The sequence below is a fragment of the Rattus norvegicus genome, chromosome 19 (genome assembly GCF_021556685.1).
Source record: "Rattus norvegicus strain SHRSP/BbbUtx chromosome 19, alternate assembly SHRSP_T2T, whole genome shotgun sequence".
Taxonomy (NCBI): domain Eukaryota; kingdom Metazoa; phylum Chordata; class Mammalia; order Rodentia; family Muridae; genus Rattus; species Rattus norvegicus.
The window spans coordinates 44,662,264-44,950,621 of NC_141552.1; the positions used below are offsets into that span (position 1 = coordinate 44,662,264).

Consider the following 288,358-nt stretch of genomic DNA (forward strand, 5'->3'; position numbering starts at 1 on the left):
ACAACTCCCTTGGGCTTTCCTTCTGCTTCTTCCTCTTCCCCTCCTCAAATGCTAATTTCTGTATCACAGTCTTCACAAAGTTTCCCCCTTAAACTCCCTTTCATGTCCCCACATAGACGATCAGAAACCTATTTTATGCTACCATGAGTCTTTTAATTGTGCCTACATAGCTAAATATTGTTTCTGTGAAAATATTAAATGAAAGTGATTCTTTTTGTTTTTAGTGCTAGCACTTTGATTTTATTTATTCTTGAGTTTGAAGAATTAGTCTACATAATAAGCACATGGATAAACTGAAAAATTTCAAATTCCATCATGCAAGAAGGACCCCAGGGAAAGAGAGTTAGCAAGCAATAGCAAAGGATGTTAGATTCATTGTGCTCTATTTTTGAAACGTTTAGCTAAGGCTTGGTAAAAAGATTTCCATAGAATAATAAAACGTTACAGCCAGAAGAAGTTTGAAAAATGGTTTACTCAGAAGTTCTGTTACAGGAGCAGAGACTTATCTCAGGTCATGTAGAAAATAAGCTATACCGTCAGTCCTAGACTTCAGGCACAAGGAACCATCATTCTATGACAAGCTCATAAGGAGTTAATCAGGGCAACATACAACAAAACAAATTATCCCAGACATCAGCCCCCACGTTTGCACGTCCAGCAGTCAGGTTTGAAGCAGCATTTCATGACTCTGAGGGACATGGGGAGCTTGATGCAGACGGAGCAAGGGCTGGGATCCTGTGTCCCTGACATCGTCCTTTCCTCCTTTTCCCACCTGGCCTGGTAAACCTCTGGACTAAAAGGTATATTTTTTTGTCGTTATTTTGTCCTTCTTTTTCAAGATAAGATTTCTCTGTGTAACAGCTCTGGCTGGTCTAGAACTAGTTTTCTAGACCATGCTGGTCTCGAACTCACAGAGCTCTGCTGCCTCTGCCTCTTGAATGCTGGGATTAAAGGTGTGCATCATCACCATGCAGCTAGAAGTTAAGTTTTAATAACCCTCTCCGTTCTCGAGAGTGGACCCCGAAGAGTAGTTTGACTCACAATGCCAAGAGATTGTGTTTAGTCTAGAACAGAGAGTGTGTGGAATGAAACAGATGGGGTCAGGAGATAGGAAGTCTAAAGGGTGGATACGGCTTTGGATCTGACTTTAGTCGTTCAATGTCCTAGCTGTTTTTGTCCCATTCCACATGATTTAAAGTCTTCCTTACGGACACCGCTGACATGCTGTGTGCTGTTAATGGTGCTGATCCGCTGTGGCTCAGTGCTAGACCACCAGGAAAGCACTTGTGAGGGTGCATGAGTTCATTGACTCAAGCCTTACCACTCTAGCAGCAAACATATATAGTATATGTTTTCATTCTACCTTACATTGATGCTAAGTATTAATTATGCCTACATCAGTGTTTGGCTACCATGGATACCATGCTTAGAATTCCTAAATCGGCTATAGGTTTCTAGAATCAAGATAAATAATAATAATATAAAAACAATGATAAGTGTATTGCTTTTCTTCTCCAAAAGCATTTTTAATTATTGATTCTAGAATACTAGGGTCAAATTACTGTTTTTTCTTTTCTTTCTTCATCTTTTTTTTTTTTTTTTGCTTTATTTTGTGTTTTTGAGACAGGATTTCACTGTGTACCCCTGACTGTCCTAGAACTTTCTCTGTAGTCCAGGCTGGCCCTAAACTCACAGAGATCAAAGGGCTGGGATTAAAGGCATATGCTATCATCCCCCCCCCCCCAGCTTTTTTTCTTTTTCTATTATTGGCTTGTTGGCTAAATCATGAAAATAATCTTGTACTGGGGCTGGGCATGGTGGTACATTCCTTTAATCCCAGCACCTGAGAAGAGAATGTAGGTGGGTCTCTCTGAATTCAAGGCCAGCCTGTTCTACATAGAGAGTTTCAGGCTAGCCACAGCTGCACAGAGAGACCCTATCTCGAACAAACAAACCAATCAATCAACCAAGCAAAAACCCCTCTAAAATCTATATTTATTTCCTCTTAGAGTGTTCTGTGTATTATTTAATTTATGCAATGCTTGTATTTTATGTGGCATGTCATTTGAAGATATGTTCAATTTATTTCAGATTTCCTGGGCTGCTTGGTAGATAACATTGGTCTGAATGTCTCCTAATCCCACCTGCTCAGAGGAGAAAGGGTTTGGGGTTGGGGGCTGAGGATGTGGGAAGGATTGTGGGAGGGGGTGACGGGAAAGGGCAGGGAAAAACATGTAAAGTGAAGAAGTAAAAAGTAAAATTAAAAAAATGTAAAACTCTTCCATTATAGGCCAAAAGAGAGGCAGAAGTAACATTATTTCACTTAGTCTTTCAACAGCTGTATGTTCCGTCCCAGACAGAAGCTGATGAATAAGATTTGAGCTATACTATGTTTCAGTTTCTGGTGCCAAAGACTTGTTTTGGGGCATCGGCAGTTGGTTCTGTAAGAGGTGTCAACGGTGGTCATCACGCCCTCGTTCAGTGCTAATTGTCAGTCAGGTGACACAACAGGAAACAACGGGCAGAAGATGTGAAATTGAATGGAAAAACGACAGGAGCCTTGTCATTGGTGGTCGTGTGATTGACAGGAACAAAAAGCCCTCCTATCCCAACCCCCTCAACCCCTCCATTCTTGCTTCGCCATACTTTATACTTTATACAGTTTTTGATACTGTTAATCGAGAAGAATGGAGATGCGACACAATCGATTTTAAAGTGTAGCTTTAAAATGTGCTTATTTTTGGTGCTGAGAATGGAACTCAGGATTTCACACATGGAAAAGTCATCATTTACCACTGAGGTACACCACCCAGCCTGCTTCACAAGTTTCATCAGGAAAAAGATGTTTGAGATAACGATTTCTGTTTTGTTCATCTTTTATTTTCCTAACACTTCCAGGAAGCTTCCACATCAGCAGCGTGCACTAGGGCAAGACTTAGTATCATATTTAAAACCCTCGTTTTTCTAGGATCCCTCCACCTCAGCCTATCTCTACATTGTGGGAGCAGGAGACGTAGCTCTGCCCCCTTATCTTCTGTAGCACTTGGGAGAGCGGGCCTGCACCTAGTCTGGGCAAAGGCACAGATGGGCCAGCTGGAGGGTGTGGAAGCAGGGGAGTTGTCTTAGTCCCTCACAGGCTGTAGCACTTGAGAGAGTGGGGCCCTCACATTGACTGGGCAGCACAGTGGAGCTGGCTTAGGAGGTCTGGGTGCAGTGAGCAGGCCCCGGGGATGTGAGAGCAGAAGAGCTGGCTCTGTCTCTTGCCAAAGGCAGAATTGTGTGGTCCAACAGAAGCAGTGCTGGAGAGGTTGCCCTGGTGCTGTGGATATAGGAGAGACGGCACATTGAGCTCTCATCCAGGCCCACATCCAGGCTCTGAGTTGGCCCATCCCCCAAATCTGTATCATCTGTGAATGGTTGGGACAAATAAGGGTCAGTTCTGCTGTTCCAAAGTTGCAAGATTTCCATGGCACAGGGCAACAACAAGATAAATGGGAGAAGTCCTGATAAGGATCTAATATTGATGGTGTCACAGAAGCCGGAGACCAGAAACCAGAGCAATGACTCATTGCAAGGAACATTCACAAGTGAAGATGTATGGACAGAGGGATACACTGTGGGACACACTGTGACACACTACAGCTTCCACCATGAGATGTTTTTTATGTGTTGGGGTGTGTGTGTGTGTGTGTGTGTGTGTGTGTGTGTGTGTGTTTTGGGAGAGGTTGTAAGGGTAAAGGGCAGATATGAGGGATGAGTGGAACTGGGGTGCATGATGTGAAACAAAGAATCAATAACAAGTTATGTGTCTATTAAATGCTGTAACAGGAAGCTCAGACCTTCCCAATAGGGAGTCTTTGCTGCCTGTTACTTGGTGTTCTTTCAGTGTCAAACAGCTCATTGCTGATTAGATCTGACTTAAAACTGCAACTGTTTTCTTCAGAATACAAAGAAGATAGGTTCTGAAAGAGCTTGTTGCCTTGTTCTGACAAAATACTTATTTGCTAGTGGATTTAGCAAGTGAGAAGAGAGGACAGTGAGCATGTCGGATCATGGATGTCCACGAGTCAAAGGGGTTGGCAAACCGCGTTTGTGCCAACACACTGCCTTGGATTCCTTTTCCCTTTGCAGTCGGGGAGCTAAGGAATGATTCCGGCTGGTTGCACGATGTCTCCTCAAATGGATGACACACACAACACAAGCATGCGCATCTACACAGAATACCCTCGCTCACAGTTTCCCCTCTGGCTCTTCTTAAAACAAGCAATTTATTCTCAGCAGTTTTAAATGTAAAATCAATATTTCTAACAAAATAGTTTTACACTTTTCATTTTTATGTATGGACACTCATCAGAAGAGAATCCAAATGAGTTTAAATTTAAAGATGAAACTATTAATAGAAACATTCTGGGGACTGGGTTTATAGACTAGTGAAACTTTTCCTTCATCATCTAGATTTTAATTAGCAGGTTCACTTTCAGGGAAAGAAAGCAAACCAACTGGTCATATGAAAAAAAATGCACCTGGAGGTCGACGAGATGTCTTAGTGGGTAAAAGCAGTTGTCACCAAGTCTAACCTTGAACTCAACTACAGGAGTCCACAAAATGGAGAGAGAATAGACTCCTAAAAGTTGTTCTCTGATCTCCACAGGAACTTTGTGCCACTTGATCCCTGTCCCCAATAAACAAAGTGTTCCAAAAAAACATTTTTAAAAAGCATGTGACCATTGGGAAATAGTTGGAGCAGTTTGGTGCTTTTCACACAAACACTGAGAGTTGGTGTGCGTGCGTGTGTGTGTGTGTGTGTGTGTGTGTGTGTGTGTGTATTTGTGTGTGTACACATCTAGGGCCTCTTGCATTGTAAACACATACTCTCCCACTTCTTAGCACCCAACACGGAGCCTCAACGCTGATAGCTGTTCATGGCCTGCTTTAGTAGAACACAAGCTAAGAACCTTGTGGGGTCCAGAATGCAGGCATCCACCTTCCACAAGCTGCTCGAATGCTTACAGTGAGCCATCATGAAGATTGTTTTCTACAGACTTGGAGAAATGGGATGGTGAATTTCTGAAAACAAAAAATTGTAACAGTTTACAAAAGTGACGGTATGAAGTTAACTGGCTTTTTCAGTATGTTACAAAAATTTAAGGAACTGACTAAGATAATTGTGCCTACATTCACATCTGGGCCTTTATCCCAGCCCTCCCTTCACTCTCACTAGAGTTTGTTGCCCTTATCTCCTTCATTGTTCCCTTGTGCAAACACAAGCAGTAGGATCACATGTTTTATTTGTCTTCTATCATGTATGGTCTTCATTTGTGCTGCTTCAGAGCCTGCATTCATGTGCATGTGTGCAGGTGGCTACAGAGGCCAGAAAAGCAAGTTCAGAGATCTTCCTGAGCTGGATCTACAGGTGCTTGTGAGCTGCCTGCTTGAGTGCTGAAAACAACTGGAATCCTCAGGAAGAGCCCGGAGCATCCTAAACCCTAGTGCTGGCCAGTGAACACCTGGTTCCTAGGTCTATTCCTGAATGGTTGAAAGCAAAGGGAGAGGGTTGTGTCTGAAGTTCTCATGTAAGACATTAATCCTGCCCAGAAGAGCAGGGTCCTCGTGTCACAGTCTCTTCTTAGAGGTCCTGCATCTAATTATGGTGATGTGCAAGCACATAAGCTTTAGAGAGGACACAGGCATTCAAGCACAGAACAAACTATGATACTGCTCTTCATGCACTTATTCTTTTCCTCTGAAGAGCGTGTGTCCTGGTCAAGAGGCCAAGTAAGTTTGCAAGATCATTCTCAGTCTTGTCTTGGTCACCTTGTCTTTGCCTTTCTTTCCTTCTGCCCTCCCCACTTTTGTTTATTACTGTGCAGTACCACATTGTGTGAACTTACTACTGCTTGTTTAACACTTTTTCTGTCAGCATAAACTCTGGATCTACTTAATAATATTGTAAAGTGAACTTATGTGTGTGTAATTTCTCATTTCTGTAGGCTTGTCTATAACATGCATTCCTGGACTAAAACCAAAACAAATCCATGGTTTATACATGAGTAGTTTTGGAAATAGTAAAACATATCTTTATGTTACAGAATATTTGACCCTGTTTCTGGTTAGGGTGTGACTCAGCCCTTAACACACACCTTTATCCCCTCTGGCTGGAATACAGACACACCCTTAGCACACACCTTGAATCCCAAACAATGAAGGTAAAGTTAGTTTATAGAAGGGAGGACCCATTTTTGAAAGTGGTGTCTAGTTGAGTGGTAGACAAAGTGATGAATCAGAGAAAGATTTGACAGAATAGGATATGCCTAAGTCTCACTAGAAGAGAGAGGAAAGGGAAGCTACTTAAGGGAGAGACAGTACAGGAAGGAGAGAGTGCAGCACAGGAATACATGGAGAGCAGCACAGTAGAGTTGTTGAGAGAGGGGTAGAGCAAAACAGAGGAAAGAGGCACTTTTACCAGGACAATTGTACTGAGACAGAAGAGAGAGAGAGAGAGAGAGAGAGAGAGAGAGAGAGAGAGAGAGAGAGAGAGAGAGAGAAACAAGCTAGACACAGGTGAAGACAGAATGAACCAGAGAATGAGAAGGAGCCAGCAGATTAGAATAGATTGGCAGAGTTGATACATATGAGGCAAGCAGAGCGATTCAGGAGAGGCTGAGAGGGAGAAAGCACATTGGATCAGTTAGCGTGGAGAAGAATTTTGAGCCGGAACAGCTGAGTTGACCAGCCAGCAAGAGATCAGAAAGAACTAGGAAGGGGTGAGCTTATTCAGCAGCAAGTCTCATAAAGAAAACATTCTAGGCCTAGATAAGATTACATGGAGTCTAGAAACTTCCAGGACTGGGACTAGATTAGCGGACTGAGGCAGTAAGTTTCAGAAACATCAATTAAATCAGGTGAGTTGTTGGGGTCTGAGACTTGTTCAACAAACCACACATTTTTGTCAGTTAGACATGGATGGTTTATTGAACGCACACCCAGATACTGATCAGATCAGGGGCATTTCTCAGGGCAGCCTTATAAAGGAAAAAATCCCACAAACTCCACAATGAGCTCACATGCAGGTGTAGGAAATGTTGCCCGGTGGTCAGTTCTGACTCAAGGTATTTTGGCTAGCTAGTTAGAACAGTTCTGACATTTATTCTGACTGGTCCTAAGGGGAGCTTATGGTTGTGGATTTTTTTTTTTTTAAGATTGTCAAGTTTCAGAACATACAGAACCTAGCAGGGGACGTGGTCAGCATGGCCCTGCTCTGAGTCATTATTTCTGTGTTAATGACTCAGAGGCATAGTACAGCAGTGATATGAAATAGCTGGCAGGCTTGGAACAAAATGGCTTCAGCTCTGTGGGGACTGGGGCAGGGGGGAAGGGGGTGGGCTCAACAGAACAAAAGTTACTTTTACACTTTTCATGAAAGAGAGAGGAGCAGGAAATAGTAAAACATACCCTTTATGAAAAAGAAAGGAGCAGGAAGTAATAACAAAAAAATCCACAAGTCACAGTTGGTGTGGCTAAGTTCATGTTTACAGCTCTAGGAAAATGTCACTGTTATTTGCTGTGTTGATACTTGTACCAATGATGCCTAAAGAATGACGGAAAAACCATGGGGAGACGGCAATAATCAGGATAGGCATAGAAAGCTATAGTGGGACAGCGGTCAGCATGGCTGCCTTTGAGGCTGCCTTCAAGGCTGTTTATAGGCAAAGCATCTTCCTTGCTTTGTACCCAAGGTCATCAAATAAAGAAGCCAGTTACCATGAAACATGAAGAGTACATGGATTTTGACTGAATCTGAACTCTTGAATTCACTTCACAGTGTGTGCTGTGTGGCAAAATGTGGGGTCTGCACAGAGCGCCCCAGCACCAGGAAGCCGAGTGGGAATCTGGGCTGTATGCTAAGCTCATCCCCTCTGTTTCCTGTTTTACTTCAAAGAATGAGGAGCAGGAGGTGTGTGGCAGACGCTTTCTTCCAGATGAACAAAGTGAGCTTGTCACTTCAAGAAAATCAGTTATCTCTCTTTTCTTTTTGCCAGTAATAATTTGAGTTTTCAAATGAAAAACGAATCAGAATTTTGGAAAACATTTTTCTTTCATCTTGAGCTTGCAAGCTTCAAATCACTTTCTGATGAGGTTGGTAGTGATATTATTGACTGCAATTAAAATATTGTACAAAGAAGTTGGTCAACATTTGAAAGAGCTGCTTAAGTTTTTGAGTCAATATTTTCCAAAGGATCAATGCTTGCTGTTATAAAAATCGTGTATGGCTGGGCTGGGGATGTATGTATGTCTGTATGGCTGGAAGAGTGCTTGCTTTGCACGCGCCATATCCTGAGTGAGTGACTCTTCAGCACCATGTAAACCGAGTGTGCTGTTGAATGTCTGAAATCCCAGCATTCAGGATACAGAGGTGGGAAGATCAATCCATTCTCTGTTACTCAGGAAATTCTGATCCACCCTGGGATAGACCCTGTCTGAAATAAACAAACAAATAAAAAAAAACCCCATTATGCATGCTTTAAACGCAAAGTAAATAGGGAAAGTTTACTGCTGTGGCTTCAAATTTTATTTTGCAAACGACATTTAAGAAATTATCACTCCTCCACTGCTGGTGGGATTGCAAGCTGGTACAACCACTCTGGATGTCTGATAGTTTCTCAGAAAATTGGACATAGTGCTTACTACCTGAGGACCCAGCTATACACTTCTAGGCATAGACCCAAAATGTGCTCCAACATATAACAAGGACACATGCTCCACTATGTTCATAGCAGCATTATTTATAATAGCCAGAAGCTGGAAAAGAACCCAGATGCCCTTCAACAGAGGAATGGATATAGAAAATGTGGTACATCTACACAATGGAATATTACTCAGCTATCAAAAACAACGACTTCATGAAATTCTTAGGCAAATGGATGGAACTAAAAAATATCATCCTGAGTGAGGTAACCCAGTCACAAAGAACACACATGGTAAGTACTCACTGGATATTAGGCAAAAAGCTTAGAAAACCCACGATACAACTCACGGACCACATGATGCTCAAGAGGACGGAAGACTGAAGAGTGGATGCTTCAGTCCTACTGAGAAGGGGGAACAAAATAATCAAGGGAAGTAGAGGGTGGGAGGGGCTTGGGAGGAAGAGAGGGGGAGGGGCAGGATCAGGCGCGGGAGGAGATAGAGGAGATGTACAAAGGGTTAGGGAATTGAACAGAAGTGTGTAGCAATGGGGGATGGGAACCAGAAAGTCCCAGATAAAGCAAGCGCCTCCTAGGACCCCACAGGGATGACATGAGCTGAAATACTCCACAAAGGGGAGGGAGAGCCTGTGAGAACTGTAGTTAAGTGTATATGGAGGTGAGGGCCGGCACAAAATAAGGCAAGGCCTGTGATTGGCCAGTGAAAAAGTAAGGTGGGGCTAGAGTTTTTGTGAGGCAGGAGAGAGGGAAGAAAAAGGAGAGAACCAAGATGGAGGAGAAGAAGATGACCCAGATCTGAGCGGCCTTAAGGGATGGAATTTTATAGGACAATTTGTCTTATTTAGGTGGCCAGATTATATTATTATCAAGTGTTTGTGAGCTTATTGTGTGGACATTTTGTGGGCTGAGGACTTACTGATAGAAATCTGATTGCTAAATTACAAGCTTATTGAGTTCTGATTTTAACAGGTTACTGGGAATTTTACTATAACCACAGCGGGTGGATGCTGGGAATGTGAGCAGAGTCCGCAGTGAGAGAGTTGCAAGGGGGGCGGCTGCTGCTGGGCTCAGAGAGTAGCTGGCATAAGTGAGATGGCGAGTTCGGTTGAGACGCTTTGCTCTTTGAGATGAAAATACCCAACAGATGCCATGTGGTCCACTGGAGCCGGCACTGGCCTGGGTTAATAGAAGCGTTTTTATTATTTACCGCTACTCCAGAGGATAGGCACGCCCCCTCCCACAGAGGGAGGGGCCACCCACCCATTTCCAAAATTTTAATCCAAAATTGCTCCTGTCTAAAGGAAATGCAGGGACAAAGTGTGGATCAGAGGCTGAAGGAAAGGCCATCCAGAGACTGCCCCACCTTGGGGGATCCATCCCTCATGCAACCTCCAAACCCAGACACTATTGCCGATGCCAAGAACTGAATGCTGACAGGAGCCTGATACAGCTGTCTCCTGGGAGGCTCTGCCAGAGTCTGACAAATACAGAGGTAGATGTTTGCAGCCAACCATTAGACTGAGCACAGGGACCCTAATGGAGGAGTTAGGGGAAGGACTGAAGGAACTGATGGGGCCTCATCTAACATCAATGGGAGGGGAGGCCCTTGGTCCTATGAAGGTTTGATGCCCCAGTGTAGAGGAATGTTAGGGCAGTGTGATGTGAGTGGGTGTGTGGGTCGGGGAGAACCCTCATAGAAGCAGGGTAAGGGGAATAGGATAGGAGGTTTGCAGAGGGGAAAATGGGAAAGGGGATAACATTTGAAATGTAAATAAATAAAATTTCCAATTAATAAATAAATTATCACTCATAAAATTGGGGGTTGTATTGAAGGAGATGTTCAGTGACACCTGAAAAGCTTTTAAATAACCCACCCTTCTCCACTTGCCTGTGCTCCCTTCTCCAGCTGCCAGTGCTCCCTTCTCCAGCTGCTAGTGCTCCTGAGGGTGCATTTTCTTTACAATAATCCACCATGAGCAATCCTTTACAGGAGTGACTGTAGACAAATGTGACCTTGAACTCACAGATGTCCTCCTGCCTCTGAAGTGGTGACTTTTATTTTTTCATTTAGGATCCACCAGGAAGCACATTTTCGGCAGTTCCTTGGGAGCTCTTCCAGTGGGGAACACATTGGAGATGACTTTGGATGGGTGGGATGGTGGCCTGAGATTGCCCGTCAGTGTTGCAAGTAGCAGTGGGTTATAGGTAAGAATAAAGGGTCAGTGTCAGTAATGTCAAGGGAAGCCAGAACACACAAGGACATCAGCTCAGCTCAGCTCTCATCACTTTAGACATGCAAAGTAAAAACTGCAGATGAGAACATAGGTGTGGGTAGACATGGATGCAGCATTAGCTTCTGTGGAAGAGGCAGAAGCCTAGGTCTATGCTTCCTTTTAAGAATATGCCTTAGGATCTCTGTGAGTTTGAGGCCAGCCTGGTCTAGAGTGACTTCCAGGACAGCCAATGTTGTTACACAAAGAAATATGTCTTGAAAAACCAAACCAAACCAAACCAAACCAAACCAAACCAAAATGACCAAAAAACCCTCCCCAAACAACAAAGACCACCCCCCCTCAAAGAAAAAGGGAAAGAGATTTGCTGTCTTAGGGTTTTACTGCTGTGAACAGATACTATGACCAAGGCAACTCTCATAAGGACAACCTTTAACTAGGACTGGCTTACAGGTTCAAAGGTTCAGTCCATTATCATCAAGGAGGGAGCATGGCAGCGTCCAGGCAGGCATGATGCAGGAGGAGCTGAGAGTTCTACATCTTCATATGAAGACCGCTAGGAGGAGACTGCCTTCCAGGCAGCTAGGAGTAGCATCTTAAAGACCATGCCCACAGTGACACACTACTCCAACAAGGCCACACCTTCTAACAGTGCCACTCCCTGGCCCAAGCATATACAAACCATCACATTTCCTTATTGGGATTTTTTTTTTTTGCCCTTGTTCTAAAGCTATGGCTTTTGTAAAAAAGAGCTATTTTAGCTGACATCCAGAGACATTTTGCAGGATCTGTGGTACAAGTGAAAAGCTTACCATCTCCCTGATTCCATGCATACGCTACACATCGTTGAGCTGAACAGTCATTATGAAATAGAAATCTGCATTCTCTCTGTACTTCGTAAGGGAAAACATCTCAGTACATTTATAATGCTGAAAGGCTACTGTCTGTTGGAAGAGTAATGCAAGCATTCTAAGAATAAAATACAATAATTAATAATGACTGTGAACACTTATAGCTTGTTATACCAAGTGATTTGGCCTTTCAAATTATAAAAGGAGAAGGCAGCAAATTAAAATTAAAGGATAGTATTCACAGAGCATATATTAGGTAACTTAACTATTATTATGTGGGCATATATATATACATATATATTCAAAATAATACAACACGCAAAGGCAGAAACATTATCACAACGATTAAACTTAATGCTTGGAGTTACTGTGGGAACATATAGATATGAAAGAAAATAGCCTTTAAAACTATGCTTATAATTTGAGAGAAAATTATTTAATTCTATTTAGTTCATAAGTTGCCCCTTCCTCCCTGACCCTGTCTTAGCAGCCCTGGTTGCCTGGGACTCACTGTGTAGAGAACCATTTGCTTCTGCCTCCCCAGTGCTGGGATTAAAGCTTTGCAGCACCAGACCTGGCTAATTTATGGACCTTTCCCTCTGAAGGCCTCTTAGAATTTTTTTCATATTGGAAAGAATGAATATAAAGCAAAATGTTAACTTTGCCTGTTAGACTTTCCCATGGCTCTGATGGTGACAGCCCAGGCTAAAGCATTCGGGATTGTTCAGCACACAGCATCCTTCATGTAGGGTGGACACTTACGTCAACCTAGCAACCACTGCAATCTCTGTGAGGTTGGGGGCTAGCCTGGTCTACAGAGGGCGTTCCAAGACAGCCAGGGACACACAGTAAAATCCTGTCTCGAAATTTTTTTCCCCCTATGTCAAGAAAAAACTCAAACCATGTACGACATCATCTGTGATAAATCACCTTTGATCTAGATATTAGACAATATAAAAAAATAAGAACAGGAAACAAAGAACTCCTATGGCATCATAATCTATCAGCCTCGTGACAGAGAGAAAACAGTGGGTACGAGAGGCTGGTGTGTGTGTGTGTGTGTGTGTGTGTGTGTGTGTGTGTGTGTGTGTGTATGGGGAGGCAGTTGGAGTGGGGATGAAGAGATTAGACAGCTGTTTGTTAAAGAACACAACATTTCAGTTAAATAGAGGGAATGAGATCAAAAGACACCTTCTGCATTTCAATGTGCAGAGTTGAAATGTGCCTATAAGCAGGAGCCACATGTACACTGGAAAATGGCTGAGTGGACTGTGTTTCCTCCATGAACAGTGAAAGAACACACAGGTTGAAGAGCTTGACTGAGCCATTTCACAAGGAACTCATGAGCCAAAACAGGGTGTGGCACCCTATGAATAAATACTTTCATTTGCTAATTCAGGACAAAAAAGATGGTGCAATTTCCCTGAATAATTTCCTTCTTGAAGAATTTACTAAAAAGTGTATCAACTGAGCCTGCTGTGGCCTAGACTGTCACTCCTTCAGGCAGAGGCAGGAGGACAGTGGATTGAAGACCAGCTTGGTCTTCCAAATAGAGACAAATCCATAGACTTTGAAACAAAACAAAACTCTCATGATAGCCTGGAGTTAACTTGTTTTATATATTATTTCTCATAAAACATGCAATTATCTTTGAAAGTTTCTAATTTAATCACAACAAAGATACTTTGACTTTGAGGCTAACACAAAGAAATTCAACCAAAGGGGAATGAAATTAAGACAAAATTATAAAAAGGAATGTCTTCTGATTAGAGCCTGGAAAAATGTGAATTTCTTTTATGCAGTAAAGTTATTCTTGTCACATTTGGAAGCCGGAAGCAGGAGAATCTCAGGTTTGAGGCCAACCTGAGACATATATTGAGTTCAAGGCTAGCTTGGTCTACATAGTGAAACTCAGTGTGAGAAACAAATAAATCAACAAATAAACCAGCAATTAACACCCTCTAAATTCTTTATTGTGCATTTTATCTGCTGTTTGGAACGATTTGCCTTGAGAAGCTAGGCAAAAACATGTGCCTTAAAAAAACAACAAAAAACCCCATACCCTCCCCCCCCAAACAACGACAACAAACAGAAAACGAGATAAGTATGTTTTTAAAGATGACTTTTTATTTTTACTTTATGTACATGTGTGTTGGATGCCCCGTAAATGGAGTTATAAACACTTGTGAGCTGCCATCTGGGTACTGGGAATTGAACCTGGGTCCTCTGGAGGAAGAGTCAATGCTCTTAACCACTGAGCCATCTCTCCAGCTCCCAAGAAAAAGTAATTTAAAATTAGGTGGTTAATTATTAAAAATTGTTTGGAGAGAGGGTCTCACTGCCTAGTCCTACTTGGCTCCATTTTCTTGAAGGGTTAACTGAGGGATAAGATCCTTTCCGCAGTGGGCAGTGTCTTCTACCTGCAGGCAGGATCTACAGAGATCGGAGAGAAAACAATGCTGGTTTTGCCTGCTTTCCTTCACCACTTGCTGGTGAACACATCTACTCTACAGTTTCTACTGCTGCTGCTGCTGGAGCACAGCTTCTTCAGGCTTTCTACACGGGTGGAAAAGCAGTGGCTTTCCAGGCCTCAAACTCCAGATCGGGACAGCTGAGGTGGCCAGCCTCGTGGACTAAGCAGCTACTGGGCTCTCAGCTACACAAACATGCAGATAGCCATGTTGCATTACCCAACCTGCATCATTCGCATTGATCCAGTAACTCTCCTTTATAATATATATTTGTTATATTAGCTTAAGCTCTCTAGGGAACCTTAATATGCTGTATCTTCACGTTTGAACATTCTTTTCTAGAAAATCTTACTTTCAGAGTTGTGGTTTGAAGTCAGGGCTGAGCACATCCTATACTACTCCACAACTCCAGAGCCAACGGTTGTCTACTTTTTCTTTTTCAAGAGCTAGGGACACATCATATTTGGTAAGCAGTTCATCTCTGAAATCGGTGCAATCCTTTGTGACTTGATTGTCCTTTGATGGCTTGGATTTCAATGTTTTCCCAAAGCCTACACTAAATGATTAACCTTAGCCTGTGAGAATACTGAGTGTCCTTCCAGCCCATGCCATCCACCTTCTTTGAGGTAGGCTCTGTCTTCGGCCTCCAATTGGTTCACTAAGGCTAGACTAGCTGACCTCAGGGATCCTTCTGTTCCTGGCTCTCAAATGCTGGGCACACAAGGACACAGCACCATTTCTGTTTACTTTTACATAGGTTCTGGGAATTGAATTCAGATCGAATCATCAGCTGAGCCATCCTACTAGCCTTAAACCAGGAAGAAGAAATGAGGTGTTTGCAGTACTAAATTGTTATTTAAAAGCTTTACAAAAGGATAGGGGAATCCTTAGTTTTTAAAATTATTTTTGTATGTATTATTTAAAAATATACACATACGGGGGCATGTGTGCAGAAAAAATTTAAAAATACAAAAATATATTAAGATATATTTCTAGAGATATGCAAAGCTCATAATTGAATTTGGGTCATTAAAATCCTCTTTTTAGAATAAGCATGGTGGAAGACACCTTGAATCTCAGGGTGGCAGAGACAGGAGAACGTTTGTGAGACTCAAGCCATCCTGGTTCACGTAATAAGTTCCAGGCCAGCCTGAGCGCACAGCAAGAGCCCATCTCCAAAAGGAGAAAAATATTTAAAAGCTGATATTTAATTTATCACTACCACCACCACCAACACCAGCAGCACCACCATCAGTGTGTGTACATGTGTATATGCGTGTGTATTACAGGTGTGCACACGCCACAGTACATTTGCTTGTTGGTTCTTTCTTCCCATCATGTGATCCAGGGATCAGACTCAGGATGCCTGCTTTGCGCAGCAAATGCTTCTCCAGTACTCAAACATCTTGCTGGCCCTAAGAATCCTTTTGTCCCCTTAATATGTGTAAACATTTGTAAATAATCACAAGCACAACACTGTGTTCAGTCTCTATGTGGCCGAGCTGAACCTACCCTGCAGTCACACACTCATTTTCGTTTTATTTAGAGTCAGGTTTACTGATGTGTAATTTGCACTGTAGAAGACACCCTCCTCCATCTGCGTACAATCTGATTAGACTTGACAAATGTTCAGCCCTCGAAGCCACCATCCCGCCCATCCTGTTCTCTACCCTCTGCTGGCTACGGGTTTCATGGTTTTTTGTCCCATTGTTTGTCCTTCCTAGAAGGCTTTAGAAGTAAGCACTTTGGTGGCTGGCTTCTCGTGCGTAGTGTGGAGCTTTTGGGGGTCATCCTGGTTTGTTCACACATGGCTTCTTTCATTTTCACCATGGTTTTAGTTTAGTTTTGTTTTATGAATGTCCACCAATCTGATTACTCATTCAGTGTCACGGACAGCTAGTGCCAGCTTTTAGTTATTATGAATAAAACACTACAAACACTCACATAGAGGTCTTGATTGTAGGCGCATATTTTCATTCCTTCTGTGGAAACATCTCGAGTGGGGCTTTCTGGGCCACAGATGCGTGCTTAGGTTGTAGGGAACCACTGAAGAGTTTTCAAGAGAACGTGTCATTCTGCTTTCAGACCCACCACTTTCTGAGCCGTCCAGTCTGCACGAGTCCTTGTCAGCACTTGCTGTCGTTAACTCTTTGTTTAGCTATTTTAACAGACCTGGAGTGACATCTCGCTGTGGTCTGAATGCACAGTTTCCCAGTGACTAAAAATGATGCTGCAGAGGTCTTCACAGGCTTAGTTACCACACAGGTATGCTCTGTGGGGAAATGGTACTCAAAGTTTTCCCTTATCTGTTACGTTATGTCTTTTCTTATTATTGGATTATAAAAGATCTTTATATATTCTCAATTCTAGTTCTTTATCCAATGGGTGTTACAAATAACTTTTTATTTTTATCAATGTGGGTTATGCCTTTTTCTTCATTTTTTAAATTTTATCTTTTTTGTGTTGTTTCTCTTTTCCTTTCTTTCTTTTCCTTCCTTCCTCTCACCTCCCCTCCCCTACCTTTTCCTACCTTCTTTCCCCTTCTTTTGCCCTCCCTCTCTCCTTCCTTCTCCCACTTCTTTTTTTCTCTCTTTCCTCCCTCAAATCTTTGTTTTAATTTATTTGAATGTATAGATGTGGATTTTTGGATCATATGACAATCACTCATGCATGCACACATGCACACAGACATACACAAACACACACAGACACACACAGATACACACAGACACACACACAGACATACACACACATAGACACACACACACACACACACACACACACACACACACACACACACATGTACCTGCCATACTGTTTCCCCCTGATGGCTCTGTCCCATGTCACCAGCCAAACACAGGTGGCTAGCTTGGCTCCTGTTTCCTGTGTGTTTTCTCAACTCTATTTTCTTTCTTCTTTGAGTCAGGTCTATGCATTGTCTGTTTCCTGTTAGATTGTATCTTTTTATCTTTTATTTAACTTTATTAAATTGTAATTACTGTAAAATATGTTTTTGTAACACAATCCTTTTGCTGTTGTTACCTTTTCTCCCACTCTGTTGATTGTCTTTTAATTTTATTTTATAAAGTTATTTGTTTATGTCTTTAAAACAGGGTCTCACCCTTGTAGACCAGGCTGGCCAATGTAGAGCAGGTTGACCTTGAACTCTTAGTTGTCTTCTTGCCTCTGCTCCTTGAAAGTTGGGACAGCAGCTGAGAGTCACCAAGGCGGGCGTTTTACTTAGTGACCTTTTCTAATTAGCCACATTTGTAGTAGTAGTCATTCCCATGCCTGGCCTTAGCTTTATTATGTTTTAGAAAGATCTTGCGTGCCTGGGCTCACAGAGACTGAACTGACAATCAGGGAGCCTGCGTGGGTCTGACTAGGACCTCTGCACATGTTACAGCTGTGTAGCTTCATCTTCTCGCATGACTCCTAACAGTGGGAGCAAGGGCTGTCTCTGACTCTTTGCCTGGTTTTGGGACCCTTTTCTTCTACTGGGTTGACTCATCCAGCTTCATGAGGGGAGGTGCCTAGTCTTACTGCAAGAGGATGCTTGATACCCCTGGGAGACCTGTTCTTTTCTGGAGGGAAAAGGAGAACGACTGAAGAGGAGTGGGCTGGGGGGGGGTGGGGGAGGACCGGAGGAGAAGAGGGAGGGGAAACTTTGACCAGAATGTAATGTATGAGAGAATAAATATGAAAATTAAACCAGAAAGCTGTTTCTCAATCTGTGACTAGAAGGGTGATTTCTCTGTTCAGCTGTTTGTCTATAGTTCTTTTTCTCTTTTTTGAATATTTTCTTTTTAAGCTTTATTTACTTTATTTATGTGAGTACACTATAGCTGACTTCAGACACACCAGAAGAGGGCATCAGATCCCATTGGAGATGGTTGTGAGTCACCATGTGGTTGCTGGGAATTGAATTCGGCCCCTCTGGAGGAGCAGTCAATGCTCTTAACTGCTGAGCCATCTCTCCAGCCCTGTCTAGAGTTCTTATGCAGATAAGAAGATCCACTTATGCAGTTTCAGAGCATCCACTAACAAGTCGGCCATCTTTTATTTCATTTTTTTTCAGACAGGCTTTTACTATGTAGCCCTCCCTGGAACTCTCTGTGATGTGTGCCTTTTTAGATCTGGAACTCACAGAGATTTCTCCTGCTTCCCCTTCCCGAATGCTGGGATTAAAGGCACAGACCACCAACCACTTTCAGCTTACCATCATTTCAAAGTGCCTGCTTTATTACATGTTAAACATTTTAATATAAATTGAGTTTTCTTCTCCTGGTTCACCAGTTTGTCAGCATCCATTTTAATAGGAACAAATAGGACATTTTTGGAAAAAGACGACCCGATTTCTCAGGAAGCTCTAATGTCTGTGATTGCTAAGTTCTCAACACCTCTGCCCTTCTCCAGGTCTCATCCTAGTGTCCTGTAATTCCCATCCGCTGAAGGCAGACATCTGGGGCAGACTCAGAGAGGGAATTACATTAGATTCTGTTTTTAGGGTGAGAACCAGAAGACACAAGAGACTGGGATGTTGTGGAAATTGGCTCACATCCCAGGAGAACCCACTCCCCTAATACACCGTAACTAAGTGTTTTAGTGTGGGCACCGACTCATCTGTGTCACAGTGCTGCTGAATCAACCCCCTCCTGGGCTGATCACAGCACCTTTGTACACCTGAATGCTCTCTGAACGCTGCATTGTTCCAGGATTAGCCTCTCTGCAACTGCAAAACGGAAGGAAAATGCCCTGACCGTGTTGAAAGGGAATAAGGTCTTTATTCTTGGTAATGCACTACCTTTATGGATTCACCTGAGGGCCTCCATAAGCTCCAGAGGCAACCCTCTCAGCTTCAGTCTTTCAGTTGCGAGCACACCAGCAAAGGTCCCTGAGACCGATGGATTTTCCACTGTCTCAGTGCACATGGGTATGTCAGGCTGTGTTCTGTCAGCCAAGCACGCCATGAATTTAAGTTTCCTCACATAAAGCAAATGGAGCAGCATTTAGCAAGCCAAGCCCAGACTGCTCGTGGCCCTTTGTGTATGCTGAGGTTTCCTTGGGATTTTAGCAGACTATCGTGTATGTATTCAGCGTGAAAGATTTCTTTAACTCGTAAATATCTTGCAATCAAAAACAACTTAGATTAAAACTCCTGGAGTTCTTGAGTAAAGTGTATGAGGAGACATTCTAGAGTTTATTTTATGAGTAACTGTTGATCGTTCTAATCATTTAAGCTGTACTTGATCTTCATAAACTTGCCATAGTCACGGCAGAATAAAATTCAATAAAAGCAACCCTAATCTTTTTTATAACTCCCTATCACTTGTTTTGTGCTCCTATCTAACGAGGTCTAAGGCTATAGCTAAGTTTCTTCTTGCTCTGATGTTGAGTCACTGGAGTTTCACTTTATTGATTTTCTGGAGATCTGAAATAAAATAAATGATGACATTGACTTTTGCATTATGATAGAAAGTATAAAACAAGTCGCTGTGAGAGAGATGTTGGCATCCCATGTACACAAACATTCCTTAAAGATGAAAATCCCTCAAAGTACAAGCTCCAGAGCAAGTCTGTGGTGGCTCAGGAGCAGCATTTCAGCCTTAGTTTAGCAAGCACTAGGTCATGTGTTATTGTTGCTAGGAACAGACTGTGTTTGGCGGGGACAGGTGGCTCAGCAGTTGAGAACATTGGCTGCTCTTATAGAGGACCTAGGCTTGGTTCTGGGCACCCACATGCTGGCTCCCAATGGCATGCTACTCCAGTTCTAGGGCATAAGATGCCTTTCTCTGGCCTGCTAGGGCATCAGGCATACTCATGGTGAACAAACATACATCCAGACAAAACACTCACACACAGAAACAAAATCAACCAACCAACCAATGAATCAGTCAATAAAAAAGATAATGTTCAGTATCCCACAAAAGTTGAAACTTCATAGAAAGTACCTTCTTGTTTCCTCCTGAGCGTCTGGGAATTGATATATGTTGTCTTCCGTGGCTTTTCTAGCCTCCCCTAAAAGAAAAGGAAAACAAATTCAAGCTCTTTCCTGGATGGTTTCTATTTATTGTGCGCTGGTGTTAATCCCTCTGAAGGAGAGTAAAGACCACGGACAAGTATTTTGGTCAAATTAGGCTTCATTTTCTCTCAGACAGGGCTATATTCCTAGAGTTGGCTTTGAGAGAACAGCCCTGAACGCAGGAGAAATGCAAACCCAGGGGTTTCTGAAGGTTTTTTGTTATGTAGGACCTTGTCAGAACATCTCAAAATTATGTGGCAGAACCCAGAAGGTAGAGTGCAGGTTATAGAGTGTGGAACATGCACATTCCAGAAGACGGGTCCAGCTCTGGCCGAACAAGTTTACAGACAATGTGAACGAACTTAGTCTGACCTTGTGACACGATGGCTTCTGATCTTACGATGCAGGCAGGGAGGTCCATCATTGGAAATGCCTTTTCAGTGAACGCAATCCTTAGCACTTAAATAATAAGGCTGCACACATCACTGGAGCAGGTTAGATGGTCCAAAGATGGCCACAGCTGTACCCCACCCCCCAATTCAACAATCCTACAGCATGACCTTAGAAACCCTTCACCAAGAAACACAGTCTCGTTCATCCTTTCTTGAAATCAAACTATCCTTCAAATGTATATATATTATATAAAATTATACATATATATGCATAATTTTGTGTATGTGAGTACACTGTTGCTGTCTTCAGACACACCAGAAGAGGGCATCAGATCCCATTACAGATGGTTGTGAGCCACCATGTGGTTGCTGGGAATTGAACTCAGGACCTCTGGAAGAGCAGTCAGTGCTCTTAATCACTGAGCCATCTCTCCAGCCCTCCTTCAGGCTTTAAAAAACCAAGAGTTTTATTAGAAGTGACTGTGTGCACAGCTTCCAAGACTAGTTCAGGAGAGGCCTTCAGTTTCAACCCGCCTGTCTTAGAATGCTTCTTTCAGAGAAGGCGAGGTCAGCGTATGGGACGTTCTTCTATCCCGAGGCTGCTTTGCGGGGCACTCTGGGTCCAGCAGAGAGTCCCAGATAGGCCCAGCCGCCTTGCTGACTACAGAGTTGCAGAGTGTGAGAACCAACCCTTGGCTGACCCTTCAAATTGCCCGGTTTGTCATCTGTGATACAATAACACTGGATGGGCCACTGTTGTTGCTAAGATGACTTGTTAAAATGATACTCAAACACTGTTAATTTGGGGAGCAATGTAAGTTACTCAAACAATAAAGTCAAATATGGCAAGTCTGCCTGTGTACCAGTCTGCCGAGCTCTGTCGATTGCCTACGTTTCTTCCATATCTTTTCCTTCTCTTTTGACTTGAATCCATTGGGACGAACCTAGAAAGATGCTCTATCCTTGGCTGTGACGGTTTTCAGGAGGCTCCCAATTTCCTATGTTCTATTTTCGAATATGGGGAATGTGAAGCTTGGCATATTAATAGTACCCCACTTTCTGTCTTCCCCCTGCTTCCTGAAATTCCCTTTGGGTTTTTGAGAGTCCAGAGACCCTTTTTGTCCCCGTTTTTGCTGATGGCTTTGGAGATGAATGTGGCCTCCATGGGCCACCTTTCCTTTAGCACACTTATCCTCTTTTATCTTCTTAACCCCTTGTTGACAGACTGTGCAGCCAACCACTCGTGCTTGGCTTTCTCCATCGATGAGTGGGATGGTTTGTCCTCACCGTACTTGTGTTCCTGATTCCTTGGTTCTATCCTTTACTCGCCGCAGCCATCGCTTCCCCTGGCCATCTGTAGAACTGACCATTACCGGCTCGCTCCAGTCTCAATTTCTGGCATCAGTGACTTAGCTGCCATCTTTATTTTTCTGGATTTTCTTTCTCTAACTTCAGCAATCCTGCTCCACAAGGCTCTGTAGCCCCATCACCTTGTCATTGCTGCTTAGCATTTACCACCTTCTCTCCTCTCTTCCTACAGTTTCTCTCTTCCTCGAGGCTACTCTTGAACTCTGTACCCACTTCCTGCTGTATCATGTCAAACCTGACACATTGTCACCTCTAGTCAAATCAACTTTCTGTCCGTTCCACTCCATGACTCGCTCGTTCCATGCAGCTGGAGCAAACGTACATTCAGGCAGAGAAAGCTCAGGCTGAGTTTGTGGGCACAAACAGAAGGACCACTTATTGCTGCCAGACCTTCCTATTAAACACTCCTGATCGGATACTCTGTCTCTGTTAGACAGCTCTTTAACTCTCGAAGTTTTTCAGCCCTCGTGCTGAATATTCATTCTCGTTCAGTAACTTATTTTCCAATTCCATATTAGAAATGAGTCACACTAGGAAGGACATTCTACAGGTTTTGTTGCCAGAGTGAGCCTCAGACCTGCATGTGCTCAGTGCCTTCTGTTTTCTTCCTGCTACTACAGTGGAACTGCTTGCACTCCTTCTGAGGTTGTATTACTTGACACCTACCCTACATTCCTTCATTCCTTGTCCACACAAAACATGGCTCCCATAATCCCTTCTGCTTCTTACTTAGCAAGTTATTTTTTTTTTTAATCCCCAACCCCCAGCAAGTTATTTTTTGTATAAGATCCGATACCCGACACTCCTATGAAAGAATACAGCTTGCCATGGTGGGTGAAGGCACGGAGGGGAAGTGATTTGTAGTCAGGAAGTAGAGTAGATAGGAAGTGGGGCTGGACTATAACACTGTAAGGCCCACCCTTAGTGACTCACTTCACTCAGCAAGGTTCCTCCTCCTAAAGGTTTAATAACCTTCCTCAACAGTACAACCCACTGACAGGAGCAAGTGTGCAAGCCGGAGCCTACCAGGGACACATCACTCTCAGGTCACAGAGCTCTGCTTTCTAATAGGTCTTTTCTATCTGTGGATAAATATGAAACAGAGTTCAGATCTCTAGGTTTCCAGGAACACACACAGACAGGGTTGTGTGGACTGCACCTGGGTCTGGTGTTAGACCCCAAGTCTGGTATTAGACCCAAGGTCTGGTGTTGACCCCCGGGTCTGGTGTTGGACCCCCGGGTCTGGTGTTAGACCCCCAGGTCTGAGGTTAGATCCCCAGGTCTGGGGTTAGACCCTGCAGATTTACTTCTCCTTGCATCTCTACTCTTTCTTGGTCTTTTTATTTATTTTTAAGTGATACAGCCTTGGCCCCTGAGCTCACAGAGATCCACCTGCCTCTGCCTCTGCCTCCCAAGTGCTGGGATTCAAGGTGTGCCACCTTTTCCTTAGCCTGGAACCTGAAATAGTTACTCTGTCACTCAGATCCAGTCATGCAAAGATTAGCAAGACTTTGATGCAAACATTCTTCCCTGGAAGAGGGTGACTTTGTCCTCACACAGGACATTTGGAAATGTCTGGAGATGCTTCTTTTGTTATAACTGACAGAAGGAAGTGCTACTGGAGTTTAGCAAGTAGAGGAACTGATGTGCTTTCCTCAGGATCTAGTGACGCATGGGGCAGGCAAGACCTACCTCTTCCCCATAGATAACCCTTTCTGAAGAATGATACCCAGACTCAAATAGTATGTAAACACAAAGAGTGTTTTATTCTGCACAAGTCCAGCACGCTGGGATCTCCCATTATCAAGACAGACAGACATCCAAGTGAACTTGTAGGCCTGATTTAAAGCACATTAGGGAATTTCAGATTAGGTGACCTTTATCTGTTGGGTCTATCTCTGACATTCCGTTACCGGAGTGTGGGGCCTGGAAACTTGCTGGGGCAATCTGAAAACTGTTGGCTGAGGAAGTAGCTGAGGAAGTCTGGAAACTGCTGCTGACCCATTGTCCTTGTCTCAGGCCAGGTGGCGGGCAGCCTCTGAGGCCTGGACTTGCCTGGAATTGCCCAGTTCTTGAAAACAGAGATTTAGGTCTAGTCTCCAATTTGAAGCCTGTCATGGAGTCAACCTAGCCTCCTCACAATAATATAAGGCTGAGAAACCCTGTCCCAACCCTTATGCTCATGGGAACATAAGGTTAAAAACCATCATCTCCGTGTGCCCATGTGTTTTTGTCCTGCGTTAACAATGCTCATGTAGAACGCTCACTGCAGGACTGGGGGATAAGGAATGTCCATAATCTTAAGCTACTGTACTTTTAGGCTCCCTCTAGTAGGAGCACAGCCTTCCTCATAACTAATATGCCCTGCTCTTCTCTTTGAGGCTGTGTTTCACTGTGTACCCCTGGCTGGTCTTGAACTCTCCTATGAAGACTAGGCTGGGCTTAAACTCAGAGATCTACCTGCCTTGGTCTCATAAGGCTGGGATTAAAGGTGTGACCACTGCTCCTCGCTGCTTTATTTTAGATAAGAGCCTCCTTTGGCTTTACAGTTGAATGCTTTCCTTGCTCCACGACATATGGAAACACCCAAGCCTATCTCAAGCTAAGTTAAATTTTCTAAGATAGGGTTTCAAGCAAGGCAAGCACCACAGGATTGGGGTCTCAGGGCTCCATCACTCCCGAAGCTCTCATTTCAGTCCTAATCCAGCTCAACCCTGCTATGTGGCCAACTCTTCAACTTCTGATCCTCCTGCTTTGACTTCCCAAGTGCTGCTGGGATTACAGGTATGAACCCCCACAATGGATGGGTTCATACGGGGCTGGATTGAACCCAGGATTTTGTGCACTCTAGGGAAGCACTCCAGCAACTGAGTTACATCTCCAGTTTAGGTCTTGGATTCAGCATTCCTTTTAGTGTGGTGAATGCAATGGTGCTGTAGGCTGCAGAAGCCTTCCTTGGAGTGGTCCAGTTTGTTTTCAGTCGTGTGGTATCCACTTCCCAGATGCTGAAGGAAGATGATGTTCACTCTGGGATACTGTCCATAAAGGTTCTCTGAGAAGAATAGTTACACACGTTGCTACTGATATTCTCCTCCACTCGGCTATTGCTACTAGTGGAGCACAAAGGCGTTCCGTGCTGTCTGTGTTAGGAAGTCTTGGCAATGGCTAATTCACATATGGAACACACTTATCCCTCAGGTTTTCTGATCATCTTTTCACATGGACCAAGGTGAGCACCATAGGACTGAGGATTCCATCGATGCTGAAACACTCTGCTTCAGGCCCAGGCCAGGTTTTGGGCTGTGAGTCTGACTCAGGGAGTGACTCAAAATGTTTGACCTGCAGGGCTTCGGAGATAGAAGATTGAACCAATCATTGACAAGAGGCTCCCGGAAAGCAATAGAAAGTGCAGTGGTGATATTTGTCCCTGTCTTGTTCCATTTCTGGGGAAACGAGCAATTCTCTTTTGATAACAGTGAAGGAATCCTTATGTGGTGGATTCTCTCAAGCAGGCAATGGGGAACATGTATAAGTCATTATAACATCATCTGCTGTTTTCTGTGACGGAACAAGCCAAACAGTGTTGAATTGCAGGCATCTTGCTGTTTTGTCCCTTTGTTTGAAGGCAGTGGTGTATAACCTTCATGCTATGGAGGGTTGGGTATATATGAGACCTTGAAGACCTGCTCTGTGGATAGGTTTGGACTGAAATGGAATGGACACTCCCTGGCAGTTTGGTGACTAGATAGGTAGATTAATTTTTAAAATTTTGTCATGCAAAACATTTTTAGTGGCCATATTCTAGAAAAGGGTAAATCATAACTCACCCGTAAAGGTTGTGTCAGGGTTTATAGACTAGACCCCTGATAATAGATTCAACCTTTCCACAACAAATCAAACGTATTGTTGTATGCTCACATGAATATACAGTAGTCATTACCTTAAATTTAAAACTCACTGTAGGCGGCAAACCCAGACAGCAGGATGTGAAGGCTGCATTGTATCAGTGTGGTCTGCAGAGAATTTCTTTGTGTGGGTTTTGCCGGGTTGAAATATATGCTGCAGTTCAGAGCTAAAGGGATTACTTTTGAATAGTCATTGCTGGGGTTGATTACATTCGTCGATCATATTTAGCTGGACCCTGCAGGCTATTATTCCATTAGCTAGGCTGGCCCTGCCATTGTCAAAAAGTTGATCACCTAACGTTAAAAGACCATGCTTTCTGTTGACCTTATCCAAATGCTTTATCAAAAGGTTTCGTTAAAGGAAACTTAGATTATGTGTTATGGGGCAGATTAAGGGCAGATACTGTGTATAAAAATGCCTTTCTCATTGCTGAAGATTTTTTTTGTCTTTCAGCACATTTTATTTGAAAGCACAGACTTCAGGAGACACGGCAACACACTTTCGCTGATAGCAATGTCTTGGAAAGGGATTTCTCAGAAAGGAGTCCTTTTCTTTCCCAGCATGCACTTACCTCACACAAAATTAACACAGTAAAAGGAAGCTAGTTCATCAGTGGCAACAGTGAATCCACGATGCCATGAGGTCAATATGATTTCGCAAGATAGTTTCCCTGGAGAGCCCGACTTGCCTTGTATTTTGAGAAATATATGTAGGAATTGAAAATTTGCCACTCATATTTGGTAACCAGAAAAGAATTTGAAAAAATATACAGACTTCTATCTGTTTATTCCTTCTTTAATGGTTGTATATCTTCAGTTATTTAATTACCACAGTTAGATGATTTTAATGAAATAAATATATATTTTATTAAATTAGAATCCCATCATCAGTATAAGGCACATTTTGTTAAGCTCAACTTTTAGTGTATTTTATTATGAATTATCCACTAGTAAGTAACAAAACATAAATATATCTTTAGAAAAATATTGAGAAGTACAGTTTTAGTATTTAAATAATATAAGTATAATTTTTCATTCGGATCATATAAAAGCTGACTCCTAGGAAGAGAGACAGCCAGGAAAGCATCACATGAACAACTAGGCCTTGAACTGTGATCTCGGAACTGGTGCTGGCTTGGCACACTCTGCAGGTGCTCTCTGGCATGGTGTCCCTTGTAACTGATGGTGTGTGAAATGGCTGGTCAGCGATACAGGCTTGGCCCCTTAGCATTGTTCTCCAATCAAAAGAACTTCTCAGTACACAGAAGTTCCAAATGGTTCTTACTCTTGATTTTTTGTTTGTTTTTGTTTTGTTTTGTTCTTTGCCTCTAACTTGACTTTCACAGTAGAGAAATGGCAGTCAGTCAGAAAGGAAGAGATGGCATGTCCAATTGGAATTCTGACAACTGTTTAAAAAAGTGTTATTAAGAGATAAAGGCAAGATCCAGGATCTACCAAAGGATATCAAGGGCCCTATGTATAGTGCAAAGAAAGATACAACCTTATTATCACCCCTAGGGCTGACTGGTAAAAGGAGAGGTTGAGAGACAAAGATTTAGAAAAAGGATCACCTGAGAGAATGCAGAAGGAGGAGTTAGAAATGAGCACAAGTGGAGCCTGGGCTAACAGCGGTCAATTGCCCTCTCTCCTGAGTCCCCTTCTGAAAACACATCAAGGCAAATGTAAACTCAACGATGTTTGAAGACAACGATTATCAAGAACAAACCAGCGATCACTGATTGGCAGAATGCAGGCCGTGTGACCCTCAGTGGCTCAGGCTCTCTTTGAATTTTCTGACTTCAGGGTGAGTGAAGGAAAATCCAGGAGCCCAGCCCAGCTCCGAAGCTAAAGAGATAGATGGTCTTGAGATTCTGGGGATACCAAAGCAACTGGAGTTTGTAACCACTGCCACAGTGTACTGAAAGTTGATGTGTCCTTAGATATCTGAGATGAAGCCTATTCAAGATGAAGGTTTGAAAGACGCTCAGGCAGAAACTGACAGCACTCTGACCTTAGACCTCCTGACTTTCAAACTGTAAGAAAAAAACTCATATCATATCATATCATATCATATCATATCATATCATATCATATCATATCATATGCCTATGAGATTAAGGCCCTCTGTAACATGGCAGCCAAAAGAGACTGAGAAAAGGGTACCAGAGAGGAAAGAACCAGAGACGAGAAGTCTGGAGATCTGTGTAGGTAAATGAAATCTCAAGTATTTACCCAAGTACAAATCGGAGCCTTTTTTTTTTTTTTTATTAACTTGAGTATTTCTTATTTACATTTCACGTGTTATTCCCTTTCCCGGTTTATGGGCCAACATCCCCCTAGCCCCTCTCCCTCCCCTTCTTTATAGGTGTTCCCCTCCCCATCCTCCCCCCACTGCCGCTCTCCCCACAACAATCATGTTCACTGGGGGTTCAGTCTTAGCAGGACCCAGGGCTTCCCCTTCCACTGGTGCTCTTACTAGGATATTCAATGCTACCTATGAGGTCAGAGTCCAGGGTCAGTCCATGTATAGTCTTTAGGTAGTGGCTTAGTCCCTGGATGCTCTGGTTGCTTGGCATTGTTGTTCATATGTTGCACATATGAGCCCCTTCAAGCTTTCCAGTACTTTCTCTGCAAATCAGAGCCTTTAATCTGAGGCCAGAGAAAGAAAGCACCGTGTGGATACAGAATAAAGTTCATGGTGTCCACAGAGCTGGGACTATTCACTCCGATCAACAGCCATGTCAGGAAAGTTTCCCAGGTCTTGGGACTTGCTTTGCTATGGATAATAGTCACCCCAACATTAGGCCTCACTCAGACCCTATGTAACAGATCATGAAAGATCTTTAAGACCAAAATGCTCCTAGGTGACTTTACCACATCAGACCAAAGCTCAGAAGTATTTATGGGAATAGAAAAAACTACACAGCACCAAAAAGGGGGTTAATGTTTGCGATGCCTGGGATCCAGGAAAAACAAGACAGACAGATAAAATTACCCACGTTGACTCAGTCAGGGCTGAGGGAGAGGCATTTAAGATGATCACTGTAATTATATTTTAAACACTTAGAGTGCTTAGAAATACAGAATGCATAAAAGAAAACATTTATGAATGGGAAGATAGAATGACAGGAATGACTCAAAGAGGGTTAAAATAGGAACTTATTTTGTAAGCTGTAGGACAAGCTCACGCAGCCTAATAGAGTTTTTTCTGCCTGTCCATGTGAATTTATTCTGTGATCCCATGTTAAAGCCTGGGTAAAATGTTAAGGCCTAGGTAACTGTTGCCTGTCTAGCCTGCCATTTTGTGCTGTTACTAGCAAACTTTTTCATGCTCTAGTTGATTGCAGATTCTGTTATGTTCTGTGCTTTGGGTTTATTGAAAACTAATCACAACAGAGGTCAGTTAGAGTTGCTTTGTGTAGTTAGCCATAGTAAGCTTGGACCTGAGCCAACTGGCAGGAAGCATTTCCTGCACCGTGTATGAGCTTTTATGGGTTTTTGCTTTTTTAAGCTGCTCCTGGGATGGACCCCAACATAAGAAAGACACGTGCACCAATCTAAGAAACCATTTGGAATAAGACTTCCATTTTGAATAGTGGTTGAATAAAATCTAAGTTCCCAAGACCTCCCTGGGAACTGACATCTGCTTGACAGAAAGAGACATGTATGTGGGTAACTTACGTTCTGGTTGGCAAGTCAAGTCTCCTGCCACAGCTGAATACCTCAACCAATGAGAACAGGATACACGCACAGCAAAGACATGTTCCTAAGTTCCCTATCTGTAAATTCTGATTGGTGAAACAACTTGGCACAGATGTTTGTGGATTTCAAGACTTAAGAGATCTGTAGGACCCTGGTTCACTGTCACAGCAGCTCCTGAGTCTGACCTGTGGCCCTGATCGACCAGCCTTGGGGTGTGGTGTTTAATAAATCATCCCCATTTCACTGAGATTGGTGTCAATGGTTTGTGAAGTGGTCCCAAGACTTTAACACCCAGTACTCCACACCCAGAGAGTACTGACCCTACATGTTCCGAGCTGCTAAAAAGAGTGCAGCACGCTCACGTATAACATGGATATGCTGAATCAAACAAGATGGCGTGAGGCCGCACCAAACTTCACCCCATCACCTAGAAGACAGAATGTAAAGGAGAAGAATTCTTCATGTCCGAAGTCTTTTCTTTTAATATTTTTAAATGGTAGTTGATCACTGGCAATGGAAGCAACACAAGGTAAGTACTATACACACACTGTTGGAATTCTGGAAGAAGATGGAAGGATACTTGAAAATATTTTAAGAAGTAACAACTGAAAGAATTTCAAGATAGATGAACTTCATAAACATACAGCTCTAAGAAGGTCGCCAAAAAGAAAAAAAAAGGTAAAAAGGAAAGATTTGTCTGTCTTAGAATTCTATCCCTAGAGAAAAAAACTTTCAAGAAAGAAGTTTCAAAAAGGACCTTTCAGATGGACAACAGCTAAAGCTATTCATCTCCAGGAGACCTGCCTCACCAGAGACAATAAGGTCCCCAGGCAGACAGAGCATGGTGACCAGTGGGAATCTCACTCTGGACAGAGGACTGGTGAGTGCCAGGAAGGCCGAGTACATGAGAAGTTATAAAAGAAGTTTTAAAATGCATTAAAGAGCAACAACAGGGGCTGGGGAAATGGCTCTGTTGGTAAAGTAAGGGACTGAATGTGGATGCCCAGCTGTTTTTAGTGTTGCGTCCCAGTGATCCCAGTGATGGGAAGACAGAGAGGTGGATCCCTGGATCTCTCTGGCCAGCTAGCCACAGTGAACATGTGAGCTCTAGGTTCAGTGTATGCGTGGCATGGGTACGCACACGTGTGCGCGTGCACCACACGCATGTGCACACAGATGCACATACACATGCATGCATCCCTAAATACATACATGTGCATATAAAAATAAGTATACACATATACTACACACAATACGGTGTGGTGTGAGATTTGTAACAGACATAAACACCAAAGGCCCAAGAACAGTAGTGCCAAGGTGGGCTGGGGAGAAACACAAATGAGGGCACAAACCTGAGTCAACGGGAAAGATCACACGTGTAGTTGTTATGACTTTTGCCTTTACACTTTAGCTTACACATTTCAATTACTTCGGTTAAAAAGATTTGCAAATTAACATTCCTCCGATCTGAAAATGAGAAACTCTGTCTCTAATTCAAACACTGATTTGAAAATTCACGTGTTTTCTGTATTTCCCAGAAGCTCAAGAATGAGCCAATGAATTCAAAGACTGTTGCAGTCTTATCCATAATTTGCCCAGACAAACTGTGGGAGGCGTGGTCCACCCATATGAGGTCAAGCTTTGCTAGCTACAGTTACACTTTTCTGGTTTCATTATGAGAAACAGAAGTTGGAAAACACATGAATCCCATGGCTGTGCTTTCACAAATAGGCTGTTTTAGAGTAAAGTATTATCTAGAAGATTTTTCAACAGCTACTTATGAGGGTTATGACTACAGTACAGTAAATTTACACAGCCTGATGAGTTTGGAAATAAGTGGGTAACTGAAACCATTAACACAGTTTATGTGTAAACACATCCATCAAGCAGATGTTGTCTTTAGTGAGTAATCCAGAGATGTAGAATGAAGCTCAAAAACTGAATACCCCAATAGGCAGCAGGATCCTCATTGAAAAGCCACTGTCCATACAGTCTCTGGTCCCAGTAGTCATAGTTAAGTAAACTGGACCTCAGGAGCAGAGAGTGGTTCTTGGAAATGCCTTTCCCTTTGAAAACCAAAATGAATTTCTACCAAAACTAAGTCAAAACCTTATAGATTCCTATTTACTTATTTATTTGAATTATTTGTTTATTTTATGTATCTGGGTAAACTGCAGCTGTCTTCAGCTATATGATTGCTGGGAATTGAACTCAAGACCTCTGGAAGAGCACTCAGTGTTCTTAAGCCATCTCTCCAGCCCCACCTCTTTATTACTTATTTTTTCATAAGAATGAATGAGTCTATGTAAGGCAATGCCTGTGGTAAATTATGAAGAAAATCCATCGTCTGGGCAATGCATATTCTCTGTGATCTAAAGCAGTGCTTCTCAACCTTCCTAATGCTATGACCCTTTAACATAGTTCTTATGTTTGGTGACTCCCCCAAACCTAAAACTATTTTTGTTGCTATTCATAAATATAATTTTGTTATTGTTGCGAATCCTAATGTAAATATCTGTGTTTTCCAATGGTCTTAGGCAACCTCTACAAAATGGTTGTCCAACCAACCCTCGAAGGGGTCACAGCAGGTTGAGAACCACTGATCTAAAGTGTGGCCTCCAAACAAGCGGCCTCATTTTATTTAGAGATTTTTAGCGGCAGAATCTCAGGCCAGGGCCTGTAGCTCAGCTGACAGCGTGCTTGCCTAGCACACACGAAGCCCCACGGTGATCAGCACCGAGAGGCAACACCTGCAGTCCCAGCACTCCAAGGTGGACTCCAAAGGCCCGGGAATTGAAAGTCATTCTTGTTGACCAAGAGTTCAAGGTTAGCTGGGAATACATTAGACCCTGGTGCAAGACAGACAAACAGACAGAAAACTCTCAGAGCCCAATTTTAATGCAGCAAATCAGCATGGCATCCTAAGATAGTCAATCGGCAACTTCGTGTTTGAAAATTATCATAAACTAGCTCTCAACTGCCTAACTTTGGGGGAGGATAGTGCGCTCAGGAAAAGGTGGGACAGGAGATGCAGGCATCCCAGGAGGCTTTCAGAGCATAGGTGCTAAGAACATGTTCTAGGAATCAGTTAGCATTTTATTTAAACCTCGCAGCCCCTACAGGCGTTGTTCATTTGCAGACAAGGGACACAGAAGGCCGGTGGTAGCGTTAACTTCAAGTCTCACATGGCTGATAAAAAAGACTTGTTGGACATTCAGACCTATGTCCAGCTATTCATGTCGCACCCATGAACCCCCGAAAGGAGAACGAGAAGCCACAGAGCCGCTCAGGTGAGTAAGCTTTAGCTACGTTGATTTATGTGACTTTGTGGCAAGAAGAGCTGCCAGCAAGCTTATTCAGGTCCTAACTGTCTCTTAATTGTTTAATTTCTTGTGTTTGAGAGGCTACTACAGCACTTACAACACCAACAAGAGCAAAGCCCAGACTCAAATCAACCCTTTAAAGCCATCAGTTTGCCATGGCAGCAGAGCTAGGGGGACGCCTAATCCCGGGTTGCATCCTGTAGCTTACCTTTGTTTCATTTTATGTTAACTCAGCTTCTGATGGATTCAGCGTCAGGAAGCCAGAAGAGGAGGGAATACGGCAATTTATTCACGCCTTCACTGGAGTTTCACTGCAGACAGGAAATTTCCCTGAAAATGCAAATCACTTGGTGCCACACAAGTGTGACTCCAGCTGAAGCACGCACAGGAAAGTGCCGTCCCAGGCTAATGTTTTTATGCTCTGTGATCGAATAAATCGACCCACTTATCACACCATCTTCACCTAAGTTTTATTTTTAAGCCCTAGACGAATGTGTCTAGGGGTAGTGGGGGCTTTTCTCTAACGCTCAGAAAATGAATTACACTTGTTAATTTGACTTTCAATCCTAGATATATCAAAATAAATACCATAAACAAGCGTTGAAGAAATCAATCTAGATCTGTTCAATATAAGAATGATCAAAAAGGGATTTAGGAAGACTCTCAGATGTAAAGCACTAATGTGCACACTAAGCCCTTATGTAATATGACTTTTTGACATGATCAGTATAAGGATGAAGGAAACGATTTCTGAAGGCAGAAATGGCGAACTTTTGTTGCATTAAGGAACAGTCCCCTGAAGGCCCACCTACACACGGCACTAATGTGGACAGGTGTCCCTGAAAACATCTCGTCTTTCATCACGACATTCTTCTTAATTCACGGGGCATCGTATCACAGTTTTCCTATGTTACACAAAGCAGCAATTACACACAACAAGTGTAGGGTTAGTCTTTAAATATGGATGAAACACATTCTCAAAGCTGGGATAACATGAGGGAGCGCGGTCCTCTATTTTGTTTCAGAGAAAGTTAAGGAGAAATAAATGTCATATACAAAAGCTTCCAAAATGCATTACTGCCATTTCAGACTTGGGGCCCAAGTAGCAAAAGCCAACTTTTTTTTTTTTTTTTTTTGGCCTGAGCATTTTTTCTTACAATTTCATTTGTATTAGGATGAATAAGACAAGAGTTTTCTCACTACAGCACAACTGAGAGACAGGACTCACTTTTCCAGCTGGGATGTGGGTTGTGTTGACTAGGTTGTCCCATAGACGGTCACGGTCACTAGCTGGTCTCATGTGGTATTTCCCATCCACTCCTCATCCATTCAACAGCCGGCCATTGAGCACCCCCCAGGGAGGAAAACGCATCTGTTCCACAGAGGACCAGCTCAAATTGGATGGATGCAGAAGCTGATGTGTGGGGAAACTGAGACCCAAGTCAGCCATCTTAGATCAGGGCATAGACTTCAGGAAAGAAATGAAATCTATGTGCTATGAATTTTAACTGTTAAAGTCATTGCATTCAGCAGGCAGCTCGGATTTCTAAAGCAATTACTGACTTTCACTGAGTTCAGATAAATGCTCATCTCCTCTGAGGAAGAGCACACCTGGGTTTCCCACTGGGATCCAAATGCTTTGATAGCGTGGATGGGTAAAGAGTTTTAAAAGAATCACAGAAGTGATTGATTAGAACATCCAACACCCATTTTATATCTGTTATGACTTTATTTATGGATAGATAAGAAGTGGTCATTTAATAAAATATTTTACATAATCTTTAATTCTGTATATGTGTGTGTATCAATGTGTTGGCATGTACCCGAGAGTTTAGATGTGGGCATCCTCATGTGCGTGTGAGTGAGTATCTGTGCATGTGCTTGTGAGTTCCGATGTGTGCAGAGACCCTCAGTATTGGGTTCAGAGCTTCAGTTACGGTGTCTGTAAGTCACTCAATACGGATGCTATACACTGAGCTTATGTGCTTGGAAAAAGCAGTAGAAGTTCTTAATCACTAAGCCGTCGCTCTGGCTCCACTAGAGGCCACTTAAAAATGTTTTCTGGCTTGAACACTGACTAACAATCAGTGTTTTGAAGAAAACCTTTCAGATTATAGATGTTTCTGCTTTTAACTATTATATTGACCTCTCCACTTACAGTACCTTGTACAGTGTTTTAAATACTGTATAGACTAGATTTTTTTCTTTTTTTTCTTTTTTTTGTGGAAACAAAGTCTGCCTATGCCACTCTGGCTGGTCTGGAACGTGCTGGGTACACCAGGCTGGCCCCAAACTCACATTTAATTAAAAAGTGAATGCGGTTTATAGTTTATTACTTGCTTTAAATGTACTAAAATATTGAACAACACGTATCAAATGCTCACTAAATAAATGTCTGTTGAAAGACAGAATAAATATGTCTATTAAGATTTCAGACAAGAGTACAAAGTTGCATGAGAAAAACAAAGCTCTTAAAATTTTGCTTGAGGCAGATTCTACATACAGTCTGGTAAGTGGGTAAGAACAGATTTAGTCATGTGTGTGTTTCTCTTCTTGCTTTTGTTACAGACTCTCAGTATGTGGCTCAGGCTGGGATCCTTCTGCTGCGGCTTTTGACATCAGGATTACAAACACAGGCACCAGGCTTGACAGGAGGCAGGTTGGAGAATTTGTTTTTTTCTGTTGAATACTTTATTTGGTAATTTTACAGATAGGTGAGAAAATGTCTAGTCCCAATTTCTGAAGTGCTTCAGAGAAGAAATGGTGGTTTTAATGTTCAACTTTTTCGAATAACTTACAACAAGGTTTTGCTTTCTGTCATAACGGAAGAAGGCCCCAGACTCACTAACACCTCCATTTTCATCACCCAGTTTCTTTAAAGGGTTAGGAGGTACTGAGGCACCCTCCACAAGAACTAGAGGTTGCAGTGTGTGTGGTCATATGCAGGAGGAGGAAGGGACACCAGGGGTTGGATGATGGCTGACCCTTCCTATGACTGACCTTCTTTGACCTTCTAAGGTTTTGTTACATCATGGTTCAGAATGAAAAGCGTTGTCTCCAAAAACCAAAAAATACTTTTGTATAAAGACATTATACGAATTACAGTCTCATGAATGGGATGGAATTACCAATTCTAACACACTGCATTCAATGCTGACAGCTAAGGGAGGATGACTTTATAGATAATCTCATGCCAATCAATTAAGCTGGAGAAAAATTTGATAATGTTTTAACCCCAAGAACGCCATTATATTTATATTTCCATCCCTCCCGTCTTTCATTGAGATGATGGCCTGTATCATTTTACCATTCTGTAATCTGAAAAACTGGGAATGAAGACCTGAACACCAGGGACAGGAGGGGAGGCTTAGCAGTTAGGAGCACTGGCCTCTCTGTCAGGGGACTTGGGCTCCCAGCAAACACATGGCAGCTCATAACCACACATAATTCCAGACCTAGAGGATTCAATGTCCTCCTCTGGCTGCCATTGGCTCCTGTACATATGTGGTGCACAAAACCACACACAGGCACACACACACACACACACACCAAACTTTAATTCCTGATTAAAAAAACCCATGTACTAAATGTAGTTTAAATTTCGGTTCATATGTCCCCAAATTGGAGCATTTCACCACACTTATTAGGGAAGAAAGTAAACTGAGTGATAACTTCAATGAAAGCCCTTTTATTTATTTATTTTTGTTTGTTTGCTTTTTTTTTTGTTTTCTACTTTGAATCAGTTAACACTAGGATAGTGCCTACTTATATTAGCTATAAGGTGGGAAATGTCATAAGAAATGAACTTATAAACTCAACTGAAAAGACATTCTAGGAAATGTTAGAGCTTGAATAGTATAGAAAATTAGAGTATATCCATGTAAACCACAGTGTGATGTAGCAGACTCACACATCATCTAGGTCACGTGGTAGTGGGAGGTGAATTTCTGTCAGAGATCTTGAGCAAACAAAATTCAGTATAATATAAGAATAGCCCTTTTATTTTAATATCTAAATTATCCTTAAAAATCTTTTCCTTATACAGTTTCTGATTAGTTATACTTCTTACTCAGGTTGGCCTGTTCTTTAAAAAGTATTTATTATATTTAAGCATATTTCTGTTATCATTTTTCACATTTAACTACCACTATAAGATTTTTCCTTTTTCTTTGGCATTTGTTACCTTGCTCAGGCTTGGGTGGTATTTTTCACTACGATAGCTTACAAATTTATTTGGAATAATGTTAAGTGCCTACTGCTTTATCCAGACCACTGGGGACTCTGTGAGGCCGCTCTTGCTAAACTATATGTCATACAAACAGTAAAGGGCTTTGAACTATGGGAAGAAAATGAATAGAATAGTCCCTGTGTATTGAAATTATGGAAAAATTTTATTAGCCCTTTTATGAAAGAGTAAACAGTGGTCCCTAGAAATCAGTAATTACCCCTCGTACATCATATGCCTTGCTTTCGAGGGTAGTTATTGCTTCTGTAGGTGAGGCACCTGCATGGGACACTGCTTCTAAGAGATGGCGACTGAAGAATGTGAACGTTTCCACCCCCAGCTTCTTATTGTTTCTCCCCTAGAGGCAAACACTGCTGCTGTTTGAGCACATTCTTTTCAGAAACAGTCCGTGCATTTTAAAAGGATAAAGAATCTATATTCATATCAACAGTAATATGCATGCTTTCTATTTGCACAGATGTCAGCACGTGATGCTCCTGTTTCTGCACAGATTCACTGTGTTTTGGGCTCTCTCTTCCTAAATGCACCATTTTCTTTTGAGCCATTTAGGTTCGCAACAAAATCGAGCAGAAAGAATTCCTTATGCCCTATCACATACATGTGTCCTATCATATACAGCCACTACCGCTCCCCAGAGTGGTCCATTGTTCCGACTCACGAACCCACACTGATATATCGCCATCCCAGTTCTATAGTTTAGAATACACTTTTGGCCATTCCCACATCTTGCCTTCAAATTTATTATAAACCTCAGTGTGTAGTAGGCACGGAGGTATGCCTGAATGATGTGTGGGCGTATGCTTTCAACCTACAGGTGTGCATGTCCATGCCTAGAAAATCATAGGAATTTTACCTAAAGAAAGAAGAGGGTACCTACGTGGTAATTTCTTTAATGTGAAACCACCCAGTCATGTTGCTGGGGCTCAATATGTGGATAATTTGAACACTTAGTATTTTAAGTATAACATGGTTTTCAGCATTCTTGTGAGTTTCTAAAGATTCTACTTCTTATTCCCAGGAACCTAAAATTAATTTACTGGCAATTTGGACAAAGTAGGAACGAGGGTATCAGAGAAAAGGGAGCTGGAAAGGAGACAGGGTCAGCTGACAAGGGTTAGGAGCCCATACACTGTTGGAGTGAACCAAGGGGAACAGTTTGGAAGATGCTGGAGAAAGACTGGGGCACTGTGCAGTTATAGGCACTAGAAAGGCCCAGGGTTAACTAACTATGGGAATAATTAAATGAATATGATAGGAGACCAGACCAGTGAAGGAGACAAAAAAGTGAAGAGTAACCATGTAGATTTTTGAAGGTATCCAAACATATCAGGCTGACTGATGGAGTGGCAGTCAACCACGGCTAAGAGCTTCAAGGAGACGGGGTGAGGTAGCTGGGTACAACCAGAAACATCAGGATTATACAGATTTATAGAGAGCTACAGATCATGTCTTAGGCAGTCAGAAGTGGTGAATAAGGTCAAGGTTATATCCCAAAGGACTTAAGAACACAGACAGAGATGCTTCTGTGGGAGCTGCAGAGGAACAAAGACTTCAGGAGCCAGCCAGGCTCTCATGACACAGGAGTGTTGGGAGTAGGGAGAGGGTATCATTTTGTCTGACCACGAGTGGCTGACTACTCATGGGAAGTGTCCCCATAGGTGAGGATTTGGGAGAAGGGATGAGTAGAAAGGATATGCGGATGAGATTAGTCAGAAGAGGCTGGGGAGATTAGAGTTTGTCCGTGTCAGCGTGCAATGCGTGTCAGCGTGCAATGCTTGTAGGGACCACAGGACAATGAAGGCACAGGTGGCAGTGGACCTATATTCTGAATGATCTACTTCAGAATGGACTTGACATGCTAGGAAGTTTACCATTATATTTTGATTAATAGTTAACTATTTTGATAAAATATGTGCTTTGAATACTTCTGTAAAGCTGGCATGTGGAGCCTGTGTAAAATAGCGGCATCCACGACTTGTTCATTTCCACCCATTTTCTTTGAAAATATAGTAGGTTAACAGTTACATAGGACTTCAGTGAGTATATTTAAAATATTACTAGGCCTATTATTTAAACATACTTGTGCTGACTTTAAAATATTTTAAAGTTTGTTTGTTTATTTATTTATTTATTTATTTTATTATTTTTTTGCAACAGGTGGAGACTAGGAGATTCACAATTGGTCAGAACGTGGAAGTTAAGTGAGCCTGGGGTTCTCAGCCGTGAATGACACATGCTCTGCCTACATCTAGATGCAAGCTCTTCAACTAAGGCTCAGGGGAAATAGAAGAATACGGAGTGAGAAGATTCAAAGAGCCAGAAGGCCAGGATGCCTGTGAATAAATCATGCTCCTTGGACATGACTTGGAAAAGGCACCCACTAACTCTCAACACTATGGTTGCCTGGCCAAGACCACCACACCAGCTGACATGCCAACTCGGACAGAGACAATTTCACAGGGCTCTACTCCTAGGTGAAGAGCCATAGGAAGTCAATCAATATGCAGAGTTTCAAATCTCTACACATGACAGAGCTGCTAAATGCTGGTGTCACAGTTTGGACCCCAGGTCACCTGACCCAGCCGTTAGCATTTTGGATTACTTTGTTTGCTGAATGAGCTCTCCCTCCCCATACTTCTGTCTGTGTCTTTCCCAAACTCTCCTCAGGGGAGTCTGAGCATCCAGCTGAAGGGAATACTTTTTCTTCTCTTAGTGAAACAACATCGTGTTTCATATTTCCTATAGAAACTGCTAAGAAGTGAAGGCCAGTTATGCTGTTCTCCTTTCTCTAGCTGAGGAGCCAGTGAGGGTTCCAGGGTAGCCTTTGGGTGAAAGTGGACACACATCGAACTCAGCTGGTCAAAGTCTGACTTCTAGGTGCTGACCGAGGGCACAGCTCGGTGTGCAGCTCGACCTCCTGCATTTGAAAAGCAACAGCAGGGGAGGGGGAGTTACAGAACTCAGGAACACACACACACACACACACACACACACACACACACACACACACACGGGTAGGCACATGCAAACTCTGGGGAAGAGGGCTCTTAGCATTCCTCTCTTTCTTTGAGGGCAACTGACTCCTTGAACATGTCAGAGCTGGGATGGTATCAGTATGTGTGTGCACGTGTGCGTGTGTGTGCGTGTGTGCGTCTGCAGAATATACATCTCCAAAAGTGAAAGGCATACTTCAAAACATTGAAACAAATCTTTTATAGCAATGTGACTTCCTCCTCCTCCCTCTCTTCCTCCATGTTTCCTTCTTTCCTTTTCCTCTCCCCCCTTCTTCTTCTCCCCTTAATGTAAACAAGTCGATTGTAGTAAAGTGAAATATCGGAATTATTAGACGAGGCTGCATTTGCACAGGGTCTCCTAACGGCGTCATCTCCCTTTTTAGAGAAATGTTAATGGAAGCATAAAACCAACTAAGATAAGTAGATCCCAGTGGAAAGCGAGTTTGCCTAAAGCCTGAGCTAGCTCCTAGCTTGACCTCACAGACCGCTCACCCCTCAACTCCTGCTGCCCTTCGCTCTTCACCAACCTTAGTCACAGACTGTTCCTGGCAGGAAGAACCAGGCAGCATCCCTGAAGATCATGTGGAAAACATGCCCTGAGACACAGTTAAAATGATAAACATGAGATGTTTGTTTTCCAGAAATAACAGGAAGTTTCACCCGTGAAGCCTCAGCAGTAGGACTGCTTAAAGAAGACCTATTGAAACAAATACAGCACCAACGGGTGTGCTAACATGGGAAGGGGGAGCTCACTGGGCCCTACCCCTAGACACAGAACTAGAGGCAAGGAAGGAATGATGAGTGGGGAGAAATAATCCTCCCCAGGGGCGAGCCCCCTAAACAGTCATCGGATACCAAGAGGTCAGCCCTGAAGTCATATCCAGGCCAGCAAAACTAAATGGGGGGGCAGGTTGCATTTGTATATTTAAGCATTTATACAGAAATAAAGAGAAAGAATTTGAGTGGGAGCACGGTGGGGGAAAGGGATGGGAGGAGCTGGAGAAAGGAGAGGAGGAAACATATACAATTATATTTTAGTTAAAACAATACAAGTAACTTTGAAAAAACATGTCCTAATTGGACTTTGTAGAATGAAGGGTGGGAGTGCACAGTCGATTTCACGGAGACTGACGTTTTATTAGAATGTTTCAAATGTTTCAAACGCTCTGCAAGGGGAAATTCCTTTCACCTCCTTTACAGATCACTGAAAATAGGAGGCAGGCCTGGCGCCACCCAGGGTTCAGCCGTGCCGTTTTCAAGCTCCAAACAGATATTGATTTTCATTTCAAACTCTAATGCCAGAATTAGCAGTGTCAGGTTGAATTAGAGGTGGATGGTTGGGAGCGCTCACAAGCAAACGGTGGGCACAGCCAGCCTGCTTCTTCTGGCCATTCCGCCCCCTTTCATGCTTTAAAGGAAACGAAGCACAGGACACAGGACCCCCTTCAGGTTTACTGCACCCAGAGAGGCGTTTAGCTCAGCTCCACTCCTAGGCCTGTGTAGTGAGTCTCTCCTCCAGGTTCACCAAGGGGTGAGTGTGCAGAGTGTGGGTCAGCCTATTGATGGGAGGTAGCCATGTTTCATACTCCTTAGGAGGAAGCTTGCCTGCATCACTGTTGATATGAGCAATCTTGTGTCTCTGGAAACTTGAGGTCTTCTGATACACAAAGACGGCTTTTCTGCCTGCCCTCCACTGCCTCTCTTGTTGTATTAATGGTTTCCATAATTTATATGTCAGCACAGTCAAGTATCCACAGAGTGGAGTGGGTGAAAACTACATGGTATTTTAAGGCACATTGTGCAAGATTTACTATTAAAATGTTAATTCAAGGTCGGTTATAGGCACAAGACAGGACTTCCTGCTCCTGTACCCGCAGTACCAGGCTCTATTGACAGTACCTCAGACAGGACAATGTCATTTCACAGTGGATTCCTCCTTTCATGTAAAGAATGCCACAACAGGAAAAGCCATTTGCAAAGAGATTCTTTGCTTTCTGTACTGCAGTTGGGAAGCACAGCTAATTCGCTCTGTCAAACTCCCAGCTCAGCGATTGATGTTGGAGAAAGCTCAGTCTCCTAGAGTGAGTGGAGTTTACAGACTAGCCTTCAGCTTGCAGATCCTCTGTGCCAGCCTTAGGGGAGGACAGATTTTATAAATAAAATATTGGCGAACAGCAGTAGTCACAATATTATTACAAACCTAAAGGAAAAAAAAAAGATATCAAAGGGTTTGGCTGCGCGAGCCAGCAACAAGTCAGTACTGACATCTCTGAATCAGTCAGGGCTGGAACAGAATGCAAGACTAAATATTCTCAAAGAGAAAGTTCTGGATCAAGAATTAGGGGCATGAAAGATGTCGGAGTCTAAATAGACTTAGGACTGATTTTTTTCCACTGGACTCAACATTATGCTGTTAGGTATTTTATTTGTGAAGCAATTACACACTTTGAGGTGAGCACTAGATTCTGAAAATTGAGCTGTGATCCTGTTTTCAATATGTAGATATAGCAAGATACTGGCTGATCCGTTAGTCCTGGGTGATTGTAGTTTGGGTGACAATGTTCATTGTGGTAACTTTTCCTGAAGCAAATGTGTGTGGGGGTGCAGTTACCCTCTCCCCCAATCCTGGAGGAAATGTGGCTATGCTGACAGGGAAGGCCCACACATCTCCAATTTCACAGCTCAAGGTAAACATGGCATCTCCTAGGAATGACCTGAAATTCAATTTAGTCTCGTATCACAGATGGAAATACAGTTCAAAGACTGACCAGAACCACGTGTCCACTATCCTAGAAGTGAGTTTCCTTCTGGGAGCTGTCATCCAAAGGGTCTTTGATCTGAAAATGAGCAGCGATCTCTCAACTCATCTCATTGGAGTTGACTGAATTTCAACTTGTGTTTAAATAGAGTCAGACCCTGCAGTTTTTTTTTTTTTAGCAGACTTTAGTCTGGTTTTTATGTCTATTCTAGTATTTTTGTGTGTGTTTCTATTATCCATGAAGTTCAAAAGATACTACATACCAAAACCAGAATAAAAACTGTCTATCTGGAGTTGACCATGATTTTGTGCAGAGTGGCTGGAGTAAGAAAACCAAAGATCCATTGCTTGTGGAGGCAGACTCAGGACTGAAGGAATAAGTCCATTCCTGTTAGGATTAAGAAGGGCAGGCCCAAGTGGAGAGATGGCTCAGGGGTTAAGAGCACTGGTTGTTCTTCCAGAGGACACAGGTTCTATTCCCAGCACCCACATGACAGCTCACAACTACCTGTAATTCAAGACCCAGGGAACCTGATGCCTTTTTCTGGCCTCTGATGGCACTGCATGCATATGACAGGCAGACATACATATACATATACATATATATATATATATATATATATAAAATCAAAACAATGATATACATGAAAAAGAGAGAGAAACATTGTCTGTCCCTGAATAAGCTCATGTACAATGAAAGCTGTCTCCTAAAACAGTTAAGTGAAATCATACTTCTAGGCGGTAGGTGTCTGCAGACTGTTTTGATCACTTTTCATGGTTTAGGAAATAACCCTCAATTAAAAAATTTAGAGCAGGTCAATTAAAGAGCAGAGGGGAATAAGGTTTAGGCTGATTATTCTCTTTGTCACGTGAATGGAAAAGAATTCATGTGGTCCTATTCTTCAGTAATTGGCCAGCGTTCTTGAGCACTCACACTGTCCATTTTGTATACTGCACATAAAATTAGTTTGAGATGAGACCCGGATGTCAGTGTAGGATACTGAGCTTGGAGGTCAACACTGCCTTGTATTACTCTAGCTAAGAGGTGAACTTTGCAGATATTAGCTGTGCACTGTCTCTAAACAGATTTTACTTTTATAGGTTTGTTTCCATTGCTCCCTTTACTTAGTCTTTCTTGAGTGTGGTATAACATACATAATTTCAATAACCAGAGAATGTCTCTGTACTCAAAGCCACTTGCTGGCTGATATTAGGTAATTAATGGTGATTTATTTGAATTATAATTTGAGTGGAGCTGATTGGTTTTAGGACAATTGCCTTAAAAGAATTTTATTGTTGTTGTTTTTGTTTGTTTGTTTTGTTGTTTTTTGGTTGAGTCTTGGGCTCAGATCATTGTTTTCTTTTTTTCCCCCTCTTATTCTCTTCCAGGCTTTCTCACATCTGGTGTCTTACATTAAAATATTTTAAGCCTTCTTTTATAGGATGTTGACTGTTTGACCAATAACAGTTTGATCTCGGATCTATAGACCTTATCACATAACAGCAGATTTGTGAGCCACCATGTGGTTGCTGGGAATTGAACTCAGGACCTCTGGAAGAGCAGTCGGGTGCTCTTAACCGCTGAGCCATCTCTCCAGCAGCAGATTTGTTTTAAGCACATTTATGTCCCAGTGCTTGATTGTGTGAATTTAATGGTGGCACATCGTATGCAGCAGGAGCAAAATAAGGCTCTCAGCAGCGTCTCTACTCTATTGGAGCGATTTCTTTCTCTTTTTAAAAAATGTTTTTAAACCTTTAGTTTTATTTATGTGAATGGATATTTTGCCTATGTGGGTGTTGGATGCCCTGGGCCTGGAGTTACAGATGGTTGAGAGCTGCTATGTAGGTGCTGGTAATTGAACCCAAGTCTTTTCTGGACAAGCAGCCAGTGCTCTTAACCCCTTAGTCATCTCTCCAGCAGCTGCTCTCTGTTGCTCTCTCTCCACGTCTCTGTCTTGGTCTCTATCTCTGTCTCTGTCTCTGACTCTCTCTGCTGGTCTCAATGTCTCTAACTTAGAAAAATCTATATTCTGTAAAAACCAGCGATCTCTTTTGTCCCGATGCTGATACAGCACAGAGAGAAGCCTCTTCCCAGGCAAAGTATGTGTGTACAATTACTGAACACACAATTCGGGTTTGCGAGAGCTGTGGCTCCATAATTTGTGGTATGGTTTACCTTGATTTCCAGAAATCATGAAGTAATTAACTTGTGTGCCTGTCAAGACTTGGATTCAAGAGCATTTTCATGGGCCAGACCCCTCTCAACAGAGATTGTTCAAGTAATAGCAAGATGTATATTTTCAATTTCTGTTCATAAGTTCACATATGCCTTGTGAGGAACAAGGCACTATTCAAATGTATTTATATGTATTATGATAGTTAAAGACTTTAACTACTAAAATAGTCATGAAAGAATTCAAAGTTAAAATGCAGATGATAAATTTGTCTTCTCAGCGGACACAGACTTAAAGGTTGACTGACTTGTCTAATATTAAGGCATACAACTGAAGAATAATTTGCCATGTTTTTCTGATATGCTTTCAAAATAGAGAACACATGCACACACACGTTATCATCACAGATATGGCTTAACAACAGTGAGCGTCCCTGGAAGGCACGAGGCTCTGTGATCAGTACTACATGTTATATGTTTATATACATGTATAAATATTTGTGTGCATAGCCATACAAGCCTTATATAGGCACAGGATCCACATAGGTTACCAGAGTTGACAATCAAATCCAAGTTTCGCTATCATCACTGAGCTGTTCCTCTTTCGATGGAGTTACTTTTGTCTCTTATGACTGAGGAGGAGATGAAGTTTTCACAGTGACCCATCTTTGCATCTTCAAGAGTTCAGCTCACCTCCTTGGTTATCCAGAATTAGGACATCAGGCACTCTGGTTCCTCTCACCTACTTTTTTCTTATCCATGTGACTTTCAGCCTCTTACGCCTGAGAGACCACTCAGTTTTTCTGTTCTGCTTCTGATGTCTGCCCATTCCTCAAGAATGCATGAGCTAAGTTAAGCCATGAGATCTTCTAAATCTCTTTATGTTGAAATTGGTAAAGCTATCTATCTCCTCTTGGATGAAGATTTTCCTGACACATCTGTACCCCAATTTGTTTTCTCCTATTTTAGATCTTACTAAATGCAAAGATTCTCATTGCTAATACACTGGCTCTGAGTCCAGCTTACCTCATGGAGGTTGTAGACTCCAGTTTCTGTTATCTCCTCAAAATGTGGAACAGAGGACAGTAATTGTCTAATGCTTTTCTGATGGATTTAGTTGAATGCTAGGTCTTAAAAATATATAGTCATGGGGCTGGGGATTTAGCTCAGTGGTAGAGCGCTTACCTAGGAAGCGCAAGGCCCTGGGTTCGGTCCCCAGCTCCGAAAAAAAGAACCAAAAAAAATATAGTCATATATATATATGTATATATATATATGATCATCAATTTCCACTTTACACACACATATATGTACTAATTTTATGTGTACATTTGCCTGCATGTCTGAATGTGTTATATGTGTGCCTGGTACCTTGAGAGGCCAGTAGAGGGTGTGGAGCCCCATCATGTTGGATTTAAAGATGGTTGTGAGCTGCGATGTGGGTGCTGGGAGCCAAACTGGGTCCTCTACAAGAGTGGCAAGTATTCTTTTTTTTTCTCTTTTCTTTCTTTCTTTCTTTTTTTTTTTTTTTTGGAGCTGGGGACTGAACCCAGGGCCTTGTGTTTGCTAGGCAAGCGCTCTACCACTGAGCCAAATCCCCAACCCCGAGCGGCAAGTATTCTTAACTACTAAGCAACCTTTCAGTTCCTAAAAAGTCCTTTTGGAGACTAGGTAAAAGAGGACAGGGGGCACATGACGAAGACAACACAGAGGCAGCATCAGGTTATCTTGGTCACCATCTAAGTAAGGTGAGTCACAAAAAAGGAAATGGAAGTTGGACTGTAGGCACTGACTGCCCAACGTGCACTCACAGATTTTACTAGGATGCGTCTGAGTTTCCTCTGAACATATTTCATGTTCACATATAGGATCTTCATTTTTTATAGGTTGAGTCCATGCAAGTGCTAAACTTTGTTCTTGTGAAAGATCCCACTCATTGGCAGAGCTGATGACTGCTAAAGCCACATGTCCAGATGAACCCAATTAGTTCTCTGCTTGTGGCCCGCCTGGGAGGATGAAGCAACCCATTGACCTTTCAAGAACACAGATTGGAGAAGCCTCCTCAATAGGTCCCTATGTTGACACATATGGCTGTGAACTTCTCATGATTTCTAACACGCCGAAGGAGGGTTTGCAGGAAGCATTCAATCACATTATGGTTGGTTACATTTCAAGAGTGATAGAGAGGAGAAAATAGACTCCCATTCGTAGCTATTGTCTTGTGCCCGATTCTTATTAAAAACAGCACATTCCTGTAGCCCAGAGGGCTGACAGGTTCTCCCTAAGCAGGAGTGCTGCTTGAAGCTAACCTCGAGGGGCTACTGAGAGAGTCAGAGATGCTGCCTGCCCCTCTCTGCGGGGGCCTGGGCGGGAGGGGCAGGGAACATGTGATTCTATCATGTCGCCAAGCCTCTGTCACCCCAATAGACAGGCTTTCTTAAGACTGCTGACTTCCAGCTCTATGATTAATTGGTTTCTAAGTGCGCCACTAAGAATAATTGATCCGAAAGGGAAACGCCTTTGAATCAGTGTGTGAGGTGCGTACACCCTCAATATGTTAGCTAGCGTTTTTCCTGTTTTGTTTTTATCATGTTCAAACATAGGTGTCGCTTACTTCTATTTCATCACTTGGGCTTGACATTCTATCCAAAGATGATCAAAATACAATACAAGGATTGCTGCCAGGCGAGGGTCTTAACAACCTTGAGTGAAGTAGCGCTTGGAGACACTGCTAAGGCGCTGAATAAATTCAGTTCAAACGAGACGCTCGTGTCCTGAGGTACCGCTAATGCGCCTGCTTTTTTATTATTGTCTGAAGAAAGTGACAGCGAGTGTGAAGACAGGGTTTTGTTCTTTGCTTTTCCACGAAGATCGTCAGTTTCCACTTTACCGCCTTCACCTTTCATGGACGAGATGCTAACTCTAACATCAGCAGTCCTTACGTGCTCCTGTATGACAGAACTTCCTTCGCAAAGCCTTGACTAATGTTATATATCTATTTTGTCTACTATCTCATCACATAATAGGCTTAGAAAATCCAATGAAGTTAGATTTACACAGTCAGGTCGAGGCCAGCATCAACTGAGCCTTTTGACACCCTATCTAAAAAAATTAATAAACAAACAACCAAATAAAGACAAAAATGTTCAAGTTTGGAAGAATTTTGGGCTTACTTAAAATGTTTTGGGAGCTGGAGAAATGATGGTTAAAAGTACTGACTTTCAGAGGATCCAGGTTCAATTCCAGTACCTACATAGCAGATCACAACTGTCTCTAACTCCAGTTCTAGGGGATCTGACACCCTCACACAGACATACATACAGGCAAACCACCAAGGAAAATAAATAAATCAATAAAAAATACAAAATAAATAAAAATAAATAAATAAACAAATAAAATAAAATATACAAAAAAGTGTTTTGGTCTTGCATTGGGGATAAGGGAGAGAGAGGGAGAGAGAGAGGGAGAGAGAGAGAGAGAGAGAGAGAGAGAGAGAGAGAGAGAGAGAGAGAGAGAGAGAGAACACTAACGAACCCTGGTAGGCTCTGGTATAATGTAATTCTGAAGATTAAGTGTGAGGCTGGGCACAGGCCAGACAAACGACCTACAGTGAGCTATGTCATCAGCTCTTTATTCTCAGCAGAGATGACAGACATACAGAGTAGTTCCGGGAAAGCCAGGGCTACGTAGGGAGTACCTGTCTTAAAGAAAAAGGACAGGCAGGTGTGCTGGTGCTCGCCTTTAATCCCAGTGTTTGGGAGGTAGAGGCAGGTAGATCTCTTGAGTTCAAGTCCAGCCTGGTCTAGAAATCAAGCTCCAGGCCGGTCAAGGCCACCTCGTGAGACCCTGTCTCAAAACAAGACAACGGCCACAACAGGGAAAGAGAGCTAGCAATCCAATTTTCACAGAAGTAAATTATTAAAACAATTGAACCATAGTTTAAATGCCCACTCATTTCTTTAAAAGAAACAAGAAGTCACAAGGAAATGTGTTTATAAAGTGCGTTAGACTTTCCACTTACCATTACCTAAATCGAATAATGGAATGAATTTGGTGACAAAGCTCTAATTTTTACCTCGTGCACAGTAAGTACAGGATCGCTCAGTGATGATGAAGGATTCTCGTGTCAACATACTTGCTAGCTTGCACTCCAGTCAACTGTGTGTGTCATGTGGCCCTAAATCAAGAGCATCTGGGACAGACAAGGTCCAGAAGATGGGCAGACCTGAGCTTCAGCTAGGACTCACCATTTCAAATGATGATACTACTTTCTGGCAAACAGATGCTTGGTTGAGGAGGGCAAATTCAGAGATAAAGCAACTGTCAATACTTTTGACTAGAGTGTAAAGCGCCAGCCGGCGGGAGGGCTTTGCTGCTCAGAGCCTCGGCCACACACATGTGCAGGTCAGTAGCTTTATCCTTGGGGTGGACAGAACACTCAGGGAACGTGTGAACGAGGACCAGAGAGGGCGGAGCTGTAGTCTTACTTAAATCCAGTCTCTTTGCATATCTCTGGGGAAGAAGTGGGAGGGGAGGGGAAGGGAGAGGGGAAGGGGAAAGGGGGAAGAAAGGAAAGAGAAAGATATAACAAGCAAGCAGATGGTCACACAAATGTTTGCATTTAAAAACTTATGTCAGTAAACTTAAAGAAACACCCACTTGCCAACTCTCCAACTTAGACCATGGATGTGCAAGTAGGTAGTTTTGTCACAGGAAGAAATGCATTTGGTCAGGTCAGGATCACCATGTATAATCTGGGTCACCTCTTCTTGCTTTTTGTTTTTGTTTTTATTTTATTTTTTTTGTAGACTTATTTTTTATTCATCTCTCTGTGAGTCTGCATGTATGTATGTGCACACCCATGTAGGTGTCTTTAGAGGCCAGATGAGGGCATCGGATCTCTTGGAGCTGGATTAACTGGCATTTGTGAGCCGCCTACCGGATACAGGTGTTGGACACCCAACCCTTAGACTCTGCAAGAGCAGGAAGAACTCTTAGCTGCTGAGCCATCTCTCCAGCTCCTTGAAGCTATTTTTCATGGTCATCTCTCTTGATTTCTATACCAATACATGTTGCTAAATTGAAGTTTTCTAATCTCATCTCCCAGTATTGATGGATATGCAGGGGTATGTGAAGGGGACGGGAAGGGCCAGGTACTCAGAAATGACTACATATTGTATAGACTTCCCATCTGGTAAAAAGAACAAAAGAGGAAGACTGGATTGTTAAGTCCCACTGCAGCGATTTTCAGAACGGGTGTTAATGGCTTTGGGGACAGGTAGACCTTTGTTAAGAGCGTAAAATCATTCCCTGGATACAAATGGCAAATATTTTTTTCTCACTCTGTCTAAGGAAAACCTCTAGTTAGGTTAGAAGAGATCTTGTAAAGGTTGGGAATTGGGAAGAAGTCAGACAGCGGGCAGAAGTGTGCCTTAAAGCTAGACATTCAGCAGCGACTAAGGCAAAGGCCAGTGAGGAAAGCCATTGGGAGGTCCCTCAGAATCATTCGCTAATCCCGATGCCTGTTAAACCCCAAAGACCGCAGATGACCAGCCATTGTGTTAGCAACATGACATCACAGAACAACTCTGCAGATTCCTGGGAATCTCTCAGAGCACGAATCACCCCCAGCTACAGTCACCACGATGGAATGTTCTCTCATGACCCTAGAACAAAGATTAGTGCCTTGGTTTTTAGTTCTCTGCGTGTTTACGTGTGTGTGTGTGTGTGTGTGCAGAGGCTAGAGGTTTACAGCAAGTGACTTCATCATGCTCCACCTAGCCTTTTTAGGCAGAGTCTCTTGCTGACTGGCTCACTGGCTGGCTAGACTGGATGGTCAGTAACATCCCTCCCCCTGTCTCCATCTTGGGTCCCTTTGTCTCCATCTCAGGGGAGTGTGGCGCCACATTCAGCATTTTATTTGGGTGTGGGGACCTGCACTCAGGATTTACACTTGCAGAGTCACACTTTGCCTGGCTTCACTGAAAGGGTAGGTCCTGTGTCCTCTCAACCTCTGGTTGGGACACTGTGGGGAGATTACTTAACAGCTCCAAACCTTCTCTCTCTTACTGAGAAAGAGAGCTTCCCCACCCTTCATATTCTTTGTTCTGTGTTGACAACTGCACTGCATCCCACTAGTTCTGTTCCAAAGGCCAATTCCTGATCGTTCTCTGCCTTTCTTCTTCTCCAAATGAAAACTGAACACTTTGTCCCATTGCTTCAGGCTTGGCAAATATGACTGTCCACTAATAATTTGCCTCTCAGACAATAAAATGCCTTAATTCAGTGGAAGCAGACACTCCTTCTTAATCACAACCCACATTTATATAAAGAGTGTGGTTTACACAGTGAAATCTCAGTTAATCCGTACTAAGTAGGACCCCACTGCCTACACTTCCTGGGTTAGGGGTGGTAAAACCAGACACGTGACTGTTTTCTCAAGGATGCAGGCAGAACTTGGGACTCAAGTCCAAGGCCAGCTACTGCTAAGTCCTGATTGTCATTACTGTTGTCATTACTAGGACGCAGAGAGAACACTGAGAAATACAAGAATTTCCTAGTTGGTGACTGATACCGCTAAATTAGCCATGGAGAGGTGCTACTTGACATTCACAGATGTGTGTGCTAAGGCGAGCTGTTTAACTTGCCGAGGTCTCAGTGTTTTGCCTTTACAATGGAACTGCTGGACAACGTAACGCCTTGGGCCCACTGCAGTTTTCAGATGCTATGATTTGATGAACACATAGACACCGTCCTTGCAGGTTTTAATGTCAATTTCCATTTTCTTTTCATTTTGTTTCAGGTGTACAAGGAATTTGTAGTTACTGGAGAAACCCGACAGTTTCAAAAATGTTTTATAACATGTCAAGAAAAAAAGCAAAAATAGAGACAATCGAGGATTCGACGGTGAGGATTTAAACAGGCTGAGTTGTGTCAACAGAGCAGCACCTCCCGAGTTATTGTGCTGTGTCTCACAATGCTTTAGGATGGATATATGGTAGGGAATTGGTGTCAACATCCGACCATCCCAGCAGCTGAGTTAGCCTGAGCTTTCAGAAGTGTCACCAGTGTGGAGACACCAGCATCGACAGAACATGGATTAAACTGTAAAAGTCCTATGTGAAGCAAAATCAAGCCATGCATTCAGTACAGACATTGCCCAAGTTCAAGTTCTTCTCTCTGTTTATTATTATTAACCGTTGGATAAAATGCAGTGCGATATCAGACAACAGGCTAAGGGCAGAGTTAAAGGAAAAGATGCTGTTTCAAACTAACCGCCCCCTTCCCTTAACACGAGGCTGGCCGAGCTATGAGATTGTGATGGAAATATTTGAGCTGGTGTGTCTGGAAAAAAAAATACTGATCATTTCACTCTTCCTGGCTTTTAATGCTCCAGGGTTTTGGAGACGAATAGGAGTAATAAGTTCACTTTGCAGGATTAATGCAGTCATTCTTTATCATAAGGGCAGAGCATTACCTCAATCTGATTTTGCTACAAAATGGTTCAAAGTCTATTTTTAATGATGGCCCTAATTTGTTAACACCTTTTACATTATTAATCCCCTTTATATCCAAGTAGTTATTGCATGTCATAACAATGTATCTATGCAGGGAATTTAATAGTGTTTTCTAGATGTCAAGAAAAGGCTTGTTCCGCAAAATGCTATTAAAACTGATAATGAGCTAGATATTTGCCATACAAACACTGAAATTACTATATCAATCAGCATTGGGCCCTCTTATTCAATAAACAGAAATTAACCTATTAACTATGCCCAACTTTCAGCCACAAAATGCTGTTTTCAGCCCTGCTTTCCAGTCCTACTCTTTACTTTCTTAAAACCATGTTTTGTCCTAAAGTCTCAGAGTTTTGAGTAAAATTTCCGTGTTAATGCTGGTGGTGCAGACCCTGAACAGGACATGAAATCGTGGGTACTTTCACAGCGACCGTGGCTGTGAATGTTTTTAACTTTCTTTTAAGGTAGGCACCTACTTACACACAAAAAAATTAGATTCTACCAGATAAAATAACGAAACACGCTTTTAAATTGTGCTTTCAGATTTTTCTAGATTTCCACCACTTAAGATGAAGATTCCTTTAGTAATTATAGATTGTGGCTGCCGTATCTCTATAAAAAATTAGGAAAGGTGGCTGCCCAATATGGCATTCAGATGTTAAGTCAGAGACAGAGCATTTATTGCTCATAGCTCCAGAAGAAAGCTGTGTATTCCAAGATACATTGTATAAAATCAGAGCCAAAAGAAGGCCTCATTCCTACTGCGCCTTACGCAGCCCTGGGTAAGTGGTCGGGCAGCTCCTTCACTGCGCAGATTCAATTACCCTCTTAGTGACACTCAGTGGCACTGGGCTAAAGATCAATGCTGTACAGCAGTGTATTGGAAACCGGGGTGAGTTCTGACAGTACTCTGCAGGTACCTACAGAGAGCTTGCACGTCTTTGATTGTATTTGTGATTTCTGATTTTCTGGGCAACATGACACTACACATCTTATGCCACTTGGAGTCGGGCAATGTTGATGTTTAAATCTTTTTTTTTTTTTTTTTTCGGAGCTGGGAACTGAACCCAGGGCCTTGCGCTTGCTAGGCAAGCGCTCTACCACTGAGCTAAATCCCCAACCCCAATGTTGATGTTTAAATGGTGAATTGAGAGATTAGATGGTTGATTATGTGCGTCAAAAATACTATTTTGTGTTTGCGTTCCATCGTTTGCAGAGCTTCGGGGATCTGTTTTCTACAGGTCCTTTGGGGCAGGCAGAATGTACAGGGTTTCTATTGAGTTAAAAGGCAGATCTAGAACAGTTAGCTGATTGGTTAAGTCAATATGGGTATGAGGGAAAGGGCCTAAGACATGGTATCCCCGCTTATTATTAAAGAGGCTCTCAGTTCTGGTTACTTCCTTGATCCACTAGGGGAAGCTGATACATTGTTGCAATGTCGCTCAGTTTGAAGCCTACACCCCTTGGTATGAAATCTCTCCATCATATTTTTAACATAAAGATATGGGGTACCTTGTGACACTTTTGACACGTGCACATAGTATATACTATTCAAGTTAGGGTAAACGTATCTATTTCCTCCAACATGCATCTTTTGTTTGTAATGAAAGCATTCAGTTTTCTTTCTTCTAGTTTTAAAAATGTATCCATTCTATGACTGTCCTCAGTAGTCAATCCCTTGCACCCAGGAATTATAGAGGGTTTAACCAGGGCAGAGGGCCCAGGGATCTTGTTAAAAAGCATACTGTGGTATGCTCTTGGGGAACCTGAGAGTCTGTTTCAAAAAGGCTCCTGGACTCTAACAGGCAGAACTCTCATGCCGAGTATCAGATCACCCTTCTTTAACACCAGGACTCCATGGAGACCTTGATGGGTGAACAGCCTATCTCCAGGGGCTCTTTCTGATGTAACAATGTACTTCCTTGGTTGGCCCTGTAATTACTTTGACTTCACTGGATCATGTATGGCTTCCCAGAAACACATTCCATTTGATCCTAAACTTCAGTTCGTTCCAAGTTAAATAGTCTTGTAAAAGCATAGTCTCTAGTTAGAACATTTGGGAATAAGGATCAGGTAAGGCCTAAATAGGAGTTCTAAGAATAGATTTACGAACTAGCTTAGGGCCAGATATACCGGTTCAGTCAGACACTAGTACATGACCTCGTGTGGCTAAGCCTTGGTTCTTTAGTGTGTAAAGTGGGAGCAGTGTTAGTTGCTAAGTACATCCAAACCCTGTGTATTTGAGAAGAGCAGCCACCTCACCTACAACCAGCACCATGTCTTTGTAGACGAGACAATGATGCTTGCAAATTGCTAGGCATCCGGCTGAGCCTGGCGTTGCAAGGGCTCTATAAATCTTAGTCATTATTTTGTATTAGTGCTAAAGTCTTATCTGTTATTATGTCCAATTAGTACATGGTGCCCTGATTTGTTGATACCCTAATAAGGACAGGAACCATTGATTAAATAGACTAATCATAATCTTGGGTGAGGGAACAGGCCTTAGAGGCACATTATGAGAATCTGCCTAACAGCAAGGAGCAAAGCTTTCTTGATTAAGAGACACACAGACTTCGGCTGTCAGTTTTATGATCAGTTTTTGGTCAAAGGTCCCATGTTGTTTGTAACAAAACGGACACATCTGCCAGAGTGATGTGCAAAGTTAAGTCATAGCAAGATTGCAAAACATTAACTATATCTTCCTGGATGCCAGTTATTAGTAAATGTTCTACAGCAATCCATTCATTAGCTTTGGGAATTGCTCATTTGGTTAGTATTTTCTTTTTCTTTTTTTTTTTTTTTTTGGTTCTTTTTTTTGGAGCTGGGGACCGAACCCAGGGCCTTGCGCTTCCTAGGCAAGCGCTTTACCACTGAGCTAAATCCCCAACCCTAGTATTTTCTTTTTAAAGAGATTTCCTCCTTTTTGTATCTTAAGAGATACATTTTTGTTGTTGTTGTTGTTGTTATTGTTAAATTTTGATACTGAGCTTTGGAGCTATGGCTTCAGGCACGCTAGGCAGTGCTCTCCCCCAGTTACACTCCTAGAAAGTCGTAAGGTTTTAAGTGTGTATAGCTTAAACTATATCCTCTCACATGCAAAACTTAACTGTGGAAAGGATATAAGGAGATACCTTGCCTAAACAACCCCCAGGGAGAGAGATGCACACAGGAAGAACACAGGACTGAAATATAAATGCCAGGTCTTGCTCATGCCATACTTCAAGTGTCCCAGGCCACTTTGGTCCTAGGAGACTCTGTAGAGGCAGGGCAGGAAAATGCCTTCTTTCCACATATATGATGAAAAAAATCTATTTTAAATTATGTTTTTGGTTTGCACTTCATTCTGCATCCTTCCTGGATGAATAACTAGTGTACTCTCTTCTGCGTCCCATCTCTGAGCACCCCGCCTCTATAAGAAAGTCCTTCTGGGGCTACAGGAAGTTTGCTCCCTGTTGACACAGAGGGAAATAGGCACATAATACCATCAGCTCATCCAACTCAGAGCCAGGACCAGAGACTCAAACTATTGCTCCTGCCCCCTGTTCCTTCTTATATCCAACCAGGGAGGAGGCTACATCATTCTTATTTTTGTGTCTTAGATGGTCTTTTAAAATTGAATTCATTCATTCATTCACTCATTATATGTACAAGTGTGTGTTTCTGTGTGTATGCGCACAAGTATGCGAGTGTTTGTGTGTGTATACCTGCGAACATTTCACAATGCATTTGTAGAAGTCACAGGCTGATCTGCAGGGGTTGGTCTTTTCTCCCTCTCTATGGGCCCACAGGAATAAATTTAGATTGGCAGGCTTATCGGCAAAAGTGTCTTCGCTTGCTAAAGTTCACTTCCATTTTGACATTTTCTTTCTTTCTTTTTTTTTTTTTTGAGAACCTATTTGCAGAGCATTCTAAATATTTCTTATTCGAAGAGAGAAGTTGTAAGACAGAAAAAGAAAAGAGGTTGAGTTGTAATGCCCAGGAGAGCTTCTAGACGCATAGAGATGCTCTAACATAACCTTCCTGTGGCCTTGGTGTTGCTCTCCATGAAGCTGTTTATGACGCATTTATCTGCACCTCATGGGCCATCTGTTTTTCCAGCTGTAGTTTTCTAATCCTGGCCCTGCCATACCCCCACTGCAGCACCTTCGACATGTTTGCTAAGTTTGGGCATGCTTAAAAGTTCACCAGAATGTTTGACAGTGTGCTTGTGAGGCTCTCCATGTTACAATAGGTCCTGTAATACATAAGCGATGGGCTAGCCAGCGGGCTTCGCACTTCAACTGGACTCGGGGTGAGAGAACAGACAGATGTGAAGATGACCCCATTCTGTTGCTTTTGGAAACTAGAAGGATGTATAATTGAGAGGAGTTGGTTGGGTAAAAATCAGAAAGCTCCATTGGTTTTCAGATGGTTGTAAAGTGTCTCAGTGAAGAAATGAGGTGGACAGGAACCTTGGGGACCCACCTCCACACACACCTACGCACATCTGGGTGGCACCTATTACAGGTTCCTCTTCAACGTGTAATGAGTTTCCTTCAATGTGATCCTTTTCTTTATCTCTCCTCTCTTTTTCTTTAGAATTGGGCCATTACTCTAATATTTTAATTTATATATTTAGCGCATTAATTTGTATACTACTTTACTACCAATATTTATTTAGAGTTTTAATAATCTGTCAAGAATTGCTTTAGTTAGCTATTTCCCTGCTTTTGATATTTTAATATCTTCAGATCTATTCAATTATAGGAATTTTCTCTCTTCCTTTTGGGTCTTCTTTTGAGGACCTCTTTATTTATTTTTAATCAACTATTTATTTGAAGCATTTTAATTCTATTTTAGGCAGATTCATTTGATACAAATCGCATAAATTCTGTTCAGGGTTATTTCCTGGGTGCCAGCTTTTCAAAATGTCTCTTGTGTTTGTTATTATCACAGAGACCTGTGGTTCTCAGCCTTCCTAATGCTGCAATCCTTTAATACCATTGGGAGGAGATAAAAGGAACCTGTCTTAAGTACTGCCATTTTGACTTCGGACTCCACTTTACCTAAGCTGACCAACCCCCTCTCTAAGCAATGATAGTTACCCAAAACATAATGACTGTACTTAACATCAGAAAGAAGAAATGAATTTGCTTGGTTGGGCAAAAACACTTATATTCAATGTCAGTTCACAATGATGGAACCCTAGGGAAAGTCCCTAGTTCCCGAGTTCTGATTGGTGAAAATTTTAAGTGTAACTTGGCACCGAGGCGTGAGGGTTTTATGCATATAAACCCTACTTTTATGCTTCAGCCCCTACTCAGGGTTGCCAGAAGAAACAAGGCTCTGGAGTTCTTGTCTGGTGGCCCTGATCCATCAGCCACTCTGCCTATGTGGAGGGAATAATAAAAGGTTTTATTGTCTCAGGAAACAGCTGGAGTTTTCTTGCCCCTTTCCTTGTGGCCCACAACAGACACAGTGTAACAAATGCAGTTCTTCAGGATGTGGTAACCCCAACCATCAGACTATTTTTATTGCTCCTTCATAGCAGTAATTTTGTTACTGTTATGCATTGTAATGTAAATATCTGTGTTTACCTCCATGAAAGGGTAGTTTGACCCCCACAGGGTTTGTGACCAACAGGTTGAGAGCCACTAGTCTAGATGGTCCCCACTGTTTAATTGTTGTTAATTGGATTTATTGTCTTTTAAAAATATTTTTTGAAATTATACTATAATTGCATCATTTACCTCCTTCCTTTTTCTCCCCTAACCCCTCTGATGCACTCCCCTTGCTGTCTCTCAAATTCATACCCTTTAACCACATTGTTAATACACACACACACACACACACACACACACACACACACACACACACGTGCACACATACACGAACACTCACATGCACACACACAGGCATACAAGGATGGATTTATTTTGTAGTACTTGTTCTTGGCACTGTCATCTCCCACATATGGTACCTTTGAAATTTCATGGTAACCTTGGCATATCTAAAATTTTACCAGAATTTATGATAGTATGCTGGTGGGATTTGGGTAAGCAGATTGTTTCCACAATTTTTAAAAGCTCATCTGATTAGTTTCATGGCTTATCTGAACAGGATTCACTGACTGTCCACATCTACTTTAGATTGGGCTCATCCTTTTTCTCACCACCTAATTTCATTTTAGACCTGTCCTATGATTCCTTCATCTTCGCATTTTAGAATCTACTTCAGTGAGGATCACTTAGCCAGTTGGCTTGTTTTCCTGCAAATGTCTTTACCCTACCCATGGTCTTAAGGTTTTCTGTGTTTGCCATTCAGGGTTGATCGTGACTTCTCTTGTTAGAGGGGCAAGGTCCATGTCCTGACATCCATTACTGTCATTTGATAATGTGTCATCTTGTCACGCTCTAGTGAAATCTTTGCCTTCTGGCTACTATTCAGATCTTTGCTTTCTTCGAAGTTCTGCAGTTTTACTCTGAGGTTTCCAAATTGTGGATTTTTTTTCTCTTTGCTTTAACTGTGCTGTGAACCTCATTTCTTGGCCCTTTTCATTCTCAACCACTGGACTATTGGGCATTGCTTTTCTTCCCTTTTCTCCGGGTGTAGCTCCCCAACTTTTGTATCACAAGTATTTTTAATTTTTAAAATAGGATTTATTTATTTTTATTTGTATCTGTACTTCACTTGTATGTATGTATGTATGTATGTATGTATGTATGTATGTATGTACATATATGCACACTTGTGTGCCTGGTGCCCACAGAGCTAGAAGAATCTGTTAGATTCCTTAGAACTGGAGTTAAGGATAGTTGTGAGCTGCCATGTAGGTGCTGGAAACCAGACCTGGGTCCTCTTTAAAAGCGACAAGTGCTCTTAATGCCTTAGTCACCTCTCCATCCTGTACTGCATGTTTCCTGTCTCGGGTGGTAACTGTGTGTTGGCAATATCTTTCCTTCTGTCCAGGAATGGGCCCCATTTTTACGGCAGGTTTTTTTCTTTATCAGCTTTCTTTCCATTTATCTGGGTCCCATCTGAGGCTTAGCGTATCTGAAGGCTTATTAAAATTCCTTTTGTATTTCATTGTTTATCATATCATCTTCTCTTTGGTATGAGCTCTTAATTCTTTCTTTTGGTTTTTGAGTATTAACTTAGTGAATCCAAGCCTGCTTTAGCCTGGATGTCTTCACATTTTGAACTCCAAGAGCGCCTCCCTTGGAGGAGAAGCGCCACAGAAGCTGATCGATCCTTCCTTAATCAATGGCCACTGTCTCAAGTGGCCCCTTAGCGTGGCTTTGGAACAGCCATCTACTGTCTTAGCTCACGTGCCCTCTCATTCTAGAAGATAGACGGTTGTGTGTCTGCCACAGTTTGGACCTTGCATGTCCTCTAAAGGGGAAGTCTTCAGGTGATTTAGGCTGTCTGTTCTTAAGGAGACTGTAGGATCCTGGACCTGTCCTCTTCAGCCCATCTGCTTTGTGGCCTTGAGATGAATGAGTTTTCCCACCTCAAACTCCTGCCATGATGTGGTCCACCCCCCCCACTTCATGCCTGGCTGGGCCCTAACAGCAGCACATCTGCCTGGATGGAGCCTTCAGAACCGTGAACACAATGCTTTTCTCTTCATATGCTCGCTGATTGTCTCAAGTGTGTGACATAGTAGCAGAAAGCAGACTAACACAACCTTCTGTCTCTCAATCTGATCTCTACGGTGATGTTTTCCCTACTGCACTGTGGTAGCTGACACATTTAAAAGATGACTTTGAGAAACATCCAGTATGTCAGCTCACCTAGCTTACCTTGAACCTGCATTTCGGTGTGAATGGAGATGTGTCTGTCCATGCTCAAGGCTAAAGCCAACACCGCTACTCTTAGGTGTGTCCCATCTGCCATGCCTCAACAGAGACATTTCACTTGTGAGTCTCTTCTCTGTTTAACTGTACTTTCTTCCATTTCCATTGGCTCTTTCTCAAACCATGGCCACCAACCCTGGGACCTTTTCTCCTGCCACCGTGCTTCTGATTAGGTTTCTCCTCTGAAACCAAGCTGACTTCTTTTCTGTTTTGTAAGCATGCAGACACTGTGGTTTTCACTGAAGTTATTTTTCTTTGAAGTTCTGCATTTTAGAAGCATTCACCATATTTCAATGGGAATCAAATGCCCCATGGTGGCAATGGTTTTCCTGTGAGCCACCACACTTTCCTGCCCTCTTCCCTCAGGAACAACTCAGAACACCACTTATCTTCCTTTTCTCACTATACTCAGGCATTTTTCATAGAATATCACAGATTCTAGTACTATGCATAAAGTATATCCCCACCCCATCTTGAATGTGATCCACCAGAAAGCCTTGGTCCTGAACACAAACATGTCTCAAATCTCTCTGTTCCTCCCTACCTGACATTACGTTAGTGTTACTACCCTGTTGCCAGCCAAATTTTCAGAGGAACAGTTTCAATATGCTGTTTAACCTTTTTCCTTTCTATTCATTTTTCTTCTGGTAGGAATGAAGTTGGGATGAATCCTTTCCAGTTTGCACTCAGGGTTTGCCATGCTGCTGTTCTGACAGAAGCATCCACAAGTACGCCGAACAGCAGCTCCCGGGGTAGGGACAACGCTCTGTGGCAGAACCTGGGCAAAGTGGGCAAAGTCCTGTGTTCATCCACAGAACCACAAAAACCAAATAAAAAAAACCCCAAGCAGCCATGCTGCCATTTCAAACTTAATCACGTCTGGTGTTTGTACCTGTATGTGTATGGATATACATTTCTACATCCAAGAGGACATGAGCTGAATTCATCTCTAGAAGTGTCGAGAAACTGAGTAACCATGCAGAAGCATTTAGAGACGCTGTTTCAGTCTTTCTTATGGGCAACTGCCCTGAACAGAGAGGGAAGACCTTGGTCCCATTACCACTTGCTAAAAGTTAACTTAAAGATAGTATACAAAAACGAAATGGGGCTGGGGATTTAGCTCAGTGGTAGAGCGCTTACCTAGGAAGTGCAAGGCCCTGGGTTCGGTCCCCAGCTCCGAAAAAAAGAACCAAAAAAAAAAAAAAAAACCGAAATGAACATCTAACTTCACAATTGTTGTGTGAACAGTTTAGAGAAAGATTTGGTAATAATTGGTCTTGGCACTGTCAGTGGGTATTGCTGTCCGGTTTGTGCTGTTTCCTCTACGGTCTGCTTCCTTCCAACTCATTTCCGAAGTTTTCTGAATCATTTTTACTTTTCCTAATGTTTAGGTGGGGCTTGAGGACGTAATCGAGACTGATGCATTTTTAAAAGACATGCGCATAAGCTCACAGACAGCTTTTGAGATACGCTATAAACTGAACTCAAGCAAGATCTAAGGCATCTTAAACTGTCTCCGCTGCTTAAAATCTTAGAGCCTTGACACTGGTTTTAATATTTAGCCAATGACCTAGGTGATTTTTAAATAAAAGTAGATTATCTGCTTCATCTTTGTCCCAATGTGCTGCCGAGGTCTAGGGTTGGAGACCAGGTTCTAATTAAGGAGATTAGGCACCGTATGGCTGAGTCTGGCCATCACTCCATTCATGGTCGCTGGCTCCCAGCTATGGGGAGGCTGCCAAGGGCTCACTTTACTTCCTTTACATTGGTTCTGAATCTCTACTTAATGGAAGACTAACCTGGAAGCTAGTCAAAAATCAGACTGAGTTTATAGGTTTTCATGGAGACTGGAGCCACCTGCTATATCTACTACCTTTAGAGCTCCTTATAGCTAGGGCTAGAGAGCGAGTCTTAAATTCAAACAATCTTTTTGGCTGATAAAGTGTTATGTTTTACCCCTACCTGGGCTTAGTAATGACAGTGTAGCTACTTGGGATCCTAGACCTGCAGAGATTCTTAAAAACTGGAGTGTTTTACAGTTTGAAACTATTACACATATTTTATGTCTGTGTGGAATGCCAGGAGAGTACACACTATCCTAACAAAATTTTTTTAGCCTTAAAGAAAGCAAGGAACATTTAACTAAGATAAAAATAGTATCAATTTCCCCCCCCCTTCCCCAATAGTATCAATTTTTAGCAAAGAAGATTAAAAAGAAAATACTGTTTAAAACACAGTTATCTACTGTCTTCTAAAACCCCCTTACTTGAAACAAGTCTGACACTACAGTTTGCGGTAAATCTTTGCAAATATTTCAATTAAATTTAAACAGTTGTGAAAGGGTAGTATTAGAATTATAAACTTCCCATATGTTCTTCTGAAATTGCTAGAACCTATGTTTCTCCCCAAACTGAGCTTTGTGGAATTCTTTTCACAGTGCTCCTGGGGAGCATATGTAAGGGAAGGCCACAGTGTTAGCCGTGGAGGATGTGGGCAATTCATCAGGCTGTCTCTCTTTAGGACAGAGTATGAGCAAACGAACAGCACTTTCTGAGTTTCACGTAGTGTTTGTATGCATGTGTGTGTCACAGAAATCTTCATTTTTTTATTACAAATTCTTATACAGCTTGAATGGCTAAAATGCTTCACAAACACGAAACGCAATGTAGCACTTTCCACTTGCCGTTTCTAGGGGTTATCGCTTAGACTTGTGAAAAATGTACTAGCAGCATGTATATAAATTATCATAGTTCCAAGGCTCTCTTACTTACTTGTTTCAGGGTTTTTCTGTTAGTGTGTTTTCTGTTGCTATACTGGTCATTCAACTGTATGTAATGAACCATGGGCCACTAAGGAATGCCGAGAGCAGGAGAAACAGTCTTCCCCAGGGAAGAGAACAACACCACCAAATGGTCAGCCTGAAAACATACGGACAAGTAACATTCTGAGACTGAACAAGTTGTATTTACATATTTAGTAATATATGTATGTGTGCATGTTTGTGTGCATGTATGTGTGCATGTATGTTTGCATGTGTGTGTATATGTATGTGTGCATGTATGAGTGTGTATATGTAACAATAATTAATGAAAAAAGAGACTGACTTTGAAAGAGAGGAAGGAGGGGTCTAGGGGAAGGTTTGGAGGGAGGAAAAGGAAGGGGAAAATGATATTACTTATATTAGAATCTCCAAAAATAAAAGAAATAATTAAAAATTACCAAAGGCTGGGTTCTTTATAAGGAATGATATTTTGGAACAGTATTGGTTCAGCTTCTGATAACGACCCATCTGGGCTGCATCAGATCATGGCAAATGGCTTCATGGTGGGCACACATGTGAGAGGGAAAGATGGCCCAGCGAGACAGGAAGCCAGAGACACAGTGGCCAAGTCTGCTTTTTTTTTTTTTTTTTTTTTTTTTTTAAATAAGAGCTCACTCTTCTTGGAACCAATTGTGGCCTAAGAGAACCTTAATGCCCACCTTCTCCAAGGCTGTTCTCCTTGATCTAACTGGGTCCTCGCCACCTCCTTTTCTAAATGAGCTGCAGAGGAGATGAGTCTGGTCAGACTCTGTCCCTGTCCACCCAGTCAATACAAGTGACTTGTTCGGTGACAAATCAGAAAACAAAAATCAGATGGCCAACGATGATAGGATTGCAATTAGAGTTCACGACTTCGTGTCTCCCTATAGATAACTTCTTGTTTCCTTCTGACTGTGGCGTTTGTGGATTTGTGGGTCTCACAAGCATCACAATGCCCTAGTAACTTTGTTCAGAAATACACCTGCCGGTATAACAAAGAGTGCGACAGAATAGAAACTGACAACCCTGTGTGATAGGAACTGCTAACTCAGAAAATGCACCACTACAGGGCTTGGCCCCACCCAAGCAAGACATGCAAACAATATGAATAGTTTGGTAATTTCACCCTGAAGCGAGTTAACTTGAGAATCAAGCAAACAAATTAGGAAAAGGAAGTTAGTCACAGAAAGTTTCCTTTTAAAAAGACTTCTGAAATTGAGATTTGGAAACCACAATAAAATATATGGCTGATCCTCATAGTCCAAAAACATATGATGGTTGAAAAAATGGATTTGGAGTTTAAGATTAAAATCCTGAATTGCATGTGCCAATCCGGTAGAATAAAATTAACGTGAGGACTGTGACATGAAAGATTTATTCGATACAAGCGAGCACTGTATAAGACAAATTCTCTATATTTGGGGTTTGGTAGAACTTCATTACAGGTGAAGTCAGAAGCATGCTATTCCTCAATACTGCGTTAGCTCAACTTATTCACCTGTAGTGTAGGTATTCCAGAAAATGAAATTTTATCACAGCAGTACTTGGAAATGTTTTGCCTTTGGTATCTTGAGGAAATGAAATCTTCCCTGCTGTGTGCCAGGAAATGCTGCAAAAGCCATTTTATGCATGTAGAGACTGCTTAAGGAACTCTCCAAGACTCATAGAAATAGAAAGAAGATTTGCTGGTGAAACTGAACTCGATAAAGATTCCAGCAGTGAAGGGGAAACCCTGAGTTTTAATTTTCGGAGAACAAAAATACAAAACAAAAGCCACGGGCAAACCTCAAGACCAGCAGGCGGGCGCATTCAGGGCACTGCCACTCACCCAGGAGGCTGCACAGACTGTGGAGACGCACGCTGTCCAGTGACATCTGGGACACAATACCTTTATCCATGAGCCTCAGGGGATGATAGTGCGTTGCAAGTCTAACTTTATTTTTATTCTATGAATCCATTCCTGAGAGTTACTCCATGCCCATGGAAGATACTTCACTGTCCCTTGCTCCCCTCCCTTTCCTCAATAATATTTTTCTTTTTTACACTTCTCCTCTCTATGGTATCTTTATGCAGAAAGAACAATCTTTACGTTGTATTTTGACCTAACTTGTGTTCCCAAGTTGGGCAGCCGCAGGGAACACCCATGAGTATAAGGATTTGAGGTTTCAATCTTTCCTCATGGTTGGATTTCTGAAATGTACCAGGCTCTGCAGCTCAGATGAAGCTCATCCAGAGACTGCGGGCAGGGAGAGAAACACCCTCATGGTTTTATTAACATGGGAACCAGCGATGTTTGTCCTCTACGCTTGCAGAAATAGTGCCATGTCTTAGGCTACAGCTTGGCAGCTTTAACAAGTTCTTTCATTTTTTTCTTTTACGATAAAAAGAGAAAGATGGGCCCACAGATTGGTGAAAATTTCAAAAAGTGATTAAATTAGGTCTTTACCTTTACACAATGCATATAACTGGCAACTTAAGACATATAATCATTAACCTTCCTCAAGACTCAAAGACTCAAAGAAATTAGATGCAGCCATTAGCACAGGTGCTTCAGCCAGCTCTCCACTGAGAAAGGACTGAAATCTCTGTCATACATAGAATGATGTGACACAGAATATAAACAGATATTTCATGTAATATACATGATACCATGCACTATGTACATCCTATATTCGCCATATTATTTGCTATGTAATAGAGGGACACTGTTTAAACCACATCATGTATACAAAGACAACACACAGTAGTAACACAGTAATACAGTCTCCCATTACTTTCCAGGATCTTGTGAGAAGACAGCTGGTAAACATTTTCAGTAACTTAAATGTATCTTTGTAACTACCAACATCAAAACAAAACAAGGAAAAAGGCAGATGTTGGGGAGGTTGTGGGTGTGCTTCTGAAGTGTCTTTGAGTCCTTGGCAGGAGCTGTGGCCTCAATGTTCCTGTCCCCAGACGCAAAGTTGAAATCCTAACTCTCAAACTGATTGTGTTCAGAGTGGGTTCTCTGGAGGGAGCTAGGCTACTCTTCCTCGCAGATAAGGGTAGGCACTAGAATACCTCTTCTTTGCTAAGTTTGTTCCATCCTTCCAATCAAGGGCAGATTGGAAATCAGGGCCTTTTGTATTATTACTAGCGTTCTACATAAGTGTTTCCTTAGATTTCCCCTTAAACAGATTAACTAAATTAAAAATTTCCCATGTAGTTGAGGGAGGGACACCAATAGAAAACCTGTGTGATGTAACATGAGGCCATGGAGTTTGCAAGGACTCTAGGTTCAAGCCCACCTCAGACGGGTCAAGAATTCTATACACTTGGATGGGCAGATGAGGAGCGAGCAAGTAGAACGAGGAGAGACACTATTATTTTCATCTGCTTACTGACTTTGTCAGTGAGTTTACAACTCATTGTGGGGCAAATAAATACATCTACGAGAGACAGCAACAGCAAAAAGAACAGGTTGGGCTGGTTGAAGCCACCAGCATGTGATGGATGGACAGGGAGGGATTTCTACACGTTAATAAACAAGAGATCTTAAAAAAAATAGCCTCTTGTGCTCTAATTGCCAGTCTGCTTGCCTCAGTCGCATCCTGGGAAGAGATGGAGAACAGCTGTTAAAGTCTCCTTTGCTTAATGACGCCTCTTTGGACACAGCTATTGGGTCATTAGAGAGCCTTCCTTTCCCACAATCTGACTCAGAGTCACAACCTTTGCTCGTGTGTCCTGTTTTCCAAATGATCAAACTTTATTATAATTCTCAAAATTGTTTTTAATGATTTTTTGTTTATCTTTTGAGTTGTCTGTTTGCAAAATCAAAACTGTGATCAAATAATAAAACCATTACCATTTAATTTCACATAAGGTAACAGCAGTGCTTTTTTAAAAAAAAATGGCTAACCTAAGGTCAGAGTTTAAGTATTTTACTGAAGGTCAGTAAGTGGGTATAACTGAGAAAAATCACATTCTTCCCAACATTGTTAAAGAACAGATGCATGTGTGCACATATGTGCCTCTCACAGATGCATGTGTGCACATGTATGCCTCTCACACATGCGTGTGTGCACACATGCGCCTCTCATACATTCTCTAGGATAATAAACTGGGATACAAGGAGATCTTTTTCATGAATTGCTTTCAAGCCTTTATCCTGTTTAAGATCGGCTGAGAAGACACCAGGTGTTAAAGCAAGATGGCTCCCCTCTGTCCCTCTGCTGCACTGTGACTGTGAGCTTCACTCCCTTGCAGGTATGTGTGAGGTGTAATGAGTGCTTGTGTCTACTACCCTAGAAAATCATGGTATTGCCAGGTTTACATACATAATAAGCCTATGTTTGAAAAAGTGCTTTAAATGAATACCAAGTCAATTTGTGAAACTGAATCCATTCCACTCACACTACTTAAAAAGAGCACGTAGAGCAGTGTTTTTCAACCTGTGGGTCCATCCCCCTTTAGAGGTCAAACAACCCTTCCACAGTGGTCGCCCAAGGTCTCCGGAAATGCAGATACTACATTATGGTTTGTAGCAGTAGCAAAATTACAGTTATAAAACAGCAAAAGAAACAATTATATGGTTGGGGTCACTACAACATGAGGACATGTATTAAAGGGTCACAGCATTAGGGAGGCTGAGACCCACTGAAATGGAGGGGCCAGGGAGATGGCCCAGGCAGCATAGCTTTGTCATACAAGCATGAGGGCCTCTGCATAATCAAGGGTGACTACAATACTCATGGGAAAGGTTGGGCATGCTGTCATGCACTTGTAAGTACAGTGCTGGGGAGGCAGATATGGGACAGTGTCTGGGGTTCATTAACAAGCCCTAGATCCCAGTGAGAATCTGTCTCTAAACTAAACCAAACAAATAAACAAAAAGAGAAAAACAAAAACCACTGTCACACTCAAGACTGACATCTACGTATGTACACACACACACACAAATCTGAAAACTATGGCTGCTTATGTCCGCCTTTACAGACACGGATGTAAGAATAGCACCATGTTCTGCTCCTCTGACTAGCTTCAGTTCAAAATGTTCCCACTGCCTGTGGTCCCCTGAGCTGTCCAGTTCTTACTGCTGGGGGGGTCCCCTGAGCTCTCCGGTTCCCACAATAGCAACTGTCCCACAAGGAGTCCAGTCTTGAGCATCTGAGATTCTGTAGGCTCCCCAACTCTTCTGGTCATTGATTTATCATCAGAGAAAAATGTCCTCTGACTTCTATGGCTTATTCTAATACCTGGAGACCTTTGACCAGTTCTATGAGCTATTTCCTGGAATAGTAGAGATGAGTGCAAATCAATTATCTGAAAAATCTGCATAAAATGTAGACGCCAACATGTAAACTCAGAAGACTGTCCTTTGTAAGGCAAAAATAGAAAATAAAAAACCTGGGAATTTCATACTAACACAAGACAGGTACTGTGTTTGCCAATAAAGACCTAGGATACGGCATGAGTTTGAGCATCTCCAAGCTTAACTAGCCAGAATGCAGAACTTTAAAACAATGTGAAGATCCCTGCATGTGAACAGTGTCTTACTGTATCTGATACAGCAGTCCAGTTCTTTGAGATTATTCCCCAAAAACTTAAAAATGGGACTAAAAGAATTTTACTCAAAATACTGCTCAAAAAATTATGTGAGATAGCTGAATACTCACATATTATAATTTCCACATTGTCTTAAAAATAGTGTGTGTGTATTTAGAGATAGCCTATCACTAGTTAAAATATTTAAGGCGAATATTCGAGTCATACTCACTAAACTGGGGAAACTGGTCTACACATTTGTTTGCTTAGGCTCAAGTAAGTCCCATATGCTGAGGTTTTCTCCTGTGTTTGTCGATTTTTGACAGCTGTCAGTTTCCAGGTCTGACTGCTTTATCTCAGCCTTGCCAAGGCCACATTAGTATCTTCTGAAAATGGGGCGTGAAACCTGCGGTTCCCCTGTCCCAAATCAATTACCGCATTCTTAAACTGGCAGTGCGTTCATCTGTGGGCACAGAGGCAGCCGGCGGGGCGCTCATCGGAGTATAATGTCATGTGTAGCAGGGGAGAGAGGAGAGTGTTTCCTGCTTAATGGGTTGGTATTAAGTAGGTGGGAATGGCTTCTAATTAGCCAACAGTTGCTGTGTTTTCTTGGTCCCCTCCTCCTGCCGGTCACCAGCTGCCAATTGGCCCTCGGTTCTGGATTGTTTTTTCTCCTTTTTTTTTGAGTTCATTGCTCATTGCGGTGGAAGCCTTTGTCTAAGAAAGAGGGCTTCCAGGGTCTCAGCTGCCTGGGTGCAGCTTGCAGCCTACGATGAGTAGCAACTGTCAGTTTATTTTATCTCAACCTTTTCATCATCCTGCTGAAACTGATCGACTGAACCCACCTGAGAGACCTGAGGATTCAGTACCTACGAGTCATTAGCGGGACGATGCAGGGGAGTGAGTCAACGCAAGGCCTCCTGAAATACAGTCCACCTTAATCCCATGTTGCCCCTGGAAAACACGAGAAATCTGGCCCCTTTGTGGTTCAAAGCTGAACTGAAAGGAAATGCTTCTTTTCACATACATATATTTTGCTTTGGCCAAGGTTTTGCTACAGTGATCTCGCTATGGGGAGAGGACATATACAGTATTATTCCAGCCACAGGTAAAGCAAATATAAAATTGGACATTTTACAGAATGACTTTATAACATGAGGGATTAAACCCCACTCTTTACAAACATCCAATGAGTGGGACTGGAATCTTCTTTTGTAAGCTCGTGATATATGATGTTGTTTTATTTTATTTTTTATATTTATTTAGCATATAGTGTGTACAGGTGCACACACACACACGCATTCACGCGCATTCATGCGCATCCACGAGTGTGTGTTTGCATGAGTGCCACAGCACACATGTGGAGATCAGAGGACAACTCCCAGGAGTTTTCTTTCAATCTACTGGTTCCAGGGATTGAACCCAGGAAGTCAGACTTGGTAACAAGCACCTTAATGTTAACACTGAGCCATCTCTCTGGCTCTGATGTAGCTCCTCTGTGGGGCTTCCTGTGTTTCATTTTACTACTAACAGGGGATGATTCTCCTGTATAAAAATCATTCCCAAAGGAACCATGGAACCTGTGGTGTGGTGAGTGCATTTAAAGAGACTAGCTGTCAAGACAAGAAAACCCCGCTGGTACAGTGGGGGATAGAGCACAGGGAAAACCAGTGGCTGGCCAGACTACTGCACGTGGTAACACGCAGAAGTGTGGCATGGCAAACCGATCATATTTAGCCACAGTCAACATGAGCAGAGCAGCTTCTGAGGGGGACAAAACTGTGTAGAGAAAAGCCGATCATGTTAGGTAAATTGGGACGTGCGGCAAGTATGGACTCCGGATTGGATCTGGAGGTGGCAAGTGTTCCGGGAACCCCACACCACAATCAGATTGGCTCTGAGTGGAAAACAGATGAGATGCTTGAGCACCTAAGGCAGCACGTGTGAGAACAAAGGCACTGACCTGGGGGGGCTTGCTACATCCCACCTGTGAACTGCAGTCACTTCCTGTAGAACCAATCTGCTAAGGGATGCTATCCTTCTAAGGGAAAGATCCAATGAGCTGTATACATTTAACAGAGGGAATGAGTCTGGAGACGAGAAAACCTTGTTCAAATAACTAGTACATGGGTTTATATATTTTAGTGAAGTGGCGTATTGTCATGAGGAAAATTTAACTGTGTGATCAGCTAAGATATTAAAGAAACTTAAGAACAGTTCTCATATACAAGAATCAAGCTTGAACAGAGAGGAGCAGAAAAGCAGGCTGTTATATCTCACCATTAGAAGTCTGTATCTGTTAATTCCCAGGGCCCCAGAACACTCATAGTAACTGTATGCCAGTCCTATAACCTTGGTACAAATGACCCTTGCATTCAACCTTGAGAAACTGCCCAGGGCTAACGTGAAGTTTAAGTTTTCACAGGTCATCTTAAAATGCCACAGATTGTCCTGGCTCACCCAGGGACATTTTTGACTTTGATGCTGTTTACTTGTTTGCTTGTTTGTTTGTTTGTTTTTTCATCGATAGGACTCTCCTTCTTGAAACGAGAAGACCTGAAGGGGAACTACACAACAGAAGAATGCAGACTGCTTTACAGGTAGCATACAATGTGCTTCGTTTGTCCAAGGTTTGGTTCAGTTCCTTGTTCTAGTCAAAGCTGCTCTTCCACAGAGCAGTGCAACCAGTCTGTTTGAAAAGTCAACCAGTGTGGTGGCCTCCCACCTCTGGATATTTTCTCTAACATTTATTACAAAATTCATAACATTCACTGCGGTTTACAAGAACGATTGACCAAATGCCCCAACTCCCTCCCTTTCCCCCTCTCTCCCCTCCTTCCTCTCTCTCTCCCTCTCCTCTCTTCCTTCTCATAGACCTTCACCTTCTTCCCCCTTTGCTTCCTCTCTTCCCTTGCCCCTTTCCTTCCACTCACTCCGTCCTCCTTCCTCCTCCATTCTCTCCCTCTCTTCCTCTTCGCTCCTCTCTCCTTCTCCTCACTCTTTCCTGTTCCGTTCTCCTCCCCCACTTCTTCCCCCGCCCCCGTCCATTCCTCTCTGGACTTGCTCCAGTCATATTGGTCATCTTGCTGATCCATGAGCTAGCCTAGCCTAGTCTTCCCTGGATATGACCTTCCCAGAAGAGCTTGGTTTTTCCTTTCCCATGTCTGCTTTGGGGGACTTCTTGGAAGTTTCTATCTAGAGCAGTCCCCTGCACCACTGATCTCTCCTCCGCCCCCGCTGACTTTATGCACTTGGGTAGGAGGTATGGAGATATGCTCACTGCATGTGTTGGAAAGAGACTCACTTTCCTACCTTACCTGACAGGTAGCAGGACTCTTCCCAGTCAAGATCCACCTGTCTGCTTTGTGCACACTACACTTTGTGTCAGGAGCCAGGGACCTGAGTGATGTGGGGCTATCAAGACCCCAGTCCTGTGAGACATGGCGCCAGGTGGGGCTCTGTGCTGTAAAACTTCCTTAGCATTTCCCATGACAATAAACTAACCCACCAAAATATATACACCGTTAAAAACATTTTCCTGTGGATTCCTTACTGTTATATAATCTTGGATTTGATACTGCAAACCTGAAAGATTTGCTACCTACAGTTTTGTTTGGGAGTCACTCTCTTAGATCCCGGTTATTAAGTCTGTATACATATTTATGCAGACCTAGGCTCCCCTAAGTGTGATTATAATTCTATGTAATTGTTGAGTTATCTCTTCACTTTGATTTATTCATGAATGCAGGTTTCCATTCAGAAGTATATTTAATTTCTATAGATAGCATTTATTTTATTTTGTTTTTCTTTCTTCAAATAGGTTTGCAAAAGAGTCAACGGGAAACCTTGCCGATAATCTTATCTTTAATGAATTACATTTTACTGAGAAGGCTACTCAGTAGAAAGTAAAAGTTTTAAAAAAAATTCTGTGTCGGATATACAAAGTGACAAGATTATGCATAATTATCTATGAAATTACACTTGCTTGAGCTTGAAGATTTTTAGCCAGGAATACTTAATAACATTGGCATGGTTAAATGAGACAGCAGAAACAATAGGAAAGGCCTCAGGGCACGGTCATCTATTTAACCATCCTCTTGGATTTTCAACATAATTAGTCATATAATTGTGTGCCTAAACTTAGTGGATCCATGTAAGTAATTATCAATTATTAAAAAGCAGTGCTTGTAATGTTTTTCTCGGCGTCCTGCCAATCAAATTACCAAGGAATATACTAAGTTCATGTTTCATCACAAAAATTTCCAAGTAAAATGGACTCTGAAGCCTTGGGTGGCAGTGAATGAGTGGCGGGTCTGTAAATTCATTTAGATGAATGGTAGCTAATCTGGCCTCGTGGACATCTGTGTTTCCAGGGAGCATTCTTGCTGGCCAATCCTAACATCATTGGAGGACCTGCCAGTGGCACATGGTACCACAGTACTTCTGAGGGTTCAGGAAGAAGGTGCGTTCAAGTCCAGGTATGTCCATAGTGACTGCAAGATGCGTTTCAGCAGCACTGACTCTGTCCAGGATGGACTGGGGATAAAGGAAGGGATATACATGCATTTTGTCTTATTATATTCGGGACCGGTGTTTCCTTTATGGTTTACATTGTGCTCAGCCTCAGGAGGCTGCCATCATCCATGAGAAGGTAGATGTAAGACCATGGATTGATATTCAAGTCAGTGTCATTTCTTAAGTGCTGTAAGAAATTGCTAAAAGAGAAACTGCCATTAAAGACATCATCTTGTTTTCTAGCAATCATGCCAGAGTCCAAGTTAAAGAGCATTCACTCCTGTCTGACAGATAAAATAGTCCTGCTGGGAAAGAGCATGCCAAATGGCCAGCCTGGAAAACACAAACAACATCATACAGACTGGATAGGCTATATGTATGAATATAGGAACACACACACACACACACACACACACACACACACACACACACGCACACGCACACGCACATGCACATGTACACATAATAACAGTTAATGAAAAAAGAGGCCACAATTTGGAAGAGAGCAAGGAGGGGTATGTGGGAGGCTTTGGAGGGAGGAAAGTGAAGGGGAAATGATGTTATTATAGTCGTCAAAAAATAAAAAAAAATTCATGCCCAAGGGGGATGGATGTTATATTATGATTTAAAAATAAAAATACTGTAAAAAAATTTAAAAGCTAAGTTAAAAAATATACGATTTTTTTAGATATTTAGATATATTTTAGTTATTTAGATAAAGGAAATTTAAAGAAGAGTAAATTCTAGAATTAGGTTATAATTCTAAAGGTGAATTCCCAGATGGGGAAAGTTTGGGAAGAATTAGAAGCCAAGGAGCAATGGTGCTTTACTTCTGTTTTCCAGAAAAAATTCTGAAATGACACAGTAACAGAATTATCCCAACAGAGCTTCACCAAAGTGGGTGACCTGTACCATGTTCCCAAACTCTGCCAGTGGTAGAAGGATTTAGCTACATTCATAGGATGTCAGACGTATGGCCACAAGTCCAGGGACAGAGCTAGACAGCGGAGACTAACATTTCTCCAGCAGTGGAACAAGTAGGACAGGTAACAGTCAAATGCACACTTCCTGTTCTGGTATTAACCCTGGTTTTGTATGGTTGAAACCACCCAAAGACGGTCCACATAAGGTTCTCAAATTACCAAAAACACGGCAACCAACAGATTGGGAAAAGATCTTTACCAATCCTACAACAGATAGAGGCCTTATATCCAAAATATACAAAGAACTCAAGAAGTTAGACTGCAGGGAGACAAATAACCCTATTAAAAAATGGGGTTCAGAGCTAAACAAAGAATTCACAGCTGAGGAATGCCGAATGGCTGAGAAACACCTAAAGAAATGTTCAACATCTTTAGTCATAAGGGAAATGCAAATCAAAACAACCCTGAGATTTCACCTCACACCAGTGAGAATGGCTAAGATCAAAAACTCAGGTGACAGCAGATGCTGGAGAGGATGCGGAGAAAGAGGAACACTCCTCCATTGTTGGTGGGATTGCAAACTGGTACAACCATTCTGGAAATCAGTCTGGAGGTTCCTCAGAAAATTGGACATTGAACTGCCTGAGGATCCAGCTATACCTCTCTTGGGCATTTCCCAAAAGATGCCCCAACATATAAAAAAGACACGTGCTCCACTATGTTCATCGCAGCCTTATTTATAATAGCCAGAAGCTGGAAAGAACCCAGATGCCCTTCAACAGAGGAATGGATACAGAAAATGTGGTACATCTACACAATGGAATATTACTCAGCTATCAAAAACAACGGCTTTATGAAATTCGTAGGCAAATGGTTGTAACTGGAAAATATCATCCTGAGTGAGCTAACCCAATCACAGAAAGACATACATGGTATGCACTCACTGATAAGTGGCTTTTAGCCCAAATGCTTGAATTACCCTAGATGCCTAGAACAAATGAAACTCAAGACAGATGATCAAAATGTGAATGCTTCACTCCTTCTCTAAAAGGGGAACAAGAATACCCTTGGCAGGGAAGAGAGAGGCAAAGATTAAAACAGAGACTGAAGGAACACCCATTCAGAGCCTGCCCCACATGTGGCCCATACATATACAGCCACCCAATTAGACAAGATGGATGAAGCAAAGAAGTGCAGACCGACAGGAGTCGGATGTAGATCGCTCCTGAGAGACACAGCCAGAATACAGCAAATACAGAGGCGAATGCCAGCAGCAAACCACTGAACTGAGAATAGGACCCCCGTTGAAGGAATCAGAGAAAGAACTGGAAGAGCTTGAAGGGGCTCGTGACCCCATAGGTACAACAATGCCAAGCAACCAGAGCCTCCAGGGACTAAGCCACTAACTAAAGACTATACATGGACTGACCCTGGACTCTGACCTCATAGGTAGCAATGAATATCCTAGTAAGAGCACCAGTGGAAGGGGAAGCCCTGGGTCCTGCTAAGACTGAACCCCCAGTGAACTAGACTGTTGGGGGGAGGGCGGCAATGGGGGGAGGGTTGGGAGGGGAACACCCATAAGGAAGGGGAGGGGGAAGGGGGATGTTTGCCCGGAAACCAAAGAATTATTATTAAGTATTAAATAAATTAAAAAAAATTACCAAAAACAGCAGCAACACCCAGAACCAAACCAAACCAGAGCACAGGAGAGGTGCACTGAGTGCTTTGGAATGCTAAGCCTGGTCACACCAGCAGCTACCAAGCTCCGTGAGTGGAATCTGAAAGAGCGATAGTTTTTGTCGTAAAAATCAAGAATTCTCTTTTATTGAACCAAGGCAGCAATAGAGGAGATCCTCATAGTGGGGGAAAAAAAAACCCAACAAAACCCCCACCTCTCAACCCAAGGGAGGGGCAGTCACACTAGTATTTCCCAGTGAAGTGCGTTTTCACTTCTGAAGAAATACTTTATTCTTTAGGATGTAACTTGTTAACTTGTGTTGTAGGTAATGGACAAAGGCTGGGGATGAGTGTTTGAATGAAGAAACTGAAAATTCACACTCAAACTCTTCCTTTTCCCTTTAGAATTTGCTTACAATTAAGTCTTGGCTTCTCTTTCTTCCAGACATTCCCCACTTGGGGATTATGCTTGTTTTGTTTAAGTCACAGAAGGCACTGAAAAGCTTTTTCTAAAGCTCACAAGAACCAGATTCATAGGATTAATTTAAGGAAGGCGAACGGAAGGAGTGCATTCCTGGTTTTCTTCTTCGGATGGATTTTAATGCTTTTATCCCATTTTTCTCATGAAGCTTGCTTGTTGTAATTACAACTGAGAGTAAAATATTACAGGCATGGACTATAAACTCACACTTTGCAAACTGTCCTACACAGAGATGACTGCCCCAAGTCTTGGAAGCCATTGAAAAAGATCCTAAGGCTTCTGGAGTCAGAGGGGGCTATGGACACCTATGTAGGGAGTGGAGATCAGGATCCTATCCATTTTCTCCTAAAAGCCATGGGTTATTAAAATCCCAGGACCAGGTGCAGGGTATCTTATGAGTAAGGGAAATCAAAAGATCACCTCACAGCAAAGCCCTCCACTCCTACTTGCTCACCAGAACTAGATGACAAGACCCCATTGCTAAAGGTCCCATACTCTTTGACTACAAGACAGGTTAAGCTAGAACGAACTGGAAGCTTCCCTGCTGCTCACCAACTCTCGTGGTGCCAAAAGATGCTATGCAGGCTGCTTTGGGAGGAAGGGCATCAGCAGTTTCACCCAGCTGTGAATCCTATAAAGCACAATATCATCTTGTCACACAAGGTATATGGATTGAAGCAACATCAGTACGGCTGTTACAGGGGTAACTAAATGGTTGTTGAGTAGATATGAGGCTTGCCCCTGGTGGGGGAATCCTTGCTTGATAATGCAAATGCTACCACATTCATGGTTAATGAGACCTTCAGCCTAGTGGGGTTGATTATGACAATCTATTTGTCATAGCACCAAATTGCCTTCTAAGTATTTGTTTATACCATACACAAGATGCTTCTCTTTGTACTGAATGATGTAGCAGCCTGTCTGCTCACAGTGCTGAGAATAGGTGACGGTTGAGTACTTAGCCCTGAACAAGATATACCACTCCCTCAAAGGTTTAGGAAACATGGCAGAAGAGGGTGCAGAAAGATCGTAAGAACATGCAATAAGGAAGCGCTGTGAAATGCTAGCCTCTGGCACGATACCAACAGCATAATCACGATTTCATAGGAGCTCTGGCTGTGTGCAATCAGCCTGTCAGGCTTGGGGAGGTCCAACCTCTCCTTCCAGAACTGTTGGTTACTGATGGACTCTGGAGGAGGGGAAGACATCCTTTGCAGTTAGTTAACCACTGATAAGTCCACTGACTCCAGGGGTTAGTTCAAAACCCATCATCACAGAGACAGCCCCGGTTAAACTCGGTGTCTCATAAAACAAACGACACAGAAGGGGAGATGTGGGGACAAGGCAGGAATTCAAAGAAGGGAGGGGTGAGGACAACCAGAGTATGCATGTATACAGTTGTCAAAGAACAAATTGAAAGATTTCTTTATAACCCAGTTTGTTAGCCTGCTAGATAATTCCATGATTATCTCTTCATAATTATGGGTAATAAGCTATAGAAAAAGGATGCAATCCAAGTAGAATATGAAGGCTTTGTTATGAATGTGACCTTTTCGTATGGCTTAAAAGGGTGAGGAAAGTTCAGGAATGAGAAATGCAAACAACATTTAGAGTAGAAAATGACTTGATACCAAACTCTGGGTGCAAGGTGAGGCCAACGTGAAGCGAGAGCCAAGAGACCAAAGCACGGCATTGCTTGTTTTTCGTAAAGAAAATTGCATGAGTTACAAAACCAAGATGGCCTTTTCATCCATGTAAACCTTGACATGACATCACATGGAAGATTCAGTGTGCTTGTGTTCCAACTAGCTGGTGTGCTCATGTACTTTGGTGCTCAGGATTATTTCTCTCATGTAACTTATGTTTGGCCTCAATGAGAAGGTGCATGGAAACCCTCTTACTGATACAATTCTCGTCACTGATGTAGCTCACAGCCTGGGCATTTATTAGTGTATATTTTATGTATTGATTTTTCAAATGTTATCCACTTTCCCCCTCCCATTACCCTCCCCTGCTTCTATGAAGATATTCCCACTCCTTCCCGCCCATTCCCACCTCAACACCCTGGCACTCCCCTACACTGGGGAAATGAGCCTTCACAGGACCAAGGGCCTCTCGACCTATTGATGCCAGACCATGCCATGCTCTGCTACAGATGCTGCTGGAGCCATGGGTCCCTCCATGTGTACTCTTCAGTTGGTGGTTTAGTACCTGGGAGCTCAGGGATGTTTGGTAGGTTGATATTGTTCTTCCTGTGCGATTACAAAGCCCTTCAGCTCCTTCAGTCCTTTCTCTCCCCCCTTCCCCCCAATTAGGGTGCCTGTGTTCAGTCCAATGGTTAGCTGCAAGCTTCCTCATATGCATCAGCATGCACTTCTTGGCATATAAAAGTGTCTGAGTATGATGGCTGAATATGGGTGCCTGCTCCACCCTTTGTCCTGTATTTCCTCCCGTGAGTATTTTGTTCCCCCTTCTACGAAGGACAGAAGCATCCACATTTTGGTTTTCCTTCTTCTTGAGCTTCATATGGTTTGTGAATTGTTTCTTGGGTATTCCGAGTTTTGGCCTAATATCCACTTATCAGTGAGGGAATATCATGTGTGTTCTTTGTGACTGGGTTACCTCACTCAGGATGATATTTTCTAGTTCCATCCATTTGCCTAAGAATTTCATGTAGTCATTGTTTTTGATAGCTGAGTAGTACTCCATTGTGTAAATGTACCATATTTTTTATATCCATTCCTCTGTTGAAGGACCTCTGGGTTCTTTCCAGTTCTGACTGTTATAAATAAGGCTGCTATGAACATAGTGGAGCACGTGTCTTTGTTTTATGTTGGAGCATCTTTTGGGTATATGCCCAGGAGTGGTACAGCTGGGTCCTCAAGTAATGCTATGTCCAATTTTCTGAGGAACCACCAGACTGATTTCCACAGTGGTTGTACAAGCTCACAATTCCACCAACAATGGAGAAGTGTTCCTCTTTTTCCATATCCTCGCCACATCTGCTGTCACCTGAGTTCTTGATTTTAGCCAAACTGGTGTGAGGTGGAATCTCAGGGTTGTTTTGATTTGCATTTCCCTGATGACTAAGGATGTTGAACATTTCTTTAGGTGCTTCTTGGCCATTCAATATTCCTCAGTTGTGAATTCTTTGTTAAACCCCGTACCTAATTTTTTTTTTTTTTTTGGTTCTTTTTTTCGGAGCTGGCGACCGAACCCAGGGCCTTGCGCTTCCTAGGTAAGTGCTCTACCACTGAGCTAAATCCCCAGCCCCCGTACCTAATTTTTTAATAGATATTTGGTTCTCTGGAGTCTAACTTCTTCAGTTCTTTTTTTTTTTTCTTTTTTTTCCTTTTTTTTTTTTATTAACTTGAGTATTTCTTATATACATTTCGAGTGTTATTCCCTTTCCCGGTTTCCGGGCAAACATCCCCCTCCCCCCTCCCCTTCCTTATGGGTGTTCCCCTCCCAACCCTCCCCCCATAGACTAGTTCACTGGGGGTTCAGTCTTAGCAGGACCCAGGGCTTCCCCTTCCACTGGTGCTCTTACTAGGATATTCATTGCTACCTATGGGGTCAGAGTCCAGGGTCAGTCCATGTATAGTCTTTAGGTAGTGGCTTAGTCTCTGGAAGCTCTGGTTGCTTGGCATTGTTGTACTTTTGGGGTCTCGAGCCCCTTCAAGCTCTTCCAGTTCTTTCTCTGATTCCTTCAATAGGGGACCTAGTCTCAGTTCAGTGGTTTGCTGCTGGCATTCGCCTCTGTATTTGCTGTATTCTGGCTGTGTCTCTCAGGAGCGATCTACATCCGGCTCCTGTCGGTCTTCACTTCTTTGCTTCATCCATCTTGTCTAATTGGGTGGCTGTATATGTATGGGCCACATGTGGGGCAGGCTCTGAATGGGTGTTCCTTCAGTCTCTGTTTTAATCTTTGCCTCTCCCTTCCCTGCCAAGGGTATTCTTTTTCCTCATTTAAAGAAGGAGTGAAGCATTCACATTTTGATCATCCGTCTTGAGTTTCGTTTGTTCTAGGGATCTAGGGTAATTCAAGCATTTGGGCTAATAGCCACTTATCAATGAGTGCATACCATGTATGTCTTTCTGTGATTGGGTTAGCTCACTCAGGATGATATTTTCCAGTTCCAACCATTTGCCTACGAATTTCATAAACTCGTTGTTTTTGATAGCTGAGTAATATTCCATTGTGTAGATGTACCACATTTTCTGTATCCATTCCTCTGTTGAAGGGCATCTGGGTTCTTTCCATTTTCTGGCTATTATAAATAAGGCTGCGATGAACATAGTGGAACACGTGTCTCATTTTATATGTTGAGGCATCTTTTGGGTATATGCCCAAGAGAGGTATAGCTGGATCCTCAGGCAGTTCAATGTCCAATTTTCTGAGGAACCTCCAGACTGATTTCCAGAATGGTTGTACCAGTCTGCAACCCCACCAACAATGGAGGAGTGTTCCTCTTTCTCCACATCCTCGCCAGCATCTGCTGTCACCTGAGTTTTTGATCTTAGCCAATCGCACTGGTGTGAGGTGAAATCTCAGGGTTGTTTTGATTTGCATTTCCCTTATGACTAAAGATGTTGAACATTTCTTTAGGTGTTTCTCAGCCATTCGGCATTCCTCAGCTGTGAATTCTTTGTTTAGCTCTGAACCCCATTTTTTAATAGGGTTATTTGTTTCCCTGCGGTCTAACTTCTTGAGTTCTTTGTATATTTTGGATATAAGGCCTCTATCTGTTGTAGGATTGGTAAAGATCTTTTCCCAATCTGTTGGTTGCCGTTTTGTCCTAACCACAGTGTCCTTTGCCTTACAGAAGCTTTGCAGTTTTATGAGATCCCATTTGTCGATTCTTGATCTTAGAGCATAAGCCATTGGTGTTTTGTTCAGGAAATTTTCCCCTGTGCCTATGTGTTTGGAGTTCTTCTCCACTTTCTCTTCTGTTAGTTTCAGTGTATCTGGTTTGATGTGGAGGTTCTTGATCCACTTGGACTTGAGCTTTGTAGAAGGAGATAAGAAAGGGTTGATCTGCATTCTTCTGCATGCTGACCTCCAGTTGAACCAGCACCATTTGTTGAAAATGCTATCTTTTTTCCCACTGGATGGTTTTAGCTCCTTTGTCCAAGATTAAATGACCATAGTTGTAGTTGTGTGGGTTAATTTCTGGATCTTTAATTCTATTCCACTGATCTACCTGCCTGCCTCTGTACCAATACCATACATTTTTTTTTTTTTAAAATCACTATTGCTCTGCAATACAGCTTGAGGTCAGGGATGGTGATTTCCCCCAAAAGCTTTTTATTGTGAGAATAGTTTTCGCTATCCTGTTTTTTGTTTGTTTGTTTGTTTGTTTTTGTTGTTATTCCAAATACATTTATTGGAATTTTGATGAGGATTGCATTGAATCTGTAGATTGCTTTCAGCAAGATGGCCATTTTTACTATATTAATCCTGCCAATCGATGAGCATGGGAGATCTTTCCATCTTCTGAGATCTTCTTAGATTTCTTTCTTTAGAGACTTGAAGTTTTTGTCATACAGATCATTCATTTGCGTAGTTAGAGTCACATCAAGGTATTTATTTATGACTACTGTGAAGGATGTCATTTCCCTAATTTCTTTCTCAGCCTGTATATCCTTTGAGTAGAGGAAGGCTACTGATTTATTTGAGTTAATTTTATATCCAGCCACTTTGCTGAAGTTGTTTATCAGGTTTAGGAGTTCTCTGGTATAACTTTTGAGGCCATTTAAGTACACTATCATATTATCTGCAAATAGTGATATTTTGACTTCTTCCTTTCCAATTTGTATCCCTTTGACCTCTTTTTGTTGTCTGATTGTTCTGGCTAGGACTTTGAGTACTATATTGAATAAGGAGGGAGAAAGCGGGAAGCCTTTTCTAGTCCCTGATTTCAGTGGGATTGCTTCAAGTTTCTCTCCATTTAGTTTGATGTTGGCTACTGGTTTGCTGTATGTGGCTTTTACCAAGTTTAGGTATGGACCTTGAATTTCTGAACTTTTTAAGACTTTTATCATGAAGGGGTGTTGAATTTTGTCAAATGCTTTCTCAGCATCTAATGAGATGATCATGTGGTTTTTTCCTTGAGTTTTTTTTCTTTTCCTTTTTTTTTCCAGAGCTGGGGACTGAACCCAGGGCCTTGCGCTTGCTAAGCAAGCGCTCTACCACGGAGCTAAATCCTCAACCCCGAGTTTTTTTTTTAATATAGTAGATTACATTGATGGATTTCCGTATATTGAACCATCCCTGCATCCCTGGGATGAAGCCTGCTTGATCATGATGGATGATCATTTTGATGTGTTCTTGGATTCAGTTTGTGAGAATCTTATTGAGTATTTTGGCATTGATAATCATAAGGGAAATTGGTCTGAAGTTCTCTTTCTTTGTTGTGTCCTTGTGTGGTTTAGATATAAGCATAATTGTGGCTTCATAGAATGAATTTGGTAGTATTCCTTCTGTTTCTATTTTGTGGAATAGTTTGAAGAGTATTGGTATTAGGTCTTCTTGGAAGGTCTGATAGAATTCTGCACTAAACCCATCTACTCCTGGGCTTTTTTTGTTTGTTGGGAGACTTGTAACAACTGCTTCTATTTCTTTAGGGGTTATGGCACTGTTTAGATGATTTATCTGATCCTGATTTAACTCAGGTACTTGGTATCTGTCTAGAAAATTGTCCATTTCCTCCAGGTTTTCCAATTTTGTTGAGGTTAGGCTTTTGTAGTGGGATCTGATAATTTTTTTGAATTTTCTCAGTTTCTGTTGTTATGTATCCCTTTTTATTTCTAATTAATTTTGTTAATTTGGACACTGTCTCTCTCTGCCCTGTGGTTAGTGTGGCTAAGGTTTTATCTATCTTGTTGATTTTCTCAAAGCACCAACTCCTGTTTTTGTTGATTCTTTGTATTGCTCACTTTGTTTCCTCTCGATTGATTTCAGCTCTGAGTTTGATTATTTCCTGTCACCTACTCCTCTTGGGTGTATTTGTCTCTTTTTGTTCTAGAGCTTTCAGATGTGTTGTCAAGCTGCTTGTGTATGCTCTCTTCAGTTTCTTTTTGGGGGCACTCAAAGCTATGGGTTTTCCTCTTAGGACTGCTTTCATTGTATCCCATAAGTTTGGGTCTGTTGTGTCTTCATTCTTATTACGTTCTAAAAAGTCTTTGATTTCCTTATTTCTTCCCTGATCGAGTTATCACTGAGTAGAGTGTTGCTTCCATGTGTATGGGGTTTTCTGTCGTTCGGTTGTTATTGAAGACCAGCCTTAGTCCACGGTGACCTGATAGGATGCATGCGATCATTTCAGTCTTCTATCTGTTGAGGTTTGTTTTGTGACCAATATCGTCACAATATGGTCCATTTTGGACAAGGTACCATGAGGTGCTGAGAAGAATGTATATTCTTTTGTTTTAGGACGAAATGTTCTATAGATATCTGTTAAGTGCATTTGGTTCATAACTTCTGTTAGTTTCACTGTGTTTCTGTTTAGTTTCTCTTTCCAGGACGTGTCGTCCATTGATGACAGTGGAGTCTTGAGTCTCCCATTATTATTATGTGTGATGCATGCATTTGGGTGCCTTTGCATTTGGAGCACAGATGTTCAGAATTGAGAGTTCATCTTGGTAGAGTTTTCCTTTGAGGAGTATGAAGTGTCCTTCCTTTTCTTTTTATTTTTTTAATAACTTTTGGTTGAAAACAGATTTTATTCAATATTAGAATGGCTACTCCAGCTTGTTTCTTGGGACCATTTGCTTGGAAAAATTTTTTCCAGCCTTTTACTCTGAGGTAGTGTCTTTCTTTGTGACTGAAGTACATTTCTTATATGCAGAAAAATGCTCAGTCCTGTTTATGCATCCTGTTAGTCTATGTCTTTTTAATTTTTTAAAAGACTTTATTCATTTATTCATTTATTTTATGTATGTTGCTCTCTTCACCACCACCACACCAGAAGAGGGCAGGCATCAGATCTCAATACAGATGGTTGTGAGCCACCATGTGGTTGCTGGGATTTGAACTCAGGACCTCTGGAAGAGTAGACAGTGCTCTTAACCACTGAGCTATCTCTCCAGCCCCTATGTCTTTTTTTTAAATTTTATTTTTCTTGGATATTTTAAGTATTTGCATTTCAAATGTTATTCCCTTTCCCCCCTTTCTCATACTTCATCCCCCTGCTTCTATGAGAGTGCACCCCCTCTCACCCACCTACTCCCACCTCAACGCCCTGGCATTCTCCTACATTGGGGAAACAAGCCTTCACAGGACCAAGGGCTTTGCCTCCTATTGATGCTGGACATGAGTTCCTTTGCTACATATGCAGCTGGAGCCATGGGTCCCTCCATGTGTACTCATTGATTGGTGGTTTAGTTCTTGGGAGCTCTGGTGGGGTCTGGCTGGTTGATATTTCATCTATGTCTTTTTATTGGGGAGTTGAGTCCACTAATGTTAAGAGATATTAAGGAACAGTGATTGTTGTTTCCTGTTATATTGTTGTTAGAGGTGGAATTATCTTTGTATGGCTATCTTTTTTTGGGTTTGTTGAAAGAAGATTAATTTCTTGCTTTTTCTAGGGGATAGTTTACTTCCTTGTGTTGGAGTTTTCCATCTATTATTCTTCGTAGGGCTGGATTTGTGAAAAGATATTGTGTAAATTTGGTTTTGTCATGGAATATCTTGGTTTCTCCATCTAAGACTATTGAGAGTTTTGCTGGATATAGTAACCTGGGCTGGCATTTGTGTTCTCTTAGGGTCTGTATGACATCTGTCCAGGATCTTCCAGCTTTCAGAGTCTCTGTTGAGAAGTCTGGTGTAATTCTAATAGGTCTGCCTTTATCTGTTACTTGACCTTTTTTCATTACTGCTTCTAATATTCTTTCTTTGTTTTGTGCATTTGGTGTTTTGACTATTATGTGATGGGAGGAGTTTCTTTTCTGGTCCAATCTATTTGGAGTTCTGTAGGCTTCTCGTATGTTCATGGGTATCTCTTTCTGTAGGTAAGGAACATTTTCTTCTATCATTTTGTTGAAGATATTTACTGGTCCTTTAAGTTGGGAATCTTCACTCTCTTCTATACCCATTACCCTTAGGTTTTGTCTTCTCATTGTTTTCTGGATTTCTTGGATATTTTGGGTATTATCTTTTTGCATTTTTCATTTTCTTTGACTATTGTGTTAATGTTTTCTATGGCATCTTCTGCCCCTGAGATTCTCTCTTCTATCTCTTGTATTCTGTTTGTGATACATCTATGACTTCTGATTTCTTTCCTAGATTTTCTATCTCCAGGGTTGTCTTTCTTTGTGATTTCTTTCTTATTTCTATTTCCATTTTTAGATTCTGGATGGCTTTTGTTCAATTCCTTTACCTGCTGTTTATGTTTTTCTGTAACTGTTTAAGGGATTTTTGAGTTTCCTCTTTGGGCTTCTACTTGTTTACCTGTGTTCCCCTGTATTTTTTTAAAGTGAGTTATTTTTTCCTTCTTAAAGTTTTCTATCATCATCATGAGATGTGATTTTTAGTCCAACTCTTGATTTTTCTGGTGTGTTGTGGGTATCCTGTCCTTGCTGTGTTTGGAGAACTGGGTTCTGATCATGCCAAGTAGTCTTGGTTTCTGCTGCTTAGGTTCTTGGGCTTGTTTCTCTGGTTATTTCTGATGTTAGTTGGTCTTTCTTTCTCTGGCTGGAGCTTGTCCCTCCAAGGTCCCTTGGGCCTGTGAGCCTGTGATCTTAGGAGTGAGAGGACTCCTTGGATACCAGCTTTTTCTGGGCAGGTTTTGGGTCCTGAGGGCTGTGGGACAGTCTTAGCTTTGGGCGCAGATGGAGACTGGAAAGGTCCTGTTCTAGAATGTTCTGTGGTTCCTGTTCCCTGTGTACCTCTGGTGGGTCCTTCTTTGGACAGTTAGTGGAGGGAAAGTGGGGTCTCACCTGTGGGCTTATGAGTGAGAGCACTCCTGAGACACCAGCTCTCTCCAGGCAGGATTTGACCCCGGAGGGCTGTGGCACAGCCTTAGTTCTGGGTGCAAATGGAGACTGGAAGGTTTATAGCATTGGCATTTAAACAGCTCCAGCTTCATGCCAGGCCTGACACTGTGGGGAAGCCGGATATGGAAAGCTTTGGTTTCTACATTTCAGTGTCTGTGATTACAACATGAATCACCTTTCCCCACTAAAACAAACATTTATCTGACTGATATCTTAGCGATATCACAGGTATGGGAAGGAAAGAATACTCTGGAGAATTCAGTAGAACTTTGTAGGCCTTTGAGCCTCCCAGAACCAAATAATTAGAGTTGCCTCAGGATTGAATAATTTCACTGAAGTGTAATAAAGTTTATTTTTTTACCCTCTCAATTGTTAAATTTGGGAGATTCTTAACGTAGAAAGGGGAGGGCAAGCAGTATCAAATCATGCTGATCATCTCCTTGTATTCCAAGAGTCTGTTCTTGCCGGCCGTGTTCTGTTGGCCAGGCATGAGATGACAGTGGTTGCTGGTGAGTCACCAACGTGTGTCATCCTCGCACCTTGGGTTCTCATGCTCAATTCCCTTAGGGGGTCATGTTCTCTGCTTAAAAGAATATTGGCAGTTCTTTGAGCTAATGATTTGTTTGGAGGATGGAAGTCTCCAAGGTGCCACTAACTGCACAGCTTTCATAATGTATCTTTCAGGTCTTTGATCTTTTTTTTTCTCTGAATATGTGGAACCTTCAATAGCAAGATTAAAGATGCCTCTTCCTACAAGGAAGGCAAAAGTTGAAAACTTAAAAGCTGCTCAGGTTTCCAAATAATATTTTTGTACTTTTTCATTTTGTCAACATCATGTTTGAGGAGCACCATCCTTCATTCATGTGGCAATCGGAACGGAAATCTAAATAGTGTGGAGTCATAGGCTTCCCAAGGAAGCACTGAACACGTTTAAAAAGTGCTTAGTACAAACCAGCTTGTGGGCAGGCTTAACGACTCATCTTGAATTCTATTTGATTCAAATATTTACTTGGGACTGTGTAGGTGTCAAATATCATATATCTTTTCCAGAAAGTATCAAGAATTTGGAATGTGTGTTTGAGAGACCCAAGCTAACTGAGCAATTAATTTTGAAAAAAGATCATGGTACAAAATGAAGTGTAATGAGTGTGTAGGGTGGGGTGTGTGTAGGGACGGAGTGTGTGTAGGGGTAGGGTATGTGAATGGTGCGGTGTGTGTAGGGGTGGGGGTGGGGTGTGTGTAGGGTGGAGTCTGTATAGGGGAATGGACTGGCTTCAGAAAGGTCAAAGGACCTTTAATCAGAACCCAGTAAAGAGCTAGTGAGGAGTTTTAAGCAGAGTGAAAAAGAAGAATATTCTCAAAGCACTTTAAGCCGGATTTTAATGTACTTTGACCTAAAAGCACACATATGCAAAAGGGCTGTTTAATAATTTCCTATCAGTTTTATATCCAAGCAGAGAAGCTTGACACTATGAAATGTGTCTGTGGGATGGGAACCCAGTGCTTGTTTATAAGTGTGGGAACAACGGTGGTGACTTCTCGCTTCCGCTGGGATGTAGCTCATCCCTGCATGGAGCTCTGAATCATGTGAGATGAAGCACAGATGGATTGGATTTCTACAGCACTCCGAGGAAGGCTACACCCCCCACCATGCAGACCATGCAGAGACTTAGTATCTGAACCACACTGGGGAATGCATGATTTGCTTCTGCTCCTGAATCTTCTAAAGAAAATATAACCTCTCAGAAAACCTAAAGAGCTACACATTTAAGAGGTATGGATGAGCAAAAGCAGAAGGGTTTTCAAAAGCAGAAAAGAAGGAGTTGACAGACAGACCTGGATGTTATCAGAGGATGGCTCCCCTCATCCATCCCCTACCCGGAGAATTTTTTCACAGTATCATCAGGATGGTGAGAGTTTATTCAAGACAAACCTGAGATCCTGAGCTGCTCAACTTACCCTCTGCAGACTGAACCTTTACCAGCTAACTGGGAACATTTCCCAGAATTAGTTCCTGATATCCCAGGTAGAAGACATCAAAATCTAAGATGCAGGTAATTTACTACATCTTAGTAATTCACTGTTTTATTCTATGGCGAGACAAGCACAGAAAAAAACCTTTCCCCTTTTCAATGGTTTAAGTTTCATATTCAGGGTGGGCAAGATGGCTCAGTGGGTAAAGGTGTTGGCCCCTCCGAGGACCTGAGTTTCATCCCTCAGGTCTAATGATGCTAACTTTCCAAGCTGACTCCTACACACACCCTGTTTGTTTATAATAAAAATAATTTAATTATTCCCAAGACAAAGTAGTAGAAAGAGACACTGCTGTAATATATTTCCCAAATATCCAAAGTCAAGATAATAAAAACAATATTAAGTACTATCAGTAGAGTAGATCATATACACTAGTGCCTCAGTCTAGATGCTCTCATCTGTATGCTGTATGACTGGATATTATTAAAAACCATAAGTTGATTGCACATGCCTTATTTCTTGCTTTAAATTATTCCTCACAACTGTCTGGTGCATAGTGTGGCCTCTAAGATTGCTGGGAATTACCCGAGACAGATTGGTTGGTAGGGCCGACCACGTCCACAATTTTATGCGTCTCTTAAACGTTGCCAGCACAATAGGACATGAGAGTATGACCAACTTCCAAGTAGTAATGAGTGAACAAAGACAAAATTACCAAGCAAGTTCAAGTCACCAACATGTGAATAAACCCGATAAAGGCCTTAGCCACTAAGAATGACACAAAATCTAAAGTGTTTCTGGAAACAGAAACCTTACCCAGAATGGGGTCATATTCGACTTGAGTTCTAGTCTCCTTCCAGGACAGCAGGCAGTTGAGGCTGTTCATGTCAGCAGATTCGATGTAACCGTTCATCGTCAGCATCATCTGGTGGGCTCTGGCTATCCCATAGTGGACTTTGGTTTCATCCATGAGCGTCGTTTTCGTGACCTCCATGGCGGTGCTGAAAGCTTGTTGGAAGTAATCGGAAGCCTTGTTGTATTGCCCCTAGCGAGAAAGAGAATAAAGTCACCTTTGTTATTTCTTACCTTACCCACTTCACAGATTACGTCACCTTGCCTCGGCACACCCATTTTTGAGGAGGATGAGCTGGGAGGCTGGCTTTTCATCAGAAAAGGCTGCCTTCTGTGAGCAGTGGCCACTCGATGGGCCGGATCTTGTAATTAATTCAGTCAGAAAGCTGATGGACAGCTGAAACACAGGAAAGGCAGAGGCAGGAGGAAGTAGCAGGAAAAGTGAACTGATTGCCACTGATTTCAACAGAATCTTACTGATTCTGTCACTGTGTTTATCCAGTGAAATATATGTCTGTCTTCTGTTTTCACTTGTAGCACGAGGGTGTTTGATGTGAAGCCAGTCACAGGAACTGATGACCACATGCATGTCTCTATTGCTTCTGGTCACCTTTTAGCTTTCCTAAATGCACCTGCATTGTTTAGCTGAGAACATGGGAGAATCTACATTTAAAACATATGATCATAATATAGGACCGAAACAAAGGAGAGGATTGTTTAAACGCCTATGCCTTTGGTAAGTTCACTGTAGCATTTCAAATTTTAGAAATTTAAGATGTTTTTCTTTTACCTACCCAAAAAACTATTGTTCAAATAATAGCACTTGCCTTGGGAACAGAAGTGCCAAGGCCAGGAGCAAGTGCTTCATATACGTCATTAGCTGTCACATGTCACCTCTGAGGACAACGAAAGAGCATCTCCTTTCTCCTCCAAGCCTCCTAAAAGTCTGCACACATGGTTTTCCCTAAAGGAGGAAATTGCTTCCAGTTTGACCTATACCTGTGGAGACTCTTAAGGATAAACTTCTATTTTTCACAGACTTAAGGTGCTTTGGGGGATTCCTATCTCTTTCTCTTCACCAGTTTCCCAAGTTTCTACTTCACAGCCGTGTGTGGAGCCCAGGTCGAGTTATCCACCGGTTCAGCGTAGGGTTCTACAGCACAGCAGGAGATTGCCGCTCCCACAGCCTGTTCTGCACTGGGCAATCATTTGGAAACATTCAGAGGTCCCACATACACATACAAAGCACCGATGAAAACGAACGTTAAGCTCCTGACGTGGTCATTCAACAACTGCCATGCACTAAAAGACCCACACTGTAAACATGTATAAAACCAAATAAACAGAGGGTCTGGGGAACACTCAGTGGATAAAGTACTTGTGTTGCGAACAAGAGGCCTGGAGTCTGAGTTCCTGGCACCCAGAGAAAAGCTACAGCCTGTCTATAATCCCAGTATCATAGGATGGAGGCAGGCGTTCCCCAGAAAAGGCTGGTTGGTAGAATAATCAGATTGTCCAAGCTCCAGGTCCTGGCAGAGACTACACTTCAGTAAACCATGTGAGAGAGACTGAGAAAAACACAGGACTTCAACCTCTGGCCTCCACATGCATACACACACCCACATTAAGAGGAGATGTTTAAACCATGATTAAACACTCCTTTCAAAAGAAACCTTTATAAGGAACACCGTTTTGCAATAAAGACTTTAAGCCATATTCCCATACCTTGTAAAAGCAATGAGAATTAGAACCACCATGAATGTGTCGTCACCCTCCACGCCAGCAGACGGAAGCAGCTTCAACTCCATAGCCCTCCATGCCATTTTGATGAGCAGTCGTAAGGAGGTCTTTGCCAAGGTGAGGAGTAGCTACTCTCAAATGCAGCATGTGTCACGCTGTAGCTCCTGTGTCCACAGGGCAGACTGGGTGGACCCCCTATTTAACTGTCCCTTCTGCCAAACTTGCTGACTGATGTGGAGCCCTTTTTATTGTGTAAGTAATAATTGCTTGTTGCTGTAAGCGATTCAGTCTTTCATTATTATCGTAAAACGGGATTTATAATGAGCGAAGATTTGATTAAAACCATGTCAAAGGTTGCATCTGTGTTCCAATAATGTATGATTGAGAACCATAACAAATATTAAGGATGCTGAAGACACAGATTATCTTGATAGATACCAGTGAGATTCGATACAGGAAAAGCCGCAATTCTGCAACTGATACCCTTAAAAAGCAAAAGACGTGAGGTTGAGGCGTCTAATTGCTCCTGCCATATTTCTGAGCCTTGGGCTGTTTATTGATTTCAGATGAGAGTTTGAATTTGGAAAAACTAAGGACTATAAATTAAATGGCCATATATTTAAACTTCCAGGATTTTTCAAAGCATTGTGCATTCATTTTCTCAGACACGGGACAACCACTGTGGGTGAGCTTTGGTGGCAGTCCCTGATGCTCAGCAGCAAGAGGAGGAGGGGAAGGAAGCATAAAGTCTGAAAGGCTGACGGGGCCATGTTTAACCCAAGTGCCTGTGGTCGCTAAAGCAGGATTCCCCTTAGGTAGCTGTCCTCACTTCAAACTGGGCCTTGTATCCCACCTTTGGATGCACAAACAGCTGTTATGAACCTCTACCAATGAAGAATCCTCTAAAACACTGCCAAGCACATGTAATATTCATTCTTTTCAGATGTTAGCATTCTTAAAAACATACCTTTGGGAATGAGTTTTCCTTAATGTCTACTATATTTCCAGATTCTTAATTCTTTGAAAAAGCTTACTATGTAAATTTAGTCTCCTCTAAAACTCTGTACAACCGTCTAAAGTTCATCTTTGTTTTCATGTCATCTCTATTATAAATGTACTATATTTCCAGATTCTTAATTCTTTGAAAAAGCTTACTATGTAAATTTAGTCTCCTCTAAAACTCTGTACAACCGTCTAAAGTTCATCTTTGTTTTCATGTCATCTCTATTATAAATGTTTAATGATTCTAGAAGTCAGTTCTGACAATCTTAAATATAAGCTTAGGATTGTGCTGCAAATTCTAGAGGTACCACTGCATTCATGAAAGGAAAACTGCAAGAAATGCTCTGAAAATCCCTGACAATTCCAGAGTTCCGTCTCAGTGACATCATAGACCTGGAAACAAAGCCTATCATAGAATTCTCATGCATTATTCTGTTTCCTACCAGATCCTCCTCCTCGTCTAAAAAGTCACCTGCCCAGTAAGCAAACTCAAAATAAATGAGTGTTTTCTCAGTAGTCAGGGCAACATCCTCTCTCTCTCTCTCTCTCTGCCTCTCTCTGTCTCTCTCTCTCTCTCTGTCTCTCTCTCTCTCTCTCTCTCTCTCTCTCTCTCTCTCTCTGTGTGTGTATGTGTGGTGTTTCTATGTAACTGGGCTTGCATACATGTGGAGTTGAAAGAACAAGTTTGAGGATCAATTGTTTTCTCCCACCTTGGTTTGGAGGATTGAACCCAGATTCTCAGCTCGTGAAGAAGTGCTTTGGCCTGTTAAGCCATCTCACTGACTCTTTTCTGCTGCTAATTTAACATAGGAACTACTGTTCTTTTAACTGTGATTATTTTTAGATCTTATGGAGGAGTGAGAAATCTTATAAGGGCAGATACTTGATTATGTCCCCAAAATTCTCTCACTTGGCTACTTTATATTAATTATATATTTTCAATTAACATTCCATCAAAAGATCACATATAGAGAGTGGCATGGGTGGCCCATTCTCCCTGATTATGTAATAAAATATTAACTAAGGAAAGAGTAATATTATTTATTGATTTTATTATATCAATTTTTTGAGACAGGGTTTATCTGCGTAGACCTGTCTATCCTGGAACTCACTCTGTAGACCAGGCTGGCCTCGAACTCACAGAGATCCACCTGCCTCTGCCTCTTGAGTGCTGAGATTGAAATCGTGTATCACTATGATAAAGACTATTTTTAAGATCACTAATTTAAATTATAAAAGCAAGACCATAATCACAGAATATGCCAATTATAGTGCTTTTCAAATAACAGTTTTGCCTCACAACTTCTGTCTTACAACATTATATTTTGGAACTTGTTGCTAATAACATCATTAAAGATGTTATTTTAATTGAGAAGTGAGAGAACGGGCAATAAAACAGTAACTGCAGAAGGGATCTCACCTCTTGTGATATATCACGAATGTCCAGAATCCTCCAAGTTTTATAATGGTGATAAACTGATACAAGTTAGCTTTTAGTAATTGATGCCATCTTTTGGTATAAAACTCTTCTTTGAGCATCAAAGTATCAGATAATAAATCACAGTTGTGACATCAAAAACACTTGGCAAAACTTGAGAACATGAAGTTATTACTCCTGTTTGTCTCATAGTCCCTGTCTTTCTGACCCGGGAGGAACAGGCGGACACTTGGCATTTGTGTCATATGGCATCTCAGTGTTTAGTGTTTGGTGGATGGTAAAGTCATAGCATTCATAATCTCTGATATTTCTGAAGACCAATACTTTAAAAGAGTCTGTTGGTGTCTTTTGATTCAGTGTGTCAATTCAGCTATGGGGAGGATGCAGTCCCCTCTTTGATGAATCTTGGCATCCCTGCCCACCACCACTTTGTCCTGAAAAATAGACTAAAGCTCAATGTGGAGGTCAACAGAGAAGTGGCAGAGGCAGCGGATGAGGCATGATGAGACAGAGGAAGGTCCTGGGGTATGGACGTGGAGTGCAGACAGTGGAAAAGCAAAGTGGGAGACAGAGGGAGCAGAGCCAGGCAAAGATGACAGTCCTGAAGGAGGAGGCAGGATAGCAGGGGAAAGGTTAAGGGGGCGGGAATGGAGAGGACAGGAGGCCTTAAAAGCTCCTTCCACAGGATTTCCACAGCGGTCTCTGGGCAACAAAAAAAATGGTGTTATGGTCAGCACATTGGCTACTTCTGGTGTCTTTGTGCTGTGAAAAACCCATTCTGAATTGCCCTTTAGAATCGCTGCTGTGATGGTGGCTTCTTCTGGGGAAGGCAGAGGAACTAGGGGAGCAACAGCGGACTGAGAGAAATAAGAGGACATGACTGCTCGTAGGAATTATTCCCAAAACAGAAAAACCAAAAGACTTTCATTCATTTGTATGAATTTCAAACTCATTTCCCTAAAACACAGTGTAGTGGTTAAAGTGTGGGTTGGACTGTTAAGAGGGCTTTGAGTCTGGAGGACTTGAAGTGAGTTGCACTCTTGGGGGATCTGTAACAGGGAACTGGTATGATTGTGAGCAGTCATAGCAACACTCACCACACTTTTCCTGCTAGACTCCTACAATCCAACTTGCTCTCCTTACTAACTCAGTTCCCTTTTCCCTCAGTATTTACACTGTGTACAGTGTATGCTTGTGTTCACATGGATTGAGCACCTGTGCATGGATGTGTATGAACATATGTGTGGAGGCCAGAGAGCAACATCTAGTTTCTCTTGTGACCACTTTCCACATTTTTGTTTTGAGGCAGGGTCTCTCTTACTGAACCTGGGGCTCACTGACTTTGCTCGGAAGATGAGCCCCAGTGACCCACCCATTACTGAGGTTTTAGTCATGTGCTACCTAATTTTTTTTTTTTTTGAACATGGTGTGGGGGATCTGAAATCAGGTCTCTATGCTTGCAAAACAGACACTTTAATGACTTAGTCCATTATTTATTTATTTATCATGTGTGTATGTGTTTGTCTGTGTGTATGTGTATGTGTGGTATATATATATGTGTGTGTGTGCATGTGTGTACATGTATGTGTATGGTGTATATGTGTGTGTGTGCCAGTGTGCATGTATGGTGTGTGTATGGTGTGTACATGTGTGTGCATGGGTGTGTATGTGTGTCTCTGAGTGTGTGTGTATGTGTGTGACTATTTGAGTTTATGTGTATCACCTATATTCAGATGGCTGCAAAGGCCAGAAGATGGTGTCAGATCCCATGGAGCTGGAGTTATAAGTACTTGTGTGCTGGGAAGCGAGCTTCTTTTGCAAGAGCAGCAAGGACTCTTACCCTTTGAGCTATCTTTCAAGCCCCCTAGTGCTGATTTTTTTAAATTAACATTTTTAGTTGCTATATAAAATAATGGCTTTCATCATGACACATATACTGTTGCACCTTGTCATGTTTACTGCCCTGCGCTATCCCCTCCCCAGCCCCATGAAATGAAAAATCCTTGCAAGATGAAAAAAAAATTCAAAGCACCTAGAAGTGTAAATAACTTGTCCCAGGTCCCAGATCTTATGAGTGAGGGAGCTGGGCTTGTCACCCAAGCGGTGGGATACCACAGTGGTGCTTTTAATCACAGAGCACTCAGATTAACACAGAGTGCATGAACACAGTTGGAGAATATAATTACCCTAAAAAATGATAGATCTGACTCATGATCAAAATAGCAATTATAACCAGAGAAACTGGCTTCTTCCATACGGTTTCTAAAGGAGACCCTGGGCAACTGAAGATATTAAAATTGATATTACAACCGGTGCGTTTACGAATCGTGGTTCCTGGGATGCTGTAAACCCCCATCTAAATTCCCTTTGTAATCATTCTCAGGACTTTCTTTTCTTCTCCAGTTGAGGCTTACTAAGGAGTATCCCAATTGGATTAAAAAAGAAAAAGAAAAAGAAAGAGAATTTGGACCAAGAGAGAATGTCAGAGTGAGCTGATAAGAGTCAACAGTTTTCACAAAGTGCCTTTGAATTTATTGCATTGTTCCTCACAGTCAGTTACTTGGTACACCGAATGGCAGTGTCACCTGTACCCAAGACAGCTCTGAACGACAGATGGAGGAAAGAGATCTTTCTAGTTCCACTCCTTGCCTTGGGTCTGGGCTACATCCTGCAGTCTCAGGCATTTTCCACACTGACTTTTGGGATGGCGGGTTTAAACTGAGAACAGACTTCAGCCTCTGCAAGCTTTTCCACACAAAGGACACAGCACTCACCTTTTCATTGTAGATGTCACCCAGCATCGTGCACGCTTGAATCACATCCAGGCTTTTGAAGTTGTTTCTTGCAATTACAACGAACTTCTCCAGGTATTTAATTGCTTCTGTCATCTCTCCTTGGCTAGGGTAAAACAGGAAACTGTTAGTGTCCATCTCATCATTGTTGTGAAAGGAAGGGGTTTGTGTCTTACCTGGAGAGAATGGTGGGTGTTGGTCAGGATGGTGAGACTTAAAACACACACATTTCTTTTTTTTTTTAAAGATTTATTCATTTATTATATATAAGTACACTGTAGCTGTCTTCAGACGCACCAGAAGAGGGCATCGGATCTCTTTACAGATGGTTGTGAGCCACCATGTGGTTGCTGGGAATTGAACTCAGGACCTCTGGAAGAGCAGTTAGTGCTCTTAACCGCTGAGCCATCTCTCCAGCCCACACACACATTTCTTTAGACCCCACTAATCTCTGTTAAAGTATGCAATGAGCTAAAACACAGTTAATTTTAAGGTAATTTTTTGAATTCTAAGTACAGCAACTCCTCCTCATCCTCTTCCCCACTCCAACTTCTCCCATGTCCCCTCCACTCCCTCTGAAAATTCACATCCTCTTCCTCTTTAATTATCATTAGACACACACACACACACACACACACACACACACACACATGCACATGCATAAGCACAGGCACACACACATGAATACACACGGAAACACTTGGGCATGCACACACATGCACACATACATGTGCACACCCATGCACACATATATGTGCACACATACATATGCACACATGCACATGCATAAGCACAGGCACACACACATTAATACACATGGAAACACTTGTGCTTGTACACACACATGCACACATACATGTGCAAACACATACACACATACATGTTCACACACACATATGCACACATGTACATACATATATAGCCTGCTGTGCCCATTTAATGATGCTCATATGTATCTTTTTTTAGGGTTGACCACTTGAGATTGGCTAACTAACCTATCTAGGGGCTTGTCCCTGGAGAAGGCTGATTCTCCCTCTCAGCAGCCTGCATCTCTTCGTTTAGGGTGGGGCCTTGGAAGCTTTCTCTCCCATCCATGTCAGCATGTTAGCTGGTACTGTCACTCTTCAAGTCTTTTTTAAGTGGTCATAATGTCAAGATTACATGGGTGTAGCTTCCTTGTCATTTATGGAAGACACAACCTTATAGTAGACATCCTGGTCCTGAGCCTTTCCAACCTCTCTTTGATGATGCTCCCTGAGCCTTAGGTGCAGATGTGTTGAAAACTCAACCTTGTAAAGCCTTAAGGGTGGTTGGCATGAATGTGAAATAGCACCACAGCTTTAGAAAACCAACAGTCCCTCAAATGCTGTAACACAGAGTTAATGCAGGATCTAGAAATCTGGCTCCAAGATAATGCAATCAAGAGAAACAGTGATGTGTCCACACAAAAACCCACACATTGATGTTAGAGCAGCATTTTGAATAATAGCCAGTAAGTAGACAGTACTGAAAAGTTCATCAATTAGATAATGACTCGGGACATGGTAGGTCCATATAGTGGAATATTACTTTGCCATGAAGATGAAGCACCAATACACGATAAACCAAGTAAAACTTGAAAATACTACATGAAAAGAGTTAGACTCAGAAGATTATATATTGTGTATTCATTTTATACCGTGTGAAGAATGGACAAATCAACAAAGACAGAAAGTAGGCTAGTGGCTGCCAGAATCTGAGGGAGGAAGATGAGTAACTAATGACCCACACAGGATTTCCTTAAAGAATAATGGAGAGTTCCTGAAACAGAAGGTAGTCATAGCTACCCAATTCTGTGCATGTATTACAACCACTGGTTTGTGGGATTTAAAAGAAGAATTAGTATAGTTTTATGAACTGTCTCAATAAATCTTTTTTTTAAAAACTTCTAAAAAGTGAAAATGCTAATGTACCCTCCTTTAATTCCCAGAACTTGGGAGGGTCTCTGTGATTTGAGGCTAGCCTTGCCTACACAGTAAGTTCTAAGTAAGGCCACACAGTGTTACATAGTGAGTGACGTAGTGAGTGAAGGAGTCAGCCTCTCTCTCTCTCTCTCTCTCTCTCTCTCTCTCTCTCTCTCTCTCTCCCTTCCTCCCCCCTTCTCTCCCCCATGCCCCCACCACAGAGTAAATATTGTTTTGTAAGTGTCTTTTGGCAGCAATATTTCAGGCATCACTAAAGCAGCACACATAAAGTGGTTTATATTCTAGCAAAATGCTTAAGGAGACCCACACCTTCTAGCCAAGTCCACAGCATAGGGTAGTCACTCACATACTTTTGCAGGCAGGCATGGCTGAAGGTTGGATAGAGGAAAGACAGAGTCCACAGGAGAGCTGAGCATCAAAAAAAACCAGTCATGTGGATGTTTGGAGTTCACGACTAGTTTTAGTCAGGGACTTAATGAGATAAGGATGTAGCTCAACTGATAGGGTGTCTGTCTGGTGAGATCAAAGTTCTGGGTTGGATCTCTAGCCTCTCACCAACCATGTGCCATCCTAGTACTGGGGAAGTAGAGATGGGGGTGGGGGCATCAGAAGTTCAAGGTCATCCTTGTGAGTTACAGGGGGTCATCAGAAGTTCAAGGTCATCCTTGGGAGCTACAGGCTGGCCTGAGATACATGGAGCAGTGTCTCACAAGCAAGCAGGCAAACTCTGAACTTTAACAGTCTAGCGGATGTCTTATAACAGAAAGGCTTCTCTGTCAGCTTGGTGGGCTAAATGTAAAGCCATATGCGGCTTGAGCTGTGACAGTCACTATGAATGACACAAAATAGCTAGAATCCTGCAGTGCCTTGATTTGACAGTCTGTGTATGAGCAAGACTGGTAGTGGAAGGGTAAATTTGCTCTTAAAAGGCAATTAGAGGGAATTTAAAGTCAAATCTCATGAGCACAATACTAACTGAGTATTCATAGAGGTCATAAACTGTAATGCACACTGAGGGGCTGCCCTTGCATGTTGAACTGTAGACAACGGAAGCGCAGTACACTGTTTAACTCACGGGCCATTGCCTCCTCCTCCACCCCCACCTAGGTCTTGCACACACAGTGAGGGGGCACTACCATGAATGATCCTAGATTTCCCCACCCAGGCCTTGCATAATGATCCCAGATTCGTTCTCCAGATGTTTGTCCTTCTCATTCACTGTCCTGCATATCCTGACAATCTCTGCTCTCTCCTTTTGCCTACATAGGTCCTTTGCTTCTGACCTCACCCTGACACTGAGCCCAGGCAGAGCTCGCTCCCCCCCCCCCGGAGTTCCATGCAGCAGTCTTGCTCCCCCAACAATGCGTGGCTGTCCTGGGTGTATCTGTAACAGCACAAGGTGTGACCCACTGTGCACCAGTGTTTGGCAGATCTGTCCTGCTTGGGTGTCCTTTGCTTGCCTCTGGACTTCAGACCTGCCTTTCCTGTTTCCAGCTACTCTTATCCTACAAAGGAGGCAGGCCCCTTCCAGTGTCAGTCTCAGGGCAGCAGCACCTGCTGAGAAGGCAGATGATGTTTATGGGCGCTCATTAGGGAATTCTGTCATACCACAGAGGGAAAAATGTTTATTAAATAAATTAGTGAATTTTGCCCCACGGTAGGATTATATGTAGAGATTTTTTCCTTCCTTCTTTTTTCCTTTCCTTCCATTTTTATCTGTTTTCCTTTTCTTTTTTATTCTCTCCCTTTTAAAAATGCTCTTTTCTAAGTATGACTCCATTTTTCCTCTTTAAAATGACTAAGTAGACCTCCAAATGTGCGATGAAGTGCTGCTATTGGGGTGATTCAAAAGAATAGGGAACAAGGCTACCGTAGAAGCCTTGCTGTGAGTGCCTGTTTGCAACAGGCCGTAGGAGGGAAAGGCTCTCGTCCTGCAGGAGCTTGCCAGCTCTGGACAGTTTGTTTTCATCAGACAGTGTGTTGCTAAAGCAGCCAGATGATATTAAAGCCAGGGGGCATCCGTTAGGAGCCAGGGCACAGGCACACTTGGTAGGTCCTCTTTGTGTTCCTCTTTTGTTCTTTTAGATGAGGAATTTTGATAATATTAAACTTCTAGACCTAGGGAAAACTCCCACTTCTTCATCTGTAACATGATCGTGAAAGCTCAGATGTGGAAGTTGTGTAAATGAGCAGTTGGGTATGTGGCAGGATCCTGCAGTGACCGTCGGCAACGTAACAGGTTACTGTCCATGGCCCTGCTGGACACTACCATGAGAGACAAACCCAGTGTTGCTAAGTATCCACGGTGACAATGCCCACTACACAATAAAGTAGTGAATGCTCAGCCCAATAGACGCATGAAGCCCTGGCTGTTAGAGCCGATTGAATACATTCTTCCCTCTTGTTGATAAACCAGTGCTCACAGGGCAGAGATAAGATGGGATTTCATGCTCCCCAAAATTGCGATTCCTGCCTTTCGTGACTCCATGTCTCCTTTTTTCATACCAGAATCACGAATCATCTTCTGGACTGGGGGATGGGTCGATTTTCTAGAAAACTCATGCTGTTTATGGAATATGCATTAAAGTATAAAGAGAGGCTATTTTAACTCAAACGTTTGTCTGCGTGTATGTTCTCAGGGAAGAACATTTGGGATTGAATAGCCAACCAATCTGTGTGCTTTTCCCCGGGGAAGAATATTTCTTCGGATCTCAGCATTTTTTAGTTGCTTGTGGTTCTTTGTCTGGGATTGCTACACTACACGAACTGAGCAGGTTGCATTGTGTTTAGGAATATGTATGTACAGACACACACACACACACAGATATGCAGCCACAATTAAAGACAGAGCAGGGGTGGGTGGTACATGGGAGGGTCTGGAAAGAGGAAAGAGAAGGAGAAAATGATGTAATTATATTATAATTGCAAGTTTTTAAAAAAGTATTTAACAAATTAACCGTCTACAAAAACTAAGGTGAACTGGAAAAATATTGATAAATCAAACAAGCATAAAGTATATAAGCCAATAGAATACAAATTAATAATAGTAAATATAGAGTATAATAATAATAATATTTCTATGTCTGAGACTATTTCAGCACACGATGCTAACTCCTCAAGCTCGTTGGCACACTATGACATTGCAATAGAGAAGGCGGCATCTTTACTTTAAAAACCGTAGGAAAATTCACTGTTGCCATTTATCTAAACTAGATCAGTAGAGCTTATGTATGTTTAATGTTCCTTAAAAACTGGGTATGCTTTTGGATAGAAGTACAGTTTTAGATTAGGCTTGGCCAGTTGAGGATAGTTAAATCATATTGTACTCAAACAGCAGTCCAAAAACAAGTGTAGCGGGAAAAACACAACACAGTATAAATATAGTGACTACTGGGCATTTAGAATTTCTTTCTCTCCAGTCTGCCACGAGCAATGATTTCCCAAACCCGCAGAATCATCCTGGACTTTGTTCCAAAGCAGTGGTAGCGAAGGTCCTCTGGTTGCAAGTTATACTCTCCACTCAGCGAGTGTGCAGCCCCACATCGAGGCCACCCGTCCAGCTACGGGGACATAAACAACCAGGGTGCAGAGAAAGCTTGCAAACGTGGGCATTAACAGCAGAGTTAGGAGCGAGTCTGTCCTTGGCGCAAGGTGGGAATCAATTTCTCTTTCTAAAGGAAGGCTACAGATTATTTATATAAGTTCAAAGACAAGGTTAAAATGTTAGACAAATATTAATTCCAGTTTTCCTATATGCAGTGCACAGGTGCAACTTCAACAGCAGATTATATGATATAATCATTAAATTCATTGAAGCAGACCTCAGAGAGTTAAAGACATATATTCCGAGGACCTGGACTCCTCGGTCCAAAGGATGAAAATGACACAGGGCAGAATATTTGTGTATCAAGGTGATTCCAGTTTCCAACTGGGAAAACAGGACCGTTAACACCCACGTTCCCCTGACAACTGTCCAATTATGTATACCACACTTGGCCTAGTGTTTGCTGAAGAAGTAATCAATAAAGGATGTGGTTGACTGAGCATAGATTTTGGTTGAACCAATGCATGAAAACTTAATCATTTACTCAGGGAGAAGAAATCAAGGAGAGCAGAGAGGAACGGCCACAGAGGGCTTTGTTGATTGTGCCACCAAGTTTGTGGGCCACAGATGAAAGTAATAAGGCCAATGGGACCCGCACAGGAGGGAATTAGAAAAGCCATTCTTAATTCTGCGAATTAATAGAAATGTTTCTCGTGGTCTTTTTTTCCCGATGTCATTTTTAGCAAATTTCACTCCAAAGCCTGGATGTTTCATTTTCGAGAATATATGAAAATTACTAGGGCGTGTCGTCTCTCTCAAGCAAGGAGAAATTAATCTCTGGCTATAACAGAAAGGTAATTTTCACACTGGAAACTTTGCTGGAATTTATTTGAAGATCTCCACTGTGGAAAGTTTTCCGGGAAATCATTTAACTCAAGTGTGTGAGAAAATTTACAACGGGCATGGAATAAACCCAGAAGCAGGGTGGCTGTGCCCAACTCGAATGCGGCTCTGCAGGATTCCTTCTTCTCTACATTCTCTGAGGGAGCTATTCTGCTTCTGTTGAAGAGCTGTGGCATCTCAACAAATGGAGTAGTTGAGTAAGTGAGAATATACAAGCATATGCATTCCATAAGGAAAATCAAGGGTTTTCCTGCTTTGTGTGCACGTGGACAACCTCTGGCTACGGTAGTAATGACAATGACGATAAATAGTATTGGTAATATCTCATATCCCCTTTCCTTTATGAATCACAACGGACTTTCAGAGTAGTGGCACAAGGCTCTTTGAGAATTGACTCTTTTCTTCACTACTCTGGCAAGTAAGGAAGAAATGACATTGCAAATTTTTTTATGCTGCTTAAGCCCTTATATAGCAGATATTATTTTCACTAATAGCCAAAGGGTTGCTCACTATTGAAGCTTTCCTTAATAAGTCACACCAGTCTGGCTTGAGCATCGCCAAAGGGTAACTTCATATGTCCAAATCCTATCCTGAGAGAACGTGGTGTGTTTCCCAAATGAAGGCTTAGTATAAATTCTTGTAAGCACTTTAGAAGCTTCCAGCTTATAGACCTCGCATGCACACTCAGCTGAGGGCCTCGGACACCCACTTATCCTAGACATGGCATCCTCCTCTGTTTCCCAGAGAGATAAAATATGTTTATAGATGTAGGGCTGCCATTAGCGAACTGTTCCAATCATGCAGGTTAGAAAAGAAGAGATTTAGGGAGATGCTAAGCTTCACACACAACCCGATTTATTTCTCAGCCACTTCGGCCATGATTTCTTCTATTTTGCCCATGTTACTTCTTGTGCGTGATACTGCTAAGCACAGAGGGAGAGTTGAGTACTGTGAATGGATTCAACATGTATGTACCAATACACGTGTGTAGACGTGTTTATCAATTTCTTTAAAATGACCACGAAACGTGCAAAGCTTTTGACTTTAATAGGCTGGTTTAAACCAAAGATTTCCAAATAGCAATGCTTTTTGTGTAGAACGTTGTGTTTGAATGAACACTGAAGAAATGTTAATAGGACATAATTGCCCATGACCTGTGTTCCTCTGAGCCAGAGCTGCAAACTGGCAGCTCTGCCTTGGGGAGATCATGGCCTGGGACATTTTCTCCTGTGACTGCAGAAGAAGCATGCCTGTGCACTCCCGCGTTCTACAGGACATTACAGAATTAAGGATGCTTGTCTGTCTGTGCACAAATCATCACAATCTTTACTGTACTTTAGGAGAGGGTAATTTCTGTAAGTGGAATTAGTTTTGTTTGGCATAAAACAAGATGTGAATCTGTTTTTGTCTCTTTGTCTCTCTCTCCCCTCTCCTTCCCCACCTCTTTCTTCTATCTATCTATCTATCTATCTATCTATCTATCTATCTATCTATCTATCTATCTATCCTTTCTTCCCCCTCCCTGTGTACATGTGTGCATGACTCTGTGTGTGTGTGTGTATGTTTGTGTGAATGTGTGTGTATGTATGTTTGTGTGAGTGTGTATGTTTGTGTGAGTGTATGTTTGTGTGAGTGTGTATGTTTGTATGTGTATGTATGCTTGTGTGTGTATGTTTGTGTGAGGGTGTATGTTTGTGTGTGTATGTATGTGTGTGTCTGTGTGTCTGTGTGTGTGTGTCTGTCTGTGTCTGTGTGTATATGTGTGTGTGTGTGTGTGTGTGTCTGTGTGTGTCTACCAGAGGACAATGCTAGGAGTCTTCCCCAATTGCTCACCACACTATTTTTTTGAGACAGGGTCTCTTATGGAACTTGGAGCTCATCAATTAGACTAACTCTCCAGTAAGCCCCAGGGTTCTGCCTATCTTGCCCTCCACAGTGCGGGATTACAGCATGTAGCACCATTCCTGGCCTTTATGTGGATGCTGGCAGTCTGAACTCAGGTCTTTATGCACTTTCTCAACTGGCCCATCCCCAGAGCTCTGTTTTCCATGCTGCTGAGAATATAAAAAAAACTCCCCTCACTCCTGAGAAGCTTCCCACCTCTCGGCCTGTCATGGACAGGTCCAGCCTTTCCCACCTCAAACATGTGATTATCTGTGCTTTCAAAGCTGCCACATTGTTAGGATTTTACACTGATAATCTGTCCCCTCAGCTTTGACTGGACAGATGAGGAATTTGAATTCTGAATTACAAACTGAAATATCCCAGATGAGACATACAGTGAACCTTTGTAGATAATTTGAAGCCAACCTTTAGCATCTAGATGTTTCAAAAACATGTTTATCTTGTGACCTAGCAAAAGCTAAAGGAGGCTTTTGAAGGGAAACATTCCTGCGAGGGTTTCACCTCTTGAGCTGTGTAGGATGTAATGGCCATTTTGTTTTGTGAGAATTATTTTATAAGCATGTGAAGGAACACAGAATATCACTGGGCAAACCTAGGTCAGGCTTGTTATTACAAAGATGAGGAGTCCAATGATTTTCTGGGGAACAGAAAGAGAGTACAACAGGAAGAGTACTTGACTGCTGTTTTAGAGGACCAGGGTTCAGTTTCTAGCACACACAGGATTCCTGACAATCCCATATAACTCTAGTCCCAGAGGATCGTACACTCTCCTATTCTGGCTTCTGTGAGCATCAGACATACATGCAATGCACACACACTCACACTCACACACACACATACACACATGTGTGTACACATATGCACACACACTACACATACATATACAGTAACAAACAACACAAGAAAACTCCTTATACATACATATACATCCACGAATACAACAAACCCAACTGTTTTCTGCTGGCTTGGAACAGGGATAAGACCCAAAGTGAGTAGTTTAGTAGCTGAAATGAACTAGACAGAGGAGTGCACAGGGACACTACGTCCAAACAGATTAAGTTGGAGACTAACTGATCTCATATTAGTTGCTATTTGGAGAGTAGAACTTTCAAGAGAAGCTGGGTTGGTCTTCTGGGGATTGGTTGCCATGTATATTAAGAAGGCCCACTGACAGACTGCTTACTTCCCTTACATGTGGCTGGCCCTGATTCTCTCCAGTAAATGTCCATACTCTCATCAGTATGCTGTCTTCTAAGACGTTTGCCCAACAATGACCATGTTTAACTGATATTATATAGGATACCTTCCATTTCATGGGCACTGGCATTTTAAGGAGTGATTCTTATCTTTATAGTCTTTATGTATTTAGTATCATGAATGTAGTATTTAGTATTATGATTCTACTTTTAGTTCATGAAGCATATAGGCACAATGTCTTTCAATAACACCACACCTTTTCAGACTGCCCTGTATATATTTACAATGAAAGATTAACTTGAAGTTACATTGTAGCACATTTACGCCTGCTACCATTACGATTATTTTGAACAGGCTACAGTTTGGATCTAAGTTAACTATTGAAAACCAAGACTGCACGTTTGAGGACCTTTGGTATTGTGAGTGGCTTACACACAGTTATGCTTTATGATGAATAATGGCTGTGGTACAGGAGGTGAGGGGCAATCAGGATATTTTCCACTAACAGATACCTATCAGAAGCTGTTCCCAGAGACTGCTGTTAAACAGTCTTTTCTATTTCAAATAAAATGTTTGCACCCAGCTGTTAATCCAGGTTTGTGTCACAGAAGGAGCCTGGTGGAAGTTTAAGTGGAACTCTGCCTGAAGAGCTCAGGAAAGGTTAGGCAAGTCACGGCACTGAAATGCACTGCCTGGCACTAGGCTCTCTGAGCTCCGGGCCTGTGAGATATGGTGACCTGATTTTTTTCTTTCTTTCTCTGGTTCACTCAAGGTCATCACTAAACTCACAGAAAACCAAAAGGGAGCTTACACAACAGACAAAGAAGACTTTGGATACATCTTTTTACAATACCACACCAGTTTAAAATAACTTCCGACCAAAGGGTCACTTAAGAAGGGCACTGCTTAAACTTTAAGCAGGCAGTAATGGAAAGCGACAGACCTCAAACAATTTAAGTCTTTCACAGCTGGGTGACTCCACAGAGACAGCAGGACCACGCTGTGCTGGCTTACCTCTGCAAGACCTTGGCCATCGCTTCGTAGGCTCTCCCTAGGCTAAGTTCATCATCCAAGCTTGTGGAGATCTCACTGTACCTATCGAGCACCTATGGGGAGAGGAACATGCTGAGTGTCTAGACTGTCCACATCTGAGGAGGATGCATCATAACAGAGAAGATGAAAATTAACAGTTTCCAAAAGGTCTCTTTTTGTTGGCTTGGTTTACATGGGACTGTGCTATGGTTTGTTTCATGGATACGTCTTTGAGCCACAACAGGGAATTCTTCCTTTTGTAAAAATGCTCCCCCATCCCAATTCTCCAAAGCATCCCGTGTATATAATGTAGCTGTGAATGAATAATTGAATAATTGAATGCTTTACAGAATTATTTTAAAACACGGAGACGATTACCTAAGGTAATGTAAGTGCTATCATAATCTTCTACCATGGTAGTCAAATATCAATGTTCTTTCTATATATAGCTCTTTGAAAAGAATGAATTTAGGCAATAGACCTTTTCTTAATCTGTCATTTCAGAAGAGCCCTGTCTTGCAGTGTTATGTGTATATAGCTCACACTAAAAATATTTCTTACAAATGTACTTCATTACCAGCAATCTCCCCGATAATCAAAAGCTGCCACAGCCAAACATATGATCTTAATTTAATTTAACACTGACATCACTGTGCGCTGTCATTTTCTTTTTCTAATTCCCACCCCCCACCCCCACCCCTCTATTCCCAGGTCAGGGGAGGAAAATACAGAAACCAACATCTCCCCCACCCTCTCTTCTTCCTTATTGTTATTCGACCCAACCTATTACACACATGAGAACACAGGAAGTCTCCAAGGACCTTCATGGAAATCCTTTTTGCACATTTTCTAAGCCAGAATTAGTGAAAGTCACTTTATGGCATTTGAGAGGGCGAGTGGGTGGGGGTGGGGCATCCATCTGCCTGGTGTGCTCTGTCTGAGTTAGACAGCAGGAAGGTGGAAGTCCTAAGGCAGGGCTTGTATTCGCTTCTCTCCTTTTCCCTCCTATTTCTTGTATTTGCCCACCCACGTCTCTTCCCTGGAGCCCCTTTCCCCACTTGTGTTGTCTCTTTCCTTCCCACGCCCCCGTCTGTTTTTATGTCACATTTATCTTTATTTCTTCCAAGTTAACATTTGGGAAATGACTCCAGTGAGACCCCATGACCCCTCATCAGAAGCAGATCTGTGGTTTGTAAGGGATCACTCAAGCTAAGACCTCTCTGTGGGTCCATACCAACCCTGGTTTTGAGTCTTATTGAGCCCCCAAAGTCCTAAATTTTGAAAACACGTTCAATAACTTTAATTCACATGTAAGGATTGCATTTATTTATAAGATATAGTGTCATGGTTTATCCTGTGTATAAATGAGTACTCCACTAACAACTTTCCAACTTGCTAATGTTTTATGCTAATGATGTTCAAAAAAACAAGCAAAAAGAATGCATATATTTTCATCATTTTTTTTGTCTGTGTGTGAATGTGAGTGGGGTGTGTGTGTGTGTGTGTGTGTGTGTGTGTGTGTGTTCATGTGTGTGATTGCGAGCACACACACTCCATGGCATGAGTGTGGAGGCCAGGGGCCAGCTGCAGGTCTCAGAGCTCTCCTCCACCCTGTTCTCACCATGTAACACAATCAGGCTGGGCCACGCACTTCCTTGGACTTGCGCCTCTCATCTTGCCGCAGGGATGTTGGGCCTACAGATGCACTCTGCCACAACTGGCTGTGCGTGGGCGCTGGAGGTCGTAACTCAGGCTCTTACATTTGCTCAGTAAGCACTTCACCTACAGAGCCACATCTCTAGCCCTCCCTTAGCAATTTAAAAATATACAGTCAGTAGCATTGATCCTTATTCTGAGGCCTCTTAATGAAGCTCCGTAGAAACCTGAGGACATACTGTTCATTCTGCCTCACAGTCGACAGCTCTCTGGCTAACCTGAGATGCCTTCACAGGAGCTGTCCTGAGGTATGAGATGGAACCACTGAACTTTTTAAATTTTAAGAAACCTTGTTGAGTTAATGTATAAAAACACCTTGGAAGAGACTTTATTTTGGTCCGCATATTTTTAGGTGACATTCTAAAATCTCAAATTAAAGGCTAATTATTAATATATTTTATACCTAAAATAGTTCATTTGCTTTCTTTCAATAAGAACTTCCACCCTGGTCCTGGCCCTGTTTTACAGAATCTTTACGGAATCTTATAATGGTGACTTGTTTGCAGCCCTGAGAACATTTATGTGTTAGTGCAGACAAACTAACATGTATGTGAATCAGCAGTAACCTGAAGCAGGTTTCTCTAGGGCATGAGCCCGGCTCACACAGCAAAGCTCTCTCATGGTCCCAGTTATCGTGTGGCTTCTTCATGGTGGTAGAGAGGGTCTTCTGGGGTGAACACTAACCTAAGTGTTCCTCCTATGTCTTGTCCAATGGGATCTCACTTCATTCCCAAGCTGGCCCCATACCCTGGGCTCAATCAACCCTGCCTTAGTCTTCTGAGTAGCTGGAGCTACAGGCCTAAGGCCCAGCAACCAACCCCAGGATAGGGAGACCGAGGTAATACAGGCCTCAGCTCTTCTGTATCTGCCCGGTATTCGAACATGCGGGCCAGGAGAACTCTTTGTACTTAATTTCCTCCTTAAAGAAGAAGGCCTCCCTCTAAAAGCTGTCATGCAGGTACTGTGATTTCATATGTCAGTACTAAATAGTCTACACACTATACAACAAGAATTCTTAATCTCTTCCTCAACCTCCAGGAGCAGCCCAGTGCAAGAGTTTCCTGCCCCAAAGTAAAGATTTATTTTGTGTCGAGATGAATCTGATATTTCTTTAAACAGTTGCCTGAGAACTAGTAGCTACATAGGCAGTTGAAAAGACATGATTTTTTTTTTTTTTGCCAAACAGAGAAGCATTCAAGTACACGGGAGCCACACTGGGTGTCTTGTGGAAGATTTGCTCTAAGATGGTCTACCTACCTAATTCCTACCAGAAACGTGAGCTCAAAAGAAGAGACACGCAAGTGGGAGAAGTCTAAGGACAGAGAAAATAAGTTTTGTTAAAGTAAAAAGAAAAATACGACTAAGTAGAAAAATAGGGTAAAATGATGAATTCTGTGGAACACAGGAGTGTTTTATACTAATTTGTGGTAAGCTAAGGTGATGATTAATCTCATCACCTTAATCCTATTAAGGGGTGTTGCAGGATATTTGGTCCACATTATGAACCCAGAGATTGTAGTTTTTCTGGAAAACAAACAAACAAACAAACCTGTTTTTAGTGGTGGTGAGGCTTAGCCCTTAGCACTCATCTTTAATCCCTCTGGCAGATACATTCTTAGTATAATCCTTTAATCCCAAACAATGAACTTTAGTTTGTAGGAGGAAGCACCCATGTTTGAAAGTGATGTCTAATTGAGTGACAGACAAAGTGATGAATCGGAGAAAGATTTGACAGAATAGGATATGACCAACTCTCATGAAAAAGGAAAGAGAAGCTGAGATGGGGGGGAGGGGGAGGGAGAGGGAGAGAGAGAGCGCGCGCACAGGAGGAAGAGAGTACAGTACAGGAATACAGCACAGTGAAGTGGAAAGGGAGAGAGATGGAGAAGGAGGCAGCTTTACTGAAAGTGTTTTACAAATACAGATTGAAGAGAGAACAAGCTAGACACAGGTAAAGACAGAATGAGTCAGAGAATGAGAAGGAGCCAGAAGATTAGAACAAATTGCCAGAGTTAATATAAGGCCAGGCAGAGCAATTCTGTCAGAGGCTGAGAGAAGCCAGATTGCAGCAGTCATCTTGGGGAAGAGTTTGAGACAGAAAGCTGAGTTGAACCAGCCAGCGATAGCTCAGTAAGAACAAGAAGGTGAACTTTTTCATCAGTAAGTCTCAGAGCTCAAAACATTCTAGGACTAGATAAGATTGTACAGAGGCTAGAAGTTTCCAGGACTAGGCCTAGGTTAGCAAAGAGAGGCAGCAAGACAAACTTAAGTTGGGTGAATAAAAGCAACTTTTATGGCAGGGGTGTCTAAGAGACTAGTAAGTATATCTCCAGGTATGTATGAAGGGCTATCTCTAGAGAGAATGGGCTAGCAGGGGCTGACCTACCTTGTACATGGCAGCACCACTCCACAGACCAAGTAGGCTTGTGGTGGAATGAAAGAGGAGAAAGAGAAAGTCCTTTAGTGCAGACGTCCCTTTGTTCTTTTCTGGCTTCTGTGACACGGACTGTTCTGCAGCTCCTTCCTTACCAGGACAGGCAGAAGCTTCTAAAACATATGGCCCCACATATGCTTCCCTCTTCACAAAAGTATAATGTGACCCCTTATCTTCTTTTGGAAGCAGATAAGATGTGATTTACAAATTGACAGGGAGTGAGCAAGTCCTAGTTAACTGAAATCAGTGAGGGAAGCCAGACAGAGAGTGGGACTGTTTTCACAAGACACACCATGGAGGAAGGTGCACGGGAGTCTAGCAGCATCTGTGGATGTCTGAGGGACACTTGGTTGAACAGACTCGTGCTTTGAATATGTCAGACACATATCTGTAACCTGGACGGTTAAAATCTACCAGCATAGTTCAGGGAAGTGGGAGCAAAGAACTGTTAGTGTCAGAGTTCTAGTGGATGAAGATGTCTTGCCTTTCAGATTTATAGTCAGGGGAGCTCATGAGCCTGGAAGGAAGAAACACTGATCTGGTGTGCTGCTGTGTCAACTCAATGCCACCAAAGTGATAAGACGTCCCCCAAGTTCCACAGGTGATGTCAGGTCAACCAATGAACTGAGTGTCCTGTGTCAAGTGACTCCATCTCTCAGAGCCTATTTCCTCAAGTGTGAGTGGAAAGTGGCAGAGTCTATGAGGGAGGACTGTTACCTGTTCCTATGTGACGTGGTATTGAACATGCTCACTCAGGACTGAGTGAAGCAACACCCTGGCTTCACCCATGCTCACCTAACCTAGCTGTTCTCAAATGGAGGGGCATCTGCCAACATCTGAAGACACTTTAGTTGTTATAATCAGGGAAGGGTTGCTATCCCTGTGGTACACATCACAAGCCCCCACCCCACAACAAAGAATTATCATCGGGCTTAAAATGCAAGTAAAGCTACCGTTGAGAAACCCCAACCTGGCTTCCACTTAAACAATCTTCATGACTGGACACTAAGAAGCTAACCACACAATCACTAGAAAGCTCGATAAACAAACTATAGGTTGGGTTGATGTAAGATCTGCAACTCCCATGTGCTTAGCCAAAATTCTGTCTTGTGGGGCAGCAAGAGGACTCTGCCCATCTCTATATAACAACTTCTAATCCCGAGACATGACTGTTTTCTCCATCTGGTCATCAGCAGGTACATAGTCATCAAGGACGTTCAAAAATAAGAAAGGGCAAAACCCCTGCTCTTGAGCCTCATTTAAACACTTTCCCTCTATGTTTGTCCACAAATCTAAGAGGAGTGGAAGAGTCAAGATAAACCCACTTAGATCAGTCACCACCTATAAAGCCATAATGGAAACTCAGCAGATAGGTCTACAAACAAGAAGTTAGGAGTCCACAGCTCGGGGTACATTTTATATTCCCTGCCACCACCATCATAAAAAGGCAGCACACCTGGCATTTTGTCATACACACCCCAAAGAAGCCCCGAACCATCTATTCATAACAAGAGTTAGGCACTAGTCTCCGTTCACAGCTTTTCTTTGAAAGAAGGAGAAAACAACAACATAATAATAAACACAGACAATTTAGAAAGTCAGGTTTGCCACCGTGAGCTTGAAATCATTTGTCAAATCTCATTGGAAATACATTTATTCTGATTTCTGGCACGCTAGGCCCCTTCAGCCACCTCACAGTTGGCGAGCAGAGAAGGCGCTTCTGCGTCATTTACAGTGTCTGAACCCGATGCACACAATCAGCTGCAACATTAGTCAAAGAAACCGGTGGCTAATGACTTCTGACAGGCACTGTAGTAACAGGCTGAGACCAGCCAGGGCATCACCAGCATCCAGGGGGATCTTCCTGGAGATGGAGAGTCATTGCAGGCCTGGCTAAGAATGGGGGGAGGTGTCTCACACCACTTGAAGTTCACACACGCTTTCTTGGAAAGGCACAGCTTCTGATGTGTTTATTAACAGTGACACCTCATAGAGCCATGGGATCCTGAGTGGACCATCCAGCCATCCGAGTGTGTGACTTTGTGAACATAGCAAATGCAGCTTCACTCTTCTGTATCTCACCGTGTACCGAACGTTCCAAAATTCCCTTCTTCAGTTAGAAGTAGCCTACTTTCCTGCTTCTAACAGTGATCATTTAGAGGGTGCCTTCTTTGTCTTTGAAACCCATTATTCATCATTGAGCCCATTACCACATTTTGATGGCTTGTACTGTCTAGCATACACACCAGAGGCTGTGTGGTGTGGGGCAGGAAGGACTGAGTATGTGCTCGTTTCTTCTGTCTGAGCAGCTCACTGTGTAACCTTAGTCAAGAAACTTGGTTCCTCTAGGATTCTGGTATATGACAGAGTTAGAACAAATGGCCTAGAACTCTCCCTTCCAAAAGTATAGTTTGGAGTTTAGGACGCTAGAATGATGTGTTTAGTCATTTAAGATATGTTGTACTTGTTTTCAACAATTTAGCTTTAGGTTAAGAATTCCAGATCAGAGGGCAAGAAAGACGACTCAGAGGTTGAAAGTGGGTACAACTCTTCAGAGGACCCAAGTTTGGGTCCCAGCATCCACTACACGTGACCTGAAACTTTAGCTTGAGGGAGTCCAACATCATCTGGCTTTTTCAGGTTCCTGTATACACGTACACACAATGTACATAGGAGCACATTTAAAATAAAATGAATTATTTTTTTAAAATATCCCTAATCAGGGGCTGGAAAGATGGTCCAGTGATTAAGAGCTCCTGTTGAATAATCTTGAGTATTCCAGACAAATTGAGCATCCTGAAAACACCTGTAATTCCAGCTCCGCGGGGTCTAATGCCTTCTTCTAGCCTTCAGGTGGGCACAGGCACACAGTGTGCCTGCAGCTGTAGAAACATATACACAAAGAAATGGAATGAATCTTTCAAAATGTCCCAAATGGAATTACTGTTTTTCTTTTTTAAAAAAAAGTCTCAGGAAACAAAATAGCGAACCATTTCAATTCAGTTGAAATCTTTACACTTTCTCTTCAGCTGAAGAGTCTTGAAAAGTCTTGAGCTGGTAACACTGTCACTGTGTTACAATAGCAGTTAGCAGAAGTGTTACGTAGTAACCAGTTAATCTGAAGAGGCCATTAGCACATGCTGTTCCTCAGAACTTGTAAGCATTTGTTTTGCAGCTTCAAGAACTGGCTGGAAGTTCAAAGTCACCCTTACACTTAGTTCGTTAGTGCTGAATAATCCCGGGGATGCTGGAGCCTCACACTATACTCTCAACAGCCTTGTAAGGATAGATATATGTTCCAGAACATTTCTAGTCCTTCACCTAAAACTCCTCTCCCTCTGTAAATCCAAGATGCAGAAGGTGCTCAGCCTCAAGACGATGAGCTTTGCTTTGCACATGCAAGTAGAAAGCAGTTTTCCTCAGTCCTGATTTGAAGCGCATTGCTCCAAACTATTTCCGAAGTTGCTCGTTACCGTTTGTACTAGGACAATACTAAAGCTCCATCCGAACAGCGCCATTGTGCTTCTCAGTTGTGAGTTTTTTTATCGGAAGTCTGAAGGCCCAGGGATATCTACCATGGGCAACCCAATCATAGCGTGAGTTATGTTATATTTGCAGTGCCTTGAAAGAAAATATCTCCCTGCCCTTGACCTATCACAAAGAAAACCATTAGAGACTTGGCTTTATATTTTGTTCAGAGGCCCTTGACCAAGGGGTAGTTAATTTACAGGCCGTCTGGCTCTCAGTGAGGTAGTCAGATATAAAACTTGCTGCTTGGTGGAAGATAAGAATGATAACTTAGTTCAATCACAGCCTCATAGGACATTCAGACTGTGGAGCAGTGAGGGCGGGTGGAAGGGGGAGGCAAATGCATCAAGAGAGGAGTCCAGTGAGTCAGTGGAAGTGCACTGTGGCTGGCTGCAGAAGCTGTAGGGGAATAGGAAAACTCAGTCCCCCCCTTTCCCACGAGTCACTCCACTTCAGTGGGGTACACTGTTGTTCACTGTTGATAGGGATTCCTAGGGCTCTGGTCTGTGAAGGACCTCAAGCATTTTACATTCACCCCTTCTCCTTGGTATAATGAGTGGATCTTTCTTGAAACAGAACGGAGAAATTCTTCGAGACAAAATAGCCATCTAGAGCTGAAGGGACAGGTTAATAATTCTAGCTTCCCCCACTTTTTGTCAGTGACAAACACTGTGAGGCAGACTCAGTGTGGAAGACACAGGGAATTTCGTGATCAGAATGAGCTAAAGATGTCAAGTGTTGGGGGGTTCCGTTCCATGTATAGCTGTACGGAGGAAACTGCCAACTCTAGTAGGAAGAAGAGTGAAGTGTGACAGATGATCAGCCTGCACGTGGTGTGATGACGTCAGACACGATGCCACTTCTCGGCTACTCACCAACGTTGGAGATGGCTGGGGCAAGCAGCCATGGTTAGTGCCAGTCAGATCTGTAGTTGCTGGCTGCTAAGCACTTTGTTCATGCAGCTGTGACAGCATTTACACATGTTTGCTGGACTGCAGGTCTTTACTCTAGCCGTGCAGACACCAGGTCAATCACTACCCTGGTTCCCTCACTCAGCCTCTGGACTCGGGAACTTCAAGGCCCCGAGTCTGCACTGCTCTTTCCTGCTTTTCTCTTGTTTTCCCAGAGCTTTCTCACAGGGAGCTCTGCCCTAGCCTCGCTCCACTCACACTGTCCTGTGTATCTAATTATTAGTATGTATTATTAGTATTTATGAGTTGGTGTCACATGGACAGGAACCCTATCTACCTTGTTCTCCATTGTACCCTTAACTCAAGCCATGTTAGCATTGAATGTGGTTGAGTAGATACGGTGGAATCTGAGTGAAGAGCCTATGGAGACACTGATGTCGTTGTGACAGGACCTGCTGTGGACTGACATTTACCTTAGCTCCGTGCAATAGAGAGTAAGCAGAGTCAGCATGACACCTCATGCCTACGGCCAGTGGAAGGAAAGTGGGTGAAGATTCTCAACGGGCAGCCAGTCTGGAGAGCTGAGTCATCGGCAAGTAAATGTAAAAGGATATAGATGAATTTTGAGATGACACAAGGCTCCTTAGCTAAATGTGTGATTGTTTGTCCTGACGAACTAACGACAAGACCTGGTAATACTGAGGACTTAGTCAGACTGGAACAATGCAAGAACGATGGCCCCAATCTTGCCCTATCTGTGAAATGAGTGGAAGGCGTTTCCTTCTTCATTTTACTTAATAATGAGAGACAGCTTAATGTGAATGCAGCTCCTCTCCTCATAGGTAACAGAACAAGTCTGAGGGAGTGTGACACAGAGAACACATGACAAGCCAGGAGCTTGGTGTCCCTTGGATGCCTTGAAGGAAACCACAGTTGGCTCACAGGAAAAGGTTCTGGAAGGTTCTACATTTGTCAGAGATTTAAACAAGCACAGATACTGCAAAGGATTCCATATTCTTGCCTGAACCCATTACCAGGAGATTTCTCTCTTTCCCCTGGTGGAAGCCATCATCTATCGGTAATCCCTTGCGCTGGATTTCCCTCTCATAGAAGGCAAGATTCAATAAAAATTCATTCTCATTTCCCCTTCTAAGAAATCCACGGTTGTCTTGAGAAGCATTTTGAGCATAAGCTCCGTGGACAGCACAGTGTCCTTTCTACCTCAGGCCATTATTCTGGTAAAGTCAGTAAACCCTAATTTATGTTTGCAATGTCATGCTTTCCTGTCGGCGGCATGTGAGAACTGTATCCTTTCAAATAAAACATGGTAGGAAAGGTTTCCTCTGATCACTTTGTCCATGACCCTTCCTCAGTGACAGGAGAGACAAGGAAACAATTTATGAGCCATTTCCATTCTAATGGGAAAGGCGATGGCACTGAGAGCTTTTATCAAGTAGGTTACAACAACTAGTGAGAAACGTAAATAATAAATGGTTGGACTCCTAGGGGATATGGTGGCGATAGGAAGCCCTTTGGGGTACTGCAGATGGGGTGCTAGTAGCCTTGGAATTCCCTGGCTCCCCAGTAGAGTTTGGCCTGACAATAAACAACGGTTTAGTACTTCATCTAATCTCAGGCAGGAGGGGAGTGCGCCAAGCAAGCTTTTGCAGATGTTCACATCCAATAATCTATCCATAATTGATGAAACAGGGAGGTCAGATGTAATGGCTGCTGCTATCCCAGCAACAAATAAATGGTTATTGACAAAACAAGCCAGTGTGGCACAGAGGGCTGGGCGGTGACAGGAGGGGATGGCATGGAGGCAGAGGCAGGGGACCGCAGGCCTCTTCATTGGTGGAATTCCTCAGCAAGCCTGTGGTGGAAGGACGGCACTGGCACACAAGCAGACAGGACTGGCTTATCCCGGGGCATGGAGGAAGCTGCTGGAGTACAACAGAAGATGACCGGCAGGCAGAGAGGGAGGAAAAGGAGGAGGGAGACAAGACAAGGCAGGTGCTCGGTGAGTGCAGATGCATGAATAGTTCAGAGACGCCTTGGCATGCTCCTGTGATCCAGCTGTCTGAGTTGCTTTCACCTCACAGCAGCTCCTCTGCTCATCGGCTGAGCTGTCAGGCTGTGCAGACCAGGTGAGTCCAGGGCGGAGTGGTTGATGCATGGGACATTTGGGGGACCCAACGTCTCCTGATGCTCAGGGGTATCCAGGCATAGATGTTCCATTGATGTTGTGCCCCTCCACCAAGTCTTTAAAACACACCTGGGAAAACCACTCTTGCTAGGTATCAAATCAAGAAGTTAGGAAATTTGCTTGAACTGGAAGGAACCTGAAGTGCACGCTGCTTAGAATTAGCTACAAAGGATGAGTGTGAGGGAAGGACCCAAGCCTCACACCATACTTTATTCACCTCGACTTACGCAAAGAGAACAATAAAGCCTTAATTGAGGGTACTTTTATTGACTGAATAAAATTCAAGATGTTTAAACATAAACAAGCAGCTGCACTCCTAGACTTCTGTTCTAAGGCGAAAGCATGCGTTTGTAGCCAGTTTATTGTGTAATATTATAAAATGAAGGATGGTGGGATGGAACTATGGTTATTATTGCTGTAGTTGGTCATAAAGATGCATCGGACACAGATGTTTTAAATATTAATACTCCCTCAAATAGCTTAAATCAATTTAACACTCTTTAGCAGTTTGTTTAGAAGTGCGATTTATTTTATTCTTTGCAACCGATGTGTTTGATCAGTTTTGGGATAACATCCGAGCTGAGAACAAATGAGGAAACCAATAGCTACTGAGCGCCCTTCTGCTTTAGGTTCTACGGCCTACGCAGAGCTTCCTTGGCAGCCGCATTTCCCAATTGTTTATCAATACATAGTCACCGAGAATCCGGAAGCTCAGAGGGATCCTGGGATCTTCATGCAGTGTTTGCCAATAGCTTCTCCTCCGTTCTCCCCAGCTGAGCCCCTGCCTATGACTACAAACCTTAAAGAGGCTTGGCATCTCCATACCTCATAACATCATGTTATGAACTTTAACCCTTGTTTGCAGGACTGGACCTTGGCTCATTCCCAGCCCCTGGGGTTTCCTTCTTTCCTGTCATTGGCTGCTTGCTTCTGCTTTTGGCCCTTGGCTCAGTCCTGCCCTCCTGAGATCTATATGCCTGTGTCACAGAGTGTCACCTTTGGGCTCCAGGCAGGGTGGCTCAATGGCTGCCGCTAGCCCATGACAGTTGCTACCACTGACTAAAGCCTACATGTGCAGTGTTTCTCTGCTCACCGTACGTTTGATCTTCATGAAGCCCTAGAGATAAATGTGAATATTCCCAGTGTGTAATCAAGAGAAACAAGGCACAGAGAGGCCTAGTGTCTCATTCTAAGAAGCACAGTGAGCAGGAGGCAGAAGGGTCTGAACTTGGTTTACTGGCTGTCAGAGCCAGCCTTTTAAGCTTGGCCGTCACACTTGAAGCTGCACTGTCCCAGACAGGACTGTGCTGACTTCTGTCTTCACTTATAACTGTCATCCGTGCTTCAGTCACCTTAAGCCAATTCCCTCATTGCTCTCAGTGAAGCCGCAGCAGCCCCAGGTCTTCTGGGTTCTAAATGTTAGCTTTCGGGTCATGACTTTGCCTTCACCTGCAGCCATTTTATCAAGACTGTTCAATTATAACCACTAAAAGTAGCCAACAGAGAACTTTTATGTCATTCCTTTGCCTGTAGCCAACATCTTTTATTTTTATTAATTACTATTATGGTACTGTCTTTTTCTGGAGTCTGGATATCATGTATCCCAGGCTAGAACTGGACTCTCTGTGTAGCTGAGGATAACCTCGAACTTCTGATTATCCTGCCTCTACCTCCCAAGTGTGCGTACCACCACATACACCACCACACTGGTTTTATGTGATGCTGGTAGTTCGGTCCTAAGGCTTCATAGTTCTAGACAAGCTCTCTACCAACTGAACTGTATTGCCAGCCCTAAGTAAATTTTTTAATCAGAAAAAAAAAAAAGGCCTTGCTTTTTACCATGCTTCCCCCCATGTTCTTTCTACCCATCCTTAACTTTCCTGACCACCTCCTACTGCCCCTCCTTTGGCTTGCTGAAGCCCCATTAGCACATTAAACCATTCTGTCTCCTGAAAACACCGGGCACAGTATTACCTGAAAGTGAGGACCCTGAGACACATAGAGATGAAGCTTCTGAGCTACGTTTAAGCAATTGGGCAGTGGTCATGTGCAAGGAGGGAGGAGCCTTCTCACTTCAGAGCAGAAATAAGCTAGGCAGAGGAGGAACTCTACAGGCAAGGTTTTGATTTCAGCTATGGCTGCAGAGAGCTGTCATGAGTCACGAGAGAGCACAGGACTAGGAGACAGCTCACCTGGTGAGAGGCTATGCAAGCTAAGAATGGAGCTTGGATCTCCAGCTGCCACACAAAAGCCCAGCACACGGCAAGCACCTGCAACCCTACTGCCAGGGTGGTGGATACCCATCGTGTTCTGGCCAGCCAGTGAGAGAGCCTATGTCTTCAAAAGTAAGATGGACAGTCATTGAGGCAGTCACCTGAAACTGACTTCTGGCCTCCATCAGAGGTGCACACACACCAAGGAGAAAGGGAGGAGACATTAGGCCTTTCCACAAACAGTAGTAGAGGTGGCCTTTCATCCAGTCACTTTGGTAAGCTTGCCTCTAGAAATTTCCCAGCGTTCACTTGTATGACATTTTTCCAAGACATTGCTTCCTAGTATAAGACACAAAGCTGTAATCCGCTCATTTTTGGAGACATTACGATGTTACCCTATTAGTTACGGTGCATTTTGGTCTAACAGTGTGAGAAGTGGGTAAGGAGAGACTCAATGCTTACCCTTTAAAAAGGAAGGTAGGGAAGGGACTCCTACCCATCCCTTTAATGGGTAGCAGGCTGTGGGTTAAAGCCCAGTCACCTCTTGCTCTGTGGTAGTCACTCACGATGGAGGTGATGACCACACTCAATAGCGCTCCTGTCTAACCCTCTCTCCCACCTCCCTGCCAAGATGGTGCTTGATGCTGCTCCAATGGAGGCTAGGTCCAGGCTTCTGAATCTTTCTGTACGGACCTGTCAATTAGCCAAGATTACAACAATGGTGTCACGCAACAGTGCCATTTAGGGGACAGAACAGAATCTAGGCCAAAGAGCACCATGACAAACCAGAACTACAATCCCAGACGCCTGAGCCCCCAGTTTGAAAGTATTTCTGATACTTTAAAAGCCAATTTTGAAGCCTGCAGTGACTGTAGAGATAGTAGAATTGTATTCCCATGTCATCGATTACTGTAAACAATTAAAAAGTAATTTTAGCTTTGAAATCTTGTGACAAATATTAATGTTTATTTACATAATGTTTTTAAAGGAAAACATTGATTTTTAATATCTATGATATTATAAACATATAAAATGTACATAATAAACACTTGCTCTGCTGTAAGCTAATATAAGCTCATAGGGAAAATGAATATGTTTAATTAAATTTGGGAAAAGCATATAGTTAAATCACTTGTGGTACCAATAATAAGGACCAATAAACCATTACCTCCTTACTGTTCTGCTGGAATTTCATCAACACGCTGTATTAATAAACATCATCTTCGTTTTACAAAGCAGAGGGTGGGGCTGGGAGGGTCCTTCAGATCCCAGGAGTCAGCAGAAACAGGAATGCCACCAGCCTCATGCTGACCCAGCAAGATCGTCCTTGAACTGTTGCATAGTGCAGGGGTCCTGAGCACCGCACCGGCCCCAGCGCTTTCATTTGCTGTGTCACTTCCGCCTCGCCACCTCTTCGAGGGGAATTGGGAACTCCTGTAAGACTCATGCTGCAGGAGAGGAAACTGAGGCACGAGGGAAGCTGGTGAGCTCCAAGGCCACAGGATTTACAAGTGGTGGGATCAGCATTTAAAGTGCTCTGACTCCAGAGACCAACCTTCAAACTGACATCTCACTCTCTGATAGCTGAGGTGGCAAGGAAGGAAGCTAGGATCTACATGAAGCACCTGTCCCTCCCCTCTCCTCCTTTTTTTTTTTTTTTTTTTTTCAGTTGAAAATTCCAAACATCGTCTCCTCTGAGAGAGTTCTTCAACTGAAAATGTAACACCTGGCACTTTAAAGGAACTCCATCACGAGTGGCTTGTGGGTAGCAGACCTGTGTCCGAATCAGCACGGAGAGCCAGCGAGGGGCGGAGCAGTATGCTGAAGACAATACTTTTGAAAAAGATTTATACGCTAGCCTGATTTAGATTTGTATTAACTCTAATGCACTCGGGGCATTGACAGAAAACTGAAGAGAAAACCAGGCGGATGGGCTGAAAGAAGCCGCTGCTGGACCCCTGTTTACTGTATGGTAGAGAGGAAGAGGGAGGCAGGGGCAAGAAACAGGAAGTGGGTGTGCCTGATGTCCCTTTCCAAAGAGACTACAAAGTAGGGATCCATCAAGACACCCGCTCTGCTTCCTGTGTTCTTTCCCGTGTGTCGCTAAACTGTATTGATTCTCAGCGGGTCTACCCAGCAGTACACTGGATTCTGCTCTAAGTTTCAAGTGTTATTAGATAATATTTCCTCCTGGGCAATAATAAAAAGGTGTTATTCGCACTGTAAATTGTTCAGTAAGGAGAACAGATTTGGATTCTATTAGATATTTATACAGGGATCCAGAGAGAAGGCTCATTGGTTAAGAGCATTGGCTGCTCTTCCAGAGGACCTGGGTTTGGTTGCCAGCACCCACATGGTGGCTCACAACCATCTGTAACTTCAGTTCCAGGGGATCTGATGCCCTTTTCAGTCACCGGGCATGCCTGTGGTGCACAGATGTCCATACGTGCAGGCTCAAAAGTAACAAACATAAAAATAAAATAAAACAGTAAATCTGAGTAGCTGTGAAAGCATGATAGTACCAGCTTCCTCAGATGCGACAGGAACAGTTTACATCAGCTGGAGGGCGGGCTGCAGGAGGGCTGGATGCTGGCTGGCCTGGTCAGCAAGGACAGGGATCTCAGCTGTCCTCTCCTCCGCCTCTCTCCAGCAACCCCTTCCCCCAAGTCGGCCCACTTCCCTGACATTCTAGCCCCCACCTTCATCTTGCTCTCATCTTTAGATGCCTTTATTACTGGCTAAGTACTTAATAATTCTCTTTAATGTTTTGGGCTGAGTTGAGCTGTTACCATGACTAAATGCTGTGACCAGTGGTACCCTGAAGAATTTTACTATAGGCAGCCTATGTAGCCCTATTGAAAGCATCAATTAAGACCATTACATTTCAGTGGAATGCAGAGGAATAATAGCCTGCTTTTTTGCATAGCTCTTTCTCTTTTAAAATATAAAATCAATATGTTAATTGTGGGAAATGCGGCAAATATACATCCCATTGTCTGTACCCCAATAGGAAATTAAAGCCATTTGTTATTTCTATTTCCACCGATTATTGTGGAAAACAACTTGATGTTTCTAGTATCTTCTATATATTTATGTAGTGTTCGTATATATGTTTGCATATATACATATGCAAATGGGGTAATAATGTACAGTGTTTTGTAACCTATTTCTTTACCTCAACCTATCAATAACGTTTCTATTGTTATAAATGTTTGCTGTTTAATTCCCGTTGTCTGTGCGGGGTGCTCAGCAGTGCTTTAAACAATTTGTTGTTGTTTTACATTAATTTTGCTTATGGATTTTCCACCATGATAAACAGTGGTTATAAAATTGTATATAAAGGTCACAGCTAGATCTCTGTATATATCACATATGCAGATGACATTATGGCTAAATGTTTGTACGCTTTAATACTTATTATGTCCAGACAAATTCTGAAATGATTACTCCTGAATTAAAACATGTACAAATTCATACACATCCTTTTAGAAAAGGTAATATTTATTGGTTGTTTATGAGATAGCAGAAACACTATCTCTTTAGCTTGGTTAGTCTTACTGTAACTTTACCTCTCGGTTTTACAGGTATGGAAAATGCGGCTTAAAACTCAAAGGGGTTGCATAAGCCGCCTGCCTGTGCCCCTCTGAGAATCTCAGTAGCCTCAGGCTGCTCTGGCCAGCCCTGACCCCTTGCCTTGGGTCATAGCAACCTATGTGCAGAGATAGGCCGCCTGGGAGCAGCTCAGTGACCGGTGAGAGCTGGGAGGAAGAACTCTTGCTTCCTCATCCATCTGGCTTTCATTTGTGCATGGTGGCAAATGTGTGGCAGAATCTTTGTGTGGGCTTCTGCCAGAGTCTCCTGCCTACAGAATTCCTCCAAGCTAGACACTTGTACTCAGATTTGTGTCTCAAGGTTGGCTCCCAGAGAAACTCAGAGTTAGTTCTATAGTCGTTAGTTTCATAGTGTGAAATTGCTTGCCTTTCATGGCCCACACTTAGCACAGAAGCTCAAAGTTTGCCCTGTAACATTTTAGAAAATATCTAAAAGTACATATTTGAGCAAGACCAATCCAACAACTCAGGCTGCAATTCAAAGTAGTCCTGGGTAAGCTGTCTTGTGTTGTTTATTGTGAAGAGTCAAGTCGAGTTAACCACAATTCTTAGAGTAAGCCATGGTTTACATCACGGATCCCAAGGACTGGTTGCACCAGCATAGTAGGAACAGCACACAGCGTGTCCTTTCCATCGTTTTCAGAACGACATTCCTAACTGGACTTTCTATTTTCTCAGATCCTCACCAACCTTCAATTCTATTTGAGTTGCTAATTTTGTACCTCTAAGTCATGATTTTATGCAGAACAGTATTAAAGTCCTTCTTAGAATGCTCACAATGGAAGCTACGATACATGATACATGTCTGCATAATCAATTCTCTGTCGATCAGGGACAGGAGAGTTTTGTGATTGAGAGTGTTCATTACTTTCTTCTCCTTTTCAGATTATCCCTGGCTGCTACACACACACACACACACACACACACACACACACACACACACAAACAGACACACACAAACAGACACACACACAGATACACACAGAGACATAAACAAACACACACACACAGACACACACACACACAGAGACATATACAGACACACACACAGACACATATATGCACAGACACACACACACACACAGACATACACAAAAGCAGAAAGATGAACGTTCAGTCTTAAACAAGAACTCTTTACTAGTTATTAATTAAAATTATGGGTTTATGAATGTAGTTATTGAATAAAATAAAATGTTACAAATCTATGAATTAAGTATTAGGAATATAGAATGGATGCTCCATTCAAATATTAATGTACATTTTTATTGAGCACTAATTATTATGGACATCTAAACTCAATATTGCTATTAAGTGGAAGGTAACCAATTTCCTCTGTTCAGATGCATTTGACATATTTTCTTGGGTTCAAATTTAGGTCCCATGAGGAGGCAGGCTTTACCTTTGAGCTGTACCCTATAACGCTGGATGACGGTTGGCACTGGAGGACTGAGAACTCGAGGTCAGTTTAGCTATGTGGCAAGCTGCAAGCTAGACTCTGCTACACAGAAAGACCCTTACTAAGGAAATGTTCCGTTACTCTCCTCTGTGATAACTCCTTGATCCGTCCAATCTTACAATGACAAATCCTGAGCCATGCACTATCTCCCCTTACCCACTCAGCCTCGTAAGCATCCCCTGGGTCTCCAAGTTTGGTGCCTCTTCTTTTGCAGCCTTTAGAGCACTAGCATTAACATCTGTGCCTCTGTGCCTTTGCCTCCCAGTCTGTCACACAATTTGTCTGGGATCTTTCTTGCTGCCTAGAACACCTTCATATGTGAGCCCTTAATGTGCAAATTGTGCTGCTCTTCAGAACAGGCTATTAGAGACCTGATGCTCTTTTTTTTTTTTAAAGACACAAATAAAAACTCTTATCCTTCTATTTCTATTTATCTGCTCATAAAATTAATATCAGAATCTTTTTGAACTATTTTATAAAGTGGGAATGACTGGAAGCTAAAAATTCAGCATCTCTGTAAAGAGCCCATAGTAGCAATTGTTTAAAAAATGAATATGAAAGACAGTCATAAGGCATTGGCTAATTGGTATTTTAGCTCTCAAGGGAATCTAAAACTGTTCATATTAAAAACACACACAGTGGTGATATGGGTTCAGGAGAAATGCCAGGCTGACCACTCAGCTACAACTCATGCTCAGGGTTTTGAGCGGCCTGTCCCAGCACTTACTCCATCTATGAACCTCAGAGCTCATAAAGGAATCAGTCCTGCAGGGTCTCCATGACACAGGACAACAACAGCATATCTGAGAGGAGTCCAGGCGAGGATCCAGTACTAATTGTATGACGGAAGCCTGAGGCCTGAACCAGACCAATGACTCATGGAGATGAACGTTTGCAAGTGCAGCAGTTTGGGCAAAAGTGTGTACTGTGTAACACACCGCAGCTTGAATGAAGATTTTTTTTTAGGGCTTTTTTTTTGAGGGGGGGGCAGGCAAATTGCAAGGGTGGAAAGTTGATACAAAGGGACAGGGAGATGAATGAGATTGGGGTACATGATATAAAATTCACAAAGAATCAATACAAAGTTTTTTTTTTAAACTCACAAAATATATTATTACCAGGAAATTAATTTTTATTTTAATTTAGGCCATGAACTTTTTTCTGACATAAACCATTTCAGAATTTTGATGAAAATTCAAGTTTTTAGTTTATAGATCCATATTCAAAAGTTCAGTTTCTCAGAAGCCTCAGAGATGGCCCAATGGGGAAAATGCTCACTGTACAAGTGTGCCAAGAGACCTGACTTCAGATCCTCAATATACAAGGAAAAAGCCAGACATTGAAGAATTGCCTGTAACCTCAGTGCTGAATGTCCAGTCTAGTAGAATGATAGAGAACCAGGTTCAGTGTCAGACAATGTCTCAAAAAAGTACAGTGGTGAGCTATAGAGAAAGACACTTAACACTAGCTTCTGCCTCCACATGTACACTCACAGTGTACATCAGCTAACTGTGCCCCATATTGGGCGCCAGTGTAGTATTCGTGGTGGGGAGGACAACTGTGGTTCTTCAGTTTCCTCCTCTCAGAGAATCTAGATTCCACTGCATACCAGGTTGGAATGATGGAACAGAGTCTGGAACAGGTAGGATTCTGGAGGATCTCACTCTGGCTGGGAGTGAGTGCTGGGGGCGGGTGGTTTTAGAAAGCCTTTTCCAAGGATCTTAATGTTACAGCTCTTTTAGGTGAAGGCCTTCTCTGATGATCTTCAATGAAACAGTTCTCTTAGATGGTCTTAGCTTGTGTGCATACCTTTATTTGGGGTGAACCAGGAAAATACACACACCACACACACACACACTTTGAAGAGTGGGAAGGAGTTTTCAGGGTAGATGAAAATCATTAGATAGAGTTTAAAATTCTGTGAATCCCTCATTTTTATGGAGAGGCATTCCAGAAATCTCAAGTACTTGCTGGGCAAGAAAAGAAGTCTGTAGGTCTGTCAAAGACTGCTAAACCTACCCCAGGTAGAGTGTGTGGGAGTAAGAATCCCTAAACAAAGTCAGAGAAGGGGAAGCCCTGCTGGTAAAGGGACTTCTCCATTTTGTGCTGAGCTCAGATGAGCTATCTGGTCCACCTCTTTAGATGCTTCTTCCCTTCACCCTCTCTGCTCTAACCATCTGTCTTTCCTTGCCAACTTGGTAAGTGCCCTCTCTTGTGCTCTTAGGTCTGCAATGCCTTCTAGGATGCTTTGCACCTAGGAATCTGTCTCTCTGACTCCAGGACTCTGTTATATGCCGACACTTACTTTGTTTTCCCCCTAGCAGCTTCCTGCTAACTCTGGAAGTTTTTCTACATCCTCATGGCCTCTGACACTGGAACCTTGTCCCTCAAGGCTACACTGTTCTCTGTCTCTCAGCTCCCTCTTGAAGATTACTGAAACCCTCTCTGTGGCTGAGTTCCTTTTGTGACTCTTCTTTCTTTTCTTCTCAAACTCAATTCTTCCATGAATTCAGAGATTTTATTAAAGCCTTGTTGTCTTACCATAAACAGCTTGGCCTCAGTACAGCTTAAAGGTGGCACACTAAATTTCCAAATTCTCACATATTATAACAACTTCTGTCACTATAATGATCCCAGAGAAAATGATCCCAGAGTCTCTTATCTCTAGGGTTTTACAAATATCCACCTTAAAAGTTCTTCTACATCTGTGGTTTCTCTGTGCTCTACTTTGAAGAAATCTTTAAGACTCTAAACAGTTTTTATCTCAGAATTTTTAAGGTCATTGAGTGTGGTAAAAAAATCTATAAAATCTGCAACAAAATTTGGCTTAAAACTTATAATGAAAACTATACATAGGATTTTTAATTTTATATATATAATATATATATTATATATATAGTATAATATATACTATATATACTATGTAGTATATATATAATCTCTCTCTGTGTATATATATTATGCTACAGCATACTATAGTGTGCTTTGCTTAAAGCATACTATATGTGTAACTTAGGTCAACTCTTGTTTAAAAAACAGATATACTAAGAAAATAGATGTTTTAAATAGCACTTTGTGACTTGCTTTCACATTGGCTGATGACCTCAAAATGGAAGCAAACATGAGACTGGTGGCCATCTTTACTGAGGTTAAGAGGTATATGCCATGCTACTTTACCACCATCTTGGTTAGAGTGATCACATTGTATAAAGCAACTGAAGCAACAACCATAAAACTTCTCATTGAGCTTTTGTTTATCATTGTATCTCTTTTTAGAGTAAGGGAGGTCCCCAAAATATTTTGGATTAGGATGAGTTTTTGTATGATAATAAATTCTTAACGTTATAAAGATCTACTCAAATTAACAAAAATTGACATAGAGATTGATATCTAACTCCTATGTCTTTGCTAACTGCTCAGCACCAGACTTCTAGAAAATTTTAAATTTTACTTTAAAAAAAATCTGCCTATCTATCTGTTTTGAAAAGGGGGTTATAAATTCCTAGTCTACTTAGGTTCACAAAGCATTTATCTTAGCTCACTTTGTTAAGCTCTAGCTCTTGGGTAACCTGAGTCATACAAGAAACTGTAATATTCTATAATGCTGCACTATAAAAACAGATCAGGAAAGTTCCCTGTTTCTCTAAGGACTGCATTTATGGTTTAAGGTTTACAGTGTTGTAAAATCGTACTTTTCTAAAAGCTACTAACTTGTAAACTGTTTTGTAATTCATTTAGTGACAAGCTTTGTTTAGTTAGTTTCCTGTATGTGTTTTCAAGGTTAAGCTTGACACAAGTAAGTGAAAACAGGTAAACTTTGTTTAAATCATAAATTCTTCAGAGATCTCCTGAATAATAGGACATTTAAAGTATTTAATAGAATCACTTCCTGTGACAGACAGAAAGGCCAATTCCTAGAGGCGATGCTAAGGTCTCCAGAGAAGATGATGGGGCACAGATTATTCTACCCAGAGTACCACAATGTTGACCACTGGGATAAACAGCCCCATGCCTTGCCACCAGGGTCCTGCCTAAATTGTAGACACTTTTGCGTTAGTTGCCCAACTTAGCCTGGCCAATGGAGGTCAATTTCCCCATGTTCCTACTCCACAAAATTTCTGAGGCCTTCTGGGCCTGTCAGTCAAAGGCCAAAGTCCCACATAGCAGCTGAAGGCAGACTATCTCTGCCCCACAAAAAGACCACGGAGATTACCATCCAGGACTTGGCTGGCTATGTCCGACATTTCACTTGATGCAGAGGCCACTTGGATTATACTTCCTGCTACAATTTACCCTTCTTGGTGATGGTTTATGTTGACAACAGCAAACAAGGCAGCTCCTCCCGCTAGGGCCACAGATCCCCGTTCAGCTCATTTTATAAAACTAGGCGCCAGGTCTCTTGTGAAGAAAGGCAGACACTGTTTACCTTGCTACCAGGCTTCACAAAGCATAAACTCATAAAACAGGTTTAAAAATGGTTCAGATGCCTCTCCCCCACTGTGCTTTTGTTACAGCGAAACTTCAAAAGTTCAGAGTTTTAACATTAATCTGTGGAGTTCAGATAAGCTCTCTAATGTAGCCCTGGTGAAGCACTGATGACTACCTTAGTCACAAGCTCAATTTTCTGAATTTCCTTTGGTTGTTTTCTAAACATAGAGAAGAAGTGCTTCTTATGGTGTAGACTTGGTCCAGTCTGTATGTCCGATCATTTTGGAAGCCTTAAGCTTCACTGTGACGCAAAGGTGTGATCTGCTGTTTTTCCTGCAGTGTGGACTTCAGTACAGATTACAAGCAGTGGTGATGCTAATGTGTAAAACTCTTATTTCTCTTTGTAAACTTAAACAAAACCATGAAAGCTTCAGGGAGTTGACTGGAACCCACCTCTTGCAGATCAAAAGGACTCTCTATAAGAATCCCTAAATATCTGCACCTTCCTATTCCCGAGGGCAAAATTGACCCCTTTCCTTGGTCTTGGGATTCCCTTCCTCCAACTACCAGGACTGTGAGCCTAGAAGTTTCAAAATCATATCCAAGATAAAAAATGTTCTCTAAACGTCCTAACTTTACCTTCTGTTCCTAGTCTAAGTTGGGGTCTGAGAGTTACGCCACAGACCACACAAACATTGATTTCAGTCAGAAAGGGATGGTTGGTTGAACAGACACCCTAATACTGACCAGATCAGGGACATGGCTCAGAACTGGGTCTGGGGTTATGGCAACAAACGTCTTTGTCAGCTTATAAAAGAAAAACATACAAAAACTACAAAGAGCTCATATGCAGAAGCAGGAAGTGCTGCCCAGTGGTCAGTTCTGATTCTAGTCATTTTAGGCATAACAGTTCATATTGACCTTTAATTTGATGTGCCCTACGTAAAGCTTTGTGAGATTCCTTAAGATTAACAAACCTCAGGACATACAGAACATAACAGGGGATGCGATCGGCGTGACCCTGCTCTGAGTCAGGTTACTTCTCTGTCAGTGACTGACAGGCGTACTACAGCAACAATATGAAGTAGCTGGCAGGCATGGAACAAAATGGCTACAGCTATGTTGAGGTGTGTGTGTGTGTGTGTGTGTGTGTGTGTGTGTGTGTGTGTGTGTGTATGTGTGTGAAGCCACAAAAGTCTATTATCTTTTCCAACAGATTTCCAATCTACTGAAGACAGAAAACTACTCAAATATACCAGCTCTAGATGCTTCTGGTGGAATTTCTGGTCAGCCCGAGCCCCTGCAGCCTAGACTGCTCCTAATTTGCCTGCACTTTACTAGTCCCAGTCCCAGGTAGTCTCATGGAGCCCGGCAGTGAGTGAAGCTGATGTTCTCCAGCCTCTCCTGATTATCATTCCAGCCTTCCTGCCCCCTCCCCCAACGATGATGTCCTGATCTCAACAGAAAGTAGCTATACAAGAGATTGTGCTGCCCCTTTACCATCAACAAAATGCTGGGATGTTAGGTCTCAAACCCAGGACAAGTCTCACTTAGTAGCTGTGGCCCCTCCCAACACTTCTCACCCCACTCCCTACACTAAACCTATCTGCCAGGGGCTGGGCCTCACCTTCCTCTCCCAGCCAGATCCCTATAACTCAGCCATTTTGCCTATGCCAGTTTCTTGCCCTTGGTCCAGGCTACCTCTTTGTAGGCAGTTCCTCTCTTGCTCTCCCCGTCTCTCCTTTCATGGTCCAGTTTAGTCTGCTGACCATGTTCAGCCTGCCCCCCCCCTCCCCCCACGGCTATGATAAAAGTCTTCCCACACTTTAGGAGAGCTCAAGTCTTCCTCCCTGTATTTCAGTTTTCCAAGCATTTCCAAGGACATAGAGCCAAGAAAAAGAAAACAAAAAATGCAAACATTATTTTCTAAATCTATTGACAGTATTGAAAACTACTATAGAGTTTCATTCAAGTAAAAAAAGCTCCTAGGGTTACACACCTTATTAGTGAGGTGTGGTTTGCCCTGAAGTTATCTGTATTTTGATGTTAATTTTACTGTCGCAAGGACAGCTGCCTAGTCAGGAATCAGGTGACTTCACCAGAACCTTTTCCCCCTTGAATTTGTAAAGTACAGGTGAGGGGCAGGTACAGGATAGAAGGAGGCCTGTCATTGGAGGAGAAGGAAGGATGGGCAGGAGAGAAGTGCGAAGGAAGAGGAGGAGGGAGACAGAAGCCATGGCAGGACAATGGAGCCTGAAGTAAAGATCTCGCTCTGTGTATTTACAGGTGGTTATCAATGTTCTTAAGGGATGGACGGTACCGGGCTTTGTATGTTTAAGTGGGCAATTATATCTTATCAATTAGATCTAAGATTATTGTGTTGTGTGTTCTTTTATGTGAGGGTTTGAGTGTAGGAAAGTGTGTGGTGGTTGGAGACACTGGGCCGCTGCAGAGTTGGGATATATTTCTGCCAAGATATCTAGCAGAGGTGTCGAACCTAGCAGGATAAAAGATAACCCAATACTTTTTTTATTTTTTATATTTTTACAACAACAGTGAGGAAACTAAAAGTCCTAGGATCTGATATGATCTATGTTTCTGTGCTACGGGTATTTCAGTAATTATTATAAATTTACCTGGTTTAATGTTTCAGGAAGGTTATAACTTTAAATACAAAGAGAAGACCAAAATTAACCATAAATCAGTTGCCTTTCCATTCTCTAAATTATTAAGACAGATTTCTTTTTTAAAAAGCCATTTTGCACATAAGGCTAACTATCCAGAAGTCATTGTGCTCATACACTGAACTTATGTCTGAGGTCACTGCTAAGTAATTTTGAACCATGCTATTTCCACGAAGTCCCAAAATGAACCCATGTTGTTATTGTTTTTTTTTAAATTTTTTATTATATATTTCTTTACTTACATTTCAAAGGTTATTCCCCTTCCCAGTTTTCTGTCCATAAGTCCTCATTCCCTCGTCTACCCCCCCATACGGGTATTCCCCCTATCCATCCCCCTTATTACCCTCCCCCATATTCCCCTGCACTGGGGGTCCAACCTTGGCAAGACCAAGGGCTTTCCCTTCCACTGGCTATTCTCTGCTACATATGCAGTTGGAGCCCTGGGTCAGTCCATGTATAGTCTTTCAGTAGTGGTTTAGTTCCTAGAAGCTCTGGTTGGCTGGCATTGTTGTTTTTATGGGGTTGCAAGCTCCTTCAACTCTTTCAATACTTCCTCTAATTCCCCCTAAGGGGGTCCTATTCTCAGTTCAGTGGTTTTCTGCTAGCATTGACCTCTGTGTTGGACATGATCTGGATGTGTCTCTCAGGAGAGATCTATATCCGGTTCCTTTCAGCACGCATTTTTTAGCTTCATCAATCTTATCTAGTTTTGGTGGCTGTGTGTGTGTGTGTGTGTGTGTGTGTGTGTGTGTGTGTATGGGCCACATGTGTGTCAGGCTTTGAATGGCCATTCCTTGAGTTGCTGCTCTAAACTTTGCTTCCATATCCCCTACTATGAATATTTTTCCCCCTTTTAAGAAGGAGTGGGAGCATCTGCATTTTGGTCATCCTTCTTCTTGAGCTTCCTGTGGTCTGTAGATTGCATCTTGGGTAATTTGAGCTTTTTGGCTAATATCCACTTATCAATGAGTGTGCTTTTCTGTGATTGAGTAATCTCACTCAGGATGATATTTTCTAGTTCATTCTATTTGCCTATGAATTTCACGAAGTCATTGTTTTTGATAGCTGAGTAGTACTCCATTGTGTAGATGTACCACATTTTCTGTATCCATTCCTCTGTTGAAGGGCATCTGGGTTCTTTCCAGCTTCTGGCTATTATAAATAAGGCTGCTATGAACATAGTGGAGCATGTGTCTTTGTTGTATGTTGGAACATCTTTTGGGTATATGTCCAAGAGAGGTATAGCTGGGTCCTCAGGTAGTGTAATGCCCAATTTTCTGAGGAACCTCCAGACTGATTTCCAGAGTAGTTGTACCAGTTTTCAATCCCACCAACAATGGAGGAGTGTTCCTCTTTCTCCACATCCTCACCAGCATCTGCTGTCACCGGAGTTTTTGATCTTAGCCATTCTGACTGTGAACCCATGTTTTAAATGGGGAAGTTTCACTACTTTCTTTTTTCACCACTTTCTACAAGTCCTTTCTTAGACTTGTCCGATACTGGGTGTTTTGGACATTTATTTAACACCACATATGGAAAAAAAGTGGTATTTGAATGATGACAGGTGTGTGTGTGTGTGTGTGTGTGTGTGTGTGTGTGTGTGTGTTTGCAGAACACTGCCAATCAGAATAGACTGAAGGGCAAGGGCTTGTGGAACTAGGGTCTGTGAGAGTTGCTTCCTGTAGAGTTCTCAAGGTTGCTGTTGGGGGTGGAGCAGTGGGAGGGCAATTCTTGATACAGTAACGAAAGCTTCTGTGTCAAGTAGGGGAAGAGCTGCTAGGTCCCGCACTCACACAGACACAGCACAGGCTGCAATGTGAGTCAGAGTTCTCATGTTTCCCAGACTTTAAGCAAGGATTCCTAGTCATAAGTAAAGATAGATACATTCTGTTTCATGGACAGTGAAAGATATTGCATTTAAAGGCATGGCTCAAATCCTTTTGTGGGAGGATGCCTTTTTTTTTCTCAAAGAAAAGTTATATGAATAGTTTTACACAAAAGGTTACCTTATTTTCATTATAAGAATGAATGCCAATCAAAAGGTAAATGCATGTGGTTTGTAAATTCATACTTGAGATTAGTAAATGATAGTTAAGAGAAAAAAAAGACAGAGTTGGTGCACTCGCTCAGTGTGTTAGAACACTTGACACCAAGGCTGATCCAATGAGTTCACCCCTGGGACCCACATGGCGGGAGGACAGAACTAACTCCTTCAAGTTCTTTGACCTCCACACTCCTGCAATGGCATGTATGTGTGCACATGCACACACGCACACATACGCACACGTGCACATGCACATGTGCACATGCACACAGTATTTTTTTTAAAAGGAATTTCCTTGGCAGATAATGTCACTTATTAAAGAATCTCAAAAGGAACTTTGTCCTATGTATGTTGGCCCAGAATCTATCAGTGTATGCATGCCAGCCAGACTGGCAACAGCTTACTACTCTAGGGAGTGCAGACAGCAACTAAACAGGAACAGTTAAGAGTTATTTCCTCCTCCCAAATTTTCTATCCGTGAAGTGCTACGGAAAGAACAAGTCATTCTTTGTGAGGAATGACTTTTATATATATCTTGCATCTGTTAGGTTTGAAGGATAAATAAAATTTCACTACAGTTACTTAATGAAATCCTAAGAATGCCTTATAAATATGATTAATACCCTCTATTGTTAATGGATATAGATCAAGCAAGTTGTAGGTTGCCGGAATATTAATGTCACTATTTTTTTTCGGACATATGGTATGTACTTGCATTCTTTTTATGTAATGCCACTGTGTGGTGATGGAATTACAGGTCAGCCATGCATGCAAGTTAATAGCTTTCTATGTCCTCATAAAGATGCTAACATGTTACATGTGGAGATGGCTACATCAGCAATGTGGGATAATTAAATCATAGTACATGTGATGATGAATCCTATCCATAAAAGCAAATGAAATGAATGACAATCTGATGAATTTTTCTTTCCTTTTACACATTTAAAAAATGACTACTATATTTATCCCCCCCTCTGTGTGTGTGTGTGTGTGTGTGTGTGTGCGTGTGTGTGTGCGCGCGCACGTGCGTGTAGTGTCTGCAAAAGCCAGAAGAAGATGTCCCAACCCCTGGAGCTGGTTACAGGTGGTGGTGAGCCACCCAGCGCAGGTGCTGGGAACAAAATTCAGGTCCCCTAGAGGATTGCATTCTTAACCACTGAGCTATCTCCTTGTATAAGCTTTCTATAAGACCCAGTACAAATTTGTAATAAATTACATTATTACTGAACAATGGAAACCAGGTTATTCACAGAATGAAGAACTGAATAAAGTTGGTTTCCAGTAACTGTTAAGGTGAATGAGGTTTTAGGAAGGAAGGAATTCACACAGCCAGACAAAAGGCCAAGGGGGTGGGGTACACTTCTTTTCTTTAGGGTTACAACATGAATGGTTCAATGTGCAGAAAGCCTTAATTGTGACTTTTAGTAAAACCCACTTATTTTTCAAAGAAATACTATCTAAAACTCAGAATTGCATTTTTAAAATCCTTGACAAGTCAGAAGATGTGGACCAAAGGGAATTTCAATTCCTTTTCTTAGTGCCTGACATGAAGGTCATATTCTCCCCTTGATGGTCAGGGTCTCCATGGCTTTTTACCAAATGTTAGTAAAGCAATCTCAGCTTCTCTTAGCCAAATACCCTTCCCTCATTAACATCTACTTCAGCCTTAATAAAAGTTCAGTTCAGCTCTGTTTGGCCATTCTGGAAGGAATGAGAAGTACCAGGGATGTAGTTTGTTCTCTGTTGCTATATCTAAACACTACAGAAGGTTTTTGATTGTTTGTTTATTTGTTTTTAAAGAGAATGGAGATTTGTCTGTCTTACAGCTCTGGAAGTGCATCCGGTCAGGACTTCTCTCTGGATTATAACACAGTGGAGGGCCTCACAGAGCAAGAGCAAACATGCTACCTGGGGTAGCTCCTCCTTTCTAGCACTTTTACCATCATGGAGACTCGTGACTTTATCTGAGTCTTCCTACCTCCTGAAGCTCTCACCAGCAAATACGATTAGCATATGGCTTTGGGGATTAAATCACTAACAAATGCATTTGCAGGGACACCCCTTCAGAATTGTTGAGTAGAAGTATTTTTTTGAAAAAGACAGGGTAGGATCATTAAATAGATGAGTAGAAGGGAGAAATGTGAAAGAGGTTGAGTACAGGGGAAAAGACTAAAAATTTGAAGATATTTCAGCTTAGAAGATAAATTGCAAGTGGCTGGATAAAATCCTCTGGTTTCAGTAATATCAACTATGTTCACAGCAGGCTGTCTCTTAGGGGTTCCAAGATGACACAGCTGATATGGGGGCACCTCACTCACTCCTGTCCCTAGTCAAAAGGATGAGACAGTGTCATTGCTTTAAAAGCATGAAGGTTATTGATGAGACTGTCAGAGTACAATTTACGAAGGACTTCGAAGAGACCACAGAGACAACCGCTGCACGTTGTCTATCTAGCTGTCAATCATCCATCACTTACCTGTCTACCTGCCTTCCATCATCATCAACCATCTACGTGTCTGTCTGTGAATGGCATGAAGGAATCAGGGGACAATTTCAGTGGGAGGGGACCAGTAGGAACGAGGAGAGCAGCGAAGAGGAGAGCAGTGAAGTTCAGTGACGCGCACCTACGGCCATACTGTCATTTAACCCATTATTCTGTATGCTGATTTTGATGGTCAGTTCTGTCTGTCAATTTGACTAAACCTAGACTCGACTGGGGAAGAGATTCCTAATGAGGAAGTGTCTAGATCAGACTGGCTTACGGTGACGTCTGTGGGGATGAGGGCTGATATGCTAACCTTGTAATCCTGAATCAAGAAATACTACCAGAGAGGGAAGAGGTAGGTCAGCATTTCCTCCCAATGCCATCGTTGGGGTCCTGATGCTGCCTGATTTCCAACTCCTGCCCTTCACGTGGTCCTTCTCTCTGTGCTGTCTTTTGTTCCTCTGTTTCACATCCTCTTCTGCCCTTTAGAACCCCACCCCAGTCAATCCAGGACAATCATCTTATCTCAAGGACCTTAAGCTAATTATGTTTGAATTCACTGGTTCCAGGGATTAGAAAATGGCTGGGGGCCAACACCATTTAACCTATTATGCTCAATAGAGTAAGCCTACTTATTACTCCCACAGGGTACATGAAGTAATTGAGATGTAGAGAGCTCAAGGGACTTGCCCAAGGTTATCTAGATAATAGGCTGTGAACATGAGATTCATATTTACTTCTAGAAAAAAAAAAGCCACTTTCCTGAAAATAGCTTCAAGAATTTTCCATTTGGATGTCAAATATAATTTTTTGATCCATTTTTTACTGGACTTTATCTTATACCACTGACAACATCGGATGCACCAGAATTCCCCACTTAAAGCAGTAATTCTATAGTTAAATTACTCACGCCTTATAAGGCTGCTTATTGTATACTGTATTAGTAATCTTTTTTCATGGCTGTGACAAAATGCCTGACAAAAGGGGGAAGAAAGGTTATGGCTTATGGTTTCAGAGATCCCCACTTATGGTGTTGGCCTCCATTGTTCCTGAGACTGTGTACAGAGAGGCAGAACATGACAGTAGAGGACAGTGGTGAGACTCACCTCACCTCATGATGGACAGGAGACAGAGAGAGACAAAGATGGAGCCCAGAACAAAACAGAGCAGGAAATGGACCCCAAGAACTCACTCCCACATCCTGAGACACCTACTTCCATATTTTTATTTTGTTTTACATATTTATTTATTATGTGTCTGTATGTGTGGACATATGTGCCACAACACACATGTGAAATTCAAAAGACAACCTGTTATTAGTTAATTATTTCCTACTCCATGGGTTCTATGATCCGATTTGGGTCTTTGGGCTTGGCAGCAAGTGCTTTTGCCAGCTGACCTGTCTCATTGGTTCTCCTCCTCCTCCTTTTCCTCCCCCCTCCTCCTCTTCTTCCTCCCCCCCCTCCCCCTCCTCCTCCTCTTCCTCCCCCCCCTCCCCCTCCTCCTCCTCTTCCTCCCCCTCCTCCCCCTCTTTTCCTCTTCCTCCTCTTCCCCCTCCTCCTTTTCCTCCTCCTCCTCCTCCTCCTCCTCATCATCATCATTTTATTATTTTTACTTTTGTTAAGGTTTCTTCTCTCTTTTTTTTCCCTGTGTTGTTATGAAACAAGGTCTTACTCTGTAGCCCAGGTTGGCCTGGAACTCCTGGTAATTTTCCAGCTCTCGAATTTCTCTGGTATTAGCATTACAAGGGTGAGTGTCTTACTGAGAATTACTATAGCTATGATGAAACACCATGACCAAAAAGCAAATTAGGGAGGAAAGGGTTTATTTGGCTTACACTTCCATGTCACAACCCATCACTGAAGGGAGTCTGGGCAGGAACTCAAGCAGGGCAGTGGCTGATGCAGACACCATGGAGGGTGCTACTTACCCCTTGTTCCTCATGGCATTCTCAGCCTGCTTTCTTATAGAACTCAGGACCACCAGCCTAGGGATAGCACCGCCCACAGTGGGCTGAGCCCTCCTGCACTGATCACTAGTTAAGGAAATACCCCACAGACGTGTTTATAGCCTGATTTTATGGAGACATTTTCTCAATTGAAGTTTCTTCCTCTCAGACGACTTTAGCTTGTGTCAAGTTGATATAAAACTGTGCAGCACAGCAAGCCACCATGACAAGTCCAATCTATTCTTTCTAAGTTCTTGCCTATAAAGTTTCAACTACCTCCCAAGTATGGCCCTGGGTCGCCAAATCTTAGCTAGATGTAGTCTAGTAGTGATGGAAATAAATCCGCTATCCCATCACACCGTAAAACCCCATCTCTGAACATTGTCCTGGGGACCAACACATAGGAGGCTTTAAAGGGGATAATTTTATACTCAAGCAATAACACATAATTTACAATAAAACTTTATTGAAAATAACCTTAATGGCCTCCTATAAGAGGCCAAATCCTCCATGGTCCATCCATATGAACCCGTCCGTGCAGACCTTTTAAAGTGAAACATCAGGAATTACACTTGATATTTTCTAAGAGAGTAGACCTTGAGTAGTCTCAGAAAAATAAGGTGTGTTATGGAATAGAGGACTAATGAGTTTGGTTGTGACAATCATTTTCCAGTCTATGTGCACCTCAAACTAGCATGTAGCTGTTAAATGTTTGTGCTAAGCATCCCTTGACAAACCTGTAAAAATGACAACTAAAAGGGAAGCATGCCTGAACTGGTGTGAACAAGTTCACACAAGGTCCAGAGCTGTGTGTGTAAACTGCAAGTGTTTCCTACAGAACAGAAGAGCACATATTTATGTGCAGTTACATGTGGTGCACAAATGGGGTGCTTAACAAAGCAAAGTCATAAATTTGTCTTTGAGAGAAAGAATCATGCAGCCAAGTGTGGGGATGAAAGGGAGATTTCCTGTTGTAAATGATACTGGGTTGTTTGAAGTTACCCTGCTTCCTCCTCCTCCTCCTCTTTCTCCTTCTCTTATCCCCTCTTCCTCCCTCCCCCACCCGTCCTCCTCCTCCCCACTCCTTCTTTTGAGAAAGTCTTGCAGTGTAACTCAGGCTGGCCTCTAACTCAAACGATCCTCCTACTTCAGTTCCCAAGGCTGGCATACATCACCCTACTTTACTTATTTTTTTATTGTCTTCTCTTAATACATTTTGTCTTTCCTCAGCTAATTGCTGAGGAAAAGTATACACATGTGTGCACACACATGTGTGTACATGTATGTGTGTGTATTCATGTGTACCATTCCATCATCATCTTTGTGTGTTCTCTACATATAGAAACCCACTGCTCCACTGTCCTCTTGTGTAACTTCCCATATTTTCAATGTTGGAGCCTACCCCCTCTTCCTTTCCCTCACAAGCTCCTTGTCTACACTACTCTGAATTATGATCATGTTTCTCAGTTGGTCACTTTCATTAAATTAGCTCCTGCAGGAAAGTATGCATCTTGGGGGTTGTGTGCTCTCCAAGCAGCAGAACAGAGCTTTGCTGAACACATATCACTGACCAAGAAATTTAAACGGAAAAGCCATCTAGGAAAATCTATGTTTTCTATGATGGCCAGTTTCTAGGGAGCTAGAAAATAACATGTGGCCCAAATATATGAATCCTACTTAGCATAAAAATCTAAAGAAACCAACAAGATCTCAAAGCCAAGCATTAGACCTGTACAATGTACCAAAGTGAGGTAAGTATGTGAGATGTAAATACCATTTTATAACCATTGCGGATAGCATAAGGGAAGAAAACTGATTTCAATCCTAATGAAAACACGGCTTTTGCTGCCTTGACTTGTGTCAACAAGCAGAGTGGATCCAGTTACACACTGCGTGAGCGCTAATTCTGTCGAGGAGCACTGTGTGTCAAAGATAGGAGCTATCAGCCACTCACTGTCCCTGGTGCACACCCTCTCCACATCAATGCAACTCGCACTAAGGTTTAACAGATGCCTCCTCTCCAAGTGAATGGTCCCAAATCACATTATAAATCCACCACACTCTCACTGCATATTCTTCTTTCATTTAAAACTATTTTCCCTTGTTTTGGGCGAATGGGAGTAGAGGGTCCTATCGCTCTATGTGTGTAAGGTCCATGTGTCTTGTGGCCTTTCATAGTCATTGACTGTGTCTCAGCTTCGAGAGTCAATGGGGCTACTTTTTCAGGTTTCTAGGATACCGTCAGTTCTGATCTCCAGAAATAGGTACACTGATGGCAGGCCCAAGCCATTTCTCCTGACCTTATGATAGCATCAAATATTTTAAAATGATGAAGAAGCAAAGATTAAAATTTTACTTCTACTTACTGATAGTGCGGTTTCATATTCTCCAGAAGCCAAGTGGGCCAAGCCCAGGTAGTAAGAAGCCTCTCCTTCCATGCTTCTGTCATTTCCTGAAGTGAGGATGTAGAGAGGTTACCATGGCATTTTGGGGATGGGCTCATCAATTAAGACAACAGTCAGTCACTCTTTAAAAACATACAGAAATAAAAATGATTCTTTAAGAATTGAAAGACAAGCGCTCTCTCTCTCTCTCTCTCTCTCTCTCTCTCTCTCTCTCCCTTTCTCTCTCTCTGTCTCTCTCTGTGTGTATGTGTGTGTGTGTGCGCATGCGTGTGCACATGTGTGCGCACGCGAGTTAACTAAAACTTATCCTGATCTCAAGTGATAGGTTAAGATACTTTAGCAATATAATTGTAGGAAGTCCCCTCTTTATACACCAAACAGTATATACGTTCCACAAGTCTTAGAATGTTTATATTAGTTTGGCACATGTAGACCTACAGTCATCCAGCATGTCTGTAAAAGCTTACACGAAACAGCAAGCAACAGGTAATAGCTTAGCTGGATGCATACCCCTGCCGTTATCCATGTTTCTGACAGACACATTATGACTGACTGCCTGGTCACGGAATCATATGCTATCAATGACCCAGGGTCATCGATCAGCATGATCAGTTGCACCTAATTACACAGGAGCAGGATACTCACTAAAGAGAAGGCAAGAAAGGTAAATCTACCCATGACGTCCCACTGTGAACGGGCAAGGAACATCAGTTCTAAGGATATACCAAGGAATAGCAGTTCTAAGGATATACCGAGGAATAGCAGTTCTAAGGATATACCGAGGAATAGCAGTTCTAAGGATATACCGAGGAATAGCAGTTCTAAGGATATACCAAGGAATAGCAGTTCTAAGGATATACCGAGGAATAGCAGTTCTAAGGATATACCAAGGAATAGCAGTTCTAAGGATATACCGAGGAATAGAAGTTCTAAGGATATACCGAGGAATAGCAGTTCTAAGGATATACCGAGGAACATCAGTTCTAAGGATATACCAAGGAATAGCAGTTCTAAGGATATACCGAGGAATAGCAGTTCTAAGGATATACCGAGGAATAGCAGTTCTAAGGATATACCGAGGAATAGCAGTTCTAAGGATATACCGAGGAATAGCAGTTCTAAGGATATACCGAGGAATAGCAGTTCTAAGGATATACCGAGGAATAGCAGTTCTAAGGATATACCAAGGAATAGCAGTTCTAAGGATATACCGAGGAATAGCAGTTCTAAGGATATACCGAGGAATAGCAGTTCTAAGGATATACCGAGGAATAGCAGTTCTAAGGATATACCGAGGAATAGCAGTTCTAAGGATATACCGAGGAATAGCAGTTCTAAGGATATACCGAGGAATAGCAGTTCTAAGGATATACCGAGGAGTACTACTTTTGAGAACTTGTAGGCTGATGGCTAACTTGGCAGTGGGGTGCTCATGTGGGAGCCATCCCTGGCTCACGGAATGAATACATGAATGAGTAAATGAGCATCAGTTGGCTTTCAGACATGGCAACTTCTCCTGCTTGTTCACTGGGACTGCACTGTGATAAAATGAAAACAGTGGAGCAACAGGAACACATCAGTAACAACAAGAATTGACATTATAGCGAAAGGTTGGCGTGGTTAGAACTGAGTGACAGATGGGCCAATGGGATGGAGTCAGAGAGTGGACCTGTTTGGTGAGATGCAATGAGAGGTGTTCTGGGGGACACAGCAAGGTAAAGGGAGCATGGGGCAGTGATGGGGAGAGCACAAAGCAGGTCTCGGTTCTGAATGGGTTTGTTAGAAAGATGTCACTGAGAAGACAGCATCCACAATCAAGTGGAATTAGGAGTGTGGAGCAGAAACAACCGGGGACCTCACTGCTATGTGGAAATTAAGCACAGTGCTGAGTAACCACAGGGCAAAAGGAAAGAAACCACAAGGTTAGCTACAGAGTGCAGAGCATGGTGAGAGGGGCAAACCTGAAAAATAAGGCAACCAACAGAAGGGGATAAAGTAGCAGATGGTGGAACAGATAAAGTCACAGTGTAACAGATAAAGTAATAAAGTAAAAAATAAAGTAACAGATACAGTGATAAGGTAACAGATAAAGGGACAAACACACACAGGTGACTTATGAATGCTATAGGTGTCAATTGCTATGATAAAACACTATGACCAAAAACAACCCAGGAGGGGGTTTGTTTCAGTTTGTACTTTATAGGTCATCATGAAGGGAAGTCAGGGCAGGAGTTCAAGGCAGGAACTGGAGGCAGGAACTGTTGCATAGACCATGGAGGAGTGCCACTTACTGGCTTGTTCCCACGGTTTTATCAGTTTTCTTTCTTACACAATCCATGACAACCTGCCCATTATACTGGGCCCTCCTGCATAAATCATCAATCAAGAAACGGCACAACCACAGAGTTGTTTCCAGGCAAATATGATGGAGAGATTTTCTCTGTTGATGTTCTCTCTTCCCAGACATCCCATGTTAACAACAGCATCAGGACCTAACCAGCATGACGGCCATATGCATCTATACCCAAACAGTAGGAAGATGCTTTCCTGACTTGCCAAAAAGATAGATAGAAATGACAAAAAGAGAGGACAGAGTGGAAATGAAACAGAGGGAAAAAGGCAACAGAGGAAATCAACCAATCAACTTTATGATTGGTGAATCATAAAGTTAACAAAATATCAGCCACACTGACATGAAAAGAAGAAACACTCAAATGCTCACAATGGAATCAGGAATGAAAATGGAAATGACTACAGACCTTGATTGTATGAGAATTATGTGAGTATGCTTATACTACCAAACTCTATAAACTAAAATTAAAATATTCCAGAAAGACACAAACACTGACATTAGCTGAAGGAGGGGGAGGGAGAGGAGGAAGAAGAGCAAGATGGAGGGGATGGAAGGGGAGGAAGAGGAAGAGGAGGAAGAGGAAGAGGAGGAAGAGGAGGAAGAGGAGGAAGATGAGGAAGAGGAGGAAGAGGAGGAAGAGGAGGAGGAGGAGGAAGAGGAAGAGGAGGAGGAAGAGGAAGAGGAGGAGGAAGAGGAAGAGGAGGAAGAGGAAGAGGAGGAAGAGGAGGAAGAGGAAGAGGAAGAGGAAGAGGAAGAGGAGGAAGAGAGGGAGGAAGAGGAGGAAGAGGAAGAGGAGGAAGAGAGGGAGGAAGAGGAGGAAGAGGAAGAGGAGGAAGAGGAAGAGGAGGAAGAGGAAGAGGAGGAAGAGGAGGAGGAAGAGGAGGAGGAGGAAGAGGAGGAGGAGGAAGAGGAAGAGGAGGAAGAGGAGGAAGAGGAGCAGGAAGAAGAGGAAGAGATGGAGGAAGATGGAGGAGAAGGAACAGGAGGATGGAGGAGGGGGACAGAGGAGGATAAGGAGGAAGAGGGGGATGGAGCAGGACAGGGATAGAGGAGGAGGAGGAAGAGGAGGAGGATGGAGGAGGAGAATGGAGCAGAAGAATCTTTGATACAATAAGCTAAGCAACTGAATGTGATTATGACTGAAAACATCTTACAAAGAAAAGTTCAGTCACAGTTACCTTTATTGAAAAATGTAAGAAGAGTTAGCACCCATCAGGTATAACTTCTTAAAAGCAGCCTATGGGAAACATTTCCCAAAGCGTTCTGTGAGGTCAGTCTTAACGCTGAGACAAAGACACCACTAGAGACCAAATCAAGAAGCCCTGACAACAGCAGTCCCTACTGATACAGGGAGAATAATTATGCACACAAAAATGTAGCAAAGCAAATCTAGTGACATAAAAAGGATTGTAAATCATTATCAAGAGGCATTTGCTCTAGAAGCCTAGGTTGACTACCACCAGGAGGTAGAAGTGACCTCACTGCATGGGAGGAAATGTTTTCAAATCAGATATCTGATGAAAGATTCACGTTACCAATCATAAGGGATTTTAATAACCCAATGATAGACAAATAACACAACGGCAATGTGCAAAGATGTCAGGGATGGCTGGCGAGATGTCCCCTTTGCAAGCTAGTGATCCTCAGAAAGTGAACATGGAGTGGTCACGTGACTCAACAATTCTCCTGGGTATGCACCAAAGAGAATTCAAAATGTACGAGTAGCTCCACTAGGACAACTCAGATGTTTATCAGATGATGAGTATATGAAGAAGGTGTGTGTGTGTGTGAAAACCTGAAAACCATTCAGTGAAGTGTTATTTGGTGCATGTATTCATGCTATAAGTTGTGTGCGTGCGTGCTTGTGTGTGTGCGTGTGTGCGTGCGTGCCTGTGTGTTCTATATTTATTGCAATCTGAGAAACCATTTATTGCTTATAAATTCCTTATAGTCAGATACTTGGGAAAGTGTGATAAATGTTTAGTTAGGAGTAACAAGGAAATAGCACAGCAACATATCTTAAATGTCTTAAAGCACCATACTCCACAACTTGCACCTTCCACCATGGTGCCCTGAAGAAGGATTTGGGCCTTAGTGAATGTGCATGTCTCTTACATGCTATCTAAAGCCCACATGGGAGGCACATGCTTCCTGATTTCCATTCCTTTCTCAACTCTCCTACCACCAAATGCAAAACTAAAGTACGCTATCTTCTAGTGTGTGTGCCTTTCTACTGAGATTCCTGTCCACACCTTCTGCGTGGTCACAATTTGCTTGTTGACACAGGTGCCCGTGCTGTGATCTGCACTCACATTTACTCCCCTAGAGAAGACACGGGCCACCGTTTATGCAGAAACAGTTCATTTGATGGAAATTATCTTTCAGTGATGGAAATTTCCTTTAAACATTTCGACTAAAGTTATTTTTTGAATGAAAGATAGAAAGAGTTCAAATGCTTACTTTCCCTCTAAACTAAATTAAAATCACACCCTAAGGCCAGTCCTATTCACCTCAAATAAGCCATGAACTACTTAACAAATGAATTCATTAACAATGTCCATGAGTCAACCCTGCACCTTCCTCTCCCCTATCATGGGAAAACTGCTCCACTAGAAAATGACTGCGTGGTGACGTGGTAATGCAAGGGGTATTTTCCTTTGTGTTATAAATTAAAAGTTTTTTTTTAAATTAACTTGAGTATTTCTTATTTACATTTTGAGTGTTATTCCCTTTTCCGGTTTCCGGGCCAACATCCCCCCTCCTCCTCCCCTTCTTTATGGATGTTCCCCTCCCAACCCTCCCCCCATTGCTGCCCTCCCCTCAACAATCACGTTCACTGGGGGTTCAGTCTTAGCAGGACCCAGGGCTTCCCCTTCCACTGGTGATTCTTACTAGGATATTCAATGCTACCTATGAGGTCAGAGTCCAGGGTCAGTCCATGTATAGTCTTTGGGTAGTGGCTTAGTCCCTGGAAGCTCTGGTTGCTTGGCATTGTTGTTATAAATTAAAAGTTTATAGTGTATGCTCCATTTCCATTATGTCTCATACAGAGAAAGATGCTGTAAGATATTAAGGATATGAGCTGCTTTCCCCAAAGCATTTTTTCCTGCTAAGAGTGTGAAGGAGAGTCACATGGGCATCCTGTCAGCTTGCAGTCTCTGATGCTGCCATCAGGGTGGGACAGACTGTGAAAAAATGCTGCGTTCTCTCCTCCTGAAGCTGATAATGCAGGACCAATGGCTGAGCTGTGAGAGGCAAAGGCCCAACGTGGACTGCAGAGCTATTTCCCAGTTACTCCTGACTAAACATTTATAACAATTTCCCAAGTATCCTATGAGAGGAAATTTATAAACAATAAAGGGTTTCTCAGATTGCAGAAAATACAACACACACAAACACACACACACACACACACACACACACACACGAGAAAGAGAGAGAGAGACAGAGACAGAGACAGAGACAGAGAAGGGGGAGGGAGGGAGAGAAGGAGAGAAAGAGGGAGAGAGAGAGAGAAGAGGCAGAGAGACAGAGAGACAGAGACAGAGAGGGGGAGGGAGAGAGAGAGAAAGAGAGAGAGAGAGAGAGAGAGAGAGAGAGAGAGAGAGAGAGAGAGAGAGAGAGATGACCCTATCTTCTCTTTGTGGGTTCCCTGCTTTACAACAGTACCCCCAGTGGATTGTAATTTTGGAAATAAAGCTTTCAAGAACTAATGGATTTCTTGTCAGCACTGAGGCCTCCCTCTGCCTTACAGCGGACTCTGAAAGCATGTTGATGGCTTTTGTCTTTGCATTTCATATGAAACAATTACCTACGACTTGACAATTTTTACTCCTCTCCTGGGAGAGCCAGTGGCTGTGCACTAAAGAAAGCACTGTGCGAGCAGTGTTCACCACTCACCTTCTCCGGCTGTCCACCAGGGAAAGCACCGTGTGAAGACTCACCACTCACCTTCTCTGGCTATCTCGGAAGCTTTGATGAGGATTTTGATGGCCTGTTTGTAGTCCCTGTTTTGCAGCATCCTGTCTGAGAGCAGTCTGTAGGTTCTCACGAGACTTTCACAGGCTATCAAGTTGAGGAACTGACCCGTCGCATCCTTCCATAACCGTCCCTGTGTCAATTCATGGAATGCTTCATAATGCTCTGCGGCTTTCAGAAGCTCACCTGAAGAATAAAAGCCATTCATAAACATGAAAGTGTCAGCCAGAACGGGTTTTTTAAAGGTCCGTGTACTGTCAGTTGCACTCACAAATGGCGAGAGCTCTACTCGGTGGGTTACATGTGTTGGAATTGCTTTCAGCATTGCTCTTAAAGGGTGGGGACAGAAGCAGAGCCACGCAGTGCAAAACCATCAGAAATGAACAGGATCTGCCTCGAATAGGACCTCAGAGTCTCCTTACACACCTTCAAGCATGGTGAACTCAGCAGTTGAAGGGACTGCCATTGTGCATGGTTAGAGACAGTGTGAGACAGTGGGAAGGCCCATGCATTCCCCCAGTGAACCACCAAACAGTCTGCTGGGGCAGAACTCATATGGTTCCATTTTACAGAAGAGAAGGTAGAGGCTCAGCTCAATGTTGCATGCTTAGGGGCAGCACAAGAAAGGCTTTCCAGAGGCCGTGCCAGCTACCTCATTGCTTTCCCGAGACAGCAACTGCCTCACTCTTAGGGAGCATTTAGATACCATGGGAATAGAATGCACTGGCACAGTGGGCTTGAAGATTACTGCTCAGAACCTGAAGGAACCACCTCCACATTCCCCAGTGACAAGAACCTCATTGAACTGCAGTTCTGGATCGATTGCGTCTTATCTGTCATTCCCAAACTCTGAATTAGCCTCAGACCATTTCATCCCTTCAAATATGAAACAATGTTCTTCTGGGAGAGCAGTCTGCAGTCCCATGCTGTGGACTATATCTGACATGTAAATTCCCTTTGGAGACCCTCCTGCTATCCTGTAATGCAAGCAGTCTTTGAGGCATTAGAGTGGCACTCCTCATCCCGGACATTTCACGCCTAAGGGTTTCAACTGTAGCCATTAAAAGTGGGTGAGGGTTTCAAGCAGAAGACCTGTTTCTTGTTTTGTTTGTTTGTTTAGGCTTACACTGATTGCTGCCCCCTCTATGCCTTACTTTATTATTCTGCGAACTAAGCATCTACCGTAAGATTTAGAAATTAATTACTGCATGTTCAGTGTATTATGGAGTTAGTGTGAAATAAACATAGGGGCGTTATCAGTTGGCATAGTAATAGCATTTCTACAATAACTAATGGCTAATTGCAACATAGTCTCTACATTTATACTCTATATCCAGTGTATCCTGCAAGAGATAAGAGTTAGTCCTTCTAACAATATTACCAAGACTGGTTGAATTAACCTTTGCAGTTCATATTAGGATCAATACATTTCCACAAATTGTTTCATTGCCCCTGACTGTACAATCTGTCCCCATTCATTATGCTGACCATGTTATTGAGATGACTATTAGTGACGACACAGACCAACTAAGAGGGTTGGCACACACTTATATAACACCAGCACTTGGGAGCTAGCATGAAAAGACCAGAATTATAAGTAGGAGACTGTCTTAGGTAAGACAGGGTTTCTAATAACACCATCAAAATAAGAAAGCGAAAGGACATGGGGAGTCCCTAGCAGCAGGTGGTAGAAAAATGCAGTAAAATCACGGCAGTGTGAGTCCTTACTGTCTGTGCGGGGTGGGAAGAAACAAAGATATAGAACCCAAGGAGAGGGGTTCTGCAGAGCTGCTTAGAAACGTATACAGCTTTGGAAGAGAGGAGAGAGCACACCCACAAACTGGTAATACCAAAGAATGTTTCATCTCATAGGCATTTACAGTAACCGAAAATATCAGGAAGCAACTATAAGTAAAGCACTCTGTCTGGGAGGAAGGGGTATGGGCGGCAGGTGGTTTGGGTTTTGCTTTTCTTTTTTCATGGTTTTTTCCTTTCCACTTATTGGAATTTTATAGAATTGTTATTATCAAAATGTTTATTTTGTAATATGAAATACACAACAGAATTCATTTTTAAATAACACCCAAACTCTTTTCGCTTTGCTACAAGTGCAGAGGGCGGACACCCCTGCTCCAGGCTGTCTTTCCTTGCAGCTGATCCTTTCCGTGGCTCCTGGGAAGGCCAGCAGAGTTTTCCATCTCTGACTTAGAGTGCCTCTCGTCAGAAACACCTTCCTGAAATACCCACCACCCTCTTTTTTTGGGGGGGGGTTGGATTTCCAATGGAGCACTGGCGTGTATGTGTGTTATGTTTCCTCTGCCAACTGTATTTCTGCCCACAAACGATAGCTTCCTAACTCTGGAGACACATGCACAAAACTCCTTTTTCTTCTCCAGTGCCCATCTATTCATGAAGTAGACACACAGTTTTCTGTTTTCTTCTGGGCCATGTGATTAGAGAATAGTGGATATAGGAAACTGAGAGAAACCAGGGAGTTCCAGCAGGTGTGCGAGCGTGCGTGCGTGTGTGTGTATAGAACTATAAAAGAGCTGGCTCTCTAGATTACACAGTTCATTTAAATTAGATGCAAATGAGGCATAATGGTTTAAAGAATAAGTGAGAGGAGAGGTCTTTATACAAATTTGGGAGTGGAAGTTGAAGGCAGAGAGAGGTAGAGGTGAACCTGAGGATGGGAAGCTGGGAAAGAGTAAAGATACAATCTCTGTCCTCCCTGTGACAGACTCAATGTGTGTGAAAGAATAAGATCTGGGAGGCTTTTGGGACACTGGTCACTATGAAGGACCATCTTGAGGTAATCAGAAATGGTCTTTTTGTATGAATTCGGAGTTTCTTGAGCTTTTGGGGTTAGTATCAGTGGACAAGCTAGTTCAAGACTGTCTGGGATTCAGGTCTCAAAGGTTAAAGGACAGATTTGCAAACCACATTTAAATTTCTTATGATTGGAGGTTGAACTCCTGATTCTTAAATTTCCATAATGGTTCTACCACATCAAATATGGCACCACCGACAGGCCAGGAACTTCAGTCGCCTCACTTAACCCTTGTAGGCATCCATCTCTCAGGTGAGAAGCAATGCTAGAATTAATGTGTACTAGTCTCTTCTAGGCCTAAAATATTGCCACTCAACTCAGGCCATTAACAAAAACCCACCACGAACTTCTGGATCTTCCTGAATACCCAGAAATAGAGTCAGCTCCCTCAAAGCCCCGTTTCCCCTCAGCTGCCTGGGAACACCTCAAGGACTCCTGGAGTTCCTTGCATGTCTGAGATGTAGTGTCTTCTGCCAATCAGTCCAGGCTTCAACCCTACCTTTTGCTGCTTTGGCACAGATGAGGTTGATCCCTAAGTTTCTGTTCAGAAGAATTTTTATAGAAGTAGACTCTCTTAGTCCTTCCCCAATCTAAGGTTTCGTTTCTTAATTTATGTCATACAAGTAAATAAGACAGGAAGGATTTGATTCTAATGATTGTCTAAAGACTGGTCAGGACTTGAGAGCACACATTATAATATAGCATAACATTTGACTGAAAATATTAGAAGCTATGCCTCCACTATGAAAAGGCTATAGTAGTTTAAATAGTTACTGCCTTGAAGCAGTATCGACAATGGTATAATTTCTGTCCAATCTCTGCCCAATAGGGCCCTTTGTAATCATTTTACGTTCTGAGTGTCTGTTGCTGGTTGAATAGGTATCTATTGAAATACAATGCATATTGCATTTATCTGAAAACTTTCATGACATTACTAAAGTACTGGGAGAGGTCATAAATAACAATCACTTTGACAAAGCGGTGTATTAGTTACTTTTTGTTGCTGTGATACAGCACCAGGACGAGCTCTAAGAAGGAGGAGTTTATTTGGGATTATGGTTCCCGGGGACAAGAGTCCATCGTGGTGGCATAAAGGAATACAGAAAGCCAGTAGTGGGCACGGTGGTTGGAGCAGAGGCTGAGAGTTCACAGCTTTAGACTCAAGCACGAAGCAGGGAGAACAAACTACAAATAGCTCATCCTCCAATGACCCTTTGTTGTTGTAAAAATATAAAAAATAAAAAAGCTGTCTTTTATCCCACTAGGAACCAGAACTGCGGTGCCCCATGATATCTGATAGATATCTTAATTCTCAGTCAGCAAAGCCTCTCACCTGCTCTGCTCAATCCCATATCACACTGCCGAAGGCCTCTCTCTGAGCCTGGCAGCAATCTCTCTACCTGTCTAGTTCCCAAGGCAGGTTTCCATGCCAGAAACACACATCCCAACTCTGTGGCGGCCCAGTGTCTCCAGCTGCCGCACACTTTCCTACACTCAAACTGTAATATAAAAGAACACACAACACAATAACCTTTGACCCAGTTGATTAGATATAATTGCACACCTGAACATACAAAGCCCAGTAGTATCCATCCCTTAAAAACATTGATAACAACTTGTAGACACACAGAGCGGGACCTTAACGTCTCCTTCCGTGTTGTCTACCGGCTACTCTCTCTCTCTCCTCCCCTTCCGTTCCCGTCTCCTCCTCTTCCTTCAAACTTTTCTCCCGCCCATTCTCCCTTCTCGTCCAATGACAGGCCTCATTCTATCTTGTATCTGCCTCACCTGTGACATCATCCCACAACCCTTCACCACCAGAACTTCCCAAACAGCACCGTTAACTGGAAATCAAGGGTTTAAATGCTTGAACTGTTCCTATATAATCTAGCCTTCATTTTCAAATAAAATTTAACACATCAGATCTAGAGAGTGCTTTCTAGATCCCACTGACTGTCTTTTAGGAGAACAAGAATGAGTCGTGTGTGTGTGTGTGTGTGTGTGTGTGTGTGTGTGTGTGTGTGTGTTTTCTTTTTGTTTGGTCTTGTTTTTGACCCTTGTTTGAATTCTCAAGTGTGGACATTATTTTCCACTGAGGAACAGTAAGAGAGGGAGGAGAAATGATCGAACCAGGTACCATAAAAATTAAACTTAGTGGGAGCCTCATATCCATTAACCGTCTCTGAGGGGAGGGATTTTGATCACGTGACAGCAGGATCATTAGCGAGCCCTCAGCACCATAATATCTGGGTAGCAGTCTGTGAGTGGTATACCAAGCACTGCTGAGCTCAAAGCATGGGTTGCACGGCTCCACGACCAAGTGGAAACGTACCGTGCTACTTCATGTGAGTCAGGAAGAGAACAGGACCCAAACGTCTCACTGGAGGGAAGAAAGGGGTCCCTCCATAGATAGACCAGTGTCCATTTTCCTATAAAACCATGAAATAGCATTGTAAAACACATCTTAGGTGAACCTTGTGGACAACTGGCTGGGGCAGGGATATGTAGGGATAGACAGAGGTGGTCCAGACTCGGTTTTATTTTGTTGGCTTTTAACAATTCTATGACATCTACATAAGCAATGAAGACTTCCATGTGCTTTTATAGTTTTCACCCCAAGAAAAGTGTGCTCCTACCATAAACATACTCTTAGGGTATTTCCTTATATCCAAGGCTCACATGAACAAGAAACCCATTCACTTACTTAAAAACACCAGCAAAACCCAGGCAATGCTGCTGTAAACCGCACAGTGCTTGGGAGGATGTTAAGACGAACACACTGTGGAGAAAACACAATTTTATACATTTGGATATTACCCAAATTGTGGCTTCTCCTTTTCTGTACGCCATTTCTGAAAGTTTATAGATATTTGTTGTCTCACAGCAGATGTCTAGAACAAATATTAAGCAAAGGGAAATGTATATGATCTCTCCCGTTTTAGCTTTTTTTTTTTAAAGTAGGAAGATTGACTAGATATTAACACAAATGGGTTTAAATGTGGAGCTGCCATAAAGGCAGGAACATAAATGTAATTCTCCCAGCCGCTATTTTGATGCACATTTTTGATTCCATGAATATTTTATGAAATGGCCCAAACTAAAGCCATATAACATTCCTGCATTACTGATGCCTGCGCCCGTAAGCTACGAACATTAGAGGCATGATTGAATGCATTAAAATGAACTCATTCAGCAGTGCATTGATTACTTGAAGGGGGAGGGAAACAGGAAAGAGAGAGAAGGAAAAAGAAAGAAAGGAAGAAAAAGAAGTTGCACTTCAGGAAACCAGCACATGCTGAAAGACAGTGGGGCGAGGGCACGTCCGAATTCAGCAACACTTCATAAAATGTGACTCATGCCAGCCTTGACATTAATTAGGCAAGGTGTTAATTATGCCCAAAGATGGCTGTGGTATTGTTCAAATAATTTAAAATGTCACAGTCCTTAAGATGCAGAGACCTGGACTGCTTTAGCTCCATATATCAGCAAGTCTGAGAGTAACTAATTATTTCTTTTTCTATCAACTTGTACATTTGCCAGTGAAAACAACTGCAGAAACAACTGCTTGAGAATAATTTGACAGGTCCATGAGGCCCATTTCCGTGGCAGCGCCAGCATACACGGAAAGCATATTTAATTCTAAACTGTGCACGTTTGTTGAAGACTTTAGGGAAATATTCCACTTTAGTTTAAAACAACAACCCAAGGAACAATAAAGCTTTATGTATATTATGTTGTGTTTTAATCTGGAATGACTGGCCATCTTTGGCATAAATTACTATCCTGTACAATGTAGACACAGAACGTGCTAGAAGCAATATTGAGCAGTAGCAAAAAGAGCGAAATGTTACTGCTCTGGTGTGAAAAACAAAAGACATTGGTTTCCATTTTGGCTTAACTGCAGGAGCAATTTACATCATCTTTCCATATTTGCATTCAATTATAATCATTACAACAGCGCTACAAGTGCTGACATAGCTGAACCTCACCATCCTGCCAACGGGAAGGATTGCTTTCCGTCGTTTGTCTCCTGTTGTGGGGAGAATTGCTGTGTACTTTAAGACACTGTACACTGTGGCAGAATGGAGTGCTGGAAGGCAAAGGTTTACATCCATAACTCAGTAACATCTCTAATAAACAGGGCAGAAAATGTGTCTGTAACTTTCAAGGAGTTACCATGGGATACGCGGGCGGCAGGGGCGGGGAGACGACTTTGACGGCTGTTTCTTTTCAACACAGATTTCAGGTGGGCTGTGGGAGCGCCACCATCCACTAGATAAAGACTGATGCTGACTAAAGCAGACAGTGAAGCGGGTTCTAGGGAGGCAGGTGTGTGTGTCTGTCTGTGTGTGTGTTTATGCCTATTTGTGCCTGAGTGTATATGTGTTATGTGTGTTTGTGTATGTGTGTGCTGTATGTATGTGTCTGTAGGTCTGTCTGGGTGTTGTACGTGTGTGAGTCTGTGGGTCTCTGTGTGTTGTAGGTGTCTGTTGTCTGTATGTGTCTGTGTGAGGGATGTTGGAGAGTGAGTCCAGGAGATGCACAAAGGTCTTTATTAGGAGGCCTGGAGCAGGGTAAAGCCTGCCTTGATCCTCCGAGCCCTTGGAGGAAGCCCTGTTAACAGTTGCTGTTCGGATATTTGTGTAGCCCAGCTATAGTTTGTGCCCAAGCTTAACTGCTAAATGCCAACAGTTGGTGCCTGAGTTAGGAGATCTGAGGTGATGGGCTCAGTGTGAAGAGCTTCTCTTCTCCCCTAACGCTTCCTTATTAGCTGTTGACTTTGGGTAAGAGATGATTTGGGATCTGCCCTAATCAAAATTGGGCCCCTTGGGGGAGTCAGGATCTGATAGTATTATTTGGAGTCAGGTCCCCGGGGTTCACGGGAAAGTTACATCTTGCCCTTGGTCCCTACTGTCTTTTCTCTGCTTCCTGTCTTTCTTGAAGTGAGCAGCTCTGCTCCTCTCCTCCCCCTCTAGCAGGAGGTCTAATCTCACCTCAGGCCCAAAATAGAGAAACTTCTGCAATCATGACTGGAGACAAATCCTCACCTCCTTGAACTGTTTGCCACAGCTGTAAGAAGTCTGAGTAATAAATTTTCTTGGTTCTTAAACATGTATAAGCTGAAGATAACAGATTGTCTCAAAAATTAAAATAAAAATATGTAAAACCTTGGGTTCAAAACACTGATATGGTGGTGCACAGCTGGAATCCTAGCCTGTGAGTGGCAGAAGTAGGATCGTGAGTTCAAGGTTATCCTTAGCTATATAGTGAGTTTGAGGCCAGCCTGGGTTACATGAGACTCCATCTCAAAAACAAAGGTAAAACCTTTATTGAATTTATACACATGAAAGGAATGCCTCTCATTAATAAAACTTGCAGATTTCAAATTTTCTTCATATAACATATTATTTTACTGTCATGTTTTTACCTTATTTAAAAGTCCCTACTGTAATATTTAAGTTTAATCTAGTGATTTGTGCATACTGGGCTAGCACTGGATCAATTGTTGCTCTACAAGTGCAAGTACTCAAACATCCCAAGTAAAAGATGCTGCTAGGTGCACAGGCCTGCAGATCAAGGCCTGATCCTGACTTTGGCACTAGTGAGAAACTAATGAGAAGCAATTCAGACCCCGTACCATCACTCTCCCGCAATCCATGTCACTCATAATTTTAAATAAACCACACTCTGCCTCATTTGAGTATGCTTGTATGAGCAAAGAGAAAGATGTGGATGGCTGTCTGTCGGACTCATTATCAACATGCCGGTGAGGAAAGAGGGGTGCCTTCTCCCCTCCACATCTTCATTTAGGCCGATAAGGAAGGTTTTGCAAAGGGAGAACCAGCTCACCAGCTAAGAATGTTCTATTTAGGTGAGCATGAGGGAGATAAACTACATTAGTTGAACACTTGGTAGTTGTCAACCAGAATAGTAAATGATTCTAGAGATTCGTTCTCTTCCCACCCCTTCCATCCTCCCTTCCCCTCCCTCTCTTTCCCTGAGTCCTCATTTGACCCTGAAGTTTTAGCATCTGTGTGTCAACACCTTAGAGCTACAGTGACAGTCTTTGGGACTGTCCTGCTGGCTGCTCCTGGGCAAGGCCCTTGTGGAATGCACCACATCCTTGATTTCTTGGTGTCAGGTTACAACCGCCCCTTTCACAGGAGCCTACTGAGCTCCATTCAACTTGGCCTGACTCAGTTGAGCTGCAGCTCTGGCTAAGGCGCTGGCACGAGCCCCAAGCTGACAGCTGCACTTCCTGGAAGCTCAGTAGCCTTGGTGCTTGGTTGTCCGAGTTTTAATTTGTGTTTTGTTAGTTTCCCCTTCTTTTTCTCCCATTCCCTCCTCCTTTCCCGTCCCTCTGCTCTACACCCCTCCCTTCCCTTCTCTCTTTCCCTTTCTTTGATATGGAACTGAGTCCCTTGTCCCATTGAAGGCTGTTGACACAGTAATTGGACAGCATTTGCACTCCTCTGCAGACAGTTTGGGGGCAGCGCTTCTTGGCAGCAGAGGAAATACTGGCCCAGAGCAGTTACCCACTACACAGACTGCAGCAGCCTTGGTGCAGCCAGCCAAGGCCTCCCTGCAAAGCTTTCAAACAGAAAACCCTGCTGCAGAGCCAGCACCTCTGAACCAGGCGGGGCTGCCTCTCTGTGCTACTCATTAAACAGTAAATAATTAAAACCCCCTGAAAAAGGCAGGTAAAATACAAGCCACAATGTCAGTAACACAGACATGAAAGAGAAAGGGGAAGAAAATGAATTAAAAAAAAACAGTGAAATAATTCATTTTGAAGCTATAATAAAGTTTCATTTGCAGTCTTGTTTAAAGATATATCAGACTTCAGGGATGTAACCCAATTACATTTTTATTCTAAGTTCCATTCAAAGATCTTGGACTTTGATTCTTTAACACAGATCAAACATGGTATAATTTTCTCCTGGTTATCAATACTTAAAAAGAAGCACTTCATTAGATACTGTAAGGTCTTACGTGTGTGTACACAGAGTAGGTGGATAACAAAATGAGATGACCCAGAAAGGGGACAGTTACAGTCTGCACAGAAGCAGCAGTAGGATCCACTTGGTTTCTTTAGGAAAGTTTGAGTGACTGAGTCCACGCTTACAGAACTGAGAATGCCTGAGTTTCCATCGAATCTGGTCAGGCGGCTCTTGGAAAATACATGATAGGTGTTACACCTCCAATTAGTTCCTGGGGTTTATGGTAGAAATGGAGTGTGGGACTAAAGAGCTTGAGTCGTGCAGTGTCACAGCCATCCCAGGGAGGGGCCTCAGACATAGTTTTGGAGCCCCCCAATAGCTCATTTCCAATGCAGAGCTCTGCTTCTTGTCAGGCCTCCTCCTCTGGAAACAGACTCTTCCTGACAACTTTCCTCCAGAAGATATTGAAGACACACCTTCAAAGGTGGTTTAGAAGCAGACATGTGCTTCTCAGTTATTTACTTCTTTGGAGGCTGGGATTGAACCCAGCTAGGCAGGCATTCTTGTGCCTTATTTTTTTTTTTTTTTTTTTTGGTTCTATTTTTTCGGAGCTGGGGACCGAACCCAGGGCCTTGCGCTTCCTAGGTAAGCGCTCTACCACTGAGCTAAATCCCCAGCCCCCACTCTTGTGCCTTATATCTCATATCCTTATCTTCTTATATCTCAAGTCCTTAAAAAAATTATATATATATATATATATATATGTGTGTGTGTGTGTGTGTGTGTGTGTATGTATAACGAAGGGAGAGAAATTCTGCAGGAACAGGTGTTGCTATGACTCAGCTATGAAGCTCTGCATGGGGTTCTGAGAGGGCTGGGTTTTGTTTGTTTGTTTTCCCATTTGCTTTTGCTCGTCATCCAGAAGTCTGCAGTGCCCATGGACACATTCATATTTTCAAGACTAACACTTTGGTAAAAAGGCCTTTGTTACTCTAAGTGCCATTTTCTCTTGCAGCATCTTGTATTTAGGGGAGGCTTCGCTGTAACAAATCTTAAAGCCGATGGCATTTTAGATGGAGAATAAAGTCTTTTGAAGCCTCCAATACTCCGATAATGCTTGTCAACAACCTATTAATGGCAAACAACAAAGAAGAGAAAGACTCTCGCCAGGGTTAACATACGAATAAAATACCAGGACTTAGGAAAATGTAACATAGGGTGACCAGTTCTAGAAAAACAGATGTTTTCAAAAACGTATCAGCAGAACTGAAACTCTTGGGGGAAAACCTTTAGAATTTTGCTGACGATGACATCCTCATCACCTGAAATCTACTTAGTTTGCTCACGTTTTGCTTTGTTCTTTTCTGTACACGTTGGTGTTTTTACACAGTTGTGAAGAATGGACGTAGCTTTCGCCTGATCCTCATCATTTTGCAAGGACTACTTCTATGCTGTACGTTTTCATAACAGCATTGTGAAAGCCTGTATATTGGTATATTACATTCCAAAACCATTTCAGTCCTGTTGAACTTAGGGACTGATTCTTCTGGGGCGCCATTTGTAAAAATAACTTATAAGCACATTTAGAAATTATTTTTATACACCACTGTCAATATGTGCAAATAGTGTTTCAAAGAATCACGATTGCTTTTGCTTTTTCTAAGTAAATAAGTATCAAATGGCTTTTCACGATTAATCAAATTACCTTTTTTTTTTTTTTTTTTTTTTTTGGTTCTTTTTTTCCGGAGCTGGGGACCGAACCCAGGGCCTTGCGCTTCCTAGGCAAGCGCTCTACCACTGAGCTAAATCCCCAACCCCTCAAATTACCTTTTAAGCTGCTGATTCTCCTGCGACCCCAATCTATTAGTTCTTGGGTTAATTGTTTGAGCTTTTCCTAAGGAGTCAAACCATCAGAACACTTTCTTGGGTGATAAACTTTTCATGTGGAATTCATGTACACTTTCTCTCTCATAGATATTGCACGCATGGTTTTCGTGTACTTTCCCCACAGGCATCTGAGACTAACTTTGCTCCTCCCATGTGGCATCCACATGATGTTGTCCCTTCACATTTCTTGTGTCTTATAAATCCCTACATCCACACTAGTTTCCCCTGCTCTGGATTACTCCATCCACAATGAGTAAACAGCCTAATTTTCACTCAAGTTTCAGGGCAGGACAGGAAACCTTGTCTTCCAGAGTAGGAAGCCATCCATGCCCCCGTGTTCCCACTGAGAAGCCTTCCAAGCTCTGTGTTTCTCAGTCTTTCTCTTCCTTTTTGCTCTCTGTCTCTGGAAGGGCTCTGTGTTCTACAGATTTTCAAAGAGCTACATTCATGAAGAACCACTTTTACATTTCTATGATTTATTGCCTCATTTCATGTGTTCAAGGGTTTTGCCTGCATGCATGTATCTTCACACCTAAGTACAGTAAGTGCACTAAGTGCAGGGGTCAAAAGAGGGCATCAGCATCTTGGAAATGGAATTATAAATGGCTGTGAACCACCATGTGGGTGCTGGGACCCAAACCTAAGTCCTCTGCAAGAGCAACAAGTGTTCCTGACATTGAGCTATCTCTCCATTTCTTGAAAAACAAAGAAACAAACAAGACTTTTGTGAAGTACCATCTGGATGGTCTGGAGGGCAGTGCGGCTTGAGGAATGAGAGGGATTCACCCTAGTGCCTGGTGGCATGGTTGACCAACCAGCAGATGAAAAAGGATTTGGAAAGTACAACAAACCATTTACATTCTTAGCTTTACCTGGGACTCACCTCTCTCAGACACTTTTATTATATTTTATTATAATTTTTATAAGCATAAATCAAGAACATTTGCACAGGGAGGTGGTGGAGGCCAAAGGAGGAACCGAGCCTGAAAGCTGAAGACTCAGGTTCCCATCCTGGTTCTGACAGCTTTAGTTGATATTTTTAAAGCTTAAAAGTGAAGGTGACCCAGAGTATGTATGTAGCACGGATGAACCCTGAGGACATCATACCACGAGAAGATGCCAGCCATGGAAGACCAGAAGCTGCAGTTCTGTGTGCAAAAGGAATCAAACCAGGCAAACCAGGAAGCAAAGAGCAGAACAGGGCTGGGGGAAGCAGGGACCCCGTGGATCAACAACCAATAGGGACAAAGCTTCACCCATGTAGGACTCAAAGTCCTAGCCACTCTATAGGACATTATGCCTATAGTTTACAAGGCCGTTTTATAAATTCATCTGCTAAGAAACTAGATCTTACATTTAGCATTAACTGCAATAAGTAAACCTACAAAAAATATTTGAAAAGAAAGTGTCAGGCTCTCATTTTCTTGGTATATGCATGTGGGAATGGTACTGCCTACCTTGTGAACAAGGGAAAGCATGGAATGTATACATACCAGCGTCTATGCCTCTGTCCTTCTGCATACTGCAGATACATCTGACTTACTCTGCTCAAATTCTAGTCTTAAATCACTTGGAGGAAGCAATGTGTGTATATTTATGTTGAGTATGACAGTAGAGAAATGAAAAGGAATAGAAAGAATTCTGAATTCGAGTCTGTAACCAGCTACTTCCACACCACGTAGGGGTGTATGATCTGCTCAGTTATTCCTTTTTGTCAGAGTGGCCTTAGAGCTAGATTGCTCTCAAGATTTGATATGTCACTAAAATTCATTCTTCTAAAGGAACTAAGGCCATTATTTCTCACCCTGGCTTTAAGCAATAGGGCATTGTTTACTACATTCATCTCATTGTTCTTTTCTAGAAAGCAGGTCTCCTGACCCTGCTAATAACCTCATGTGTGGGATGATGTCATTATGCAGGTGAAGGCAGGTACAAGATAGATCGAGGCCTGTCATTGGACAAGAAGGAAGGATGGGCAGGAGAAAAGTTTTAGAGGCAGGAGGAGACTGGAGCAAAGGGAAGAGGAAGCAGCAGAGAGAATATGGAGGCTGATGTTAAGATTCTTCTCTGTACATTTACAGGTTGTTATGAATATTCTTAAGGGATGCATGTGTACAGGGCTTTGTATGTCTAGGTGAGCAATTATATCTTATCAATTGGATCAGAGGTTATTGTGTTGTGAGTTCTTTCATGTGGCAATTTAAGTTTAAGAGAGTATGTGGTGGCTGGAGACACTAGGTTGCCATGGAATTGGGATGTGTATTTCTGGCATGGTGTCAACCTGCCTTGGGAATTAGATGGGTAGAGATTGTTGCCAGGCTCAGAGAGAGGCCATCGGCAGTGTGATATGGGATGGAGCAATGCGGGAGCAATGCTGACTGAGATGAAGATGTCTACCAGACATCTTGGGACATTGTGGTGCCAGACCTAGTGTGGGGGGTAAAAGACAGCATCGTTTTTTAAAAATTTACAACAACATTCATGTCTCCTCTTGAGCATCAGCTTTGAGAATTCCAGGTCATAAAAACTAACTGTCATAAACAATTTCTCCTTCTTTCACCCTGACTACCACCTGTTGGCTCATTTGCAAGCAACTGTCTAAGACAACATGAGACAAGAACAACATGCACAAAAGCCAGCAAGCTCCTGAGGCAGAGGCAACTGTTCCATGTGCCTCCTGCCACAAAAAGTCATGCACACAGCAAGATTGCCCTGTTCTACATGCATGTGATGTGACCAGGAAAAGATAAGATTTCTGGAATAGAAAGTGGAGCAGATTTCTGCCTCTTCATGGAAGACAGAAGCCCCAAAGCTCACATGGACATTTCAGCATCGCTCTACATCACTTCATGAGGATGGACACATCTAGGTAAGATGTAGACCCACTCTTCCTGTCTCCATCTGTGCCCAGAGTTGGGGCTTTACCATGGTCCTCGGACACAAAACCTGCCCACAGAGAGCTGGTCTGCCAGGAGCACTCTCCCTCCTAAGCACTCAGCCTACAGGTGAGACCCCACTTTCTCCTCATTGACTGTCCAAAGAAACACACATGCCAGAAACACACAGGGCACAGGAGCCACAGGGTGGCCTAGGACAGGACACTTCCGGTCCCCATCTCAACCTAGAGCAAGGGCTGTCTCACAGCTCTCAGAGCCAAAACCTTCCTACAGAGAGCTGGTCTGCCAGGAGCACTCTCACTCCAAAGATCACAGGCTCACAGGCTCACAGGCCCACAGGAGGGACAAGCTTCAGTCAGAGACAGCAAGACCAACTAACATCAGAGATAATCAAATGGCAGAGAGGCAAGCACAAGAACCTAAGCAACAGAAACCAAGACTACTTGGCATCCTCAGAACCCAGTTCTCCAGCCAAAGCAAATATTGTATATCCAAACACACCGGAAAAGCAAGATTTGGATTTAAAATAACATCTCATGATGATGATAGAGGACTTTAAGCAAAAACATAAATAACTCCCTTAAAGAAATATAGGAGAACATAGGTAAACAAGTACAAGCTCTTAAAAAGGAAACACAAAAATCCCATAAAGAGTCACAGGAAAACACAACCAAACAGGGAAAGGAATTGAACAAAACCATCAAGGACCTAGAAATGAAAATAGAAACAATAAAGAAATCACAAAGAAAGACAACCCTGGAGATAGAAAACCCAGGAAAGAGATCAGGAGTCATAGAGACAAGCATCACCAACAGACCACAAGAAATTAAAGACAGAATCTCAGGGGCAGAAGAATCCATATAAAACATTGACACAATAGTCAAAGAAAATGCAAAAAGCAAAAACCTCTTAACCCAAAACATCCAGGAAATCCAGGACACAATGAGAAGAACATACCTAAGAATAATAGGTTTAGAAGAGAACAAAGATTCCCAACTTAAAGGGCTAGTAAATATCTTCAACAAAATTATAGAAGAAAACTTTACTAACCTAAAGAAAGAAATGTCTACGAACATACAAGAAGCCTACAGAACTTTAAACAGATCGGACCAGAAAAGAAATTCCTCTTGTCACATAATAGTCAAAACCACAAATAGACAAAACAAAGAAAGAATATTAAAAGCAGTAAGGGCCAACCAGAGCTTCCAGGGACTAAGCCACTACCCAAAGACTATACATGGACTGACCCTGGGCTCCAACTGCCTAGTAGGAGCAACAGTGGAAGGGGAAGCCCTTGGTCCTGCCAAGGCTGAACCCCAGTGAATGTGATTGTTGGGGTAAGGGTGGTAATGGGGGGAGGATGGAGAGGGGAACACCCATATAGAAAGGGAGGGGGAGGGGTTAGGGGGATGTTGGCCCGGAAACCGGGAAAGGGAATAACAATTGAAATGTAAATAAGAAATACCCAAATTAATAAAGATGGAGGGAAAAAATCAAATATTTAAATAAAAACTAAAACATAATTAATGCATAACAAAAAGCAGTAAAGGGGTTTGGGATTTGGCTCAGTGGTAGAGCGCTTGCCTAGGAAGCGCAAGGTCCTGGGTTCGGTCCCCAGCCCTGGGGGGTGGGGGTGGGGAAGCAGTAAGGGAAAAAGGTCAAGCAACATATAAAGACAGACCTATCAGAATTACACCAGACTTCTCAAGAGATACTATGAAACCTAGAAGATCCTGAACAGATATCATACAGACCCTAAGAGAACACAAATGCCAGTCCAGACTGCTGTATCCAGGAAACTCTCTGTTACCATAGACGGAGAAACCAAGATATTCCATGACAAAACCAGATCTAATATCTTTCCACAAATCCAGCCCTACAAAGAATAATAGATGGAAAACTCCCACACAAGGAGGGAAACTACATCGTAGGAAAAGCAAGAAAGTTATCTTCTTGCAACAAACCCAAAACAAGATAGCCACGTAAACATAATTCCACCTCTAACAACAAAAATAACAGGAAACAATCACCATTCCTTGATATCTCTTAACATTAATGGACTCAACTCCCTACTGAAAAAGCATAGAGTAAGAGACTGGATATGTAAACAGGACCCAGCATTTTGCTGCATATAGGAAACACATCTTAGTAACAAAGGCAGACAGTACCTAAGAGTAAAAGGCTGGGAGAAATTTCCAAGCAAATGGTTCCAAGAAACAAGCTTGAGTACACATTCTAATATCAAATAAAATCAACTTTCTACCAAAAGTTATCAAAAAAGGATAAGGAAGAACACTTTATACTCATCAAAGGAAAAATGTACCAAGATGAATTCTCAATTCTGAGCACCTATTTTTCCAAATGCAAGGGCACCCATATTCATAAAAGAAACTCTACTAAAACTCAAAGCATACATTGCACTGCACACAATAATAGGAGACACACAATAATAGTAGGAGACTTCAACATTCAGCTCTCATCAACGGACAGATCATCAAAAAAGAAAATAAATGGAGATAGTGAAACTAACAGAAGTTATGAACTAAAAGGATTTAACAGACATCTATAGAATATTTCATCCTAAAACAAAAGAATATATCTTCTTCTCAGCACCTCAGTACTCTGAGGTACATTCTCAAAAATTGACCATATAATTGGTCACAAAACAGGCCTCAATAGATACAAGAAGATTAAAATATTCCTATACATCCTATCAGATCACTGCAACTAAAGCTGGTCTTCAATAACAATGAAAACATCAGAAAGCCCACATATATATGGAACCTGAACAACACTCTACTCAATGACAACTTGGTCAAGGAAGAAATAATAAAATTAAAGTCTTTTTAGAATTTAATGCAAATGAAGGCACAATATATTCACCAAACTAATGGGATACAATGAATGCAGTGCTAAGAGGAAAACTCATATCTCTGAGTGCCTCCAAAAAGAAAGTAGAGAGAGCATACACTAACAACTTGAAAACACACCTGAAAGCTCTAGAACAAGGAGAAGCAAATTCACCTAAGAGGAATAGACAGCAGGAAATAAACTCAGAGCTGAAATCAATCAAGTAGAAACAAACAGAACTGTACAGAGATCAACAAAATAAGGAGCTGGTTCTTTGGTTAAATCAATCAGATAGATAAACCCTTGGCCAGACTAACCAGAGGGCACAGAGACAATATCCAAATTAACAAAATCAGAAATGAAAAGGGAGACATAACAACAAAAACTGAGGAAATTAAAATTTATTAGATTCTACTACAAAAACCTATATAAACACAACTGGAAAATCTGAAGGAAATGGACAATTTTCTAGACAGATGCCAGGTACCAAAGTTAAATCAGGATCAGATGAACCATCCAAACAGTACCATAACCCCTAAAGAAATAGAAGCAGTCATTAAAAGTCCCCAACCAAAAAAAGCCCAGGAATAGATAGATGCATTTAGTTCAGAATTCTATCAAACCTTCAAAGAAGACCTAATACCAATATTCCACAAAAATAGAAACAGAAGGAACACTACCCAGTTCATTCTATGATGTCACAATTACACTTATACTTTTACACACAAAGACCCAACCAAAAAAGAGAACTTCAGATTAATTTCCTCATGAATATTGATACAAAAGTATTCAAAAAGATTCTCATAAACCAAATCTCAGAACACATCAAAACAATGATTTGCCATGATCAAGTAGGCTTCATTCCAGGGACACAGGGATGGTTCAATATACAGAAATCCATCAACATAATCCATTATATAAACAAACTGAAAGAAAAAAACCATGTGATCATTTCATTAGATACTAAGAAAGCATTTGACAAAATTCAACACCCCTTCAAGATAAAAGTCTTGAAAAGATCAGGAATTCAAGACCCATTCCTATACATAGTAAAAGCAATATACAGCAAAACAGTAGCCAACATCAAACTAAATGGAGAGAAACTTAAAGCTGTCCCATTAAAATCGGGGAATAGACAAGGCTGCCCACTCTCTCCCTACCTATTCAATATAGTTCTTGAAGTCCTAGATAGAGCAATTAGACAACAACAACAACAACAAAGGTCAAAGGAATATAAATTGGAAAGGAAGAAGTCATATGATATGATAGTATACGTAAGTGACCCCAAAAATTCCACCATATAATTCCTCAACCTGATAAACAACTTCAGCAAAGTGGCTGGATATAAAATTAACTCAAACAAATCAGTTGCCTTCCTCTACTCAAAGGATAAACAGGCTGAAAAGAAATTAGGGCAACGACTTCCTTCACAATAGTCACAAATAATTTAAAATATCTTTGTGTGACTCTAACCAAGCAAGTGAAAGATCTGTATGACAAGAACTTCAAGTCTCTGAAGAAAGAAATATAAGATCTCAGAGGATGGAAAGATCTCCCATGCTCATGTATTGGCAGAATTAATATTGTAAAAGTGGCCATCTTGCCAAAAGCAATCTATAGATTCAATGCAATCCCCATCAAAATTCCAACTCTGTTCTTCACGAAGTTAGAGACAGCAATTTTCGATTTCTTCTGGAAAAGCAAAAAACCCAGGATAGCAAAAACTATTCTCAACAATAAAAGAACTTCTCGGGGAATCACCATCCCTGACCTCCAGCTGTATTGTAGAGCAATAGTGATAAAAACTGTAAGGTATTGGTACAGAGACAGGCAGATAGATCAATTAAAGACCCAGAAATGAACCCACACACCTGTGGCCACTTGATCTTTGACAAAGGAGCTAAAACCATCTAATGGAAAAAGGACAACATTTTCAACAAATGATGCTGGTTCAACTGGAGGTCAGCATGTAAAAGAATGCAAATTGTCCTATTCTTATCTCCTTGTACAAAGCTCAAGTCCAAGTGGATCAAAGACCTCCACATACAAGCAGATACACCCAAACCAATAGAAGAGAAAGTGGGGGAAGAGCCACACATAGGCACAGGGGGAAAGTTCCTGAATAGAACACCAATAACTTATACTTTAAGGTCAAGAATCAATAATTGGTACCTCATAATATTGCAAAGCTTCTGTAAGGCAAAGGATACTGTGAATAGGACAAAATGGCAACCAACAGATTGGGAAAGGTCTTGACCAATCTTACATCCAATAGAGGGCTAATATCTAATATATACAAAGAACTCAAGAAGTTAGACTCCAGAGAATCAAATAACCCTATTTAAAAATGGGGTAGAGAGTTAAACAAAGAATTCTCAACTGAGGAATACCGAATGGCTGAGAAACACCTAAAGAAATGTTCAACATCCTTAATCATCAGAGAAGTACAAATCAAAACAACCCTGAGAAACCACCTCACACCAGTCAGAATGGCTAAGATCAAAAACTCAGGTGACAGCAGATGCTGGTGAGGATGGGGAGAAAGAGGAACACTCCTTCATTGCAAGCTGCTACCACCACTCTGGAAATCAGTCTGGAGGTTCCTCAGAAAATTGGGCATAGTACCACCTGAGAACACAACTATACCACTCCTGGGCATACACCTACAATATGCTCCAACACATAACAAAGACATGTGCTCCACTATGTTCATAGCAGCCTGATTTATAATAGCCAGAAGCTAGAAAGAACCCAGATGTCCTTCAACAGAGGAATGGATACAGAAAATGTGGTACATTTACCCAATGGGGTACTACTCAGCTATCAAAAACAATGACTTCATGAATTTCATAGGCAAATGGATGGAAGTAGAATGTATCATCCTGAGTGAGGTAACCCAGTCACAAAAGAACACATATGGTATGCACTCCCTGAATAGTGGATATTAATCCAGAAGCTCAGGATACCCAAGAAACAATTCATAGAATATATGAAGCTCAAGAATAAAGACCAAAATGTGGATCCTTCAATCCTTAGAAGGGAGAACAAAACAGTCACAGGAGGAAACACAGGGACAAAGAGTGGATCAGGGACTGAAATAAGGTCATCCAGAGACTGCTTCACTGGGGGATCCATCCCATGTGGTGCCACCAAACCCAGTCACTATTGCAGATGCCAAGAAGTGCTTGCTGACAGGAGCCAGATATGGGTGCCTCCTGAGTGGCTCTGCCAGAACCCCACTGATACAAATGGGGATAGTTGCAGCTAACTACTGAACTGAACACGGGGACCCCAATGGAAGAGTTAGAGAAAAGACTGAAGGAGAGGGGACAAGGGACATATATTGAAATGCAAATACATAAAATATCCTAGAAAAATAAAATTATATAAAAAATATGTAGATCCACAGTGTATCTTGGAGCACTTGAAAGCAGGGCAAAGGTTCTTAGACAGAAATGGAGTATCAGGAGACGCCATCGGAGATTGGGAGATGCTGAAGGCAAGAGCAGCAGATGCCCAAGCAGGAGAGCAAGGTCCTGCAGGCACCTTTGCCAGCTGTTGCCTTTGGCCTCTACTCTTTCTCTGAAGACTTTCTCAAACTTCAAATGCTTTCACTGAAGCTGGGGTTTTTAGGTCCGATGCTGATTTTCTCTGATACCCTACACCCTGCAGAGGCAGGGTTTCAGTGGCAGACTCACCAGAAGACAGGCACAGAAATGACCCGAGAAAGGGTGACATGATCAGCAGAGCACCAGGGCAGCTCTAATGCTGCTTCCTCTCAAGTGCTCTCTTGGCAATCAAGAGAGGCATAAAGAGGGTTGGAGAGATGGCCCTGTGATTAACAGTGCTTACTGCTCTTCTAGAAGACCCAAGTTGAGTTCCTAGAACCCATGTCAGATGATCAACAACAGCCTCCAACTCCAGCTCCACAGATCCAGAGCCCACTCTGCCCTCCATGGGTAAGCACACACATACACAACACACAATATACATCTTTTAAAGATCACTTGCAACAAATGCCAAACTGCTGTGCCTCTTCACCAATGATCCTGATCACTCTCACAGTTATATTGCTACAGAACAACGACTGTAGGCATTGATGATATTTTTATCACTTTACAAGACTTTTAAGTCTTATTTGTTATGGGTCTGGATTAGATTTTTGTCATTGTGACGAAATATCTGAGGGAATCAACTTAGGAGAAGGGAAGGGTCTTTGGCTTTTTGTTCCATTTGGTTCTTTGTTTTGGGTTCTGTGACTTGACAGAACATCAAAAAGGTATTATTGAGGTAAACTGTTTATCTTGTCGCATGGGAAGCAGAGACACAGAGGAAGAGGCCAGAATTCCCAAACAGCTTAACTTTCTCTACTAGGTTCACCTCCTAAAGGTTCCACCAGGACCCAATAGCACCCTAGGCTGGTAAACAAGCTTCCAACACTTGCTTTCCAAGAACATGTCTGTTGGGCTGAGTGCTTAACCTGTGACTGTGATTACAATGTCTTTGTCCAGTTCTGATGGGACATTGTGGTAGCCTGAATTCTATTTAGGAGGAGGTGGGGATTTGGACACAAAGACGGCCCCCTGTAGAGGGGAGATGATTGAAGACAGCTCTACAAGGGCACAGTCTACAAACCTAGGAATGCCCACAAGTATGGGAGGCTGGGAAGGGCCTGACGGAGGCCTCTCCTTAAGATATTCAAAGAACCAAACGCTGCGGTAATCTTCATTTTGGACTCTAAGCTTCTACAACCATGAGTTCACTTGATTCTGTCATTTGGGCCACCTCGTTAGCTGTACTTTGCTGTGGAAGCCCCAGAAAACCAATATAACACAGTAACAAGGACTTCTGTAAGTAACAGAAGATATTACTTCAGGGAAAAGCAATACGCCAGATATCTACTCAGGGCGTATGAAGGATGCGGGGCTCATTTTAGAAATGCCCAATGATACCACCATGTGGAGAGTGATCAATTGAATAGTATCTGAAACAACGCAAAATGACTTTAGTGTCTCATATAAATAATCCCTTCCTAGCATTTTGGCTTTTTATTTTAGTACATATTCTGTTATAAATGTAATTTTATTTTTATTCTTTAGCATTTGAAGTAAAGTTGATTATCATGGTATTCAGCTCTTAAAAAAAGGTAAAAATATAAGCATTTAATATAACCAAAGATGTCACATCAAAATTGATAGAAATTTCATTGTAATTCCTTATTTGTCATGGGATAACATTTGCCAGTTTATTAGAAAAACAGCCTTAATAACTGAAAGACATGCAAAGGATATATCAGTTTTTAGTGTGGTATTTTATTTTCTCTTTCATTTTATTAAAAATTAATAGAGATGTAAGCGTTGTTGAGAGGATTTAAAACCCTTCAGATAAACAAGATCTCAACTGGGGCGGCCTCTAGAGAAGGGTACTGAAGCAGTGATGGAAACTCACTTTGCAGGGTGTGCCCTTTCCTCTGTGTGTGTGTGTGTGTGTGTGTGTGTGTGTGTGTGTGTGTGTGTGTGATATTTATTTTTCAGTTAGAGTAAAACCAGCCAGTTGAAAACTCTGAGACACTATAAAAAAGGATAGAAGGTTTTGAGAGATAACCAGTGGAGACTGAAGAACCATCCCAGGTCCCACTCATGAGGTGGGAAAGTGCGAGGCTGAGGTACCAGAAACAGGAAGTCCACGTGTAAACTGAATGGTTTTCACATAGCAGAGAAAGACTGACTTTGAAAGGACTTGAAGAGCGGATGAGAATTTGAAACTAAAACAATTAGAGGGGCTGGTGCGATGGCTCAGCAGTGAAGGCAGTGCCTTGCCACTAAGTCTGAAGAGCAGAAATGAACCCGAGGACCCCATGTAGGGAGGGAGGACTAACTCTTCTAGGTGCCCTCTGACTGCCACACATGTGCATGGCATGTGCGTATTCACACAAGCACACAAACATGCTTTTTAATCACTGCAAACCTGAAAATTCATACCAGGAGGTTTAAATAGGTGACAGTTGAGAGATACTGAGTGAATGCCCTGGTTGTCTTCTTACACGGCCTCAAACTCAAAAGTGAGGCAGTTGACAGAAGGTTTGAGTGGAGCAGCACCTTGAGCGTCTCTCCTGACGCTCGGCTTACTTATTCGCTTTGGAAAGTAGGGAAGTTGTACATCATCACTGCATGCGCTGACATCCTTGTCTCCTGGAGTACAGTATCTGCTTAATTCATCTCCCCATTTCTATGGCTATGGAAAGGCCGCTATTACAAAAACTGTGTGCTACCTTATTTACTTATTTGGATAAAGAACACTTTTGTGAGAAGAGGAGATGGAGTTTTATATTAACTTCGTGATGCTTCTCTTATTTTTGACATTTTGGGATTGTTTTTTAAGTTTTCATTTGTGTCTATGTGTCTGTGTGTGTGTGCAGCTCTCAGGAGAGGGCACACCCTTAGCCACTCATTCATTTCTACAGTCCCACAAATTACTTTTAAAAAAAAAATAACATGCCCTTAAAGTTTTTGAGTGGTTTGCTTTTTAAAATATACGAAGTTGGGGCTGGAGACAGCTCAGTGGCTAAGAGTGTGGACTACTCTTGCAAAGGACCCGCCTGTGGTCGCCAGCAGCCATATCAACTCTAGTGCTGTGACTCCAGGCTCGGGGTGTTCATCACAGCATGCCTCTGTATTCACGGTGCAAACAAACGCAAACACAGACGTACACATTCGCACAGATTTAAACAAACTAAAAAATATAATTAGCATCATTTTCCATGTTAATTGTTTGGTAAAATTCAATGATTTTCTTTTAAGTATTTCCTTAGTTCTGGTTCCTAATTAGAGGCATTTATCACCAATTGGTAAATGTCCTTTAATTAAGCATGGTGATTCATGCCTATGCTTATTTAAAATAGGCTCTACCTTTGTTTAATGAATTTGAATTGGGCCTTTAAAAAGCAATTTTAAAAATTGCATATCAAATTTCTTAATTTTGTTTCTGTTAGAGAGACCTCGACTCCCTCTTCTAGCCCCACAGGGAAAGGGACATTTTCCTTCTCTCTTCACTTGTAGCCTGAACGACAGTGCAGATCTTGTTGGTGAAGTTTTTAACTCTTGTTTTATCCGCATTCGGTCTGTAGGTGTGACCTCTGAACTCCGTGCCAAAGTACAGGGAACGGCTTTGAACCGGACAGCCGGGGTGGGCTATCTGCAGGGGCTGGAGGTTAAGATTAATTCCTCAGATACCGGAGAGATGGGTCACCAGTTAAGAGCACTTGCTGGTCTTGTTTAGGGCCAAACACCCACATGGTGGCTCACAATCGTCTTTAACTGTGGTTCCTTCTGATGTACTTTTCCAGACCCATAGGCACCAGGCATGTACATGGTACATATACAATGGGTGTGTGTGTGGGGGGGGGTGTGAGTCTGTGGGTGTGTTTTGGAGGTTTTTCTCGTGAAAGATAAATAAATATATAGCTATATATCCTACCTGTTCTCTATCGTTCATTTTAAAATGTTTTTTGTACAGTTTCATTTTGAAATAAGATAGATTTGACATACTCTAAGGATATGTGTCAAGGATTGTATCTAATGACTTGTGTTCCTTTTGTCTGGGATATTTGGTGTATGTGTATGTGTGTATATATGTCTGTGTGTATGTATGTGGTATATGCACATGCTTGTATGGGCACAGGTGTGTATGTAGAGGTCAGAGGTTGACAGTGAGTGACTTGGCTGATCCTTCAACTAATGGACACTTTAGTTTCTGAGAGAGTCTCTCACTGAAGGTCATCAATTCAGCTGTGCTGGCTGGCCAATGCTCTCCAGGTATGCCCTGGTCTCTACCTCCCCTAGTGCTAGCATTACAAACTTGTGTGACCCAGATTTTGCATGGGTGCTGGTGCTCTGACCCCAGGTTCCCATGTTTGCCCTGCAGGCCCTTTACCCACGATCCACTCTCTCAGCCCCAGTTTAATCGATGATTTTAACACAACTGTGGCCATGGACCTTTGAAATATCCGAGTGATTCTGTTTGAGGGAGGGGGTTAGAAGGCTCCACCCATCTGAGGAACTCTTGGCAGTTGATGGTTTCTGGAGGAGGAGAGTCACTTTTCTTTGAGAGTACGGGTGCTGGTCAATTGTCCCACACCCATGCACACATGAGTAACATTAACTGAAGAGGAAGAGAAGGCTATGAAGTTGGGAGGAAGACACACTGGTGTTAATCTGGGTGAGTAAGAGAAGGGTGTGATCCAAACTGTACACATATGAAATTCTCACAGAATGAATGCAGCCATACTCAAACGATTCCGTTCGCAGGGAAAAAGCAAGCTAATGTTTACACTTCCCTTTGTATTTTATTTATTTTCTCTTTTCCATAGATACTTGTTTAAAAAGATTTAAAAATCATTTGGCACTTTGGTATGTCATCCAAGTGTAAAAGATTAAATAAGCTAGTGGGGCAATCAATGCTGCTTCCAAACGTTTGGTAAATGTGGAAAATCATAAAGAGAAAATTAAAATTATTTTATTTTACTATACTTAATTTTTATGTGTCGTCTACGAGAACCATTTAAGTTCCTTTTGGTAAATACAGTTTTACAGTTGCGTGGTTTGAAGGTTTGAGGCTAGTTCGTGTGCACGAGGCTTTCCCTAGTCGTGAATGTTTCATTTGACCTGTTTGGTTTTAGACCACAGTGCACATGGAGGGTGGGTTCCTGGAGTCTTTAACCTGCAGCTCTCTAGGCATGCCTTCCTCTGGGCGTGTGGGAAAGCCAGAACACGGTCTGTATGCTCTGCCCTTGAACACATTTCTCAGGCTTACAGCATCAGTCTCCTTTCCTTCCCACTAAACTGCCCAGTCTGCCTTTTTTGTCTTCTGGTATTTGTGATAAAACTGAGCTTGGTGTACTTTCTGCCTCAAGGCAGGCTGTGTCCTCTCTTTGCCTATAGGTAGATCTCTCTCTCTGTGAAGTATTCAGGAAAACTTCCAAGAAGTTACCAAAATGTGGATCTCTTTATTAATTTTGACTGCAGCAGGAAGGCTATTTTAATTTCAGTTTTAAGATACTTTTAGGGTCAATAAAGCTTTCTTGTGATAATTCTGGATATTGTTTTAGTTCCCGTTATAGAGTGTTCTTCCCTAGAGACTCTAAATTTATCACAGTCTCGTTGCCTTTGTCTGTCTTCTTCTTGCAGTTTAAGGCATTTATTCAAGTTTGTTGTAGACATCACAGATGCAGACTTGCATTGAACCATTACTCTCTTTAAGGAGAGCAGTCCTTATGCAGAATCCCCGGGTGTAGCATAGAAAGATTAACATGGCAACAGCCGACCCCTGCAGGCTAGCTTCTCAAAAAGGCGTGGTCTTTTGGAAGCTGCATGGAAACCCATTGGGTGCTGGGGCAATTGCTCTTTCTCTATACCCTGTCATTCTCTCCTGCCAAGGACAGGTTGGTGCTTTCCAACCTCTGACAGCCTCCATAGTTAAGTCTTGCTGTCTAGATGTCATCCCCCAGGACTGTAAGCACATACTGTGCCCCAGCACTTGCCCCCAATCCTCCTGCCCCCTTCAGTCATGCAGGAAGTGGGAGTGAGGTTGCATAAATCCTGAATGCTAGGGCGGCTGGCATCAATGCTCTGCTATGTCCAGTTGCTGTCATGGTGGTCATACTTCCTGACTCATACAGCAGCCAGTAAAACAGAGGGGCCTGAGCATGCGCTCTTCTTCCTGACTCAGTGAGGCCCTTCCCTCTCTGAGGGACTTAGCAGTAGTAAGGTGTTACCAGAATAGTTTACCGTGGTCTCCTGCTAGTGTGACAACTGTCGTAGCAAACTAATCATCTACCAGGAACACAGCATTCTTTTGCAAGCAAGTCCAAACTAGTATCAGCTAAATTGTCCAAACCGGAGTGACAAGTGGCCATGTATAATGTGACTAGCTTTCAGGAGCCACATGACTCTTTGCAGGCATCAGCAGGAGGTTAAGGTTCTCACAGTGGAATTCTTTGTGTGGGAGAGAGGGAGTGGAGGCAGGAGAGGGAAGAACAAAGAGTGGAAGAGAGGGAGAGAGAGGGAGGAGAGGAGAGGGAGAGAGGAAGAATGGGGAGGGAGAGGAGAGAGGAGATGAGAGGAGGAAAGGAAGGAGAGAGAAGGAAGAAGAGAAAGGAAGGAAGGAAGGAAGGAAGGAAGGAAGGAAGGAAGGAAGAAGAGAAAGGAAGGAAGAAAGGAAGGAAGAAGAGAAAGGAAGGAAGGAAGGCAGACAGACAAATGGAAGTTACTTAGGACTGACTGGCAGACTGCCTGACTAACGGAAGTTACCTAGGGTGTGATAGATACTTTAAAGACAGGAAGTAAAACCACACTGCCCTTGATAAAATTCATGATAGATGAGTCACAGTTGGGGATATTCTGCATGATTGTTAAGGAATGGGGGGCTGAGAGGTCATACCAGCTTGAGGACCTGACTTTGTGTAAAAAGGTTGGTCCTGGGATCTGGGGAGATAGTTCAGTAGGTAAACTGCCACCCAAGTCAGAAGATCAAACTTTAGATTCCCAGCATTGATGTAAATGTCTGGCAGCCATGGAGGCTGTCCTCTAAGCCCAGTGCATAGGAGGCAGAGGCAGGGTATCCTTGGAGTGAGACAGCTGACTAGACTCACTGAATTGGTGAGTTTTAGGTTCATCCAGCTCTGACACAGATGTATGCGCACACACACAAACCTCCCTCCCCAACACACACACAAACACACACACAGACAAAACTCTCTTACACCACACACACACACAATCTCACACACACATCCTCTTACACACACACATACACACACACCCAGACACATTCTTTTACACACACACACACACACACACTCTTATACACACACATGCACAATCTTACACACAAACACACACAGAGACACACATTCTCTTACACACACACAATCTTACACACACACACACACACACACACACACGCGCGCGCGCTGCGTAAAGTGGTTCGTGCTTGTAATCTCAGCACGGTGGAACCAGAGACAGGCAGATCCCAGTTTTCCTAAAGTTCCAGGTCAATGAGACACGGTCTCCAAAACTCTAGTGGAAGAAACCTGAGGAACAGCACTGAGGGTTGACCTCTGGCCTTCACATGCATGTGTATGTGCATACACATATGTACATCCCCCCAAACATACACAAAAAATAGAGGAGGGGGTAAGGAAATGTGACAGATCTCTCAGTATCAGAATATAAGGATAAGTCAGAATGGAAATCCTACCTCTTCTCCATGAAATAAAAATGGTAAAGAGAAAGTCCCTTAGCGGCATGACCTCCCCTACCACTACTGACAGAACTTCCTTTTGCTCCTGGATGAGACAGGAACAAGCTAGTGGTCATCCTAGTGTGTTTTCTCCTTTTATATTGGATATTTTATGTATTTATATTTCAAATGTTATCCCATGTTCCCTTCCCATTCCCCTCCCCCACACCCACTCCCATCTTAACACACTGGCATTCCCCTACACAGGGAAAGTAATCCTTCACAGGACCAAGGTCTCCTCCGATTGATACCAGACAATGTCATCCTCTGCTACATGTGGGACTGGAGTCATGGGTCCCTCTATGTGTACTCTTTGGTTCATGGTTTAGTTGTTGGGAGCTCTGGGGTGTCTGGTTGGGTGATATTGTTGTACTTCCTATGGGACTGCAAACCCCTTCAGCTCCTTCAGTCCTTTCTCTAATTCCTCCATTGGGGTCCCTGTGCCCAGTCCGATGGTTAGCTGCAAGCATCCTCATCTGTTTCAGTAAGGCTCTAGCAGAGCCTCTCAGGAGACATCTATATCAGGCTCCTGTCAGCAAGCACTTCTTGGCATCAGCAATCGTGACTGGGTTTGATGACTGCACAGGGATGGCTTCCCAGGTGGGGCCTTTCTTTCAGTCCCTGCTCCACTCTTTGTCCCTGTATTTCCTCCTGTGAGTATTTTGTCCTGTCTTCTAAAAAGAACTGAAGGATTCACATTTTGGTCTTCTTTATTCTCGAGTTTCATATATATTCTATGAATTGTTTCTTGGCTATTCTGAGCTTTTGGGCTAATATCCACTATTCAAGGAGTGCATGCCAAGTGTGTTCTTTTGTGACTGGGTTACCTCACTCAGGATGATATGTTCTACTTTCATCCATTTGCCTATGAAATTCATGAAGTCATTGTTTTTGATAGTCGAGTAGTACCCCATTGGGTAAATGTACCACATTTTCTGTATCCATTCCTCTGTTGAAGGACATCTGGGTGGGTTCTTTCCAGTTTCTGGCTATTATAAATAAGGCTGCTATGACCATAGTGGGGCATGTGGCCTTGGTGTATGTTGGAAAATCTTTTGTGTGAATGCCCAGAAGTGGTATGTCTGTGTTATCAGGTAGTAATATGTCCAATTTTCTAAGGAATTACCAGATTAATTTTCAGAGTGGTTGTACTAGCTTGCAATCCCATCAATAATGGAGGAGTGTTCCTCTTTCTCTACAACCTTGCCAGCATCTGTTGTCGCCTGAGTTTTTTATCTTAGTCATTCTGACAGGTGTGAGGTGGAATCTCAGGGTTGTTTTGATTTGCATTTCTCTGATGACTAAGGATGTTGAACATTTCTTTAGGTGCTTCTTGGTCATTCAGTATTCCTCAGTTGAGAACTCTTTGTTTAGCTCTGGACCCCATTTTTTTTCTATTAACTTGAGTATTTCTTATATACATTTCAAGTGTTATTCCCTTTCCCGGTTTCTGGGCAAACATCCCCCTCCCCCCTCCCCTTCCTTATGGGTGTTCCTCTCCCAACCCTCCCCCATTGCCGCCCTCCCCCCAACAGTCTAGTTCACTGGGGGTTCAGTCTTAGCAGGACCCAGGGCTTCCCCTTCCACTGGTGCTCTTACTAGGATATTCATTGCTACCTATGAGTTCAGAGTCCAGGGTCAGTCCATGTATAGTCTTTAGGTAGTGGCTTAGTCCCTGGAAGCTCTGGTTGCTTGGCATTGTTGTACATATGGGGTCTCGAGCCCCTTCAAGCTCTTCCAGTTCTTTCTCTGATTCCTTCAACGGGGGTCCTATTCTCAGTTCAGTGGTTTGCTGCTGGCATTCGCCTCTGTATTTGCTGTATTCTGGCTATGTCTCTCAGGAGAGATCTACATCCGGCTCCTGTTGGTCTGCACTTCTTTGCTTCATCCATCTTGTCTAATTGGGTGGCTGTATATGCATGGGCCACATGTGGGGCAGGCTCTGAATGGGTGTTCCTTCAGTCTCTGTTTTAATCTTTGCCTCTCTCTTCCCTGTCAAGGGTATTCTTGTTCCCCTTTTAAAGAAGGAGTGAAGCATTCACATTTTGATCATCCGTCTTGAGTTTCATTTGTTCTAGGCATCTAGGGTAATTCAAGCATTTGGGCTAATAGCCACTTATCAATGAGTGCATACCCTGTATGTCTTTCTGTGATTGGGTTAGCTCACTCAGGATGATATTTTCCAGTTCCAACCATTTGCCTACGAATTTCATAAAGCCGTTGTTTTTGATAGCTGAGTAATATTCCATTGTGTAGATGTACCACATTTTCTGTATCCATTCCTCTGTTGAAGGGCATCTGGGTTCTTTCCAGCTTCTGGCTATTATAAATAAGGCTGCGATGAACATACTGGAGCATGTATCTTTTTTATATGTTGGGGCATCTTTTGGGTATATGCCCAAGAGAGGTATAGCTGGATCCTCGGGCAGTTCAATGTCCAATTTTCTGAGGAACCTCCAGACTGATTTCCAGAATGGTTGTACCAGTTTGCAATCCCACCAACAATGGAGGAGTGTTCCTCTTTCTCCGCATCCTCGCCAGCATCTGCTGTCACCTGAGTTTTTGATCTTAGCCATTCTCACTGGTGTGAGGTGAAATCTCAGGGTTGTTTTGATTTGCATTTCCCTTATGACTAAAGATGTTGAACATTTCTTTAGGTGTTTCTCAGCCATTTGGCATTCCTCAGCTGTGAATTCTTTGTTTAGCTCTGAACCCCATTTTTTAATAGGGTTATTTGTCTCTCTGCGGTCTAACTTCTTGAGTTCTTTGTATATTTTGGATATAAGGCCTCTATCTGTTGTAGGATTGGTAAAGATCTTTTCCCAATCTGTTGGTTGCCATTTTGTCCTAACCACAGTGTCCTTTGCCTTACAGAAGCTTTGCAGTTTTATGAGATCCCATTTGTCGATTCTTGATCTTAGAGCATAAGCCATTGGTGTTTTGTTCAGGAAATTTTTTCCAGTGCCCATGTGTTCCAGATGCTTCCCTAGTTTTTCTTCTATTAGTTTGAGTGTGTCTGGTTTGATGTGGAGGTCCTTGATCCACTTGGACTTAGGCTTTGTACAGAGTGATAAGCATGGATCAATCTGCATTCTTCTACATGTTGACCTCCAGTTGAACCAGCACCATTTGCTGAAAATGCTATCTCTTTTCCATTGGATGGTTTTGGCTCCTTTGTCAAAAATCAAGTGACCATAGGTGTGTGGGTTCATTTCTGGGTCTTCAATTCTATTCCATTGGTCTATCTGTCTGTCTCTGTACCAATACCATGCAGTTTTTATCACTATTGCTCTGTAATACTGCTTGAGTTCACAGATAGTGATTCCCCCTGAAGTCCTTTTATTGTTGAGGATAGTTTTAGCTATCCTGGGTTTTTTGTTATCCCAGATGAATTTGCAAATTGTTCTGTCTAACTCTTTGAAGAATTGGATTGGTATTTTGATGGGGATTGCATTGAATCTCTAGATCGCTTTTGGTAAAATGGCCATTTTTACTATATTAATCCTGCCAATCCATGAGCATGGGAGATCTTTCCATCTTCTGAGGTCTTCTTCAATTTCTTTCTTCAGTGTCTTGAAGTTCTTATTGTACAGATCTTTTACTTGCTTGGTTAAAGTCACACCGAGGTACTTTATATTATTTGGGTCTATTATGAAGGGTGTCGTTTCCCTAATTTCTTTCTCGGCTTGTTTCTCTTTTGTGTAGAGGAAGGCTACTGATTTATTTGAGTTAATTTTATACCCAGCCACTTTGCTGAAGTTGTTTATCAGCTTTAGTAGTTCTCTGGTGGAACTTTGGGATCACTTAAATATACTATCATATCATCTGCAAATAGTGATATTTTGACTTCTTCTTTTCCAATCTGTATCCCCTTGACCTCCTTTTGTTGTCTGATTGCTCTAGCTAGAACTTCAAGAACTATACTGAATAAGTAGGGAGAGAGTGGGCAGCCTTGTCTAGTCCCTGATTTTAGTGGGATTGCTTCAAGTTTCTCTCCATTAGTTTAATGTTAGCAACTGGTTTGCTGTATATGGCTTTTACTATGTTTAGGTATGGGCCTTGAATTCCTATTCTTTCCAGGACTTTTATCATGAAGGGGTGTTGAATTTTATCAAATGCTTTCTCAGCATCTAATGAAATGATCATGTGGTTTTGTTCTTTCAGTTTGTTTATATAATGGATCACGTTGATGGGTTTCCATATATTAAACGATCCCTGCATGCCTGGGATGAAGCCTACTTGATCATGGTGGATGATTGTTTTGATGTGCTCTTGGATTCGGTTTGCCAGAATTTTATTGAGTATTTTTGCGTCGATATTCATAAGGGAAATTGGTCTGAAGTTCTCTTTCTTTGTTGGGTCTTTGTGTGGTTTAGGTATAAGAGTAATTGTGGCTTCATAGAAGGAATTCGGTAGTGATCCATCTGTTTCAATTTTGTGGAATAGTTTGGATAATATTGGTCTGAGGTCTTCTATGAAGGTCTGATAGAATTCTGCACTAAACCCGTCTGGACCTGGGCTCTTTTTGGTTGGGAGAACTTTAATGACTGCTTCTATTTCCTTAGGAGTTATGGGGTTGTTTAACTGGTTTATCTGTTCCTGATTTAACTTCGGTACCTGGTATCTGTCTAGGAAATTGTCCATTTCCTGTAGATTTTCAAGTTTTGTTGAATATAGGCTGTTATAGTAAGATCTGATGATTTTTTGAATTTCCTCTGAATCTGTAGTTATGTCTCCCTTTTCATTTCTGATTTTGTTAATTTGGACACACTCTCTGTGTCCTCTCATTAGTCTGGCTAAGGGTTTATCTATCTTGTTGATTTTCTCAAAGAACCAACTTTTGGTTCTGTTGATTCTTTCTATGGTCCTTTTTGTTTCTACTTGGTTGATTTCAGCTCTGAGTTTGATTATTTCCTGCCTTCTACTCCTCCTGGGTGTATTTGCTTCTTTTTGTTCTAGAGCTTTTAGGTGTGCTGTCAAGCTGCTGACATATGCTCTTTCCTGTTTCTTTCTGCACGCACTCAGCGCTATGAGTTTTCCTCTTAGCACAGCTTTCATTGTGTCCCATAAGTTTGGGTATGTTGTACCTTCATTTTCATTAAATTCTAAAAAGTCTTTAATTTCTTTCTTTATTTCTTCCTTGACCAGGTTATCATTGAGTAGAGCATTGTTCAATTTCCACGTATATGTGGGCATTCTTCCCTTATTGTTATTGAAGACCAGTTTTAGGCCGTGGTGGTCTGATAGCACACATGGGATTATTTCTATCTTTCTGTACCTGTTGAGGCCCGTTTTTTGACCAATTATATGGTCAATTTTGGAGAAAGTACCATGAAGAGCTGAGAAGAAGGTATATCCTTTTGCTTTAGGATAGAATGTTCTATAAATATCTGTTAAGTCCATTTGGCTCATGACTTCTCTTAGTCTGTCTACGTCTCTGTTTAATTTCTGTTTCCATGATCTGTCCATTGATGAGAGTGGGGTGTTGAAATCTCCTACTATTATTGTGTGAGGTGCAATGTGTGTTTTGAGCTTTGGTAAGGTTTCTTTTACATATGTAGGTGCCCTTGTATTTGGGGCATAGATATTTAGGATTGAGAGTTCATCTTGGTGGATTTTTCCTTTGATGAATATGAAGTGTCCTTCCTTATCTTTTTTGATGACTTTTAGTTGAAAATTGATTTTATTTGATATTAGAATGGCTACTCCAGCTTGCTTCTACCGACCATTTGCTTGGAAAGTTGTTTTCCAGCCTTTCACTCTGAGGTAGTGTCTGTCTTTGTCCCTGAGGTGTGTTTCCTTTAGGCAGCAGAATGCAGGGTCCTCGTTGCGTATCCAGTTTGTTAATCTATGTCTTTTTATTGGGGAGTTGAGGCCATTGATGTTGAGAGATATTAAGGAATAGTGATTATTGCTTCCTGTTATATTCATATTTGGATGTGAGGTTATGTTTGTGTGCTTTTCTTCTCTTTGTTTTGTTTTGTTGCAAGACGATTAGTTTCTTGCTTCTTCTAGGGTATAGCTTGCCTCCTTATGTTGGGCTTTACCATTTATTATCCTTTGTAGTGCTGGATTTGTAGAAAGATATTGTGTAAATTTGGTTTTGTCATGGAATATCTTGGTTTCTCCATCAATGTTAATTGAGAGTTTTGCAGGATACAATAACCTGGGCTGGCATTTGTGTTCTCTTAGGGTCTGTATGACATCAGTCCAGGATCTTCTGGCCTTCACAGTTTCTGGCGAAAAGTCTGGTGTGATTCTGATAGGTCTGCCTTTATATGTTACTTGACCTTTTTCCCTTACTGCTTTTAATATTCTTTCTTTACTTTGTGCAATTGGTGTTTTGACTATTATGTGACGGGAGGTGTTTCTTTTCTGGTCCAATCTATTTGGAGTTCTGTAGGCTTCTTGTATGCCTATGGGTATCTCTTTTTTTAGGTTAGGGAAGTTTTCTTCTATGATTTTGTTGAAGATATTTACTGGTCCTTTGAGCTGGGAGTCTTCACTCTCTTCTATACCTATTATCCTTAGGTTTGATCTTCTCATTGAGTCCTGGATTTCCTCTATGTTTTGGACCAGTAGCTTTTTCCGCTTTACATTATCTTTGACAGTTGAGTCAATGATTTCTATGGAATCTTCTGCTCCTGAGATTCTCTCTTCCATCTCTTGTATTCTGTTGGTGAAGCTTGTATCTACAGCTCCTTGTCTCTTCTTTTGGTTTTCTATATCCAGGGTTGTTTCCATGTGTTCTTTCTTGATTGCTTCTATTTCCATTTTTAATTCCTTCAACTGTTTGATTGTGTTTTCCTGGAATTCGTTCAGGGATTTTTGTGACTCCTCTCTATGGGCATCTACTTGTTTATTTATGATTTCCTGGAATTCTTTCAGGGATTTTTGTGACTCCTCTCTATGGGCTTCTACTTGTTTATTTATGATTTCCTGGAATTCTTTCAGGGATTTTTGCGATTCTTCTCTGTAGGCTTCTACTTGTTCTCTAAGGGAGTTCTTCACGTCTTTCTTGAAGTCCTCCAGCATCATGATCAAATATGATTTTGAAACTAGATCTTGCTTTTCTGGTGTGTTTGGATATTCCATGTTTGTTTTGATGGGAGAATTGGGCTCCGATGGTGCCATATAGTCTTGGTTTCTGTTGCTTGGGTTCCTGCGCTTGCCTCTCGCCGTCAGTTTATCTCTAGTGTTACTTTGTTCTGCTATTTCTGACAGTGGCTAGACTGTCCTATAAGCCTGTGTGTTAGGAGTGCTGTAGACCTGTTTTCCTGTTTTCTATCAGCCAGTTATGGGGACAGAGTGTTCTGCTTTCGGGCGTGTAGTTTTTCCTCTCTACAGGTCTTCAGCTGTTCCTGTGGGCCTGTGTCTTGAGTTCACCAGGCAGGTCACTTGCAGCAGAAAAGTTGGTCTTACCTGTGGTCCCGAGGCTCAAGTTCGCTCGAGGGGTGCTGCCCTCGAGCTCTCCACGGCGGCAGCAACCAGGAAGATCTGCGCCGCCGTTTCCCGGAGCTTCAGTGCACCAGGGTTCAGATGGCGTTTGGTGTTTTCCTCTGGTGTCTGGATGTGTGCAGAGTGCAGTCTCTTCTGGTTTCCCAGGCGTGTCTGCCTCTCTGTAGGTTTAGCTCTCCCTCCCACAGGATTTGGGTGCAGAGAACTGTTTATCCGGTCTGTTTCCTTCAGGTTCCGGTGGTGTCTCAGGTGCAGGGGTCCTGCCGCTCCTGGGCCCTCCCCTACGGGAACCCAGAGGCCTTATACAGTTTCCTCTTGGGCCAGGGATGTGGGCAGGGGTGGGCAGTGTTGGTGGTCTCTTCCGCTCTGCAGCCTCAGGAGTGCCCACCTGACCAGGCGGTGAGGTCTCTCTCCCATGGGGTCTGGGAGCAGAGAGCTGCTGCAGGCCGGGATCCGCGGGTGTGGGACTCCAGGTAAACACGTCTGGACCCCATTTTTAAATAGGATTATTTGGTTCTCTGGAATCTAGCTTCTTGAGTTCTTTGTATATATTAGATATTAGCCCTTTATCAAATGTAGATATTAGTCAAGATCTTTTCCCAATCTGTTTTGTCCTAATGACTATGTCCTTTGACTTACAGAAGTATTGCAAGTGTATGAGGTCTCATTTGTCGATTCTTGATCTTAGCACATAAGCCATTGGTGTTCTCTTCAGGAAATTGCCTATGTGTTTGAGGCTCTTACCAAGTTTCTCCTCTATTAGTTTCAGTGTATCTGGGTTTATGTGGAGGTCTTTGATCCACCAGACTTGAGCTTTGTACAAGGAGATAAGAATAGGACAATTTGCATTCCTTTACATGCCTGACCTTCAGCACCATGTGTTGAAAATATTGTCTTTTTTCCACTGGATGGTTTTAGCTCCTATGTCAAAGATCAAGTGACCATAGGTGTGTGGGCTCATTTCTGGGTCTTCAATTCTATTCTATTGATCTGCCTGCCTGTCTCTGTACCAATACTATTCAGTTTTTATCACAATTGCTCTGTAATACAGCTTGAGGTCATGATGGTGATTCCCCCAGAAGTTTTTTAATTGTTGAGAATAGTTTTCACTATCCTGGAGTTTTTGCTTTTCCAAACGAATTTGCACATTGCTCTTTCTAACTCTATGAAGAATTGAGTTAGAATTGTGATGGGGATTGCATTGAATCTATAGATTGCTTTTGGCAAGATGGCCATTTTTACTATATTAATCCTGCCAATCGCCAATCAAATAGCATGGGAGATTTTTCAATTGTCTGAGATCTTCTTCAATTTCTTCCTTCAGAGACTTGAAGTTCTTGTCATACAGATTTTTCACTTGCTTGGTTAGAGTCACGCCAAGGTATTTTACATTATTCATGATTATTGTGAAGGGTGTCATTGCTCTAATTTGTTTTCAGTCTGTTTATCCTTTGAGTAGAGGAAGGCTATTGATTTGCTTGAGTTAATTTATATCCAGTCACTTTGCTGAAGTTGTTTATCAGGTTTAGGAGTTCTATGGTGGAATTTTTGGGGTCACTTAAGTACACTATCATATCATCTGCAAATAGTGATATTTTGACTTCTTCCTTTCCAATTTGTATCCCTTTCATGTCTTTTTGTCGTCTTATTGCTCTAGCTAGGACTTCAAGTACTATAATGAATAGGTAGGGGGAGAGTGAGCAGTCTTGTCTAGTCCCTGATTTTAGTGGGATTGCTTCAAGTTTCTCTCCATTTAGTTTGATGTTGGCTACTGGCTTGCTGTATATTGCTTTTACTGTTTAGGTATGGGCCTTGAATTCCTGATCTTTCCAAGATTTTTAACATGAAGGGGTGTTGAATTTTGTCAAATGTTTTTTCAGCATCTAATGATATGATCACATGGTTTTTTCTTTGAGTTTGTTCATATAGTGGATTATGCCAATAGATTTCTGTATATTGAACCATCTCTGCATCCCTGGGATGAAGCCTACTTGCTCATGGTGAATGATCATTTTGATCTCTCCTTGGATTCAGTTTGTGAGAATCTTATTCAGTATTTTTGCATCAATATTCATGAGGGAAAATGGTCTAAAGTTCTCTTTGTTGGGTCTTTGTGTGGTTTAGGTATAAGCATAGTTGGAATTAGGTAGTATTCCTTCTGTTTCTATTTTTGTGGAATAGTTTAAAGAGCATTGGTATTAGGTCTTCTTTGAAGGTCTGATAGAATTGTGCACTAAATCCATCTGCTCCTGGGCTTTTGTTGGTTTGAGACTTAAAATGACTGCTTCTATTTCTTTAGGGGTTATAGAGTTGTTTAGATGGTTTATCTTATCCTGATTTAACTTTCATACCGTCTATCTGTCTAGAAAATTGTCCATTTCCTCCAGGTTTTCCAGTTTTGTCGAATATAGGCTTCTATAATAGTATCTGATTTTTTTAAAAAAATATTTTCTCAGTATCTGCTGTTATGTCTCCCTTTTCATTTCTTATTTTGTTAATTTGGATACTGTCTATGTGCCCTTTTGTTGGTCTGGCTAAGGGTTTATCTATCTTGTTGATCTTCTCAAAAGAACCAGCTCCTGGTTCTGTTGATTCTTTGTATAGTCCTTTTTGTTTCTACTTGGTTGATTTCAGCCCTGAGTTTGATTATTTCCTGCTGTATACTTCTCTTGGACGAATTTGCTTCTTTTTGTTCTAGAGCTTTCAGGTGTGCTATCAAGCTGCTAATGTATGCTCTCTCCAGTTTCTTTTTGGAGGCATTCAGAGCTATGAGTTTTCCTCTTAGTACTGCATTCATCGTGTCCCATAAGTTTAGGTATGTTGTGCCTTCATTTTCATTAAATTCTAAAAAGTCTTTAATTTCATTATTTCTTCCTTGGCCAAGTTATCATTGAGTAGAGCATTGTTCAGCTTCCATGTTTATCTTGGCTTTCTGTCATTTTTGTTGTTATTGAAGATCAGCCTTAGTCTGTGGTGTTTTGCTAGGATGTAAAGGATTATTTCAATCTTCTTTTATCTATTGAGGCCTGTTTTGTGACCTATTATATGTCAATTTTAGAGAAGGTACCATGAGGTGTTGAGAAGAAGGTATACTGTTTTGTTTTAGGATGAAATGTTCTATAGATATCTGTTAAGTCATTTAGATTCTGTTAAAATAACTTCTGTTACTTTCACTGTGTCTCTGTTTAGTTTCTGTTTCCATGATCTGTCCATTGATGAGAGTGGGGTGTTGAAGTCTCCCACTGTTATTGTGTGAGGTGCAATATGTGCTTTCAGTAAAGTTTCTTTTATGAATGTGGGTGCCCTTTCATTTGGAACATAGATGTTCAGAATTGAGGGTTTATCTTGGTAGATTTTTCCTTTGATGAGTGTAAAGTGTCCTTCCTTGTCTTTTTTTTTTTTTGATAATTTTTGGTTGAAAGTCAATTTTATTCTATATTAGAATGGCTACGCCAGCTCGTTTCCTGGGATCATTTGCTTGGAATTTTTTTCCAGCCTTTCATTCTGAAGTAGTGTCTGTCTTTGTCACTGAAGTATGTTTCCTGTATGCTGGGTCCTGATTATGTATCCAGTCTCTTAGTCTATGTCTTTTTATTGGGGAATTGCGTCCATTGATATTGAGAGATATTAGGGACCAATGATTATTTTTTCCAGTTATTTTTATTGTTAGAGGTAGAATTATATTTGTGTGGCTATCTTCTTTTGGGTTTGTTGAAAGGAGATTATTTTCTTGCTTTTTCTAGGGTGTAGTTTCCCTCCTTGTGTTGGATTTTTCCATCTATTATCTTTTGTAGGACTGGATTTGTGGAAAGATAGTGTAAATTTGGTTTTGTCATAGAATATCTTCATTTCTCCATCTATGGTAATTGAAAATTTTGCTTGGGCTGGCATTTGTGTTCTCTTAGGGTCTATATGACATCTGCCCAGAAACTTCTAGCTTTCATAGTCTCTGTTGAGAAATCTGGCGTAATTCTGATAGGTCTGTTTTTGTTACTTTACCCTTTTCCTTTACTACTTTTAATATTCTTTCTGTTTTGTGCATTTTGGTGTTTTGACTGTTATGTGATAGGAGGAATTTCTTTTCTGGTCCAATCTATTTGGAGTTCTGTAAGTTTCTTATATGTTCATGCACATCTCTTTCTTTAGATTAGGGAAGTTTTCTTTTATAATTTTGTTGAAGATATTTACTTGCCCTTTAAGTTGGGAATCTTCACTCTCTTCTATACCTATTATCCTTAGGTTTGGTCTTCTCATTGTGTCCCAGATTCCCTGGATGCTTTGGGTTAGGAGCTTTTTGCACTTTGCATTTTCATTGACTGTTGTGCTGTTTTCTATGGTATCTTCTGCCCCTGAGTTTCTTTCTTCAATCTCTTGTATTCTGTTGGTGATGCTTGCATCTATGTTCCTGATCTCTTTCCTACGTTTTCTATCTCCAGGGTTGTCTCCCTTTGTGATTTCTTTATTGTTTCTATTTCCATTTTTAGGTTTTGTTCAATTTTTTCACCTGTTTGGTTGTGTTTTCCTATAACTCTTTAAGGGATTTTTGTGTTTCCTCTTTAAGGATTTCTTGTTTGTTTACCTGTGTTCTCCCTGTGTTTATCTTTAAGATAAATATTTATGTCCTTCTTAAAATCCTCAATCATCATCCTAAGATGTGATTTTAAATTCAAATCTTACTTTTCCGGTGTATTGGGGAATCCAGGACTTGCTGTGGTGGGAGAACTGGGTTCTGATGTTGCCAAGGAGTCTTGGTTTCTGGTGCTTATGTTCTTGCTCTTGCCTCTCACCATCTTGTTATCTCTGATGTTAGTTGGTCTTGTTGTCTCTGGCTGAAGCTTGTCCCTCCTGTGGGCCTTATGATCTTAGGAGTGAGAGCACTCTTGGGAGACCAGGTCTTTCGTGGATCCAGAGGGCTGCGGGACAGCCTTTGCTCTGGGTGCAGGTCCCTAGTGTGTTTTCATCATGGTCCTATAGATGTCTAGTCTCCAGGCAATCTGAGACACTATCTATCCATCAGAATGACAGTTAGCAATCAATTCCAGGACTTGAACTGAAGTGATTATTGCATGGCGACTCTCTCTTTCTTCCAAAGTTTCCCAGTCACTGGAAGAATTTAAGGTTAATGTTGTAAAGTCCAATTATTCTTAACTCAGTGTCTTTGCTGCCATCATGGCTTGTGAGATTTCTGGACTGGAAAACACATCCTTCCTAAGTATTAACTCAGAAATATCAGAGGGGAGTTTGTTAATCATGTGTAGGTTTGGAAGTGACCCAGCCACTGAGCTGTTCAAGGCATATTAAAATATAGGACTGCATGTGTATCTTTCATTGGAGGACTCAGAACTTTGGGGTGGGTAACAAGGAGCTCTCCTGCCTCCACCACTGAGGTTAATTAGAGTAGCATTAATTGGGATCAGTAACATTACTTCTAGTTTCCCCAGCTTGTCTATGTGAACATTCTCAGTAATGAATACTCGCCACTCAGGAGAACCTTGTATTGCCCTTCCCATCTCCTATGGCGGTCAGTAGCTAGATTGAGAGTCTTGAGTGAAGTGGAATGAATTCCTGAATGTTGGCAAATGGTCCTTGGTAAAACATCTATGAGACCTGGGAGAAGAGGCAGGGCATGGAAAGTAAGATGGCTGAAGTGAGGGTTAACCTGCTCAAAGCTCACGTCTTAATTTAGTCCACCAAAAAAGAAACGAGTGTCCACAGGAGTCCATGGAGACAAGCTAGTCTTCTTGCTCATGTCTAGTGGGCAAAACACAAGACTGGGATCAGTTACTAAGTCACTGGGGGACAGTGGAAAGGGCTGCTGTTTCCTCCACCAAAGCTATTGGTTTGCATCGCCCCCAACCCCTCTCCCTACCAACAACACTGCTACAACTGCAAGCTGGGCCAGTCATGATGACAGAGAAAAGGCCAGTGTCACCACATTGGGGATGGAAGTTAAAGATCGCTGTGTCTTGGCTTTAGGTCATCTGTCACTTTCCGCTGGTCATGTTCTCCCAGGTCTGACTCATGGTTTTTCTAGCCCTCCAAGAACTACTCCAGAATCAATGAGCACGTCTCCTGTTGCTCCAGTGCCTGGGTGCTTTCTGCAATGCCCACCAAATGCAGTGTGGACACTCCTTGCTTCTGCATCCTGGCTACATGAAAAGATTCTTATAAATAAGTTCATGCTTCTAAAAGAAGATGTGGCTGGCGACTTGCTATAAGAATTAGTCAGTACCTGATTCCTCCATGTTGACCAGTAATGCCATACCTCTGCAAATACTTGCACTGAACAATGAGCTTGCCTGCCCTTGAGCCAATGGGAGCCAGGGCACACTTCAGCCATCCTCAGCAGAGTGGAGACTTGAGGCTCTTTGCTTGACTTGGCCAAGAGACTCTAGGTAAGAACTGGTCCCATTTGTGCCTTTGGGCTACATATTACTCCTCACTGCAAACGTGTTCCCAGTCTCTAACAATGGCATCTGCTTTTGTTCCTCATTTGCTCTATGGTTCCCCGAGGGAGCTGGAGCCTGCTTGGTTGGGCCCTAACAACCCTCCCATTGCCATCTGCCGGCTAGCTTCCTCTTTAAACCTGAATGGGGGCACCCATGGAATCAGGAGGCTACCACCTGCCCCGGAGCCCAGCTGCTGCCTAGATGTTGCTGTGGGGCCTCCATTTGCCTGTCGGGACCAATCAGATCAGAAGAGTGGAAGGAATCCTACACGGGTGAGCCCCTCCATTCTAGCTGTGTGTATCGACACTATGTGAGTTTGCTTTTCTCGTGAAAATTCTACCCCAGGCTGCAGGAGCTGCAGATAGTTCTCTCTGTCAATAAGCACGCAGTCTCTAGAATTAGCACCAAGGCTGGCTTACTGGTCTTGCTACAAATAAAATGGTTCTGGTGCTCAGGCAGTGTTCGAGGGCACAGATCCCGTAATTTTAGTTCTGAGAAAAGGCAGTTCTGAAACAAACCAACAGACTCCAACTTGAGCATGGCTTCAAAGGCAAAGACCTTAAAATATTTCAAAGACAAACATTAACTTTTCTATAGAACTGGTATGTTTTACGGTGACATAGGTTGGCATTTCTGTGTGTGAGCAATCCAGAGAGCTGAAAACGTTACCTTGCAGCAGCTCCACTGGGGTCACATGCCCTGCGCCCATCTTGGCACAGCCTCAACGTCTGTCACCAATGAGTGACCAAGCGCAGTGCTGTGGCTGCTTCATATAGGGCTGCGGACACTCCCGAGAGTTGTGATATGAGTGAATGAATAAACAAATAAAACAGTAATGTTCGTGATGCATACACCTGGTGAACAAAACTCACTCAGAGATTGTGAAATCCGGGAGGAGGGAGTATGGGCACAGAGCTATTCAGCAAGACAATAGGCTGGAGGTTGGTCAGTCAATGGTTGGATTTACTCTATACAGTGGGCTGTAGACGTAGAAACATTTGGGCTTCAAGATTACCTGGACTTGGTCTCTTCCCTGTCCTGCCCTGGGCACAAGACTCTAGACCAGTATTTGATAAATGTGCTGATACTTTGATTACTGAATGGATTTTGCTCAGTTGCAAGTTCATGACCCCATTGTAGTCTGTGGCAGAGAGTTGCTTATTTAACTAACCCTCTAGTTTTGAGATATTATGAACTGTAATGGTAATGGAATAGAGCAATTCATTCCCTTTAATACCGCTGTCTCCTCCTGAGCTACATCATCATGGTGGCAGCTTCTTAGCTACACCCCTTCTTCCCACAGTTGGCATCTCAGGAGGACTTGAAAGGCATAACTTTCCTTGTCCGACTGTACAGAGGCTAACACTTCTGCCTCTCCTCTTAGCTGAGATTCCCACTCAGAGCAGTTGTCCCTCCTGCTCCTCCGGCAGCCATGGCTCCTCTCTCAGAGCATGGGACTCTCATTCATACATGTCTAAATGCTAGCGATATCCAAGTCCTGTCAATACTTCTCCACTTCATCATGCGTCCCTTAAATACAGTCTGCAGGATCTCTTACCACAAGCTGACATTGTCCAGATTTGCTGGGCTGTTTGCACTACATGACCCTAATCACACTGTAGTGTCTGTCATGCCTTAGGATACATCCAACTTAGCTTTCCAGATCACAGAAACTAATATTTATTTACATTTGGAATGCTATCCCCCTTCTCAGTTAAATCGCCTATCGCCTCCCCCATCCTTCCTGCTTCTATGAGGGTGCTCTCCCACCCATCCACCCACTCCCACCTCAGTGCCCTAGCATTCCCTGAGAGGCTGTGCCAGAGCCTGACCAATACTGATGTGGATGCAACGCAGTTTATATGTATCAAATATATAATATATGTAATATATATAAATATACATGTATGTATCAACAATCAACAATCACAATCACACACTAATTATCACAATGTTCATTACACAATGACCATCACACAGTGGTCATCAGACAGTGGCCATTAGACAGTGGGTATATATATATATACATATATATATATATATATGGATATAGATATAGATATAGATATAGATCAATTTGACCACTGTCCCAAAGAACCAGAGTGTTGAAATAGCAGGTTCATAAATTATTTTCATCTTCCCTTACATACCTTTTGCATTTTCTCTGCACACACCCTTTCATAAATTCCCTCACTTGCCCTGTGAAACCTTAATCAGTCATCATAATAAATGTTCTTGACCATTCTGCTGTTTGTGTTTGATTTGGGGTTATCTTATTATAACATTAAATACAAAGTTTTGTTTAAAGAAGCATTTGCTTCAGCAATTATTGTAAAACCACAGCAGGGCGGAGTCTGATATGTGCTGTTTTTAATCTTCTCGCCTGAGGAGGAGGAGGAGGACTAGGAAACTCACAAAGGGAGCTTTTTTTCCAAACAGTTCTGTAAGTGAAAATTCTATCACAAAATAGATAAAGGGCTGGTATGAAAACATCAACATCAACAGCAGCAGCAGCAGCAGCAACAACAACAACGCACCACAAATAGAAACAGGATGTAGCGCGTGACCTGAGAAAGGCGGCAGAGGATGTGTGGGCATGATTAAGGAAGCTAGCTGGCTGTTCCGGACGCTACTCCTGCCGGGCCAGCAAAGACTTGTGTGGAGAGGATTCATCACTGAACACTGAAACAGACTCTGGCCACTCACTTTTGCTTTTTGACTGCAGTAATACCTCCTTATATTCAGGTCCTTTTCTTAACTTTCATCTTGGTTTGGCCTTGGGAGCCCCCAAAACATCCCCAGAGAAGGCCGACTCACCCTCTTCCTCGTAAAGAAGACCCATGTGGGCCTCTGCCTCCGCTTCTTTCTTCCCACCGTCAACTTTGATCAGCTGAGCAATTTTGAAACACCGTTCGTAGAAGTGATTCCTCACCCACTTGTCCTCAGAGTTATCAAAATAACAGGCCAGCGCATACAGGTTGTTATACACCTCTTCATAGTACCCTTTACAAAGAAGAGAAAACAGTGCATCAGAGACTCGGCTTAGGACACATGAACAGGATACTGTAGATTGCTTCTATATTTTTCTTAAATACACGGCCAACTGTCTTGAAAATGAAACCTAATGCAAAACGTCATTTATTTTAACTATTAAAATAATTAATCAAAGGATATGGGCATAAGACAGGCAACAAACATCTTTCCAAAAACTGCAGATGCACTAGAAACTGAGGCATAGTTGGTTGAAATATGACTTCTTTATACAACGGAGAGTATCTGTTAGCAAGGTTCCCTTTCTCCTGGAAGGGGAGGATAGTGGTGTCACTGAGAGAGGGGAGGGAGGGGAGAGGAGGGAAGGGAAGGAGAGGGAGGGGAGGGAAGAGGAGGGGAGGGGAGGAGGGGAGAAAGAGGAGAAGGGAAGAAAGTGGAGGGAGAGGAGGGAAGGAGGGGAGGGAGGGGTGGGAGGGGAGGGAAGAATGGGGGGGGGGAGTTGGGGAAAGCGGGAAGGGGAGGAGAGGGAGTAGGAAGGAAGGGGAGGGAACAGGGAGAGGAGAGGAGGGAGGAGAGGGACTATTCCACATCCCAGAGATGGGTTTAAAAAAACCTGGTGAGATCAATGTTTCTAAACCATGACAAAAACTAAAGCAAATGAAAGAGAAAACAGGAGATGGAAGCCCTAAGATATCTTTACCCCAAAAGGATATAATATGGCTGACATGTACAGGAGACCTAGGTCAGGATGACAGCATGCTTCATCCATTTCCTACCAATGTTTCTAGAAATAGAAGTGTGAAGTGATGCTAAAATGGGAGTCTGCAATGCTTCTGTTTGGGGATTTTTTTAAAGTTGAGAATGTGTACAAACTAGCCACTCTTTTCACCCAAACTTCTGGTAATTTGTTATGAGCATCTCTGGGCTTTGTGCATAGATATGTCACCCCAAGAGTGTGCTACTAAACTGTGATGCTCTTTTGTGAATGATGCTGCCATAGTGAACTTGAGCAAAGATGTCTTTGTGGTAACAAACTGCGCCGTGATCCTGTAAATCAAATGTCCTCACGAGCCTCAAACGTGGTCTTCTTCCTCCTCTGCCCACCACGACCTGACATCACAGGAATAAGTTACTGCATTTGGGACTAAATTTCACTTAAACAAATCGTTATGAACAGAGGTCACTGATACCAACTTCTCACTATCACTAGTGGGGTCAGCTCCTAAAATGAGCATGATTGTGGGTAATATTGTCTGTTAGTATGCTGTATGAAGTTAAATAAGAAATCCCAGAAGAACTATCCTGAACATACAAAAGGTTGCAGCCAAAAACTGTAGATAAGTCACTTCATTCTTTCAGAACCATTTCTTTGTGTGTACATGTGTGAGTAGAGTGGGGTGTGTGTGTGTGTGTGCATTCATGTGCATGTTTGCAGAGGCCAGAAGAGGCGTCTTCCTCAGTTGCTTGCTGCCTTATTTCCTTGAAGTTGGGTCTCTCTCTGAAGCTGGAGCAGGCTTGCCTGCTTTGCTATGCCTAGGATGGCTGGCCATTCACCGTGATCCTCTCATCTCTGCCCCTACCTAGCACTGGTGTTACAGCGACGTTCAGCCATACTCGGTATCTTAGTCAGGGTTTCTATTGCCGAAACAAAACATAATGACCAAAACTTAGCTGGCGAGGAAAGGATTATTTGGCTCACACTTCCACCTCATAGTTCATCACTGAAGGAAGTCAAGACAGGAAATCAAACAGGGCAGGAGGCTGGAGGCAGGAGCTGATGCACAAGTCATGGAGGAGTGCTGCTTACTGGTTTGCTCATCAAGGCTTGCTGAGCCTGCTTTCTTATAGAATCCAGGACCAGCAGCCTAGGGATGGAACCACCCACAATAGACTGAGCCCTCCCTCCCCCATCAATAATTAATTATGAAAATGCTTTATAGCTAGATCTTATGAAGGTATTTTCTCAATTAAGATTCCCTCTTTTCAGATAACTCTAGCTTCTGTCAAGTTGACATAAAACTAGCCAGTAAACTTTGGCTACCGTTCTCTATTAAGAAACAGAAATTTGAAGAGTTCAAATATACTGGTGATGCTGGGAATCTTAACCTAGACCTTTATTCTTGCTTTAGGCAAGAACTCTCCACAGAGCCATTTTCTCAGCTCTTCAATCAAGACGCTTCTAAAAACCACACCTTTCTTCTTAACAGAAACTTCCTACAGAAACTTCTCACCTCATGTGCATAGACTAGTAAAGTATAGTTTATCAAATGTTTCATTTTTACTGATTAGAGTTTCTATTTACAGACTCCAGTGGGTAAGATATGTCAACTTTCTATTTTTGCCAATGTGTGTGTAAATACTTTTGTTTTTTAGTAAATTGAACTGTAATTTAATATATTGTCATCATTATATATACAGAGTATTTTTTAACGGAATGAGTTGCAATTATGTAGGTTCCCAGTATTAATGTATTTAAAGAATGCCTATAAGCTGAGCTATTTTTCTTTAACCACATTAGTATCCTTCACAGTCTAAGTAGCCTGTTCTCCTCGAGTGAGTCACCAGGAGGCATCATGGGAAGATGAAAGATCACCGTGGGTTTGTTATTCAGACACTATGACTTCTAGCCTAAAGAGGGGATTCTCTGCTAAAGTAAGTTTGAGAAATACTCTTGCTAATTTTCTCCACTTAGTGAAGCAGCACGATAACAAAGGTGTATAAAATGCTCAGCTAAGTGCTGCGGAATCAGGATGCGTAAGCCCAGAGCCATCAACCGGAGTCCTCCAAACTTACTTTACTGGATGATGTCTCCCCATTTTTCTACTTTGCATAAAACTTACATTGTGTGAATGTCCACTTGGGTCCCACAGATTTTGTGTGTATAAATGACGGTTGCCAGAAGACAGCATAGCTACGCAGTGCTCAACCACAATTTACCAGTCAAGTGTAAGGGGTGTAGAGACTTTAGAATTAGCTTGACCTTCAGCTTGTTGTCACCAGTAGTGCTAGTTTTCCCTCAAGACGCTAAGAATAACATTCCAAGTGGCAAGGAAAGGACTCACAGTGGACTGTGAGATATGTCTGAGACAGTTAACCTAGGGAAGATGACCCCGAAAGGAAGAACTCGGCTGCTTTAAAACAAGTTTGGTATAAAGCAGTGAGTGGTGTTGGTGATTTAAATAACGCTAATGTTACTGCTGTGCACATCTGCTGAGGCTCAAGTAGTTCAGACGACTACTGCTCATACCACAGATGAGGCAGCACTGATGTGGATGACTGCTGATACTGCCACAGCTTGGATGAAATGAGCTTCACCATGACCCTCCATGGATGGATGGATGGATGGATGGATGGATGGATGGATGGATGGATGGGTGGATGGATGGATAGGTGGATGGATGGATGGATAGGTGGATGGATGGGTGGATGGATGGATGGATGGATGATGGATAAGTGGGTGGGTGGGTGAATGGGTAGATGATGAATAGATGGATGGATTGGTGGATGGATGGGTGGGTAGATGAATAAATGGAAAGATGGATGGATGGATGTGTGGATGGATAGATGGATGGATGGGTGGATGGATAGATAGATGGATGGGTGGGTGGGTGGATGGGTGGGTGGATAAATAGAAGGATGGATGGATGGATGGATGGATGGATGGATGGATGGATGGATGGTTGGGTGGGTGGATGGGTGGGTGGATGGGTAAATGAAGAAGTAGTGAGGACTCTTAGAGACATATTATTTCAGCATCACCTTTTCACAACCTGAGACCACACACTGTGGACCTTGAAACACTCCTAACAGAACTTTGCATTCTAGATGCACAGATACATTCCTTAAAACATACACAGGTGTTTTCAGAGTTAGGATTCATTCTAGCCATTTTCTGGAGTAATTTTTATTCAGATCTCAGTTTTCCTCTGATAAATTTCAGGTGTGAAGGGAGAAAAATAATGTACAATGTTCTAAAAACTGATTATACTTTGGGCAATAATTCTAATTTTCTATATTTCTTTAAGGCAAAAGCCATGGCACCTCATAGGAGATAACCCTCTGGGTGAGCTATTTTGAGCAAAGGTAATTTTGCCTATTTAATAAGTATGACTTTATTTCTCAGACATGCACAATAAAGCATACAATGCCACTTGAACAGGAACTCACTGGGACCTGGTCTTCTGTGTGTTCATTTCCTTTAACTTGAGCATCTGTGACTCATCATCCCACAGGTGCTTTATGACAGACCGAAGCAGCACTGACACATCACAGCACGTCAGGCACTTGGCTCGCATTTATGCTGCTCAAATGAATGCCCCCAATTTAAACTGATAATGAAATTGAACCTTATAAAATAAATAGGGGCAAAGCTTATCTTGGCTAATTCTATTCCCAGTGTAAGTATCAATTCAGGAGTTTGCTCTGGCAGTAGAGTTTGGAACTTGGCTTTTGTTTGTTTTGTAATAACATGGCATATATTTTTTTTATAATAGTCAATTTCTCATGTTTAAATTGTATTTTGAAAATTCATCCAAAGACTGCATTTTATGTGAATTCTGCAGTTAGAATGCTTCCCATGCTCTAGAAGACCCTCTCGTACCTTGGGTTTTGTGTTCACATTATGCCCTTATCTTACAGTCTTATGGCACTGAGCTCGCTATGAGGGCCAGGACTTTGGCTGGCCCCTCTGCCTGTGTACCTGTCTTCACAACCACAGAAGCAAGCACGGACAGGAAGCGTCGTCTACTGACCATGGAAAGGCTCCGAGTGAAAGATCATGCTGCCACATAGAGAACTGGCCTTTCTTGTCTTTCTTTATCTATCTTCTTGTGTGTTCAATCAGAAGGATGCAGGAAAATTTGGAATACCAAATTTTAGAATTGTTTTTCTCTTTTCTAATGAAAACAACAAATGCCTAATACAGACCTAAAAATGTTAAATGGCTAAGTCCATGCAATTTTATCTGAGATTTTCTTAATACTTGATTTTTTAATACTTTAAAGTATTAAGTACATAATACTTTAAACAAAAAAATACCAACTTTATTTTAAAAAGTGTTAAAATATGGCAAAAGAATGCCTTAAATTATTTTGTGAAATATAGGAAATTAACTTTTGAAACCACAGTTGTGGATTGCATATTATTTTACCCTTTCTTGTAAAATTGTATCTCACAATGTAGTTGAGGCTAGCCCCAAACTCATAGTAAGCTGTCTCTATGTCCCAAGTGCTGGGATTATGGCTTTAATAACAACCTAGAAATTACAAGCTTTTCATATCTTAAATACTATCATTTCCTGATCCAAGTCAACAGGATCTCATGACAAAACTTTCAAAGTTCATTACATACATGCTAAACCAAACTGAATCTGTGTGGTTCTCACATAACAGTGCTTTGAGAACACGCCAATATTCATACAACGCAGAGACATATCAGGATGTGTTCTTGATGATAGGAAAGGCTTATACCTGTTGGAAACTTCTGGAGATGTTTGGTAGAACACTGTCTTCCCAGGCTTGCAATGACATCTGCAGAATGTCTTTGGAGCTGGTCCTTTAGTCTTTAAAGCTACTCAGTGGACCAGGTTGAATCGTGCAATTTGTCTTAATGTATCAAATTCATAGGGCAACATTTTAGAATCTTCCCTGGGGTGCCTCCCCGCATCCCAGCGCCTACCTTTCCTTTCCGCAGCCTCGGCCTTGGTCAGGTAGTGGTAGAAATTGTCCAACTTGTCTGGCTGGTCCTCCAGAGGCCTCTGCAGCCAGAAGAGGGACCGCGCCTGCGCAGCTTCCCGAAGCTTGTCCCACTGTTCCATCAGACTGAAGAGCTCGGTGAAGGACTTGTGGAAGCCATCTCGCAGCATGTCCACGCAGATGCTCTTCTTGTATGAGTTCCTGTGGCTGGGAACACAAGCAAAACACCAGCCATTTTAGACCAGAGAGAGGTTCCCATTCTCTAAAATCCTGAAGTCTAAGCAGGCTTTCTTACTCATCTTCCTCAGCGAGAGCATGAAAACTATCAAGAGATCTTTGCAGCAAACCAAGCAACTTCCGTTTAAGAAGGATGCTGGGAGTTTACCTAACATTGTTATGTTAATGTAACCACACCTCTGGAAAGGACAAATATGTTACTTAACTATTCAAAGGTTTTTCATACTCACATACATATGCACACACTTCCTCCCTTCTTCCCCCACCTACACCTACTTACACCCACCGTTGCTCAAACCAACCACCCAAACTATCAGCAGACCAAACACACCTGCCAGCCCAGTCAGAAGACCAAGAGGAAAAAAAAAAGACTTGTTACTAAATATTTAAAAACCTTTAATTTCTCTGTTACATAGTTTTACAATTTATTATTAGAATTTGACCGTCTTCAGACAATCGTGTTTCTGCATTTAACGTTTTAAACAATTCCTGAAATACCATAGCAGATATATACATAACTATTTACAGGTAAGATCAAGTGAATGGTTTGATAATTCAATTATCAAGTAAGTAGATAAGCAGATAGAAATTCACTTCCTAGTGAATTTGGAAACTTGGAAAGCTGAGACAGGAGGATTGTTCATTTGAGTTCAGCCTGGGCTACATAGTCTGAGCCTGCCTCAAAAGACAAAATCAAATAAAAACCTCCTAAGCATACTTTATGGCAGGGATAAAGCAACAGATGACTTTCTGGTTTATTCCACAAATCCATCCTGGCTTTCTCATGATGAAATATCTACTTTTCCCATTCTCTTCTGTGTGTTGTGTGCATATCATATGTGTCTGGTGCGTATGTGTGCAGGTACAAATGCATGTGTGTACCTGCAGATGGAGGCCTCTGGGTGATGCGAGTCCATTATGATCACCTTTGAGCCTGGTTCTTGGGGGAAGGGTCTCTAAGTCTGACCCAGGTCTTATAGATACAGACAGTTTTACTAGCCAGTTTTCTCTGGAGACTCTGAGTTAAAGGCAGTTAAGGGCCGGTGGGTATACTCCTTGGCTTATAACCTCTGAGCCATCTCCTTAGCCCCTCCTGTCCCCGGGGATGTATTGTTCTAGGCCAAATAGATTCAGTGCCCTCATGAAATCTGCATGCCTGCCTAAGGAGACGACACCTATGCAGACACATAACAAACAATGATTGACAGTCTTCACTTAAGAATTAATGTGCTGGCAGGCGTGGTGGCACCCGTCTTTAATCCCAGCGCTCAGGAGGCAGAGGCAAGCAGACCTCTGTGAGTTTGAGGCCAGCCTGGTCTACAATGCTGCGTTCCAGGCCAGCCAGAGTTTTGTAGAAAGATCCTGTGCGAAAACAAACAAACAAACAATAAACAACAAACACACATACACACACAAATGGAAAGAAAGAAATCTACATGCTTGTGGAGAACAACTATGGGGTAGTCACTGTTTTACCAAAAGAACAATTTAGGTGCTGAAAGATATAGTTTCATGTTAATTACATATGTTCTTTCCTTAAAAGGAGACAGTTCAGTGTTTAGGACAATTGACCTGATGGGGCAATATAGACTTGAGGGTCAGTGGAATCTGTCTGATCACTCAGAATCAGGAGTCCTGAGGTGGAGTAGGACATACTCCAATATCCTTCCCCTGACATCCCTGAGTCCCACTCCTTTCCCTGGGTAAAAGCCTGTATTAGCACCAGTCCTAAGCACATTACAGGACTTCTCTAGGAACACATGAGATGAAGTGTGTGCAAACTCTGGGAAATACCAGCCCTGTGGTAGTTGATTTTCACCATCTAGCTATGCATCGGGATTTACTGGTGGAGGTTTGATTTTGTCTGTTTTTTTTTTCCCACCTCTAGAGCTGGGGACCTAACCAAGGGCCTTGCGCTTGCTAGGCAAGCGCTCTACCACTGAGCTAAATCAAATCCCAACACAATAGTGCAGGCCCCACCTACCAAGAACGTCTCCTGCTTAGGTAAGAGGGAAACATGGCGGCGTGATGAGACTGAGAGATTGCTAAGGCCAACAGCAACAGAGCTAGCTGCTGAGGAGGCGGATGCGGCTATGTTAACCAGACGCACTGTGGATAATTATTATTGTGATGTTGGGGGTGGAACTCGGGGTCTTTGAGCCTGCTAGGCACACATTCCATCCCCAGGTCCCCCTGCCTCCCATTCACATGACTGTACTTGAGAAGTGTCTGGAAGGATCATCCTACATGAACTTGAATTTCAGCCCTCTCCCACCTGACAACCAGATCGTTACAGAGATCGCTGATAGGGAGTAAAGAAACCATCTTCTTACACCAAAACAAAACAAAACAAAACAAACAAACAAACAAAACAAGGCAAGAGCCATTATGTGATTCTAGGAGCTTGAAAGAGAAGACTAATGCATGATTTCTGCTTCCTGCCGCGTCCTCTGATCCCGTGAGAAGGGCACAGAATGGAAGGGTCAGGAGCGAGACTGTGAATGAGCCACACACCCCCCACCCCCACCGCCAAATACTAGGCAAGCTGGAAATGGAGCCTGACTTCCTATAACGTCCAGAAGAATCAGGGGTTGGGGGGGACTGTAGCCTTCTCTTGTGGGATTCGTGAAGGTAGGAGGCCGACAACCTCCTTGCCCACCTCTCTGAGCAGAGGGCATGAGGAAACAGCCAACTGTCAGGAGGTTCTAAGCAGAAGATGGCTGGCCCTTTAATTTCTCAAGGACCTAGGACAGTATGAGGAGCACGGTAACATCCCCGCTCTCTGTGTGCCACACTGAAGGTTTTGGACAAAGAGGGCCACAATTCCTGCCATCATAATTTCAAGCAGCAGCAAGGTTTGTATGCAGAAAGGCTGCTCATGAGGACAGACAGGAGACACAGCTGCACTGGCGAGCTCAGGCTAGCTCAGGCCAGCTCATCTGCAGAGCTGATGGTGAAGCTCGGCCAAGTACATTAAAATGACCACCTCTGCAGGACCATGTAGCTCAGGTGTTCATTCAGTAAGAGGGTTTCCCTTCCAGTAACAGAGAATCAAAGCTTCTAGATTTTTGTTAATGGCGGAGAGCAGGTCTGGTTGGGTGTACGGTGGAGTCAAGGCTAATATCTCTGGGGTTGTCTGGTACTGTGTGCCCTGCTGTTGTCTATCAATCAGGCTGCCACAAACCACTCTTAAGACGAGAAGAAAGGAGACTGTCTGCGGCATGGCGGCCTTTCCTTTTCTGTGGGGACACAAAACCATTCCTATAAATAGCAGCTCCTCCCGCCCCCATTTATGCCTCACTGGTCAGAACTGTGTCAAAAGCTACCCTGCTATGCTGCAAGGAGGATGCAAGCCAAGGCTGCCTTTGGTTGTCATCTTGCTACATCAGATATACGACATCGAAAGACAAGCTTCCGACATTCTGGAACTAAAACTGAATTTCCATTCAAGGGATCCAGTAATTCCACTTCCCTATGGCTCCCACAGCGCATGCAATGTTTTCACTGTTGTTCATTTTTATTTTTCGTTATAGGAGCAGAGTGAGGGGAAGAGTGAGAGGAAGAGGCTTTTGAATTTTGAGTTATCAGACAAAGATCACAACGTTGGTCTGGCTTTATCTGAGCCACAAGGCTAGCCTTTAACACTGGGGAGGATTGAGGCTGAGGGTGGGAAGTAAAATGAGGTTATAAAGACGTAAAGACTTTGAGTTCGAGACTCTGAACTTCATTCACACCTGGTCCAAGAGAAGGGATGGAGGAGGTCAAGCCTAGAGTTCCAAGGGGAGATAGAGGGCTCTGCTGGCCACGCATGAGAAAGGCTGTGGGTCTGGAACCAGGGTAGAGGAGGTAGGGGAAGCTGTCGGCTCCAAAAGGTATTTACTTGTTGGCATGTAGGTGATTTGGTGAAGCAGGTTGACAATGGGTCATATTCTAAAGGAGGGAAACAAATGGTCAAACAGACTTTAAAAATTATTAACTGGAGTTTGGGAAATCTGAGGGTATGTATGATTGGCAGCCCAGAAGACAGGATTAGAGAGACCTCAGAGGACAGAGGCTGGAACTCCAACCTTTCTTGAAATAAGAGATGTCGCCTTTGTGTGTTGGTGGCTCTCAGCATGTGAGTGAGGAGGCCTGGGTCAAGCATAAAGTGAAATGCTGGCTTTAAATAGTGTTTAAATAGTGGCTGGCATCTGGGAGAGCCTAGGCGGAACATCTGGGAGGACCAATCCTGGGAGGTCAGGAGAGAGACAAAGGGCAAATGCAGACAAGCATCCTGGGCCTTCTTTGTTGGCCCTGAGAAGTGGAAGAGGCTCATTTGCTGGCGGTGACCTCCCCTCCACAGCTGTCAGCATTCTAGAGTATGTGAGATAACCATCCCAGTGGGGATGTCTGTGGAGCAGGAGTTTTAGCAATTTTAACAGGGCCCTTTAGTAAAAGGATGAGTACTGAGGTAAAGTGCTGACCCACAGACACTGTCTGGGAACCAGGATGTAAGCAGGACTAGGGCTCAGTCAGTGAGGCAGCAGCTTCTTAGGAACACTGTTGGCTATTCTTGCTGTCCACCGTCTGTCTGTTAAGGGCCCTATGACTTGGCCTTTCCTCCTGGACCAGGTTCTCTCCTAATTTCCACCTAATTAGTTACCAAATATCCTTCCAATAAGGCCACTTCCGCCTAATTTAATCAAGATCAGTTGCTGCTCCCTAAGGCCCCAAGTCCTGAAGGTGCATCAGAAGGCCGGACTGAGATTACGTTTGAGACAGCGTTCAGCTTCCAAACATTCACAAACTACAACTAACGTCCATTTCAAAAATATCTAGTGGATGCTTAAATGCCATTCTTCACAAAGATGCTCTGACAGGCAGTGTTTCAGTATGTATCTATGCTGCTATTTCGATTTTGCACATATGTTAATGTGTAAACATACATATCATAAAACTAGCCTTGTTATTAATACCCAGGATAAAGAAAAATCAGTGACGCCAGTTTACTCAATAGGTTCCTACTCAGACCTTCACAGATGATGTAAATTATTTACCTGCCCCAAATCCTTATTTATTGACATGCCTTGGTTTTCTGGAAGTAAAAAGGTACAGCATTTTTTTTTTGCCAGTATATTTGAACTCTTCAAATTTAGTTTCTTAATAGAGAACCATAGCCAACGTTCACTTGCTTTGCTAAAAATGTTTATTTTTTTTAAATATAAAGAGAATAGTATTTTATCATTGTTTTAATCCTTTTTCCTTGGGATGTGATTGCTTTACTCCTCAATTTTAGTGACACACCAAAAACATTTATGAATATTGGTCTAAACTAAAATATTGCTTTTAGGCATCAGAAGAAAAATTTACACAAAGGGGAAAGGAAAATTCTGGGAAATCTCATGAAGGATTTCACATTATGGAATTTGAGGGCAGTGCTCACAGAGCACAAGTGGTATATAAAAAATGTGAGGCCATTCATGACCGCACCAACCACCTATAAAATGTGCTCCAGGAAGTGATCACTGGAGGCACATGAGGCTTTTGTGACATACCAGTTACATCAACGCAACAAAAACTAGAGGGTCATCCAAGACGGGAAGCCTCAGCTGAGCAAAGCCCTCTGTGAAACTGGTCTGCAGGCAAGGCTGTAGGGCGTTTTCTTAATTAGTGATTGATGTAGGAGAGCCCAGCCCATTGTGGGTGATGCCACCCCTGGGCAGTCTTGAAAAGCAAGCTGTGGAGAGGAAGCCAGTAAGCAGCATCCCTCCGTGGCCTCTGCATCAGCTCCTGCCTTCAGGTTCCGCCAACTTCCTCCCGTTTGAGCGCCTGCCCTCACCGCCTTCAGTGATGGACTGTGATGTGGAAGGCAGGACCAAGTTGACCCTTTTTATTTAAGTTGCTTTTGGTCATGTGGTTTCCTCACAGCAATAGAAGTCCTAAGATTCCAGGATGGGATCTGCAGATGGGGAACAGGTTTTAAACCAGATGTAAGCTAGTTCTGCCTACGTGGGGTCTACTGCTATGTAAAGGCACCACTCAATGGTAATCTGGGTAACTATTTTAATTTGCATCAAAAATCCTCTAAAATATCTGTGTTGACCAAAGTCATAGAAGCTTGCAAGGGGCAGACCAGAGATTCACACACAGTTCTCTCTGCCTCCTGATTCATAATTCTTCCCACTCCCCCACATTGCCATCAGTTACATGGACAACTTTACCCTTCTTCATCCTTGCTACAGTGTTCTGTTTGCATTGTTTATTTAAAAATTTGCTATATTTTGACAACTATGATGCAATTTCCTGTTTGAATCACACTGCTTTTGTCTGAACTAATCTGTGTTCAACTGGGCCAGGAAAAGTGATCAGAGTCATTCTGAGACCCTCCCAGATGATCCTTCTTCTTAAAATGAGGGGCAGACAGGTGATAGCCTCCACGACAAATGGATTCGATAGCTGAGTCTCATTGGAGGGTAGAAAGGAAGTACACTGGCAACCATTTAGTAAGGCTGAAAACCACACCCTTCTACAAACAGAACCGGTAGAGGGAGGAGACGGGCAGGCACGGTCTGCTTATTCCTGTGTGTGCACATGAGTGTGTTAGCTAAAGATGGACTTTTAAAACCTGAGTATTAACACCTCTCCACATATGTGGGGAATACATTTACCGTATTCTTTATGGGCTGAGCTAGAGCCACACTATCAGAATGAACCTTCACATTCAGAGATCTGGAGCGCAGTTCGATAAGAAAAAAACATACTTTAAAACAAGATCATAAAAATTTTATTTAATTCGACAGAGATAAACTTGAAAGATCTGTAAGAGCTCATCAAAAGTCAGGCTAATACTTTTATTCCATTAAGTTAATATTTATAAGCCACTAGTGGGATATCTGTGCCGGTTTTAACAGTCTTACACTCATATTGGAGGGATAAATGTTATTGGAATCACCTGCGGGATAAGCACACTGGCTAATGAATACTGAAACAGCTTCAGTTAATATAATTTCCACGAAATAAAGTGAACCGCTATCCTTACCTCTGCTTTTCAGTGTAGGGAGATATCGCACAGGCTCAAAATGAAACACTGTGTTTCCATGCATACGAATACTGATAACAATCGCTTCAGTGCCCTGACTCTGTTTCAATACTTTTTACTCTTGCAATTTTTCTCCCAAAGCTAAACAACAACAGCAAACCCTGGGAAACATTTCTCTACATAAAGCTAGAGGAAAGAGAGGAAATCAAAATAAAATTCTCAGCACTTAGAATGAGTTAGAACTCAGTTACTTTAAATATAGATGGAATCTCAGTGAACAATGACAGCCTTTATTATCTAAATGCTTTAAACAATTCTTGGTCACAGTGATGATAGAAAATCATCCAATATGGTCAATACACACTGGGAAGTAATACATGAATGGGGGCTTTGCATTTTTAAGGGCTTTTATTTTATTTTCCACATACTTCATAATTTAGTCAGAAACAAAGTTGTAACATTAAACAACAAACAAACAAACAAACCAACCAAAAAGCAAACTGCCCAAACACCCTTTCTTTTATAAAGAAGGGCTTCCAGTGAGTTGACTGGTCTCTGGGGGCATCTACTGGAAAGTCAGCAAACTGCAGTCACATCATGCAAATCTGGTGGCTTGGTTCTTCATCTTAACACAGATTATTATTTTAATTGATATGCAAACAATGTGCACCCAAATAATATACGGACCCAGCTGACCCATCGGGCAAGAGCAAAGGAGAAAGCTGTCTGCGAGAGCAGCGAACAGCACCCATTGCTTCGGAGGCACGCTGATTGAGGAGCACATTAGGTCAACGTTTTCAGATCATTTAGTTGTCATGTGTGGGAGAATTGGGGCGCCGTAGTAAGCACCCATGCCTAATAGGAGAAGGCAAACACTTTCCAACTTGGACGGTTTCTCGGGAACCCACATTGCAGCGTATCTGTACAGCCACTAATTACACGTTCACCACGCAGTTTAGTTTCTGTATGGTTAAGTTTAGCTCTTCTGTGTTAATATCTTGAAAAGCAGAATTTTGGTATACTTATATTTAAAACTCTCTTTAATTATGACTAGGCATTATAATTTGAATTATTTATTAGGATTAACATGACTGATTCTTCTAGACATTTCAATAAGGGAAGAATAATGCGCATATTTTTAAACATACATTTCAATAAAGAACTTTTCATGTTATTTTATTTATGACTAATCATGCGGTAAGAATTTTAATGACAAAATTATAATCACAATCTCTATTCTTTATGAAGTTTAAGGATATGTATCTAAAATAAAGTTTTGTTTTTTTTTTTTAAAGCCGGTAGAGCATTTTCTTTTTTTTTTTTTTTTTGGTTCTTTTTTTCGGAGCTGGGGACCGAACCCAGGGCCTTGCGCTTCCTAGGTAAGCGCTCTACCACTGAGCTAAATCCCCAGCCCCTAAAATAAAGTTTTAAAAATAGTTTTAGATGTTTACGTATCATGCTGTATCTTCTATCATTATATATGTGACATGTCACTATAATTTTGGGTAAAATTCTCTTTACAATGATTAAAATAATTAGCATCTAGCATGTATTAATTTATGTGTTTTCTGAAAATCTCTTCAGAATCACCACCTAAATAAGTGTGGTATTATTTATTATGTAAGCTTTTAAAAAATGAAAATAAAATATTACAATTAGAATATAGACATTAATAGAATATTTCATTTCAGTTTAAATTTAGACTCAATTAGGTATCTAGCTAAACCTTCTAATTTAAAAATAAATAAATCTACCACATTGACAGTGAATAGAATTGCTATGTAATTCTTTAAGCAGTTAGAAGTTTACCAATTTGAATCTTTGGAAAAAGTGTTACACATGCAAGTATATTTTTTGGAAAATACAAATTCATATCTATTAATAAAGTAGAAAGCATAAAGTTTCAATATTTTCACAGCACAGGTACAAAATATTATTTGAAAAATTCTACTTAACCCAAGCACATCTTTTTTTCCTTTCTAATTTTTTTTAAGAAACCAGTAATAAAGTGGGGCTATTACTAATATAGTCCTTTTGATGGATAATACAACATTTAAAGACCTAGTTAACGAAAAATTCCTCCCAACAAGAATTTATTTCAAGACAGGTAGATTCATTTTAGAATACATAAAATATTTCTGTAGCATGAAGCGAGTTAAGCTACACATTCCATCAATAGAACTAGTGTTTGGCGTTCATTGTGGTGACTCTGGTGAGACCAGAGATTGTTTATAAACAACAATGTCTTGCTGACCATGATTACTGGGTATCACAGAAGGATGGATTTGATTCAGCAAGCAGCACAGGACAGCAGCCCTTCGAATGGCTTTAAATAGTTCTCTTAATAATCTAAAGGCATTTAAAAATTTGTTTATCACGCTAAAAATGATTTACTCAAATGATTTCATTCACTCAAATCTTTGAACTACAGTGGCCGCCATTGGTTGAGCATGAACAAACAATGCACCTAGCAGGATAACACTGCACGGAACTAGTTAGCCACAAAGCTGTCACACAGAGAACTAGTTAGCCACAAAGCTGTCATACAGAGAACTAGTTAGCCACAAAGCTGTCACACAGAGAACTAGTTAGCCACAAAGCTGTCATACAGAGAACTAGTTAGCCACAAAGCTGTCATACAGAGAACTAGTTAGCCACAAAGCTGTCATGCAGAATTTTAGAAGCATACACCTTCGCTGAAAAATAAAACCTCAAAACTTACAAAATCTCTGGAAGTTTCATATAAACTGGAAGAGAACCCTTATATAAGTTTCCAGATTTATTTGCAATCTACCTACTTCCAAACCTTCCTGAAAGGGTCAGGGTCCGACTCCCTCACAAAAGAGCAGCATCTGTGGAAGACCAGGTGAAGAGAGCTGTGCACCGAGTGCCATTTTAAAAGAAATTTTCCAGGGAATGAAAACCTTTGGGTAAAAGGAGCAGCCACAGAGACGCATGGCATTTTGTTTTTGTTTGGTTTGTTTGTTTTTGTTCAAATGATGCTGTAATTTTTAACTCTTGGAAAGCCAATAAAGAAGTACAGTTTTTAAAGTGACTTTTAGTGAGAAAAAAGAACTCTGAGTGGGTAATATAATTTTATTATTTGTGTCCTGATAAACATTGAATATGAAGTAAAATTAATTGCATATATCATGACTATAAACACACAAAAGTATTAACACTGCTACGACAACTGAATACTTTTGCGTAAATTAATATGATAATTTGTGTTAACATAAAACTCCACAGAATATTGTAGCTACTATATTTTAAATATAATTTGTTGTGTCCTGCACAATTTTTGAAATTGTAAGTTTTGAGATTGTTTTTCTCAAAAAAAGCTACCCCTAAACAAAAACCCACTTTCTTTCTTTAAGCTTTCATTTTTGTAAATAAGACAATTGGTCTTCCATGTACGGTGAGTGAAATATGACAGTGGGAAGCGAAAGCCTGAGAGTTAATCTTAGGGAACAGCCTGTGCCTCACAACAAAGACACGGCCTTGCGCTAACCTTGTTTTCGGGGTCCTGCCTGGCTGTTTTCAGGGAGCACCCCTCACACTTTGCCTGTGTCGGAGTTCCTGAGTTTTGCAAGTAAAATTCCGTTTCTTGCACTCTTGCTGGGAGTCGTGAGAGTCTGTGGTTTGCACCTTCCCATTAAAAATGTATTGTATTTTTTGAAATTATTCACCCCGCCTTTTATCCAGATCGTGCCTTTGAAAGGAGGAAGTAGATGATGAATGGAATAATTCATGACTTCCCATTAAATATGAAACTTTCTTTTGCAGAGTTTAGAAAATGAAGTTCTACATAATGTACAGAAGTTGATTAGAACTTTTTCTACATTTTTTTTGAAACCTTTCACATAAAACAACTACAGGAAGAGGCTTCTTCCTAAAAGGAAGAACAGTCGATTCTTCACACTGATGGTTTCCTGCTAACTGTTCTTGTGTTTCTGCCTCTAAACACACACTCACGCACACTCACACACACACACTCACACACACAGACACACACACACACTCACACTCAGTCATGCACACACTCAAACGCATACTTCTTTAGATTACTTAAAAGGCATTAAAATAATGACAGGAAATGTGTACATGTGGCTCTTCGGTTGACAAGTATTTAAGAGAAATGTGACACCCTTAAAACACAAAAGGAAAACTACATAATTTTAAAAAATGACAGCAAAACATTATTCATGCTCGTTAGTATGAAAATAAACAGAAAAACTTGCGTTTTGATATTCCATATTATGACATTTCTTCTAGTGAGGTGATGACATTTGTCATGAAAACTAAACAGGGCCTCCTCTCTTCAGACCTTCTTCTCTCCCTCAGCTGTCTCTCCCTCCGTCCCCCTCTCCCCCGGTACTCTGCTGGCCATACCATTGTTCCTTCTTTCTTTCTTCCTTTTCCTTTTGAAAAACTGAGTTCATTTATGAAGTTAGGCTCATTTAAGCACTGTTGTCTTATATTTTTGGATGAGAAAAAAAAAACCTATGTTAAGTTGAGTAAAGAGACATGCTACATCCGATCTTTCAAGGGCAGCTGCGGATCTCATTTTTGAGTTCTACCTCACCAATGCATGGCTTTCATTAGCGTCCTTTTACCTTCTTCTACACGAATGGTAAGTTCAGGGTGTATTTTCCCTGTCGAATTTAAGGACAGAGTTATAAGGCACGTGGAGAAAACCTTCCTATTTTGTGCTCGTTGATTTTCCTTACAAAGAGATGAGTGAGTATCAGAGATAGAGGTGAACGCTCCTCAGACGCCATGCATGAGGGACCAAACTTCCAGAAAGCAGTGGAAACAGCAATGATGAAAACCACAGACCCTGATCATTCTGAGCTCTGCCGAGACAGCTCTGCCTAGACATCATGTTGGCCTTATCGAGGCTAACATGAATACTTAGAAAATTGCTAGTTAGGGCTAACAATATTTAAAATTAAGTTCTGTATTAACAAGAGTGTTGTAAAACAAGGAGGAGGTATTTTTGAGAATATAAAACAATGCCGAACTCAAAACTAAAACAAAACCTCCGTAAAATAGATAGCAGGCAGGGAGCGAGCTCGTCGGTCGCCTCTTTCCAGTTTCCGTCCAGCACTGAGCACGCTAACAGAGCAGGCACCAAGCCTCCGCAGCATGATCAACAGGAACAGAACAGAGTTCAAGCAGAGAAACAACGAACCGAGCGGAAGAGCAGAGGTTTATGAATGGATTGATTGCTGAGAAATAGGGCAGGTAGGGAAAAATGCACCAGATGCCACAGCCTCAAAATGTAGAAAATCAACAGGGCAATGGGGTGAAATTGATATGAATTTACTCTCAGAAACTTACAGAAAAGGTAAAAGAAAAATTCCGTGGCTATCGCATACCCGGGTGGAGGGAGTAGCAGACTAAGCAAGCTGGCGAGTGGATCCCAATAGCTATGTCTGCCAACTGTCCAGCCAATTAATGTAGAATATGCATGAGTTTCTAAAACATATAAGATTGCCTTTATAAAAATTTCCAGCTACACTGGAAATTTCATGAGCTGATATCATGCACGGCGTATCATCTGAGCAAAGGTTCCCTCCTCAAACCCTCATCTCCACTGAACGAAAGCAACAGAAAGCAAACACACAGAAACCATGCACCTGCAAATGCATAAATAAATCTCTAATTTATTCACAGCTTCAAAGCGAAACCCTTTATGGACACTTGACATATTTGGGGTTTTAAAGATGCCCAAACATCACATCCCTGTGAAGCTAGCATCCTCAGGTCAGAAGGAAGCTTCCCACAGGAGCGAAAATAAAAAGAGTAGCCGTTCTGAGCGAGGAAGGGGCTCTCAACTCGGTGTGACAGAACAAAATCTAAGGAAACAGACACAATGAAATGAGCCCAAAGACAGAGCAAAAGAGAACACATCAAGAGTAAACTGAAAGATAATAGAATAGAGGGAGGGGGGGTCTCACAAAACAAACAGCTGCTTAGATAAAAGACAGAAGTCGCTGCGAACCTCATCAGGAATGAGGCAGGAGCACAAAAGCGGATGCAGCTGAGCACAGCAGCCACCCAGCGCTAATTACAGCAACAGCCATAGCCTTTCATGTACAGATGCTGCTCGCAACGCTTGGCATGTAATTATCCGATTTAAACCTCCCAATGTTTTCTATAAAATTGTAGGGCAGGAAAAGAAAGATTACAGGTTAACCCTATGATTTAGATGAAAATGCACACACACACACACACACACACACACAGAGAGACAGAGAGAGAGACAGAGAGAGAGACAGAGAGAGAGACAGAGACAGAGACAGACAGAGACAGAGACAGAGACACAGAGACACAGACAGAGACACAGACAGAGACACAGACAGAGACACAGAGACACAGAGAGACACAGAGAGAGTGAGGAAATTAGAGCCACATCATGTAAGTAGGTTTTACCCCAGAATTGAAGGATATAGTCCAGTATTAGAAAATCTAGTAACTTTATTATCCTCTCAGCAAAATTTATGATCACCTCAGGAAAAAAATAGAAAATTATTTTAAAATGTTAAGAGCCCATAATGTCTAAAAAAAAAGGAGAAATAAGGAAACTTTTGGTTGGCAATGTGTTTCTATTAAACACACATGGGGAGAAACCCTTCACATTTTGCAGTAGGCTGGAGAAGCCTCGAGTCAGGTATATGGAGGAATGTTGCTGTCATTACACCCACTTAACTCTGCTGAAAAGCACAGTTCCCGTTGGTGTGGGGCTCAAGACTTTAATGATATCATCTCTTGTAGAATAACATTTAAATTTGGTGCAGTCCTCACTGAAACCCAATGATATTTTCCTAACTCTTGACAAGATAATTTTAAAATCTGTACTAAATAGCGATATGCAAGGAAAGCATTCGGAACAAAGGGGGCACTTCTACAACTGTACCCACGAAGAGGGCCGTGGTACCAACCTCAGGGCAGGCCAACACACCGGTAGCACCGTGCTCAGAAGTGTGTGGGGCATCAGAAAGCACATGTGAGAACCTGACATTGAATGTAAGAGCTACTGCAGTTTGGGGAAAGACTTGGGGACAATTGATTTATTTGCAGATTTTGAAGACTGTTTCTTAACATTGGTGTCTTGCACACACAGGTAACGCTGCATATGCTATAGTACCCTTCTGCACTTAAAAGTGTACTCCAGACACTTAAATCAGTTTCTAATCACCTCCTTGTCCATTATGCATGATAGGTTTATAGTAATGTGATCACCAGTATCTTCCAATGCGTAAGCCTCTCCCTTGGTAGAGTGACTTTGTGGACACTTTGTGAAGTTTGGACTTCAGCGTTAGGAACTGTTTATTAGCTTGAACGGTACTCACTGTTTTCTTCAAGTCTGTATCTTCCCATTCCACTTGTGTGGCCATGTATGAGGGGAGGGTAGGGAGGGTCCAGAAAGGTTACATGTGTGCACATGTGCACCTGTGTGTGCATATGTGTGTATACATATGTACATGTACATATGTATATGTGAGTTTGTGTGTGCATGTGTGTAAGGACATGTGTAAGTACATAGGTATGTGCATGTGAGTGTATGTGTGTAAATGTGTATGTGAGTGTGTATGTGTGCATGAGTGTGAGACTGCCAATGACTGTGTGTGCGCGCATGTGTGTGTCTGTGTGTGTGTCAGTGTGTGTATGTGTGTGTGACTGTGTGTGTGCATGAGTGTGAGACTGCCCGTGACTGTGTGTGTGCATGAGTGTGAGACTGCCCGTGACTGTGTGTGTGCATGTGTGTGTGTCTGTGTGTGTGTGAGTGTGTGACTGTGTGTGTGCATGAGTGTGAGACTGCCTGTGACTGTGTGTGTGCATGTGTGTGTGAGTGTGTGACTGTGTGTGTGCATGAGTGTGAGACTGCAGGTGACTGTGTGTGTGACTGTGTGAGTGTGTCCGTGTGTGTGTATGTCAGAGTGTGTGAGTGTGTGTGTGTGTGACTGTGTGTGTATGAGAGTTCGACTGCATGTGACTGTGTGTGTGTGTGTGTGTGTGTGTGTGTGTGTGTGTGTGTGTGTGTGTGTGTTTGAAGGTTGTCAGCTTTGGCATCAGCGTTAAATGACTTTTGGTTGATGATCTACTTGGCTGTCCCATCCTGCCGATTCTTGTTCTTCTTGACTTATTGTAATATTTCTTTCTCTGTGCTAATTTGGAATCTCATCTTGGTATTTTTTAGTTTTATAGAAAGCAAGCTCAGCGTACTGGTTTGTCACTATTAACATAATCCTATAAGTACTCTGAGCCCAGCCTTCCCGTCACTAAACCCGTTTTCCAGATGAATAGGCTGAGTTACCGGAGGTTAGAAGTAAGTGATCCAAAACCAGCCAGTGCTTTGTGAGTCTAAAACTGGAAATCAAGTACAGAGATTCTTGCTCTGAAATCTGTGCTCCGCTCCGCTAAGCCTGGCAACCTCCACTGTTGAGCCTCACTGAGTACAGTGCTCTCTCTTCTATTTTATGGTTCCCTCTTTTTATTTTTAAAATGCTGGCTGTGATCCCCAAACTAATGGGTCATAACCACTACTCTCTAATGGGTCACAATCTATAGTTTATTAAATATTAATGCTTGGGGAAATAAAGCTCATGTTTATGATGGTCCACAGTTATTCAGAGAGCAGCAACAGGAGCTTGCAATTCTACTGTGTGGGTGAGAGTAGGGCAAAGGATGCCTCACACAGCGAGAAACAGGTAAACCAAGGCTGGAGGAAGGAGGAAAAGAGGCTTATCTGGTGCACGAGGCATGAGAGGGGATGGGGGGATGCCAGGTGCCGGGCTAGAGAGGTGGTGGGCAGTCACTGCTTCACCCCACCTGTGAGCTGTGCTCCTCATCACTACCAAAGCTGCACAGAGAAACAACACAGCCCTCTCCAGCCCCAAGAGGAAAAGGAAAGGGTGGAGGGGATTACAGCACAGTGGCAAGTTTACCTGAGAGAACTGAGCCACTTAAGAACAAAGAGGAACCAAGGCACAGTCTGGGGAAGAGCGGCAGTGCCCTTAAGATGGGGGATGAGAAGGATGCTGACTTGGTAAAGATTCCGGGAACTCCAGAGTCAGGATGGCATGGGGGAGCAAAGGTGTGTGGCACCGCTGGAATGACAAGATCCAAGGTCAGTCAGTTCCTGTGCCATGCCTGGGTAGCCTTGGTCAAGTAACTGAATACCTCTGTACTTTCATTCATGGTTGTAAACAGAACTGACAGGTATTTTTCTCAGGATTAAAAGAATACAGATAACATACGTGAAAACATCTGGATCATTTTAAGTGATCATTATAGTTCTTATTTAAAAAACATTCAGAATGGGAAGGGAGGGAATTTTACTGGAAAAGGTGGGCATGTGCATAGGTAAAACCACCTGAGTAATGGGGACATTTGTTGTGTACCTAATGTATACTGCATCTTGTTGGAGGAACTGGGGACTCGGCTGGGAATAAGACGGAGCTCCAGCTGCTCAGGTTGGTTCCAAAGAGTCGCCGCCTAATTTTTCCTTTATTCATCCTTACATCCATTCTGTCGCCATCTCCAATCATCCCATCTCCTTAAATTCAATCGTTTAAATTTAGAATTTAATGTTCTAAATCAGACCATGTGTTATAATTTCCTGTATAATTCTTTGTATGATTACCCACACTGGTCAGGCCACTCTCAACTCTTACCCGGGACTGCTCCAGAGTTGGGCGCACACAGTGCAGGCAGTCTGGAGCTCAAATTAAAACAAAGCCATCTCATGTCATTTCCTTGTACAAAAGTATTCCAAAAATGTTTCCAACATATTTAGAATAAGGGTTAGGCCCCTCAGAAATTATTCTAAGTCATATCTGCTCCCTCAAAAACAGCACAAATGGAATGAGAAAAAACAAATCCCACACAAAAGAAAAGGGGAAGGATTCTTTCTCGTTGATCACCTAAAAATTTTGGAAGATACTATAGTGATTAATTAGTTAATTAATTAATGACTAAATGCATATATAATTAATTCACTTTAATTAATTCAAGGACATTTTATTAAGTTTAATTAATTTAAGGGCCGAGGGCATCAACATTGGTGAATTTTCAAACAATAAAATTTTCAATACCAAAAGCTAAAGCGAAACAAATACTAATAAGTGGAAAGCATTATTGCCATTTCCTAAGCCATATGACTCTTCTCCTGTCTCAGGGACCAGGGAAGGTGAGCAGAGCAAACTCCTGTCACTAACTCCTTACTCCATGATGATGTAATGCAATCACATTGAAAATGGCGTCTCCAATGCCCAGTCAATTCTCACCTTGCCAGTGAATTGCTAGATACCTTGGCCTTGCAGTGATGGCTAATCCTTCTGGGACTGACTCTGTGAATTGATACTTCATTGCTTTTGATAATATAAATAGGAAAAACAGGCTTCTGTGGAAAACACTTTCAAGCTTATTCAATTAAAACCCTTCTGATTTCATCTAATTTCTAATTTGACTGTTTGGTCCAGCAATGGATTTGCCTTCTTCCTTTTTCCGGATAGTAACATAGCACAAGCCATTTCTTGAGCATTTTTTTAAAAGGCATGTTACCTCTGTGTAGATGTTGGTTAGCCTAACACTGATACCTTAATCAGTGGACTGTTAAATTTTGCCTGGGCATGAGGATCATGAAGAAAAAGATGTAATTTGCCTTTTCTGTGTTTTCTGAGTGTGTTTAATTTTAAGATACTTGTTAATCTGAAGAAGATGGTCAAAGTAGATGATTTTTGCCTAGTGGTATGTAGAAAATAAATGCTATTGATTAAAGCACAAGTCTGAGAATTCATATGCATGTACCAACACACAACGTATACACAATTACAAACATGTATTATACGTGTGTGTGTGTGTGTTTTGATAATTATCCTCCAGATCAGGAGAAATTGGGGCGTTTCTAAATAACCTAATTAAAAACTGGAGAAAATATTGCCTTAAAATTTCTTCTCCTTATCTCTTTAAGCATATCATAAAATATTCTTGCTTCAAAAAAACATTTATTGTTGTACTTTTTACTCTATAGGGTAGAGAATCCCACTATTGCACTGACTAGGGAAGACCTTGATCTAGATATTTCTGTGGAGACTCTGGAGTATGCCAGAGTATCCTCATGAGCTTACAGTCTGGGTTGCTTTAAGCACTGAGACATTCCGTGGTTAATATGATACCACATCCACTTTCCAATATAAAATACAGCAAACATGTAGGCCAGGAGAATGGTAGTGCTACAATATCAATATTTTAGGGATTGGTTTTAACCATAATGGAAATCTAAAAGGTTCTGAATAGTTTCAAGTCTCCCCTGTTCTAATACTGGCAGAATACAATATCAAAGACGAACATGATAACACCATCATATAACCATTCACCCAGCAACTGACTACGTTGGAAGTTTTAATTTGCCAACTCCCTTAGAGAGTTTATTATTTTACAGCAGCGAACAGCGTTTAAAAGGGGAAACAAGATGATTTCACACTGGCAGACAATGAACAGAGCAGAGGACGAACACATCTGGGGGAGTTTAAATTCCCACAGCATGCTCGGAACTGTTAGATCCGGAGTAAACATCTGCTCACTCCACCTGCCTAGAGCGCCTGGCCACTGTGCAAACTCAACTTCTGGATTTGTTGGTTACCTGATTGGTGGGCAACCGGCAAATGTGAAAGACACATCTAATAGAAGGTTCCAGAAGAAAACCTATTCCTCAGTGCAATGCTAATTTATTTTAATCCAGTAGGAGTTACACAACTCAGAAGAAAGAAGATCGAGGCTATAAAATATGTGGTGTTTGTTGTTTGTTTGTTTGTTTGTTTGTTTGTTTGTTTTACGCTGTTCCTTCATCAAACTGGGATTTACCAGTTATCCAACTGGTTGGCCTGTGAGCTCCGGGGACTCTTTTGTTTTCCTTGCTGGGAGTGCAGTTGCTTGGGGACACATCCAGCTTTTACCCGGGTGTTGGGGTTCTGAACTCAGCTCCATGTGCTTATGCACCAAAGCACTTTACCAGCTGAGCCATGTCCACAGCCCTGGTTCTTGGTTTTGTTACAGCCCAAACAAAGTTGCTGGATGTGACAGTCCTCCTCCTTGCTCAGGCTCAAAGACAGATAGATCCCTTCAAAGAAAGCAGGGTCTCGGGTTGGGGATTTAGCTCAGCGGTAGAGCACTTGCCTAGCAAGCACAAGGCCCTGGGTTCGGTCCCCAGCTCCGAAAAAAAAAAAAAAAAAAAAAAAAAAAAAAAGAAAGAAAGCAGGGTCTCAGAGACGTACACAGGTCTAAACCTTCTTTACTCACACACGGGGATTTGGGGTTTGAAACAGAAACTATTATGGAGCAGGTTAACATTATCTGTCCCCAAAGTGATTTTGCTCATCTGTATCTCCACATACATTGTTACAAAAACTGCCACCAGAAAATTTTATTTGATTCTGTAAGTGACACTTTTATTACTTAGTTTCTTAGAGTAATTAAGATATTATAATGAGTGATATTTTAAGTGCTTTTTAGAAAAAAACAATAATGCATTCTGATAATATACAGAATTAAAAACCCAAAGTGTGCCAAGAGTTGTGATTCAACAATTTTCAACATATCGTGTAGACCTATGAAGTAAAGTCGAATCACTGTCAAATGCGAATGTATCTTATTTTGATATTGTAATGTTTAAGATATAGCAAAAGGCACACTTAAAAATTAATGAGGTAGGGACTGGGACAACAGCTTAGCAAGAGGAGTACTTGTTGCTCTTGCAGGGAAGCCATGTTTAGCTCTCAGAACCCACAGTGGGTTCACAATCACCCTAAGTCCAGGTTCACGGGATTCAAAGTCACGGTGCTCTCTTTTGGTGCCCATAGGCACCTGCAAATGCATGCTCGTCCATAATTCATACACAGAGACATGTACATTAAAAACAGCTGGGTATGGTAGTGGGTGCCTTGAGAAACAGAGGCAGATCAGTCAAGAGTCACCCTCCCCTTCAGAGGCGCGTTCAAGACCAGCCTGGACTATAAGAGGCCCAGTCTCAAGAACTAGGTGTTAAGAACTAGGTGCCTTCATGATGCTGGGAGGTGCTGCACGGGCTGTTGGGGGAGAAGGCCATCAAGGGTCTTACCCAGCTGACAGCCCTGTGGTTTACAGCATCAATCTGTCAAGCAAAACAGTGCGATGGGAACAGCCAGCCTCTGACTGGTAGGTGGTGTGGTCTGTCCCACAAGCTGGAATGTATTCCTGGTACTGCACACCTAGTTAAAAACCTGTGGCTGAGGTTGTCTTAGTCCCTGGGAGTAAGCTTAATACTGTTGATTAGCTAATTGTCATGGTCTCGAGCTACTTAAATAGTTGTGATTATCCCTATTAGACAAGTGCTACTTTAGTCAGAGAAGCTCCTCTATGCAACGAGTATTAGTGGATGCAGGGACAAACAGCTGCTCAAGGTGCTGTGGATAAGCAATAGTTAAATGGTCAACCCTAAACGAGACATGTGTATGCTCCCTAGCTAGTCCATGAAGCTAACACGGCAGAGGTGGGGCGGAAAGAGCTTAAGAGCCAGAGAAGAAGGGGGAGGGGGAGGGGGAGGGGAAGGGGGAGGGGAGGGGGATGGAGGGAAGGGAGGGGGGAGGGGAGGGGGAGGGGGAGGAGGAGGGGGAAGGGGAGGTTGTGGGCATAGTCACCCATCACCTCACAGCAGCTATGGTTGCTTGCAATTGATCAATATAGGCCTAGCAACAGTCAATCATGGGAGAGTTTAAAGTACTCTACCCTTTCCCAATGGCTATTGGTGAATTCTGGGGGAGGGACAGTCATTGTCTTCAGCTGTATACCCACTGAGAAGCCACCAGGCTCCAGCGATAGTTCCAAAGCCACTGTCACACAGATGATCCTGGTTAAACTCGGCAACTCTCAAACAAAAGAGCAGCAGCAGCAGCAGCAGCAGCAGCAGCAGCAGCAGCAGCACAGACAACGCGGCCGTGAGTGTAAGGATGGAGAGGATGAGAGGAAGGGGGTGGGTACTGAGCGATAACCATCGTTAGAATGCACATGATACATGTACGGTATCGTCAGGGAACAAACTCAATAAAGGCTAAACAAATACTCAAATTCCTTCTGTACATAAAGATTAGATAAAGCCTGGGGTCTTTGCCTTTGAGCTCTTACCCATTCCCAAGCAAAGCAAAACAGGTGGCATGGAGCCCACTACTGGGTTTCTGCAGTAACGACTGCATTCACTTGTCCTGCTTGAGTATTATTTAAATTGTACTGGGGAATGGGAAAGAGTTCCCAAGGATGGGCACATTCAAAGTGACAAACTTCAGGACAAGAAGGAGCATTGGCCATGAGGCCAAGCTGCAGGAATATATGGTTGGAGAAGCCAGCAAAGCCACAGCCACACCCAGCTTCAGGCCTGCTGCATTTATATGCATCATAAAAGCAATGGGCTCCTCTTCAGAAAGCTGTAGAGAGAAGAGTGTCTCAATCCTTTATTATTATTATTATTATTATTATTATTATTATTATTATTACTGTTGTTGTTGTTATTGTTGTTAGAGTTTCACTCTGCAGCTAGATTTGGCAGAGTACCCAGGAGTACTCCGGAGTGGAAGAGTAACTAGATGGTGCTGGAGACTGGAGGGAGGCCACAGAGAGCAGTACTGGGGCTCAGGATCGATTTTCACCTTGCATCTGATAGAGTACATGGGGCAGGGCCAAGGGAAAGGCTGCCTTGGGGAAAGACCATAGGGAGACCCCTGGAGTGGGTCGCAGGAGAGGAATATCATGGAAACAAGAACCAGCTTCAAGTTGCTGCAGCCTTGTGATGTGTATCTTTTGTTTTAAGTAGGCCCATCAAGAGGCAGTTCAATGTAAAAGTCTTGGAGCCTGGTAAGCTTGATGCTGGTTTTGCCATTGTGATGACCATGAGATCACCCTAATCCTTATGGCTGAGGGTGGATCCTGTTGAGACAACAGCTGGAGAGGGTTGCCTAGGACAGCACCCTCAGTTTTCTTTCCAATGAGAATTTGAGAACAGATGTCATCATCAATGGAGGTGATGATAATACATCATCATCATCACCATCATCACCATCATCAACATCATCACCATCACCATCACCATCACTGTCACTGATGCAATGTAGCCTAGAGGACAACCATCCAAGACTTAGCAAAAGCCACAAGAATGAAACAAAAGTGCCCCACTGACAGATACAGCTCAAAGGAAGCATGGTGGAGGAAAAGGAGAAATGTCAGTAAGCCCAGCCACTGCAAATGCATTGGGAAAATGTGAGATAGCACTTGTAGGACTTCAGAAGACCAGAAACACTAAAGGAGGTTTAAATACAAGTGCCACGTGCTGATTCCATGCAGACTGGGAACTTGATGACGCATGCCTGAAGGAGAGAGCTGAGAGGGAGTTAGGTGGAAGGGGAGAGGGGTACTTAGACCAGAAGTAAGGCTGTCCTTCCCTACCCATCACGATCTGGAAAACCACAGTACACATTTACGTGCAAATTGGTTGCTATTCGAAGCAGGACCAAACATCACAGGCTATTTGGAGACCCATGATAAGAAGTCATTTGGAGACAAGACAAAGAACATGAGCAAATTATGAGATGCTAAACGTAGTGTGTATTAAGTGTCTTAGTGAGTACGGACAAATATTTTAGCATCTTGAGTAAATGCAAATATTTTAGCATCCTATTGAAGAATATGGCAGCAGAGAGGAGGATTTGAGGTGTATCTTAATCTACCCACTTGAAAATTAGATTTGTGAGCCACTGCACTTTAAACCCTGTATGCCATTATCAGTGACTTACTGGTCAGATCCCTTCAGTATGCTAACCATATGTGTGTTGGTGTATGTATGAATGTATGTATGTATGTATGTATGTATGTATGTATGTATGTATGTATGCATGCATGCATGTACATATTCCTTGAATTTTTCACCCAGCCATCTCTGTCTTTTCTGCTTTAGCCTTGGTCTCTTGCCTGCACCTCACAGTACTTCAGTACTTGTCCATTCCATATCTGTTGCATATAGGTCTTAATATCTCAAATACATGTTAAGACGTTGGGATAGGATCAAGTACCTTACAGTAAAATATCACTGTCTCTCCCGGTGTGGAAAAATCTCATATTAGATTTAAGGTAAGTAATTGGTACCTACTTGTTGACCAATTTATCTTTTTGGAGTTGAATGACTAATAAGATGCTTTATGTAGCAATTCCTCAGCTAATAGAATATGCACAATTCCTCTTGGCACCTGCTGGGCATTTCTGGGGGATGCTGAAATCGTTCATCAATTTTCTCCTTTATGTGTTATTCAATTAGTTTGTCTAGGGTGCAATCTAGAATAAGCATCAATCAAAAGCATAATAGCAAGTTGTGTGTGCGCTCTCTCTATGTGTGTGCTGTCTTTACACTAGTGGTTTGCATCTGGGTCTCACAGAAAGGGCTCTTGTCCAGATAAGCATTAGATTCTCCAGTCATGCTCGTGGTGTGCTTTAAGATTGCAATATGAAAGACTCAGAATTTCTCAGTGCAGTTACTGTTTTCTGTAACACAGTGATGAACTTGAAATCAATTTGATGGAAAAAATCATATTGCTGCTATAGTTAGCATAGTCTTGAACACTTCAATTGAATAGTCTGCACTGGGTGCTTTGGTGCCCAGAGTTTCTAGTTTATTGGTCTTTACAAAGTGTACATTTAATTCTGAACACTTAAGTGCAACTAAGCTATTTGCATATAATTATACTTAAGTCATAAAGCAAATACCACTTACATATATTTCTTATAATTAATAACCATGCTATCATACAATAATGATCATTCACTTTATACAACAGGTTACCACGGCAAGTTAATGAGTTATCAATCCAAATAACATTTGATCAAACATCCCAACTACTTCGTGGAAATAAGTAACATTAATTATTACAATTTTTAAGGGTTTCTTGATAGGGTCTCAAGGTAGCCCAGGCACTCCTCCAGTTCTTGATGTAGCAAAGAATGACCTCAAACTCTTGACCCTCCTGCCTTGGTCTTCTGGGTGCTGGGATTAACAGGCACCATACCCCCAGTCCACTTGCTATAAAATGCTATCATTCTATCCTGGAACTTGTGAAAAGATGAACTACTTTGTTTGCCTATACAATGCACGCATGAGGATAGATCAAATCAGACACAATGAGAGGTACTGAGACCTAAATATTACACGGTATGCAGCCTGGGATGCAAGCATCATTAGGCGTGTTTCCTAATTAGCATTAGGTGATTTGCTATTGGATTCATTCTCTTCTTTTGCTACTGCTTTCCTTTCTGTATTTGCAGAGTCCACTCGGTTTAGATGCCCCTCTTCCATGCTCAGGGTGATTCACAGTGGTTTTGTTTTCTCTCCACGCAGGGATATTGTTGTTTCTTAGCTGTGCTATTGGATTCTCTAAAAATATTTACACTAACGATGACAGTGGATATTTATGAATTCGGGGCGATGTATGTACCCATGGAGATTTCCTAAAGAGTAAGCCTGTACACAAGCAACCTTAAGCCTCTACAGCCTCTACTCTGGATGTAGAGAATAGGTATAAATAAGACATAATTTCTATCCTTGTAACAGACATGGAATTTTTTCATACTGCCATTCATCCTACAGATTAAATTCTACTTGGTGATGAAATAGCAGACAACTTAGAAGTATTTTTACATTTGACAATGAACTGGAATCCATTGATATCTTTAAGTGTTCTTGGACAGAGAGAACAAAATACACCACTGAGAACTATTTTTTCATTGTTTTAACTATCAAGAAAAAATACACATATCTTTCTTTAAAAACTCTGCTCTTCTCCACAGAGGCAACATTCTCTAAAATGGAGATTAATAAGCAATTAATGGCTCGGACTTAACTCAATAATTGCAAATGTGCTAGTATAATATCTTGATAAATATAAGAATTTTGAGAGTCCAAAAATTAAAGACTTTGATGTGTGTAAGATCAATAGACGTGACTTATCACTATTTAATATCAGTTTTAATTTTTAAATGCCATGTTCCAGTGGAAAAAAGTTTACTGCTCGGGAAAATTGAAATTCCAAGAAAGAATCCAGACAAAAGAAACAAACTTTATATTAAAGTGCCATTAAGAGGCCACACTTACGCAGCAACCTCTTCTTTCGACAGCCCTTTGATATTCTGCTCCAGGTAATAATCTATGTCATCTTTCTCTTTGATCAACTGGGCCCTAAATGGGATAGAAAGAAATAATATAGTACCGTCTGACCAAGTTGAAAAGCTCCCAAACACACAGAATGATACCAGGAGTGAAGACACATTCAGTAGACAGGGGTGTCCGGGGTGAGCACTCCGCTACAGCTGTACCCGTACAGTTTTTGGATCATTTCTAAATAACTTGAAAGGCAAAAGACAGGGAAGAGTAATGTGTTGACAATGTATGGCCACAGGTGGCAGGCTGTCCTACTGTCTTCCAGGTCACTCACAGAGCTGGAGAACTCTGCTTGCCTTGTTTTTTGGTAGAGGACCTGGAGTCAAGGACAGCTGTGCAATTCAAATGTATCAAACGTGCTTACTCCAAACATTATTAAAGTTTCCCCTGGAATGCTGTTGAAAAGGTTAGTTTTTTCTCAATTGTTCCATTGTTTTGTTTTTCAGATGACTCGCTCTGCAGCCCAGAGGCAGGCCCTGTCAATTACAGGTGTGCCTCACTGTGTCCTACTAAAATCCTGCTTGTGTTTTTTTATTTTTCCTCAAATCATGCATGGATCTCAAATTATTGAGATGCAAGATGCAAAAAAATTAAAACAGATTTTATTGAAAAATGGGTTCATACTAATATCCTCTCTGTTTGCAAAATTAAATACAGATTAAGTTCCCAGAATCCTGTGCACATGGCACTAAACATCTCTAAATATTCTTGTTTTTACTTACAGAATACTTAAGGAATGATTGTAAAAACTTTCACCCCAGATAGTAATAATAAAGATATTTTCTTTAACAACATTCTTTTCAAAAAACCCATCTGTTCTTAGGGAAGTGACGATCAGTTGTGTTTGCTGCTCATTTCGAAAAGAATATGTGATCTTAATCGGGGCAAAAAGACAAATCAAGTTTTTCGGGCCTTGTAAGTATTTCAAAAATTAAAGAACATACACATGTATGAGTGCATGTGCACGAATGGCGCACTTATCAAAAGCTAAGGGAATAAACCCTTACTCGCAGCTAAGAAGGTTTGCATTGGTGGTGTTATGCATTTACTTTGGTCCAGGGGCTTCAGTCTTTCCAGACTAAAAATGCAAGACAAGAACAAAGAAGTCTCGTAATAATCTGACCGCTATACTTTACAGGAATTGACATAAATGCACAAAAGAAACTAGCCCAAAGTACATATGCGAATTATTTCTAGTCATAAGCAATATGTGTATTCCTGAAAGTCAATTCACTGGCAACTTCAAAGTATCTCGGTACTGTTAATATTTGCAAATATAAATGCATCAATTTCTTGTTCTGGATTCTGTGACAACTCCAGTAGCTTGGTAGCCAGGTCAGGAGCAGCAGCTATGTGGAGGAATTTTCAGGTTCCATTGTCATTTTACAAGCTAAGACTTGCCTGCCAAGCTATCCCAGTAGGAAGCATGCATCCTACTAAGAGCATAGCCCCCCAAAACAGAAGTCAGTCAGGGTTTGAGACTTTGTGAGCTGAAAGCAATATATATATGCTCCGTCTTAAAGATTCTCCTTTAGTCTTTCTGTGCATATTTTTAAAAAATCTTGGAGTTCTATAAAAATTATAAAATAGATTCATAGGAAACAAAAAAATTAAATGACAACCAGTTTGGTAAATAAATAAATTGGTTATACTTAAGTGAGTCTCACAAAGCCTTTCAAAACAGTGAATTTGAATATTTGACTGTAACAATGCTATTTCTTTCCTTTCCACAACTGCAGTCTTTTAGAGTGCTGCTGACGCCAGTGGCTGCAGAACTGTACTCTGTAGGAAGCAGGGCTGCATACCTTGGGATTGATTTTGAAGAACATGGAAGCTTCTGCCTGGCTAAGACTGCAAGCTTTGTACGAGTCATGGAGAGTGGGGGAAAGGTGGCCATTGGGGGCTGCAAAATATAAGCAGAAATGATGGTTATGAAAGGATAAATCTTCAAAGACTCGTTGAAGATAATATATCATTAGCAATGTCCTGGGTATTGTCTGAGGTGAGGGTGTCTCTATATTCTTCAGGTTCTGTCGCTCATCTCTTCTACTGTGTGTCTTTTGGACAACTGTCTGAGTCTCTACACCAGAGTCATTTAGGAGAAAATACATTAAATGCACTGATGGTTCAACTTTGTTAATAGATTTACCTGAGAAGCTCAAGTAACCCCGCTAGGGAGAGAGCTAATCTCCATTTATTTATCAGGTGGCAGGGGCTGACAGAGCTATCTTCCAGAGCACATGTATGTAGTATGGTCATATATCTTGGGTTTTCTCATTGTATAGCAACCCCAGGTTTTCTCAGGATCAACAAAGGGCAAGTATTTGAATGAACTGTCAAGAAACTGAGCCTCTCTTAGGTCTTATCCTGTCGTGATAAGTCTGTCCCCACACAAGGCTTGTGAATACAGAACCATCTGCCTGAGGGAGATTTACACAGTGACACCTGAAGAAGAGAATTCTGGGTAGGAGAGATGATGGTAGCCTTTTTCTGAAATGCATTGTGTCATGAGTGTTAGCATTGAGAAAGGAGAGTTAACAAAGTTATTAAAACTATGTCTCCCCCAAAAGCAAGGTGGATCTTGGTACCTGAAGGACTTAGAGAAAGGGTGTCTATGATGACAAGGCTGTCAGCTGCAAGAGTCCACCTTTTACCTAAGTAAGGAGACATTGAAAAGGCCGAATGTTCCTGACACCATCACTGCTGTGCACACCAGCTTTAACTCCTCCCTTCCTCAGCGACCCGAAAGGCTGCCTCTAAGTTTCAAATCACTTGTCACCCACATTTTATATGTGTGTGATCTGAAGTAAAACCATCAACTCAGGTCCCAGTAGTCAACAGATTATTCACGGAGCCACTGCTTTGTGGCTGGCACTGTCCTAGGTGCTGAAGACACACTAGCAAAAAAGACGAAGATCTCTGACCTCATGAACTCTCCACTATGGGAGTGGATGCTCAGAAAAGTAGACCACAGTTACATAAGCAAAATAAACAGAACAGCGTATGGTGATTTAAAAAAAAAGACCTCATAAAAGAAATACAACATGAAGGTTAAGCAACAGTGGAGGGCACATGGCACAAGGAGACGATGAAATTAAAATTAGAGAGGCACAGTCTTGAAGCTACTGTAGAAACTCTAGCGTTTTCCTGATTGACATGATACTCTTTCTACTATAGGTCTTCCAGATACCATGATCCACCCTGGTTCCTTTGGGGTGACACAATTTCAGCTTCACTTTGAAAGGTTTGCCCTGATTCTTTTGAGATTATGCCACAGGGAAAGGAATGCCAGGCTGCAGAAGGGCTACTGTTGAGGCATCTGTGAAATCTGGCAGGAGAGGTAGGTGGGAGGAGACATAGTCAGACCTGAGACAGAGCCATTTACAGACAGTGGAGTACTAAGATACCCAAGGGCCTGGGGTATGTGGGGGAGACACCAAAACTTCAGAGGAAGTCTTGTGAAAGTCAGTATTGATAGGTTTGGTCTCATGTTTCTAAGAACAATTATCACATTAGACTAAAGCATTTTTGCATAATTAAAGAGATAATTTAAATACAGATTAGTATTTTATTTCTGATACATTAGAATCCTATTACCCTGTTTATGCAGACACGATTAACTGCATGAATCATAAAGAAACATATTCTCTGCTTTTATAGCATGTGTATATTGTCTGCACATAGCCACACAGTTAAAGCACACAGTCTGAATAGAAAGTAGTTTTTATTTCTGCAGAATAAGCAACAGAAGTGAATGGTAATTACAAGGGGTAACTTCATAATAAAATAACTTTGTAACTCAAAAAGACTTAATTTTTTTCTGATCAAATGTTATATCAAGTCAGTTTATCTGGATGTCCAAAATTTATTAACTCAAAGTCTTAAACATAACATGTGTTAAGAAACTTTGACTAACAGAGGACAATCGTCATGGATGTGCTTAAAGGAACACCAAACGGCTCCCCAAACCCACCTTCCAGAAGCTTACTCTAGAATTCGTGAAGCCATCATTACAGGGTGTACAGCATTACAGAGTACAGTGGAATGAATTCAGGTGTAACCCCTCACCTATCTTCCGCTAATGGCTTTCTAAGGGGAATGAAGACAATGAGAGATGCTACACCCTCCATTCAGCATGCCCTGTGTCCCACGAGTGAATACATCCTGAGGCCCCATTCTGCTTTCCAGGGCATAACAGGATGGGCCCTGGAGCCAAGAGCAGCTGTAGATACACTAGGGAGCTTCTCACATATCAGGCAGACTTAGTTACATGCAGGCTATGGGGCAGTGTCACGAGTTCTGATATGGCCTGCTTAATCCACGCTGCCACCCCTCAGAGTGGGCCTTCTGGTACGTTATACGAAAACAAGTGGGCTAGCTGAATTTTTCCAGAAAATGTAAGCACGTAATGAAATCAAACGCTAAGGGTATACTTAGAAAAGAACGTGTCTTCTTTGTCACACAGATCAACTGCGATTTTTTTTTTTCAAATTGTAAGTCAACGTTTCCCACCATTAAAGTTTCAGCTGCCAGCTTCTTCATTTTGCTCTCCTCTGATCTGAGAGCATGAGCAGCGGGAACACCTTTACTCTTAAATTTAGTTTAATGTAAGTACTGTAAGCCCTGCTGGCAAGCCTCAAGGCACAAACTCTGAATGAGGGGTGGTCAGAGCTGAATTATAAAGTGGGGAAAAAGTTATTAACTGCATGCTGGAAAAACGTCACTCAACCCATCTGCACCGGGAAGTTGAAGCTAAGCATTAGGGTGGATGTCTAGCGGGCTCTCTCCTTGTTCCCCACCCACATCCTACCTTGCCTATGATTGCTAAGCAAAGGTATTTTGTTTCCCATAATCAATGTGTGGCCACCACTTCGTCTATTTATACAATAAAAGTATGTAGTTTGAATTACATGCTTCATGTGGACTTTGAAATACACTCAATATTCAGTGTCATCTTGCACCAAATTATCTTCCCAAGTAAGCGTCCTCCCTCTGATGCCTTCTAAGTTTGGGCTTATGTATGTTTTTATTAAAGCAGGTGGCAGCTACATTCTCACAAGTAACAAGCATTCTCACAGGCAGCTGGGGAAGTAGTGGGAGAAAAAGCCAGTGTGTGAAGGAAGCTCTCATTTCAGAGTTTTGTTCTGTTTGTAAAGCCTCATGTTCACTGTTAACATGACTTGAGTCAATTTTCCCATGATTCCCAGTCCTTGGTGTTCTAACCTCAACTCAGCAATAAGGAATTTAGTCCATTCCTGCTGTGCACTATCTGACCTAGGCCAGCAGCAAAATGGAAGCCATCCTCAACCCTTGGCCATCAGGGTGTACCCCAACTCATCCCTACAGAAGAAAGCTGCAGGAAGGCAGTTAGTTGCTCAGTGAGGGAGAGGGAGGGTGCCTCTCAGGCTGGTACCAAAATGTGCTTAGCCCCTGGAACCCAGGCTGAAGCAGTGTGCTAGGGAGGACCCAGGGGACATTTCCCCCCTCCCTTCCAATGCCAGCAAATGGGCAGTGCTACATGTGGCTGAGGCAAAGATCAAAAGGCCGCCTGGAGCCATTCCACAGTTGGTATTCAGAAAAGATTTGGCACATCCTTTGATCTGCTGGTTGGCACTCACATCAGCTACAGTTACAGCCTCTGAGTTTGGGCCCCACGTACAAAGAGAAATGAGAATGGGGAAGCAGGGGATAAAGGTTTGAGAGTTCTGGGTCAGGCTGCATAGGTCCCATGGTGGGAGTTCACATTTCTGGCCCCCAAGTGAAACTCTTCAAAGAGTAACCCTTCTGTACACTCCCCCTTGACATGTCCCCAACAGGAACCACAAAAGGAGAGCAGGTGACTGTGTCCTTCACAGTGGCAGTTTAGAGAGGGGCTGTGTCCCTTATATTTCCAGGTCCAATCACTGTGACAGTGAAAGCCGAAACGAGAGAAAGCCAACAGACCCAGCAAACTGATTATTGTGCATCACTGAGAAATTTGAAATGAGTATGATTTCCCCACCGATGGCACAAAGTCATTTTTTTTAAAGTCATTTTTATGATTAGGAAGATGAAGGGAACCACAGGATACATTTAGTCAGCTTTTCTTACAAGATCGAAAAACAAGTTTACATAAATAAGTTTGAAATTTGGGGCACTCCCAGCATGTCGCGGTGGACAGCTGGATGGGTTTCAAGATAAATAGTAATCACACATTTCCCACCACCCAACATTTAGTAGTGAGTAAGTCAAAACATCAAGTAGGGAAAGCCTTAGAAGGTAAGACGCATTTCATCCAACTTACATTTGCAGATAATCGACTGCTTTGGGCTCTCAGACTCCTCTGAAAAATCAGTAAGAAAAAAGCAACAGCAAAGAAAAGAGAGAAAAAATTAAAAAGTGCTTAGTGTCAGAATTCCTCTGTGCTCCCCAAGTTAAGAAACAAGACTTACTCAGACCAGAGGATATATAACAGTATTGTGTACCGAGCATACAGCATTTATTTAAATGAACTACAAAGTAAAACGTCCCAGTCAGACACTGGGAAACTAATCGCTAATTCAACAGAATGCCCCCAAACACCTGAAACTCCAATACGGCTCAGGATAGTTCTTTCTCTGACATTTGTGAGCATCAGCTGTTAATGACAGCTGAAAACGGAGAATGCCTTCTTTCTCTCCTGTTTCCACCTACCTCTGAGCAGGTCTGCTGTACCTATATACATTTTTTTCTTGACGGACCAGGTAGTCTAAGGGGGCAAGAAGAGCACCTTCTGCTCCTCTGGGGAGGGGATTGATTTTGGGGGGTGAGTGGAGAGGGAGGGCCCTTTCTCTCAGGAAGCTGAGGCCCAGGTAATGGAGGAAGGGGTTCTTGGGAAGGAAAAGCAGCCCACTCTCCGGGGAGCCGACCAGGTCCTGTCTCCAGCCTTGCCCCACAAACCTCAGAAAACTGGCTCTGGGACTGTGGTTCTGTGTCCCCTGACTAAGCTCCTGCAGGCGGTGGGTGCTGGACAGGATACTCTCATCCAAGGTTGGTGCCCTGGCTGGGTGCAGACGCCGAGAGCGTCTCCAGGGAAACAGAGAGGGCACGGCGGGACAGATGGAGGCGGAGTTAGGCTAAAATGGGCTTTGGGATTGGTCAGCTTCAAGACTCTTCAAGCGTGGGGGCGGTGCTTGTAAGGGGGCGGGGGTTGTTGATGAATGGGCGTAGTCTGCTAGAAGATCTGGTTCCTCCAGTAGGCCCGCCAGAGAAATTCCCACAATCCAGAAGTTTCTGAATGCCCCTGAGTTGTTACCTTTAGGGTGCCGCTTTTCCTCAAGTATTTTTTAGTATTTCCGTGCATTCAGTTATTTCTCATGAACATGCAATTGATCATTGTGACTACCTGTAGCCAGCGCCACCTCTGGTTTACACCAAGAGAGCCTCATCTGTTCTCATGAATTCATTTTGTAGCTTTCAAAACCATCTTTAAAGTAACTCCATTTGACCCGTGTGGATTCTCTCCCAGAGTCTGCTCTCTGCCGATTTTCTGCACGGGTGATTTGTGAGTTCTATTTGCTGTCGTCTCACAGGTAAAGACCTCTGAGTCAGAGGTTCAGAAAACTCTATCCTGCCTGTGTGATTTGTTCTTCCAGCTTACCGTCCCTAGCTCACTGGAAAGTCTATGACTGGTCCTCCTGCTGAACACGACGTTCTTTAGAGATAGATTTTTGCAAATGATAGAAAACCCAAACTTAAAAATAAAGGGGGAAACAGTTTCCTCCACGTAAAGCTTTCGGGCTTCAGACACCCTTTCTCAAGGGACTTGGGAATCTACCAAAAGCATTGATGACTTAAGGACATGCCTATCTTTATCCACATAAAATTAATCTCGCCTTATTCTTTTCACTTATAGATGTCTTTACTATGAGCCCATCTTCCCTGAAAGTGTCAGCTATGTGTGTGTTTTTGTCTTTCCTTTTCCTTGTCTAATTTCCTGCAATAGCATGAGGACAGGGGTGTGGTGTGTATTCACACAGGTTTTGAACTAACTGAATGAATGACAGGACAGACAGAAAGTCCTCCAGTTGATTCTCTCTCCCCCATCTAGAACTCAAAGGGGGAAGGGGAGCAGATACAGACAAGCACTTCAAGCTGCTACTGTCTGGCTACATCCAGAGCGTCTTCTGATCTGGGTCCTGAAGATGGGTATTTAGGACAAAACTCCCTTCAAATGCAAACTTGAATCCTCCAGTGGATGCCACTTCATTCTAGCCACTCCCCATATTAGGTCTTAGTGTGGTTTTAACACCCTACTCATCAGTTCCAATAGGAAGTTTTTCCGGAATCTTATTGTTTTGTCTCAGGTATTTTATTGAATGTGTCCCCCTGCAACACTGAAGGAAGAATAGTCTATACACTTTAAGTTCTTTCGGGGATGACATTGTCTGACTTTCCCCTACAACCATTGGTAAAGTGTATACCCTTGATACTTAGAAAGTTTCCCTTTTCATTTGCTGGTCCCGGCTTTCATGATGAGACCCCACACACCCAGTTCCTTTTCCCTCCTGTGTAGGTGATCTCCTAAGAAGATCCACATTGTCTATGTCAATCACAAGTCTTAGTTGCTAAAACATCAAAGCCATTTCTGAATTATGCTATGTGCTGTCCCAAGTCAGCCTTGAGTTCTGCTCTGTACTACTGTCACAGAGGCCTGGACTGAAAGGACCGCCACTGGGACGTGCCTTGCCACCAGGGAGTGCCTTGCCTGTGGAGAGAGATGATAATGGAAGGAAATTGCCCATTGGCCTCAAAGGCTTCATCTGGAATAAAAGCAACAGCTCTCTCTCTCATCTTCTATTGGCTACAACTCACATGTTCCTGCTCAACTATAAGAAAGAAGGAAGTTGTCACCTTACCATTTGTTTTAGAGAGAAAACAAGCACCTGCAAATGACAGGTGAGATAGTCACAGTGGCTCTCTTCAGTGAGACCTTTTGTAGCTGAAGCTTCCCGGGAATTCCTGATCCTCCATAGTACAGGGTGTATAGGTATGCTTCCTCAGAGCAGGTAATTCTGTTTTATGCTTTTTGTCTAGACAGTTCATTAGGTTCTTGAGGAAGAGCCCTTCAGTTGACATCTTGCATATCCTTCCTTTCATTTACATAACGGCAAGCTATTACTTTACTAGTAGTTTTCTTTGAAATATTTTCTTCTACGATTCTGATTATTAATATTGAGCCCCTGATTTGAATTTTTAACCCCTAACAAATACATTTTTTCATTTTCATTCTTTTTATCATTTGTTTTATTTTATTTTTTTATTATCTTGAGTATTTCTTATATACATTTCAAGTGTTATTCCCTTTCCCGGTTTCCGGACAGACATCACCCTCCCCCCTCCCCTTCCTTGTGGGTGTTCCCCTCCCAAACCTCCCCCCATTGCCACCCTCCCCGCATAGTCTAGTTCACTGGGGGTTCAGTCTTAGCAGGACCCAGGGCTTCCCCTTCCACTGGTGCTCTTACTAGGATATTCATTGCTACCTATGGGGACAGAGTCCAGGGTCAGTCCATGTATAGTCTTTAGGTAGTGGCTTAGTCCCTGGAAGCTCTGGTTGCTTGACATTGTTGTACTTTTGGGGTCTCGAGCACCTTCAAGCTCTTCCAGTTCTTTCTCTGATTCCTTCAACGGGGGACCTATTCTCAGTTCAGTGGTTTGCTGCTGGCATTCGCCTTTTTATCATTTGTTATATATTATCTGTAAAGTTTTTGAAAATATTACTTGTCAGCTCCTTATTAATGTTCTTGTATATGGAAAGAAGCCTCTCTTCTATTACTAGATTTATTTTCACAATGTTGTGTGCGTGTGTGTGTATGTGTGTGTGTGAGTGTGTGTGTGTGTGAGTGTGTGCATGTGTGTGTGTGTATGTGTGTGTGCATGTGTGTGCATGTGTGCACATGTGTGTGTGCATGTGTGTGCATGTGTGTGCATGTGTGTGTATGTGTGTGTGCATGTGTGTGTGCATGTGTGTGCATGTGTGTGTGAGTGTGTGCATGTGTGTGTATGTGTGTGTGCATATGTGTGTGCATATGTGTGTGCATGTGTGTGTGCATATGTGTGTGCATGTATGCATGTGTGTGTGTGTGCACGTAGCGGTAAGAGAACAGCTTGGGTGAGTTTGCTTTCTCTTCTTCCATTTTGTGAGGCCCAAAGTTCCTTGGGCTTTGAGATAAGTGGCCATCTTGCTGGGTCAGGATAGGCTTCTAGTTGGAGGTGCTGGCCCCATGGAGCGTTGTACATGCTAAATACACACTTCACCACTGAGCACTGTCGCCACTGTTTTTTAGTACATTCTTTTTCATGAACAGAATTTCTCCTCAATTATCACTGAATATATCATATTTTAAGACTATAATTGTTTTCTATAAATTGTGTTTGCCTACAGGAAAGTTTTCTTTGTTCAATGTTGACATTTTCACATAGCCTGCTATGCTTGGCTGCCACTGTACTTATTAGTAGGTTTGGCTTTGGGTAACAGAAATCAACAATAAGAAACCTGGACCATCAGTCTGAGGTTCCCAGCATCCAGCATCTGTTTTACAACTTAACTGGTTGTGGAGCCCATTGTCGAGGAAGTCTTCCACAACCCAGCCACAGCATCTGCGGAATCTGAGGAATACACACACAGGAGAACAGCATCGTCAAGCCAAGAGGAACCACACATCACTGCTTTATCCCACCATCCAGGGCTTCAGCACTTGCCACTTCAAGCCTCAAGGACAGGTAGGGAATGTCAGCCATATTTGAATATCCACATGCAGAGACAAAGAGTTAGGGTTGGTAGCTACGGCAAAGAGGAAAGAGTGGATGATGGGAGTCTGGGCATCAAAGCTCCTGGTACTCGCCATCCTAGGAATTAGCTGCAACTATGGTACAACTCACCTATTTTCTGGATGGGATTAGTTTCCCCAAAGTTTTCTCTGGTTACAGTAGGCACTTCTTTTAGAGGACTACCTCTCAAGCTGTGCCCACTGAAGGGACATTGGCCAGCTCAAGCATGACAAAATGGCTCCAGTAGGCCTCATCCTTCTCTCCCACCCCTTCTGCCTTGCTGAAAACTATTAGATTACATGCATTCCTGAGGTGAACCTCCAGGGTCCATTTCCTTATTTGGCTACTTCCTCCTCCTGAGACTGTCAAGGTCCAGCTATCAAAGTATTGATGTCAACCAACCAAAAGCTCCCTTTGGTTTACCTAATTAACATGACAAATTAAAGTAAGCACTTCACCATAGCACAGGGTTTCCCCTTTAACCTATATAAACTACCATTTGTGTATGGGTCCCCACTGTCTCCTTTCTAGCCAGAGGCAGCCTCTGTTGTGCTGAGAACTTGGTCTTTGCATGTCCTGAGCCGATGCTGATCCTTTTTACCCACTACACTAGAGTTAACAAGAGATCTATCCAGATGTGTCGACAGGGAGATCTGGAGTACACACACTTTCCTGACAGTTCATTTGGTGTTGTCCAAAACAGATATGTAATTTAAAGTCTACTTCCTGCTCTGTATCGAAAGGAGAGGCAGGCCAATAGAATGCAGACTAGCTGGACACTGTACTGTGCTCAGGTCTATGTTTTCCCCGTGTTCAGGCCTCCTCCACCTGCTTCATCTTCTTCACCTGCAGACGCACAGCAGTGACATCAGGGGTTGGGTTGGGAGGCGTGGCTTGGTTTGCCAGGCCCATCCTCCTGCCTGCTTTCTTCTGCTTCTGCCCCAGGGCCTCTAAGCTCTCACAGCCATTGGCATTTTCTGCTCTGTTTGCATTGTATGTGTTGTTACATTGATTTATTTATTATATTTGTAAATTTGCCACTGAATATGGAGATGGGAGGGAGATAGGCATCTTCGTTTGTCATAGGTTTTTCTGGATCTTTCTTAAGAAGGTAAAACAGGAGAATTATGGAGCAAATAAAAGGAAGTTAAAATATGGAACAAAAAATGGGAAATGTAGTGAAAATGACAGAAAGGAATTGGTCACTGATTCGCAATCACTACGTCATAAACTGTCATAATGTGTGCTGTGGCAAGACTTTTCCTGGAGACATGCAAGCACAGTCTACTCAGTCCAGATAAGGAGCCCATGGCAGACTACAGTACGGATACCACAGAGTCCAATGCAGGGAATCAGTGAACTTTATTAAGGATATTTACAGGAATGTGTGTGAGGGGTTACCTATAAGGGCAGAAATGATTTACAGACAAATGCGTCACCAAAGCCCACTCCAGCATGGGTGACAGCTCACATTAGCTGGGAACCTGGCCCAGTGCACAGCCTGCAGGCAGCTCAACAGGCCAGAGGGTGTCCCTTCTGAGTGACTCAGTTGATATAAACCTCCTCCAGGAGGCTCAGCTGGTTTTTGCTTCTTTTAGGCAAAAAGTTGGTCTGGCCTCTGAGTCTTCGCAGCTTGGGTCATCTGAGAGATTCCTCAGTAGCTTGGCTTGTTTACTCGGAGAAGAAGGGGCTTGGTGAATCTGGTCAGTCTAAAGGACTTCCTGACGATAATCTGAGTTATTTACCTTCTGGCAGGAGGAAGTTTTCTGCAGGATGGAATGTTTCGTTCTGAGAGGAAACTTTTGTACAACAAACAGCTAAGTTGACTAATTTACATTTCTAAAATATAAGTCAGACAAAGCTGTTCGCATATAATTTATCTGCCACATACCTCCCTCCTTCATATCTTATAGTCCTGTGGAGGAACAAGATCATGACAGAGGCCTAGTGAGTTTTAGGTGTTGACCTTGGAATCTGAAGTCTGAATAGCAAAGCAAAGCAAAAGCAAAAACAGCAGCAACAACAACAAGCTTAAAATATTAAATATTAAAATAATATTTGTCATGTATTCTGCAGTCTCTTCAGGAGGTAATTCCTGGCCAAAAGTTGCTATGATGACTCTGCTTGTCCTGTTCTCAAGAGTCTACCTTAGTCCCTGCAGTTCCTAGACCCAACTTTTCAAGACCTTATCTCTTTCCCTTAGGCAAACTCAACTGTTAGGAATTGCTCGCGAAGAACCATATGTTGGGTCCACAGACTGCATTGTGGATCCAATATATATTAAGGTTAAGTCTATTTACTGGTTCTCTCTTTCTTTCTCTCTCTCTCTCTCTCTCTCTCTCTCTCTCTCTCTCTCTCTCTCTCCCCTCTCCTCCTCCCTCTCCCTCTTCTTTCCTCTTTCTCTGTGTGTCTGTGAGTGTCAGAGAGATACAATAACAATTAAAGAAGAGGTCATAGATGCGAGAGAGAGTAGGCTCATGGGATGTGTTGGAGGGGAGAAAATAATTGGAAGTGATACGTGTATAGTAATGGCATTCGCAGTTCTCAAAAAATTAAATGCAAAACAAATACCATTTTGCTGGGGAAATTCAGACATAACAGTGATGAACAATTCCTTGAATGGTCACATATATAATCTCCAGGTCTGCTGGACAAAAGAGATGGAGAGAGACCGGTTAAACTGATGGTGACTGACAGTCTGACCAATGGTGAGTTGGACAGTGAGCCTGAAGGTGACAACCTACAGGTGATAGCTTCATGGTGACTCTAGTTGTCACGGTTTCTGATAAATCTTTCTGATGGAGCAAGGTCATATGTAGCATATACTGTTTCCACCCATATGTTAATAGATTAGATGAGAACAATTTGCTTTCACCTAGGCAGGGCTAACTATTTTTATTCTTCTAGGAACCTGTGAACTCTGGCCTTTTGGTTCTACAAATTAGGTTATAAGAGATTTAAATCTCTGTTTCTGTCTCTGTCTCTGGTCTCTGTTGCTCCTCCACACTGACAGGTATTTTAAAAGGCTGAAGAGTAAGAAATAGCAGGTGTCTTTCGTGTGTATTGTGATACAGTCTTCTTTTGTCTCAATGATGTTTGTTAACGGGTGATGCTCAGAAGACTGGACATTACAGCCTAGAGGTCAATTTGCCACAGTATTGTTGTCTAACCAAAATGCTTTAATTACCTGGTTTTGTTGTTGTTGGACTTGGTTTTGTTGATTCTTTAAAAAAGAAATACATTTTGTATTGTGTATATGAGGTCAGCTCTCTCTTACGACCTTGTAGACCTATGACTTGAACTCAGGTCATCAGGCTTGGCAGCAAACTCCTTAACATGCAGAGTCATCTCACTGGCCCCTATTTGCCTGTGTTTTACCTTTGGTGGCCCCATATGAACAATGGCCTCTTGCCGTTTTTGCAGCTGTAACCTATCATGAGAAAACTATGTTCTTGCTTAAGATCTGCCTTGTTAGCTGCCTCTGACTTCACAGTGATTTAGCAAGCAATACCACAATATCATTGATTCAGATAAATGACTTGGGAAGAGAGTCCCAATGAGGAATTGTCTAGATAAGGTGGCCTGGGGTGTGCCTATGAGGGATTTTCTTAATTGGGTTGATTGATGTAGGATGACCCACCCAGATGTGGCTGGCTCCATTTCAGAAGCTGGCCTCAGACAAAGTATACAGGAGAGAGCCCCCTGAGCACTGACAAGCATGCACACATCTATACTCGCTGTGACTAGATGCTCAAATTCCTGCTGCGTCATCCTTCTGGAGCGATACTAGGACTGTGAGCCCTTTCTCCCCTAAAACACCTTTGTCAGTGTATTTTATCATAACAAAAGAAAGGAAACTAGGTACTAACTTAATAATATTAATTATTAAATAATACAAATGTAATCGTAAATTTAATTTAAAAGCACAAACTTATATCGATTAATTACAGGTAATATTTTTGCTCACAGTAAACATCTAAGAGTATTGCATTTCTCCTAAAGTAAAAGTTGAAACCATACAATTTTATTGAGAAATGGCACAGTGATTTAGTAACACCTAGTCTTAAAAACTTGAGGCTGAAGTCTTTCATTTACACTGTACCAAATCTTGGGGTGTTATTGATCTGACTGAAAATATCGTGGTATATTTTTGAGGTTTAAACATTTTGCATTTATATGCTAAATCAGATGGAGAAGTCTAGTCGATACTTATTGATCTGCCATGAAGTACAATGAAGTAGTTATTTGATGGTAAAACAAGTCATTTGCTTATTGATGTTTGAAAGTAATTTTTGCACTAAACTCAGAGCGTAAAGACCTTGATAGGTTTTACCGATGTGTGCAGTACTTTTGTAATTGTTGTAAGTGCCGTGCAGTTAAAAGGACTTACAAAGTAGAATTTAAGAGCTAATCAAACGCAATCAGTAGAGACACTCTCAAACTTCCCATTGCTTGATGGGACCTTGAACAATGAAATGGACGAAGAAAGAACAACAGCCTGGTACACAGTGCTGACACCAGTGTTAGGAGAGGGCACATTCAAATGTTGCGGGTTTCCGACATGACTTTCTCAAAGCTCTCACAACTTACGGTGCCCTGGAAAGTCTTCAGGACTTTCGCTAGTGTGCTATCTAATCTGTACTCCTTGGTTTAAAGTGGAAACCAGCCACTTCTTAAAAATAATACCATTTGAGCTAAAACACTCAAATATGCATTCTTGAAATTTTATATATAGTTTTGTGCCTTTCTACAGTGGGTACAATTATGATAGAAACTTTCTTCCAAATGGAGATTAAGCTCCACAAAATTCAAATGTTTGAATACGTATACAATCTCTTTAAACCTTAATTATGTATGAACATGCAAAGTCGTCAACTTTTGTTACAATCAATACATGAGAGAAATCAACTTATAAAGGGGAAGACTCGCTTTGGTTTGTGTGTTCAGGGGTTTTAGTTCATGGACACTTACCCTCACCACTTTGACCTTGTAGTTACAAGTGCATCACGGTAGAAGAGGACTGTGTAGAGGAAGGCTTTTCATTTCATGGTATTCGAGAGGCAAAGAGAGAGGTAGGAAGGGGCCAGTATGCTCTGCAAAGGCATGTCCCCAGTGACCAAACTCCCTTCCATTAGGCCCCTTAAACTAAGGTTCTACAACCTCCCAATAGTGTCACAGGCGGGAAAACAAGTTTTCAGGGAGGACGCTCAAGAGCCACCTTTCGTGGCACAATAATAAACTATGACATGTGTAAAATTCTATCCAGTGACTTACATATCAGGAATGCCATTCAGAGATATTAGGAAACATGTTAGCATTTTCCTTACATAACAGAACTGCAGCTTCTTATTTCTCCAAATAAATGTTTCTCCAAGAAAAATTTCTCCAAGAAAATGTTACTGTGTGTGAGCAAGGGGAACTCTAAATTCAGAAAAAGGATGTAGAATATAATGGTGTTTCTCAAGGACTGTTATAAGAAGTGACAAACATCACATTTGGTAAATTTCTGCAGTATCTCCCAGTATGCCACACAAGAAAACAATTTGTTAGGGATTAAGGTACCAGCGTAAGCTAAAATAGACATATAAAGGCAAAAATGGGATGATGGTGCACAGCATTGAATTTGACCATATCACTGTGGCTTCAGCAAATAAGGTTTGGGTAGGATAGTATATCAGTTTCTTTTTCTGTTGCTGTGGAAAAAAATGATCAAGAGCAACTTCTAGATGAAAGTGTTTATGTTGGGTTATAGTTCCAGAGAGCTAAGAGTTCATCAAGGCAGGGGGCATGGTAACAAGTGGCAGGCATGGTAGCAGGAAGCTGAGTCGGAGAGGCTGTAATCCCTCAGAGTCTGCAGCCAGTGATGTGCGTTCTCCAGCAAGGCTGCACACCCCAAAGATTCCATAAAACAGCACCACTAGGCCTCTGGGGACCATTTCTTGTTCAAACTGCAGGCGGGACTATCAGGTTGGGTTATTCAAGTCTAGGAATGAAGACGGATGAGCACAACAGACGCTCTCTGTTTGTTTGTTTGTTTGTTTGTTTGTTTAGCTCTGTCACACATCTGTGTCAGCATCAGGGAGGAAGAGGCCTGGCTTTCCTAATGCTATAAATAATGGGCTTTAGCTTTTCCCAGCCAGCTCTGCACCAATTCAGCACCCTGATCAACTCTTAATCTCTAGGGACTAATCTCTGGCCTCTCGGTCATTCAAATCCCACTAGTTATCTGCTTCCCATCCCTTTATAGCCAGTTATCCCAAAACCTGGCACAGGACAGATCACTGCAGCAGACGCTCCCTGTCCCTGGACCACAGTGCAGCACAGTGCTTCAGGGGTGGCCTCATGTCACTGCCCTGAAGAAGGATCACACAGCTATAGCCTTGGGCTATACGGAAGTGTGGAAGTCATGGAAAAGTACATAGAAGGAATGGTGCTTGTAATGTGCACTTTTAAACCCTGAACAATGAGACAAACTCCGCCTGAAATATTGAGGGGAACATAATAGCAGACTCACATAGCTCTCTTATCATCAGCTAAGCTAGGGAAGATGTAACCAGCCTCCAAACAATGGAGCAGTACACCACTGATGATCCAGTAAAGATCATGAAGACTTGTATAGATTATTTATTTATATGTATACTAGAGAATATTAATTTTTCTTATGTTTTTGAGATATTACATATTATTATTATTATATCATGTCTCCTTTCCCTTTCTTCTTCCAGACATTCGTATATTCCTTCTTGCTCTCTTTCAAGTTCATGGCCTCTTTTTCCATGACTATAGTTACATGCATATATATATTTATAATACATATATAATATATATTATATATACATATATTTGTGTATAAACATTAAGTTATTTAGTATTATAATTAAAATAAGTAGTTATCTTACAGTATTTTATGGTCCAGACATGGTAGAACTATGAATGCTCTTATAAAAATTAAAATGAAGTCATTATTTTGAAATAAAATGTTTTAAAGCCATGGGGTTCTTGATAGGTAGTCTCAGTTACCTTCAAGAGCATTGAGTAAAGATACTTGGTCTGCTTTCTCCAAAGCATTTCTGTTCCATCACCATCGTTACTTAGTTTTCTATTCCATCACTGTCTCTATTTAGTTTTGTTTTCTCTCATTTTGCCAACACCAAGCAGCCACATCTTTAATTTTCTCCTCTGTGTAGAGACTCCAGTTGATAGAGGTAATTTTAGTTAACTGAAAGTATGGGCAGATTAAATATTTAAATTCTCCTAAAAGTTATTATTTTGACAATAAATTAATTGATGTTGTTGAACACTTGGTCCCCAGCTTCTGGTGCTTCTGGGGAAGGTTCTGAGACCTTTGCAAGGAAATGGAACCTGGCTGGAAGAAGCACGTCACTGGGGGTGGACTTTGAGGTTTTGCAGTCTCGAACCACTTCCTATTCTCTATGCTTCCCATGTACACATGAAATGTGATCCTAACATCTTCCTGTTCCTGCCACCATGCCTGTCTGTTGCCATGTCTTGTCTGCCGTGATGAACCATATCCCCTCTAAAACCATCCACTAGGATGAGCTTCTTCTTCCCTAAGTGTATTTGGTCATACTATTTTGTGCACACAAAAGTAACTAATACAGTCAGCATGTGTGAATTTGGTTAAAGCCTTTAGTAAGATGGATTCCTGAACACACTACAGAGTTTCTAGATCTGGTGAGCTCCTGTCTGACTGGAGTAGCCAAAACAGAAAGGACATTCTAGCAGAGATAATTCAGGACTATTGCCTTCACTTGGTGTTATCTATCTTAGACTTCTGGTTACTGTTGTGTAGTTTCTACTGCCCCAATATAAGGTCCAGACATCCTGTGCTACTAGCCCTGTCCAGGTTCCCTTGGATTCTTGGATGAAAGATACACACACATTAGCTTATTTTTAATATGTTTTTTAGATCAATGGCTGGGCATTTGTAAGCCTCCCACAGCTAATGGGTCCTTCTCTTCACTCCCAGCTCAACACCTCTAATTCTTCCTTCGACTTTGTTGCTCAGGTACCTTTAGTCCTAGCTCAGCACCACAAATCTGCCCTCAGCTTAGACGTTGTGTTTCTAATATCCTGTCTGCTACATCAGGCCCAGTCAGGGAAGTGGGCAATGACCACTCCACCTGAGATCTCACATGGCTGGTGACTCTCCACACCCCCTTCCCTCTCTCTCTGCCCCAACCCCATCCCCTAACCCCAGCATAGCGAATTCTCTTTTCTCCTCCTGCATCTGCTAGCCTGCCTTCGGGAACCTGGAAGTCCTGCCTATTCTGCTCAACCATTAGCCACAAGCATCTTTATTGATCAATCAAGAACCAATTGGGGAACAGGACCTTCAGTGTTCACATACAGATTTCAGATCAAAGTATCAGAACCACCCCTTACATACTATGATAATGAGGAATATATGAGATGCATTAAAACTTTTTTGAGAGTCATATGGAACTGTAAAAAAAGAAAAGGATATCAAATGAACTTAGCAACTCTTTTTGGTCTGTCTGTGGTGCCTTTAAAAATATTGCAGAGCTAGAACATTTATAAATAACATTTATTTCTACAGTTCTGGAAGTGAGAAGTCCAAGCCCATGGTATAAGTGTGTTTAATCTATGGAGAGGGCTTTAGAGATGCCTCTAAGGTTGTGCCTATATCTGAAACCTGAATGAGTGGAAGACATGAACCCACTTCTTAAACTCCATTATAAGAGCCATTCTCACATTCAGAAAAGCTCTGCCTTTGTGATTTAATCATCTCCTCAAAACCCCATTTCCTAGTACCATCATATTGATGATGTTTCAAAGCATGAATTGAGGGGCGCATGTACATATGAATTAAGTGGGGGATGTTCAGACCTCAGTAACTTATCTAGAAAGGAAGACTTTTGGATTTTGAAAGCCAGGATCAAAAAGTAACTTTAGTTGGTTTATGAACAATTTTATCAATAATGCAATTTTTCTGCTAAAGTTAGACAACTGAGTACCTGTTGCTTATCTCATTGGGTGTGAGAATGTTCTCCACAGGTAAGTAAACACTGGGAGTGTATTTAATGAGAGCCCCAGGAACTATGTTTTGAAATGTCTGCCTTCTTAGCCTCCTTTAGATTGTTTCTATTCAGTGACTATAAAAAGCAGGGGACATTGAGACACCCTGGCATCTCAGGGTACATTTAGGCCATATTTAAGTTAAGGGTTCCTCTGTGATTTTCTTTAACCTAGGAGTATAGCAAGCACTCACTTCTGCTTCTTTTAATTTCGTTTTCACTGGGAGTCAAAACTTATCAATTTCTTGGCCTTCTTCATGTTTTAATTTTCTTCCAAATAGACATTTCTTTAAATAAAACTCTTGCATTTTAATCCATGTATATATCAGCATCTTGAAAGACCCTAGTTATTTCATTTAAAAACTTTCCCAAATTCTCTTCCACATTTTGTATCATGGTGTGCAAAGTCAGAGTTCCCACCAACAGGGCCCATCTCTCTGAGGAAGAGAACATTGAATAACATATAATTTTCTTGAATTGGTCTATTAGCAGTTTGTAACAGTGAGAGGTTCCCTTTTTCTTTGCAATACCCTTTACAATAGTCATACATAATATTAAATATATTGGTGTGATTCTAACCAAGCAAGTGAAAGACTTGTATGACAAGAGCTTCAAATCTTTGAAGAAAGAAATTGAAGATCTCAGAAGATGGATGACCTCCCCTGCTCATAGATCGTTAAGATTAGCATAGCAAAATGGCCATCTTACCAAAAGCAACCTATAGATTCAACACAATTCCAGTACAATTCTTCACAGACCCTGAAAGAACAATTCTCAACCAGATTGGAAAAACAGAAAAACCCAGGATAGCTAAACAATCCTGAACAATAAAAGAACTGCTGAAGAAGATGCATATAATCTTACTGCAACTTGACATGCCAAGGTTGATTGATATTTATGAGAAGTCTCCTCTTTTCTGAGGAGAAAGGGAGTATGGGTGGATGGGGGGTAGGTGAGAGGGAGAGACTGGGAGGAGAAGAGGGAGGGGCAGCTGCCATCAAGATATAGAGTAAATAAATAACTTAATCAACAACAAAAGAAAAAAAAAAGAAAAAGAAAAAGAAAAAAAGGACCGAGGATCTTCTAAAGGGAAGTGAAACATACTAAGGAAACAAACAACTTAATATTTTCATGAAGTTCCTGAAACTGATCAGATTTACACTGACTTTTCCTCTTTAGGTTTATAAGCAAGAAGAACTCTTAAGAAACATACTCTGCCCGGAAAAGGCAGAGACCAACTGAGCTACATATTATGTATTTAATTCCAACTTTCTAGCTTTTGTGAGCCATCAACAATGCTGGGGTAGCCCTCAATGATACAACTATATATGCATGGTTTCTATTCCCTTACCTTTCTTCTGTAAATAACTCCCCACCCCCCACTTTGGTGGTATCATTACTTGGTCTATCACTGATTGACTGTTTGGGGTAGGTCGACTTTTCTTCATGTTTCCCTAGGGACAATGTTTCACAGCAGCTGTGTGAAGCTACCTTTGCATGTGTGATGTGTACACAACTCTGATGTTGCTTCAGTTCTCCCAGTAGGAAACCCATAGAGCTAGGATTTGTTCAGGCATTTTTATATTAGGCGTTTATTCCCCAAATTCTATGACCCTAATCACTAACCTGGGCCAACAGGAGTTCATAATAGAGACTGAACTGTCAACCAGAGAGCATGCATAGGATGGTAGGGCTTATGGTACAGACTCAGCTAATCATGTCTCCTGACTAGGATGGTAGGACCTATGGCACTGACTCAGCTAACCATGACTCATGACTAGGATGGTAGGACCTATGCCACTGACTCAATTAATCATGTCACATGGGAAGAAATGGTCCCAAGAAGGTAAGCAGCTTCCTCTGACATTTTCAAACCACATTATTAAGTAGGACAACACCTAGTGATAATATCAATCAATATGATTGGCAAACTATGTTTATGGTTGAAAATTTTAACCTCCACCCAAACTAGCCTGTACTTCTCACACCATCAATGTGATACTCATATCACCTCCCCTGGAGGGACATCAGTGTATCTTTACTAATACCTTTTCTCTCTCCAGAAAACAAAACAAAAATAATGAAGCGCTCAGCTACCTGTTCAAGATGGCTTCTGCCACTTGGATTCTTCTTTTTTCTCCTTCCAAAGTTCCTGCGGTGCCTCTTCTTGCTCAGGGTCACTCTTGCCAATCCTGGCAACTGAACTAACACATCTTATAGTTTATTTAAAAACTTTTTTGAGACAATGAAAAAGTATGTTTGTGGGAAAAAAGAGATCCTTGAAATGTATAAGATATCTTACTGGGAGAGTTTAGCCTAAATAAGATCTTATAAATAAATGGTCCCCCTTCCACACTTAATTTTGCACGGAATTTATAGAGAAGAAGCATATTTTAATATTAGCAGAGTCTTGCTCTGTTGATGTTGCATTCTGATTTCCTAATAGAGAAAAATAATGGTTCCAATTGAAAAACATAAATTTTAAAGATCATCAAATCATATCAGCCTTTGGGGAAACAGTTCAGAATGAGAGATGGGACTGGGAGAGCGTGCGGCTGAAGAGGAAATCAGCTACCGTTGTAGGCATTAACGACAGATGCAGTTCATTCTGCGAGTCATTAGAGGAGCCATTCCAGAAACGCTCGTCTGTGTCACGCCTCGCTTCTCCAACAACACACTGCAAGGGAATAAGATGTTTCCAGGAAACTTGACAGACATCCAATGTATTTATTTCTGACTTTCTATCCTCCCTTCCATCACTTTCTGCTCCAAAGAAAGAAGTTGAAATTATGAGTGAGGATGGTGTTTTCCAATAGCCTATTCTTCTGAATATTGATGAACCTTTATAATGAAAGCATTTTCCGTTGTCTTTACCTTATTAGTGCTACCTAAACTAGGAAGTAGATGATTATTTAATAGAGCAAAAATCAACCTACACAGTGAGTTCATAGAAAATGTATGTGTCTAAGAGGTTATGGAGAGAAAAGTGAAAAGAAAAAGTTTTTTGAGTAAAACTGAAAAACATAAAAATTGAAAAAATAAAGGTGGGAGGGAGAGAGCAAATATTGTAAGCAAGACTGTGAAAATAACAAAGTGTGAGTTGTCTTGTAAATTGCCTCCAGGGGCTTAGAGTTATAAAGACCTGGTTGTTTGCTGGAGGAAGTAAGTTTATAATCAAATTGAATAAGTATAAGTTATCTAGAAGACATAATATCATAACTGGGGAAGGAGAAGCAGAGGGTAGAGGATGAGTCTGTCTCTGGCAATACCCACCAGCAGCGTGCAGAGAAGCCAGGGCCAACTCCAAAGGCAAGTCTAGCCACAGAAGCCACTCACCACAGAGGCCCAGTGCTCTGTCTTTCCAAGGCCTCTGACTCTTATAATTCCTTGCTCACCATGTAGACTTTGTGATATGGGACTGATTTTCTTTATTGAAAAGAGAGTGAGGGCTTTGATAGGATGGTTTTTGTTGTATCTTACTATATTTGGGATTATCGAGTCTCAACCCACTTTAACTAAGAAGTTCAAGATAAAAGCAGCAGCAGATCTGGTGTCTCCGGAGGGCCCACTTTCCTGGTTCACAGATGACGTTTTTCCGTGGATGTCACATGGTGGAAGGGGATGTAACATGCCCTCCAGCCCCTTGTAGAGAGACACTAATTCCATTCATGTCAGCTCTACCACAAAGGCCTACCACATAGTCCCTCAGGGGTAGGCTTCAACACGAATTCCAGAGGTACCCAAACATTTAACCACAGCACTGTCTTACTCATCAGCTCCAGTGACACCCACTCATGCCTGTCAGTTTAACATGGATTATGGTTAAAGAGGCAAATGAATTAGTAATAGTAAATTAAGATTTTACAGAAGTGTGATTGATTGTGGTAATAGATACAAAGAGAGAACTCCACACTGATATATTTTTTTCCTTACTGGAAGATTTCTTCTCAAGAACAATTCTTATCTTTCTTTCATGACTGTGAAAAAGCCGGAGCTTAGGATTGCCTCGGGCAAGTAAGCTTGAAGGTCTTCTTGGGATTGAGTGAAAGGTAATAACTGAAATCTAGGTCAAGACTATTTATTCTGTAGAGAATTGTTTAAGATAATGCTTAAAATTTAAGTTGGAACACATTTTAATCTATGATTCATACCGTGCCTATCAGATATTCTTAATGACTGCACACATTGTAATCTTTTCCTGACTACTTTGAGGAATTTCCTAACATCAAGTAGAACCGCCATTAAATTATCATTATAAAGATATCAAGCTCTCTTCATAGCATCTAACTATCTCTCAAGGCACATGGATGAAGTATGTGTCTGGAGAGCTTTGGAAACTTCAATCCATCTCTTCAGAGGGAGAAGGAAAACAAAGAGTCTACGGGAGAAACAGTAAAAGAGAATAGGAAAAGAGAGAGAGATGGCGCTCAGTGCATAACGAGGAACAAGATGAAGCCACCGATGGTTCCAGCAAGAGATACAGACATGTCTAATTTCATAATAATTCTCTTAAAAATCAGTGAAAACATACTTGAGAGTAAGATGGTAAAGATTGGTACTGAATAAAAATAGTTATACATTGCAAATAGTTTTTTATGGAAGAAATTAAACTACTGTGCATGTGACTTAATTTCAGACAAAATCACTCTCATTCACACAAAATACCAAAGGATCATGTGATATTGGAGAGTATGAACTTACATACATAGTGATTTACTCTGAAAGCATTTTTTTTTTGTCCAATTCCTTCCGGCAGTTGATGATGAACACTGCTTACATATGAAGAAACATACCTCATAGCATAAATCTTAGGACAAAGTAAAAAAAAAAAACACCTCAAATTCAGAGGCAACTGCTCAGCTAATATCCATAAAATGACAACAGAACAACGTTTCCTTTCTGGATAAAGATTTTCCATAGCAACAAAAACTTTTAAAAAACAATAAGGTGTTAAGAAAGGTAGAAATGCATGCTTACATTATTACAGGATAAGAACGAAGGTTTTGTGAGAATACATGTTTGAATTATATAAGAACAACAGTTAATGTTGGCATACTTTGAAGTTTAGAGATGGTTGCCAATGTCTGAACTCTGTGGTTATATACTCCCAATAAAGGCCATGTATGCCTCGGCATCAAGGACAGGAGAGAAGGCCATGTGAGATCACACAGTCTGAGGTGTGGGAATTGTGACTGGCTGGAGGTTTGTATGGAAAGAGAGGATGGGAGGAAGAAGGAACTAATGAGATATGGGGCAGATTTCTGGCTCTATTTTATACCTCAGAACTTGCTCTACCATCCAGCTATTATCCTTACAAAATATAGGGACATGGTCACAAGGAGGCTAGACAGGACTTTTAGCTGCAAGTCGATTTTTTAAACTGCCAGTGACTGAATCACAAGGTCTTTTTCTCCAAGGCAGGTGCAGAACAGACAAATTTTAGCTGAAGAGATAGAGGTCTGAAGAGAGAAATGGTCATGCAGGCGAGGAGAGGAAGATGAAAACCTGACAGCCAACACTCACAACACACTGGAAAGGCAGCAGGCTCTCTCCTTGACAGACAAGCTGGATCATTGGCATTCACAAATACGCTCCAATCTGCCTTTATAGTCAAAATGTCCAACTTTCCCCCTAGCAAAAATCAGAGAGAAGTAATCTGGCCTAATTGATGTGAGTTTTATCTTCCTGTATTTCCTCTTTTATTTCTTGTGATGTTGCTAGTAAGGAATGAAATAGCCAAAAGAATCAGAAAGATAGAAAGCAAAGGATGCTGGGAAGACAGAATGACTAATCAGCCTCGTGTAACGGAGCTGCGGCGCTGGGGTGTTCATCTGAAGATCAATGGCTTCCCCTACGATCCAAACTCTCAAAGACCACAAGTGGAGTAGGACCTAGTCAACATTTTATGTATAATATTCTAGAATATTCTTCCAGAGTGGGCTGAAATTTCATTATCTGAAACAGACTCACTGTTGTCCACATCGCAAAATAAAAGTGGTACTTCTCCCCTGGCCCCACCCCACCCCACCCCAACCGGACATCTTAGTGAGACTGCAGTAGTTGACACTACTCTCTGAGTCTAACTAGTCCCCTCCCCTCCAAGGACGACAAGAAGAAGGAAGATGCCTGAAAGTCGGCCAAAAAAGACAAAGACCCAGTAAATAAATATGGTGGCAAAGCCAAAAAGAAGTGGTCCGAAGGCTAGATTTGGGACAAGCTGAACAGTCTTGTCCTGTTTGACAACAAACTCTGTAAGGAAGTTCCCAAGTGTAAGCTTATTAATCCAGCTGTGCTGTCTGAGAGACTGAAGATTTGAGGTTCCTTGGCCAGGGCAGCCCTTCAGAAGCTACTTAGTGTGGAGTTGGTTTCAAATCACAAAGCCCAAGTAATTTACACCACAAACACAAAGGGTAGTGAAGCCCCAGCTGCTGATGAAGAAGCATGAACACATTCAATCAGCTGTAGATTTGGGAAAATAAAATTACATTGAATCAAAAATAAAATAAAGTGGTATGACAGTGGAGGGTTCTCTTCTCATGATTCTGTGTCTTTTTCTCTTGTCCTTTAGACATATGTGGAGGAGAAGGGAACAGAGGGCGAGATGTTCCCTCTGACTTCTTAATGCCCTCTGCATATCTGCAAACCCTTTCCTTTCTGTCTCCAGAAGTGGAGTGCTGTTACTCAGTGCACACCGATATAGCCACAATCTGAGGACAGGAACAGTTAAAGGTGATTTTCTGTCAAGCATGGTTGACACATGCATGTAGTTACAGTAGTTGGGAGGGAAGGGCAGGAGCTTAAGGACTTTAAGGCCAGGGTCAACTACATAGCAAGCTTGATTCCAACCTTGGCTACATTAAACCTTACCTCAAAGAAATAAACAACAGCAAAAGAAAAGATTTGTACTTTGTTAACCCATGCTACTGCCCTTTACAGGCCTTCAGTCCCACTGTCAAGCCTGACATGCTAAGACTCATCAATGACTACCACTGGGCCCCTTCTTCCCTGGATGCTTTCTTTGCTTCTATCCCTCCCTTCTATTTTGTCCTAGTTCTGAGATCTGAAAAATCATTCCCTCCTGTCTAAGACTCTTTAGATTACTCATCATCTCCATAAGTATGGTGGCCATCCTTGGTTGTCTTCTTGACTATGTATAGAATTGAATAGACCCACAGAATAGAGGGACACACCTATGAGAGATTTTTGCTTAATCTGTAGTGGGAGGAATCACTTTGAATCAAGATCTTTGAGATGTGAAGACACATCTTTAATCCAGATATTTTGTGATGGGATGACACACTTCTAACATGGGCCATGCCTTCTACAGAAGCTTATACAAGGGCATGAAAGAAGGAGGAGGGGAATCTTGTTCTTTGCCTGCTCACTCCCACCTGGACAGCAAGTCCATTCCTTCACTGACATTAGAACTTACTTTTTTGGGATTCCAGTGTATACTGAAAACTAGCTGAGGCACAGACTGAACAACTACTAGATTATTGGACCTTTTCATAGGCAGCCATTGTTAGAATAGCTGGACCACAACCTGTATGTCATTCTAATAATTCCTCTTTCTATATATAGATTTTCAATCTGTACATTCTGTTACTCTAGAGAACCCTTACTTTTTTTTTTTTTATTCGCAGCTGGGGACCGAACCCAGGGCCTTGTGCTTGCTAGGCAAGCGCTCTACCACTGAGCTAAATCCCCAACCCCTAGAGAACCCTTACTAATACAGATTTTGGTACTAGAAGTAGTTCTACAGCAACCGAAGTATAAGGGATTAATCTTGTAAGTATCTGGAATCGGCTTTTCAATTTATCAACACCCACAGTTACTGAAGCCTCTCTAGTTATTGAAGCCTCTCCTGGAACTCAGAGAATACTGAAAACCCATGGTGTAAACTATTTTACACACTTAAGGAGATAAATGAATTTGCTTATTTTGATTCACCAATTGTGAGTGGCATTGGATTTTTTGACAGTTTGTGGGAACATAAGGAAAATGATAACGTTGGTCGGTTGCTCCTAGCATCGCTACAGAAGTTGACAGGGAAAGAATGAGCTTTACGGTAAAATAAACCAACTTCTATCATCTTAAAAATGGTGAAGGAAAACCATTAACTAAGGTGATAAAAATGATTGGCTGTAGATGCATGTAAACAGTTTAATGGTTTCCAAGTGAGCCCAGCCTCAGTGGGTGTGGTGGTTAAAGTAAGGCCATTAATTGGTGAAGAATAGAATCCTGTAACTTGGAATAGGAATAGGTGAGAGGACCCCTGCATGCTCAGATTCTCAAGGATTTACCTCACCTGAGGAAACAGTCTCTCCCCCGTCAGCAGATGTTCTCACATCCAGACCATAAAATACCCTTTTTGACTTAGAAAATCCATCCTTCATTGTCTGCCAAATCAGCCTTGACTTTCACCAGGCAGACAATACTGATGTGTTTCAGGGTCCACCAATAGTTATCTCTAGATTTATATCCAGACTTAAGGCTCAGTAGGCCTTAAGGGGAGGAAGAAAGTGTGGTCCATGAGGAGGTGCACTGCACTGCTACAGAGCTTAATGAGTTTGCTAATCCACCCAAGTAGAAGCCTTGGGAATAATTTTAAGGAAGCATTAGGTGGTTTAAAATACAGCAATATAACTCTGAGAGGGTTACTCCAAGTTTCTTCTTGCCTTGCCAAATGGTTTCCATTCTCCAAAAGCATAGCTCACGCTTCTGTTCATCCCTGGAGAGGAGAGCCCTCAAAATCTGTCCCCTGATAGGAAATGTTGGCGCCAGGCTGAAGATTCAAAGTCTTCATCTATTCTTTTTAAAGGTTATGGGACAGATGACACTCGTGGCTCTGTGTGTCTTTATGAAGTACCCTTTCTCATAGCTTGCAATGTTAGGTTTCCTCGGTGACAACTGTGGCTGTTTTAACTGTCAGAAATACATGTCCACATCTAAACCCAACACTGACAGTGTAGATGTCTTCATTCAGGGTTCATTACTACATTTGCCTTTCTATCCAGTCAAATTTGTCCCCTAATTCTAAGCAGAAAGCACCACACTTATGGGAGAGACTTTATCTACTAAATGTTCATTATTTTAACTTCTAGAATATTCATCTAGTCACCCCCTCTTGTTTTGCTTTGGTTTTGTTTGTTTTAACATATTCATTTATTTTCTTCTCCAGGTTACAAATAATTTGTATTTCACTTCTGTATTAAATTGGGTAAGTCATGGTACCCAGATAATTGACCAAATACCAGTCTAAGAGTTGCCATGAAGACATGCTAAATGTAGTTGAGATAAACATTTAAATCAATACACTTTGAGGGAAGAGTATCTGATATGTGTTACAGGCGACAGCCCAAGATGTTTTCTATCAGTATACTTTCAACACATTTATGATCAACAAAACTTCCGTGGGTGGGTGGTTTTGCTAACAAGCAATTATTGGCAGAAATTACTCAAGCACCTATAATTAAATTTGATTTTCATACTATCTATCTAGAGTTACAGTTAGACCTCTGGGCTAAGGACTCAGTTCTCTCCCCAAGTCTAAGTCTAGAACATCTAACCAATCAGGTATCAGCTGGAGGCTACTACCACATTCGTCCAGGTTCAGTCCTTTGCTACCATGGCAAAAATGCTCAGAGAAATAGTTCTTTAAATTCACTAGATTATGACAGAGGAATGATAGGCAGGCATAATAGTGCACAAATGGAATCTCTGTTTGTTAGGCTGAGGCAAGAGAATTGCAAGTTCAGGACTGGCCTATGCTCTAGAGTAGGTTCAAAGCCAACCCGAAAGACTTAGCAAGACCCTGCCTCAAAATAAATATGTAAAATGAACTGCAGATGTAACTCAATGGTAGAGTACTTGCTTAGTGCATGAATATTTAATACTGCTAACAAGAAACAAGCAATAATAAAAGCAACAATGTCTCTGTCTCTGTCTTTCTCTGTCTCTGTCTCTCTGTCTCTCTGTCTTTCTCTTTCTCTCTCTTTCTCTCTCTCTCTCTCTCTCTCTCTCTCACACACACACACACACACACACACACACACACACACACACACACACTACTCATACAAATGAGGAGAGGGAGAGAGAATTACAAAAGGATTACAAAAGGAATTGGAGTATAGCCCAGTGGGAATGGCAGCGGTTAAGCTAATCAGGAAGGGCTGTGTGCCATCTTGCTCTTAGTGACCTGAAAGGAAGCTCTCCAAAGCCAATGGCTGTGGCGGTTTTAACGGAGGCATCATCACAGCAGCCTAGTATTAGTCAGGCTTCAGCTTTCCTCCCCTTGAGGCATGGGACCTCAAAATCCCAAGCTTCCGATGATGGCTCTGTCTGGTGGCCTAAGAGTGGCTTCCTTGCAACAAAGATGCTTCTGTCTCTGGGAATCTCGAGGAGTTGGAAGCTCTGCATCATGAATGATGATGAGAGAAAGCCAATGTCTGAAACATACTTTCCTTTTCATCCTCAAATTACAGGAACCTAAGGAGCCCTGCACCAGGATCCAGGATGAGTAGCAACCAAATCAGGGATGAGAACAGAAATACAGATTCATTTCACGGAGCACAATATCACGTTCCTGTACACACTCCAACAGCCCATGGATTCTGTCCCTCTTGAGAACCCTCTCAATTCTACCTGGGCCTACCCTCCTTCATGACACCGCTTACCTTTTCTTTCTTACAGACAACAAATGGAGGCCCTGCCAACATTCCTTATACGTTGTATGAATATCAGACTCTCTTATTAATTACCGCTGATTAGCCAAAAGGCAAATATTTAATTAAACCTTGAGAGATAATGAAATTGCACATGAATTATCTATCTAAGAGCACACAGGTCTGTACGTTTCATTAAAATGCTTTAGCTAATAATCGCATCTTCCATACCCAGTCTCTGTTAGCGTAAGTTGATTTTTTTTCCAAGCATGTTTCCCTAGAGTGATGTCCCCTCGACCCCTCTCATCCCTACCTCCAGGAAAGCGGTGTATTTGTTGACTTGCTACTTTGTAACTCATCCGTGTCCCGTTAGAGCCACTGCTAATCACACCATCACAGGCAGACACGTTGTTCATTGTCTTTGAATGAATATCGTCAGGAGTAGTGACGACCAGTTTGGATAACAATGAAGCTTCTAAAAAGATTTGTCTGAATGATGAACAGTGCTCAGGTTTGGGTCAGTTTTCATATGTTTCTGTTTTCTAATATTATGTTTGATGCTTCTGGCTGTGGATTTATACAGGGCGAGACAGGCACTGTGATGCTCACTGAAAGGGCTTTTACTGCTTAACCCAGGTATGCACATGGACTTTTATTTGGTTTATTAAGGATTGTGTCAGGACTTTTCACTGCTATAACTAGTGGGAAAAATGTATTTTAGAGATGATTTATTTTAGTTCACATTTTCTGAGGTTTTAGTCCATACTTAGTTGGCACCATTGATTTTAGGCTTCCAGTGAGACAGAATATCATAGCAGCAGGAATATATGGCAAGAGCCAGCACTTCATTATGGACAGGAAGCAGAAGGTGGCGACTTGGGTAAGGTTCAATCTCAAAGGACCTTTCCTACAGTGAGGCCCAACTCCTAAAGCTTATTCCCTCAAATAATAACACAAGCTATAAAGGAAACCCTTAACTAGGAGCCTGAAGTAGGGAAGTGCAATGTTAATTCATAACACATATGCATTAAAAAATACAAACACCTCCATTGTGCTTAAGTGCAAACAGAACTGAAGGAGTTCTGAGAACTCCAATGAAGGCCTCAAGAGATTGTTTCTGAGGAGAATGAGCCAGAAAGCTTCCAGGGGAACTCCCAAGACAGAGCAACCAGCCTCAGGGCTTAAAAAAGAGAAGCAATGGCTGTTCACTTTTGGAATTGGTGAAGCACCACTCTTTCTACCACTTCCTCTTGGTTTTACCCTAACCCATTCTTCTTTTTAAGATGCCAGAAGTTAATAATAAAGGGGATAGGGCATGTTAATAGTCCTACCCTTTATATATCAGAGTCCCATAGTTTTATATATGGACTCTTCTTGTCCTTTGGGTATTTTGTCTTAGGAAATTCTAATGCCTGGGCATGCTGGCCTACACAGGTTTCCTTCCTACATTTGATGATGCTCTTCCCAAATTCTGGCCACTCTTCCTCTGCTGCTGCTCAAATGTGTATTTATGCAATGAAGATTTGGGGATTATCAGCTTCCTAAGTGGCTGTCTATCCCTGTGTCCAGCTGGCATTGCTGGAGTACTTGACACAAAGTTGATCTTTGATGCCACAGAGCTAGGTAGAGTGGATGCTGCACGTGGTCCTCTGCTGTAGGGCTTATTCCTCCACTAAACAAACTGGTGAAGTGACCTATAGGTCGGCTCTCAGGATTGTGCAGCATGGGTCAGAACTGTCACTTTACAGAATAAGAAGTATTAAACTGTTAATTGAGCTAGAAACAAAACCTCAATGAGGCTCGGAGTTTGCCATATTCCAACTCATTTAATCAAGCAAGAAGATACAATCACATGCTACATACTCACGTACTGGGCAATCATAAACTACATATGCCACATCGATCCCTTAATAAAGCTAGTAATGTCTTAGTTCACACAAGCACTTTAAACTGAGATGGCCATAGCTGTCTTAGTTCACACAAGCATGCTCTTATGTTTGCACAATAATAACATTGCCAAGCTGAACCCTCAGACCATGAGCCTATCTTTGAGCAAAGCGCAACTATATTTAATATTGTGTGTTTTTAATTATGCATGTCACTTTAATTGTATAAATAGCTCTGACACCTTCTAATATAAAGGTGGCATCAACATGTTAAAAACATTTGAGAACACAACTGAAAAGGATTTTTGTAAGAATAATGCTCAAGATGAATGCTAAATTTGTGCTTCTTCAAGGCTCCGGTTTTTGTGTCAGTTACTCTGTTGTGTGCCTTAGATTGACATCACCAGTCTACACTGGACAGTTAAAAGACATAGAATAATAAGTCCTTTTTCTGTTGACCTGAGACAGAGTTTTGCCATGTCGCTCAGGCTGACCTCAAACTTGCCATCCTGTTCCTCAACCTCTGGCATGAGTCACACCTACTCCCTATCATAATTGGTTTTATTGCCACTGTCCTTACACATCTCTGGTCAGAGTTGAGTCTTTACATACAGTCTTGGCCAGAGCAAACAGATATATCACAGAAGGAAACCAACCCTACCACCTACTAGCAAAGCTGTAACGCTAACAGAGATAATGCTTCTACCTTTCCTTTCCTGTCCTCTCAAAAATGTGATAAGTTAGAAATTCTGAGAGGTGTCCACTGGTTCTAACTGTGGGCTTGACAGAGGGGTGACACTTCAACAGCTTTGCTGTGACTGTTCTCATTGATCTGTGACTTCCGAGAATGAGCTATTTCATTAAACGGTTCTTGTTTGAACAGAAGCTCACAACCACCACAGTGGGAGCAAATACACAAATGTGGAAATCATGGTTCATCTGCAATATTTGGAGATGAAGACTGAAAAGGCCCCAAAGCAAAAATGTGACCATTTCCAGAACAAGGTAAGTGCAGAGCGGAGCTGCTTTCTGGGTGACCCCATCCTGCTACCAGGACAGAGTGCCAGGGGAGCCCAAATGAGCCTCCGACCAGCAGGAGTCCCTCAAGTTAAATGCAGAGACTTGCATTCTGAGTGCAGTTATTTAGACTGAAAATGGAAACGTGTGACTGCAAGGCAGATCTCATTCATGCATAATTGAAGCACCCAGGGGTAAAATACCGAGGCACAATAGCTGACATCTGATAAAAAGAGAGTAGGGGAAAAGGAGAAGTTAAAAACAAGGTACAAGACCCTGGGGACTGTGGAGAGGAATGCCTGACACAGGCCAAGTAGTCTCAAATAAAAATATCCAAATTATCAGACAATGCAAACATAAAGACAAATGCATGGAGGAGACATGAGGGCTGGGGAGACAGAAAGTGCTTAGACTATCAAACGCTCCAGGAACATGTCACCAGTTAATGACACTCTTACTCTAACAGAACGCCCCTGTAATCATATTCAGGAAGCTGGGTCATGCAGAGTCACACCCTGTTTAATAACAGGGATGCATTCTGTGGAGTGTGTTGTCTGCTGATTTCTTATTGTGCAAATACTGTACAGTGTCCTCATATAGACTAAGACAGCTACAGCATCATTGGGCCATATCATCTCATGGGACCACCAGAATTTTCATGGACTGTTGTTTACCCAAATATAATGCTGTAGCGTATGACTCTGTGGAGGAACTAAACAGAATCAAGCAAAATTAAATTAAACCCTCAAATCATTGTGTTTGATTAAGCGATAGCCAAAATGGCAGTACACTATATATTATAAAGTCCATGGTTAGTCCATGGGGCATACATATGCATAAATATAATCATTTTCTTAATTTACTTTGAGAATAAATATGCTACAGTCTCTAGGCTCTACTATACTGGAGAAGGTCTAATTCTCTGTATTGTAACTATTTAAAACAGTCCTTTTCATCTGGGAACCAAATGGAGGAGACTAAGTTGAGAAAAATAGGTCGCCTTGGTTGTAATATGATTAATAAATTTTATATTCAATTGAACCTCATTGGTGGCCAGCTTTCCCGTCTGTATGGGAAGAGACATTGGCTTCCAATCTTGACAGCCATTTCTAGCAAGGGAATTCTAAGACTTAGAGATACTATGCTCACACTCAACAATTTCTTCCTACCAGTTTCATAAAGCCTTTCCCCCCCCCCTGGTTTATTTTGCTGGTGTCCATGAACACCAAATGCCCACACCCATCTGGTGCCAATGCCCACCCAGTACCCATGCCTGCCCACCATCCATGTTCATCAATGCCATGCTTTTGTAGTACTCATGCCTGTGAGTTTACATCAGAAACAAGAACAGAAGAATCAAGGCAGTGACTTGTAGCCTTTCTTCCTTGTGTAGGATCCTAGAGCAAACAGTTAACAGTGCCTAGGTTAGATGATTAAATATCCCTCTGCATGCCTCTTTCCCTGGCAAGTTTTCTAGAAGAGTTCCTTCTAGTTTTACCTGACTTGTATTCAAAGTTACTCTGAGGACTTATACATTTTCTTGCTCCCTTCCCAGCCTACATGACCTAAAAAACAGTCTTGACTTCCTAAGAATAAAGTCCTCATGTTGACATCTGCATTTGCAAAAGATTTTAATGGCAACAAATCCAGGTGAGGGGAGGAGGGAGTTCCTGCAGGTATTGATCTTAAATCTTAATTTTCTAGTTTCCAAAATGAAGGTAAGAATGTGCTGTTCAGCCAGGCGATGGTGGCACGTCTGTAATGCCAGAACTCGGGAGGCAGACACAGGTGGATCTCAGAGTTCAAGGCCAGCCTGGTCTGGCTGAATTCCGGGACAGCCAGAGCTACACAGAGAAACTCTGTCTCAAAAACAAAACGAAACAAAACAAACAACCTCCCCCCCAAGCAAAACACCAAAATCAACAACAAAGAATGAGCTCTTCTACAATATGCGTGCAACTTGTGATAAAGTAAATCAAGGCAAGTTTTAATTCTGCTGACCTCCCAGGGGACACTTGGTGAAAACATCCCCAGTTGAAAGAAGATAAAAACTCTTTCCTCCCACTCTTCCGGTGACAAGCCTACACCCGGGGACCTGGAAGAAAAGGTTATTCAGAGCTCTGGTAACTAGAAGAACTCAAAAAAATGGGTAAGTTTACCTCACTCCAAACATAGCACCTACCTCATAAGTTAGACCTAGTGACTGCCATGTGCCCTGGGTCTCCTGACAAGTGATGACCATGTGTCCTCTCTTGTATGAAGCTGGCATCACTGCTCACATGATGAGTGGCCAAACCTTCAGCAGTAATCTTAGTGCATGAGTAATTGTGGGTCAATCCCTAGCTCCAGGTTCCTGGCAATATAGGAGAGGAAAGGGAAAAGAAGATGGTGTAGTGACTCTTGAAGAACCTAAGACATACATAAGTAATCTCTTTCACCCAGTGAGGACGTTTACTTAACTGTCTTCAGTGAAGGCCACTTTTATTTAAAAAAATTTTAAAGGCAAAAGGTATCTCTTAGGAATTGATCCCTAGGATTTCAGGACTTCTAGACCCAGAATACATACATACATACATACATACATACATACATACATACATACATACAGCCAGCCACACACACACACATACATACACACACACACACACACACACACACACACACACACACACACACACAGACAAACAGAATTTGTAAGCTTGAGCCAGAATTTGTAAGCTTGGGTTACTACTTTGACTCTCTGATCAAAAAGAAAGTATCATTAAATGCCTACTGTATTCATTTGTAACTATAACTTTTAATATGCTAAATATAAAATGATTATTTGCACACATATTTATCTTAATATTGTTGGAATATATTATTTTATGTAAAAAGAATTATTTTTAATGTGTGTTTACATTCTTTCTCCTTTCAATTTTCTAAAATCCTATGGGCAAGTTTTTTTAAATTTAAATCAATGAGCTATTAAATTAAAATGCAATAAATGTCCATTGATTGTCCACTGAAACCATTAGAGCATAGTTCTGTAAGAAATCCTGTGTAATATTAAGAATGTAACAGTTGTCTGGGTCCAGGAAGCACACAACAGCTTGTGAAGTCCCACATAGTGATGGTTCTTAGACCGAATCCAACTGAGATCTCCCAAAATAAATATACTGGGTTCTAAAAATTGTACCCAAGGCCAAGAAAGCACCGGGGAACTTCTTCGTTAATAAATGCATTTGTCTAAAATCATGTTCTATAACACAATGGAACATCCATATTGAAAACTCAACCTGTAGTGGGAGGAGGGAGATGGCACAAAATGCAGTGGGTGATCAGGCATGAAAATGTTCACAAGGAACTGGCAAAGAGAGAATGCTTGGGGTCAGAAGACCACGCTCGTGGCCATGTATGAACTGGACTGGAGAAACAAACAGTACTCTATTAGTTACCAGGACTCCCCTGAGAACCAAAGCACAAAGTACATGAAGACATTTATTAGGCTACGTTCAATCGTACAAGACTAAACCCGCCACACGCCTCCTAAAGGCTGCAGAGCCAGGTGAGCCAGTAGATTCTCAAAAGAAGCTCGACATCTTAGAAGAAGAGAAAGTCCAACGATACAACATCTATCTGAGACTGAACACTCTGTGGAGACTTTTGGATTCAAATCCATATTCAAAGGTTAAAGAATCTGGAGTCTGATGTACTTGGGCACTAGGAAAAAAATCCATACCCACTCAACAAGTGTAGACACAAGAGCTCCCACGAAGTCCGTAGCCCCTTGGAAAGCATGAGTTACATTTGGAATATGTCTTCTTATCCTGTTTGCTTTAGCATACATCTATTTTCTCTAGAAATACCATTGCAGCTAGCCACAGTGTCCATTTACATGGTTCTGGACAGTCTACAACCCAGTCAAGTGGGCAGCCAAAACTGACCATCAAAACCATAATCTACAATTCATCACTTATAACTATTATACTGCAATGCCAGGTGATGGTAATCTTCAAAATTCCATTGATAAAATGGAGAGATATTTTAAGAAGGGGAAGAGAAAGATGGCCACAGGTCTCTAGGTAAAGCTTTTCCAACTCCACTAAGCATTCCACCCTTCCTCTTCGAATTCATCTGCTCTTGGGCAAGACAATTAAAATTTCTAAATCTCAGTCTATTTACTTACACTCTGAGGTTACTAGGAGTTGGTATGTAACGATGGAAAGAGCAGTCAATAAAAGAATTTGTATTAAGTACTGCCTGCATAGTAATTGTTAAATCAAGGGAGAGATCATGTCTAAGAATAGTATGGATTAATAAAAGGAAAATTTTTATTTGAGTTAATGAAATCTTATTTCTAAAAAAGTAAGATGCTGATGCTAGAGAATGACCCCATTTCCGTTAAATGGATAGTATTGGGTCTTTTGAAGAAATCTTAGAATGAAAGGGAAGAAACTCAGGACAGGAGAAGAGTTTAAAATCTAACATTTATAGACTTGAATGTTAATAGCCCATGGATTTACCGTTAAGTAGGATCAAAGCTGTATCGTCCATAGAGTAAAAGATGCATTTACAATGGGGACAGAAGAAGCTAAGCCTCTTTTCTAGAAGCCATCTGACTGTAACTCTGGCTGCTGAGAGAGTTCCTTCCCAAAGTCTGAGTGCTGTCTGAACCATTAGCCCAGACAGCCCAGCTCTGCCCCCCGTGAGTTTGGGGAACAAGAATAAGGCAGATCTGGTCATGAGATGGTGTGTGGGATCCATAAACACTGCCTTTGATCTCTTTCATACAAATATTTCCATTACCATGGAAGACTGAACCTGGAGCGTCTGAATCTTTATGTCCAGATAAAGTCAGGACTCGTCTACCACACTCTGGAAACCAGCAAGAACTAGATAAAAATGTCAACCTTAGTCACTTGCTAATTCGTGGTCTCAGTTTTCTCTTTGGCAAAACAGTTACTAGCACAAAAGCAACCTCTGATCCCTTTCTCATTCCTCCTCATGTATCCGTGTCTCAGCCACCTCCTCCTGTTCTAGAACAGCGCCAACTACTTGACTTTATATAAACTCACAGGGAACGTACGCTTTGACCTCCTTTGGGGCACTCTCCTTTGAGCATCAAACTGCATCTCAGTCTTGCTGACAGCTGGGAGTCAAGCTCGTCTACATTTGCGAGGCATCCTAATTTGCTTTCTGTTTTGCAATAAAACACTTGGCTAAATGCATCTTGAGGAGCAAAAGGCTTGCTTGGCTCACAGCTCTAGATCACAGTCCTTTAAGTAGGAAATCCAAGGCAGGAACCGAAGCAGAGACTCTGGAAGGAGCACAGCTTGCTGTCATCTTTCCTCAGGATCAGTTCTAGATTTCCACAGACAAGAGCCCACCTTCAGTAGATGTGTGACTCTGGCCAAATTACAGAGATTCAGCCAACCACTATCAAATGCTCAGACCCTGAAAAGGTCGCTTCAGAGCTGGGCAGTGTGCTTGCAACACCAGAACTTAAGAGGCTGACGCAGAGAACTTAAGAGGATGACGCAGAGAATTGAGGGTTCGAGGCTAACCTGTGCTACACAGAGAGAATGCATCTTAATGATAGGTCTGGTTCGCTTTCTGATGCCTTTTATCAGCCTGCTGTTTCTTCCTCTTTGCCTTGGGACTCCAGACTTTCAGTTTTTGACACACTGATGTTTTTATAGCCTAGTTATCATATAGGTCAGTAACCACCCTCCCCCTTCACCTGACTCTGCATGGACACTGGACACTGCATGGCTTTTACCCGGAGAGCTCTTCTGAAAAGAGAAGTGCTTTTCCTTCTTTGTAGGACTCTGTGTGTGTGTGTGTGTGTGTGTGTGTGTGTGTGTGTGTGTGTCTGTGTATGTGTATGTGTGTGTGTGTGTGTGTGTGTGTGTGTGTGTTTGTGTGTTCATGTATACAGAAGCCTGTGACTACATGTGCAGAGGCAGAGGGGATTTTAGGAACCCTTCCCATATGGTTCAGCAAACTTGACTTATAGCTAGAACTGCAGCTACAAAGAGGTACTAAATTGTACCTCTTCCTGGAAGCCAAATTCTACCCATGTTTTCACTGATTCATTATCAGTTCTAGAAAGACTCATTGGGTGTTCATGCCATCCTGAGTTTGAAAGTGAGTTGACTTAGTGGGGCACAGGTATGCAGACTGTTGTTCTTATGAGCTAGTCAGATTGCTTAGTGGACACAGGTATGGAGACGTCTGTCCCTATGAGCTAGGCTGTATAGAATTGAAAGCCCAGATAAAGGTGTGGGGTCAAGAGTCTCACAGTTTAAGGGTCTATTGCTTCCTATGACCAACCTCTCTCCTGAGATTTGGATTTGAGCCCCATATGAAGCATGTTTAAAGAGCTAAGAAAAAATGTTTCCTTCCCCCTCCTCTTCTCCTTCTTCATCCTGGGGATCAAATCCAGGGTCTCATACTAGGCACAGACTATTAGGGAGCCATATTTTTAACCCGAGAAGAATTATGTTAACAAGACTCTGTAAGATATAGGTATGTGGGATTTATATTAACATCAGTGTGTAACCCAGAGTGGAAAATGGAAATGTTCTCACAATAAGGTGAAACATATGTGGGTTTAAGTCCCTTTAAAGCACCCAGTGGTCATACCCCTGGAGTGTTCCTAAGAAAGTCTGGGAATATTAACACACAGTATTTATTTGTTTGTTTGTTTGTTTATTGCATGCCAGCATTGTCACAACAATGTCAATGACAGCCAATCAGAATGGGAGAGAGAATGTAGACAGCACAGAATGAGAAGCTGAAGACTTAGTGCTGGAGTTCATGCTTGGAAGGCACTTGAACCCTAGTAATACACAGCTCCACACACGCATATACCTGTGTGTAAGGCCTGCTAGTGTGAGCAATTCCTTACCTCATGGAAATGTCCCTGAGACTGGTTACATGTAATAACAGGTTAATTTGGGTTAAGAAGACTTTACCACTTGGAGAATTATCAGTCTGCAGCCATAACGTTATGTGGTTTCAGCAGTCTGCTTTTTTGAAGCCAAACAAGAGGTGGGCTTGTAGATTCTGAGTGAAAGACGGGAAATGAAAAGATTTTGGCTGCCGTCATCTCTTTTTCTTCCTTTCAAAGGGAGGGGTGGCCTACACATACCAAGAAATTGTAACTACTTGCACAATCTTTGTGCCATACAATGGCAGCAAGCGAGATGGAAGTTGAAGTTCTAAAATGCTGAGAGCCGCCTGCAGGAGTGTAAGCAGGCTGAGGTGTGAGCGTTGAGAGACCACGCCCCCCGCCTCCCCACCCCCCACCCCCGCTGAGTGTGATTTCTGCCTCAGGGTCTTCTATGGCTGGCTCTGCCTTCTGAGCAACTACCCCTCAGTGCTCAGGACACTGAGAAAATGGCAGGTGGTAGAGTGGAAGGGAGAGCTGAGTCTGGAACCGGAGTCATTGCCCCCTCGATTGCCATCAACTGACCAATTTAACTGGGCACTGCCATTTGGCCTTATCCCTCCCCCCACCCCATTTCTTCTGACTTCATGACATTTCATTTATAACACGCGTGCGCATTCTGCAAGCAGTACCAAAGAACAACATCAGACCCAGCCTGAGAGAGGTGCGTGTCCACACTCTCCCCATCCCGGTATTGGTTAGTATTGGCTGTGCATGTGTACAGTGCATGCGTACAGTACATGACAACACCCACCCACCACAGGTTCGAGAGGCAATTTGGCTTCTGTTATGTTCATTCAAATGTTCCAATTAGTTTACTTTTGTAATTATGTATAATTCAGTTTGCATTTATGCATGAAATGTTTGTTTCCATAATTGTAACAAGCACTTAAATTAATTACACTATAACCTCTCGATTCTGTGGGCCAACTGTTGAGTGTTTTTCTTACTATTTTAGATTCGTGCCGTCTCAGTTTTGGGTTTCCCCTCTCCCTCGGAGGTGTTGTTTCTGCTCCTTGTTTGTCATCCTCAGTGGAACAGCCTTGGAATCATCGTGTAGTTTTCTTTTATGATGGAAACTTTGCATTTTAAGTGTTGTCTGAGGATAGGTTCTTCCTTGTAAAATATCAGTTTTAATAACAGGAAAAGAAAACTGCTGTAAATCTGTACTAACTGAGCAAAGCCGGGGTCTCTGAGAGACTGATTAACATGGAGGCTCTACACGGGCTTTTCAGTAATTAGAGATGCGCTTGCCTGGAACTGCGACTGCACTGGCCTTGAAGCTATGTCCCAGGGCAGCCAGCAGTTATTAGAGCCTGAAGAACGTTCTTACACTCTATGCCTCTAGCTATTGAAGCCCTTCTACACTAAAGCTCTCTTAATTTCACAACAAGTTAACATCACCCCAGATAAGCCACACTTTCCTGCTAATACCTTTGGTACTGGGTTGGGAGAGGACCCTTGGAGAGAAGGCAATTAGAAATTCCTAATTTGTTGCCCATCCACCCATAAAAGGTTAAGAACATTCTGGTCTCTGATTATGTGAACTGAGCAAAAGGCAGATCCAGCCTCCCACAGAGCCCTAGCTAACCACCCTCCCTGTCAACAAAGGTTTCTGACAGATCTCTTCTGAGTAGAGGAAAAAGTTGGCACTTTAATTGTGGGTTTGGTACTTACTTATATTTATATTTTCGTAAGTTACAGTAGCAAATATGGCTCGGAAAAGATTGTCATTTTTCTCCTTTGAGGTACAGTCCTTAGCAACATATGAGTGCACAATGAATGCTGAACACTGATTTATCAGAAAACCATGGGAAGGCTCATCACCGACAGCAACAGCACTCCTCTTCTGGATGTCTGATTGACAACTGGCCTTGGTATAATACGGCAGTTTATGCAAATAAGATGCCCATACACTGTGGGATACTTTGTAATGTTTAGTTACTTTATATCAATTGGGTGCTAATGAAATCTGACTTCATGGTTAAACTTACAAACCCATAAGGCTGCTATAAGCAGGCAGCCCCATTCTATAAATGAAAAGAGTTCATGAAGCAAGCCCATGAGGTAGTTGACCCACTGTTTGGTTTTTCTACTTTGTTCTCCATGCTCCTCTGTCTACCACTTAGCCTGGCCTACAAGTACATGATGCCCAGAAGGACTGGCCTTAGTGAAGACACAGGAAGACTAAAGAAAGAGCTTGAGATCAAAGAAGATTGCTGGCGTGGGGCAAACTTGAGCACCTTCAACTGTTTAGATGGGAAAGAATCCTGTCTTGGGTTAGAGCAGAGAGAGCTGCACTGATCAGTTAAGCCTGCCCCACCCACTGTCCCATGTAGAAGGGAGTGAGAAACATTAATTTTTGTCACTTTGAGGAATTAAAATCATCCACTACAAATTGCATTTCAATACATTGGCTGTAAATAAAATCCAAATTATTACATTTAAACATTAGCATGCCAAGTCGTGGGATTTATCATTCCTTTATTCAGCTCTTACCCCTTCCCCCCCACACTGGTTTTCTTCCTTCCCACAGATAGCCCCCATGTCTGCCTTCACGTCTCATGTATCTGTTAACCTCTCTAGATCCCACCACTTGGCTTTAGGTCGCACATTGGCACTTCACATCATGGGCCCAACAATCAGGTCAGTTTAGGAAAGGCTACTTTCGGTTTTTGTCCATCCAAAAACTTGGATTCAGTTCACCACGTCTGAAAGATAGTTATGATAATTTGTGTTTAAATTCATGTGCTGCACAGCTCTATGTCCACTGAGATTAATTACTAATTATGATAGATATTTCTATGAATATAGAAGATATGAAATTCCCCTCTGTGTGAGCTGAGCTGATGATAAGAGGGCCTCTTTTAAGAAACGGGGGCCGAGTATCCCAACCCCACGTGATCCGGGAAAGTTACGTAAGCTCTATAGCTCAGCTTCTATGTTTGCAAAGCAAGAAGAGTTCTCTTTGTTTCTTTATCTTCCAGAACTGCTAAGAGTGACTGGAAAACAAGTGGCCTGAAAACAAAACAGAATTCTGAAAATATAACCAGCTGTTATCCTCACCATACAGAAATGCTCAGTGCCCAGTATGGGACCAGTTAAATGGATATTGGAAGAAAGGAGGGGCTGGCTACGGGTGCACTGGTCACGGAGCGCTGGCTATGGGGCATACTACTGATCACGGAGCGCTAGCAATGAATCTGTTGCTTGTAGTTTCCATGTGTTTTCTCATATCCTTCTGGAGAATAAAGCAACTCTTGAGCTTTTGAACTGAATATGGGCAGTTGCAAAATCTGTGCTCTTATTTATAAGCGAGGCTAGGTAGCGGCGGTTGCCAGTTAAATGTACTTTATAAGTTAATAACGTCTTCAGGGTAGGGGCCACAGCTGGTCTGTAGTCCCCACTTAAACTTCAAACCTGACGTGTTCAGCAAAGTGGCCCATGTAAACGCCACTTACCATGGCTGAAGATAAATATCATTTGAACAGTTCAGTTCATTTCCTGAGGACAAGCAGAACTCTGCCCTCCCAGGACCTCATAGTCAAGTGAGACCTTGAACTCCTCAAATGAATCTCACTCTGCTTTCTTTGTTTTTTCTTTTTTTTTTAAAGACAACTATTAACCGATTATGGACTTGTATTTGTTGCTCATTAATAGTAAAAACAATCCTGAAGGGTAAAGTTCACTGATTTATTGCATTTCAAACGCTCTCCCAGGCTCTTGCTTACAATCAGAGGAGACTGGCAATTAGTATAAAATAATGTAATTTAGGTGGACCATATAGTTTGCTTTGCTTTTCCGTAGTCATATTCAGGGATATTAATAATTGAAAGAAGATGAGGCTAACTCCTCACACTCTCTTCTGTTCCTGATTTTCGTGTCTGATTAAATGATCTTTCATAATACTGACACAATCAGACTAACCGGCCAGCGTCACGTTGGTCCTGTTTTACTGTAGACCCAGAATGTCGCCCAAAGGCTGATGTTTTGAAGGCTTGATCTCCATGTTGGCACTAGTTGGGAGTATGGTACCTTTAAGAGGAAAAACATCTTCAAAAATGAAGGCAAAGTTATAACAACTTCAAATAATCAAAATTGGAGCGCTTTGGTCCACATGAGACTTGAATGATAGTAAAGTCATTCCATACATGTGAAATCACATGGAGACATGGATCTCCATGAAAGAGGTTCTGGAAAGTACTGGAAATTGAGAGCACAAAGGTAAATTAGAATTTTTTTGTTTGCATCCTAATTTCTTTAAAAATCAATCAACTGCCAAATAGTCATTATAGGCAATAAGGTTTATTACAATACAACTAATGGTCGACCTTGGCAAGTGGAAGTGTGTGTAAGAAGTTGAAGTTGAAGTGATATGAAATAACTCAAGGCCGGATAGACTGAACTGAGCTGACTTAAGACTACCTTAAGCACCACAAGCACGAGGACCTGAATTTGACTCCCCAGACGCGATTCTAACACTGGTGAACCAGCAACAGGCAGATCCTTGGGGCTCACTGCCTAGCCAATCAAGTAAGTGAGCTTCAGTCTGCAGAGAGAGCCTGTCTCAAAATTCAGGGTAGATAGCTCTTGAGAAATGACACGGTGCCTGTGTTCTGATGTCCACATACACCCACAGATACATGTGAAACACTCACTCCTAAACAAAAGAGACACATCCAGAAATCCAAACACAAGCCAGGAGAACTAAGAACATGCTTGTGCATCATAGTTTTAAAATGGACTTCCGGCTGTCTGTGGTGGCACATGCCTTTAATGCAAGCACCCAGGAGGCTGAGGCAAACACATCTGTGAGAATTCAAGGTCAGCCTGGTTGAGATTGTGAGTTTCAGGCCAACCAGAGCTGCACAGTAAGACTCTATCTCAAACAAGTAGAAAGAAAATAGACGTATTCAGAAATAAGGAAGAATTCCTATAGATCAATTGTTAAAAATAAGTACCTCAATCTAAAAATTGGACAAAAATCTTCAACATACTTCCCAAATAAAATATAGAAATGCCAATAAACCCATGAAACGCTGTTTAATGTTGCTAGTGGTCATAGAAATGCAAATTACAATTGTAATGAAATATGGCCTCCAACTCATTAAAACCAGTCAGAAGTTTTACAAATCAAATAACACAAATATTCATGAAGATGTCAAGCCGCTGGGATGCTTATCCATTGCTAGCTGGAAAGGAAAATCATTCAGCCACTCTGGGAAAAACCTTTTTGCTATCTCAGATAAAACTAACGACCTGTCTTACAACTCAGCGACTCTAATTGACAGCGTTTACTCCAGACAAACAAAGATGTGTCCGTGAAAGTGTGTGCAGAATCTTTGTGGTAATGTTTGTATGCATTTCAAACTGGAAACAATTCAAATATCCATCAATTTAAGAATAGATGAGTAACGGGCTATTCATATGATATATAAATTGGCAATAAAAATAAATGAAGTACCGAGCACATTCAGTAGCATGTATGAATTTCAAAACCACATCCGACGAGAGGTGGCAGAGTTAAAGGGGGCTTAGCTGTGTGACGCTGAGTCTATGCAGATTTAAAACGTGTAAGACCAATCTGTGGTATGGGGATCCATAATGAAATGGCTCCCTTTGGATGGACATAAACAAGTGCTGATGAACACAAGTGACAAAATGGAAAATGTGTGACTTCACAGGCGTATGCACTTGTCACGCGTCACCAAAGAATGTCTATCATGTTTATTTTACTATATGCAGATTTACCTCCACAAAGCCAAGTGGACATTTCAGTTAACAAATACCAATGTTTTAACATCATGTGTTTTTACATTTATATTTAGTTTGTAGGTATATTAAAATGTTTCTTGAGACAAATCATGCATTAACTTTTAATTGTGATTATCATAAACGTATAAGTACACATAACATGATTATAAGGTTTTGAATCTCTGTCCTGACCTGTTCCTTTTCCAACTCTGTGGGTCCTCGGCTAGCCAGTTTCCACCAATCAGATGCCTAAGGCAGGGATTACGCAGCCTCAGTGCCGGTCTTCCGGCTGGGTTAAGGCTTTGGCCGAGGTGGTAGTCAGCAGATGCCTGCGATGAGCAGCACAGGAAAGAGAGCTCTGCTCCGGCTCACAGCCTAGGGTGTTCCAGTCCAGTCCGTGATCTGTTGACCCCATCACTCTGTGCCGGGGACAAAGCAACAAGTCATGGTGGGGGCACACGGCAGGGCCAGGAAACAAAGGGAAGGGAAATAGGAAGACCCAGATCTCATCGTCTAATCTGGAGGCACACTCCATCCATCTCTCTTTCTCACAGCCCTATTTAAAGCTTCTACCATTTTCCAGTAGATCCAACTTGAGTGCCAACTCTTTAGCTCATGAACCTTTGGGGGACATGAAATATCTATGTAGTTATCAACTATTGCTTCAATGGAGCAATGGCAGGTTGTGCAATCAAAACAACTTCATATTTAGATAAACTAGCAGTTTATTCTCATGGGAACATTTTCCTTGTGTATCAATGTGGATACCTCTGTTAAGAAAACCCCTCCCCCTCCCCTTCGATATTGGTGTTCCCCTCCACATCCTCCCCGCATTACTGCTTTCCCCCCAACAATCACGTTCTCTGGGGGTTCAGTCTTAGCAGGACCCAGGGCTTACCCTTCCACTGGTGCTCTTACTAGGATATTCATTGCTACCTATGAGGTCAGAGTCCAGGGTCAGTCCATGTATAGTCTTTAGGTAGTGGCTTAGTCCCTGGAAGCTCTGGTTGCTTGGCCTTGTTGTTCATATGGGGTCTCGAGCCCCTTCAAGCTCTTCCAGTCCTTTCTCTGATTCCTTCAATGGGGGTCTCGTTCTCAGTTCAGTGGTTTTCTGCTAGCATTCACCTCTGTATTTGCTGTATTCTGGCTGTATCTCTCAGGAGAGATCTACATCCGGCTCCTATCGGTCTGCACTTCTTTGCTTCATCCATCTTATCTAGTTTGGTGGCTGTATATGTATGGGCCACATGTGGGGCAGGCTCTGAATGGGGGTTCCTTCTGCCCGTGTTCTAAACTTTGCCTCCCTATTCCCTGCCAAGGGTATTCTTGTTCCCCTTTTAAAGAAGGAGTGAAGCATTCGCATTTTGGTCATCTCTCTTGAGTTTCATTTGTTCTGTGCATCTAGGGTAATTCAAGCATTTGGGCTAATATCCACTTATCAATGAGTGCATACCATGTGTGTTTTTCTGTGATTGGGTTACCTCACTCAGGATGATATTTTCTAGTTCAATCCATTTGCCTATGAATTTCATAAAGTCATTGTTTTTGATAGCTGAGTAATATTCCATTGTGTAGATGTACCACATTTTCTGTATCCATTCCTCTGTTGAAGGGCATCTGGGTTCTTTCCAGCTTCTGGCTATTATAAATAAGGCTGCTATGAACATAGTGGAGCACGTGTCTTTGTTATATGTTGGGGCATCTTTTGGGTATATGCCCAAGAGAGGTATAGCTGGGTCCTCAGGTAGTTCAATGTCCAATTTTCTGAGGAACCTCCAGACTGATTTCCAGAATGGTTGTACCAGTTTGTAATCCCACCAACAATGGAGGAATGTTCCTCTTTCTCCACATCCTCGCCAGCATCTGCTGTCACCTGAGTTTTTGATCTTAGCCATTCTCACTGGTGTGAGGTGAAACCCCTGAGACATTTCTAAGATGACAATCTCTGGGCATCCCCACCCCTCAAGAGATAGTGATAAAGTTAGTAGGAGGTACAACATGGCCATTAGATTTTTGAAAGTCTTGCTGGGTGATACTCAGGTGCAGCAAACTTTGAAAATAAACCAGTCTTTAAAAAGGAAGAGACACATGTTCATAGGAGGTGGGGATTCCCTCTATGTTGGAACCTTGAAATTGCCTGAAGAATTTCTATGAGAACTTAAACTGTGACTCCATAAGGTTCAGCTGGAGGAAACAAAACAGGACTGTTATTCTGAATTTAAACGTAAATGATTCTGGAATATTAAGTGTCTTACAAATCACACGGAAGGCTCAAATATCAGACTGTTAATTGAGTTTTAGAAACAACTTTGGGAATCATTTATCAGAATTGAGCTTTCAAAGAACTCTCTTGGCTCCCAAAGCACAGAACCACAGCAAGGAGGGGAAAGGGAGCCCTCAGCATTTGCTGTGGTTGGAAACCATTGCAGAACACATCGGCACTGAAAAGTCAGGCTCACAAGATCTTTTCTTCTGAGCTGAAGTTGCTGGAGGGAACCTGCAGTGGCTGTTCTGGTTGTCAACTTGACTGTATCTGGAGTGAACTACAACCCAGAATTGGAAGGCTCACCTTCGATCTTGAGGCTGGGAGATACAAGTTTCTGACCTGGATCTTAGTATGGAGATCTTGAGGCAAAGTGGCTATGAATCCCAGGAGTTTAAAGCAAGGAGATCTCTGAGTTCAAGGTCACCTGGGACAAAGCAAGTTCCAGACCCAGGTGTGGTGGCACACACGTTTAATCTGGGACACCCCTTCTGCTGGAGACCTACATGAGGACATTGGAAGAAGGAAGGGTTCTAAGATCCAACATGGTGATGTGTTCAAGGTCATAGTCAGGCTGTCTGCTTCTAGACACTATGCTACAAGTCAGGAATGTTCTTTAGCCTGTTCGTACTACACGTGTTCCATCGGTGCAGTGGAGAGAAATAAGAGCACCATTCTCATAGAGTTTCTGTAATGATTAAATGAGTTAGGACTGTAAATTCATTCCCTGGGAATCCACTTGCCATGTCTGACAAGAAGAATGTAAGCCAACAAAGCAGCAGGTAGGCAAATGTCAGATCCTTACTCCCTGTGGTGGTTTAGACACACATGGCCACCATAGACTCATGTGTTTGAATGCTTTGTCGATAGGGAGTGGCGCTGTTAGGAGGTGTGGCCTTACTAGAGTAGGTGTGGCCTTGGAGGAAACATGTCACTGTGGGGGTGGGCTCTGAGATCTTCTATGCTCAAGCTATGCCCAGTGCGGCACACAGTCTCCTTCTGCTGCATGTGAATCAAGATGTAAAACTCTCAGCTCCTTTCCCAGCACCATGTCTGCCTACATATTGCCATGCTTCATGGTAATAAAATACTGAACCTCTGAAACTGTAAGCTAGCCACAATTAAATGTTTTTCTTTATAAGAGTTTCCGTGGTCATGGTGTGTCTTTGCAGCAATGGGAACAACAACTTAGTCTTCGTCTAACCTTCAAAACTTCTATTCTCCTCCCTGTTCTGTAGCACACTAATTGCTGTGGCTTCTTCTTGTTCTCTGTCCCCGTTCCCAGAGTACTAAGCAGGTCCTGGTGAAACACTCTACTTTCCTGCCTCCTGTGAACCCCCTTAGCCTCCTTTCTAGTCCACCCCCAATTCCTGTATTGTGAGTTTCCAATACCTAGAAATAAATGGTACCAGGATACCTCAATAGCTATACGTGGCAGAATCCCAGAAGCTCTACCTATCAGACTGTACAGAACAATCACACTCTCTTAGGAATCACAGAGGGCAACAGAAACCAAGGGGAAAAAAACCACCTACCCCACAAAGTCAAGACCAGATGTCAACATATAGAACAACAATCATCCCAAAGCCAGACGCATAGATGGCAGACACAAACAAAATCAGCAAGAGCCGGGACATGTCTCCGCTGAGCCCTGCGACCCTACCATAGCAGGTCCTGAAATTGCAACTCAGCTGAAGCACAAGGCAATGACCTTAAATAGCTTTTATAAATATGAGAGAGGTCCTTAAAGAGGAAAGTACTAAATCTACTAATGAAATCTACGAAAACACAAACACCACAAATGCACAGTGGAAGGAGAAGAGTGGAACAGTTCAAGAGCACAGTGGAAAAATCAATGAAGAAATCCCGTCACTTTTCTGAAGGAAATCTGGAATTGAAATATTTGGAAACTTGAACAAGAACCTCAGAGGAGACCCACACCAACAGACTACAGGAGAGAATCTCAGGCATTAAAGGCAAGATAGAAGAAATGTATACCTGGGTCAAAGAGAATGGTAAGCCTAAGTGACCCAAGGTACAAATTATTCAGGGAATCTGGGACAATATGAAAAGACCAATATCATCCTGAGTGAGCTAACCCAATCACAGAAAGACATACATGGTATGCACTCATTGATAAGTGGCTATTAGCCCAAATGCTTGAATTACCCTAGATCCCTAGAACAAAGGAAACTCAAGACGGATGATCAAAATGTGAATGCTTCACTCCTTCTTTAAATGAGGAAAAAGAATACCCTTGGCAGGGAAGGGAGAGGCAAAGATTAAAACAGAGACTGAAGGAACACCCATTCAGAGCCTGCCCCACATGTGGCCCATACATATACAGCCACCCAATTAGACAAGATGCATGAAGCAAAGAAGTGCAGACCGACAGGGGCCGGATGTAGATCGCTCCTGAGAGACACAGCCAGAATACAGCAAATACATAGGCGAATGCCAGCAGCAAACCACTGAACTGAGAATAGGTCCCCCGTTGAAGGAATCAGAGAAAGAACTGGAAGAGCTTGAAGGGGCTCGAGACCCCAAAAGTACAACAATGTCAAGCAACCAGAGCTTCCAGGGACTAAGCCACTACCTAAAGACTATACATGGACTGACCCTGGACTCTGACCTCATAGGTAGCAATGAATATCCTAGTAAGAGCACCAGTGGAAGGGGAAGCCCTGGGTCCTGCTAAGACTGAACCCCCAGTGAACTAGACTATGGGGGGAGGGCAGCAATGGGGGGAGGGTTGGGAGGGGAACACCCATAAGGAAGGGGAGGGGGGAGGGGGATGTTTGCCCGGAAACCGGGAAAGGGAATAACACTTGAAATGTATATAAGAAATACTCAAGTTAATAAAAAAAAAAAAGAAAAGACCAAGAGTATGGATAGTATAAATAGATAAGTAGAAGAAGGAAAAGAAACCCAGGTAAAAAGTAAAGAATACATTTTCAAAAGAAATCTTAAAAAGAAAATGTCCCTAAGTTAAATTAGGAGGTACCTATCAAGGAGCAAGAAGCTTACATAACACAAAATGGACTGGACCAGAAAAGAAATTCCCTTCAGCATATCATAAAGGTACACTAAAGGTACAGAACAAAAAAAAATTAAAGCTGCAAAAGGGAAAAAGACATATAAAGGCTGTTAGAACAGCACCGACTTCTCAACAGAGACTCTGAAAGCAAGGAGAACCTGAACAGAAGTTCAAAAAACTCTGAGAGACCACAGATACTAGTCAAGACTGTTATACCCAGCAAAACATTCAATCACAACAGATGAAGAAAGACATTTTACTTCTACAATAAAACCAAGTTCAAGAAGTATCCATATATAACTCCATACAGTAGAAGAAACTAGAAGGAAAACTTCAACCTTAAGAGCTTGGCCACACCCAAGAAAACACAAAAAACAAGTCATCCCAAACCAACACCTCAAAAAGGGGTTGGGGCATCCCCTTTATGGAATAATTGGAAAAATAACTGGAATTAACAAACACTGTTAATTTATAACTCTTTATATCAATGGTCTCAATTTCCCAATAAAAGACAGACTAAGAGGGAGTCAAGGGAGGGAATTTTGGGGAGAGACAGCTAAAATTAAGGGACATTTGAGTGTAGTATGGAAACTTAACACACTAGAAGCTTACACACACACACACACACACACACACACACACACACAGAGAGAGAGAGAGAGAGAGAGAGAGAGAGAGAGAGAGAGAGAGAGAGAGAGAGAGTGGTCTAAGTGAAATTGCCCACTGGATATCTCTTCTCACCAAAGGAAGCTTCCTATATTAGCACTGGCTTGCTTTTAATTGAGTTGTTGGCCAAAGGGGTCCCATGGGAATCCCCAAACACCCAGGCTGTAAACTAGCAGCAAGGCCCTATTGCTCTCTGTAAACTAGCAGCAAGGCCCTATTGCTCTCTGTAAACTAGCAGCAAGGCCCTATTGCTCTCTGTAAACTAGCAGCAAGGCCCTATTGCTCTCTGTAAACTAGCAGCAAGGCCCTATTGCTCTCTGTAAACTAGCAGCAAGGCCCTATTGCCGAGAACAATCTTGCACAACTCATTGAATACGGACAAGTCAAGCTGGTGCCTACGTAGAGCCTTTACCCCTATGACTAGTGCTCTTGGTGATGGAAGGCACTCTGAAGCTACCAAAGAAAGGCTGCTGTTTACCAACTCAGCTACAGTCCCTTTGATCTACAATAGGGTCCTGCCTGTACGATAGGCTAGTGTAGAAGTGGCAGAAAGCTTGTGGTAGTGAGCCACCAATATCTGATTTGATTTTAGGTTTGATCCATGAGATGGAATTCACACCTGGTACTACTTGATGATCAAGAACTTCATAGTCCATAGCCCAGGGACCTGGGGAGAACTGAATACTACTGTCTACTAAAGAAATACAACAATAAAATATCTCCTAATGAAATTCTTCCACACTCATAGGTCAGTGCCTTGCTCAGCCATCATCACAGAAGCTTCCTCCTGCAGCAATGGGAACAAATACAGAGACCCACAGCCAGACACTACGCAGAGTCAGAGACCTGAGAACACTCAGCCTCCATCAAATCTCTCTCCTCAGAACTAAGGAACCCTGTGGAAGTGGAGGCAGAAAGAGTATAAAAGTCACAGGGATTGGAGGACACCAAGGAAAGACGACCATAGAGACAGTCTCTGAGCCAGGGAGGTCTTGGGTATAGGTGATTTGCTCAGTGAGATGATTCAAGAGATGGGTTTTAAGAGCAGGGCAGGAACAGAGCAGGAGCAACAAGATTGGGAGAGCATTGTAGCGTTCTGACACTCAGCGCGTGCTGGAAGGTAAGGCAGACTACCTGACTTGTGCTGTCAAACCTTGTCACTTCCACGGACTTGTCACGCAGCCATACTGACTCAGTCTCCCTTTGCAAAGTGTAGTAGACAGAACTTGCACCTCTGCCTTAAGTGTTTCTGGAAGGCTCAGCGGAGGTGAATTATTTGGAAGTCTTCCTTTAAAATTAAGATCGCCTTAGCAGGGAAACCATTAAGCCAATCTCATATTTAAGCCTAGAGAGTCTTTTGTTTCAGGATGGAGAGGCAGGAATGGTCTGGGAGATAGAGGCAGACAACAAAGGGAAGAGGAAAAGGCCATTTGGGTCAGCGGGAGGCAGGCAAGGTGGGAAGGAAAGTGGTCCCTAATTCTTCAGCAGGAATAGCATCAACAGGCAGCTTTCTTCCTCCTGGCAGGCACAACGCCCACCATCCAGCCACTGTGGTCTCACAGTCAGTTCTGCAGAGAGGCCCACTGCAGCTTCTTCCCTGTGAAAGTATTTCCAAAGCCACTAATAAAAAGGTAACTCGCTCTGTGCGATGAGAGATGACAGGCGCGCCTTGGGATGAATGATGGGTAAAGAATTGTCATTTCTCTTCTCAAAACCAGGCTATTATCTACTCATGGCGCTTGGCACTTGTGGCTTGTTAGCAATTACACAGTGGAAGGCAACCCACTCCAAGTTGCCCCCCAGAGCCGCTTCTCCTGCAGCCTGGCTTCAGCCTCCCTCTACATGGTTTCTGGGCAATCCAAGGCAGATGCGAGAAGACGGTTTAAGATCGGCTTTATTGGGCTGGGGATTTAGCTCAGTGGTAGAGCGCTTACCTAGGAAGCGTAAGGCCCTGGGTTCGGTCCCCAGCTCCGAAAAAAAAAAAAAAAAAAAAAGAACCAAAAAAAAAAAAAAAGATCGGCTTTATTTCCCTTTCATACACTTTCTCCTATTTCAGTTTTAAGTGTGACCTCAATTAGCGTTTACCCCAAGTTTCAAGAAGCCACGAGAGTTGCAATTTTGATGGTAGAGTTTGGACCAAATGATTCAATACTGATTCAAATTGAAAAAGTTGCTCAGACCAAAATAGTGCCTTTTTTTTTTTCAATAAGCAAGGCTAACAATAAAAGCAAAGATTGTGGTTTTAAGTTAAAACATCCCACACGTTTTTCCAAGTGTCTCGTGTGAATTACTTCCTTTATTCTTCTATGTAATGCTGATTGCTCCCATTCTACATTTGAAAAGAAAAAACCAAAAACAAAACAACGACAAGGACGAGTTACAGAATGTTAAATAAGGTCTGGAGAGATGGCTCAGCAGTTGGGAGCACTTAGAACTCTAGCAGAAGGCCTGGGATTGGCTCTTAGAACCTTCCAGGCAGTTCACAACTTCCTGTAACTCTAATTCCAGGAACTCTGACGCCCTCTTCTGGCCTCTGTGGGCTACTGCACACATGTGGTTCACATAAACCTGTGCAGGCTCACACACACAGAAACAAAGAAAAGTTTTAAATACAATGAAACAAGTAAAGAGTTAAATAATTTAGGCCTTTGATATGTGGCTATAAGTGCTCCTATCTTATGAAATTTAAATAATTCTACAAACTTTTGACTAATTTCTCCATAAATCATAATACTTCGTTTCTAATTCCTTCACCCAGAATACTCCACAACTATCCATATCCTAGGTTCAAGTCTCCCAAACACTGGCACTCAGGTCCTTCTTCAGGAGTCTTTTCCTGTAATTTCTCAACAGATCTGTCCCAAACTAGGGCTGGTTCTAGCAGTGGATGGAGACATCTTGGGCTGTCTTGACTTAGAATGCTTCTGGTATCTAATAGGAGGACATCAACAAAGCCACCAAACCTTTTAAAACACATCCAATATACCTCTCGCACAGAGAAAATGAACTGATCCTAACTTAATAGAGCGGAGAAAGATGGAGAAAACCTAAGACTACTCAGCCCAACTGAGTGATGGGGTCTCATGCTGTAGCTCTGGTTAGCCTGGAGTTCGTTATACAGAGCAGTGTGGCCTTGAGCTTACCCTCCCACTAAAGCTGGGATTATAGGCATATGGTGTGTGTGTTACAGTGTCTATCTGATGTACCCATGTGTGTGCATGTGTACATACGGTCTGTACAATGTATCTTTTTTCTACTGCTCGCCACTTCTTTTTCTTTTTTTTTTCTTTTCTTTTCTTTCTTTTTCTTTTTTTTCTTTTCTTTTTTTTTTTTTTTTTGAGACAGCCTCTTACTAAACCCAAGGTGCATAGCTTTGTCTAGACTGGCTGACCAATGAACTTTGGGTATCCTCTGTCTCCGTCTTCAACCCTTCCAGCTCTGGAATCCCATGCACAGTTCACTACACATGCTTTCTGTGTGGGTATTTGACATCTAAATTCTATTACTGAGCCATCCCTTTAGTGCCTCTGTTTCTGTCTCTCCCTGTCTCTGTGTCTCTGTCTCTGTCTCTCTGTTTCTCTGTCTCTCTCACACACACACACTATTATATGTATATATATATACACACATACACACACACACACACACACACACACACACATAGTTTTGGAGGTGATGGCAGTAAGTCACCAAATTTCCACTCAGTACATTGTAGCATCTGAAGAGGAGAGTAGCCCTTATGAAGTGCTGCCAAGAGCCAGCCAGTACATCAGAGGCTCAGATCTCAGCAGAAGCCCTTCATGCTTCCTCCAGTGAACTCAAGTCAACACTTTTAATACTTTAAAATGCTTTATTGTAAAAGTAGACAAGTCTTTGTCAAGGATAAATATACTCCTATCAGGTAAACAGAGTTCTTCTTAGTCATATAGAAGAAACTTACAGAAAGAAAAAACAGAAATCTGTGGATTATGGTGGGCCTTAACAATGACAATGAATGAGAGTGAGTAGCCACAAATAAAGGGAAATGGCCAGCATAGTTAAGTATTCTGTATTTAAAGGAGTAATTCCATATTTGAACTGCACACTCCACCACCCCTAAAATATTTCTTACTATGCCTACACTTGCATGTCTTGGCATGGTACCAAGATTAGAACCAGGATGTACATCATACAAAGCTGCCAAGATCTGACCCTCCTCTCTTGATTCAGGCTCCTAGATATCAAAATGGTTACATTTTTATAGGTAGAGTATGTACATGATACATGGCTGTGCTGGCTGTGTCTATGTCAAGTTGATACAAGGTTGAGTCATTTGAAAAGAGGGGACCTCAATTAAGAAAAGGCCCCAGTAGCTTGGCCTGTGAGAAAACCTGTGGTGCTCTCTTGACTGATGGTTGGTGTGGGAAGACTCAGCTCACTGTGGGCAGTGACCTCCCTGTGCTCCTTGGTACTACAAGAAAATAGACTGAAGGAACCATAAGGAGCAAGCCAGTAAGCAGTGTTTCTTCATGCTGCCCACTTCAATTCCTGCCTCCGGCTTCATGCCTTGAGTTCCTGCCCTGACTTCACCTTCATGATAGTCTGTGACTGGGATATGGAAGCTGAAATTAACCCTCCCCTCTCCAAGGTGCTCCGAGGTCACAAGTTTTATCACAGCAATAGAAACCCTAAGACCATGAGTCAAATTGCTCAACAAGAATCCTAAGACATATTAGTGCCCTATAAACTGAGTCTCCTGGGAATTGCCTACTCATCTCAGTGCCCTGCAGCATATGATGCTGCCTCAAACAGCTCGTTCGAGGTTGCTTCATTAGTGACTTGAATGCATCTATGGAGAGAGAAGGCATCGTGAAGGCGAAAGAACACTTGGAAATCAACTGCTAGAACATTAAACATGGATTGTATGAATTAGTACACACGAAGTAGCATAGTGCTGGTAATCATGACACTTGTAGGGTCCTTGAGGTCAGAGTGTCTCACATCCGAGTGTCCCTAAGAAGCACAAGGGTGCTTATTATATATGTACCCATAAATATCCCTCAAAGTGCATTAGGTGTGTGTGTGTGTGTGTGTCCTCATGTATATATGGGTACATGTGCCTCTGTATGTGTGTGTACACGCATGTACATGTGCATGGATGCACATGCATGGGTACATGCATGGAGGCCAGAGGTCAGCCATGGATGTCATTCCTTGGGTGTCATTTACTCGTGTTTTCTGAACCAGGGTCTCTGGATGGGATCTGGCTTGGATTCCACTGCTCTGGCTAGCCAGTATCCAACACTGGTTACAAATGAACATCTCTGTATCTTTGTTTTTAAATGGGTACCTGGCATTAACCTCTGACCTGATGCTTACATAGCAACCATTTTACTGACAAAGCTGTCTCTCTAGCCCTAGATCTTAAAATCCTGGTGTTTATGTAAATCATCTGAGATTCATGTTAGAATGAATCTGGTAGCTGAGAAATTCTGCATGGGTTCTTCAGCCAAAAGCTACTGTGTTCTCAATGATAAGAGTATGATAGTCTTTACCTTGCTGAATTGCCTAAGGAATTGAAAGATTCTTGTCCAAACTTCTAATTCCCTAAGATTCTTATTCAACTAAAATGAGGATGTTAAAAAGCTCCATATGTAAGCGATTTGAAGAGAAAAATGGAAAAAATGGAGGCGGGCTTTAATTAACGAAATCAGATGGAGATTCATATAGAAGGAGGGTAAAAGGTTGTCTAAAAATGCCATAAGGAAGCATATTATTATCAACCTAAAGTTATATCTAGTATATATGCTGCAAATGCATATCTATGCAAATATACATAATAAGCTAATATATATATATATAGATAAATGATATTAAATTAAACCACTATCTGGACTGACAATAATCCCTAAGAACCATAGACTATCTAATAAAAAGCTAACAGCAGGCATGAGAAGACTAGTTTTGAGTCATTGGTAATGAGTATCCAAGAAATTTCTCAAACCTTACAGGCTGTCACTATTGGCCTTGGTTGTCTCCAAGTGACTGAAGGGAAAGGAAGTCCCAGGTGCTAAAGACACCATGTACTTCAGACACAGAAACCAGAGGATCCAAGCTGGATCTTTCCTGAAAGCCTCCCTGCAGAGGACCAGGTTTCATGGTATCTGAAAGCACCACACAGGCTTCCAAGAGAGAGATGCAGACAATAGTTCTTCCCAGACATGATGTCCATGAACCATAACAATGACCAACAGTACAATAACCATAAGTACTGGTTTAGTAACAGCACTGTGACTGTAGCCAATAGCTCTCTAATTGGACGTAAAGCCTGCACAGTAAGGGGGATTCATGCTTGGTACTGTAAACTTAGTCAACTTCCTCAACCTAGGCAAGTCATGGACCTTAGAAGAGAGCCTAAAACTTCTACTTTACAAAATCAACATAATCCCTAACTACATTCTGAATACTTGTCTTTATACCCACCCATAGGACTCATTCTCACTTCTCATCAAAGGAACTTTTTCTTTTGTAACAGAGAACACTGCAGAAAACCACAACCAATCAAAATGCAGAAATCAAGAGACCTTGTGATGCCAGCATCAACTGAGACACCTACAACACAGTTTCTGCACCCAGAGCTCACAGCTTACTAAGGAAGAAGGAGCAGAAACTTTGTGGGAGACAAAGGAAGAAGCTTGTAGTGAGATTATATCTCCTAAAAATGTCAAAGAAAGTACAACCATGAAGTCTCATCAACATGGCTGCCTAAACCAGACTGGACAATGTCAAAACCAACAGAAATGGTAAGATGGAAATGGGGAATGCTCTTGAGGCCTCATCCCTAGACAAATAACTATAGGTAAATAAGGAATGCTGAGAATAGGAAAAATAGTCTTTCTTAGGGAAGAACCAGCACCCCAGTTCTTTATCCAACACCAAGTGGTCAGCCCTGGAATTATACACATCCAAGTAGCATTATACGGAGTGAGCAGGTTGTATTTATATATTAAGAATGAACATATATGGGGTTGGGGATTTGGCTCAGTGGTAGAGCGCTTGCCTAGCAACCGCAAGGACCTGGGTTCGGTCCCCAGCTCCGAAAAAAAAAAAACAAAACAAAAAAAAACAAAAACAAAAGAATGAACATATATGCATTATATAGCAATAATGAAGAAAAAGGAGACTTCATTGAGAGAGATCAAGGGGATATATGGGAGAGTTAGGGAGGAAAGAGAAGAAAGGGACCATCTCTTGTTCTCAGAGTCACATTTCTACAAACATGCAGGACCAATGTAATTTCGTATTACAGTGTTTAAAGCACATGGACAAGAGCAGAGAAAACTGAGGTGAACTGAGAGAACATACCTGAAAAGCAGGTGTTTCCACATTTACTACTGACAGTGGGGCATGTGAGCGTCCGGATGCTGGCGTAGAGTGGCAGAGTCTTCACCATGGTAACCCAACACTCTTCTGGGCAAACATTGTTATAGCTTACTGCAAGATCACGGGAAAGTGCTGACACAAAATTACCCTTCGAATGGGAGGTAGAGCATTACAGTCATGGTTAGTCACGATTAGATCTTGAGGCAGGAAAGTGTTAGGAGAGAAAGAGCATACCACCAGAGGCAGGGTCTTGAAGGGGAACCTTCCTTTCTTGAAAAGGAGATTCTCTGGGAAACGCTGCAGCTGCGGGTAGCATAGTAGGAGTTCTGAAGAGAAAGAAACTTCAGTTCCAGGTTTTGATTCATGAATCATTGGAGAAATCACTGCTACATACTGCAGGTTACAGGCCTGACTGCATGCGGGAGTACCAAGACAGGACAGCCCTAGATAGAAATCAAATTACAGTTCAAAGTTGTGGTTGGCCTAAGGATTAGAGGTGTGGGTTGCTCAGAACTGAGGGAGAGGATTGAGCTCTTCCTAAGGAAGACTATGAGGTCACATCAATTGTCCCTACCAACTCTTCAGAGAGAAAGACTTTGTTGAACTATGGAGTGATTCCTGAGACAGCACGAAGGACAGCTAAGGGTCTGAAATCAGAGTGACCCACTTCCTGTCAGTAAACTGGCCCTTTAGTGTCCGTGTCTATTTTACAATGTTTCTCATTTTACTATGCATCGGTTGTTATCATCTGAATGTCTCCCAAAGACCACGTGCCAAGTGCTTAATCTCCAGCCCGTGGAGCCACCAGACAATGGTGGAAGCTTTAGTAAGTGAGCAAAGGGGAAGGAAGTTAGGTCATGGGCCACAGCCATGCAGGAGTTAACAGAACCGTGTCCCTTCCTGTCTCTGTCTCATTTCCAGCTTCCTTGAAGTGACCCCACTTTGTGCTCCCTGCAGTGATACACTATGCTACCCCAGCTCCCAGACAAAACAGCCACCGACCGACCGTTGGCTGAAGCCTTTGAGATGCTGGTCCCCAAAGAGCCTTTCCTAAGTGAAGTTTGATTACCTTAAGTATTTTGTTATGGTAACAGAAATTTGACTAACATACTTGTTCGCTGGCTTTAGAAGTATTACAAGACAATGTTGAAAGTACACGCTAATTGCACCAAATCCAGCTAGGACCGCCAGTGGCTTCACGGCACTCTTAATCAGGAGACCCATCTTTGCAGACAATGCCACCTGTAGTAGCATCTTTTCTAACTTCCCTGGGTTCCCTGGAAAAGCAATCATGAAAGTGACTCCTGAAATCTAAGGCCTCAGGCGTCATGTATGGAACGGGGACATTTTCTGTTGAATTTTTAAACACAGTTCATGGGGCTCCCTATAGTCAGAATGAGATTCATGCTGAGATCTTATTTTTTTTTCTTCTCGAGTAAGTTTAGAGCCAGCTTGGCAGATAATGAGGACACTTTAACATGCACAACAAGGAGGAAGTTAATGTCTCCGGCTGACATTATCTCCTACAGAGAGGAATAGAGTAGAAATGAAAGATTCCATTCTGTATTCCTGTATAAGTTTTATCCTGGAAGGAAAATATTACAAGAGGCAAAACCCAAACTTTCCTGATGATTCTTTAAAAAAAGATTGCTTCCTAAATATTATTCTAATTTTGAATATATGGGAAGAAATTAAGACTTTCCCGTTGTCGGAAGGTGACGTCCAACAAAGCTACCTTCTGATCATATTGTCCTACTAGCTTGTTAAGCCTCAGCAAAGGTCACCTGACACCTTGTCGTCTATTCTCTTTGAGCATGAAGGCTTGAAAGAAGAACTTGTCACAAAACACAAAGTTCCTTTCTGTACTGTCTGGTCTCAGTGAGATGCTGTAAATAAAACATGGATGAACTAAAACACAAGCAGATAGATCTTTGGGGATGATCTGGAAGAAATCTGGATAACAAAGAATTGCTTCTGGGGAACCTGGCAGGACACATCACTCCATCCTGTCCTAAGGATCAGCCACATAAGAAACTGTCAGGCATAGAAACAGGGAGCGATACCCCACAGCTCCTCCTGCCCCCTGAGATCGGATGCTTACACAAATCAAAGCAAACACACATGTGAACAAAAAATACACACAAGGTAGGTAGGTCCTCAAGGTGTTATTGCCAGAACCTTATTTTGTTTTAGTCTGTGAGGCTGCTGGGCCTTGGAAACTGAATGCCATGCATAGGGTTCGCACTCCTAAGAACCTCCTTTAAGTCTGGATGGCTTCTCTCTTCCTCCTTGTTCTTCTCAATGCGCTTTATTAAACATCATCGAGTGTGAAATGGCTGTCTCCCCGCACAGCACGTCATTCTGAGTTTTCTTTTTCTGAAAACAGTAAACAAAGGGCATTCTACTATTCACCAGAGTACTCTGCATTTTAAAGTCACGTGACTTAATATACTTTTTTTTTTGGTGAGTGCGTGAACATGGGCATGTGTGCAATGTTTGCACGTGTGCAATGTATGCATGTGTGTGGGTGTGGATAGCCGTGTGCACGCTTGCAGAGGACACTAAAAGAGTTGTGTGTCCTTCTCTATCACTCTCTGTCTGGCTCCTTTGACATGGGTCTCTCATTGAAACTGCAGCTGGGCTGGCGAGTAGCCAGCGAGACGCATTGGCTTCCCTGTCTACTCTCTTCAGTGTCGAGGGTACAGGTGCCCGCAAGAACACACCCAGCTTTTTACCTGGGGGCTGGGGATCCAAATTCAGGTCTCTGTGCTTACAAAGCAAGCACGTTTGCCTGCTGAGCCATCTCTCGGGCTCCCCATCCCCGTGTCTTAAGTGGATCTGCTTGTGTCTCTGAGCCCTACTAGCAAATGACCAGAAAACCAGATCATTGTGCAGAACTCAAACTCCCCGGTAGGAACAGATGCCCACTAGAGTCTGAGTTTATTTAGCTGCTTTCCGAATAAGAGCGGTGGTACACGGGAGCGTCCCCTTCCGTGCTTCTTGCTTCATGTCCATGGACCTGTCTTGTAGGTCCTAGAAGATAGTTTGTTGGTGAAGCATCTTGCGTGTGTGTGTGTGTGTGTGTGTGTGTGTGTGTGTGTGCGCGCTCGCGCGCGCGCGCACCACAGTGCATTACCAAAAATGAAGGGTGGAAATCATCCTTTGTTATCTCTGTGTTATTTCTTTCCTCCTTGTGTATTTGCCAGGGAACAAGGTGAAGTCAAGTTCAAAGCCTGGAGCCACTTTATAACCCAGGGAAGGCCTGGCCCTCATGCCTTCACCCTACAAAGCCAAGTGTGGGAAATTGAGATGACCAGCAGAGTGACCGTAATGGCTTACAGTGAGCCCAGCATTGGGCCTGTCGACATGGACAAACTTCCCTCTCACTCTCTCTTTTCCCTACATCAGGAAACCAGACAATTTCCCGAAGCTTACTTGCTTTACATCAGCTAATTGTGTCAGAAATAGCTTTAAGAGACACTCAGCTGAGGCTGGAGATTGTGGTTGATGGCCAAGGATCCCTGGGCTCAGTCTAGGTCGACTTACTTTGAATTGGAGTCACCTGCCGATGCCATGAGCCACGGTTGGAGCTGCCCTTCTGTGGAAAGGCATCGGCAGCAGCCACCAAGTGTCTCATTTCCATGGAGGAGTTTGTTTGTTTAGTGAGCTCTGTAACTCATTTCCAAAAGTACCCAGACAGTTTAAATTTTTATAAGTTTTGCATTCACGAGCCACTTCCCTTGAATAGCTAAGGAGGTGGCAGTAAGGGCTAAAGAGAACTCTTCCTGTGAATGTGGTGTCTGTGGTAGACTAGCATCTGCCTGCTACACTCACATTTCCCTAAGTTTTCAGAAGGTCCCAATTAGGTCTGGCATATCGCCATCAGTGCAGACTCCCGGTAACAACCCTATTCAGCTCTGTTGATGTCTGGTGAAGTTTTTGAGTAAGTTTCTCAATCAGCAGGGTAGACAAATCCCCACTTCAGCATCCCAACTCCTCCCGGCAGCCCATTGCAAACTCCCATCCGACTGCCCTTAACGGTCTGCTAACTTCAGGCCCAACCTGTGGGTATCTGTCAAGAGGTTTTTGAACTTGATACCCAGAACAGTACCCCAATCAGACAGAAACAATCATTCTGAAAGCCCACAGACTCCAAGCAACAAGTCAGAAGTTGGGAGAAAATAGCCTCTTATATGTTTTATGTATTTGGAAATATTTCAAATACACCAGAAGGGAGCTCCAGAGAGGAGAAATAACATTAATGAAGTCATCAGTGTGCCTTTTGATGAACAAAATTCCTGCTCAACTGGTTTTTTTTTCCTCTGAGTCAGTATTTTATTTTTTGCATTAAGACACGCCCAGACAAACAGGAGCCCCCAGAACATTTTTGCCTTCTTTGCCGGAATTCCCTGCCGTGGTCCCGTCACGATCTGAGATAGTCTTATTTGCTCATTCAGGCTTTGAGTCGTCCTCTGCTGAACTATTTCGAAATGCTAGACTGCACTGTCCCTGGAGGCATTTAAATAAGTTGCCTTGATACTTGCCTTATACATTAGAGGGCATGGGGGATTCTCATGTTTAGTCTAACAAAGTCCAGGTCCAATCCTTAGCCCACAGAGAAAGGTAATGAGGCAGAAGCAGAAGTCAATGAGAGCTGAGTGAGGACGTGCCCGAGAGACGTCCCGAGAGCAGTGAGACGAGTCTTCTTGCTAGAGACTTCTGCTAAGAATTTCATAAGAAGGAATGTGTTCTGTAAGCATCTGGGCTTAACAACCCAAGAGGACGACTGGTGCAAAGGTCCTGAGGTGAGAGCAGGTTTTGGCAAATAGAAGGATTAGGAGGAAACCGAGTCTGTCAAGAGCACGGACAAGGAGCAGTAAGAGCTGAAGCAAAGGAGGGTTGGGCAGGTACCAAGGACATGGGGTCAGTATGAGCCAGGGGAGGAACTGTGAGTGCCGCAGGAA

At 42.2% G+C, this 288,358-nt stretch overlaps 1 protein-coding gene, 1 long non-coding RNA gene and 1 pseudogene across 2 annotated transcripts; 2 read left to right on the forward strand and 1 right to left on the reverse strand.

Moving 5' to 3' along the window:
• Positions 1-19,430: 19,430 nt before the first annotated feature.
• Positions 19,431-231,006, reverse strand: Ttc29 (tetratricopeptide repeat domain 29). The gene is given in 13 exon segments (NM_001013890.1): positions 19,431-19,689; positions 20,210-20,276; positions 89,222-89,450; positions 96,212-96,335; positions 106,757-106,848; positions 140,805-140,890; positions 147,148-147,360; positions 192,602-192,787; positions 198,452-198,675; positions 223,896-223,979; positions 225,767-225,864; positions 230,245-230,283; positions 230,880-231,006. Coding segments are annotated over 11 exon segments (1,416 nt in total). The 5' UTR covers positions 225,859-225,864; positions 230,245-230,283; positions 230,880-231,006; the 3' UTR covers positions 19,431-19,670.
• Positions 90,997-108,894, forward strand: LOC147999423 (uncharacterized). Its single transcript, XR_015643613.1, has 3 exons — positions 90,997-91,249; positions 102,481-102,837; positions 106,515-108,894. It is a non-coding gene; the product is annotated as an uncharacterized LOC147999423 (long non-coding RNA).
• An 18,585-nt stretch (positions 231,007-249,591) lies between the features above and the next one.
• On the forward strand, positions 249,592-250,253 carry LOC108348881 (40S ribosomal protein S25 pseudogene; annotated as a pseudogene).
• The last annotated feature ends 38,105 nt before the right edge of the window (positions 250,254-288,358 follow it).